This window comes from Hypomesus transpacificus, chromosome 23 (assembly GCF_021917145.1).
Source record: "Hypomesus transpacificus isolate Combined female chromosome 23, fHypTra1, whole genome shotgun sequence".
NCBI lineage: Eukaryota > Metazoa > Chordata > Actinopteri > Osmeriformes > Osmeridae > Hypomesus > Hypomesus transpacificus.
Window position 1 is genome coordinate 13,351,714 of NC_061082.1, and position 288,358 is coordinate 13,640,071.

At 41.1% G+C, this 288,358-nt stretch overlaps 3 protein-coding genes and 2 long non-coding RNA genes across 17 annotated transcripts; 3 read left to right on the forward strand and 2 right to left on the reverse strand.

The window, feature by feature from the left end:
• Positions 1 to 16,141: 16,141 nt before the first annotated feature.
• On the reverse strand, positions 16,142 to 131,095 carry stat4 (signal transducer and activator of transcription 4). 12 transcript variants are annotated; one of them, XM_047046730.1, is made up of 25 exons: positions 130,988 to 131,095; positions 130,618 to 130,749; positions 122,982 to 123,117; positions 121,919 to 122,017; positions 121,365 to 121,472; positions 120,725 to 120,803; positions 79,084 to 79,169; positions 78,371 to 78,522; positions 77,737 to 77,895; positions 77,206 to 77,298; positions 76,794 to 76,853; positions 76,504 to 76,524; positions 75,896 to 75,989; positions 74,679 to 74,723; positions 74,205 to 74,288; positions 48,345 to 48,443; positions 42,261 to 42,396; positions 41,717 to 41,769; positions 41,513 to 41,607; positions 39,788 to 39,924; positions 39,436 to 39,627; positions 39,291 to 39,336; positions 38,911 to 39,022; positions 18,299 to 18,456; positions 16,142 to 16,285 (listed from the first exon to the last, which is right to left on the reverse strand). In XM_047046730.1, exons 2-24 carry the CDS (start codon positions 130,743 to 130,745, stop codon positions 18,304 to 18,306), a joined length of 2,367 nt encoding a protein of 788 aa, XP_046902686.1. In that variant the 5' UTR covers positions 130,746 to 130,749; positions 130,988 to 131,095; the 3' UTR covers positions 16,142 to 16,285; positions 18,299 to 18,303. The 12 variants fall into 12 exon arrangements, with proteins under 12 accessions (XP_046902686.1, XP_046902697.1, XP_046902687.1 ...); XM_047046731.1 differs by lacking the exon at positions 16,142 to 16,285 and having other exon boundaries at positions 17,637 to 18,456; positions 130,618 to 130,746; positions 130,988 to 131,090; XM_047046729.1 differs by lacking the exon at positions 16,142 to 16,285 and having other exon boundaries at positions 17,638 to 18,456.
• fkbp7 (FKBP prolyl isomerase 7) lies at positions 23,617 to 36,682 on the forward strand. The gene is made up of 4 exons (XM_047046742.1): positions 23,617 to 23,877; positions 34,866 to 35,017; positions 35,663 to 35,790; positions 35,891 to 36,682. The coding sequence occupies exons 1-4, from the start codon at positions 23,669 to 23,671 to the stop codon at positions 36,050 to 36,052; spliced, it is 651 nt and encodes a 216-aa protein (XP_046902698.1). The 5' UTR covers positions 23,617 to 23,668; the 3' UTR covers positions 36,053 to 36,682.
• LOC124485260 lies at positions 58,771 to 60,183 on the forward strand. Its single transcript, XR_006958048.1, has 2 exons — positions 58,771 to 59,089; positions 59,815 to 60,183. It is a non-coding gene; the product is annotated as an uncharacterized LOC124485260 (long non-coding RNA).
• Positions 131,096 to 188,643: 57,548 nt separating the features above from the next.
• LOC124485865 lies at positions 188,644 to 195,680 on the forward strand. 2 transcript variants are annotated; one of them, XR_006958099.1, is made up of 5 exons: positions 188,646 to 188,834; positions 193,213 to 193,336; positions 193,421 to 193,586; positions 193,909 to 194,072; positions 194,351 to 195,680. It is a non-coding gene; the product is annotated as an uncharacterized LOC124485865 (long non-coding RNA). The 2 variants fall into 2 exon arrangements; XR_006958098.1 differs by having other exon boundaries at positions 188,644 to 188,834; positions 193,421 to 194,072.
• A 5,943-nt stretch (positions 195,681 to 201,623) lies between these two features.
• LOC124485599 (ribosomal RNA processing protein 1 homolog B-like) lies at positions 201,624 to 211,334 on the reverse strand. The gene is made up of 16 exons (XM_047047300.1): positions 211,155 to 211,334; positions 210,763 to 210,845; positions 207,686 to 207,743; positions 207,456 to 207,541; positions 207,270 to 207,331; positions 206,918 to 207,047; positions 206,765 to 206,829; positions 206,456 to 206,664; positions 206,237 to 206,325; positions 206,040 to 206,137; positions 205,886 to 205,905; positions 205,654 to 205,794; positions 203,880 to 205,144; positions 203,453 to 203,614; positions 202,026 to 202,092; positions 201,624 to 201,860 (listed from the first exon to the last, which is right to left on the reverse strand). The coding sequence occupies exons 1-16, from the start codon at positions 211,282 to 211,284 to the stop codon at positions 201,688 to 201,690; spliced, it is 2,838 nt and encodes a 945-aa protein (XP_046903256.1). The 5' UTR covers positions 211,285 to 211,334; the 3' UTR covers positions 201,624 to 201,687.
• Positions 211,335 to 288,358: the final 77,024 nt, after the last annotated feature.

Genomic DNA, 288,358 nt, shown 5'->3' on the forward strand with positions numbered 1-288,358 from the left:
TCCACCACCAAACGTCTTGATCTATCAGCAGCAGTATGTCCTACTCGGAGGCCACGAGCGTTGTAGGATACAACCCGCATTAATGATCTACCACGGACCCATCAGGGCAGCTGGCCGGTGTGTCTGTCTCCCTGGTCTCTACATATAGGCCTACATTCATCCCAGCATCATGACTGAGCTGAAGCTCGGTACCCTGAGAGCGGGGGGTATTCTCTGGTCGAGCTTTTTTGAAAGTATAGACCAAGGGTAATTGCCAAACCACAACTGTCCCACCATTACCCATATGTGGCGCTACATTCCACGCCCTAAAGCACAAAGGCTTTCTGGAATGGATAGGCTAACCAAGCCCCCTCCCTTCACTCCTTGAGTTGAAATAAAGGCCCTTGTGGATCCTGGTGGTATTATATTTCAGATTTGGTATCCCATTGGTAATTCTGCAGCATAGATTTTTCTATACAGTTCCAATTTGTCAAGAATATACATTTTTCAATGGTTCGCAATGTTTGGAGGAATCCGCCATTACTGCTTGCAGTTATATTTATTATTATTCTTGTTCCATGGAAGTCAATGGCAGCCCCTAGAACCCTTCGACAACTTTTTGTGAAATTTGGCACACTCATTAAGGACAGTTGATTCTATACCTACACCAAGTTTCATGTCTCCCATTAGACCACTCCAGCGCCACCAACGGGTCAAAGTTGGACTTGTGTTTACACACGCAACTTTTGAACCGTATGACCCATTTTCAAAAATGAGGTACCATTGGATTCCCTGGATCAAGCCGAGTTCAACGCACCCCATGGCGTCAATTTCCGGTTATATAGATTTTCCGCTATTTCTGGTTTTATCAAAAACCTTTGAAAGCCTACTCCTCCTACAATTTTTGTCATATCTTCTTCAAAGTTACCAGAGATGATCTTCAGACCAAGCCTCACAAAAGTTATCGAAAATAATTTTGATCCTCGCAACCGTTTGTCCGGTACAGCCAATCAAATTCATCAGAAAAGCCGCCAAACAGGATGTGAAGTCATGTCTCAGCAAATCTTTGAGATATCAACACGAAACTTGGTATATCGATGGAAGACAATACAACATGTTACCGTGTGCAAAGGCAACTTCATATCTCCAAAAATGATTGATATAAAGCAAATTGAACTTATCGCTAACGCTAAAATAATGCTTTACACATCAGCCAGTCAAAAACTGATACTCTGATTCAATCACAAGTTCATATGAAGACTCTTGAGAATGTTTATAACACAAATCTGTGAAAAAGTTGACTGTAAGATCAAAGGTCGATTTTTGGTGAATATTTGAAACATGCTTGCTTGGCTAATTTCCAGCCAAATTTCCAATGAATGTCTCCCCTCCTCCTGCCCGCGCGTGCTCCACATCCTCACACACTCAGCCTTAACTTACACACGCGCGGGCTTGGCAAGACGCACACGCAACATTTCAGGAGAGTGTGGGCTGACCAAGCCCCCACTCATTCCTTGGTTTCTAGCCAAGGCCTTGTGGATCTTGTAATCTTGGATCTCTTAAGAAAAGCTGATCTTTTTAGTATTGCATTTCCGATTTTGTATGCAATGGTAAAAAGTTATACAAATCCTGAAACATTGATATATATATATGTATTTATATATATATAAATCTTTATTTCAGACGCCAAGTTCCACATAAAATAACAGACATAGAGCTATAAAAAAGAGAGTAAAACAAAAACATAAAACATAGATAATACAGTGCATAAAAAGTATGAAGACTTTTGTGCCAATGTAGTCTTAAGTTCCAAGTAATCGATAGCAGCTCTTTAGAGGGTTGACCAGAGCCTCTACTATTCAGTTCTCAGACTTGTCCAGTCGACACATGAAACCATACATCAGTTGTGTCAGGAGTGCCTTACAGGTTGGTACGTGCTTAGACAGAAACAACTGACCAGCACTGTGCCACCTAGGCACATTAAGTAGCAATCTAAAAGCATCATTGAAACCTTACATCAGTTGTCTCAGGATTGCCTTACAGGTTGGTACGTGCTTAGACACAAACAACTGACTAGCACTATGCCACCTTGGCACATTAAGTAGCAATCTAAAAGCATCATTGTAGGCTACTTTCAGTATCTGTATACTCCTTTTCCTGTACATAGACCACAAATGAGCAGTGTACAATGGTGTTATGTAGGTTCTAAACAGGGAACATTTAACTGAATCTGAGCACATAGAAAACGTCCTTAATAACATACTGGCCTGAGAATATATTTTACAGCGCTGTTGATACATATCGTTGTCATCTGTCCAATCATCAGAAATGACATGGCAGATATTTTATTTCCTCACAAACACCAAGGGGACTGCCAGATAAATAAAAGGTAGGGAAGGTTAATTTCCTGTCCTGATTACTTCTGACTATCATTATGTGGCTTTTCTTTGCATTACATTTTATATCATGATCTAAGCCATACTGAGAGCACACCCATAGCATCTGTTGCAACAGGCGGAGTGGAACCAGATCATCTGCGTACATCAGATGATTGACAATAGATTCACCAACAAGACAGCCTGTATTTGTCTTATTCAGCTGGCTTGATAAGTCGTCCATATCCATATTAAACAAAAAGGGAAATCAAATTCCTCCTTGTCGAACTCCGTTACCAACATGGAAAGGAGCTGATACAACATTGTCCCATTTAACATGAAAAGTTTGATTGGCATACCAGAACACCAAAATCCTCACAAGAGGTTTAGGGACACTTCTTGCTATTAGCTTCATAAACAGTTTTTCATGACAAATTCGATCGAAAGCTTTGTAAGCATCAATAAAGCATAAAAATACAGATGAATTAAGACTTGTGTACTTGAGACAATCTCCTTCAGAGCATAGATACAGAGATCAGTACCATGTTTTCTTTTAAAACCAAACTGATTGTCTGCAGTCAGAATATACATTTCCAATTTCAATCAAATAATTCTCTCAAACACTTTAGACAAGATACTGGCCAATGCAATGGGTCGATAGCTGTCTATGCTGTTCAGTTTACCAGCCTTATCTTTAACAACAGGCACTAACAGTACTGACATAATAGAGTTCGGTAGAACACCATGAACCATAATTCCAGTGAGACACATGGCTAGAAATGGACTGAGTCTATAACTGGCATTTTTTAGATGCTCTGCAGAAATGCAATCCATACCACAAGCTTTGTTGTTGTCTATCATGTGGATGGCATCATAAATATCTACTGATCTAACTATCAAGTCTGCAGAGATACCTTTATATTGATTATCAATTCTCACTGTGTTACTTTGAACACAATTAAATAGTTTACTGTAGTGCTCATGCCATAGATCAGCAATCTTCTCTGGACAACTAACCCCTTTGATATCAGAAGGGAGGGGAGTTCTGTTATTATTTATGATCTTGACATCCTTCCAGAAGTCAGTAAGATTGTTATTCTGCATCTTTCTGGCCAGCGAGTCTGCTCTCATTGTGTTTTCATTTCTCTTAATGAAACAAGTGCATATTTAAATCTAGCATTTGTGAGGTTTTTGTTATCAAGCAGCACTCCCTGTCTGGGTCTGCCTGCCTCTGACCAGACTCTAAAGGCTTCTCTAGCAGCAGCATGTTGCTCAGACACAAACTCATTCCAGACAGGCCGTGCGTTAGGGATCTTACTCTTGTGATTAATAAAAGGTTCACTGGAAGCATAAAGACATTTGACAATATCATCATACATGGCACAGAGCTTTTCGGCATGATGTTTATCCTTGCAGTTCATATCTGTGCACTTTAGGGCATCCCTAGAAAATGCAACATCACTATGTAAGCTGTCAGTTAATAGAGAATATCTGTGCATAACCTCTTTGGTCAATTTTGACCAGTCTAGTTTTCTTGGGGGGCCAGCAACAAGGGTACACTCTCAACATTTAGCAGCATAGCAACTGGTATGTGATCAGTGGTGGCCAGCCCATAACACATCTCTATACTTTCCAGTGAGTCATGAGCATCGGCTGTGGTTACAATATGGTCTAGCCAGGAAGTTGTGTGCCACGTTTCACTTATATAGGTAAAACTTGTATCAGGCAATAACGCTTGATATAATTAATTTAGTTTCATTACAGAACTGCTGCAGATGTTGTGCGAATAAACGCTTATCTGACATGTCAGCATTAAAATCACCCATGACATAGACACAACATGAACTATTGTCCTCTATGAAGGACTGAATAAAAGCTAACCTGTTCTGAAATTCATCCTCATGGTCATAGGATTCATATGGTGTGTACACATTTACAATAGTAAATGTATTTTCATTGTGATTAAACTCCAACCCAATAGCCCAGTCAACGTTAAGCCACACCACCTTTACCGTTGGGTCATATTTTATGTTCCACAGTATAGCTACACCACCATCTATCCTCCCACAAACCATTCTCATGCTGAGATCGGTAGTGGACTCTCCAGCACCATGAAAGTTCTTGTGTAGGGAGTTCAATTTGTCCAGATCTTGCTTGGCCATCCAGGTTTCTTGAAGGCAGACAATGTCACTCTCGTCCAGCAATGTGTCCACCACCAAACGTCTTGATCTATCAGCAGCAGTATGTCCTACTCGGAGGCCACGAGCGTTGTAGGATACAACCCGCATTAATGATCTACCACAGACCCATCAGGGCAGCTGGCCGGTGTATCTGTCTCCCTGGTCTCTACATATAGGCCTACATTCATCCCAGCATCATGACTGAGCTGAAGCTCGGTACCCTGAGAGCGGGGGGTATGCTCTGGTCGAGCTTTTTTGAAAGTATAGACCAAGGGTAATTACCACACCACAACTGTCCCACCATTACCCATAGGTGGCGCTACATTCCACGCCCTAAAGCACAAAGGCTTTCTGGAATGGATAGGCTAACCAAGCCCCCTCCCTTCACTCCTTGGGTTGAAATAAAGGCCCTTGTGGATCTTGATGGTATTATATTTCAGATTTGGTATTCCATTGGTAATTCTGCAGCATAGATTTTTCTATACAGTTCCAATTTGTCAAGAATATACATTTTTCAATGGTTCGCAATGTTTGGAGGAATCCGCCATTACTGCTTGCAGTTATATTTATTATTAGGGTTCCTCCGGTAGGAGGGAACCCTATTGTTATTGGTGGTATTATTATTATTATTATGTTTTACCCATGGGAGTCAATGGCAGCCCCTAGAGCACAACCGTAAAAAGTTGTGAAATTTGGCATGTTGAAACTGCAGACCATTAGTAACTACCATACCAAACATGGGCCATGTAATACAATAGGTGGCGCTACAGGCCACGCCCCAATATGTCAATTTTCAAAGCGATGCCATTTGCAGGCCATAAGTCCCAAAACTCTGAAATTCATTACATATGCCTTATTTCTGATGAGGAACAAAAAAGCCTCTAGAACCTATAACGGCCGCCATATTGGATTTTTCTGTACAATAAAGATTAAGGAAACACGTTTTTTCGCTACTCCTCCTACATTTTTGGTCAAATCTTTTTCACAATTGCCAGACAGGATCTCCAGATTGAGCCTCACAAAAGTTATCACTGGAATTTTTATTTTCAAAATCGTTTGTCCGGTACAGCCAATCAAAATCATCAACAAAGGATCAAAACAGGAAGTTGGGTCAAATCTCAAAAAATCTTTGAGATATCAACACCAAACTTGGTATATCGGTGGAAGACACTACAAAATGTTCCCGTGTAAAAAATTGACTTAATATCTTAAAAAATGACTGATATAAAGCAAATCAAAATTATCGCTAACGCTAAAATAATGCTTTACACATCCACTGGTCTAAAGCGGATACTCTGATGCTATCACTAGTTCATATGAAGAATGTTGAGAATGTTTAGTATTCAAATCTGAAAAAAAGTTGAATGTAAAATGAAAAGTCGATTTTTGGTGAATATTTGAAACATGCATGCTTGGCTAATTTCAGAGTTTTTGGGGCTAAATCCTCTCTCCCCTCCTCCTGCCCGCGCGTGCTCCAAATCCTCACACACTCAGCCTTCCCTTGACACACGCGCGGCAAAGACGCACACGCAACATTTCAGGAGAGTGTGGGCTGACCAAGCCCCCACTCATTCCTTGGTCTTTAGCAAAGGCCCATGTGGATGTTGATGGTTTGTAATTTCCGATTTTGTATGCAATGGTAAAAAGGTCTCAAATCCTGAAACATTGATAGTAAAGGCCGAGAAACACTTTAACAAAAGCCCATGTGGATCATGTTGGTATTGCATTTCCGATTTTGTATGCAATGGTAAAAAGGTCTCAAAATCCTGAAACATAGATAGTATAGGCCAAGAAACGCTTTAACAAAAGCCCATGTGGATCTTGTTGGTATTGCATTTCCGATTTTGTATGCAATGGTAAAAAGTTATAAAAATCCTGAAACATTGATAGTAAAGACCAAGAGTAACTACCACACCACAAATGGCCCACCATTACCCATAGGTGGCGCTACAGGTCACGCCCTAAAGCACAAGATACAAGGCTTTCTGGAATGGATAGGCTCACCAAGCCCCTTCACTTCTTGGCTTGAAATAAAGGCCCATGTGGATCTTGATGGTATTGCATTTCCGATTTTGTATGCAATGGTAAAAAGGTCTCAAAATCCTGAAACATAGATAGTATAGGCCAAGAAACACTTTAACAAAAGCCCATGTGGATCTTGTTGGTATTGCATTTCCGATTTTGTATGCAATGGTAAAAAGTTATAAAAATCCTGAAACATTGATAGTATAGACCAAGAGTAACTACCACACCACAAATGGCCCACCATTACCCATAGGTGGCGCTACAGGTTACGCCCTAAAGCACAAGATACAAGGCTTTCTGGAATGGATAGGCTCACCAAGCCCCCTCCCTTCACTTCTTGGCTTGAAATAAAGGCCCATGTGGATCTTGATGGTATTGCATTTCCGATTTTGTATGCAATGGTAAAAAGGTCTCAAAATCCTGAAACATAGATAGTATAGGCCAACAAAAACTTTAACAAAAGCCCATGTGGATCTTGTTCGTATTGCATTTCCGATTTTGTATGCAATGGTAAAAAGTTATAAAAATCCTGAAACATTGATAGTAGAGACCAAGAGTAACTACCACACCACAAATGGCCCACCATTACCCATAGGTGGCGCTACAGGTTACGCCCTAAAGCACAAGATACAAGGCTTTCTGGAATGGATAGGCTGACCATGCCCCCTCCCTTCACTTCTTGGCTTGAAATAAAGGCCCATGTGGATCTTGATGGTATCGCATTTCCGATTTTGTATGCAATGGTAAAAAGGTCTCAAAATCCTGAAACATAGATAGTATAGGCCAAGAAACACTTTAACAAAAGCCCATGTGGATCATGTTGGTATTGCATTTCCGATTTTGTATGCAATGGTAAAAAGTTATAAAAATCCTGAAACATTGATAGTATAGACCAAGAGTAACTACCACACCACAAATGGCCCACCATTACCCATAGGTGGCGCTACAGGTCACGCCCTAAAGCACAGTTACAAGGCTTTCTGGAATGGATAGGCTCACCAAGCCCCCTCCCTTCACTTCTTGGCTTGAAATAAAGGCCCATGTGGATCTTGATGGTATTGCATTTACGATTTTGTATGCAATGGTAAAAAGGTCTCAAAATCCTGAAACATAGATAGTATAGGCCAAGAAACACTTTAACAAAAGCCCATGTGGATCTTGTTGGTATTGCATTTCCGATTTTGTATGCAATGGTAAAAAGTTATAAAAATCCTGAAACATTGATAGTATAGACCAAGAGTAACTACCACACCACAAATGGCCCACCATTACCCATAGGTGGCGCTACAGGTCACGCCCTAAAGCACAAGATACAAGGCTTTCTGGAATGGATAGGCTCACCAAGCCCCCTCCCTTCACTTCTTGGCTTGAAATAAAGGCCCATGTGGATCTTGATGGTATTGCATTTCCGATTTTGTATGCAATGGTAAAAAGGTCTAAAAATCCTGAAACATAGATAGTATAGGCCAAGAAACACTTTAACAAAAGCCCATGTGGATCTTGTTGGTATTGCATTTCCGATTTTGTATGCAATGGTAAAAAGTTATAAAAATCCTGAAACATTGATAGTAGAGACCAAGAGTAACTACCACACCACAAATGGCCCACCATTACCCATAGGTGGCGCTACAGGTTACGCCCTAAAGCACAAGATACAAGGCTTTCTGGAATGGATAGGCTCACCAAGCCCCCTCCCTTCACTTCTTGGCTTGAAATAAAGGCCCATGTGGATCTTGATGGTATTGCATTTCCGATTTTGTATGCAATGGTAAAAAGGTCTCAAAATCCTGAAACATAGATAGTATAGGCCAAGAAACACTTTAACAAAAGCCCATGTGGATCTTGTTGGTATTGCATTTCCGATTTTGTATGCAATGGTAAACAGTTCTCCAAATCCTGAAACATTGATAGTATAGGCCATGAGTAACTACCACACCACAAAAGACCCACCATTATCCATAGGTGGCGCTATGGCCACCCCCCAATTGTCCATTTTCAAAGTGCTGCCATTTGCCTCCCATTTGTCCCAAAATTCTGAAATTCATTACATATGCTTTATTTCTCATGAGGAACAAAAAAGCCTCTAGAACCTATAACGGCACCCACACAAATCTGAAAAATAGTTCAATGTAAGATGAAAATTAGATTCATTGTGAATATTTAAAATATGTATGCTTGGCTAATTTCTAATGTTTTTTCCCCAAATCCTATCTGTAATTTGTTTAAACAAACGTAGCCTTTTAAACCTCTAGGTTTAATTCTCTCTTTTATACATTTAAAGTTGGATTTGACATTTAACAGACATTTAATCATTTATCAAGTTGTTTGACTCAAAAACCATAACAGTACATGGCCCCAACAGTACCAAGCTCCCACCTTCACTCCTTAGTTTAGTAGCCATTTTAGACTAGTAGGCATTGTGTGGTTAGTTTGGCCACAGCTAATTTTACTGTTAAAATAAACAGAAGGTCTTCTTCTTCAGAACTATACAGTTGAATCAACCAAACACAGCTTGGTCATGTTATCACCTTCTTTGGCACATCTAAACTAAGGACTAGACTTTTAAGAAAGCATGACCAAAGCAATTTGGTGAGGGCGGGTTCCTACATAAACAGTTGGTGACAAAGAATTTCAGACAATAACTTAAACATAGTCTTGCATTAAGAGTAGAGTCAACAAATTGAATAACTGTGCTAATGGTTGTTGAAACTCATTGCTCTGAGTTGGTGCATGTCAATTTAGGCAGAAGTCCATGTCTGGTGATATTTGACAACCTCAAACAGCATGAGTCTGCCACTGGGCCTATTGAAAAGGCTCTTGTTTTGATTTGCAATGCAACTATGGGGGGCCAAGCTGGGCCCAGTTGTACTGTTAGAAAGGCCAGTTACATTAAACATTATTGTTGTCATATAGTTTTCTTCCCAGCATTGCAGGCACTAATAAAAGCAGTGGTGTCCAGAAATGTTTCGTAGGAGTGGCGAAAAAGAGAAGCAGAACAGTGGAACACCATCCCACTACCATTATCTCTTATTCACTCTCATCTGTGTTGTATATCTGTAACTGGTATAGTATGGGACTACATGAATGTTTCAAAGTCAAAGTGTAGTAGCGTAGAATAGAGGAACTGGGTGTACAAGATTGTGCTTGCGGAATGAATGCTCCGTGACATGTTTTATAAAACTTGAGAAGGCTCCCTTTATTCGTGGTGTGTGTCCAGTATATAACGTCTCGCCCTGCTTTATCCTACTGCTCTGCTCCCCGGCCCCTTGTAGTAGCCTCATCTCCATGCCCATAACATTACGCCATTAACTAGATCCAGTTACATGACACTGGGAAATGGGTGCTGATGTGGAAAGTCCCCAAAAACAGCAGAAAACAAGGAAAATATTAATCCACCAGTCATTTTTACATTTTAAATATGGAGGCATCTATTGGAACAAGTGGTAACTCCTTTGTTGTACACCCAACAAATATTGGGCTACTTTACAAATAATACATATATAACTATACTCATAGGCCTTAATGTAGTTGTCGTCCTACCATTACATTCATGTCCTTTACTAAAGTGTATCTTCCCTTTCATAAAGTTATTGTTGTAATCAAAGCTTTTAAAGAATGGATCTCTACATGGTGGGCCTAACCAGAGCACGGGTGGCCTGACAGAACACGCTTCAAAGTTGTCACTTTCAAAAGGGTGGCATTTTAACCCTGTTTGTCCAAAATGTCTAAAAGTTGGTACGCATGCCTTATATTGCTCATGGGGGAAAAAAGAGTGTCAAGAACCCATAACGTCGGCAGCATGGATATTTCTCTAGAGTGACAATTTGTGAAGAATATCAGAAAATGACTTAAAATCAGCCATTGATCCAGTTGTCTTGAAATGTTGTGTACATGTATGAAATACATGTCTGTGTCATGTCAATTTGGTAATGGTTTGAAATGTTATGGAGGAACCCGCCATTGCTGCCTGCAGCTATATTCTTATTATTATTATTACACTTCTTCTGTCATTGGAGTCTATGGCAGCCCCTAGAACCGTATGGTAAAAAGTTGTGAAATTTGGCACACTCATTAAGCACAGTCCCTTCTTTATATTCACCAAGTTTCATGTCTCCCATTGGAGCACTCTAGCGCCACCAACTGGTCAAAGTTGGACTTGTGTTTACACACGTAACTTTTGAACCGTACGACTGATTTTCAAAAATGAGGTACAGTTGGATTCCCTGGATCGAGACGAGTTCAACGCACACCATGGCGTCAATTTCCAGTTATATAGATTTTCTGCCATTTTGAATTTTGTGAAAAAACGTTGTTTTGCTTCTCCTCCCTCAATTTTTGTCAAATCTTCCCCAGAATTGGCACACATCATCATCAGACCAACCCTCACAGAAGTTATCAAAGGATATTTGATTTTCAAAACCGTTTGTCCGGTACAGCCAATCAAAATTGGCAACAAAGCAACCAAACAGGAAGTTGGATCATATCTCAGCTAATCTTTAAGAAATCAACCCCAAACCTGGTGTGATGACTCGGAACCCTCTTCTGAGGCTGTCCAATGAATTTGGTGTCATGTCATTACTGGGCGTGGCCGCAGGAAGCAAAAATGTGTTTTGGCCAATAACTGTTGATTTGTTTGCCTTTATTAAGTGATTCCTTTGTTTCATGATATCTTGGGACGTCCCGTGTGTGACCCATCATCATTTGTGATAATAGCCGAATTGATGCGGCCGCCATTTTGAATTCATTGAAAAATGTTTTTTCTCTACTCCTCCTACACATGTTGTCCAATCTTCACCAAATTTCGCAGAGATTATCTTCAGACCAAGCCTCACAAAGGCCATCACATGATTGTTTGATTTTCACAATCGTTTGCCCGGTACAGGCAATCAAAATGTGCAATTAAGCCATCAAACAGGAAGTTGGGTCGTATCTCAGCAAATCTTTGATGGATTCACACCAAACTTGCTGCATGCACTCGGAACCCTGTTCTGAGGATTTCTAAAGTGTTTTATGGGTCATTTGACTGCTTGACCACCACATTGCTGCTTGCAGCTATATTTATTATTATTAGGATTTATTATTAAGATTAGGATTATTAGATTACTTAGGACTGGGTGTCTATGGCAGCCCCCATAAGCGCTTGGTCGAAAGTTGTGAAATTTGGCACACTCATTGGGGACAGTCCCCTGGTCCAATTCACAAAGTTTCATGTCCCATACTTGGGCACTCTAGCGCCATCAACGGGTCAAAGTTGGACTTGTGTTTACACACGCAACTTTTGAACCGTATGACCGATTTTCAAAAATGAGGTACCATTGGATTCCCTGGATCAAGCCGAGTTCAATGCACACCATGGCGTCAATTTCCGGTTATATAGATTTTCTGCTATTTCCGGTTTTATCAAAAACCTCTGAAAGCCTACTCCTCCTACAATTTTTGTCAAATCTTCTTCAAAATTACCAGATATGCTCTTCAGACCAAGCCGCACAAAAGTTATGGTAGAGCATTTTGATCCCCACAACCGTGTGTCCGTGAGAGCCAATCAAAATCAGCAGAATAGACACCAAACAGGAAATGAAGTCTTATCTCAGCAGTTCTTTGAGGCAGTGACACCAAATTTGATATGCCTACTCGGAACCTTATTCTGAGTATGTCCTCCAAAAATGGTGTCATGTGATTAAAATGGGGCGTGGCCGGAAGCATAAACGTGTTTTGGCTAATAACTGTTGAAGTGTTTACCTTAATAAAGTAATTTCTTTGTCGGTTGATGTCTTGTGAGATATCAAACTTGACCATCGATAATATTTCATAACAACCGAATTGACGCGGCCGCCATTTTGGATTTAATGGAAAAGTGTAAAAACCTTTTACACGCCCCAAATTGTGTCCAATGTTTACTAAATTTGGCACAGATGATCTTCAGACCAAGTTTCACAAAGGTGTTGGGATGGATTTTCCATTTTCAAAACCGTTTGTTCGGTAGAGACGATCAAAGGCGGCGGCGAAGCCGCAAAAGACACGTGAGAGCGTAACTCAGCAACCATTTGTGCGATTGTCACCAAACTTGGGTTCCATTGTTCCCACGAGGAGCAGAGGAGGCCTGTGGTGTTATACCAGAAAAAAACACTTTGAACACTCACTACTTTGGAACGCAAACAGATATTTCAACCAAACGTGGTGTGTTGCATGAGTGCAACAGGTTGTTGTGACTTAATTGTTGCGCCAGTGCTATGGAGGCCATGTCCTGCTCTGGACTGCTTGGCCCCTCCATTGCTGCTTGCAGCTATATTTTTTTTTATTCTTGTACCATGGAAGTCAATGGCAGCCCCTAGAACCCTTCGATAACTTTTTGAGAAATTTTGCACACTCATTAAGGACAGTCCCTTGGTCCGACTTACCAAGTTTCATGTCTCCCATTAGACCACTCTAGCGCCACCAATGGGTCAAAGTTGGACTTGTCTTTACAAACGCAACTTTTAAACAGTATGACCGATTATCAAAAATGAGGTACCATTGGATTCCCTGGATCAAGACGAGTTCAACGCACACCATGGCGTCAATTTCCGGTTATATAGATTTTCCGCAATTTCCGGTTTTATGAAAAACCTTTGAAAGCCTACTCCTCCTACAATTTTTGTTAAATCTTCTTCAAAATGACCAGAGATGATCTTCAGAACAAGCCTCACAAAAGTTATTGATTAGAATTTTGATCCTCACAACCGTTTGTCCGTTACAGTCAATCAAATTCAGCAGAAAAGCAGCCAAACAGGAAGTGAAGTCATATCTCAGCAAATCTTTGAGATATCAACACCAAAGTTGGTATGATGACTTGGAACCCTCTTCTGAGAATATCTACAAAATTTGGTGTCATGTGATCACTGGGCGTGGCCGCAGGAAGCAAAAATGTGTTTTGGCCAATAACTATTGATTTGTTTTCCTTTATTGAGTGATTCCTTTGTCTCATGATATCTTGGGACATCCCGTGTGTGACTCATAATTTGTGATAATAGCCGAATTGATGCGGCCGCCATTTTGAATTCATTGAAAAACTTTTTTTCTCTACTCCTCCTACACATGTTGTCCAATCTTTACCAAATTTAGCAGAGATTCTCTTCAGACCAAGCGTCACAAAAGCTAACATGTGGTTTTCTGATTTTCGAAACCGTTTTTCCGGTACAGGCAATCAAAATGTGCCGTTAAGCCAGCAAACAGGAAGTTGGGTTGTATCTCAGCAAATCTTTGATGGATTCACACCAAACTTGCTGGGTGTACTTGTTACCCTCTTCTGAGGATGTCTAAAATGTTTTCTGGTTCATTTGACTGCTTGGCCACCTCATTGCTGCTTGCAGCTATATTTGGAATTGGTCAGATTTGGTATCCCCTTGGTAAGTCTGCAGCATTGATTTTTCTATACAGTTACAATTGGTCAAGAATAAACTTTTTTCAATGGTTCGCAATGTTTGGAGGAATCCGCCATTACTGCTTGCAGTTATATTTATTATTATTCTTTCGCCATGGGTGTCTATGGCAGCCCCCATAAGCACTTTGTCGAAAGTTTTGAAATTTGGCACACTCATTGGGGACAGTCCCCTGGTCCAATTCACAAAGTTTCATGTCCCATACTTTGGCACTCTAGCGCCACCAACGGGTCAAAGTTGGAGTTGTGTTTACACACGCAACTTTTGAACAGTATGACGCATTTTCAAAAATGAGGTACCATTGGATTCCCTGGATCAAGCCGAGTTCAATGCACACCGTGGCATTAAATTCCAAATGTATAAATTTTCCGCTATTTCCGGTTTTATCAAAAACTCACAAAGGCTCACAAAAGTTATTGAAAATAATTTTGATCCTCACAACCGTTTGTCCAGTACAGCCAACCAAATTCATCAGGAAAGTCACCAAACAGGAAATGAAGTAATATCTCTGCAGTTCTTTGAGGCAGTGACACCAAATTTGGTATGCCTACTCAGAACCTTATTTTGAGTATGTTCTCCAAAAATCGTGTCATGTAAGTAAAAGGGGGCGTGGCCGGAAGCATAAACGTGTTTTGGCTAATATTTGTTAAAGTGTTTACCTTAATAAAGTAATTTCTTTGTCTCTTGATGTGATGCGAGATATCAAGCCTGACCATTGAAAACTTTTCATAATAACCGAATTGATGCGGCCGCCATTTTGGATTTCATGGAAAAGGGTAAAAACCTTTTGCAAGCCTCAATTTTTGTCCAAGGTTTACCAAATTTGGAACAGATGATTTTCAGACGATCTTCACACAGATGTTGGATGGATTTTCTATTTTCAAAACAGTTTGTTAATTAAAGGCGGCGGCAAAGCCGCAAAAGATACGTGAGAGCGTAACTCAGCAACCATTTTTGCGATTGTCACCAAACTTGGGTTCCATCGTTCCCACGAGGAGCAGAGGAGGCCTGTGGTGTTATAACAGAAAAAAAAACTTTGAACACTCAGTACTCTTGAACCCAAACAGACATTTCAACCAAACTTGGTGTGTTGCATGAGTGCAACAGGTTGCTGTGACTTAATTGTTGCAAAAGTGCTATGGAGGCCATGTCCTGCTCTGGACTGCTTGGCCCCTCCATTGCTGCTTGCAGCTATATTTATTATTATTATTACATCTTCTTCTGCCATGGGTGTCTATGGCAGCCCCTAGAACCGAATTGTCAGAAGTTGTGAAATTTGGCACACTCTTTGGGACCAGTCCCCTCATCAATTTCACCAAGTTTCATGTTTCCCATTCCAACCATCTAGCGCCACAAATGGGTCAAAGTTGAAGGTGTGTTTAAAAACGTTTCTTTTGAACCATATGCCGCATTTTCCAAAATGAGGTATCGTTGGATTCCCTGGATCAAGACGAGTTCAACGCACTCTATGACGTCATCCAGCCAAAGTCTCAGGCATCTCATCAAATCAAATCAAATTTTTTTGTATAGCCCTTTTTACACGCAAGCATGTCACAGAGGGCTTCAGTATGTCATTATACTGGTTTATCTGTTTAGTGAAGCCAGGTATGCGACAGTAGCTGTCGAGCAGTATAATCATAATGGCCACGATAATGTTTCATTCTCAGGGGATTTATACTCATGAAGAGTCCGATTTATTGTGCTTTGTAGATACAGTGAATCTACATCTAGCCAGTGCATCGGATTTCTTGCATCATAACTTCTGAACAGATTTGTCAAAAATCACAAGATTGGTCTCTTCTGATTCTACGTGGCATACCAAGTCGAAATATATCACATTGTCCCGTGTCCACCATTTTGGGCGTCGGCCATTTGGAAATTTCATAAAAACAGACTTTTCTGAACTCCTGCCACACACTGCCTCTTTAGAGTGAGTCACACATTTTTTAAATTAATTTCAGCTTGCAGGTATTTTCTCATTTCTGTATTTTCAGCCATTAAAAAAAAAAAATCTGATTTCAGCATTCCAACGCATTTTCAGCAGGAAATGCCTTTTCTAGTTGAAGAGAAGAAGCAAAGTTACGAACTGTCTCTGTGTTTCAAGAAATGATTACAAATATAGAGTGATACACTATTGTAACGCATCACAGGAGACAGGAGTAGACCCAAGCGCAGAGCGCAGATTTATTTAGCAAAGGTACAAGAGGGAGTAGGCTAGTCGTATCCAGTATTCAAGCAGGAGGTCAAAATCCAGAAGCAGGTAGAGAAGCGAAGGTACCGACAAGGATCAGGCAGGAGGGAACGAGGTCTGGAACAAACAAGGATTGTCAAAAAGAGGCCAAACGGGTAACAAGATAGACGCTCAGAATGTGACGGTAAACTACACAAGACTTCGCAAGGAACACAAGGGAATCAGGGGTATATATACAGACCAGCTTGATGGGTAACCAGACACAGGTGTGTAGGGATAAGTGGGCAACTCAATCCAAGGAGTGGGCGTGCACAACAAACAGAATGGAACAAACCAACTAGACCACGGTTTCCCAAAGTTAGGGTCGCGACCCAAAATGGGTCGCATACACGATTTTATTGGGTCGCCAAATGGTAAAGAAAAAATGCATAACAATTATATGATATGTGACATAATTTTTCTAATTAAAATAGCAGGTGAGGGTTCTTTTTGCTACAGTCAGCACAGATGCTGCGTGCAAGGCGGTTTACCCTTCCCCCTTTCTGCTCACGATCCTGGTCCCGAGTTTACCTGCTCTTTTGTGGAGTCTTGGCTGAGGTAACATTGACAGTGTCTTCTGTGATTCCCTTGGCATGCAAGATGTCGAAACAAAGTTACAACTAAGGAAGAGTTTATAAACGTTGGCTTCACCAAAGCCATTCGAAATGCAGAGGAGAGGCCTCAGTGTTTTGTGTGTCTGTTAGTTGCAATGCCAATGGTTATTTTGTGACTAAAATGTATGTTGCTAGCTAGCTAGCTAATGTTGCTACTAGCTAACTTAACATGTAGTGGTGACAGCCAATGCCACGCGACATTCCGCCCCTGTTGTGCCTAATGTGAATTAGCCACAAAGTGCATTTATTCAAATTTGTTTTGACAGCGGAAGAGTCATTAACGTGTGTGTTATGTTACAGTAATATAGGTTAAAGGCCGTTTCACACGACTCACGTATGTTCTGCAGATAAAATGCATGGGAATTAATTAAAGAATACAGACCAAACGGCGTCATTGCACTTAGAATTAGAAACCAAGTATTTTCTTGCGTCTAAGCGCGCAAGTCTGCTCAAATGAGCTGATACTACATAACAGAAAATACTCTGTGTGTCCTACGAAGGAAGGACATTGCATGTCGTGCATTTTCTTCAACTTTTTACTTTCGGTTGAAGAAAACCGAACTTAGTTTGTGTGCATACATCAACTATTGCTTAATAATAGTAGCCATTTCAAGTAGATCATAGAGATATGTGTTAATCCGATCAGTACAATAGGCTGTTTTTGAACTGTTGAATTATTAAATTGAAGACAATGTAGTTGATATTACCACTGTTAAAAACTAACTTATCATCAAGTTATATTTGTATTACAAATAGTAGAACACTCACTCACCTATGAAAAATACTTTTCACCACAAATTGCAAAAAGTTCCTATCAAAATATAGATGTTATGGCAATTTATGTAGTATTTTTATGTTTGGGTCCCAGGGAGACACCATATTTTTATTTTGGGTCTCGAGCAAAATAAGTTTGGGAACCCCTGAACTAGACGGTAAACGGGGGGGGATTTGGGGTCCCGATTTGAAGGCCTCAGTATTCAGGGGAAGAGGAGTGTTGGATTGTGACTACTATATACATATTTGCGAGTCGGACCTTGTCTCTATTTTTTATTTTATTTTACGTGTTCGGACTGAATGCAGCAGTCAGAGGAGGCTGAGAAAGATGGCAACAGTAATGAGATACATAGAAAGACACTAGTCGATGAAGTGAGAGAGAATCACTTCGTTTGAGAGAGAATCGCTTTGGTTCAATCAATAAACATCCTCATTTCGGTCGGATGAATGAACGTCTTTCCCCCCTCGTCTCAGTGTGTTCCTTGCGTTGTCTACCTGGTCTGTTGCGTGACTCTCATGCTGTTTCCAACTTGAGACTCACCGATCTTAGTCTATTACACCACTCTCGTGCTGTATCCAAGTTGTTGAGACTCACCGTACCTAGTCTGTTGAGCCACTCTCGTGCCGCTTCGAGCTCGTTGTGACTCACCAATCCTAGTCTATCACGCCACTCTCGTGCGGTATCCAAGTTGCTGAGACTCACCGATCCTAGTCTATCACACCACTCTCGTGAGACTCAAGAGGGAGGAACATTCGCTGGACGTCAGGGGTTATCACTTGATCCAGGTCACAGGGATCCTTCAGGGCCACCCCCAAGTCGCCAGAACCAGTGTAGTTGATGTCATAGTCAAACACAATATGCTGTAGGGAGGGAGAGAGACAGAGGGAGACAGATGAGGCTGAGTGAGATGGCAACAGTCATGAGATACATAAAAAGACACTAGTCGATGAAGTGAGAGAAAATAACTTTGTTTGAGAGAGAATGCCTTAATTTCAGTTAGAGCAATAAACTTCCTCATCTCGGTCGTGTAGTGAGGTCAGCAAGACCACACAGAGCCAACATCTTGCCACACCTTGACAAACCTAATCAGCCCTTGTGACACCCTCAGTATGCTGATTAACCACCAAACGCCGATGCAAAGGAACCATAGAATTGGGGGGGGACCTCCCCATCTCAGCCCTCCTGCTTGCTTGCAAGCTTCAAAGCGCCTGCTTGAGACAACACGTCTCCAGCCACCATTTGCATCCGTTTTGGCGGCAGTTGAACAAAGAACATACCTTAATCAGAACTTTTGAGGAAAGTTCTTCAGACTTCACCTTTACCACGAGAGTATAAGGTGGAGAATTATGAAAGGGATATTTGTGTCATGTTTGTTACTTTGTTTTAATGTTGAGTTCACTGAAATCCTGATTCTAGTAACTACTCCTTCTTCCTGAAAGATAACCATGTCATTCTTGGTATCTACACAAAGCTCTCATAATAAAACAATCATTCACACACTACATTTTGTAACTGTACCAAGATGTCCAGAACACTATTTGAATGATCTTTTGAACCAGCCAGAGACCAGATCACACCTTTGGTAGGTGTGAAGGAAGGAGGGGGGAGTTGACAACCCAGCTTCCCCCAATCAACGTCTGACCCCAGACAGGTCCTCCCTCGAACTCTGAACTGTAATATCTGAGATGACCATCAATCTCTGTCTCCAGCGAAACCAACCATGGCATGAACGCCATCGGGATTGGCGTTCCAAAGGACGTCCCCAAGCTTCTCCTGAGATTCAACTTTATAGTGATCGCGACACTATCTGGACGTTTCAAAAGAACCAAAAACGCAATTATCATTGCGACTTGACTGAGATCCCGCAGACTCAGCCACATGACACGGCAGCGCAGCCGCGCTTTCACTTCCGATTCTTCAAATGGACCTTTGGCGCAAACCGCCCTCAACCTCATTGATCAACCCCTGATCAAACGTAACTATGGCTAACGCTCTTTCCTCCCCGACTTGGCATTGGCGTGAGCTCTGTTTATGATTTGTAAGGATGTAATCATTGACTTACCATTTCTGTCTTTCTTTAAGTTAGTCCATTTCATTCTGTTCATTGAAACCAATAACTCATATCAAACCCATAATCTAACTTGTTCATAAGATCTGTTTACCTTACTTGAATAAATTAATTGTAAAGATATTTTGACGTGCGTGTTCACTGATGTTACGATTGGCTCTACACTTAGAACGAATTCATTCCTAAAGATGAGACTGATTATTACATGTTAAATATAGGATTCCTTAATGTCCTAAACCAATATTAGGGTGGTGCCCCGAACTTTGTGATAAATTAAGTATTTCTATTTTAACACGACGAGACCCCGCTACAGTCGGATGAATGAACGTCTTTTCCCCCCTCGTCTCGGTGTGTTCCTTGCGTTGTCTACCAGGGGTGCGTTTCCCGATAACGATGGATCGTAGCTGTTACGAGGGTTCTCTACGATGAAAATAACGATCCATCGTTATTTCTTACGTGCGTTTCCCGAACATGCTCGTAAGGAGATCCATCGTACGTATCTCTTAAGTTGCACTTAACAAGACGCTGTCCATTGTACTGAAATGTGATTCTTCTGATGCAACTTGAAGACTTTAAAATTAAAACGTTAACCAAAATATTTGACGAATTACGGTACACAAAAAAATCTTTTCTGTAGCTACAGAAAACTTTACATTTATTATAGGCTACTTATTTGAGTACTTTTCAATGTGATGCTACATGAAGGTAAAGACAATAAGGTGAACGTGCAAACTATGCTGCATCTGAGTTTTACACCGGTGTTAGGACCTTGCAATCAGCGACACAGGATGCTAAATACCAATAGGAGGTCTTGGAAATTAAGTGGGCTCGTCTCCAAATTGAGGTGAGGAAGCTTTTGTTTGAAGAGATGAAGTTCACAAGGCCCTCCATTTCTGTGCCTATTCTTCTGCCCAATCAACAAGGTAGTGTCACATTTAGGTTACCTTATAGCCTAAAGCATACAATGTTTATTTAAATTAAGTAAAGGCTGAATTGTGTATTGTGTCATATATTCAGTGTTGCCTGTCCAATCCTTACATAAGAAAAGGGGCTGGGAGGGAGTGAAAACTCGTACAAAAATCATAAAAGCCATTGAAGATAGCCTAAATCCTGCACTGCAGACTTGTCCCCTCTGATATGGGAAATTGGATGTGGTCTGGGATGTGGCAAAGTAATGCAGTTGTGACAGCCTGCACAGATCTTGACACTGAGGCCTTGGCGAGCCCATGTCCATCTCCAATAACCTCCAGAAAACTGCCAATGGCATAGAACCTTAACACTGCCAGTAGTTGGGTTACAGGGGTCAGTGCAAAGGACCTCCTTGTTAGCCTCTGCAGGTCTGCTTCTATGTGGTTCAGGAGCATCATGATGTCATCTGACATATCTTACATTCATAATGAGTATAATTGATCAACCATCAATTAAAGTAGAGTTGATTATTCATGTCAGAAACAATGATTCCATGTTGAAGACATGGGGTATTCATTACTTAAGTGTTTGTCATTTGTCACAATCTCATTTGTGGCCAATATGTGATAATTATGAGATTGCAAACATGGTCTTGGGAAGCTGTTGGCCTATGCAAGATTGTAGATATAGTCAGCACTAGAAAATAAGACAGTAAATATGTTGGATTGAGTTGCTTGTATGCTTGTATTTGTACATTGAATTGTTTAGGATGCTAGCTGGGACATGCCGTGTGTGATACCATTCATATGCATGGTTTTTAACCTTGTAGTTCAATCAAGTAGTAAATATAGGACTCATATATATATGCCTATGGAAAGTGGAGTACCAAGAAGAGTTAAAAACCAAGGCACAAGTAATTTGAGAAATAGTTGTTTTATGGGAGTTTGTTCTCCCTGCTCCTGCTCCTCACATGGATCTATAAGGTAAACATGTAAGGATTGGACAGGCAACACTGAATATATGACACAATACACAATTTAGCCTTTACTTAATTTAAATAAACATTGTATGCTTTAGGCTATAAGGTAACCTAAATGTGACACTACCTTGTTGATTGGGCAGAAGAATAGGCACAGAAATGGAGGGCCTTGTGAACTTCATCTCTTCAAACAAAAGCTTCCTCACCTCAATTTGGAGACGAGCCCACTTAATTTCCAAGACCTCCTATTGGTATTTAGCATCCTGTGTCGCTGATTGCAAGGTCCTCACACCGGTGTAAAACTCAGATGCAGCATAGTTTGCACGTTCACCTTATTGTCTTTACCTTCATGTAGCATCACATTGAAAAGTACTCAAATAAGTAGCCTATAATAAATGTAAAGTTTTTTTGTACATTTTTTTGTGTACCGTAATTTGTCAAATATTTTGGTTAACGTTTTAATTTTAAAGTCTTAAAGTTGCGTCAGAAGAATCACATTTCAGTACAATGGACAGCGTCGTGTTAAGTGCAACTTAAGAGACACGTACGATGGTTCTCCTTACGAGCATGTTCGGGAAACGCACGTAAGAAATAACGATGGATCGTTATTTTCATCGTAGAGAACCCTCGTAACAGCTACGATCCATCGTTATCGGAAAACGCACCCCTGGTCTGTTACGTGACTCTCGTGCTGTTTCCAAGTTGTTGACACTCACCGATCGTTGTCTATTACTACACTCTTGTGCCGGTTCGGGTTTGTTGTGACTCAGCAATCCTAGTCTGTCGCACCACTCTCGTGCTGTTTCCAAGTCATTGTGACCCACCGCAGTGTCACAACGACTTTTCCCAATACAAAAACACATTTTCTTTCATAGCATTACAAAGTTGAGGTTTCAATCTTGTCAGTAAGTGGCTAGGATGAAGTACAATTTATTAGAATCAGTGGGACCTGTTTTAGGCTGAAATCTAAGCACTGTCAGCACTGTGAACTGCTACAATGTATTCGATACTATTGACTAGTATTCCCATGCATCGTTGACCCCGACGACAACACAGGGGTGTAAAGAAGACCACAACTGAGTACATCGGAGCGGCGTTTGCTTTCAAGTCAGACAGTACAAACTGGATTACATGGGCTGCCTATACAGCCGCCAAGGAGAGATGAGGGTTAAACAGCCTTGCATTTACAAAAAAACACGTATGAAATTTTTTTTTCAGAAATGTGTTTATTCTTTTCTTGTGATTTACTTTGACAGCTTGGAAACAAACACATGGGTAAGGTTTAATACTTGAGGTGTATTAAAAGTCATATTTTGACAATTACAATAGTGCAAACTGCAAATCAGTGATCTATACGAACAGAAAATGTATTTTTAAGTAAATGTCAGTGTAATCTATATATTCGTGCATGTACTGACATTAAAGTCCTTTGATCGGAATCCTGTACCCAGCCATTGCTGAAATGTCCGTGGGCTTCAAGGGATTTACAGTTTTTAAATTGTTCACTTGTCTAAGCACTTATACCTTAAACAAAATAGTTTACTATATCCAAGTATGAGGATTGAGGTTTCAATTGGGGTCAGCACTCCAATTAACCAATTAACTGCAGTCAGCTCGTATGGATCTATGTCTTGAATGGATGAAAATTTCTCAAACGGTCCCCAGCATTTTTGGTGAGTTTATCGCAGTACAGCCTTTTCTCAGTTTTCTTGTGCTTGTCCTGACGCTTCTAATGTTTATGCGTGTCCAATCAGAAAAGTGTCCAATCGGCCTTATACTTTTAATGTTTTGTGAAACGTATAAAAAATCCAGAATGTTATCCCAATGCATTTTAAGAACAGTATCACAAAAATGTGACTGTAATTATCCACTTGTCATGCCACTCTAAAAGTTAGTGAATACAGGTCGTGCGCGTTTACGTGTAGGGTAGTAGGCTAGTATACTAGTGGTGACAGGGGGGGTTTTCGGCATAACACCGGCCATAAGAGATTCATTCAATGTACTTTTGGCTCAAGTTGGATTAACTTTTATTTTGAAAATCCAAAAAACATTGCCTCTGGGAGTAAGGACATTTTCCAGACCCTCCTTGAATTGCCACGAACACAGCTATACTAGCATGATGAAGACATCGTTTATTTTTCAACGGTGTTGTCTACAAATGTATGTCCTCGCTCATTTTGTTTTTTCTAATACATCAAACGGTGATGTGAAAATAGAGGTTTTATTCAAACCTGAGATCTGCACAGAGAGAAGCACAAAGGGAAAACTTCTAAACGCACACTATGATGGATACCTTGCAAAAGACGGATCGCAATTCTACTGCAGGTATTTAACACAAGAAAGATTAAATCATTAGTTTTTAAGTAAGGTATCGGTTGTGTATGGGTTCATGTCATGGACATTATCCATGACATGAAATGTCACCACTATCAAATATTACAGACGAAAGTTTCAAATCCTGTAACATTTGTTACTTCCAAGCCCTCACGGTGTTTCATATCGTTCACGGATCGGTAAAATAATGTTGAAAGGATATAGCCACAAGGTTGTCAAGTCTCTCACATTCGCCGTGGGACTCACGCATTTCAACCATTTCTCACGCTCTCACGCAACACCTTGTATTAGAAGGGATAACTTGTCACGCTATGTGGACGAGGCGCAGGCAAACGTACGGTGGCCCTGAAGTGCAAAACACCCCCCCTAATATGAGTACATCCCCCAAATGAAAACACTCCCCCCGCATACGAGTCAACTCCCCCCAAATTGGATGACTTGTTCACCCCCCCCCCCCCCATACTAAAACACGCTCCCCCAAATGGAAAACGACATTAGGCTACTTATGCAAAAGCATAAATTGCGTGTTAAACGTAAACATCAATAGCCAAACAACTAGTCCACGTAACGTCATTATCATGAACTTTATCATTTTGGTTGGAAGGAAAGAGGAAACATTTCTGTTAACAATTCAGAGTCATGACACTACTCGTTATTTTAATCAGGGTCATTCCTATGAAATAATCTTAGATATGCTGTTAACGTTTCACAATATTACAATAAGTTGCCTATGCGCACGCTAAAAACGCAGCTGAAGGAAGCAGGACTTTTCAGAGGAAAATGCTGGCCTTACTTTTTAAGATAAAACCCTTTTTATATTTATATAATTTTTATCTTTCAACAATGAGATCCCTCTGATCCTTTGGAAGCTCTCTGCAGACCATGGTTTTTGCTCTGAGATGCAACTAATGCTGGGTTCACACCACAAGATAATCGGGCAGGTTTTGGTTCGATTTCCCCCTTCTGACAATCCTAGGTAATGTCCCGACAATCCTAGGTTATGTCCCGATTATCTACAGATTATTTTATCAGATTTTCCCTTGGTGTGAGGTGTGTTAAGAGTGACCGAACTTGCTCGGAAGAACGTCCGAGCCGCTCAGATCGCGAAATATTCAACATGGTGAATATTTACGATCAGAAATCCTGATGTGTGGGGGGAACCCCGAGGACAAACACCACACACTATAGGAGCAAAACGGTTAAATCTAGGATTTTTTTGTCCTCATGTTTGTAGTCTCTCACATTTTGAAAATCTTGAAAGATTTTAAAGATCTTTTAGTGTGTACCCAGCCAGGAAAATTCTAGTGGAACAGCTGACCTTTATTTTTGAAATATACCCCAGTGTCAGAGTCAGAGTCACTTGAGTGTTTCCCACACATAGACTAATTTGTGGCGGTGCGCCACAGAATCAACACCGCCCGCCACACATTGCGTTTCGTGAAACATTTTTTTTATCGCTATTTAGGTTAAAACACGCAGCGTATTCGTTCAGCTGCATTTCCTTTCCCCTGCCTCCGTCTCTCTGTCACTCATGCGTCTTTCTCACATATGCACAGTCACAACGTCAGCACACGTTAGCAACAATGCATACATACGCCGTTCTAGTAAGACCGACAGCTATATCAGCGAGCTTTCAGCATTAGTGCCGTAGCTAAAAGTCGAGGAAAGTTGAGGCTACTTTTCGCTAGGTAGCTTACTCGAAGATTCCCCAGTGTTTTATTGGTGAGAAGTCTCAAGAGCTAGCTACTTACCCGGCGTCCTGGAGCCAACCAGTTAAATAGTTGTTTAGCACTAGCGTGGCTACATACATAATGCAGAAATGATATGTTAGTTGTTGTTAATTTTGTGAAGGTGTGAATCATTTAGGATTAATATTTAATGTAACAAATTATTAACAAATTAACTGTGTAACGAATTATTAGCGAAGGAATTATTACGACTCCCCACACAACTCAATTATTACGACTCCCCCCCCCCCCCCCGGTCTGACAACCCCCACCCCCCTCCCCGCCACAACTAGATTTCTAATCTGTGGGAAACACTGCACTTTAAATGATGGCAGGTGTGTAATGACTTCTATTTAAAATGAGTTTGAATGTGATTGGTTGATTCTGAACACAGCCACATCCCCAGTTATAAGAGGGTGGGCACACTTATGCAACCAAGTAATTGTAAGTTTTTTGTTTTTCCCCCTTCGAAGATTTCTGTTTGTTTTTCAATTGAATTGTCACATTATAGGTCACATCAAAAGTGCAAAAAGTTCTGACATGATTTATCTTTGTCTTAGTCTTTTACATTACAAACACCTGGCATTTTAACAGGGGTGTGTAGACTTTTTATATCCACTGTAGGTGAAACCAGCTCGGAAACAGTGTAAATCATTTAGATTTATTTAGATGTAACATGTATTCTTTACAAATAAACATACTGTAAACATTAACATATATTTGTTTAACATGAAGTTCTATCTCAAATGTTAGGAAAGTTGCTAAATGTGAGGAAAGTGAGCTAAATATTCAAAATACCAGGCAGAACATTTTAACAGAATTGTTTTTTTGGCGCCCCATGTGAATGTAAGTTTCAGCTTCCAAAGACAAAGGTAATAGAAATTAATGGAAAATATAGCTCCAAGCAGTGATCACCGGGGCCAAGCACCAAGCGCAATGCAGAGCCTGAAGAACTTGGTGGAGAAATAAAATGTACATGAACAGGGATTTTCCTGGGTCAAAATGGGTCTTTGGTGATCCAAAACCAAATTGTCTGTGTTACCGTGTCGCCTTATTAGCAGACATGTATTTATTTTATTTTTTTACCATTTCATGAAAAATGGAGGCTATGCTTGAGGAAATCATTTTGCTTAAAATCATTACGGTTCAAAGATTATCAAGGTTCACCTCTTTACATATACATGCAAACTACTGAAATGTACATCAATAGAATCTAGAACTAACCAGTGGTCAGGAAATGGGACACACAAATTATGAAATTCAGGTTTATCTATTATTACTATTCATTTTTATTATACAAACTTCAGGGATAGAAATTTCGTTTGTTTCAATTACTGCCAGGCTGAATGTAGGCATTGTTTTAAAAGTTACACTTGCAAAGTAACTTCACCAACACTGCATCTAGGTACACTTTGTATATATTTTATGTATATATGTTTTAGATAAAGAGCAAGTTGAATTGAATAGAAATAACTAACCACACTCAGTTTTCTGTCTCCAAAACGTACCACAATTACCGCCAACTGATGAAGTCAGGATTCCGCAGGGTGCGTGCTTGCTTAGAAGCAAGCTATTGTTTGCGCACATCACAGTTGCGTTTTGATCAGACAAGAAGACACACTCGATCTTTCTATCAATGAGATTACTATTTATCAAGACAGAACGAGGGTTCGGCTGTACTTGAAAACTACTATTAAACATATTCGCGGACATGCACTGTACGAGTGATTAATTGCGATGACGGCTCCAATAGAAGTTATATAACTTTATATATATTTTCTAATCAGTGTATCAATTTCCTTATATTTTCGACATGCCTACACTATATATTATCATTCCAGGTTAAAAATACCAATGGAGGCTGCGTTGGAAATCGTTATTCGTTAACTTTTGTCAGCATTTTGAGTAGAAATGTAATTTCCATTTGTACAGGTGTATTCGTGCATGTCGGGCTGGTCCTCGCAGCGGAACGACAGTTTAGTTGCCGTTCTGTCCATTCGCGCACCTCACAGTTGCGTACTGATCAGACAAGAAGCCACGCTTATCAACTCGATTACTATTGATCAAAACAGAACGAGGGTTCGGCTGTAGCCTACTTGAAACCAGGGCCGGAGTGGGGCCACTTTTTTTGTATACCAAACAGGGCCGGATGCAGCCTTCTTTAACTGGGGCTGCAGTGAACTTTTCTGGGGGATATAATTACATAAAGGGATCGTATAATTTTTTATATTGATACAGTTTTTGAGACTGCTAAAGATCCGAGTGTTAATCAGGCACAGAGCCAGACTTTGTAAACATTCTGGGCTTAGCCCAAATCTAGGACGTATGGGTTTGATATGATGCAAGATAGGGACTTCCACATGTAATGCGAGCGCGCAAAAGTGAAGCGGTCCACCGGGAACTCTCCCAATTCTCCCGATTACCCACCCCGGCCCTAGCCTGACGTTGTCATACTCATAATTCTAGTCAGAATATGAGTCTGAGAACTCTCCGTTGGGCTTTGACTACAGGGCGTGTTTCAAACTGGCCTGGCTGCCAGCCCAACTTCTCCCCGCCCCCCAAAAAATTTGGTCGGGAAGTTGGGTCTGGAGGGTCTCGTATTGGGGACCAACTACAGAAAACCAGAATCTGGGCGAACCAATGAAATTGCCAGGGCGGGCTTTATACGATGATGGACAGATGATCAACAGTAACGTAATTACCCACGACACAAAGGTTAAGTTGAATTCGTTTTGAACAAACATGGCTACCGCTGGAGATCTTTGATGTTATGATTCTGCCATCAAGTCTGTTTTAGAAGACATCGACAGCGCATTAATTTTGAAAGAGGAACAGAGAGACGCAATCAAAGCATTTGTCGATGGAAAATATGTTTTTGCCGTCTTTCCTACGGGATTCGGTAAAAGTTTAATTTATCAGCTGGCCCCGATGGTCGCGAAGAAGATGGGACACTATAAAACCCAGTGGCCATTGTGGTTTCTCCTTTTCTTTTGTGGAGTTGTAATCCTAAACGGAGAACTTGTTTGTGTATGCATTGCCCTTTATTGTTTCGCTCAAAAAGGTTGACCGTGTGAACAAGTACTCCCCCTACCCTTAAATTAATTTTAGAACACCGGCAAAAATCGTTTGTATTCATTCTTCAAGCATACTTCGGGCATACTTCGGGCTGTGACAGGCTAGTTTCAAACGAGCCTGGAAAACAAATGCCTCTTCGCTCAATTGGATAGATCTACAACCAATCAGAGCAACAGAGTATGTGACGTATGTTAAGCACCGCATAGTTGTTGTCAACAGAACTAAACTGCAAGCAGACTTGAAGTATGCTTGAAGAATGAATACAAACGATTTTTGCCGGTGTTGTAAATTTAATTTAAGGGTAGGGAGAGTACTTGTTCACACGGTCAACCTTTTTGAGCGAAACAATAAAGGGCAATGCATATACGAACAAGTTCTCCGTTTAGGATTACAACTCCATCGGGGCCAGCTGATAAATTAAACTTTTACCGAATCCCGTAGGAAGGACGGCAAAACGTTGTCATACTCATAATTCTAGTCAGAATATGAGTCTGAAAACTCTCCGTTTGGCTGTGACTATGGGGCGTGTTTCAACCGAACTCGTAAAACAAATGCCTCTTCGCTCAATTGGATAGACCTACAACCAATCAGAGCAACGTAATATGTTGTTTGTTGGAAATGAATTCAACCCAAGGGCTCTTTCGTGACGTTGTTGATTACCTTACTGTTGATCATCTGTCCATCATCGTATAAAGCCCGCCCTGGCAATTTCATTGGTCCGTCCAGATCCTGGTTTTATGTAATTGTTCCCAATACAAGACCCTCCAGACCCAACTTCCCGACCACATTTTTTTGTGGGCGGGGAGAAGTTGGGCTGGCAGCCAGACTACTCAGCATAAATACCGTAGCTAAAAGTCTAGTCTAGGCTATTTTTCATTAAGTTCCTACGAACATGTCTTAATCTGCCAGACAAGTGGGTTCCCCTTCATTCTTTTGGTGAGCAGTTTCACAAGCCCTTCTTATCAGAATCAGAATCATCTTTATTGGCCAAGTACATTTCCACACACAAGGAATTTTTCCTGGGTTTAATTGCTCTCAATGTACTTAAACTGAAAAATATGCATGCAACAGTTTAGGATAATAAATAAATATAATTTATAATATAATAATAAAATATAATAATCTGTCAACTGTTCACTAGAGTGACGGCAAGGGGGAAAAAACTGTTCCTGTGTCTGGTGTTTTTTGTGTACATAGTTCTGTAGCGCCTGCCAGAGGGGAGGAGCTGGAACAGATTATGTCCAGGGTGTGAGGGGTCTGCAATGATTTTCCCTGCCCGTTTCCTGGCTTTGGATGTGAACAGGTCCTGGATGGTGGGCAGGTCAGCACCAATAATCCTTTCTGCAGACTTGACTGTCCGTTGTAATCTGTTCCTGTCTAGTTTAGTGGCAGAACCAAACCAGACAGTAATGGATGAGCAGAGAACAGACTCAATGACTGCAGTGTAAAACTGGATCAGCAGCTCCTGAGGCAGGTTGTACTTCCTGAGCTGGCGCAGGAAGTACATCCTCTGCTGGGCCTTTTTGAGGACTGTATTGATGTTTGGCTCCCACTTCAGGTTCTGGGAGATTGTGGAACCCAGAAACCTGAAGGATTCCACAGCAGACACAGTGCTGTTCAGTATGGTGAGGGGGGGGGGGCAGTGATGGGGGGCTCCTCCTAAAGTCCACTATCATCTCTACAGTTTTGAGCGAGTTCAACTCCAGGTTGTAGCAACTGCACCACAGGGCCAGATGTTGAACTTCCCTCCTGTATGCAGACTCATCTCCATCTCGGATGAGGCCGATGATTGTTGTGTCGTCTGCAAATTTCAGGAGCTGAACAGACGGGTCTCCTGAGGTGCAGTCATTTGTGTACAGAGAAAAGAGCAGTGGGGAGAGCACACATCCCTGGGGGGCACCAGTGCTGACTGTCCGGGTGCTGGATGTAATTTCACCCAGCCTCACCTGCTGCTTCCTATCTGTCAGGAAGTTCGTAATCCACTGACAGGTGGTGGCGGGCACAGTGAGCTGGGTGAGTTTGGTGAGGAGGACTTCTGGCATGATGGTGTTGAACGCCGAGCTAAAGTCAACTCCACAGCATCCTTGCATACGTCCCTGGGGAGTCGAGATGTTGCAGGATGTAGTGCAGTCCCATGTTTACTGCATCTTCTACTGACCTATTAGCCCGGTAGGCAAACTGCAGAGGGTCCAGCAGGGGGCCAGTGATGACCTTCAGGTGGGACAACACCAGTCTCTCAAAGGACTTCATGACCACAGACGTCAGGGCGACAGGCCTGTAGTCAGTTAGTCCAGTGATGGAGGGTTTCTTGGGAACCGGGATGATGGTGGAGCGCTTGAAGCAGGAGGGGACTTCACACAGATCCAGAGATCTGTTGAAGATCCGTGTGAAGATGGGGGCCAGCTGGTCAGCACAGACTTTCAGACAGGAGGGTGACACACCGTCTGGGCCTGGAGCCTTCCTGATCTTCTGTTTCTGAAAGAGCTGACACACATCTTCTTCACAGACCGTCAGCACCGGGGGGGGAGTTAGGAGGGAGAGGGGAGGTGATAGCAGGGGGTGCAGTTTGTTGGGTGAAGTCTGAGTTGGAGCGGGGTGTAGATGTGGGGTGATCAAACCTGCAGTAAAACTCATTAAGATCGTCTGCTAGTTGAGGGTTCTCTGCAGTGTGGGGGGACAGTTTCCTGTAGTTGGTGATGTCCTGCTGGCCTCTCCACACTGACGCAGGATCATTGGATGAGAACCTGTTTTTAAGCTTTTCAGAGTAGCTCTTAATCTGCTGCCTGAATTTTGGCAGTTCGTTGCTGAGGTTTGCTTTGTTAAAATCCCCAAGTATAATGAGAAGGGCGTCTGGATATTTTCTCTCCATGCTGGTTATCTGATCAGTCAGTTGCAGTAGCGCCTCGCTAACGCAGGCCTGAGGTGGTATGTAGACACCGACCAGAATGAAGGAGGAAAACTCCTGCGGTGAATAAAACGGTCTGCAGTTGATGGAAATAGACTCTAGGTGTGGAGTGCATGTTTTCCTTAATACTGTGACATCTCTGCACCAACCTTCGTTAATGTAGAAGCAGATTCGGCCTCCCCTAATTTTCCCCGTTAACTCCTTTACACGGTCTGCACGTTGAAGTTGGAAGCCCGGCAGGTGTAGAATGCTGTCAGGGGTGGACTCACCAAGCCAGGTTTCAGTAAAACACAGGGCAGCAGATCTTGAAAAATCCTTATTTATCCTGTTTAAGAGCAGCAGTTCATCCATTTTGTTGGGCAGAAAGGCGGACATTCGCCAGATGTAATGATGGAAGCGGTGTTCGGAACCCCCGCTCTCGCAGTTTAACCAGCGCTCCAGCGCGCTTCCCTCGCCTGCGTCTCCTCCAAGCTCCACAGAGAGCTGCTGCCCCTCTGACCAAAACCTCTAAAAAGGATTCTGGGTGTGTAAAGACCGGTGAAAAAGTTTGTGGAGTGGACTGTCGGATATTCAGTAGGTCTTCCCTGCTGAAAGTGATTGGAAAGGGAGTGCTGAAGACCGCATTTGTTGTCATCTCCATGGCTACAACCTGAAATGGGCACCACTGCTGCCACTGACACAGTGCTCCTCCGGCCAAAATATCTTTAAAAAAAAAAGTTTTTAAGTGTGTAAACACCGGAAAAAAATGTTGTATAGTGACTCACAAGCACACAGTAGTTCTTCCCTGGTTAAAGTGGCAGGAAAGGGAGTACTGAAGACCGTACAGAAAAGAAAACCATGGTAAAATCTTATCCGGCGTTATGGAGCCTAGTAGCTACTTATTTAGCAATAGCGTTCCTACTGTATCCCTGCCTGTGTTTGAGCTGATATGCTGTTATACTCAGCAAGTATGTGTTGTGGTGTCGGAGGACTGATCGAAAAGTGCATCATACAGACTATTCATTTAGCTAAGATTTGCATGTACAGTACGTAATGTCACATTAAATAATGTATTTAAACTCAAGCTTATATGGTGCGTTGCTGTATATCAGTTGTAAAAATGACGGTAAGAAAACGGACCCATCTGCAACCGACGCAAGCTCACCCCACAATTTCCCCAGAAATTTGCCTTGCAAAAACGTAAATCCTCTTGCTAATATTAATCCCTAATATCACTGGATAACAATTAATACATTTATGTATTATTATGCAAAATATTGAATGAATTAAAAAACTAAGGATGTCCCTTTCTTCATGAACTACCAGCATAAAATGTTAATAAACAATATATTTAAAAATTTATATTTTTAGGGGTGCTGAGATTAAATTTAGGGGTGCTTGAGCACTCCTAAAAAGGGTCTAAAATTGCCACTGAATTGTACCCTCTCCAGTTACATTAATAAATACATTGCAGGTCAATATAAGGTGTGCCCCTAAATTTTCTGCTTGCGCTCCAAAAAATTTCAGTCAGGGGCTAATGTGCTCCTAGTAAAAAAAGTTAGTCTGGAGCCCTGCCATAGTTGGTCCAGATCAGTGTTGGGGGAAGTTACTCAAAAAAGTTATATATTAGTTATTACTTATTACTGTTCAGTAAAAGTAGTGTGATTAAGTTACATTATTACTTTCTGTACAAAGTTATATTATTACTTATTATATGACTTTTACTCAGTGTGCAAATTACGGGGGGGGGGTTTGACCCCCCTAATTAAGACTTGGACCCCCCCCAAAAGAAGTAAACACAACAGGTCCGGGGGCTTGATATATTTATATATCGTGCTTACCTGTAATCGTTAATATTACTTTACGCCCTGGAGAAGAAGTTGACCCCCCCCGATTGTCATTGGAAACGGGTCGCCATCTCTCTTATGGTTTAAAGTGGATTTTTCGCTAGCTTCCAGCTACACGTTCTGCGACCATGATTGCTGTTGTGTTTGCCTGCATCATGAATCAAAGACAAACTGTCAGGCTACTGAGCCCAGGAAGTGTCGTGTAGGCAACAATCTGTATTTATAAGGTTATTTAAGTCATTTGGTGAATTCATGCAGTAACTTGGACAAGTAACGTAAGTTACTTAAATAAGTAGCTGTAGCAATATTACTCAATGTCAATAAGTAACGCGTTCTATTAATTTCGTTACTCACACAAGTAATAATAGTATGTAACGCGTTATATTACATAACACGTTACCCCCAACACTCAGGGGCGGATTAAGGTGGTCAGGGGCCCCTAGGCTGCTCTTTGTGTGAGGCTATCTTGGTCACGTTGTTCTTTTAACCTTTGTATTTTGCGTTTCTGTGCTCCACTTTAATACTTTCTTTCTGCCATTCTGCCACTATGCCATCTAGCAATAGCAGTGAGGAAGCAGCAGCTGATTGGACAGATGTGACCCAAATCACATCTACCCAATCACTTGCTATTAAAAAAGAAAAAGTTTCTTATGGGCCTATTGGGCCCCAATCCCAATGGGCCTGTGCCAAAAATATAATCCAAAACACACTAAAGATGTCCTTTGAATGTAGATAAAGCTACTTGAAAAACATCCCTTTGAAGGGAACTTGTCTCGAGTTGGTCACAAGTTTGTGGGCACTGGGAGTGTGCAGTTAAGGGCCAGGGAGGGTATTGAGAGAGGAGGTAGCCAGCTGGTTCTGAAATGTGTAAATCTTTATTTGGACAGAGTGGAATATTTGTCTCAAAATTATACAGACAAATATACAAATAATATAATTATATTGTTCTATAAATGTATCTGGCTCCATACACTTAAGGGCCAAAACAAAATATAGAAATACATAACTAATTATATATACACAATTATATAGCTGTTTGGCTGGCAGCCATCTCTTACGGAAAGCCCGGTATTTTAAAGAGAACGTACTTTCAGGGACATGTCACGTGACCATACACAGGGCCGCTGTCTCTTTACCATTGCTTTTTGCCACGGAGCATCGCTTTGATCCATTTTCCACCTCTCAGGCCACTTACTATAGCATGCAATCGCAATTTTTATTACTTAAACCCGTCTTGAATAAGTCTGATTGTGTGAACTTGAATTGAACTTTTTAAACCGATTCTGCTCCAACTGATTTGTTAGGTTAGTAAGGATTTGGACTGCCACTTTTCATAGCATGCTTTCGTAGCGTGCAACAGGTTACTAGTCAGTTGTTCTATGATTCATGCACATGATGAAACCCAATTACATTGTAAGTGATCATACATTTAAATCTGTTTTTCAGTCGCTCAGACAAAGCCGGACATCCTCAGTGGTTTGTGCTGGGTGTTGGACAAGTAATCAAAGGTCTTGATATTGGATTGAATGACATGTGTCCTGGAGAGAAGCGTAAAATTACAGTCCCACCTGCTTTAGCATTTGGAGAAAAAGGCAAAGGTGAGTTGAGCCTACAATTGATCTTTAATGACCTCATGAAGCAGTTCTCAAAAAACGTTATTCCTGTCTACCGTGTTGTGTGGTTTTCTGTTTGTTTCACAGCAAATCTTGAAGATAATCCACCAGTCTATGTACAGTGCACACAAATCAGTCCGCAGCTTCTAGTGTTGTGGCCTGAAATGTGCGAGCATGTATAACAATTTTTCTTGAAAATGCATCCAACCGCTTACTTACATTGTGAGTAAAATGAGCTTATTAACAACTCTAATTTTTTACATTTGTTTGACTTTCACTGTGTCTAAATAAACTACACAAAAAAGCCATGTCTAGAGCTTTAAATTCCATTTACCAAAACTAACCCTAACCCTTAACCACATGGGAGATGCATGTCTACCCTAATCCTTACACTATATATATTTGTAAAATGCAAGCTGTGAGAAAATGGAGATTAAAAGAAACGTTTAAGATATTTCTTGTCCAATGGCTGTAGAAGTAAATTTAATCAATTTCTTAACATATTCCCACATCAGGAATATATCCAGATAGCACATGCTGTAAGATTATTTTGTTTAAGTACTGTGAACTTTAATCATTGTTCCAAAATGGACATACACATTTTAATATTTATGTTTTTTTTATTTATAGATCCAGTCCCACCCAATGCTACTTTGATCTTTGAGGTGGAACTCTACTCAGTGTCCAGAGGACCACGCAGCATGGAATCCTTTAGAGAGATAGACGTTGATAATGACAGAACTCTCACAAAGGCTGAGGTACCATATAACATCTTTAATCATTAACAAGTAGGATTTATGGGAGCTGAAAAATCTTCTCACTTGCCACTTGGACATTGTTTTCTACTTTCTATATCAGGTCAAAGCATACTTGAAGATGGAGTATGAGAAAGGTGATGGTCAACGTGATGAGGTCTTCTATGAGAAGATACTGGCTGACATATTCCAAAAGAGTGACAACAATGGAGATGGATCAATTACAGCCAGGGAGTACAATGTTTATGGACATGATGAACTATAGTACTAACAATGGCTCATTTCTTATACTAGTTTGTTAGAATTTTCGAAGGGGAAAACCAAGACAAGTTCTTATTTTTTCCCTGTCAATTCTCCATTTTGACAAACATGACTTTTTGGTTGTGACAAAAAAACATTTTTTGTCAAAACAATGTTAATTAAGCTTATGCCATAGGAAGTGTATTTTCGAAAGGACAGTAAGTATAGTCTCTGGAAGAGCATGCTTTGACAATCAATTGTACGAAAATGCACATAAAAATTACATAGTTGAAAAGCCAACAAATGTAGTACTTACAAAATAAATGTATATCTATTTGTACATTTGAGCTACACTCAACCAGTTTTGAAAATTGTTTGTAAATTGAACAACTCCGTTTTAGATTACACTTTTACACAAGTGACATGTCATATATTAATAAGTGCTACATAAATAAGAAAAGGAAAATGTTTGGAACACAAAATGGTATTTTGCCCAAAATGTAAGTAAGTGCAAAGAAAATGACAACTGATGTTACACCTTTCAAATGCCTCTAAAATTCTATTGCTAAACCAATACTAGCATTATATGTTTAACCACTACAAAACAGTAGAGCATAGCATCAAGTTAAAATAAAAGAATATATATTTCAACAAATATACCTGTAGTTGTCATGTCTTCATATTTTACACAAAAATACATCCACCTTTTATTGACAAAGCTTGTCTCTTTACTGTTCGAGATTTTGGCCATAACTTGAATACGTTATGAGTCCAATCAATATATGTGATATTTTCATAGATCTAAATATGAAATCTGAATTCACAGGGGATAGAAAAAAACTTAATTTTAACTTGATGTGTTCTATTTTAGAAATAGAAACAACGTTAATTTACTTTTCCTTTTGTCATATGTATACAATAATAATGATCGTAAAATGGACACCTTACTTAATAGTGCCTTTCCAGATGCTTATATAATTTCTGATTTGTCATCATTTCTGATTCACCTTTCTGACACGCCTGACAGGCTTTCAAGATCATATTGGGGCAATATTTTGACATTCAACATAATGGTGTTTCGTTAAATAGTTTGGGAAACTGGGCTCCAGTAAAAAAAAAAAAGAAGCAATGCCCTTACATCTAAAAGAAATCCAATTGTTTTCTGAATCCTTCCCTTAACCATTCCATGTTAAGAAAATCTGATTTTGTTTGTGGGAATTGTGTAATAAACCAGAACATCTCTGAGAGAAGAGAGATGTTTGTATTTCAGTCAATGTGTGTTACTCTGGGTATGGTGAATTCATCTGGAAGAAAAATAGAAGTAGGAGTCAGACAAATTTATGTCCGAGTTGTTAGTGACACGGTCAGGGCCGGACTTACCATGGGCTTGACTTGGCTACAGCCCATGGGCCCCGTCCTGTAGGGGGCCCCGCCCGTTCACGTGCAGCGGAGGACTGAGCTATTAGCCAGAAAGCTAAGATTCATAGACAAGAACATTATGTACGGTTGACAAACAGTAAATATAATTTGACAATATGTTTGACAAGAAGACTACCTAGCTAACAAGCCATGTCATTGTCCCCAAATCAAAATCAAGATTTTCACGAACAAGGTATCGGCCACATACTAGTACGATGGTACAGTACGGCTGCAGCATGTGTAGCGAGTTGAATAGCAAATGGATGTAAGACGATCGCATCAAAGTTGATATATTCTCCAAACAGTAATTATAATTTGACAGTATGTTTAACATCAAGACTAGCCAGCTATCTAGCCATGTCATTGTCCCTCAATAATTTTGAACGGTTAACATTTTGCTGGAACTACTTGGCTGATTGGCTACAGGGGTGTCCACCCCTGCAGCCAATCAGAATCGAGTATTCACCCAGACCATGATATAATTCAGATTAATTAAACATTTTAAATAGACTTCAGCAATTAACATAAATTATGTTATTTCGTTTAGTTGTTTGTTCAGAATCGTGATCTCTATTTTATTCTTAATTTATCCAGAATCGTGCAGCTGTAAATACATATAGCTTGTGTATCATTTTGTTCTATTCAAAGTCATGTAAGCCTATGGTTGGTAGGGCCCGAAAATTGACCCAAGCCCAGGGGCCCCCACCGCCGAAAGTCCAGCCCTGGACACGGTACATCATTCATTAGTCATTCAAATGCGGTCATCGCTAGTTTCGAAGTTATTTTATAAGTTTGAAGATGTATTTACAAATGTGTTCATCTTAAATTTAAATGTTGTTGAGAGGAGTGTAACTGATTTAAAACCTGAATTCTAAATAGTTGAAAGAGACGTGTTTCTTCACAATTTACAAAGAATACCCCATATGAACAGAGAGAAAGATGTATAAACTCAAAGGGGTGTACAATTTGGATCACCAAATTGTATTGGCTTTGGAAGAATATTTATTATCCTAACTTCCTTTTATGTTTTAACTTCATTTTGATCTAGTTTCAGACTACTGTGTGTGTTAAAAGTAACAATTGTTGTGTAACAAGGGAAGTGTTGCATTTTTTGACTAAACCTTACCCTAGCCATAACCAGAGCACAAATTTGCTTAAGATTGGCATTGCCATCACTATTTACAAGTGTGTAGTTAAGAACAGTTTGATTATGAACAAGAAACACCCTTATTAAAGCCTTAGGAAAGACTTCATACATTGGCTAATTGTGCAGTCTTAACCTTTAGAATGTGTTGAAATAAAACCAATGCAGAGGGAGTCCTATCAGGATGTTTCTCTGTTCAAGCTTTTTGAGTTTCCATCTTTCAGTTTTCTTTAGGTGTATTTTTTCCCTTATGTGTTGCATAGGCTTTCTGCAATGACTTATTGGGTATAATGGGGGTGGATAAAGGGTGAAATACTCACAGCAGTCTCAATCTCAAAGGGCCTCAGTTGCTGGTTGAGCATGTCAAACATTCCTGGTGTCATAGGAGGTTCAGGGGATGAGCAGATGGGCAGTGCACTGCTGGGATTAGGGCTAGGACAATTACAATAGAATAAACTGCACCAAACACAACATATTATCTAAGCCTAATAGTTTTTCATAGAGCCAAAGTGACCCAAATGAGAAAAATACACTGTCAACCAAACATTTAACAAGCACTCCGAACTATTATGAATCTTAATACTGGTATACCATTATCATACATTATTATCACCACAAATCACTTCACATTGCATGTCCGTAGCATATAGACAGTAAATCCACAAAAAATGTATAGTTTCAAGATAAATTGTGTACTCACTCCAAAGTGGACATGGGGACCAACATTGATGGTATGTATGGAAAGACTGCAAGAAACCACAATGTGGACTTTTAATAACAAATGTCAACATTTAAAATGCTTACAGAAGCTGTAATTTTAAACTGAGTCACAGACGACATCTTGCCTTTGCTTTGCTGGCTATTATAATGCCGGCCAAATGCCTCGTCTTTGGGGATGTCGGGGTAAAGAAACTTCAATGGGTTCTCAGGCACTACCCCATCAACCATGACCTTGTAGTTGCGGATGATGTCAGCAAACGGCAATGCACTGAGTCGGTTTTTTGTGTATGGCTCAACTGAAATGAACTTGGCCTCCCCTGCAGACACACACAATGAGCATTTAGTTGTCATTTGTACCAACCAAGGTGGTAAAAGTGCCCAAAAGGCACAGTTGCAATAAACTTTGTTGGGTACTTTCAATCTACTTTTTCCTTCTCAATTAATCATCAGGGAATTGACAAGATAGGCAGGCCCTACCATTATCATTGTGCTCCACCCAGGTGAAAGTGATGCCGCCCAAGTGGCTCTCGCTGAAGCGTAGCAGGAAAGTTCCAGGTTCCTTATCCTTTAACAAGGCCCTCTCTGTTTCCTTACTCACAAAACCCATGATGTAACTATAGAGAGCAAAGTCACCCATTATTAATGAATAATCACATATACAATTGTAGGATTTTAGCTAAATCAATGCTTTGACATTTGTTGGAATGTCAAGTCCATTAGGACTAATTTAGGGAAATTACGTTCTTGTAGTTAGGGTTAGTAAGGCTATAACATCTGAAATAATCATAGGAGATGTCAAAAATGTATCCAAAACGTCTGAGGTTTGAACCGCCAGTATAAAATTCCAAGATAATATTGCAAGCTATACTCCCATAATGAACGCAAAACTGTCTTTCTGTCCCAAGGTCCCATGACATGAAATGTTCACTTTAGGAGGTTATTTAACATTAATATGAGTTCCCCTAGCCTTCCTTTGGTCCCCCAGTGGCTACAAATGTTGATAGTTGTAAACCAAGCCCTGAGTATTCTTCTCCGCTTTGGACAAAATGAAAGGAAAAACGCTCATTTTTGAAAATGCTGGTTTTATGACGTCAAATAATCTAAGGTTACCTCCCCTTTCTCTGCTTTGCCCGCACAGAGAATTTGGCCCACCAATGAGAAAATGAGTTTCGGCCGTGCAAGTGCAATATTGGTTTTCCTCGAGACATCATGGCTTGCAAAGGTCCGAAGCATGGAAGTGAGCCCCGCCTCTTTCTTCCTCATTGCATTTAAAGCTACAGACACAGAAACAGCACGTCCTGAGGAAAGCTCATTGTGGAACTGCTTGTAGTGGCTGTAATTCTGCACCAAGGCTGAATTTCAGAAAAGAAACTTCAGGTACAGTATTAGGGTCCACTAAGGCCTATATAAAAGCATCCAAAAACAGCATGTCATGGGATCTTTAATGGGAGAGGGAACATGCAAATAACATGTTACAACATATAATAGACAACAGCATTTTGGCTGAAGAGCTGCTTTACTGTGGTTTTTGAAGGAGGAGCACTCCTCTTCTGTACCACACTAAAGAAGTGGCAGTGTGTCACGATCCAATGCTCCTCTTCCCCTGAGTACTGAGGCCTTCAAATCTGGACCCCTAATTCCCCCCGTTTACTGTCTAGTTGGTTTGTTCCATTCTGTTTCTGCCTATCTGTTGTGCACACCCACTCCTTGGATAGAGTTGCCCACTTATCCCTACACACCTGTATCTGGTTACCCATCAAGCTGGTCTGTATATATACCCCTGAATCCCTTGTGTTCCTTGCAAAGTCTTGTGTAGTTTACCGTTACATTCTGAGCGTTGTTCTGATTTCCTGTTTGGCCTCTTGTTGACAATCCTTGTTTGTTCCAGACCTCGTTCCCTCCTGCCTGATCCTTGTCGGTACATTCGCTTCTCTACCTGCTTCTGGATTTTGACCTCCTGCCTGAATACTGGATACGACTAGCCTACTCCAGCAAATAAATCTGCGCTCTGCGCTTGGGTCTACTCCTGTCTCCTGTGATGCGTTACAGTGAGCTTGTTGTCCAAAGTGCGGCATGGTAAACTACATGGTTTTAGACAGTGCTGTATCCCAACTCAGAGAAAAAGTGATGTTCAGTCCAGAAGCATTTTAGCTAGGCGTAAATAAATACGAGATTTTAAGTTTGGCACACTTGGAGTCTCACTTGTCATTCCAGATCGGAAGAAGATGCTTCTTGATAAGCTCCAGGATAGAATCCAACCACATCCAAAAACTGAATGGTTTACCCAGAATATTCTCCTGTAAAACAGACCAAAAATGTATTATGTGCACTCTTGAATTTTTTTATAACACATTATTAGGTATATCTAGTATTTTACAAAAGAAGGCTGAAACTACAAAAACATACTTTGCAGAACTTGGACCAGGACACCTGACAGTCACTGTGAGAGACTTGCTGACCTAAAGTATGAAATATGAAAAGTAGAAAGATAAATCATCATTGTATTTATTTCTACTATTTTTTACTTCATTGATACAATTATTATTACTCAAAGCAAAGAGTGACAATAGCTTTTAACCTTAATAATAACCCATATCCCATCTGCTGCTGTTGTAATTATATAGCTAAGATCCAGTTTAGTTGACTTAGGGTTGAGAGCAAAGACATTGTGATAGACACACTGAGAATCTCTTTTCAAGGGGTAAAGAAGGCATACAATACACATAGACACAGTCTCAATAGTCAAAGTCTTTATAATTGTAGATTAAAAGTAATCCATTAATACGTTATTAAGCTTTATTACTCTTACAAATAAAAATGTTATTATTGCTGTTACAATCACTGTCAGTAATACTTCCCAATGCTCATACTGTGATAGTAACAACCCAAGACAGTGGTATACACATGTTGCATATGTTGTAGTCTGAATTGTGCAATCAGCTAAGCATACCAAAGAGTTTTTCTCCAAGCATATTTAACTGTTCCTTGTTAAGACCTCGTCCAGTAAAGGTACAGAACTGCCAGCCGAGGGCCTCAGATAGCTGGTTCCAACTAGCACGGGGAGGGCTGCCAAAGAACCCCATATTCTGTTACATCAGAGAAGAAGAGAATATTAAGGATGTTATTATTAATATATATATATTTTTTGTTTTTGTTTATGAAGCCAGCAAGAGTAACTAAATCTCACAGATAAGGATCATTTTACAACTAAACAAATTGTGGACATGTGTATCACATGTACGAAATTAAGTTTCGACATGTAAAGGGATAGATTACAAATGAAGAGAGTTGACTAACACAACCACCAGAAGGCAATTTATGCTAAGATTTTTTTTGCCTAGTTTAAACTGAGCTGATTGAGCACTGACATGGTGTGTTTCATTTGCAGAGGGAACTTTTAAAGATAACTTTTAATAGTGGCCGCGGGTCCTTAAAAAGTCTTAAATCACTTTTCCAAAAAATAAGGCCTTAAAAAGTATTAAATTGTCTTAAATTCAGATTGGATTTTGGACTTGCATTTTTTTGAGTCATGTCACTGTGAAAATGCAGGCAATCTGTTCTGCCAGGTTGAATATTTTTTTTGTAGCCTATATGCATTACGTTATCTATGGTAAGGTCAGAGCGTAGCCTACTGCGCAGATTTTGATCCAACGTCTATAAAGGCGAACAATGTGTTTTGGTGTTTCAAAACCCATTGACACTGTATGACTGTGTTTAGCTTGTGTTCTGCTCCTCTCTCCTACCAACCGTCTCTGGAGGAGGGGATCCCTCTCTGAATTGCTCCTCCCAAGGTTTCTTCCATTTTTTCTCCCATTGGGAGTTTTTCTGGGAGTTTTTCCTTGTCTTCATTGAGGGTTTAGGTTGGTTGAGGGGCAGTTCTATGGGCGTATGTGAAGCCCTCTGTGACATGCTTGCGTGTAAAAAGGGCTATACAAATAAATTTGATTTGATGACGTAAAGCATCGGCAATACAGGTAATACAGCCACTCAACTTAGAAACATGGGAAAATGAAAGTTCAATTACAAATGGCTTGAAAAGAACGCGTATTCTTGGTTACGGTTGGTGCCTGGAAATGCTTAAGAAGCGAACTGCGTGTCGGAAAAATTTCAAACTTGGGAAAATGGGGATCAGGGCTGCGTTTCCCAATAACGATGGATCGTAGCAATTATCGAGCAAAAAACGAAACCATCTATATTTCTTACATGCGTTTCCCAAACATGCTCGTAAGGTGTAGGCTAATCTATGCGCTTTCAAGAGTTCAAGAGTATCAATTTAGTCTTACGATGCATTCGGGAAACGCAGTCCAGAGCGATGGAATCGCAAGTGCAGAGGTACTGACCTTCCGAGCAGTGAACAAGACTGCACCCAACTACATCAAGTCTCTCCTGCAACCTTACACCCCCAACCGTCACCTACGGTCTTCTTCAGACAACCGCCTGGTGGTCCCACAATATAAAAACAACCTAATGTGCTTTTACTCATTTATTGGCATCAGATGCTGTTCAAATCGCATTTAAAAAGGTTTTTGTAGAGTATCCATCCAGCTAGGTAACCTTCACCCCCAGGGTGAGCAACCAAACTACCCAGGCCAACAACACACATATCAAGATAAACACAAGTTCAATATTACAGAATTAGACAATGCTTCCGCAAACGACATGACCACCCCAACATAGTCCATTTTTACCTGCCGCAAAGAAAGCAGAAAAGTACTTTTTTAAGCTTCACTAGCCCTTAGCCATTTTTTCCTCTTGAACCACTCTGGATTGAAGGAGTGTTTTTTTTTGTTCACTCTCCAGACTGAAGGATATAAAAATCCTCTGGCTGGTGTGGTCCCAAATGTTTAATCTAAATGTTTTTGCCTAATAAATTGTCGACTCGATTCATAATTGTAATAGTGGCTGGCCAACATACGGTAACTGTGAATGATCAAGGATGACAGTTATGAATTTGGCAACTAGTTAGGGAGAAAGTACATACCACGTTAACGTCTTGACGTATGTCATTTTATTATGTTTCATTGGCTATGGGGCCATAATGATTGTGCCCCACAGCTCATTATTGAAAGCACGTTGCACCTGCCCACAGTGTTTTTTTGAAATGCTCACTTGGCTAAACCTGCACAGAGAAGTACTATAGGTAGCTAGAACTACAGAGACAATTTTGGAATGTATCGGTATTCATATGTAATCAATGCACAACAATGTTAATTGCAAATACTTACAGATTAAATAAAGAAGAAAAAAAGATACTAAATAACTGCATCACTTGACTCTCTCTGTCCCCTGTCAACCAGGCCTGCACGATCTTCTCCCTCCTGCCCGTGGCTTACGGATGTTATTCGTGAAGAGCGGTCCACCCTTCGAGCAGCGGAGAGGAGATGGCGCAAGTCCAAAGACGGTCTGGACCTTGATAAGTATCACTCCCTCCTTAAATCCTTCTCTTCTCACATAACTGCTGCTAAAACCCTCTACTTTCTTAACAAAATTAACTCTGCTTCAAACCCCCACAAACTTTTCTCTACCTTCTCCACCCTTCTTAACCCACCTCCCCCACCCCCGCCCTCCACCCTGACAGCAGACGACTTCTCCTCCTTCTTTGAGGAAAAAGTCTCTGACATTAGCAGTCGGTTCCCTAAACCCACCTTTCCTACCCCCTCACCTTTCATGACTGACCCAACTAAATGTCTAAACTCTTTCTCTCCCCTGTCCGAGTCAGAGCTCTCTGACCTCATTCTCTCTCATCGCCCCACCTCCTGCCCCCTTGATCCTGTCCCCTCCCCTCTCTTTCAAACCATCTCCCCCTCTATCATAACCTTTCTGCTCCATGTCCTAAACTCCTCTCTTACCTCTGGCACCTTCCCCTCTGCCTTCAAACAGGCCAGAGTTACCCCTCTACTCAAAAAACCCTCCCTTAACCCTGCTGTCCTCCAGAACTACAGACCGGTATCACTGCTACCCTTCTTTTCTAAAACTATTGAACGTGCTGTATCTAACCAACTGTCTAACTTTCTCTCTCAGAACAACCTGCTTGACCCCAACCAATCGGGCTTCAAGACCGGCCACTCCACAGAGACTGCCCTCCTTTCAGTCACCACTGCCCTCCAGTCTGCCAGAGCGGCTTCGAGGTCATCCGTCATCATTCTGCCAGACCTTTCTGCAGCGTTTGACACGATTAACCACCAGATCCTGCTCTACAGACTTTCTGAGATGGGCATCACTGGCACTGCACTCCAGTGGATCTCATCCTACCTCTCGGGAAGATCCTACCAGGTCTCCTGGGAAGGCAAACTGTCAGACCCCCACCAGCTCTCCACCGGTGTCCCACAGGGCTCCGTCCTTGGACCCCTCCTCTTCTCTCTGTACACCACCTCACTTGGACTAATCATCACCTCCCATGGCTTCTCCTACCACTGCTACGCTGACGACACCCAGCTGTACCTGTCGTTCCCCCCCGACCGATCCGGGGATCTCAGCTAGGATTGAGGCCTGCCTCGCAGACATCTCCGCCTGGATGACCGAGCACCACCTCCAGCTGAACCTCGCCAAAACAGAACTTCTCATCATCCCGGCTAAACCCTCCATCTCCCACGATCTGTCAATCACCCTGGGATCTGCGACGGTGACCCCCTCATCCTCTGCCAGGAACCTTGGGGTTACCATGGATGACGAGCTCTCCCTCATGGCCCACATCGCCGCAGTCTCCCGGTCTTGTAGATTCACCCTCTACAACATCCGGAAGATCAGGAGATACCTGTCTGAGCACTCCACCCAGCTGCTAGTCCAAGCACTGGTCCTCTCCAAGTTGGACTACTGCAACTCGATGCTCGCTGGTCTCCCAGCATGTGCAACCCGCCCTCTCCAGAGGATTCAGAACGCAGCGGCCCGCCTGGTCTACAATCTACCCAGACGCTACCATGTTACCCCGCTCCTCATCTCTCTCCACTGGCTACCCATCAACGCCCGTATCAGATTCAAGACCCTGGTACTGACCTTCCGAGCAGTGAACGGGACTGCACCCGTCTACATCAAGTCTCTCCTGCAGCCTTACACCCCCACCCGTCACCTACGGTCTTCTTCAGACAACCGCCTGGTGGTCCCACCGCTCAAGACTGCCCGGTCCCAACACAAGCTCTTCTCCTGCCTGGCCCCCCAATGGTGGAACCAGCTCCCCACCTTCATCAGGGACACTGACTGTCTCCCCACCTTCAAGAAAAGGCTCAAGATGCACTTGTTCCGGGAGTACAACGGCACTTAAGAATGCTTGGCTGGACTTGTTAGTTAGTTTCCTCCAGGATCACAATGACTCTTATTGAGTGACTTGTTGCTCTTTTAGGTTAGATATAACGAAGTTAAGTCTTGTACTCGCTGTGAAATATTTTACTGTGGATTGTTCTTCTACAGGTACAGTCCTGCACTTTTGTGGTTCATGTTGTTTAATTTGTAACTTGTATAACTGCATGCTCTTATGGGTCTTCCCTTTGGCACTTGTTTAGCTTTTCACAATGTATGCTTCATGTTTTGGCTACTTGCAATGTTTGGGACTATCACGTTGTTATGATCAGTGACCTATGCTCTTTTGTAAGCTCTCTCTTGGAAGTCGCTTTGGATAAAAGCGTCTGCTAAATGAATAAATGTAAATGTAAATAAATAATACCATATGTGCACTGCTCCACACTAACATCTGGTGGGGCACCAGGCCCCTAATGTAAAGATGTCCCTGTTCGTTGATTATAAATAAGTAGCTGGCTAGTAATATGTTGTCATTATCTAGCTAGAACTATTAGAACTGCTAATAGTATTACTATATCTAAGTAGCGCTAACATCAACTAGTTGACGTTATGTTAGCTCCATCTAGCCCAACTTTACAGTGGCTAGTTTAGTTTGTTGGTAATATTAACAACTAGCTACTAGCAAGATAATATTAGCAGTAATCATACTAATAAATAGAAACCATCATTTTAAAATTCAGTTTTGCTAATGTTCTATCACATCTAATATACTGTTAGCTCTAGCTACACAACAGATTAACCAACTACTACGGTTGTCAAAATGGCAGAAAAAGTAAATAATAGTAATATTAGAATTATATTTGATTTCCTAAGATATTACTTTATGTTTAAGGGGGGGGGGGGGAGTAGCCTACTGTATTGCCTCCTAAGCCCAAAAGTGAGCACAATTAACAAATCAAGCATAACAATTTTATTTAAATGAAATTACTTTGTCAAAAGTTAATAAAGTTTTAAACTATCGTTCATAAATCAAATATAATTTCCTAAATGTGCACGCAGTTTGGAAATGGAGGTAACAAAAATGCATCAGTAATATGAGAAAAACGCTTCAACAGACAGCGCTATGTGTCATGTTAAGACAAAATGGCAAACTGTCATTCCGAAAATTCATCAACATAATTCTTAAAAATAACGAAAGTATCTTCGGGAGTATTCATGTTTTCAAAATATGAGTTTTTCCGTGTTTTTCACCTCTCCTTCCTGTTTAAAGACAGACAGTCCATCTGTCCAATCAGGAGGGTCCGTCCTCTGCTAGACAGGCCCTACCTTTTCCGGTAGAAGTTAATATTGTTGTGTTTTATGATTTGTTGAAGTGTTTTCATATTTGCTGACATGCTTTCCTATTAACTGTCGTGTTTTCCTATTTGCCATTGTGTTTTATGATTTGTTGAAATCTTTTCCTATTTGCCGTGTTGTTTTATGATTTACTGTTGTGATTTGCACTTCAGGGCCACCGTAGATCACTGCATACACAAGAAACTACGCTCTTCCAGACTTAATTAACAGCGGCATTAAGCCGTTACAATAGTAGGCATTGTTGCTATCGTGTGCCGGATTGTGACATCATATGCTAGCTGTGGCTAGCAAGAAACATACCGTTAGCTGTCCTTTTCGCCACAAAACGTAAACGTTTCCTAAACTGTGCAACAAAATGTTTCAAAAATAAGGGGCATCACAGCAACAAGATACAAATGTTGAAACCATTCATTTCTACCAAATGCAACAACAGGTGACAGCTTACCCTGGGTTCATTGGTCAGTAGGTTGTACCACATGACCGAGGCCCATCCACCTGGCAGCTGGCTCACGTTGGAGATGACCACTAGTGGCAGGGAGCAGGTCTGAAAATATGCAAAAACATCCCACACAATTGATGTCAGTAAAACATTACGGTACCACTTTATGTAAAGTCCAAATGTGTAACGTATTATGTAACATTACTGGAATGTGTCCTCGTAATACCTTACAATTCGGTAATAATGCAGTATATACAGTATATATAGTTATACTTGTAAAGACTCATGAAGACTTGGGATGTATACCAAGACAATAATGCATTATACTTATAATTATAATAATTATAACTACCTATAATGTAACAACAATGTTTGATCGATATTGTGAGTACATGAACCCAAGTCTGCACGCTTGGCCATGACTACAACAATGACCTTAGAGAACTACAACTCTGTAACGCCCCGGAGCGTGGTGTACTGTGGGAAGGCAAGCGGTGCAGAGCGTAAAAAAACGCTGGAGTGGACACGTACCGTTACGGTGCTTGTCCACGGGTGACGCGTCGGCTTCCAATTCATTTTCAACGAAACAATGCCCTACGCGAGCGTCAACGCCCAGTTTCATTGAAAATGAATTGGAAGCCAACGCCAATGCGCCGCCTGCTCCGCTGTAGTGGACACGCACCGTTAGTCTTCAGACAGGGACGTTGTTACTGACAAGTAATGGTCGCTAGATGGCGCTTCTGGCATCGAGCAAAGGCACGGTCGGAAAATGTACGTGCCATCGTCAATCTGTCATTTATTTCTGTGTTGTTATTCAGTGATTATTTCATTAGAGCGTTTGATGTCTATCCCTTGAATCTTTCCGCAAAATGTAATTTATTAGCTAAAGGATGTCAAACACTTTGCAGGTTAGACTGCAGTTGGTCTATATCCCAACATTATCAACATTTTAAAGTCGGCTGACAAGATTGCGTTGTTGTCCTCAATCAAAAGTATAAACACAGGGACATCATAAATCAAACCAAATCAAACTTTATTTATATAGCACATTTCATACCAGAAGGCAACCCAATGCGCTTCACTGAAGGGAGGGGTGGGGGGGTACAAAATGTATGTTTGACACAAATTTTCCAGAGGGAAGCAAAAAAACAGATTGCCCGTTTGGGCCAATATAGTAGAAATGTATTCATTCTTCCGTGACTTCTCTGAAATTAGATGATTGAGCACTCTCCTGGGGATTGTGAAGTGCCAATACATTACAAAGCACACACATAGAGTGAATGAATACAACATCATAAACATTCAATGATCTAATTAGATCTAGTTATACTGGCAAAACATGAAATGTTCTTCATTTATTAAATCCAAGTATGAGAATGAAATGAATAAACAAAATTAAATGAAAAAAAAAATGAGAACCATGTGTAATTAGGGGCCAAGCAGCGAAGCTTGATTCCTTGGATCAAGACGATTTGATTGGACCGCCATTTAGAATAAAAAAAAAACCCTACTTCTTCTAACTCCTCCTAGGCCAGTGGTTGCCAACCCTGGTTCTCGGGACCTCCTGTCCTGCATGTTTTAGATGTTTCCCTGCTCCAACACACCTGATTCAAAATGAATGAATGGGTCGCCCTATCCCCTCCCCTCTCTTTCAAAGCATCTCCCCCTCCATCATAACTTTTCTTCTCCATGTCCTAAACTCCTCTCTTACCTCTGGCACCTTTCCCTCTGCCTTCAAACAGGCCAGAGTTACCCCTCTACTCAAAAAACCCTCCCTTAACCCTGCCATCCTCCAGAACTACAGACCGGTATCACTGCTACCCTTCTTTTCAAAAACAATTGAACGTGCTGTATCTAACCAACTGTCTTATTTTCTCTCTCAGAACAACCTGCTTGACCCCAACCAATCGGGCTTCAAGACTGGCCACTCCACAGAGACTGCCCTTCTTTCAGTCACCACTGCCCTCCAGTCTGCCAGAGCGGCTTCCAGGTCATCCGGCATCATTCTGCTGGACCTTTCTGCGGCGTTTGACACGGTTAACCACCAGATCCTGCTCTCCAGACTTTCTGAGATGGGCATCACTGGCACTGCACTCCATTGGATCTCATCCTACCTGTCGGGAAGATCCTACCAGGTCTCCTGGGGAGACAAACTGTCAGGCCCTCGCCAGTTCTCCACTGGTGTCCCACAGGGCTCCGTCCTTGGACCCCTCCTCTTCTCTCTGTACACCACCTCACTTAGACTGGACCAATCATCACCTCCAATGGCTTCTCTTACCACTGCTACGCTGACGACACGCAGCTGTACCTGTCGTTCCCCCCGACTGATCCAGGGATCTCAGCTAGGATTGAGGCCTGCCTCACAGACATCTCTGCCTGGATGACCGAGCACCACCTCCAGCTGAACCTCGCCAAAACAGAACTTCTCATCATCCCGGCTAAACCCTCCATCTCCCACAATCTGTCAATCACCCTGGGATCTGCGACGGTGACCCCTTCATCCTCTGCCAGGAACCTTGGGGTTACCATGGATGACGAGCTCTCCCTCACGGCCCACATTGCCGCAGTCTCCCGGTCTTGTAGATTCACCCTCTACAACATCCGGAAGATCAGGAGATACCTGTCTGAGCACTCCACCCAGCTGCTAGTCCAAGCACTGGTCCTCTCCAAGTTGGACTACTGCAATTCGTTGCTCTCCCAGCATGTGCAACCCGCCCTCTTCAGAGGATTCAGAACGCAGCGGCCCGCCTGGTCTACAATTTACTCAGACGCTCCCACGCTCCCGCTCCTCATCTCTCTCCACTGGCTACCCATCAACGCCCGTATCAGATTCAAGACCCTGGTACTAACCTTCCGAGCAGTGAATGGGACTGCACCCGACTACATCAAGTCTCTCCTGCAACCTTACACCCCCACCCGTCACCTACGGTCTTCTTCAGACAACCGCCTGGTGGTCCCACCGCTCAAGACTGCCCGGTCCCAACACAAGCTCTTCTCCTGCCTGGCCCCCCAATGGTGGAACCAGCTCCCCACCTCCATCAGGGACACTGACTGTCTCCCCACCTTCAAGAAAAGGCTCAAGACGCACTTGTTCTGGGAGTACAACGGCACTTTGGAATGCTTGGCTGGACCTGATGTTAGTTTCCTCCAGGATCACAATGACTCTTATTGAGTGACTTGTTGCTCTTGTAGGTTAGTTATAACTAAGTTAAGTCTTGTAATCGCTGTGAAATATTTTACTGTGGATTGTTCTTCTACAGGTACAGTCCTGCACTTTTTTGTGGTTCATGCTGTTTTAATTTGTAACTTGTATAACTGCATGCTCTTATGGCTCTTCCCTTTTGGCACTTGTTTAGTTTTTTCACAATGTATGCGTCATGTTTTGGCTGCTTGCAATGTTTGGGACTACCTCGTTGTTATGATCAGTGACCTATGCTCTTTTGTAAAGCTCTCTCTTGGAAGTCGCTTTGGATAAAAGCGTCTGCTAAATGCAGAAATGTAATGTAAATGTAATGTAATGTTGTTATCCAGCTCTGCAGAAACCTGTTAACGACCATCATTTGAATCAGGTGTGTTGGAGCAGGGAAACATCTAAAATATGCAGGACAGGGGGTCCCGAGGACCGGGGTTGGGAACCACTGTCCTAGGCCGTTTCTCAGATTTTCATGAAAATCGAATCAGATCATCTTCAGACCATGCCGACAAAACATTATTAAATTCTAGTTGATTAGTTGAACCGTTCTCGAATAATGTGCAAACAATTTTGACAAAGAGCATGCCAATGTGGAAGTGAGGCTAAACCTCTACAACGCTTTATCGTATTTAGATGAAACTTGGTAAGTGTCATCAGAACCATGACTTGAGGGTCCCTGTGCAGTCTCGGCATAGTGCCACCTACTGGTCAGAAGAAAATAAATAAGTACTTTTTTTGCTTATAACTTCTGAACAGTTTGACACAAAATCACAAGATTAGACACTTCTGATTATATGTGGCATACCAAGACGAGAAAATCATATTTTCCCATCGACAATTTGCAATTTTGTTGTCAAATGATATATTTAATGGACGCATTAGCTTATAATTCCAAAACTCGGCATACGCCTTTGCCACAGTGCCATGAAGGTTATCAAAATGATTTGGAGCAGAAGAAAAAGCAATAAGAAAAAACTAATATCTTTTTATAAGTTTCTCCTTGCTTGTTTACATCATCATTTTGCATTTTGCGTTTGCCCTATTAATTGCTGCTTGCAGCAATATTTCGTTAGCAAATTGTAGGCTATTGGCTTACTTGATGTTAGCCTACATGTTGATGTAGTTGATGCCTAATTTAACAACTTTCAGAAAGACAAGACGGGCAGTGTAGCCTATAACAGGCAGTGGATAATATGTGACATGCTCTGGTGAAAAGGGGCCAATGTCGACCAAGGTCATTTCTCCCTTAATTACAGATTGTAAAAGTAGATTGTAAGCTTTCAAATGATGTGTCATACATTGAAAAATAAAAATAGTTGAAGAAGATACGTGTATCTGAATGTTGGTAAACCTGGAATGCTCCCGAAATCCCCCTTCAAAAATTCTAGACCTTTTCATGCCTTCAGGCAGGGTGTGATTGTTTTTGAGTTAATCATTAGAAGCGCAGAGTGCCGGTCATTTCACCGCAGTGAAGAGAAAAATATATACATTTTGGCACTCAATCAAATTTCAGGATCCTGAGTGTTTCATCATCCAGTATTTATATTTTTTCAAAATCACAGCGGGAAGTTTAAAGCTATTTGTCTTGAGAATTTGGTCATTTCCGTCTTTGAAGGCTTCAATTTGCTTTTCCATCAGCAGATGTCGCAAGGGCTCCTTTGCACAAGTATGTAATTAAAATTTAAATTATGTCAAATTTAATTGAAATCTACGAAGTGCATTTGCTTCACTACATAGCTATTTATGTGTAGACAGGTAAGCGCAACAATAATTGTAATGGTAAAATGAAGTAGCCTATGTTTTGTAAAGCGGATACACAACAAATTCATGCAATTCTGAAATATCAAGAGTTATAAATGAATCAAGTGAGTTACAATAAATTAGTGTTCTACATCTTAGATCTTAGAAAGCTAAAGGAGGCCTATTCTTCAGGTGATGAAAGAGCTGTGTAAGCATTATAAATGCTTGGAATGTTGACGGTAACTTGATTTGAGTCTTTAGCCTACGTTAACACTAGAAACTCCAAGACACATTTCCCTACTTATAGCGCTGTTAGGGATCAAATTGACCATGATACAGACCTGGTATCGCCTTGGAACTTGTAGTACAAGTTAATTCTAAGGGTAACATTGACAAAATGTTATTCACTTAGAAAGAATATGGTAAGAACCTGGTAACACCATGGAAACAAACACGGCTTTCTTTTACAGTCCAGTTTCAGATTACTTACTTAGTACATAGCCATGTTTTACCTAGTATCGCCTTGGAACTTATATTACAAGTTCATACTAAGGGTAACATTGACAAAGTGGTATTCGCTTACAAAGAATACGGTAAGAGCCAGGTAACACCATGGAAACAAACACGGCTTTCTTTTATAGTCCAGTTTCAGATTACTTACTGAGTACATAGCCATGTTTTACCTAATATCGCCTTGGAACTTATATTACAAGTTCATACTAAGGGTAACATTGACAAAGTGGTATTCGCTTACAAAGAATATGGTAAGAGCCAGGTAACACCATGGAAACAAACACGGCTTCCTTTTACAGTCCAGTTTCAGATTACTTACTGAGTACATAGCCATGTTTTACTTGGTATCGCCTTGGAACGTATAGTACAAGTTCATACTAAGGGTAACATTGACAAAGTGGTATTTGCTTACAAAGAATATGGTAAGAACCTTGTAACACCATGGAAACAAACACAGCTTCCTTTTACAGTCCAGTTTCAGATTACTTACTGAGTACATAGCCATGTTTTACCTGGTATCGCCTTGGAACGTATAGTACAAGTTCATACTAAGGGTAACATTGACAAAGTGGTATTTGCTTACAAAGAATATGGTAAGAACCTTGTAACACCATGGAAACAAACACGGCTTCCTTTTACAGTCCAGTTTCAGATTACTTACTGAGTACATAGCCATGTTTTACCAGGTATCGCCTTGGAGCGTATAGTACAAGTTCGTACTAAGGGTAACATTGACAAAGTGGTATTCGCTTACAAAGGATATGGTAAGAACCTGTAACACCATGGAAACAAACACGGCTTCCTTTTACAGTCCAGTTTTAGATTACTTACTGAGTAAATAGTCCAAGAACATACCCAGTATCCAAGAACATTTACCATGATAGTAGAGGAAAACTCTTCCCGCGGAGGTAGGTATACCAGCCAAGTAAATGAGGCCATCATCGATAAATGTATCTGAAAAGGTATTTTATTGGAAAAGTACTATCTTATATTCTCACGTCTCATTAGATGTGGACTGTTACCGACATTAACCTTAGGGTTACAGGGTAATTGTAAAGTATTTTATCGTAAGTCTGCTGGAGCTTGGCCGTCTTTACCTACCTAGTAGCAGTGGTATTTACCCAATAACACATTATAATTTACCATATATATCTCCCATAGTTACAAACTTACTACCAGCGGTATTTAAATAGTAATATTTATAAGTTTCCAGGTAAAGATTTCGTCTACTGTCTTTACCTAATTAGGACCAGAGAAAATTACCCAGTAATAACCAGCATGCTAGTAATTAGTTAATGGGTAATTACTTCGAATTATCTCCGTATTTACCACCTTAGTACCAATTGGTAATACCCAATAAAACAGAAAACATACCCAGTAATGACCAGCACGTTAGTATTTAGTTAATGGGTAAATACTTCGAATTAGCTAGGTATTTACCCCCTTGGTACCAATCCGTAATACCCAATAAAACACAAAACATACCCTTTACTTTCTACGTAAATACCTAGTACTTAATGGACTGTAAAAGGAAGGGTTACCAATTATTGTTGCCACTCTAAAATAATGGAACATCTCTTATACCATTGTCTAAATGTTTGTTAAACAAACTCACTTTGTATAATTAAATTATTGTTATCATTATGCACATAATTATATATATAGGCTATATATATGTATAAACTATACATATTGGGTATATTTATACACTATGTATTAAACCTTGCGACATCTGTTGATAGAAAAGAGAATCGCAGCCTTGGAATGCAGGAAAACAGGTTGAGCAATAGAGCAATAGAGAAGAAAAAACGCATGATGACTACCAAGGAAAACAACCATGCTTTGGTGAGTCCAATGTGTTAATATCTTGCATTGAGGCTCAATTGCTCTACCTATCCTTGGTATCCCGGATGTTGCAATCAGAATTTTTTCGCCCAAAAAAATTTCGGGACAAATTTGATAGGCCAAACATTTTTGGGCTTCAATTTTACCATTCGAAATTTCGATTTCAATTCAATGTATTTGATCAAGAGGGACAGTGTACATTTATGAACATTAAAATGTAAATGCACCCAATTATAGCCAAAAGGGTTTCCGTTGGCAGTCCCCCTGCCAGAGTGAAAAAAGGCTATACAACCCAAAAAAAGGCATTAAGTTAAAATAGATTGTCAAGAATCTTTTGGTATTGAATTTTGGGGATCTAAAATGTACTGTTCGTATGTGAGCAACCTGAATTTCCGAGCCTTGAATTTTTGCATCAGATTTTTTTTTACATTTAAATAAATTCAAATGTGAATTTGGTATTGTTTAAATTTCAATATTAAGTATTCAATGCCTTTTAAAATTCAAAACATTATGTCACTGATTTGCTTCCATATCCGTGTGTTTATACTTTTGACGATGTGATCATTGTTAGCCGACAATAGAATGTTGATTATGTCGGGCTAAGCATTTATAGATCAAATGCAGTCTAACCCTCAACATGTGTGACATTCTTTATGATAAATTACATTTTGCTGAAAGATTGAAGGGCTAGACAACATTCATTCAAATTCCGTAAATATTTACCAATTCACAATCAACACGGAAATAAATGACAGATTGACGAGAAGGCACGATCATTTTCATTGTCACTACTTGTGAAACATCATATTTAAAGGTACTTAAAGTACTACACTGCCGATTCACTACTTGATTAGGAGGGGCGATGGGATCGTACCTTGTACAGACACAGCCTAGATTACAAAATTACAGCTAGTTGCCCCACGCAATTAGAAAACCGGCTGCACCGTGATGCAAATCACATCACGCATGACGCGCCCACAACTAAACTGGAACCTTAGGTAAACAAGAACAAATTGTGAGTACTTAGTGATCCTAAACATGTCATTTATTATATTCAGTGATTTCTTCAACACTTTTGTAAAGCAAAGTCAACATATTATTCCCGATTAACCGAGGGGTTCTATTGCAAAAACAGATTTCTGAGTTTGTATATATCGGAAATAATGTTTTTTGTGCGTGCACTCCAGGCAACTCTTCATATCTATCTTGTAAGAGGTTATATTTCAATTTCTTTTTCGCAATGTTAGCTATCAACTTGAAGGCTTGTCTCGAGTTTCATCCTGCTGCCATTGGAGTCGCAGTTTCCCATTTCTCAAAGTTGTGTGCATACGCATGGGTCACAGTGTGTGTGTAGGACCTCACATTCTCATGTGAAGTTAGTTTTTTATAAATCCTGAAATTTGCACACAAACTGGCGTATGCATTTTTTTTATGCGTACACAACGTTTATAAATTAGGCCCCTGCTGTTCTACTGTAGGTAATTGCGTGTAGGTATGTGATGTTGCGACGTTAGTGATGTTTGTGACTGTAGCTAGCTAGTCAGCTACCGTTATTTTTACGTTTTGCCACAAAATATAATGAAGCCTAAACCGACATTTCTCTAAGTTCTCTAAGTAAGAACAAACACAACACTAAGTTCCTATTTGATACCGTTGCAAAACTCACTAAGAAAAGTACACTCTGTGTTGGTTCAGATCTCTCTCCCAATGATTTCTTGGATTTCTTTGACCAAAAAATCTATGCAATAAGGGACAAACTACAGACTAGTCCTGGAGGAGTGGCCATCAACACTGATTTTTCCTCTATACCTTGCATGCTGCATGTTGAGGCTCTCACTCACTTTAACCCTATTTCTATGGAAGCGTTCATCGAGCTGATAGACTCCTCGAAACCCACTAGCTGCCTTCTCGATCCCCCCCCTGCCAAACTTTGTAGAGAACTTCTCCCTATTATTGGACCACCCATGCTTAGTATTATTAATGAATCTATTGTAACTGGACAAGTCCCTGACGATTTCAAACAAGCTATTATTAAGCCCCTTCTCAAAAAAACAAACCTGGATCAAGGTTGTCTTAACAACTACAGGCCAATTTCAAATTTGCCATTTCTCTCCAAAATTTTTGAAAAAGCTGTGGCACAACAGCACACTGAGCACTCTCCTCAAATCAGCTTTATGAACCTCTCCAGTCTGGATTTCGTCTTCACCACAGCACTGAAACTGCATTAGCTAAGGTAGTCAATGATCTATTATTAGCCTCTGACGCGGGCTCTATCTCTGTCCTGGTTCTTCTTGACCTAAGTGCAGCTTTTGACACTGTGGATCATGAGATTCTCCTGGAACGTATGGAGAACTATGTTGGGATTTCTGGTACTTCACTTCAGTGGTTTAGATCCTATCTATCTGATAGATCACAATATGTCCACTATGATGGCTGCTCATCCAGGAGCTCCACTGTAAAATATGGAGTACCACAAGGTTCAGTCCTAGGCCCTCTGTTATTTTCACTCTATATGTTGCCTTTAGGAAACATAATTAGAAGCTCTGGGGTAAATTTTCACTGTTATGCAGATGATACTCAGCTATACATGTCTTTAAAGCCTGGAGAATTTCCACATGCTATGGAAAAATGTGTTTCCGGGTTGAGAACTTGGATGACAGCAAATTTCCTTCTTCTTAATTCGGATAAAACCGAGGTTCAAATTTTCGGCCCTAAAAAATACAGATATAATTTATCCAATCTGACCTTAGACTTAGACGGCGTCAAAGTATCTCAAAGCCAGCTGATAAAAAATCTAGGAGTCACATTGGACCCAGACCTTTCGTTTGAGTACCATATTAAGCAAATCACCAGAACCGCATTTTTCCATCTACGTAATATTGCCAAAATACGAAAATTCCTCTAAAAGAATGATGCTGAAAAACTAATACATGCTTTTGTTACGTCGCAATTGGACTACTGCAATGTGTTGTTCTCTGGCATCCCAATTACCTACCTAAAATTTTTACAGCGGATGCAAAATGCTGCTGCTAGACTATTGACTAAAACAAGAAAGTTTGATCATATAACATCTACTCTTATGTAACCCACCTGGTTAAAAGGTTCAATTGTATTTTATGTATGTTATATTAACATAATATGTTATATATTGTTTTATTTACGTTTTCTACATTAATGGTTTTATTTTGAAAAACTGAAGTTTATTTTGACGGATAACAGGAAGTAGTATGCAGAGACACAGATAGTTTCACCTTTCTCATTGTCGCATGGAGCACTGCTTCTACTTGCACGTGTTAATTGAAAAAGTTAGAAACAAGTATGAAACCAGAATCTAATGTCTTGAAAATGACAAATGTGTGAGTTGATGATTTTGTATGATATGGCTCCTGTTTAGAGGTGGAAGAACCGTCGATGAAGCACTTTTATTTTTCTTTAATCACTTCTGAGATAATCCTTCTTGGTAAGCTAGCACTCACATGTTCTCATTGACTGTACGTATTGAGATGCCCATGCCGTGGTCACGCTAGCTAATCATTTGGGTATTTTGCACATTTTAAGTTCATTGTGAAAGGATGTATGTTACTGAATTATTTGATATTGAATAGGAAATTAATGGTGATAAGCACAGTCATTAAAATAAGTGCAATATGGATATATTACACTGCTAATTAAAACTAGTCACACTCGCTAAGCGTGATTGGGTTAAGGTAATAAGCAATTGAAGGAAGAATTGTAGTTTTAAGTTATTTAAAATGGGTAAAAACAGCAAAGCTGTGAATTGTTAGTTAAACAATGTATTTCGTTTATTTTATTTGTAATCTAAAATCGTATGTTAAAAAGGGTTACAAAGTGAGACAATGCAGATAAGAAAATATGGGTTATGCATTGTTACTGTACAAGTTAATGTGTTCTTCATAAATACGTGAATGCATTGGTAAATTGTGTTTACATAATTACATTTAATTGAAACCACTATGGGTTAAAATGATATATTTTGGCCAAATTAGACATTTATTTTGGAAGTAACTGTAGTTAATTGTTGTTTAACCTTGTTTAGTTATGTTTCAACTTGAGAAGATACATTTATGTTGTACAACACCTTTATTGAATCTTCAATGATTCTATTGAGCCTAATTGCAATTGCATCTGAGATTCTGTACTATAACACCTGTTTTGCAAATACAGGTCAGGTCTTTTTTTGAGAACTTGGAAAAAACTTGCTTCCAGCCTTGGACAAGCAACAAGGTTGATGCCGAGATGATCCATTGATGGCGAGCCTCCCAGTTGAATCCTGAGCTTTGACCACCCATTCAACGGATCCTGTGGTAGGATTGTGTCAGTCCCATTGACCGACACCAACAAGAGCCTACTGTGGATACATTCACTGACTTTTGACTATTTCCCCCGACTTACTGACTTGAACATTGATCCACGTCGCAAAGGAACATTTTCCGTAAGGAACAAAGGACAGTTTATTTTATTGCTTATTTGGGCCCATAGGTTGTATTGTGCAGTATTGTAATATTGCTCAACTAAAGTTACATTTAATTACAATTGTCGGTGTCCATCTGGTTATTGCTATACTCTCAGCTCCTATGAACCTAGAGGTCCAGACGTGTACATACCTTGAAGTGGGTTACACTTATCTCTTTACACTGGTTCCCTATCCAAGCCAGAGCTGATTGCAAAGTTTATTTCAAACTTACAAATCTCTGCAAGGATTGGCACCACTGTACCTCTCCGGTCTCCTTGCACCCTATTGCCCCACAAGGACTCTAAGATCTCAAGATGCCGGCTATCTGGTAATACCCAAAGTTAAGAAAAAAACAGCTGGAGGTAGGGCGTTCTCATATAGAGCACCTCTTCTCTGAAACAAATTACCTGTCTCAATTAAGGAGGCTGATACTGTTTCGACATTTAAAACTAGATTAAAAACGTTCTTGTTTAGTCAATTCTATGATTGTTAAAGGTAAGTATGTGTGTATTTTCTATGTAAACCTGGGGTGTGCGTTTGCCTATGTGTGTATCACATGTAACTTTTAAATTATAATTATAGCTTATGTTCACATTGCCCATCTAGATGTTACAAATAAAGTAAACCTGTTACTGTATATTGTTACTGTTGTAGTTCCGTTACTGTATATTGTTTTTGTTACTCGTTGGAGACAACGGAGGACTGGTTGTTTTCATCCTTATTCGTATAAGTATAACCTATTTTAGAGTTATTTCCCCTGGAACAAGTTTCATGTTCCAACCGAGGGGGGCTGCCGCTGTCTTGGTGTGTGGGGCTGCATCAAATACCCTTTTAACTCTGTTAAATTGCTGCACTAGTCTACACTTGACCGGTGGGGGTCTCATTCTATTATGACTGTAACTGTTAGCTGCTCCTGGCATTCTCTAATCCCTGCTCTCCTCTCTCTTTCCCCCCCCCACACATTCCCTGTGGTGTGGAGGGTTTGAGCTGTCAGGACCTGCCTGGTCGTCGGTCTACCAACGCTGGACCAGGTCGTCAACCGGAATACAGTCTCCATGACGGCCAACAGCGAGTTTCCCGGTCCCATCCAACGGCTATAAAGCCAAACAATGGATTTTGGTGTTCAAAATCCATTGACACTGTATGACTATGTTTAGCTTGTGTTCTGCTCCTCTCTCCTACCAACCGTCTCTGGAGGAGGGGATCCCTCTCTGAATTGCTCCTCCCAAGGTTTCTTCCATTTTTTCTCCCGTTGGGAGTTTTTCTGGTAGTTTTTCCTTGTCTTCCTTGAGGGTTTAGGTTGGTTGAGGGGCAGTTCTATGGGCGCATGTGAAGCCCTCTGTGACATGCTTGCGTGTAAAAAGGGCTATACAAATAAATTTGATTTGAATGATATCATCTTGTTTACCTAAACAGATTAGAAACATACAAATGATGACAGGACAAAAGATAATGGCTGGATTCCAACCTACTACCTTATACTTTACAGGTCACCATCCATTGAGCTATTCTCAGTGTTGAATAGTGTCATGTTCAGTAACGGTATAAAAAAGTAAGCTGTTTCTCCTGTGGTAAGCGTTGTTAGATTCAGCCAACGTTGAAACTGCTCTAATTCAATTATATTTTGACATACCAAGGTGAAATTGTTTGTGGTACTTCAAAATGATGTCCTCCTGTTGAACTAAACAGATAATCACAATTATGACAGGCCAAAAGACATGGCTGGATTCCAACCTACGGCCTTACACTTAAAAGGTCAACATCCCAGTCCATTGAGCTATTCTCAATGTTGACTATTGTCTTGTTCAGTTACTGTATAAAAAGTAAGCTGTTTCTCCTGTGGTAAGTGTTGTTAGATTCAGCCAAAGTTGAAACTGCTTGTACATTTCCTATGAAAATGGGACAATGGGATGACTGGGTTGCTGCTGTAAGGAATAACTTACTTATAGTTTTTTAAAAGGTTGTTTGGAGTGCCACAACTTGTCATGGAAGGGAATTTCAAATCATGCCTAGCATCAGTGGGGATGTGTCCTGGCTTAGGTTACTGAAATGAATTTGTGCAACAGACAAGGGATCCACCTGAACAATCAATTTACTTCATTAGCGATAACCATTAGCGTTATCTCTACCATGCGTAGACTACAAGTAGCTAGCTACTGTGGTGAACCTGGCTTGTTTTACAGTGGTTTACACAGTCTCGCTTAACAGATGATTGGAGTGTTGTGATGGGCTCAAATAAACACACATTGCTATGTTTTACAACCGGAGGATTTATCGGAAGACAAGAAACCGTTTTGTCAGAATAAAAAGTAAAAAACTATGCCTCTGACTGGTTTTGAACCTACAACCCTTTGTGTACCAGCACAACATCTCAGCCAATTGAACCATTCCCAGGCATGGAATCCACAAAGTTCAATAACTGGTTAATCAAATAAGCTGTTTCTCCAATGGCGAGCATTATCAGATTTGGTCCAAGTTCAAACACCTGTAATTCAGTCATATTTTGACATATCAAGGTAAAACTTTGCATGGTACTTCAGAGGCATGTCATCTTAAAGCCTATTAGGTTTGAACGATACTTAAAAAATACATTTGATTTACTGACACAAACATATTGAGGCAATGTGGACATTTACATAAATACACCCCTTTCAGCCATTTTGTACTTGATTCAATTGCCTTAAGTAACATTTCTAAATACGTCAATGATACATATCTGTACCAAATTTCAAGTCAATTAGACCTTTGGTTCAAGAGAAGAGGAATTTTAAAGGTTTTCCAAAATTATCACTGTACAGGGAAATCCATCACGGCGGACCTTATGGGTCTTTGAGGCTTTTTTGTTCCTCATGAAAAATGAGTCATGCACACCAAGTTTCAGAAGAATTGGAGCAATGGGGTGGAAATGCAATCACTTTGAAAATTGGACTTTTGGGCATGGCCTGTGGCGCCCCCTATGGTCCGATGTGGCCCATATTTGGTGTGGGGGTACCCACTTGGATGTAGTATCAATGTGCCAAATTAGAAAATTTATGACAAGGGACTTTTTGAGATATTGGGGCGCAAGGAGAAGAAAAATAATAATAATAAGAAGAATACCAACAATAACAATAGGTTCCCTCCTACCGGAGAAACCAAATAATAAGAATACCAACAATAACAATAGGTTCCCTCCTACCGGAGGAACCTAATAAGAAGAAGAATACCAATGATATCAATAGGTTCCCTCCTACCGGAGGAACCCTAAATATAGCTGCAAGCAGCAATGTGGTGGCCAAGAAGGTCAGATGACCAAGAAGAAACTTTCGACATCTAGTGACTGCGGTTTACCTGGCTTCTTTTGCAGTGGCTTATAGTCACGCTAAACAGAGAATCAGAGACATGACAAGCTTGTCAGCTTTGGCTGGATTTGAACCTCTGACGTTGACGTTGCAAGGACACCAATTTGTCCTAGTGAGCTATTCTCAGTGCTGGAAATCAGATTTCAGTGACTGCGTAAAAATATAAGGAATTTTTTACTGTGGCAAGCGGTTGTCAGATTTGTCCCAAGTTTAAACAGCTGTAATTCAGTTGTATTTTGATATGTCAATGTGATTGTGGTCTGAAGATAATCTGTGTTAAAGTTGGTGAATATTTGATACATTTTGTAGGAGGAGCAGAACAAAAACGTTTTATTAATTCATTCAAAATGGCATCAATTCGTCTGGTATCACAAGTTAACATGTCACACAGGGAATCGCTCCCCTAGAGGTTAGAGGACACTCTAGAGGACTTTAGAGGACTCTTCTTGAGTATAGATCCCCTGAGATTGAAACATTATCATTACCATTATGATTATACTGTTAGACAGCTACTGTGGCATACCTGTCTTCACTAAACAGATAAACAAGTATCATGACATGCTTGACGACTGTGGCTGGATTCGAATCTATGACCTTGCACTTCAGAGGAACCCATCTTATCCCAGTGAGCTATTCTCAGTGCTAGGAATTACTGTGTTCAGTTACTGTATAAAAAAAGTTAGACGTTTCTCCTGTGGGAAGCGTTGTCAGATTTGACCCAAGTCTAAAAAGCTGTAATTCAGTCATATTTTGACAAATCAAGGTGATTGTGTTCTTAAAATGATTTGATTACATGTCCATGAAAATAGGAGCAACGGCGAACAAGGAGTTCAAAAAAGTATGTTTTTATAAAAATTCCAAATGGCCGACCCCAAAATGGTGGACACGGGAAATGTGATATATTCGACTTGGTATGACACGTAGAATTAGAAGAGACCAATCTTGTGATTTATGACAAATCTGTTTAGAAGTTATGATGCAAGAAATCCGATGCACTGGCTAGATGTAGATTCACTATATCTAAAAAGCACAATACATCGGACTCTTCATGAGTATAAATCCCCTGAGAATGAAACTTTATTGTGGCCATTATGATTATACTGCTCGACAGCTGCTGTCGCATACCTGGCTTCACTAAACAGATAAACCAGTATCATGACATGCTTGAGACTTTGGCTGGATTCAAACCTACGACCTTGCACTTCAAAAGAGCCCGTCTTATCCCAGTGAGCCATTGTCAGCGCTGGGAACTGCTGTGTACAGTTACTGTATACAAAAAGGAAGCCATTTCTCCTGTGGCACGCATGGTCAGATTTGGCCCAAGTTTAAACAGCTGTAATTCACTCCTATTTTTACATGTCAAGGTGATCGTGGTCTGAAGATAATCTGTGTCAAATCTGGTGAATATTGGTTACATTGTGTAGGAGTAAGGACAAAAGTTTTATTCATTCATTCAAAATGGCGGCCTCATTAATTCGTCTGGTATCACGCGTTAACATGCGTCAGACACAGGATCTCCCGAGACATGGGAATGACTTAAATACGCCAAACAAATCAACAGTTATTGGTCAAAACACAATTTTGCCTATTGTAGTGCCCCCTAGAGCTCAAATGACACTACCTTTTTCGGACCTCTTAAACAGGGTCATGAATCCATACACCAAGTTTGGAGTCAATGCATCTAAGATTTGTTAAGATATGACCTCACTTTCCTTTAACCGTATCAGTTGCTGAATTTGATTGGCTGTAACTAACAAACGGTTGCGAAAATCAAAGCTCCAGGGGATAACTTTTGTGAGGCTTGGTCCGAAGATCGTCTGTGGCAATTACGAAGTTTCGAAAAGAATTGTAGGAGGAGTAGCGAAAAAACATTTCTCCTTAATATTCAAAAATGGCGGAGAATCTATATGACTGGGTATGACGTCATAGAGTGCGTTGAACTTGTCATGATCCAGGGAATCCAATGATACCTCATTTTGGAAAATATGGTTTAAAGGTAACGCATGTAAACACAACTTCAACTTTGACCCATTGGTGGCGCTAGATGGTTGGAATGGGAGACATGAAAATTGGTGAAAGTGATGAGGGTACTGGTCCCAAAGAGTGTGCCAAATTTCACAATTTCTGACCATACGGTTCTAGGGGCTGCCATAGACTCCCATGGCAGAAGATGTATAATAACAAATGGTTGCTGAGTTACGCTCTCACGTGTCTTTTGCGGCTTCGCCGCCGACTTTGATCGGCTCTACCGAACAAACGGTTTTGAAAATGGAAAATCCATCCGACACCTTTGTGAAGCTTGGTCTGAAGATCATCCGTGCCAAATTTAGTAAACATTGGACAAAATTTGGGGCGTGCAAAAGGTTTTTACACTTTTCCATTAAATCCAAAATGGCGGCCGCGTCAATTCGGTTGTTATGAAATATTATCGATGGTCAAGCTTGATATCTCACAATACATCAACAGACAAATAAATTACTTTATTAAGGTAAACACTTCAACAGTTATTAACCAAAACACGTTTATGCTTCCGGCCATGCCCCCTTTTACTCACATGACACCATTTTTGGAGGACATCCTTAGAATAAAGTTCCGAGTAGGCGTACCAACTTTGGTGCCACTGCATCAAAGAACTGCTGAGATATGACTTCACTTCCTTTTTGGTGGCTTTCTGAATTTGATGGCTGTCATGGACAAACAGTTGTGAAGATCTACATTTTCTACCATAACCGTTGTGAAGCTTGGTCTGAAGAGCATATCTGGTCATTTTGAAGAGGATTTGACCAAAATGGGTCAATGAGGGCAGATGAGAAGTTTGTTTTGAATAGGACCAAAATCGAAGTAAACAGGCGACATTAAAAGATTACTTCCATTGTGAAAACTGGATGCAGCATTTTTGGTTTGCGTGCTTTCGTTTTTGCAACGCATTTATGTACTGCAGCGTTTTTGGTATGCGTGCTTTCGTTTTTGCAACGCGTATTTGCAGCGTGTTTACCTATTTGGTTGTGTTGTGTGTATTTGCAGCATGTTTGATGAATGCTGCACATGCGTTGTCAAATTTATGAAGATGTTTTCTTAATTTGCTTGTGTTTTGTCTATGCATGTGTTTTCTTAGTTTGCAGCGCGTTTGTACATGTCGGCCACCGGTGCTGTTCGCCCTGTCGGGGCTTATTTTCCCAATAATGACCGGCGTTCTATACATTCTCCCTTACTTATACCATGGTCTGCGTGAATACTCAATTCTGATTGGCTGCAGGGTGTACATTATAGGGGGATAACGGACACCTACAGCGTCATTGCAGAAAAACTGCAAGTCTTTTCACCGTTCTAAATTATTCCGCTGGCTACACAGGAGCCTGTACAAAATATCTTAAATAAGTAACCATAACAACAGTAACATAGTCAAAGCCTTCATTTACAATTGTGAAAGACTTTAACAAGCTAACTTGTATTACAACAATGAGTGACTTCAATATTTATTTTAACCTATTTGAAAAATGTTTCTTTTCTGAATGTAGTGTGTCAGTGTCACGTAACCGCTCATCTCACATCCCATTCGCTATTCACCTCGCTAGTCAATCTACTTCAGACAGGCTGCGGCCAACACGACAGTAGCAGCAACTCTACACATGGCCGGTCATTTTTTTCTTAAAAATCTTGACGTCCCTAGGACGTCCTCAGGACGTTATTAAAGTTCCTAAAAGGTCACAATTTAGACATCTATTTTTTAACTTTCAGGGGACGTTCCAGGAACGTCCCTGGTTGGTTATGATACAACGTTATATTGAAAACATTCGGGGACATTCGGGACGTTCCTGGAACGTCCCAGGAACGTCCCTGGTTGGTTATGATATGACATTATGTTTAAAACTTTCGGGGGGTTCCAGAACGTCATTCGTTGGTCATAACATAACCATCTAAATTCCGAACTGATATTTTTGTTTGTGTGTCATTCGGTGATGTGAAATTGCTCGAGCTATAGCCTACTGTCACTCTGGAAACTGTACAGTATAAAAACAATTGTTTATGTATGGTACCAATAACTTGCATTTGAGCGAAGTAATACATTATAGTCATAAATAATTTGGGGATGTACTGAAACAAAACATCTAAGCTGGATCCAGCCTATCCAAGCACCAGATAGAAATTTTCCTCGCGGACGTCACCGCTCGTGACGTGAACTCTGTTGTTGAGTGAAGAAATCGTTGAGAGACAGCAAAACTTTTTGATCCCGCATCCTTCATTTATAGCTATAATACCGTTTGATAATCAATTCGTGTAGATATCTTAAACTTAAGTTTTAGTGTTGATAGTTTGTTTTTGTGTTTTTAATAGTGTTTTTTGTGTAGTTGGCTAGTTTAGAGTAATTTAGCGCACTCCTGTGAACGTGGGCCACCCGAAGGCCAGAATTTGAGGTAATGTTTTAATACAAACTTTAGCTCTACTATCTATGTATTTGTATGTTTATCCAACGTGAAATAGCCATATCGAAAATGAATGTATATTAATTTCTAGCCAATTTGAGTTGGCACTAGTTTTCTAAGTCGGCTAAATTGAGACGTCGTACAGTATCATCTTAATTTGTACAATAGTTAACAATGTTCTCGATAGCACTAGCTAACTAGCTGCTTTAAATCGGATGCCTACACACTAGTGGTGTCGTCTCTTTAAGGATACAGAAAATACAAAACAGCTGAAGCTGCACAGGTGAAGCCTACAGCTCTAGCTAGTCAAGTAGCGTTAGCTGTACTGTAGAGTAGCAAGCTACTTTTGGAAAGTTAGACTAGAGCTACAATAAACCAAGACGTTTTGCAAGAAAAGTAGCATAATGATATGCTACATTGATGAAAATCATGCATTTTTTCATATTTCAACCACCACATATCAATTGTTATGAGTAGTATTTCATATGGCCAACTTAAGATAAACATTTTCGTAAGATTATAGGTTGTTAGATTCTAAATGCAGTTAGAGCTGTTAGAGCCATATATGGCTTATGGCAGGGGTGTCGAACTCCGGTCCTCGAGGGCCGCTGTCCTGCATGTTTTAGATGTTTCCCTGCTCCAACACACCTGATTCAATTAAAAGGGTTGTTATAACGACCATTCATTTGAATCAGGTGAGCTGGATCAGGGAAACATCTAAAACATGCAGGACAGCGGCCCTCGAGGACCGGAGCTCGACACCCCTGGCTTATGGAGTCCGAAGCAAGTGAGCTGGTAAATTGATGAAAATCCTGCATTTTTTCATATTTCAACCACCACATATCAATTGTTATTAGTAGTATTTCATATAGCCAGCTGTAGAGAAAATGTATTGTAAGATTATGGCTTGTTAGATTATAGCTTGTTAGATTCTAAATGCAGTTTGCAGTAGACTATAGTAGAGCTATGCAACACTTTTACTGTAGCTAGCTAAAGAGCATGTGTATCAACCAGAAGTTCGTTGGTTTATAGTCTGTCAAATTAGTTCTAGTTATTGGTGTTCTTTGGCATACACAGTTTACAGAATCTGCTCTTATTAGCCTATAGTACATCTGATTATAGCTAGCAACAATGAATTGCAGATTAAAGCCTTGGGTCCCCTATCGTCCAGCAACGCTCGGCAGGAATTTCAGGTCCACTCAATAGCTAGCTAGTTAGTTAGCTCAACTAGATGCATCTACTACTGCGGTCTAAGTTTTGTGAAAAGCAGACATTAAGATCACCTGCTCACTACAAACAAAAGGAGTGGAAGAACACTGGACATATTGTACAATAAAATGTTTTATTGAATCTCAGTTGGTTGCCTTGTATATTCTGTTCAATTTTTTTCTATTGAACAGTTGCCGGTGATCATGGTTAGATTCAACTTGCATCAAGTACAAACGTGTTGTTAATGTGGTAAATTGTAAGTGGGCTGATGAAGAAAAAAAAAGTTGAACAAATCCCATTCACTTCAACAGTCGAAGGTTAAACGTTAAGTGGAACAATATAGGCTAGCATAGCCATTTCCAGCTCTGCTTCACAATATTGCGTTATGCATTATAAGTTAATGTTATACATACATGTTAATAAAGTAGCATACATACATGATACAACACACCAGTAACCAATTGATATTGTGTTAATATACCGAAAATATCCGTGAATCGAGATGGTGCTGCTGTCGGTCCCGCCGAAAACCATTCAAACACGTTGACAGCAGTGGGTTTTCATTTAACTACAGCGACCTACCGGAACCACGTGACAAAAAAAGCTCTAGCTTTTTTCCTGCGTTTCACTGGCAGTGAGTGTTCACAATGTTGTAGTTCACTCCATTGTTCACCAAAAACGTCAGCGAGGACTGCCTAATGTAGATAAGAGTCAGCTGAAGATAGCCAGAATATCGGATTTCTTCAACTGAGCCTGTTTCATTCGTAATTTGCCTGAGAAAGCGACTTCTTTGGCCAGCTCCATTGAAAACCATTCAAAAAAGTTGACAGCAGTGGGGCTTTTTGGAACTACAGCGAGCTACATGAACCACGTGATCACGTGTCAGCGAGATCAAAGCGTGTCGCAACTCTCTTTTTCTATGGCTCTGGTTGTATCCATGCGTAGTTGCTAACGTGTTGACGTGGTGACGTGGCTAGCACAGATTACCCTTCGTCGACTAAAAGCACTTTGACGCCACAAAAACGTTGTAACCTCCTAAACTGTGCAACGGAACGTAAATCCAAATACAAACAACTCAATCGCGACCAGGACAAACATTTTGACACAGCCATGTGTATGTAGTCCAAATATTGACACAGTTTTAGGGGGGCAAAAAGAATAATAACTAGAAAAGGCTGTTCTTGCGAAACAGCAATGAGAATGCTCAAAAGCTGAATGGGGATGGCTGCCCATGCCTAAAAAGCTGAACATTTTGTAGAAAGTTATAAGCTGAAGCTCCAAAGCGCTCGAAAGGTATTTTAAATAGGGGCTGGAGCTGGACGAAGGCTTAAAACTACAGAAAAGAGAAGAAAAATGCAAAACAAAAAGTGAAAAAAATCAAAAAGAAGAGGAACAATGCATACAAATTTGAAAATTTAGCAGAAAATTATTTGCTGGAGTTTCAAAAGGCCTGAAATGTATGTTATAAAGGACCTGCAGCAAGATGAAGGCAGAAAAGTACAGACAAGAGAAGAAAAATGCAAAAGTACTGGCAGTTGGAAGGTACTGCTGTGAAAGGACCTGGAGCAAGATCAAGGCAGAAAACAGAAGAAAAGAAGAAGAAAAATGCAAAACAAAAAGGGGAAAATGTCTGAAAGATGAGCTGCAGGAAAATGTGAAAATTGAGTAGAAAACCTGGAGCCGAGTGCACCAGCTGGGCGTAAAAAAGTTGGTCTTAACTCTTACGTCGGTCTTAGCTACATCCGACTTTGTGATTTGAATTTACACCAAGTGCACCAAGCTTGACAGACCAAGTCTGGTCTACGTCTGGTCTTAAGATGCGCGTCCTTGTGAAAATGCGAAAGCGTTGATCTTTGCCAAGCAACACATTTAAGAGCCTATCAGAGCCAGTCCACGGACATTCTCTGAGCCTATCCAAAGCGCACTTTATAGCTAGCCTATCTCCCTTCAAAACAAGCCATGGATAAAGAAAAACAAAAAAAAAGGAAAATACATTTTACTGAAAGAGAAATTAGAAAACATATAGTTTGTATACGGAGAATAGAAGTGTGTTCACGGGGAAATGTATAATAAAATCAACACAAACAAACAGAAACAATCAGCTGGAAATCGATCAACAACAAAATTAACAGTGGATTTCTGCTACCACGGACGACTTTCTCGCCTTAATGCCCTTTCCATGTTGCCTATTAACAAGACGCGCTGCATGTCCGATCAAACTAGTGTTAACCCTAATTAGGCTACCATGGATAGGATATTGGTCCGATTTTCCAACTTACGCCTGCTCCCCACTAGGCGTAAAATGTACACCCAGGTGCAGCACATAAAGGGCTTAAGTCTAAGTGGTGCACTAGTCGTGACTTTAAGTTAGTCGTAACTTTCAATTCTACGTCGGACGTAGCGTACGTCCAGGCGTACGCCCAGCTGGTGCACTCGGCTCCAGTTGCTGAAGTCTGGGTCGAACGAATTTGAAGGTAAAAGGACAACACTGGAATGACCTGAACTTGCTGGAAAAAGGTAGCAACCGTTGGTCATTGGCAACAGACTGGCAACATTTCTAACCTAGAATCTAGGTTTCAGGTTCAAGACGGAGGAGAAACTAATCATGCGTGCCTGCACACCCAGTCCTGTTCAGACACTTTAAGATGACATCAAAATAATAATTCATAGTGCAGGGTTGCCGATGTTGTCGTTGTCCCTGGTGAGTTTTTTATACGTAAATAACAAGATCATGATACATCTAAGCAGCGGATCATTTCTTGCAAGTGTGTCAAAGTGGTATGTATTAACACCGTAGGCTTGAATAATAACCGAAGGCGTGAAGCTAGAGGGGATGCAATGGAAGATTTCCTACATAAGCTAGATGTACAACTTCAAATTGAAAACGGAGGAGATATTTAGAGTAAAGACAAGTTACTTTACATATGTGTTCAATATCATCAAATAACAGTAAAAGTTTTCCAGTTACTTAGCGTTTGTTCGTAGGATTAACGCCAGCAGTGCAGCAAACACTTACCCAAGGCCTGGTTTGGCTGTTCGTGATGGTCAGCTATGACAGTGAGCCTCGATTTTTGCAGATTTCTGTAAAACTTGCTAAAATAAAAACGATCTAGCTAGATTATGTACACTTTAAGCTCAATGTACATATCTTGTTTGGTCGATTGTGGAAAAAAAGTCGAACCGTTTTTAGTTATGGAGAGCCATCGCGCTAGCTCGATTATGAGAAATGTAGCTAGAATCCACACCTCAAACAAGTTAACCCAGACGCAAAACTGTACATCCAATCCCAAAAATAAGGATATTTTCCGAGACCCAAGACTCTGCCGAAACCATTGATATCCTTTATGTGTCTGTGCGGTCAGAAGTACAACTCTTTTGGCAGTTTCCAAAACTTCACCAAATTCTGCTTTCATGGTGCGTGTCTGTTTGGTTGCCACGGTGATGGCGCAGCTGTGATCGCTAACGAGCTGGGCAGAGAGAAAAAACACATTTAGCTGGAATCCACACCTCAAACAAGTTAACCTAGACGCAAAACTATAAGTCCAATCCAAAAAATGAGGATATTTTCGAGACCCAAGACTCTGCCGAAACCAGAGATGTCCTTTATATGTCTGTGCGGTCAGAAATACGACTCTACCGGCAGTTTAAAAACACGTCTACTTTCGAAATTCTCTGACGAATTTTACCCACCTCTCCATTGAAGTTAGTGAGAGAATTTGAAAGGCTGCTCTCGCTTCAAGGCTCAAAACCCAAAATCTATAAATGTGAGCTCTTTAGTAGTTAAATTGGCTGAAATAGGACAAGTTTTCCTACATTTTAAGGTAAAACTTGTTTCTGTAAGTTAAACTATATGAACGTCAGAGGAATTTGTTTGACAATTTAGTTGAATATCAGAAAAACAGCAGCCACTCTGCTGGCTGCTCAATCATAAAAATCAAGAAGGAGCTACATTTTTCATGTATTTCAAACTGTCACAATTCAAAATTGGCTGAATATATTTGAAAGAGCTGAATCATTTGTGAATAGCTGAATGTCTTGTGAACATTTTAAAGGCTGAATGGTGTCTCTAGCTGAAAGTATGCTGAAGTAGTTAAGTTTGAAAGAGGAGGAAGCTTTTTAATGATTTGAAAGGATTTACCATTACTTTCAATGGGAGAATAATTTGCACAAAAACCTTAATTCTTTAAAAAGTATCAAAGTGAGAAATACCAGAAGTCATAGCCATCATCCCCTGAAGGAGCCGAACGTTTTGATACAAAAATTGTATGAATCGGTGAAAGTATGCAGGACTAGTTAAAGGTCAAAAAACGGCGGAAGAACTGAGAAGTTGAAAAGCAATAGTGAGAATGCTTAACAGCATTCTCACTATTATTATTGTTGGTATTCTTATTGTTATTGGGGGCCAAGCCGCGAAGCCACCTTAAGTGTTCCTTAAGTGTTCTCACCGATTATTGTGAGAATGCTAAGCATTCTCACAATATAAATAATAATAAAGAGAAACAGGAAAACAACAGCATTCTCACAATAATATATATGTGAGATAACAATGGTTGTGCTTGCCGAAGGCAAAGCACACCCAATAATACTAACAATAACGATAGGTGCTTCGCAGCTTCGCTGCTTGGCCCCTAAAAAGGTAGAAACACTTAAGGTGGCTTCGCGGCTTGGCCCCCAATAACAATAAGAATACCAACAATAATAATAGGTTCCCTCCTACCGGAGGAACCCTAATAAGAATAGCAACAATAAAAATAGGCTCCCTCCTACCGGAGGAACCCTAATAAGAGAGAGAATAAAGGTTGAGCCTTGCCAAAGGCAAGCACACACAAATATAATACATTATGAGTATTTGTATACAACATAACATGTCTTAATGAGTCTTAACGAGTGTCTACTACTATGCTTATACTCCATTATATCTGTATTGTAATTGATTACAAGTGCATGTATAATGCTGTATAATGCATTACACGTATAGACTTTATATAAAGTGTGAACAAAATTACTTGTGCAATGACTTTTTGAATGTTTGAATTCAGTATTCAGAAGTTGGTAACATTGTTGTGAATGTGTACAGTTTTAATGTGTGTCTGTGTGTGATTAATGTGTGGCATGAAAGTCACTCACTTCCAGGTCGATGCTAATGCCCTGGATGGAAAAATTTGCCTCGAAGCTGAGAGTGTGAAGCTCTTCCGTCACAGAGAGAAGACCCTGGAAATATGTTTACATCACAGCCATGTTCAATTTGACAAACCTGTTCACGTCCCATCTCCTAATCCTTGTCAAACTACTATCCCACAATACAGTAGATGTTATCTCAAGTAGGGATAGGATGTATGGGGGCTAGCAGTAATGAGTGATTGTATCACTGTAATCCTCTAGTAATTTGTCTGTATTAATTCTGGCAAGTGCTACTGGCAAGTTAGCTGTATATCACTTTTTAGTAGTACACGGGCGGCCTTGGACTGCAAGTCTCCACCTGAGCTTCAGGACCAAGGTGCAGAAAGGAGCAGGCACTTGGCATTAAATAAATTTATAGATATTCTAATGCAGAGAAATCTACATATTAATGCAAAGCATGAGAAGCTGCCTCATTCTCACCTCATTCCCCTTGGTTCCATTGATGACCTTCTTCTCTTTGAGCTGCTGTAGAAAGTAAATTTCTTTATATTAATTTCTCCATTCTGAACAGTGAAACAATGAAAATGAGAGCAACCCACAGTGTGTACATATCAATAAACATTTGATCTAAAATTATGATCATTCTTAAGACAACCCACCCATTATGAAACACTTACCGGAAATGCTACGTGCACACACAAAAAAAATGTTTTCTATTGAATTATTATTTCTATTGATTTTTTTCTATTTAGGGAGTCAGGTTGCTGACCGGTTAGAGAATCGGGCTAGTAATCTGAAGGTTGCCAGTTCAATTTCCAGCCAAACGAAGTTGTGTCCTTGGGCAAGGCACTTCATCCTACTTGCCTCGGGGGAATGTCCCTGTACTTACTGTAAGTCGCTCTGGATAAGGGTGTCTGCTAAATGACTAAGTGAAAGGCCGAATCCCAATACTCCCCCTTACCCCTTCCCCTTACCCCTAGCCCTGAGTTTACCCCTAGCCCTTGGCCCTCGAAACTGAGGGGTAAGGGCTACATATCCCTAAGAAATGGGACACCACTTGGTTACAGGTGCGACATCTAGCACGTATTGATATCTCCAAAGCAAGTAGTGTTATGCACTGATATTAAACGAAATTCGCTGCTAATGGAGTTTACTTAAAACTGTAGACATGCTAGTCAAAGAAATGCGGGACTGTTGTGCAATTCAGCACTGTAACAGCGTACCAAACTAGCGATTTTTAGAAATGTTTAAATTAGGAAAATGGTTGCAAATATATGTTCAGGACTGTGTACAACTCAAAACAAGTCATCATTTTTTTTATCGATTAATTAAGTAGAAAATATTAAATTTGTTGGACTCTGGATGATCTGGCTGCCATTGTTGCCGGTCGCGAAGTATTCACATAGCCCTAGGTTTCAAGTAAGCTACCGATCTTACTTGGTTTTAAGGGGTGTATACCCCTTAGTCTTAGCCCTACCCATAGCTAAAAAAAAGTATTGGGACACCACTAGCTCTCATGGGAATGCGCAAAACTAAGGGGAAGGGGGAAGGAGTAAGGGGGAGTATTGGGATTCGGCCTAAATGTAAATTCTGGCATATGCATATCAAAACGGTGGTTTGAGTAGCTTTACTGTATTTTTTATCCAACACTATTCTCTGGTAATGGATCGTAATGCAACAGGAGGGAGAGTTGTTACCAGATGTCTGAAGTCCACAGTGAGGCAACCATTAGAAGATTCTTCAAAATCCATGACTTTCATGTTGTTGGTCAGGATGAAGAATTGCCGATTTCTAAGACAAGGAGTTGTAATGCCATTGCGACTCATTTAATCAAAGTGTGAGAGCTTTGCCTAATACTTGAACACATTTGATCAAGTATGGCATGTAAGACCTTCCTTTCCTACTTCCATCCAGAACACAGGGTTCTATATGTTTATTGAATCAAAATGAGACTGTTGGTTTTCACGTCACTTAATGCTATCTTATACAATTTGATACAATCTGTATGGGTAAAAAAGGCTGTTGGTCTCAGACTCATTGATGTGGCAGCCCAAGAGCCATCAACATTTTTCAACTGGTGATTTATGTGCCAAACTTGACATTGGCTAGCTACTAGTTTAATGCAAATGGAAAAAACAACTTATTTTTCAATATTGTGTACATGTATTTATTTAACTGCAAAGAAACAAAACTTTGAATCAAAGGCAGATGGATACACCACCTGTCATTCTCAATCATCTATAAGCACTAGATGGAGTCCAAGACTACTTTATTTATTTTGAAACTCTGACTTGTTTTTACTCACACTCTGCCTGCAGGTAGGTCCCTGCAAACACAAACAAAGCATATTGGAGAGAGCGAAATTGTCTTGCTGTGTTGTTGTGTAATCAGTTGTAGAAAATATATCAGCCAAATCAACATTGTTACAACATTAAACTTTTACCATGGAACAGTGACCTTTTTATCATTCTGTTAAATTCATTGAATGAAACTACAGAATATAAAAGAAAAACAGTTTGGATTGCTTGTAATATACAAGCTATTTCCATGTAAACGGCTGAGTGAAAATGACCAAAATAAAAAAGGGGCACTTACTTATCGAATGTTGTCTTCATTTTTAGCTGATAATCAACCTCTGGGAGTTTAACAAGCAGTCTGAACACAGAACATTTGGAAAAAAGTAAAAAATGCTGTTGAAAAACACATGGAAATGTCTATATTCTTGGTATTGTTGCAGTTATAAAAACGTTTTATCCACATATAACAAGGGTTGAAGCGTCGCTCGTCAGTTGAGCTTCCTGCCAATGTCTTGCACACCAGGGTTGGAATTCAGGTCCTTTGACTTGCCAACTCAACGACCACCTCTTTAAAAACACAGCTTTAAACAGAGATGGACAGACGACTATCCCAATGCCGGCTCAACATCATGATGTCTGTCAGCCGTCGGTGATGGACTCACTCCTAGTTGCCTACTTTGAAGTTTAGGTAGCAGGATGTTGCTACATACCTGACTTTTGTGGAGAACTGTACACCAGTCTTGATGATAAGGGGTTTCTGAGGGTGAGTGGGCATACAAGGTTGCTTTTCTACCACCAAAGAGCTGTAAAAAAAATATCACTTAATAATACATTAATGGCCGGGTTTTCCAGATTCGTTAAGAAGCTCCTAACGCCAAGAGCTTCTTAGGAGCGTTCTAAGAACGCTGTAGAACGCTCTTAGAACGCTTCTAAGAAGCTCTTGGTGTTAAGAGCTTCTTAACGAATCTGGGAAACCCGGCCAATATTAGTAATCATTATTATTAGTCGCCACGTTTGACAACTACAGTTGATGAAACAGATCCGCAATTGGGGGTAGCCTAAGGCAGTAAGAAACAAAACAATTTTCATAAATAGGCTAGAGATGAATTAGCTGAGGAGTCAGATCCATCCCATTTGCTAAATGGGATCTTACATGTGTAGAAGTTAGTTGCATATAATGTATTTACCACACTCCTTTGTTAAATATTTTAAAAGTGCTGCTGTGTGGCTAGACTGATTACCTTTTAATGAGGTGGTAAATAAGGAATTTGACCTGTTCCTCCATCTGTGGTTTCTGAAGAGGGATGGGGTCACTCTCATAGGTCACTTTCAGGATAAGCTCACCTAGCTTGTCCAGTTGACGCTTGATCTGAAACAGACTCTGGGCCATCAAGGTAAACCTGATAGAGAGACAGAGAAAGAAAGACAGATAAAGATGGAGGGAGACAAAGACACATACACAGTACAGCTGTAGTACTAACATTTAAAAAACACAAGACTACAGATTACCACACACGGCAGATTAACAGGCAACCGACATAGGGCGGTCGACAAAATATGTGACACAGTCCAGCGAAAAGGGGCTGTTGTCGGCATTCCATATTGTCCGCTAGAAGCCAAAAACCTTTTTACAGCTTTCATTTTCTTGCATATTACAAAGTTCAAGTGTTGAAGAAGCCACTCAATATAATAATCAACATGTTAGGATCACTAAATACTTGTTCTTGTTTACCTAAGCTTCCAGTTGAGTTGTGGGCGCGTCATGTGATTTGCATCACGGTGCAGACCTTCCTAGGCTACTTATAGCGCGGTGGTATTAGCTGTAATGTTTCGTAATGTAATGTAATGTAAAGTAATGGATGATGAATATTTTACCAGCTCTGGAGCTGGTCCAGAGAGGTGAGCAGTGGTCCACCAATGCAAGCTATTTGTTGTCTTCGCCTCCAATCCATCAACTCAGGATTGAGTTGAGATCCCATTAGAAGCTCAATCTCTTTAATCATGTCCCTCATTTTAGACAGTATCTCCTGTTGGACAAATACAAATATTGCATATTTCTGCAACTACAGTTGCAGTGCAAGCTAGTTTAATAAAGTTTCTCTTTGAGAAGGCCTGTAATTCATAGCACTTATATGTTGTACTTTTTATATATATTGACTGCTCTTTATTAACTTTTTTAATAACCTGTTTAGCCCTGAGATTGCTTGACAATGAAGACTGTGCTTTAAATACAATTTTGAATTATTAATATATAATGTCAGTCCATCCGAAAGTACCCAATCAAACAGTAAAGGACATGGCTCTGTGTGAATAACTTAGCCTGTTTTATTAATAATTCATGAATATTTAAAAATCATTGATCTTAACCAGAACATCCTGAATAGGCAATGACTACATACAGTATCTTGACATTCGGATGTCCATTGTTTGATACCTCCGATTACGTCAACAATATCGGATTACATTTTGCTATGCTGGAAATTAAGTTTTGAAACTTTTTATGGCATATGTTATCATTTACCTAAAATGGTGAGTGTATAGGAGTGTAATGATGCAAATAATAATTTCTCCCTCTAGATTCAACATACCTTCCTCTTAAAGTCTAACCTGTTGAGCATTTCCTGGAGTTGTATCACTTCCTGTTCCATCACCTTTGTGTTCCTCTCAACAGGATCTAAAATACATAATACCAGGTATGACAGTGAGGAGCATATTAATGCATTTACGGTTCAGGACACACACACACCAATCAAAGGATCTGAGACAGTTTTCAGTAAATGTCCCCAAATAAATTAAGAGTTGTACAATAAGATAATAGGTTATCTAACTTGTTTAGCCATAGTATCCATAAGGACATTTAGGTATGCACCAATATATCTGGTTTAAATTATTTTAGGATATTTTAATTTTGGATTGTTTATCATCTTGGATAATAATAAGTCTGTGACTTATCATCAGTGCATAAGGGTGTTCCACAGGGGTCAGTGTTGGCCCCATCTATTCAGCATTTATATGCTTCCCCTCGGGCAGACTATTAGGAAGTATGGTCGTGGTTATCACTGCTATGCTGACGATCCACAAATCTACATCAGCACTTGCCCTTATATTAGCTGAACATCAGGGCTGGTATCATGATGGTACGCAGGGTGGTCTAGTTTGCAGTAGTTTGCTGCTGTGTGCTGCAGGGTTTTTTTGACAGGTGGATGCAGCATAACCTTCTGAAGCTTAAGTGTTCCAAAACTTCCGAAGAGCTCATGATCATTGGTACACAGCCTGTGTACAAATGATATAGGTACAGACTGGTGTACAGACAGATATGCAGAGGCACCACAGGTAAAAAAGCACTGTTTTGGCCAGGCCGTGTACCTCTCTCTGTAGTGGGGGTAGCCAAAGAGGTACTGAAAAGTGGTGATAAATGCCACAGAGGACATTTATGTAGTGAATCACCTGAACACAGCTCTGATGAGTCGACCTGCCTCAGTTAACCTCAGACTGGTAGCCAGAGTAGATTGCATCGACTTGGACTCTGTAAAACAACAATACCCAAAGCTGTGCGGTGTGCAGGGAAAAGTTCTCTCATAGGTCTGTGGACCAGACGCTAGGCATGCTGTCTGGTGCAAAGATATTCACAAAACTGGATGCCAACATGGGGTTTTGGCAGATCCCATTATCAAAAGACTGTGACCATTACACCACTTTTATCACCCCATGTGTGTGCTACTTCTTGGTGGTGACGGAAGTGACAGAAGTATTAAAAGGAGTCGTCTGCCACATGGACAACGTCCTTATATGGCGTTCCACACAGGTAGAACACGACACACGGGTGCATGCGGTTCTGCAGAGGGCACAGGTGGCTGGCATCACACTGAACACAGCCAAGTGTGAGTTCAGCAAAACCAAGGTGGCATTTCTCGGACACATCATCTCGGCAGAAGGGCTAATCCCAGATCCAGAGAAGACACGTGCTGTGCGTGAGATGGATCCGCCACACAACATCAGTGAGCTCAGGAACTTTCTGGGCATGGTGAATCAACTAGGCAAGTTTGTGCCCAACCTAACTGAAAAAGATAAAACTCTCAGAGACCTGCTGTCAAAAAAGAACATATGGTATTGGGGGCCTGATCAGCAGAGGGCATTCACCAGCCTCAAACAAGAGTTAGCGTCCACTCCGGTCCTGGAGTTATATGACCCAAACAATGAACTTAAATCTCAGCCGATGCCTCGTCGTTTGGGCTGGGCAGTGTACTCCTGCAGAAATGCCAGGGGACCTGGGCGCCGGTGGCATATGCATCCAGAGCGAACACAAGCACGGAGCAGCGCTATGCACAAGTGGAGAAAGAAGCACTGGCCCTGACCTGGGCATGTGAAAGATTTGGTGACCTCAACATCGGTCTCCATTTTGAGCTGGAGACAGCCCACAAACCCCTCGTGAGCCTGCTGGGTGGACAAGCACTGGATTCCCTCCCACCCAGAACACAAAGATTCAGGATGAGACTCATGAGATACTGGTACACAATCGTGCACGTCCCAGGGAAAAGCCCCACTACAGCAGACACACTGTCACGGGCACTGCTGAAGGATGTCGCAATGGCAGACAACAGCAGTGAAACACAAGAGCATGCTGCAGGGGTTGACCGGCAGGATACTTCGAAAGACACTGGTCAGGTGTCTCCGGAGTGGCTTCAGGGCACTCCCCAAAGTGTGAGAAGCAGGTCTGGCAGGTCTATCACAAAGCCAGATTGTCTGGATCTGTGAGTCTGCAAAAGAAAAAAAATATATATACTTAAAGTATTAGATACATACAAATCAGGGTGGTTCATTAATGTTAAGTGTTTTGAGGGTTTAAAGGGAGGTTAAATCCTGTTGTTTGTTAACTGTGTAGACTACTTTGTGTTCATTTGTTTTTTAAGAAGGCCTCAGTGAGTTCATATTCTTTAGTGTAATCCGGTCTCAATGTGAGTTCACAGGATAGAAGAGTGATAAATAGTACAGTAAAGAAATGTGTTATGGTCAGTGTTGGGAAAAACTGTAACTCCACTACTTGGAGGTAGCTAGTAATGTAACTCATTACCTTTTTCAATTAAATAGCGCAGTTACATTACTGAAATTTAAATGGGCTCGTTACTCGTTACTTTTTTCTTGCATGAATTCCCCAATTTCCTGTTTTTAATCGAACTTAAACAAGTTTACAGTGACGCAGTATATGAATGAATCACTCCGCATTTTAGACCAGCCCACACAATGGCCGACAGTTCGGACCGTGCAAGCTTTGTGTCATGGAATTATTATATCTACATTATTTTTCCCTTATATAAATATACTGGTTAGTGTAGTTTGTGTGCAGGTGCGAGAACTTTATCCACTGCGAAGAATAGTCATTTTAATCTTCACAAGCACCTATGTTATAGCCATTTCTGACTTTTTTTTTACAAAAGTTGCACTTGTCTTGTGGCCAAACGTAATACGCAGTTTTTTTCACATTTTCTGCGGTTATTTAGACTGAAAATCTGCCTAAATCTGCGGAATTCCGCTAACCTTCCTGTTCTTATGTCGGAGCGATCGAAGATGTTCCACAACATTTTGACGGCAAATATGGTCGATTGAATGTTGACAGACTTTGCAAAAAAGTATTGATCCAGCCTCATAAAGATCGGCTGAAAACTCCCTGGCCTCTCTCTTGCTGTAATTTGGGTCGATAATTGTTTCCTTTTCAATTCTTAGCATTTTTGGCTAACTTTTTAATAATAGAGACGTAATATGAGTTGAAAAGTGTATTTACATTTTGCCTCAGACCAATGCGAATCTACGGGTTTTCGTCGGAATTCTGCGCCCGCGTATTCCGTTTGGGCCTTGTTATAACATGTTTCTGTGGCTGGTTTATACATGGTAAAGGTGTTTTGTGAAGGTATTTATCCATTAGATTCCGTTTTCGAGACTTTCATGTCTTTTGATTGCTTTGATTTGCTTTTCAGGTCCTGAACAGCGTTTTCAATACATTTCCAATGTTTGCATGTAACTTCTGGCTGCCAATGTGATGTGATTGTTTCTACATTTGCATATTGTTTATATATTTGCATATTATACTATCATTCGATTGAACAAGAGAGTAATTGGTTAATTGGGCATTACGTTGAATGTTATAATGGCGGCACCTGGATGGCCCAGCAGAATGACTTGGTAGCCAAATGTTGGGCCTAGAGAGGTAACAGATACGGTTTTTGACCACCTTTCGGTATTATCTTTTCCTTTTTTAGTTTACTGTCGTTACCTTTGCTTTCTTGTATGAATCTACAACTCGTTTATGTTTACCATTTGGAACCAAATAAATTGATTGAATCAGAGGTGCGTAATCCACTGCCTGCTCTCTAGACCCACGGCCTTGACTGGATTTTGGAGAAACCATAGAAAGGCCCCCACAACCTACTAAAACAACACACTTCTACAAAGCTAATCGTGAAAGAACCCAGTGCTAGCTCCGCTGATCAAGCAGTCGGAGCCACTTCATCAAAACAGCCCGGGCTGGATTTTAAACAGTATTTCCAGTCTCTAAGCCAGGCAGAATTTAACAGACTGATTGCCAGGTATGATGTCAAGACATGCGACCTATGTCAACAGTTAAGTCCGTTGCCTTCAGGCAACTAATAAGCAACATACAATGATATAACATTTGACAGTTGTCGTGTCCCACACTGTGCCACTGCAACACTAAAATAGTAACTATAACTATCTGTGTGCGTTAATTTGATAATAGAAGCAGGGAATTAAAAGTAACGCAAACGTTACTTTCCCTTGAAACTAATTACTTTTCTATAAAGTATCTAGTAAAGTAATGCAGTTACTTCTGAAATAAGTAACTAGTAACTGTAACTAATTACTCATTTTCGGTAACGTTCCCAACACTGGTTATGGTAGACCAAATGTTTAACAGCAAGGCCGTAGCCATGGAGTCAACTTTGGGGGGACGAATTAAATGGTTTTTGATAATTTTGGACAGCGTGTGTGGTTGCCTGTCGTAGCGTAGCACATTTATATTTTTATTTCAATATATTGGGGGGGACATTTTGACTAGATTTAAATATTGGGATGTGTCCCCCCCAATAAATATTATGAATACGGCCTTGTTTAACAGTATATAAATGTGAGATTAAGAGTTTGATGCAACCTGGTGATAAATGATGGAGGTCACAGTCTATTGCTTTTCGGAAAGGGAAATGTGGCGTGATCTATAATAGGTGACACTGTCTGGGCACCAGGGGGCAGTAGCGGGGACTACTTAAGAACCTAACACGACAATATCCATCCCCACATAGCGCGTCTAACGTTAACTAGCTAGCTAGCTACCCACATACTAATGGGTTGTAAGCTAGAGCCAGCTTACTAAGGCTGTGGAAGAAATTGCGATTTCCTGTGTACTTACATTATTCACTAATCAATAGAACTAGTCATTGGATACTAGTTAGTATGTTCTCATGTAAGCTTGCTATTAATAAGAGTAGATTGTGTCTAGATTGTCATGACTTCAAGGAGAGCTCCAACTATGAACTCTCTAGTCTGAGTGGTCATGTGTTGGGAGCTGTGAATCTCTTTCTCTGAGACTGTTGTAACGTCATTACTGCCTGATTGTCACTATCTATGTTTACATTCTTGTGCCCTATAAAAAATGGTCCTCCGGTCTTCAGAGCAGAGAGAGACATGATTGAGACTTAAGCCTGGTGTTGTGTTGTCATTTTATTGTCAGAGGTCTGGTTTTCTCTCCCAATCTGCAGATTGATAAATACTTATTAAAATCCAGAACTCAACTGAACTTAGTCACTCCGTTTATGAAGAGACGGATAAAACACTTTATTCATCAAGGCTAACTGACAAGGTTACATTTGGCAAAGAGTTAGATTCATGGATGTGTTCGCCTTTGACAAGGCTCAACCTATATTCCCTCTCATATTTATTAGGTATTGGTTTTGTTAGTATTATTATTATTAGGATTCCTCTGATTGGAAAGTGACAACTTTGAGACGTGGTCTGTAGGGCAACTTATGGTCTAGTCCAGTGGTTCTCAACCTTTTTTCCACTGTGCTGCATTACGGTCCAAGTGCAAGTCTCACGGGCCACATTTGACGCGTACGAACACACCGGTGTGTTGAGAACTGGCTGGTCCCTGGAGCGTACCAACACACCGGTGTGTTGGAACGCGTCTTTTAAAACGTCAAATTTTGCTTAAAGGGGCGATTGACTGGGTTTTTGGGGTATTTCACATTGTTCCTTAAGGTCTCCGAATAGGGTTTGTTGGGTTGGTTGGGTTGAAAATGGCCCGGATGCTGTTATATGCACCCTGATAAATCCTCTGAAATGTTCCCGGGAAAAAACACTAGCTTTTCTCCTTTTATAGTATGCTCATTAATATTTAGATAAGCTGCGCGCTGATTGGTTGGTTTTCAACGAGTGAAGCTGGGGAGCAAAAATGCAACACGGCCAACAGCAGCACTCACTGAAACACCGAGGTTGGAGACTTGAAATAAAAACGCGCAAATAAATCTATTGTGTCTACACAACACTGTTTTCAACAGATTGACTGCATATCATTTGAAATGATAACATTACTTGTTTCCACTTCTGTTGTTGAAGCAAACTGGATTGACTTAGGTGGGTAGAACGTTAGGCTACAGCTTAGCAACCAAACCATATCGTGATTCAACTCGGCTTCAGTTAGCTAGCTCTAGATATCTTGCTGAAAAATAACCTGACAAAGATCAAACCGGACAAACATGCATTGTGAATTGTAGATTTACATAACACGGGTTATTTATTTGAATGAAACACAGTCAGGAATATGAAACAACGTTAGCCCCATTTCCAATAAACTAGGCTAAATGTTCACACATTCTACCTATGCTCTTGCGTTAACAAGCTTAACTAGTTTAGTCTACATGCCTAAAGTCTAGGTGTTACTAGTAACAGTTACTAGCAATGCTAACGTATCCTGTATCTAGCACCTGCCTTTCTCCAGTTCTTTCAAATAGATTATCTAGACAGGCGTTAGCAATAAGCCAGACTGCTGTTCGATTTCTGGCTATTTTTTCGGAAGCTTCCCTTCTAATGCCAACTACAGCTAGTCTAGCTAGAGTCGTTTAACGTGTGTAGAAACGTATTTAGCATTCTACCTATGCTATATACAGGACACGTTAGCATTTCTAATAACTGTTAGCACAACATCATACTGTCCTTACAGCTTGCGGTTGCAATGAGCATATGGTCAGAACAACACCTCTTTCCAGGTTCAGCTTCCTAGCAAATCCTGCTTGAAATTCACCAAGGTTGTCAAAACTGTCTTAGGTGAAATGTTCAGAGCAAATGAATGATTGAGTGTCAAACTTGACCGGGATCTTCTCATAGACAACAGCAGCCATGCCTGTTGAATGTTTGGCTCCTTGGGAAGACTGTGAGTGTTAGCCTTCCCTGTACAGCCTGGAACACAGCATTTACGACCGTGGTCCATTTTCAATATCCTTGTTATATTTCAAAACGTTCTTCTTTGTAATTCCTTATAAGTAGCCTACACAGAGCAGCGCGCAGATAAACTAGTATCGGAGATAGACGCTACCTCGGGCTGGTCTAGATGTAAATTTTGGGGTGTGACAAAGATACAGACCGGAGCCAAAAAGGGCGGTCCCCCGTCCTACGTCACACCGGTGGCTTTGTTGAAAAGCTAGCGTTTTACAGCAAAATTTTTTCTTTTTTAGATTTGTATAGGAAAGAGGTGTCAATGGACTTTGATTATCACTGTTCATTTTACCCACAGAACTGTTGTTATTCAACTATGACAAGGTAAAATCGGTTTAGCAATCAATCGCCCCTTTAAAAACACAATAGAGAGTTCAACATTAGCTTACATGTATATAATGAACATGTTATTATGAACAATAATGTATATTATGAACACTACCTTACCTTAACATATTAACCTTATCTTTATGAAAACGTTCAGACTATTTGGTTTAGCTAATGTTAGCTAACAGCTAACCAAAAAAAACTCACGCTTTACTTACGTCACCTAGTAAACCATAATATTATCAATTTTTCTTGACATGGCTATCACTTTCAACACACTTTACTAATGTATAACCAACCAGAGATCGAAATAATAGATATACATTTACAAATATGCATCCAAAACATTCGACAAGCGTCTGTCTTTCATCTCGTTTTGAGCTACTAGAGGCCATCTTTGATTTTTGGGGGTTTCCGGCAACAAATATGACCCTTGATGATGTACCATTTGACCCCGTACACTTCAGTATTTTCTCGTGAAAAGAGTAGGTTTTCTCGTTGATCCTTTGACACCCACAATGCATTGCGTACTGACCAAAAAACATGGCAGCCTACATTATCGGTAATAGCCAAGTTAGCTCGTCGACAGCTACACTACGATAATATATAATATCCATTCACTATGGATTCACTTGAGTGAATGTTTGAAAATCGGAACAGTAATGATAGAACTAAGTTATTTGAATACATATTTTAATACGTTAAAAAACCCACACCAACATGTTTCTTAATTTTTACCACAGTATCATTTCACTCATTTCAGGTACATGTCCAGGAAAGGGTACAATCTTGTCATTGTCAATATCATTAGCACACAGCTATAAAAAACATCACACCGAAATCTAAAACCTTGATGCTGTGTAGGGGAAGGCAAGGCTTCTGTCAACATATCAGCAAAAAGGTACAGCATGTTTGAGTTGTGTGATGTACTGGCTATATTTAGGACATGATCCTTTACACAGGATCCACTATGGATATCCAGGATCATGAAGGGCTTGGGATTTCTGGATCTGTTGTCATGACAAGTCAACTGGCATTTTTTTGTCATCATATACTTACAGTACACAATGAAACGTTCTTCCAAGACCTAGACATAACCTACACAACTACAACAACTACAACAGCTGCTCCTGGCATTCTCTAATCCCTGCTCTCCTCTCTGTCCCCCCCCCCACACATTCCCTGTGGTGTGGGGGGTTTGAGCTGTCAGGACCTGCTTGGTCGTCGGTCTGCCAACGCTGAACCAGGTCGTCACCCGGAATCCAGTCTCCATGACGGCCAACAGCGAGTTTCCCGGTCCCATCCAACGTCTATAAAGCCGAACAATGGATTTTGGTGTTTCAAAACCCATTGACACTGTATGACTATGTTTAGCTTGTGTTCTGCTCCTCTCTCTTACCAACCGTCTGTGGAGGAGGGGATCCCTCTCTGAATTGCTCCTCCCAAGGTTTCTTCCATTTTTTCTCCCGGTGGGAGTTTTTCTGGGAGTTTTTCCTTGTCTTCCTTGAGGGTTTAGGTTGGTTGAGGGGCAGTTCTATGGGCGCATGTGAAGCCCTCTGTGACATGCTTGCGTGTAAAAAGGGCTATACAAATAAATTTGATTTTTGATTTGATTTGAACAACTGCGTGGTATTAGGTAAATAAAAGACGAGATGACATTTTTCACAAATGCCTCAAGACACCAAAGTGGGGATATTGTGAATGTAAACAAGTAGGGCTAGTGCAAGGGAAACTGTGAATGTAAACATAACATACTAATACCATAATATGTGGACATCAATTATTGAGGTAGCAGCCATATGCAAAAATATTGAGTGGAGTCTGATGATGTACAGGTGCATGTGGGGTGCATGGGTCTGTCCACAATGCGTGTGGCTTTGCGGAGGCAGCGTAAAGTATAGATGTTTGTGAGGGAGGGAAAAGAGACCCCGACTTTCTTCTTGGCTGTCCTGACTAACCTCTGCTGAGTTGCGGTTCGAAGCGGTGTAGTTCCCAAACCAGGCCGTGATGCACCTCCTCGGGATGCTCTCTATAGTCCCTCTTACAATGTGGTAAAGATGTGGGATGGGAGATGGGCTTTTAGCCACTGCAGGTATACCAAGGAATTAGGTGTTCAACGGTTTAGTTAATGTTCAGCAGGGATGGGTCGCTTTGTGCTGACCTTACTTGCTCTGCACACCTGAGAGATGGCAATGTAGTACTATACATGGACAATTTGTACAGCAGTGCAACCCTCTTTCAACATTTTCTGTCTTTTGGAACGGGGCCTGTGCGGGCCAACGTTCACCTGTAAAATTAGAAAGGAAGATGTTCAATATATAGAAAACGGTCAACAGCAGGCAGTCAAGTGGTATGACAAGAGGTGTGTTCATAACCCTATGAAACATTGCAGTCATACATTGTGTCTTGTCATTTCAATAAGTTGTTAAATAATAGTTGAATAAGCATAAAGTCTGGTTTATTCTATGTCTTCCATCAAGAAGCTCTAGCCTAGATTTTCCAAACGAATTACACTTGCCTCATTTATGCAACACTTGAACTGTGGCCTGACAATAAATGAGGAATAATAAATGTTCCATCAACACGTAAATGAATGGCTGTAGATGGTAGCGAGATCACAAAACATAGCCATCAATTTAGAATGGATGTCAGCATTATTGTGTTTGCTCTAATTAGACTAAACATAGCAAGTTACGAGCTAGCTAGCAAAAACATCAGATCGTGGAAATCAACAACAGGTCATGCTTTCATCTCAATATCATGCCACAGGTATGTGTATAACTTGTATAAATAATCTTACCTCCGGAAAAAGTTTTCCTAGAAAAGTAGAAGCCAACCAAAAAGGTTTGTAAGTATCCAAGCAGCATGAGCTTACTTGATCGCTTTTGGTCGAGGGGTCAGGGAGTCATTTTCCAGTCTCGCCTTTATGGCTCAACTTGGTTGACATTGTTGATAATTTACTAGGTTATGTTACGTTGTGGTCAGATTAAAACGAGTACAAAAATAATGCAGGTGCATCCAGACAGACTAACGTGCTAGGATTGTAATGCATCGTTTTATTTTGTGAACACGGGCTGTGTTGCCAACTCAATAAGTTTACGAAATGGAGGCCAGGTAGAGAAAACAAAACGATGCACAGCAATCAAGTTAGACTGACTGGATGTATCTGAATAATTGTGTATTCGTTATAATCATATATATATATATATGATACATATATAATCACACAAACAACGTAACATACCCAGATAGCAAACTTCATTGAAACTACGTTGAATCAACATTCCGCTGTCAACACTAATTTCATTGAACCAATGTCAGACTCTGATGTTGATTCATCATCATTTTACAGTCTTATTTCATATTGAAACAACGTTGAAATCACAACCCAAAATCAACGCGATATAACAGTATTTCTATGGAGCTAGAAAGCTGACAAAAGTATCTGAATTTGAATGTGGAAGATTATATTTTATTTTAATTGTATTCCACTTAGTATTGCTAGTTTATGTATCCTTAGTATAGTTAGACCACATATTTAAATTTAAGATTCCTATATGTTTACTGTATGCACCTTCCTGCCAAAGCAAATTCCTTGTCTGTGCAAACTTTCATGGCGAATAAATCCCATTCTGACTCTGATCTGAAATATTTGTATGTCGAATTTCATAAAACTGAAATATTTTACTGTTGAATATAGAATATCTGAATTATTTGTAATTTAACAAAACTGAATCATTTTGATCCAGAAAAAAAAAATAGTGAATTCAGATTGCGTGAATTCAGATTCTTGAAATTCAGATTGCTGAAATTCAGATTGCTGGAATTCAGATTGCGGAAATTCTGATTTTGTCTGAACTAGGCCAAAGGTGAAACAGCTTGCATTCATAAGGAAAAGTAGACGATTTCAGAACGACCGAATCTAGATATTCTCTGACCGAATTTTACCTTATAACAAAAGCTAAGAGTTGCTCGTTGGAGGGAGAGTATGGAGCAAGTGCTTATGAAACTTGTCAAAACTTGTCTTCTCCTCTGCCAAAATCGGCAGTTACTGTTACCAAGTGAGCTGAGACAGAGTCGTAGGGCGGCGGAGACCGAAGACACGGAACAACTGGCAAAGCTATAGCCTATATATTTATGTTCCGTTGTTCTCTTTTCTGTGTTGGAGTTCTTTTAAGAGCTTGATGGCATCAACATCCAGCCTGATATAAAGTCATGAACTTCAATTGTGTCTCTTAATTATAATACCCACACAGAAAATCCAGGTTGAATCAAGTCACGCTAGCTAGCTACTGTATTGCTAATAGCCACTTTTGGATGATCAAGCATATTTTTCATTGTTTCCTCCTTATTCCTATCAAAGTCAATGTTCAGCCTATAGGCTATGTTCATTTCCTAAGTGACATTTCAGATCGGTTATGGATAGTGAAATATTTGCTGTCTGAGAGATCGGATAGTATTTAAGAGCTAAGGAGTTATCTATAATTAAGAATAAGGAGTTATCTATAATTAACAGGATATATCTGTAGTGTGGCCGGGTGTGATTTGATTCATCGTCCACACATCGTCTGGAAGTCAGTTTCGATCAAATGCCAACGATTTCCATACTAGATCTTGCCGACGTATCTTCTACACATAGGGACGTATGTGTGCCATCCCAGATACGTATGTGTGATCTGGGTCTTCCTCCAACTAGCAACTCAGTTTGTTCTGAGGTAAAGTTCGGTCGTTCTGAAATCGTCTACTTTTTCCTGTGAAAGCAAGCTGTTTCACCTTTGGCCTACTTCAGACAAAATCTGAATTTCCGCAATCTGAATTTCAAGAATCTGAATTTTAGAAATTTGTATTTTCGGATCAAAATAATTCAGTTTTATTAAATTTGGCACACAAATAATTCTGATATTATATATTCAACAGCAAAATATTTCAGTTTTGTGAAATTCAACACAAATATTTCAGATCTTTCATATTCAAATTCAGATACTTTTGTCAGCTTTATAGCTCCATATATTTCCACCAATATTACTATTGAAACAACGTTGTAATCATAACCTAACCTAACTAAAGATCAACATGACTTCAATGGAATTTCAATCGATATGAAACCACAAAACGTAGCCTATAATAGGTGAAAATGTCCTGCTTACAGCCAGGATGAATGTTATGAAGGCTATCCTACACATTGGGTTTATGTGATATATAAATGAAAAAAGACAATTTTTATTAGTAAAAATATTTATTTGTAATTTATTTTATTTTTTTATCACTCCTGCTCTGTTTGGCGTCCAACCCCACTGTCTGTGGCATAGCAAAGTCATTTTTGTGTGGCCTGGGCAAATGCAAATTCTGAGATTCCCGTCCCCATTTGCTGAGTTAGGGCATCTAAAACAGAAAACATACAAACAAACACAGTTATAACTTTCAGTTGTGAATTTTTATGCAGATGAATTGTTCACTGTGTAATCAAGTCTGCAGTCAAACTTTCCAACGTTACCATTACAGTTACGACCGTTTCTTACATTAATTTGTAAAAGATTTGCCACAGCAACTAAGAAAAGTAGCCTCCTAGATTGATATATCTAAACACCATCTCAAACTAACAACGTGTAACTTATCATCATTGTATTGTGCAGCGTCAAACTTGACATTTCTCTATTGAAAGTGGCTGGGCTGTCGATCACGCCAGTAGACTAGCCTAGTTCTACGTTAGCACAGTCTAGCTCTACCAAATTGAGAAAATGACGATTCTCGACATAACCAGTGGACTTTTAAGCCGGAATGTTTGAGCTTGGCATGTATCTACCTATGAAAGTACAATGTTTTGTCATAACAGGTTTTTTTATATCCACATTTCTGACGAGGGACTAGAAATAGCTCTAGCCATTAGCACTAGCTAGCTACAGTACCAGTACAGAGTTGGTAAATTGGCTATACACATTCAAGAATACAATGTTGATGAAAACTTCACTATGACTGATTGATCTATCACATTAGATCAATATTCTGCTTACCTGATGTGGATCCACAAATGAGAAGAACAAGTTCATCTGACGTTTATTTACCAAACGATGGTTTCCCGGTCAACTATAACTCAATGACTTTTCGATCATATTTCCCGGTCAACTATAACTCAATGACCTTTCGATCATATTTCCTGGTCAACTATAACTCAATGACCTTTCGATCATATTTCCCGGTCAACTATAATTTAATGACTTTTCAATCATTGTTTTTATGCGCGCATTGTTCCCGGTCAACTAGCTCTATAATCATGTTTTCATTTAACAGTCAACTATAATTCAATGACTTTTTAACAATGTTGCTGTTTACCCGGTCAACTACAAATCGATGTTTAATCAATTAATCAGGACAACTATAAATCAATGTTGTTCAAATGTACCCTGTGTTTCATCGATATTGCTATAGTGATTCAACGTTTATTTAGCATTGAGATTTAAATCTCAACCACGATTTAGATAGAATTGATCTTCCATTTAGATGGAAGATCAATATTGTTTCAATGTCGTCTTGCTATCTGGGATGGCCTAGTAAATTAGCATCAGCTAACTGGTTGATTTGACTCTACTACACTACGAGCTAGCTAGTTTGGCAAAAACATCACCTTGTGAAATACAACAGTTCATGCTTTCATACACGTATCGTTCAAAATATATATGGGTGGTATAATTTGAGTTGTACAAATACTTCGGTCACCAGAATCATAGCCAAAATATATACTTTAAAGGTTTCCACCAGTCCCCTGAAGTAGAAGAAATACGTGACGAGAAGGCGGGATAAACAAAACAACCAATGAATGGAGTAGTCGTCACTAATACGGGGTGCAAACTAGGTCAATGGAAAATGCGAACCGAGAAATGCTGAAATTGTATAGCAATTCGATTTTAATGCGTCATAATCAATTTCTGGAACGATGACATTGATCCAAACTCACGCGCATAAAAACTCACTCTGGGGGACCAGTCAAGAAATTTAGAACGTACGTGTGAAAGAGTTCTACATAGAACGCCATCAATGCAAATGTACCACATTTAATATTATGGTTATATTAACTGTGAATACTATGATATCTGTTCACAGACTAGAGTTTGACACTACTCACCATTAATGGGACACCTGATGTTGTCCGGAGCTGCCCAACTTAGTGAAATGTGCATGGAAGCGGGACTTGATGCGCAACACTGCAGAGAATGTGCTTTTCCCAAATATATGTTTAGCCAAATATGGAAAGCACTTTAGCATTTAGTAATCTAAGGATCTGTCCAGGGACAGTTATCCACATTTCCACACCTGATGATGCTTGCTGCACTGTATGGGTGTTTCCTCTTGCCTGAACATCCATCAGTTCATCTTCAAGTGATTGGCGGGGCAAACCGAAAGTTTCAGCCAAGGCCTTGATTTTTTCCACAGGGAAAGTGGATGGCTCTCTGATGAAATGTCCAGCAAATTTTTGTTTCTCAAAATCTGAAAAACTAGACAAATTGTTCTTGCATGTGATTGACTGTTGCAACAAACCTTTCTCTTTGTTGTGGGTCTAACACACCCTCAATTGCATCCTTCCGCAGTGGGAAATTAGTGAAATCCCCATCTTTGAGTTATGCAGTGTACAGTCCTAACTTAGCCCTTTGAACTTCTCAATACAGCACAACAGGTCGCCAACATGTTTTCGAAGTTGCAAGTTCAGCTTGTTTAGGTGAACTGTGATGTCTGCAAGAAAGGCAAGAGTTGTTGTCCACTCTTCTCTCAAGACAATGTCATTAGGAAAGTGAACTATCTCTGGGAGTAAAGCCAGAAAGCGATTTAAGACTTCCCCCCGACTTAACCATCCCACTTCGCTGTGCAGAACAAGGTCTCCGTAGGCCCCATCCAATTCGTCCAAGAATCCAACAAACGGTGGTGCTTGTTGGATTGTTGACCACCTTGACCACAGTCTCCATTACCTTCATGAGGTATCCATCAGCTAACTTGCTGCACAGTGCTTGCTGGTGGACAATACAATGAAATGCCAACAAGTCAATAGAATTTCTACACATTTCAGCAACAAGACCCTTGTGTTTTCCCGTCATGCTGTGACGGGTGCTGTCAGTAGTGACTGAGACAACAGAGGATGCCAATATATATGCTTAAACGCCTCTACTTCCTCATGGACTCAGTCATCCTCATTAACATTTACAGATGCACTATAGAGAGCATTCTAACTGGTTGCATTACAGTGTGGTATGGGAGCTGCACAGACAGGGACCGCAAGGCCCTACGAAGTGTGGTCCGTTCTGCTGAGTTCATCATCAGCAGGAAGCTTCCATCCCTACAGGACACCTACCACACACGTTGCCTCAGGAAAGCCGACAGGATTCTAAGAGACTGTTACCACCCATCCTTCAGTCTCTTTACCCTGTTGCCTTCTGGCAGGCGTTACCACAGCATCCGGTCGCGCACACGCAGACTGGACAACAGTTTCTACCCAAGGGCCATCAGGCTTCTGAATGGACACTGATTCACTGCACACTAGTCACTTAAACACTGTCACTTTCAGCTACTGGTTACTCTTTCAGTAACATTGCACTACTGTGCCTCACTGTACTTCGCCATCAGGCTCCAGTATGGTCATTGACATAGTCACTGATCTGCAATTTTGCACTATTGTACTGTACTCCACCTAGGTTAGAATAGGTTATAGGGTTGTAATAGGTTTTATGTGCATTTAGGGTTAGTATACTGTATTATTTATTGTTATCTGTATATTTAGGAAGTTTTAGTACTAGGGTTAGTATAGTCGATTATTTATTGCTATCTGTATATTTAGGAAGTTTCACTTATTTTAGCTCAGCATAGATGTAAATTATGTTCTGTGTACTTATATGTTATGTTATGCCAGGTGCTTGCGTTGTCTTGTCTTAAGAATATCAGTGCCCAGTCTGACCATGTGTTGTTCTGTGTACCTGACAAATAAAAGACTTGAACCTCTCAAAGAAGTTGGTATGGGGCAATAAAAGGCAGAGGTTCACCAATCAGCGAAAACCTCCATCTACATATTGTGGAACCATTTCAGAATAATGTTCGTCAATGTAAAATTTTGAAGACTTTGAATATCTCATAATCTACAGTACATCATATAATAAAATAATTCAGAGAATCTGGAGAAATCTGTGTAAGGGACAAAGGATAAAATAATCACTGCATGCCTGTGATCTTCAGGCACTGCAAAAACAGGCATGATTCTGTAATGGATATCATTGCATGGGCTTAGAAACACCTCCAGAACTTATTGTCTGTGAACACAGTTTGCCGTGCCATCCACAAATGCAGGTTAAGGGGAGGTACTACAGGTGAATAGGAAGAAAAAAATCCTGTTCTTCTATCAGAATGAAACTTAACCACATGAATATATCCCAAAATATAAGACATATTTGTATTGTGACTTTTAGTTTCCCCCCCAATAAATTATGCAAATGACGTGTTTCCTCATGAAATATACGCTAATTAGATACAATACAATGTAGAACACGGCAACTACTTCATTGATGAAGTCAGAACTTTTTGTTTTGTTTTGATGGGATCAATAACTAATAGTAATTCACAATGTGTGCTTCATGTTTTGGCTACCAGCAATGTTTGGGGCTATCTCGCTGTTAAGATCAGAGACCTATGCACTTTTGTAAAGCTCTGTCTTGGATAAAAGCGTCTGCTAAATGCATTTAAAAAAAAATTGGGGTGGCAGTACTTTTTCTTGGGGTGGCAGCTGCCAATATGATTTAGCTAGCCATATGCTTGAGAGAATAAGCTTTCCAACAATATACAATTAATTCAAGTCATTTCTTAACTTGTTGAGACAAATTTCAATAAAAGATGGTAGAAGACCATGATCAAAGGTTTTGTTTACTCTGCGATTTTTTTTTTTTTTTTACATTTTTGGGCAATATTTGTGGCATGTTATGAAAGTTTAATAGTTATAGAACCAAAATATCCAAAAATATAAAAATTGACAAACTGAACAAAAATCGCGGTTTTAGCGTGTAGTACCTGGCCTTAAAGCTTTATCATGCAAAGAAAAATACATATGTGAACATGATCCAGAAACACTGACATATTATTTGGGCTAAAGCTCATTCAAAATGGACTGAGGTATAGTGGGAAAACTGTTCTTTGTTCAGACTATTTTAAATTGGAAATTATTTTGGAATAATCTGCGTCTTCTGGACTAAAGAAGAGAGGGACCTTCCGGCCATCCGGTTATCAGCGCTCAGTTCAGAAGCCTGCATGTCTGATGGTATGGGGGTGCATTAGTGCCTATAGAATGGGCAGCTTGCACATCTGGAAAGGCACCATCAATGCTTAAAGGTATATACAGGTTTTACAGCAACATTTGCTTGCTTCCAGGCAACATCTTTTTCAGGGAAGGCCTTGCATATTTCAGGAAGACAACGTTAAATCACATCTTGCATATGTTACAACAGCATGGCTTCATACTAGAAGAGTCCGGGTGCTGAACTGGCTTGCCTGCAGTCCAGACCTTTCACCAGTTTAAAACATTTGGTGGATCATGAAACGAAAAATATGACAAAGAAGACCCAGGACCGTTGAGCAGCAAGAATCCTGTATCAGACACGAATGGGACATTCCTCTCCCACAACTGGGGCCTGTACTACGTCAAGATCAACATACTCTTGATTACTTTCAGTTACCCGGCTACACGAAGCCTAACAATCGCAATAACGATAGGTTATCAATGATCATTTATTAATATTGTAGGAGTGAAATGTATTACCGTTCTCGGTAACACTTTAGAATAATGGTCCGTTGTTAACAAGTAGCTATGCAGGAAGTAATAGGTAGTTCTACATTAACACCAAATTTAATACTATTAACTAATATGGAACCAAGATTAACTAAGCAGTACGTAATAGCTAATTGACAACAAAGGTAGTTCCTTGGTAGGTATTTGGTTATTACTAAATAAATGTATCCTCTTGAGAACCAATTGTGAACTATGACCAATTAGGAAAGAAAAAACAATTAATTACTAATCACAAAAGTAACATGTTTAAAAAGGGAACAATTTGGTTGTTTTACTCTTAACATGGTCATAACTTTTCAGAAGCTTGTGCCTCAAATGGGTTCTTTGTGGAAACCAGTTTGTTATATTATATATTATATCCCCCCAAATATGTTAACTACAGGTTGGACGTATGTTTTATGTTTATTTCAAACTTAAACATGGTATAATACAAATCATGATTATTTGTTTAAAACATTTTATAATTAGGAAGTGATACTGACACTCATGATTGGATTAGTTTACTATTATGAGCTCTTGAGTGTCAGTTCAACGTCTCAGACTCCAAAGACCTACCTTTATGTTACAATAGCCGCCTGAGGAGGACTTCTCTTTAGGATATGAACATAAACATTGATGTTCTCTTGTGAAAAACTATTTACATCCTACATTTATGTTGCGATAAGCGCAAAACCACATTTTCCAGATTACAACGTTTGTTAGAATATCACTAGTGCCTCACAGAAATGTATGCCTGTACCGTATGTGTCAAATATAAAATTAGACTTATTATAGGCCTATTACTTGTGAAAACCAGTATAACTGCCCACTAATTACTCAAGCGCTACCTTGTCGTCCTACAGGAACTACTTGTGATGTGGACCATTATTTTAAAGTGACAAACATGTTAACTCCTCACTAATTACTCAAGCCTTACCTTGTCATCCTGCAGGAACTACTTGTGATGTGGACCATTATTTTAAAGTGACAAACACGTTAACACCTCACTAACATGTCACCTCACAAGATCTACAACATAAAACAACAGCAGTGATTGGATAACATTTTTTTAATTATATGTACTGGAAGATTTCCATGAAATCGTAAAAGAAAATCCTACGTAATACAAAAATGCCCATGGGCATGCAAGAAGGAAGCATTTTGTAAAATATGTATATTATTCTAAAGTGTTAAGCTGTTCTCTGCAGTGACAGGAAATACAGTGGTGTTGCTGCCACCACCCACTGTCGTCCCACTGTGCCATACAGAGGTAACATTGAAACTAATAAGTCATACGCCAGTTTGTATGCCATATGTGGTTGCTGAATATTGATCAAATATGCCGTTTACTTGTGGAGGTCCTAAATTATCATGAAACTGTGTCTGCCTGTTCAGAGAATGCTTTGGGGGTACACATTTTAGTTTTTTTACCACTTGCAACACAGATGGTGACAGTGTGTGAACATGTGGCTGTGATTTAAGTGTCTGTAATGACTTGCTAATGGTGGTGGTCCGAACATGAGACACAAGTCCTTAAAGTACTCATTTCAAATATGACTCAATTGATTACATTGCTATGGTGTTAAACTCAGCAGGAAGAGGAACTTCTTCCTCCCCCTGATCCTAGGGCCTCCACTTCAAGGCCAAGACAAAGACACAAGGTATAAGCAATGAACCTTGAAACACAGTAGTCAAATGGACACCTTCAACTTTCTCCAAGTGTGCCTTGCAATGGGACATTGGGCCTCATTCACCAATATCTTCCTGAGTAATTTTTAAAAATGTGTTCTTAAGAAAGTTCCTAAGAAAAATCTACGTGTGATTCATGAAGTGTTCTTAAACAGCAGAATTGTTCGCAGGTGTGTTCTTAGAATGATGAATCCCAATATTTCGTAAGTTGAAAGCTCGTGCCCCGTTGCTCTTATTTGGCATAGGTAAACGCCTAGTTAATTTCCATAAAAGGGCATGATATGGCAGGGCTGTGTGCACACTCAGAGAAATGTCAAAACGACGTGGTAAAGACGGTGGAGGCCTCGACAAAAGACAGTAAAACTTAATAATAATTCTGAAGTGGAGGTACAGCTGCAAGAAGTTAGCGACAAACTACACATCATATTTAATAGCGTCAGCTGTGGATACAAAGCAGTAAATAAAACCGATGCATGGTATGCAATTACTCATGCAGTGAACACTGTATCTGGAGAAGTGCGCAAAACTGATGAAGTGAACAAATAAATGGTTTCACTTTAATCTGTTCTTAAGCAAAAAAATATAAAATCAGTTGACTGTTACAAATATCCATAAGGACTGCTCTTGGTAGCCTAAAGCGTCCCAACTGGTAGCCTACTCGTCACTCTCTGCAAATAAATCGGTATGGTCAAGGAAGATGTGATCCCTCCTCAGGGAACGATCTGCAACATTTTGCAGCAGCAATAAATACGCCATTGTGTGGTGTAGTCCTAGTGTGAGAGCGTATAGCATCCTACTGAAGAGAACTTCGAGAGCGCTGCATTGACTGCGAGTGATCAAAGCTGTAATATAATATTGAGTTTAGCTAAAACGTAGTCTCTTGGGTAGAGCTGAACGGTCAGCAGTTAGATTACCAGTTTAAACTGGTCAAGAAGTAGCTAGCCAGTGAGTCATTTTCGTTAACAGGGTATCTGTGCATTAGCATATTTAAGGCGGCTAGCACTACAGAGGCAGCCTCGTCTGGCAGCCTCGGTGCACGAAGACTCAGTCGAACAAAGACAAGGGAGTCTACCTGTGGGAGTCCACCGAGGAAGGCCGACGGAGCCAGATCACCTCTGATAAGTATCAACCTATTCATATTTAGATTATATTCTACTTAGAACGTATTCATAGCTAGCATGTGTTTCCTTAGCATTTCTGTTCATTACACTACCCGTAGACGTAGATATGTCACAAAGTATATTCGGTCAACTTCTAACCTTCACTACCCATCCAGATCTTCTCCACCTGCCCTCTCTCTTTCTTTAGGGCTCTGGAACTGCCAGTCTGCTGTGAACAAGGCAGACTTCATCCCGGCGTTTGCATCCCATGCTTCTCTTCACGCCCTTGCGCTGACAGAGACGTGGATCCGCCCAGAGAACACTGCAACTCCAGCTGCTCTCTCCGTCAACCACTCCTTCACTCACTCACCCCGCTCAAACGCAAATAATTTTAACACCATTGTGTGATGCTAACTGATCCTATCAAATCATATTTGTGGAGGAGCTGGACATGCTCCTCAGCGTCCTCCCGGATGATGGAACCCCCCTGATAGTCCTTGGGGACTTCAACATCCACCTCCAAGGAACGCAGGCTGTCGACTTCTTGTTTCTCCTGACTTCCTTTGACCTGACGCTGCTGAGCACACCGGCGACCCACAAGGCAGGCAAACAGCTAGACCTCGTCCTGACACGTAACTGTATCACTGACTTAACCTCTGTAACCCCACTGCACATGTCTGATCACTACTTTATCCAATTCTCTGTCTTTCTCCCTCCAACCCCTCCTACATCCCCTCCCCTCGTAACTTTCCGGCGCAACCTCCGCTCCCTATCCCCCCCCCCATTTCTCCTCTATTGTAATATCCTCCCTCCCATTGACGAGTTCTCGTCCCACCCCACTAACACTGCCACCGACATCTTCTTAACCACTTTAACTGCGTCACTTGACTCTCTCTGTCCCCTGTCAACCAGGCCTGCACGATCTTCTCCCTCCTGCCCATGGCTTACGGATGTTATTCGTGAAGAGCGGTCCACCCTTCGAGCAGCGGAGAGGAGATGGCGCAAGTCCAAAGACGGTCTGGACCTTGATAAGTATCACTCCCTCCTTAAATCCTTCTCTTCTCACATAACTGCTGCTAAAACCCTCTACTTTCTTAACAAAATTAACTCTGCTTCAAACCCCCACAAACTTTTCTCTACCTTCTCCACCCTTCTTAACCCACCTCCCCCACCCCCGCCCTCCACCCTGACAGCAGACGACTTCTCCTCCTTCTTTGAGGAAAAAGTCTCTGACATTAGCAGTCGGTTCCCTAAACCCACCTTTCCTACCCCCTCACCTTTCATGACTGACCCAACTAAATGTCTAAACTCTTTCTCTCCCCTGTCCGAGTCAGAGCTCTCTGACCTCATTCTCTCTCATCGCCCCACCTCCTGCCCCCTTGATCCTGTCCCCTCCCCTCTCTTTCAAATCATCTCTCCCTCCATCATAATTTTACTGCTCCATGTCCTTAATACCTCTCTTACTTCCGGCACTTTCCCCTCTGCCTTCAAACAGGCCAGAGTTATCTACATACTCAAAAACCCTCCCTTAACCCAGCTGTCCTCCAGAACTACAGAGCGGTATCACTGTTACCCTTCTTTTCTAAAACAATTGAACGTGCTGTATCTAACCAACTGTCAAACTTTCTCTCTCAGAACAACCTGCTTGACCCCAACCAATCGGGCTTCAAGACTGGCCACTCCACGGGAACTGGCCTCCAGTCTGCCAGAGCGTCTTCGAGGTCACCCATCATTATTCTGCTGGACCTTTCTTCAGCTTTTGATACGGTTAACCATCAAATCCTGCTCGCCAGACTTTCTGAGATGGGCATCACTGGCACTGCACTTCAGTAGATCTCATCCTACCTGTCGGGAAGATCCTACCAGGTCTCCTGGGGAGGACCCCCGCCAGCTCTCCACTGGTGTCCCACAGGGCTCCGTCCTTGGACCCCTCCTCCTCTCCCTGTACACCACCTCGCTTGGACCAATCATAACCTCCCATGGCTTCTCCTACCACTGCTACGCTGAGGACACGCAGCTGTACCTGTCGTTCCCCCCGACTGATCCGGGGATCTCAGCTAGGATCGAGGCCTGCCTCACAGACATCTCCGCCTGGATGACCAAGCACCACCTCCAGCTGTACCTCGCCAAAACAGAACTCCTCATCATCCCGGCCAAACCTTCCATCTCCCACGATCTCTCAATCACCCTGGGATTGGCTACGATGACCCCTTCATCCTCTGCCAGGAACCTCGGAGTAACAAGCTTTCCCTCACTGCCCACATTGCTGCGGTCTCCCGGTCGTGTAGATTCACCCTCTACAAAATCCGGAAGATCAGGAGATACCTGTCTGAAAATTCCACCCAGCTGCTAGTCCAAGTACTTGTCCTCTCAAAGTTGGACTACTGCAACTCGCTGCTCGCCGGTCTCCCAGCATGCGCAAGCCGCCCTCTCCAGAGGATTCAGAACGCGGCGGCCCATCAGGTCTTCAATCTACCCAGACGCTCCCATGTTACCCTGGTCCTCATCTCCATCCACTGGCTTCCCATCACGACCCGTTTCAGATTCAAGACTCTGGTACTGACCTTCCGAGTGGTGAACGGGACTGCACCCGACTACATCAAGTCTCTCCTCCAGCCTTACACCCCCACCCGCCACCTACGGTCTTCTTCTCACAACCGTCTGGTGGTCCCACCGCTCAAGAGCGCCCGGTCCCAACACAAGCTCTTCTCCTGTCTGGCCCCCCAATGGTTGAATCAGCTCCCCACCTCCATCAGGGACACTGACTGTATAAAAAAAAAACTCAAATCAATTTACGCTGCTGAAACAACACCACTCTGCTGGTTTACGCTTAGCTTTTTGCGACATAACTCCTATTTTCAACGATCGCCTGATCTGGGCAGCACAGTCTAAGCTTATTGAGGTCTAGATTGACTTTTAGTGGAACGGAACGTTAGTGGAATGGCTTGAGGCTTATGTCTAAGTTAACGTTTACCCAAGTGAGACTTATTCGTGTTAGCGCGACTTGCGTTAGCGACGTGGATGGAACACCCCCCTGGTCTCCTAAGTTCCCAGACATATACAAACTGTTGTTAGAAGATGAAATGCTACACAGTGGTGAATATGTCTTTTTCCAAACATTTGAGATGTGTTGCTCCCATCAAATTCAAAATTATAGTATTCTTTCCTTAAAATTGTATATTTAATCAGTTTAAACATTTGATATGTCCCAACTTTTTGGGGATTGGGTTGTACATTTCAGCCATTTTATATTATATTCCTTTTGGCTGAATGTATGTATCCTACACATACATACCAAGTTTTAAGTCAATTGGAGTCATGGTTCATAAGAAGATATTTGTAAGTGTTCCCAAATTTTCACCCTACATGGCGTAGACCCCGAGGCCATTTGTTTTGAGAATAATGGCTGGCTGATGAAGTTATTGGCTGGATAGCCAGCTCAGCCAAAACCTAAATGGCTGCTGCAGCCGCCAAAATGTTAATAGCTACAAATGGCTGAAGCTGCGACTTCATGTCTACAGATGTGTATGTTATACTGATTTACTAGATCTCAATATTTCCAAGTTGTAAACAGTGTTTCCTCTAGGATTAGGATTTTTTTTTGCAGTGGGGGCAGGTCTGTCCGACCTATCAACAGACATGCAGTTTACTGTAGCTAGCAAGGGAAGAATAAAAACAACGAAAATCTCCAGCTAACTTAATTTAAATTAACAATAACTATAGACTAATACAATAACAGGCTTAAATGAACTGACAACATTGGTTATACGATTTACACAAGGACGCACACACGCAATCTCAACTGCGATGTCCGTGCTATGTCCGTGTATTCTCCGACATAGACCCCAAAGCCATTTGTTGTCCGCCACGGCAAAATCAACATAGAGGAAACACTGCTAAAAGAGTAGCCTACAAAAATATAAATAAAACACTAGTCTTGTCACAACGACAAACGGCATTGTAGTCCTGACAAAACGTCATTCTTACTTCCAAAAACTGAAGATCTAACAAAAGTCTCCGCCATTTCAGCTCAGCGTGAGAGAAAAATGCATTGCTTCTTTTACTGTCTATGTCTATGATCATCACTATAGGAAAACGCGCAATTTTAATTTGTCATCAATTCACTGAGTCCTGTGTATCATAGCAACGAGCACGAGACTGGCGAATCTGGTGTGCAACATTGATTTAGTTTATCGTGTGTGTATGTCTCTATGTGATACATAGAATTATGGTTTGATGCTAATAATTTCAGCTGGCTCAGCCAAAATAAACAAGCAATATCTGCAATAATTTTCTGAGTTTTCTAATAAGAGACAAACAAATCCTGTGGATTTATTTCCCACTTTTCTGCTCCAAGTGGCACAATTAGAGGGCATTTCTGTCAAAGGCTTAACTAGCTTGAGCAAATCGAAAGGCAATGGTATTTGTTTTTACACAGTGGCTGGTGTGAAGATGTGACAGTGATTCTGAAGCACTGTTCTCCTTACATTTACATTTAGTCATTTAGCAGACGCTCTTATCCAGAGCGACTTACAGTAAGTACAGGGACATTCCCCCCGAGGCAAGTTGGATGAAGTGCCTTGCCCAAGGACACAACGTCATTTGGCACGGCAGGGAATCGATCCAGCAACCTTCTGATTACTAGCCCAACTCCCTCACCGCTCAGCCATCCGACTCCCTCCGATCTCCTGATCTGGAATATTTTTTTATTAACTGCCAACCTTTTTACTCGCCACGCAAGTTCACGTCATTCATCCTGGTCGGCGTCTACATGCCTCTGAGTGCGCAGGCCAGCGTCAAGGAGGCACAACGTGTGCTCGTCGACCAGATACTGAGTGTTGAGTGAACAAATTCGGATTCCTTGATTATTGTACCAGGCGACTTTAACAAAGGCAATCTCACCCATAATCTCCCCAAATACAGACAATTCATTAAATGCCCTACCAGAGAAGGCAACAGTCTGGATCACTGCTACACTACAGTCAGTTGAATCTACCACGCTGTCCCCCGAGCAGCAGTGGGACACTCTGACCACGCCATGGTCCACCTGATTCCTGCATACAGGTTGAAACTAAAGCTCTGTAAACCTGCTGTGAGGACATCAAAACAGTGGACCAGTGAGGCAATGGAGGATCTGTGGGCGTGCTTGGACTGTACTGACTGGGATATGTTCACAACTGCTACCAATAGTCTGGATGATCTCACAGAGGCTGTGAAGTCGTACATCAGCTTCTGTGAGGACTGCTGTATTCCAATATGCACTAGGGTGACGACAAGCCCTGATTCTCAGCAAAGCGCAGAAGGTTGAGGTTGGAGAAGGAGCAAGCTTTTAGGAATGGGGATAGAGACAGATTCAAGGAGTCGAAGAACTCTGCTTCTGTCTGGTGAGGGCTCAGGCAGATTACAAACTACAAGCCCAGAGCCCCCCACACCACTAACGACTCTCGCCTGGCCAACGACCTGAACGAATTATACTGCAGATTCGAAAGACAATTGGACTGTCCTGTTCTATACCTTCTAGGCCTCCCCCCCCCCCCACCACCACAGTGACGACTCTCTCCGTTCAGGAGGGAGAAGTTAATAGACTTTTCAAGACGCAGAATCCCCGCTAAGCAGCTGGGCCGGACTCTGTTTCTCCAGTCACCCTTAAGCACTGCGCTGACCAGCTGTCTCCGGTGTTCACCTACATCTTCAACACCTCCCTGGAGACATGCCATGTGTCAGCCCGTCTCAAGTTCTTCACCATCATCCCTGTGCCCAAAAAGCCAAGGCCAACAGGACATAATGACTACAGACCAGTCGCCCTGACCTCTGTGGTAATTAAGTATTTTGAGTACCTGGTGCTGGCACACCTCAAATACATCACAGACCCTCTCCTGGACCCCCTGGAGTTTGCCAGGATTCTGTCTGTGAATTTCAGCTCTGCCTTCAACACCATCATCCCCGCCCTGCTTCAGGACAAGCTCTCCCAGCTGAACATACCGGACTCCACCTGCAGGTGGATCACAGACTTCCTGTCTGACAGGAAGCAGTGCGTTAAGATAGGAACGCAAGCAGAGCCTGTTTAAGGAGAGCCTGTCCACTCCCTATTAAGCCCCATTGTTCCAAATTTGGTTGCAGTTCCACCAGAGTTCCACTGGGGATGATCGCGAGCGAGTGCATGATGAATGGGAGTCTATGGAGCTAAACTAGTCTCTTTCGCCTGATTGTCGTGGTGAAATCTCAGATTTGATTGAAGTTTTTGCATGTTCAACATGGATTATAGGTCGAAAGTTGAATGAACGAGTACTTATGTCCTTTGGATTTCTTACAGGATGAGTTGGTGTTGCCCATAAAATGCTAGCATTCTGCTAATGAATGCTGATTGGTTAGTGAAGGACTGACTACGACCAAAGATCCCGCTTGATGACACCCGAAGCAGAATCAGAATGTCAAAGCATTCGAAACATTAGCAACAACATTAGCAAGCCAAAACTCTCTCTAGCATGTGAATTGACAAGGAGAACCTGTCAGCTGTGTTGTCTATGCCCCGAGAGAAAAAAGGAAGAGACCAGAGCTTGCCGTAAAGCAGTATCTCTGGTCGTACGATGTGTATGACATCATTGACATTTTAAAGGTTTTTTAAGAACATAAAGGCGACTTTAAAAAAATCTAACACCCAGCAGTGTGTATTTTTTTTGCCTCCCATTTCGAATTCAGAATTCAAATTACTAGACAAAAAATTATATCCTGAGAAAAGTGGATTTTGAGGGGTGTAGCTCCATGGACCTCCATTCATTCTGCACTCGCTCATTAGTGCCCTCATATGCTAGCTACTGAAGCTAGTCCCGCTGCGTTAGCATTTCGTTGGCCTAGCGTTAGCGGTCACACTTACAAGTCTGAAAGCGCTGGTTCGATGACAGTGTAAGTTGTTATTTAGTAGGGAACGCAAGTTCAGTATGATGCATTGGTATTAAACATTTGAGAACTGTTGAATTAAATTACTTTTATAGCATAAACACAGCATTACTAGATGTCCCACTTTACCTGAAAAATGCTGTCCCACATTACCTGACATGATCAGGTAATGTGGGACAGTCACATAAAATGTTTTTTTTCTTCTAACAAAGCATTATTTTACACATTATTGTGTGTGTTTCAATCAGTGGTTAACCCCCTTCAATATGCTGCAAAAGTACTCATTGTAACTTAATTTAAATTCCTTTGCCAGCCTTATCATTGAGAAATATAACGTCATATGCCGCTGAACTTTTGATGCGTTTTTTCTGTATAGACCTCTTGTCAGGCCAGATCACGCCTACTCTGATGATGTCAGACAAAGAAAAAACACTGCATAGTGACTAGAAGTGTTGTATTTACGAGTCAAGATCAGCTCTGGTGATTGGATGTCAGTTTTGCACATATTAAATCATCAAAATGCATAACTGTCCCATTTTACCTGAACTGAACCCTACTGTTTGGAGAAAATGTCAACTTTGATGCGGTCATTTCACATCCATTCACTTCGCTCCACAGGCTGGGGCTATACTGTAGCCTAGTACTACCCAGATAGCACACATACGTTTTGCCGACGTCGGCTTAAGATCGAAACGTCGTGTTCTATTCATAACGTCGTATAAGCATCGGCAAATGATCGGATTTCTTCTCATATTTGTGCTCCATCTCAAACGTCGCAGATTCGTCGGCTCATCACTGACTGTTTCAGGAAGAACAATCATTCTGTGTTGCAAGCATATCTAGAGCAGAGACTCGCGAGTCAGAGGCATTCACTTTTTAAACCGTCATTTATCTTATCTAAGAAGGAGCAGTCGTTGTTAGGTTAGTAAATGAAAGTACAAAAATATCAAAAAGTTTTGCAATAAGTAGTGTTAGTGCCATTTTCCATATTGTAATCCAGATTTAGATATTATACCATCTAAATTCATATTTAGTGATTGTTCATTAAAGTGATTGCATAATTGTATATATAGTTCTCATTTCAGTTGAGAATATGTTTATTGCACATGTATTGCATTGCTTAGAATAATCAGAGTTGAGCTGTGACGTAGTGAGCTCGCGCATTTATGTATCAATGGGCAGATTTGTTTCATGGTTTCAGAATTCAGTAAAAGACGGAGCGAACACACTTTTTTTCTACCGTTGTTGAAACACATTACACGCGTAGACTCGTTCTTTCCGTCCAAGAGTGGTTAATTGAATGAATATGTTGAGAAATAATTACTGACAACAAGAAGGGAATTTAGCCATTACATTGAGTAGAAAAACAGTCGCCGAGGGCAAGAGAACATCATCGGAAGCCGAGGAAAGACGCGTGGCCCTGGACACCAGTTGACGAAGGAAGCTGAAGAATTAGCTAGCGGCGGTTACAATGTTGTGCAGCTTACCATTTTTCCAGACGCTTTCTACGATGATGGATGAGTACACAAAGAAACAAAATTTATTGAACAAATAAGTTATAACTACAGATCTGGCTTGTCAATGCGAAATAAGTATAATTCTGTCATTTGAATCAACGTGGCCAAGTAAAATAAATATTAGAAATTTCAAGATGTGCTACTAGCCATTGGCCACACAGGACATTCGAGAAAGGTGCTATTGGTAGCTAGTCATATAAGCCAAGAAGAAGCTCGAGTTTGATTCTGAAAATATAGACAGCCCTGGAATCTTTTTCTGGAAAGCATTTACATGTTTTGAGGTTAACGGACTATTGATCTGGATTTTGGAAGTTTGCAAGAGCTTGCTATAATAAGAGACTTATCTAACAATAGTAGCCAATTGAAATGTCTGATTTGGATGAAACCAGGATGGAAGGCAATGTCGAGCTTGACATAAAAAGAAAGATCAAGTTGACCACAAAGGCCCTAGAAAACAAACTTGATGAACAAATGAATCTCAGGAAACGTGTATTAGCACGCCTTGTTTCCACAGCAGAGGAAATAGAAAACCTCATGATAAATTATTGAAATGCACTCCTAATTGAAAAGCATCATCTCAGTGATTACTCTAAATTTCTGAATAGGTTTAATGAAGGGAACAATGCAGTTAGTGAATTGTTATCAGATGATGAAAGGATAGCTGACCAGTAGTATTGGAGTGAGCCAAACCTTACAAAGTATGAAAACCTTTTTACCAAATTGGAGCATTGGATAATAGAAGCAAGACGGCACGCCAAGACTGGCACGATGACACAGCAAGGTGAGCCTGCCGCCGAAGATGTGGATCCAGACGACAGTGCATCCGCTGTACTAGAAAATTGTAGTTCAGTCACCGTACGATGTGTAAGCAGTAGACATTCAAAGTCATCCAAAGTGTCATCTAATGCTTCGTCTCTGCATACAAAAGAGGAAGCTAACCGTGCAGCCCTACTCGCATGCACAGCCGCATTTAAGAAGAAAAAGGCACTGCAGTTGGAAGAGGCTCAAATGGAAGTCAAGAAGATTCAGTTGAAAGCTCAAATGGAGGAGCTAGAGGTTGAAACTGCTATCGCAGAGTCCACGGCAAAGCTACAAGTTGTGGAAGACTATGATAACATGGATGACAACGGGATGAATTCCTACCTCGTCATGAACATGCATACAGCAGCAACCATCAAACATCCTGCTCCAGATGTCGACGAAAATCGACCAGCTATCTTCGAGTTAGCCAATACAACAGTGCTTCTCACTTTCAAACTACACACCAGTCTTATGTGCAAGTTAAGGAAGAAAACAACAACACAAGTACAAATTCATATGGAAGGCAGGTTGAACTTGGCAAAGTGATCTTGAAACAGAAGGATATCACAGAGATGTTAGTCACACAACAGAGACTAGCCAACTTACCTCAACGAGAAGTCCCTGTATTCAGTGGCAATCCTTTCGAGTTCCTGCCATTCCTGAAGGCCTTTGAGCACATCATCCACAGTCGTACAGACAACGATGAAGACCGCTTGTACTATCTAGAGCAATTCACCTGCAGTGAACCAAGAGAACTTTGAGAAGTTGCCAACACATGAGCGCACAACAAGGCTACAATGAAGCAAGAAGGCTCTTGACCTATCACTATGGCAATGAGTATAAAATAGCTGCAGCCTATGTTGACAAGGCTCTAAAATGGCCTCAAGTCAAAGCAGAAGATGCCAAGTCACTTCACAGCTTCTCCATCTTTCTCACTGGATGTAACAATGTCATGAAGAACATGGAATACCTCGAGGAGATGAACAGCCCGAGCAACCTTCAGATCGTCCTCTCAAAGTTGCCCTTCAGACTTCGTGAAAGATGGAGAGTCATAGCTTTCGACATACAAGAAAGGGAAGGAAAAAGAGCAAAGTTCTCTGATCTCATGACGTACATCAACAGACAAGCTAGAATATCTTCAGACCCACTGTTTGGTGATGTCAACGAGTACTCTGAAGCAAAAGAAAAAGGCAGGTCAAGCTTTAAATCTGCCCAGGGAGGCAGACCGAAAAGAACCACTGGCTGTGCTACGAGTGTTAAGCCAGATGAAGGGGATGCCTCAGATCCAAGAAAGAACAAGCAGACAAGCAACGCGTTTCAAGAGCCATGCCTGTACTGCAACAACAGACACACCCTGAGCGCATGTTACAAAATAAGAAGTCTGCCAAACAAAGAGAGAATTTAGTTCATTAAATGTAAAGGACTTTGTTTCGGGTGTCTGACCCAAGGGAACGTGGCAAAAGACTGTAGAAAGAGAGCCACTTGTGAAATCTGCATCAAGAAACACCCAAACCTGCTTCACAGCAAAAGGGACAATGACACCGACCAAGAGAACCTCAAACCTGAGAAAGGTCAAAGCTTTACTAGCGGACACTCAGCTCCACAAAAGGATGCGTCAGCCAAGAGTGATGTCACGGCAGTCACCGGGGCCGGAGGCAATAACTGTATCCTGTCTATCGTGCAGTGCGCATCAAATTCAAGAGGAGCAACACGACAATAGAGACGTATGCGTTCATGGACTCAGGAAGTTCCGCTACGTTTTGCTCCGAAAGGTTGATGAGACAGCTTGGCGTCCATGGTAAGAAGACTCAAGTGCTTCTCCGTACTATGGGCCAGGAGAAGCCTGTGTCCTGCTACGTGCTCTCAGATCAGGAAGTGTGCGGTCTGACAGAGAACAAGTACATAAGCCTGCCAGACATCTACACCCACACAGACATACCTGTAACGAAGGACAATGTTCCTGTTGAGAAGGACCTGGAAAGATGGCCGTATCTGCGTAAAGATGTACGGTTACCACAGATCGACGCAGATGTTGAGATACTAATTGGAATGAACGCTCACTCTGCGATGGAGCCGTGGAAGATAATCCACAGCCAAGATGACGGGCCTCACGCAGTAAAGACGACTCTCAGGTGGGTCGTTAATGGCCCTCTCAAGAAACGTGACGATCACCACAAGTCAAGACAATTCAAGTCACTGCAGTCAAAGGGCTTCAGTCAACAGAATCTCAGTCACTGGCGTGGACAGCTTGCTGCTGCAGCAATACAACCATGACTTTCCGGAGCAAGCCTGCGAAGAGAAGTCAGAAATGTCACGAGAAGACATTCAGTTCATGAAGTCTGTGACTGAGACAACCAAGAAAGTCAATGGGCACTACAGCGTTGGGATGCCTCTCAGAAACAAACGTGGTGATGCCAAACAACAAATGTGTTGCCGAGCAACGGGCATCAAAATTGAAAAGGAAACTCGCTAAGAACTCCAGCTTCCATGATGACTACAAGACCTTCTTGTCAGACCTGCTGAACAAAGGCTACGCAGTGGAAATTCCTGAAGACAAGCGCAATTGCAATGATGGCAGAGTATGGTACGTCCCCCATCACGGCGTGACCCATCCACAAAAGGGAAAGCTGCGGGTTGTTTTTGATTGTGCCGCTTCGTTTCAGGGGAAGTCATTGAACGAGGAGCTGTTACAGGGTCCGGACCTCACTAATGGTCTGATTGAAGTCTTGACGAGGTTTCGACACGAACACATCGCACTCATCTCCAACGTTGAAGCGATGTATCATCAAGTAAGAGTTCCCGATGAGGACTCTGATCTTCTACGATTCCTCTGGTGGCCACAGGGGGATCTGAGCCAGCCTCCGCGTGAGTACAAGATGGTGGTCCACTTGTTCGGGGCTAAGTCGAGCCCGAGCTGCGCCAACTATGCTTTAAGACAGACTGCAGAGGGTGGAAAAGACAGGTCATCACCTGAAGCAGTAACTACAGTCCTAGAGCACTTCTACGTCGACGTCCAACAAAAAGAAGGCCATTGCCTTGACCAAGGACCTCATTGCACTGTGAGAGTGGAGGATTCCGCTTGACTAAGTGGTCAAGCAACAGCCGCAAAGTGCTGTCATCACTTCCCGAACAAGAAAGAGCAAAGGTGATCAAGAATCTAGACCTGGACAAGGACGAACTACCCATGGAAATGGCCCTTGGACTGGACTGGTGCATAGAATCAGACTCCTTCAAGTTCCTGATCCATGTGAAGAGCATGCCCATCACCAGACGGGGTATCCTCTCGGTCGTAAGCTCAATGTACGACGCCCTTGGATTCCTGTCGCCGTTCATTCTTCTTGCGAAGAATCGTCCAGAGTCTCTGTCGAATGAAACTTGCCTGGGATGAAGAAATTCCAGAAAACATGGCAACCAGATGGTTCGCCTGGCTGTCTGAACTGAGCCAGTTCGCCAGCTTTTCCGTCAGGAGGTGCATCAAGCCAGAGGGATTTGGTCCAGTGATGTCAGCACAGCTGCACCATTTCTCTGACGCTAGCGAAAAGGGCTACGGTGTAGTCACTTACCTCCGCATCGAGAACAGTCATGGTCGAGTCCACTGCTCATTTCTTCTAGGAAAATCCAGAGTGACGCTGCTTCAACCAGTCACAATCCCACGCCTCAAAAAATGGTATCCCCTTACTGAAGAAAAATATATTGCAGTATATTGGAAAATATAATGTGATATATTAGGCAATATATGTCCATATATGGGATTTAATATTTATATTGTACAATACATTGAAACATATTCAACATTAATATATAATATATGTGTTTATATATCCCAAAATATGTGCAATTTTATATCTATAAATACCACCATAATGTATTCCGATTTATATGGGAAAATGTAATGGTAATATATGTAAAGATATAGTGTTGCATGTATGTTTAATATATGGTAGAGTATATTTTAATTATATGTAAAAAATATATAGTTGCAAGCAGCAATGGCGGATTCCTCTTTCAAAATTGCAAAATATTGTAAAATTGACATGATAGATAGTTACACCGGGATTACCCAGAAAACTATAAACTGTTTTGTCAACAAACAAAAAAATGACTATGTCTGGAGTTGAACCTGGAACCCTTCGTTTACCAGCACAATCTCTCATCCAATTGAGCCATTCCAGGATCTAGACTTTGTAGTGTTCAGTTACTGAATAATAAAATAAGACCTTTTTCCTATGGCAATCATAGTCACATTTGGTCCTAGCTCAAACAGCTCTAATTCATCTTCACATATTAAGGTGAAACTTTGCAGGGTACTTCAGGGGGAAGTCACCTTAAAGCCTATTCCTCACGGGGGAATCATAATTATATGGAAAGATATACATGAAATATATGTACAGATATGTGTTCAATATATTGTGGGATGTATTTTAAATATAGGTAAAATTATATGGAAAAATATTTGAAATACATACTGACAATGATCGCTTCCAGCAAACGTCTATTGAATTTGCCATTTCCCCCTAAATAAATGTCAATCTTACGGTATTTATGTTTTTGGGGCACATTTTCAGTGAGCAGGTGGTACTGTTTGAATTGAGATTCCATTTGAAATACTGCCGTTGACAACCTTATTAGAATACCTTCTAGATGGCTGAGCGGTTAGGGAATCAGGCTAATAATCAGAAAGTTGCCGGTTAGATTCCCGGCAGCGCAAAAAATGAGCAGTGTCCTTGGGCAAGGCAATTCACCCTACTTGCCTCAGGGTATGTCCCTGTACTTACTGTAACTTACTGTAGGTCACTCTGGATAAGATCGTCTGCTAAATGACTAAATGTAAATATCACCATATATGTCTGTACATTGTATGGGCATGTTCTCATATATGTACACATGCATTGTACAATATATCTTTCCATATAATTTTACATATATTTAAAATATATTCTACCATATATGAAGCAGACATGTGACACTATATCTTTACATATATTAGCCATATATTTTCCCATATAAAGCGCCATGCATTATGGTGGTTATTTATGAATACATAATTGCATATATATTGGGATATATAACCACATATATTATATATTCATGTTCCATATATTGCAATATATGGAAAACGGCAATCATTGCTGTATTCTGCAATATATTGCAATATATTACATGAATATATATTATAGTTTATAATATATTAGTAATATATGTATAATCAATATATTATCCCATGTATTTCCATATATAATATAATGGTCAATGTAATGGAAAACAATATATTACAATATATAAAAATGTATTTAAAATCATAAATTGGTAAATATATTTTCTTTCCGTAAGGGTCGGTATCGATAAAAATTAACGATACCCATCCCTAGTTAAAAACCACATGCAGAAATGGAAATCTACCCTGAAAGGGACCCATTTAACTGTCGAGGACCTCAGAAGAGCAAAAACTGTGCCAAAGTCAAACCTTCCAAGAGGAGCTTCGCGCTCTGCAGAAAGGTGAAAAGATCAAGAGAAGCAGTGCTATCATGAAGCTGGATCCCTTCCTTCAAGACGGGATTCTCCGGGTTGGTGGAAGATTGCACCAGGCAGCCTTGCCAGAACATAAAAAGCATCCAACTATCCTTGCCAAGGATCACCACATCACGACCCTGATCATCAGGAACACTCATAAGGAAATCGGACATGGAGGGAGAAACCATACCCTTGCTCGGCTGAGACAAAGGGTCTGGATATGCAGAGGAAATGCAGCGGTGAGAAGTCTGCTTTCAAAGTATGTGAAATGCCAGAAGAGTCAAGCTGCCGTGAGTGAACAGAAGATGGCGAATCTACCACCTGATTGTCTACTGCCTGACCATCCACCGTTCACTAACGTTGGTGTAGACTATTTCGGCTCCTTTGAAGCAAAGCGTGGACGAGCGCAAGTAAAGCGTTATGGAGTCTTGTTTACTTGCCTTACAATCAGAGCAGTCCACATAGAAATCGCACACTCTCTCAACACCGACTCATGTATAAATGCAGTGAGACGTTTCATAGCCAGAAGAGGACAAGTTGAGGTTTTGAGATCCGATAACGGAACGAACCTGGTAGCTACACAACACGAAATCCGCCGGGCAATGAAAGAATGGAACCAGTCCCAGATCTCTGAGGCTCTACTGCAAAGAGGAGTCACTTGGATCTTCAACCCGCCTGCTGGGTCGCATCACGGTGGTGTCTGGGAGCGACAGGTAAGAACAGTCCGGAAGATACTTACCAACCTTCTGAAGCTCCAGTCACTCGACGACAAATGTTTGCAAACTGTGATGTGTGAAGCAGAAGCAGTGATCAACAGCAGACCCCTTCCCAAGTCATCTGATGACGTGGACGACCTTGAGCCACTGTCGCCGAATCATCTTCTCCTTCTGAAGGGAAAACCAGCACTCCCCCAAGGCGTGTTTCAGAAGGAGGATCTATACACCAAACGAAGATGGAGGCAAGTGCAGTATATCTCCGACATCTTCTGGATGCGCTGGTCCAGAGAATACTTGCCCCTCCTACAAGAAAGGCAGAAGTGGCTGGAGAAGAAGAGGAATGTGAAAGAGGGAGACGTCGTACTCATCGTGGATGAGCAACTTATATTTTATTTGATCAAATTCCTTGTCTGTGCAAATTTTCATGGCGAATAAATCCCTTTCTGATACTGATTCTGATAAGAGGGTTACAAGAGGGTCATGGTTAATGGGAAAAGTGGAGAAGACAAACCCCGACGCCAAAGGGTTTGTCCGTCGGGTTAAAACGAAGACCAACACCTTAGAGAGACCCATAAAAAGTTGTGTTTCCTGCTCGAGATGGAAGAATCTCATGGACAAGGACATTATTATTTAGGACTTTATTATTTTCTACAGTTGTCTATCTGGTAGGCCTTATCTAGACTAGTCTAGGTCTAGGATGTTTGTTGGCTTAGGCCTTAGTGAAAGAGTAGAGAAAGGTTTTAGAATGTGGAAATTGATCTTAGTTTTAGTTAGGTAATTGTCATCCCCATGATGAGCAATTAGGGGCCGGAATGTTAGTGCCATTTTCCATATTGTAATCCAGATTGAGATATTATACTATCTAAATTCATATTTAGTGATTGTTCATTAAAGTGATTGCATAATTGTATATATAGTTCTCATTTCAGTTTAGAATATGTTTATTGCACATGTATTGCATTGTTTAGAATAATCAGAGGTGAGCTGTGACGTAGTGAGCTCGCGCATTTATGTATCAATGGGCAGATTTGTTCCATGGTTTCAGAATTCAGTAAAAGACGGAGCGAACACACGGTTTTTCTACCGTTGTTGAAACACATTACACATGTAGACTCGTTCTTTCCGTCCAAGAGTGGGTAATTGAATGAATATGTTGAGAAAGAATTACTGACAACAAGAAGGGAATTTAGCCATTACAAGTAGCCTATGCGTACAACATTGTGCAGTTACTGTAATGAGCTAGGTTTTAGTGAACTTTATGGTAGAGCTAGCGCAAAGGGACCCCAACCAGATACCAGTAGGCTACTAGTAGTTCGACACTGGTCAGACATTTTACAACAATGTAGCTACCAACTAGAGCAAAATAAACATAAACTATAATGTTATGTCAAAGTGTTGTATTTTGTAATAAGTAACCTAGGCCTACATACACATAGGCTAATACATTCTGGTTTAACAGTGATATCCCAGCTAACACAGTTACGTTGCCGCAACGTCAATCGATGACCAAACATACGTTGCCGCAACGTCTTTGGCGACGTGCATCTGTGGGACGCCAGAAGGTAACCGCAACATAATCTTGTGACGTTGCCAGTCCGTAACCACAACCTCCTAGCAACGTAATTTTCTGACGTTGCCAGTCCGTAACCGTGATCTCCTAGCAACGTAATTTTCTGACGTTGCCAGTCCGTAACGGCAACGTTGATTAAGTAACCTATATTTCTCAATTCTACTGCTTATATTTGGGCGGTTCATATGCAGAGATCATTTGCCCCAAATGCTACTTGTTCTTGTATAGCCTAATAGGCTACATATAGCCAACTTCAGGAGGACTATGTTTGTGTGGTGTGTAGTCTAACTCAAACTATTCATAAACAAGGCAACATTTCCATGTAACATTCAGTCATTTTATTTCAAACAAAGTGCCAAAGGCTACAGGTCCTGTCTGTTGGCCCTGACAATGAAACACAACATAAATGAATAATGTCCTATCAACATAATTGCACGTTTGAAAGGGGCAATCCAAGTCATAAAAAAATACCATCTAGAATAATATACATCAAAAAAAGATTATGGGATTATAGTATTTTGTCATATAGCCATGTGCAAGGTTAGATATGGAAGCTGCAATCATGATTCATTCACCTGGCTTGTTTTTAATGGGCTGCCGGGGCGTGTTTGAGTGTCTCCGCTATGAGGAGCTCCACAGCCTTCTCTCCCAGTCTCGTCTTCCACTTCATCACAGCATCTGCAATTAGAAGTCATGAACTTATTGTTAACACCAATTTGAGCGTTGAACGCTGCGTGTAAGCCATAGTTCATGGCATCTCAAAACACCTACCACTCTCTTTCGAAACTCCAGCACCTTAAGGCGCTCCTCAAGGTCTTGGAGTTCAGCCTGTGTTAAGGCCACCTGTAGGTCCATCAGTGGCACCTCTTCAGTGTCTGCCCTGTAGTTGCCTGAATAGGAGAACCTCTCGCTGGTTGTCCTCCAATGTTTACATCTTCCGGAGCATAACCTTTAATGTATCTGTCATTAAAGACAAGTAAAACAAGTTCACAAGAGTTACCATGATTGGCATACACTGTGGTCCGTCTAGATTAGCTGTAACATTGATGTAAATAACAAATGTTACCTTGAATGGTTGTATACAAAGCATTAGTACAGGGGTGTCAAATTCCGGTCCTCGAGGGCCGCTGTACTACATGTTTTAGATGTTTTCCTGCTCCAACACACCTGATGTAATTAAATGGGTTGTTATAACGACCATTCATTACAATCAGGTGAGCTGGATCAGAATGTCTGATTCTGAACATTTCAACCAACTATTTTCTGATGGGCAAAAACTAGATGACAAACGCTACAGTATGGCTTCAAAATGTACAATTAGTAGGCTAACAAGTAACACTAGCAAGTAGTAGCATTGTTAAAAGTATTATGTTAGGTTGCTAGGTAACGGAAGGTAATTAAGCTACATAGCTTCCGTTTTGGAAAAATAACTCACTCTGGTGAAAGCGTCTGAAATATTTAGAACTCACGCATCTTAAGGTTAAAAGGAATAAACCTATCCAAAAGAGACAGATGTCATGGACAAATTACAAAGAATTAGTGACATGATACTTTTACAGACGCCATTGCTGTGCATGCCATGACCGACTGTGAACGTGATCAGCCACGCGCTATCTCCACAGTCTTTGAAAATTCAGGGCTGAATAAACTATTTTGGGACAAGGTTTTCTAACACTTCTGAACGTTTATTTTTATGATTCTTTTGTGGGTGATTTGTGAGACGCTAAACTTTGATAACATGTATGCATTTTCAGTATTTCAACATAACTTTCTGGAGGGTTTAATCTAGCTAGCGAAATCCTAACGTTAACAATGTGAATCTGATAGCACATAAACAGGCTAAATAGCCTCAATTTCAAACCTATATGCCCTATCCAATTTCTGAATATGTTTATATATTTAAAACTATTTCTGTAAAGAAACTCACCTTTGAAGTAACTTATTTCCAGGTAAAATCCAATGGGTGAAAGACGGTGGGACCCCTGCAAAATCTGTTTAGAAACCCCAGTTTCAGCTATGTGTTGAAATGGGCATGCGCAAAGTTGTTGCTTATGGGCAGACTGAGGGGCAGGTTTGCTAAGGAAGAATTGTAATATTCTGTGTTGACTTTTCTTTGGAAATGAAACTCTTAGGAGTTGCTTACCTTTTGGTCACATTTAACAATTCTGTATTACAAAATTATTGGAGCACAAATTTGCATTGTGTGTCATACAGCTTAAGTGTGCTATACAAAGAATGTTTGCTTAATCATGTTACACATCACACATTGATTGCTTTTGTACATGTTTATAGTAAAGAATGAAAGACTAAATTATATTCCAAATTCAGTCTTCTATTTATTAAAGCTATGTTTCTGCATAAGAGAAAATTGATGAGCATTTACATGCTGGGTCTGAGCTGCACATGAATTACATGCATTGTCTACATTTATACGTGCTGGGTGCAACATTTAATATTGTGTGTAATTGAAATTCATGTAGACTATGGCTACATTACAAAAGTGTAGGAACTGAGAGCAGTCCAGTGTGATCTCTCCATCTCTGGATAAACCATATTCCACTCAAGATCTGTTGTCCTGCGACCAAAGAGCGACTTAACGGCAACTTAACCCATGGTACCAAAATTAATGTATCCAGCCGACCAAGGTACAACGTCGCGGCAACGTTGCCCACGGGTCTAATAATAACGTAACCAGCCGACCAAGGTACGACGTTGAGCACTTACTGGCACGTTGCCGCAACATCATGTGTTAGCTGGGATGTCAGTTTTTTTTTCTTCTATTTTTGGCAGTTAGCTACTGTAACCATGGCAGTCAAGACATTCAGACTGGGCGGCGGAGACCAATGGAAGACGCAGAACTGTAGGCAATGCTGTATATTTATGTTTCTCTGTTCCGTTGATCTCTCTTTTCTGTGTTGGAGTTCTTTTAAGAGCTTGATGGCATCAACATCCAGTCTGATAATAAAAGATCATTAACTTGAATTGTGTCTCTTCATTATAATACCCACACACAGAAAATCCAGGTTGAATCAAGTAGCTAACTACCGCTAATAGCCCATTGTATGTTCATTTGCCAAGTGACATTTCAGATAGATAGTGAAATAAGTTAAGAGGAAATATCTGTAGAACGGCCGGTTGGTACAGTTCTGATTCATCGTCAGACATCGTCTGGAGGTTGGTTTTGATCAATTGCCGACGTCTCGGCGTAAGACGTATGTGTGCTCTCTGGGTAGTATATGGCCGATACTTTGTTCGTAAAAATCTTGATATTGATTTTGGGACAGTGACATGGTGGGTTAGGTAGTAAATCTTCTTGTCAAACATACTGTCAAATTATATTTACTGTTTGTCAACCGTACACAATGTTATTGCCTTTGAATCTTGCTAGCATAACGTTAGCTTTTGGGCTAATTGCTCAGCCAAAGGAAAGCCGGTGTTGGTTTTATTAGCTGAGCGGACTAGAAATATCAGTTGGTAACGTTAAACGTTAGATTTCTATTGCAAAACACCTTATGCCCTTCGAGGTGTACAATACCACCTGATAATGGCCAAAGGCCGAAGCGTGAACCGTCCGACGCGCAGCGGAGTCCATTATCAGGTGATATTGTACACCTCGAAGGGCATTATCCCTTATTTATAATGGGATTTCGCTTCCTATATTGTATCATGTGTACATGACAATAATCGAAATACATTCTAAAGCTAGCTAACCAGTGCAATTATGGGTGTGATGTGTGGTATTCTAGGTTTTTGTAAACAAGATAGTGGAATGTTACAGAAATAAAGCCACGGACATACACACACAGCTCACCTCGAGACTGAAGGGTTTTAAAACGGAAATCAAAGTCATCTTGCATGTCCTCCAAATATTTTACAGCTTGGTCCATCATCTGTAGAAATTAAACAATGAGGAAAACCAAAGACTGTTTTACTTTTTGGTCCCCAATCATACCCCCTGGTAACCTTTAAATTAGACCTGCCACCTACACCAAGATTGTGAAAACAGCTGCAAGCAACAGTTGATCAACAGCTGGTCTGTTCCTCACTGCATATGGCATTTTTCTTCGGCATGGATAATGAGGATGCGTTCTCAAGGAAACACTAAACCTTTTGAGGGTGGTGAACTCCATTCTTCTCTTTTACAACTACGGCTTAGAGTTTTAGTGGTCCAATTACCACTTAGAATATACATGAATTACAGTTGTTGTGTTCTACAGTGTTGAATTCTAAGATTTTGAGCATCTTATTTAATCATAAATTCTTATGAAATCTTATGAAAAGTTGCAGGTCCAAAACTGGATGATCTATGTTTATTTGATTACTGATCTATGTTTACTCTTTCTACTGCTAAGCAAGAGCATAGTGTTACTTGTTAGTATTACTGTGTAAGTAGACTGCAGCCTGTCAAATGTCTGAACACTTATAATTAGAACAGCAGAGAACTTGGTTACCTGCACACTACTCCTTATCACAGCAACTCTGTTGTCCATGTTCTTCTGCCTCTCCATGACCTCCGAGTTCTGCATTGACTTTTCTAAAGGACCCTGTGAAAAATTACCCTGTAATAGTTTTTTCCATGTTCTTACGTGTAGTACACGTCTAATCATCGTCTAACATCTAATCAACTCCAAATGATGGCAAAAATGCATGAAAAAAGACAGGTGTATCACATTACTAGAATTCAATTAACAGCTATATCCTTGCATCTAAACATTACTTTTAGAATAGACTATTAAGGCATATGGAGTAAAACGTTTCTTTTTTTCAATGTCCATTTTTATCATGCAAAGAGAATTTTGGGAAAAGAGACTGAATTCTGAATACTTTCTGGCCATGGTACTTTCACCTGTCATTTAACAACTAGTGATGTTAAATAGATTATGTCAACTGAACAGAATAAAGAATTCCCAGCTACTAGTTTAACATCTCATTCTTAAATTATCAGGAATGGAAAATTTAAGGGTGAATAAAGGAATATCTCTGTCTCCATAATAATGTGTCATACCTGCTCCTGCATAGAGGCCGTTGAGATGATACGTCGCTCCTCTCGAAGGCAGGTAGAAATCACTCCCGCCATGAGTTGAGGGTTATCCTTATATTTCCCCTAAGCAGGGAAAAAATTGACCGAATGGACATTAAATTAGTACACGTTCTGTACACAAATAGTAATCATGTTGCTTCACTGACACGTTTGGTGACAGGTTTCCAAGCAACATGCACCTGTGCATTTCACTGTCCATGCCATCCTGTACACAAGCTATTGCCATTGCCATTCATGCCTTCCAGCAAGTGCAAGTAATTTAACAGTAGACTTTATGGAAAAATATGGTAGAAAAGAAATAAGCAAGATTTCTTCACTAACAATTTAAGGATTAAGAAGTATGATGTTTTGTCATGATAAAAATTGTGCCTACAGAAATAATGTTAAATACTGAGGTTGCTTGAGCAAACAATGCTTTCATAGACAAACAATTCTTGTATTCTAAATTTGACAAATTCTCAAAACATTTTAAGTTACTATTACAAACTTTTTTCACATAACATGTTTCTGTTTGTATGTTTAGACAATTGGCAGGTGCCAAAGGGGCACTGAAAACAAAATTGCCCTGTAAACATTCAGAGCTGAAGTTCCTCCACCCTGCACCAAACCTCTAAACCTGCGCTTTCACACTTCCTCTTGAAAAACATCATATTATGTACTCACAAGCACAGGAAATAGCTGTTAAAACCTCAAGGTTCCACTTTGATATGCTAAATGAATTTCTTTCCTGTCAGTTGATGAGAAACTGTTCCAAGAATTAAACCACACACCCTTGAACATGAATAAAAATAATCCAATGTTTATGAAGAGTCTCTTTTTTCTATTCAAATCTCATGAAAACTATGCCATTCAGTTTCAAGTGAAAGTATCATAGTACATTACTGCAATGTCTGAACATTATTACTCTTTACATACTATAATAAAGATGTCATAAAAACATAATAAAGAACTAACATTGAAAATACATTTGTATTCTCGCTATCAGACATTGTAAAATGTATTTTAGGTTTAATTAATAAGTAGGCACCTGTAATTGCTGGTTGATGATTTTCAAATTGTGTCTTTGAAGGAAGTTCAGCTCCTGGGAACAGTGTCTCTCCAGTTGAGATAGGAGATTGCTCAGGAGAACTGTAGCCATGGACTCATAGTTTGCAGCTGTGTCCCTGAGAGCACAGATTTGACAGTGTTCTGTATCACATTCACAAGTTGTGTACATTCTCAGGTTTTATTAAAGGGTATTTTTTATCAATTCTGGTTTCAACATGTAGAAATGACCTTTTACACAGCCCCCCATTTCAGGGCATGATAATGTTTGGGACAAAATGTTAAACAGGTGATTGTGATTACTCATATGTGACAAATTGCTATGTTAAAGCAGGTATAAGAAAGTTGTATTCATTGTAGGATTTTAATAAACTGTGTGAGTGTCTTGCAGCAGATTGTCATTATGAGGACCAGAATTGTACCTATGAAAGTCAAGCAAGCCATTATAAGACTGAGAAATAAGAATGAAACAGTGCGAGACATTGGCCAACTCTAAGGCTTATCTCAATCAACAGTTTTGAAACATAATTAAAAAGAATGAGAGCACTGGTGCCTGGGTTTGAATCCAGCCTTGGCTGTTTGCTGCATGTCTTTCCTTCTCTCTCCCTGCCTACTTGCCTTTCCTGGCACACTTCACTTAAAAACTGTCCAATAAAGCATGAAAAAGGACTTGTGTGAGACCAAAATGAACAGAGTGATGGAAAGAGCAAAGTATGGAGGCAAACAAAACGACCAAATACCACCTTATCTGTGAAATGTGGTGGTATGGTCTGGGCATGTATGAGTAATTGTGTTGTTAAGGACACAAACCCAGGTCCACTGACTCACAAACGTGCCGACTACCTCTGAACACCATGAAAAACAGCGTTGTCACTGAAAAGTTAGCTCTTTCCTGCCGCGGGTGGGTGGTATTTATACTACTGAGGAGTGAGTTTAACCAAATTGATTTGATTACATTCACCTCTCTAAACTCACTCCAACACACCAGTGTTCCAAACCGGTTGAGCTGTGCCTAATTGTGTGTATCCAGGTCATGGCACCTGGTGTAACAGGTGTCATCACTAGGGTTGCCAACTTTGTCACAATGAAATACAGGGCATCCGACACTGGAATACAAACCCATGCCACCAACTCACAAACGCAATGACCACCTCTTAACACTGTGTAAAAACAACTATTCCACAGAAAAGCCTGCTCTTCAATGGTTCAACAATGAACAAGACAATGCCTTCTACGCCAACACAACAAAAATCCTGTAGTTTGTAAGTAGCCTAAACAGAGTTAACTAGGGCCAATACATCAACTGGTCAAAAGACTGTTTCAGTCAGAGTTTTAAAAGCTAGATGACTATAACCAGCGAGCTACTGTACTTGTGACTGGATAACTAGTTACCTAAAATTGTTATCAAAGCTATGGCTAAGATAAAATACAGCCACTAAATGACAACGTTATACTTGATTACAGTGACGGCTGGTGACTCAAAGAATTGGGAAGGACAGGAGGACAAGCACCAGCTATGTAGTGTAACATGTTCAAGTACTTATGTTCAAATGTATCATTAATCCAACTAGCAACCTAATGCAAATGTATATCACATGGGTAAGGCATAAAGTTATTATAACTAGAGACAGCTACTTCTGTCTTCCAAGATGGCGTCCCCATTCATTTCTATGAAAAGTGCTCAGTGGAGCAGTGAGGCAAGCGAGAGCGCTAAATGGACCGCGTCATCTTTCCAGACGACTCGTCCGGTCTTGCGCAGAAGCTTATTCCTAGTTCCGAAACTCGTGCATGCTTGCAACTAGCTGTATACGTCATACTTTGCGACAACCACTCGCGAGCTTGTGAGCTGGAGCTAAGGCATAGCAGAAAACTGTCAGAATGTGGTACAAGCCCGATCAAGAAGCAGATGCATGTAAACGTTACGAAGATCAATACCATTAGTACTGTAGTATTATACGTGCAGGGCCTATACGTTGTTCTTTTTGCTTCGTGTTTATAGTTTGACTGCTGTATTGTGTTGGATAAATAAACTGTAAACTTATATATCTGGCTCTGTCGTTGTTCTAGCTTTGCAAAGCAAGCTAAATTAAGACTGTATAGCCTACCTATGTTACTATTATAATGATGATGAGTGTTGTTTACTATTACTAGCTTATTGTTAATGCCATCGTTGTAGTGTTGACAAAGTTAACAATATAACGACCATATTGTGGCTATCAGACATATTATTCATATTCGTCTTTGCTCCAGAATAACATGTCAACAATCAATAATGACGCCGTAACATGCCACGATATTACAACTAATTATATGATGCTATAATTACGTTTGTCATGCCGTGAGCATAATAATTTGTTCATTACGAAATGGTTAAATCTGCTTTAAAATAACGGACATAAACTCTACAAACAACCGTCATGTATGTGTGCAACCATTTGTAAAACGTGCTACAATAAAGGCAGGCAACTGTAGATTATCAAGCCCTTTCTCCTTGTTCTCATTCAGCTCAGGTAAATCAGCAATTTGCTGATGTTCCCTTTTGTGCGCGTCCCCTGTTCGTATCCGCGAACATGTTTCCAGGCAACTTTTCTTGACTTAGGCAAATAAATGGGTTGCTAGTTTACCCATTTCGGATTGGTTTCAAACTTAAAAGTAAAAATCAGGAAAAATTATTCTATGAAAAAGCTAGTAGTATGAGCCAGGTTCGAGAATCGAACAAAAATTATTGGGGGAGATAGTTTTAGATATGTTGACTGGAGTTAATAGAATAAAAACGACCGGACGAGTCGGGTAGAAAATCGGAAATGCAATACCACCTACATCCACCGGGGCTGTTGCCTCAAGCCGAGAGGCGAGGGGTGGGGGCTTGGGGTAAGGTAATGTAAATAAATTTATCTCGCCCATGCTACTAGCTAGCTACTCAGAACTGCCACTGAAGTTGATAAGTCTATTTTAATAAATTACACTAACTCAAAACCAAGAAATAATATACTTCCTCCGTCTCCTGAAATTTGAAAATACTAATTTAAATTGTATAACATTACAAAAATGCTCAACTAATACTCTTTCAATTGATATCCAACAACAAATGTCAACAAACTTCCCAACACAGAGAGTACACCCCATTGAAGTATTTTCCCACAATAATGCTCTATGGATTCTATTTTATGATTGGATGGATGGATGTCAGTCCATACTTCAAAAGCTTTGGTTGGTGGGAGGATGTCCTTCGGAAGTCATAAATACCATGTTTGTCTATGGAAGGGGGTGAGTCCAACTACTTGACTGACAGATTATTCTTGCTAGTTATAAAATTGAAGAAAAACGTCTATAAGTAAACGTGTATGACATAGAACAGTAGCATTTGCATAGAATGCCAAAAAGGATTTTGGTGCTGATACTCTCTGAGACTATTGATAGTCTCAATACCTTAAAGTGGGGGGAACATGGTGAAAAAGTACCCTAAAAACAGGCACAAATAGGCGTTAGTGAGAAAATTGTTAGAGCAAAGCCATTAGAGGTAACTAAAATCTGATTGTATGGATTTGTTAATGTCACGTAGGTTACATAAATCTTGAAAAGAAAAACTGAGAAAAACTGAAATAACCAGCTTTTGGCCAATCAGTCCACCCTACCAGCTGTGTTTAAGGTGGGGTCATATCGAAAGCAGGTAGCAGGTTTAAACGCATTTTCACTCCACGAACAGTCTGAACAACCTTTAACGGTTGGTAACTCTATAGGCTACTGTAAGCCTATTGTTACTGTCTTAATGCGGTATAAACACCTTGTATTTTTGGGGCAGTTTCAGCTAGCTATGTACGTAGCAAAATGAGTTAGCCTTACCATTAAACAAGAAGCCACAAATGTATGTTGTATACTTTTTAAGCTGTGCAATCTTCAAGAAAAATAAATATACATACTTACTTATTTAAAAGACTAGGTTAGTGCCTGTGCCCGTAATGTAGCCAGTGATTGAGAGATGTCAGATAATTCATTCAATGGTACTGATACACACACTGATTCATGGAAATGTAGTGTATTGATACTGCAGTCCATGTGTCTTTGATGCCTTGCCCGTGATGCAGCTAGTGATTAAAATGTAATTAACAGTTGATTTGGTGTTGCCTTAATTGAAGTTTGTGTGCAGTTGCATGAAGGCAGAGTTTTGCAGTAGATGCATTATTTCACTAACATAACAAAATTCACAGATCTATACTGAAAATAAAGTATCCACTTTATATTGTGTTGATATTATATGCTCGTCAATATTTTATCCATAGCAAAATTATGAAAACCCTTTGAATCAGATTGCATGTTCCACTGTTGTTCTGGCCATATCTGTACTGGAGCAATAGCAATACAGAAATCTAATTTCTTTGTGACAAAATGTCCCAAAAGCATATTTTTCAATTGCCAATTAAAATATTGTCGAGCAATTAGGTGTCCTCATTTTATGATGCCTAGCAAAGCAATGTAAATCAAATCCCTGCAGACAAGCCATCGCAAGGGCTGTGCCAAGTGTGCAACTGTATAGGGCCTCGCACCTGGCCTTTATTTTTCATATATATAATAGTTTATTCATCCAACAGCTTCTAAAATGATATTCCTTGTGCAAAGTGTAGGTTGCAGGAAAAAATATAACAAATTATAATGATTTTCATTCCTTGTGCAGAGTGTAAGTTGCAGGAAAAAATATAACAAATTATTTTTCAATTATTTTTAAATATTGCATCACTCACTGCGAGGAAGTAGAAAAATTTTGACTGCACTATAGTGTGGACAATTTTGCCGGCACAAGTCAAGTGCTTTTCTTTTTTAAGAAGGTAGAATTCACGAAGTCACTCCGTGGATTGCTGGATACATGTGTCAACACTTCTAGAGATGATGTGGCTGAGCAGATGTTCAAAGCAAGTGTTTGTGAACATGCTAATATGGCAAAAATAAAGTGGTTTTAAAGTTAATTTTTATTTGTTGACTATAACAGCAAAACATGGAAGATGGAGAAAAGTCATGCCGTTATGTGCATGTGACCCTAGTTCATCCACATGTATGTCAATGAGCAGGAACTAACACTTCAAGTTCGCACAGGACGATGCACCCTCCATGAAACGAGCCTGCTTACAGATTATAGCCTTGGGCTAAATTGTCCTGAGTTGGTTGTGTAACCTACACAACATTACCTGCAATACTATAGATGCAAGCAGCAATCATCGGGCTAAGCACCAAAGGCGCAGGAAGCGCAATACAGCGCCCAAAGAACATGAAGAGGATAAATAGAATGTACATGAATGAATAAAAGATAGGTTCAGAAGCACAGCTGAGAATTGAGAATTTAGGCACAGGTGCCGTTTTAAAAGTATCTATTTGGCACCGGTATCATTTGTGTTTATGTGTTTTTACATCACACATTTTATATCTCTAGAACACTAGGTGGCGCTGTGTTAAAAGCTCTCACATACTTAGAGGGCATGCCATGAATGACCCCTATCACACATTTTAAAGGATAAAACAATATATGACTAATTTAAATGTGGTGGACTGATGGTTCGTCTTTTGGCATGGATCCTCTGACCATGCTGCGGATGAAGAGTTCCGAGTTTCATTACGATTGATCAAAGTATGGCTGAGATACAGCCTCTGATCCCATGTTGAGTCAACATTCTTAAATTAATTTCCAACATCATAACTTTTGAACAAATATTAATATAAAAATTGTTGTTTAGAGTTTGTCCTTGAGACCCGACCGTTGGTCCAGATACTATTCATGATCATATCTATGAGTGTGCCAAATTGCATCATTTTTCTACTTATGTTCATAGGGCTGCCATAGACTCCCAGTGGGGAAGAAGAAGAAAAAGAAGAAGAACAAAACCAACTATAACAACAGGGAGCTGCAGCCCCTTTGGGGCTTGGCCTGTAATTACAGAATAAGTGTTCCTCTCTTTTGCTATTCTGATTCCGGCGGCAGACTATGGAGTCTGGTGGCCTGCAATACTTTTCACTCGAGGCAGCTGTTGGCAGAGTCCGCTTGTCTTGAAATTCCCATAAGCTGTGCATTATATGTGCCTATTTTCCCCAATGTGAGCTGCTCATCCGAGCAATACACCTATCGCATTTCAACTTCATGTCATGAATGTTTGGATGACCAGTTTGCTTTTGCAAAAAACAACTACAACCGTGTTAATGTTGAGCAGCCTTTTCTATCGGCATTATGAGTTAAAACTAGGATACTGATTGGGTGATCGATGGCAACATCCTGTAGCAACATGGTCACATTCATAAGCATTGTCTTTTTGCAAAAAAAAGCACATGATTTCAAATGACTTCACCTGCCTTCACCGCACATCCTTGGAGACTGTACAGTTCACCAGCGCATTTCAATTGCCTTCAATGCCTGTTTTTTGAGATTCAAAAGACTCATTACCTAGCTAGTCATAACAAAAGTCTTATTTAGGCTTCTGTGCTGAACAAAATTTGAGTTGGCAGTTAAAAAAAAAAAAATCCAGCTAACCAGTTATGTTAACCAGTAAAAACTAAAAACATTTCAGCTTTTTCACGTTTTTGGGCCGAGTCTAATTTACGAATCACTATTCTGCACTTGCATATAAGCAATTCCTTGCCAGTTGCCTCTTTTTGACAAGTGTGGAGACCTCAGCTCCTGTAGCACTTCAAGCACAGTATTCCTTCCAGAGACCACTGCATTTCATATGTTCCTTGCTGGATGCATATCTTGCAAAGCCTTTTGTGCTTCCTGTCACTGATTTCAAGTTAAAGAAGCCGGTTTTTCCAGCATTAGCCTAGACCCAATACTAAACTTCCGACATGGAAGGCAAAAAGGCAGCATCAGCAACTACTGAATATTCCAGCCAGTCCCTACCATTAAACCAGCTTCTGCAAAACAAGCGTTTTGGAGTTTTATTAAACATCCGAGTAGGGTATGCTTGAAGTTATGCTTCACCTGGGCTCTGTTCCAAGATCGACAGAGCAGTTGGAGGAGCTGGGGTGGGCTGTGGGGCCACTTTTCTGACCTTGCCTGCTGCCGGCAAGGTTTTAACATATTTTTATTTTTTACAAAGCCACATCCTGATATCCATCCTTATTTTGTGATGTTGAAAGTTGAACAACCTAGCTGTGTGTTAACAGTATTACTCTTTTCACAGTTTTAACATTTGCCATGAAGTTCAAATCGATTAATAAATCTATTATAAAGGCACAACAAACGTTGATGTCCATGTTGGTCCGATACCGCTTTGTTTCAGATTAATGTTTTTATGCTGTTTGTGCAGTGGGAAAAGAGACTGGATCAGATAACAAGCTTCAAATATTTTATGGGGGAAAATCTCAAAGGTTTTTCATTACTGTTTCTATTAAAGCTAAGAGTGCATAAAATAACTGATGGAGCAAAGTCCCCCCCAGGGTGCAGGGCCTGTAGGAGCCACTGTTCTATGTTCCCCTATGTTTTACTCCAATTCCAGTTATTAAACCATTTCAATCAGCTAATTATTATACTACATTTTGCTAAATCAGGTGTGTTGGATTAGGGTTGGAATGGAAACTACAGGATCATGATAGCTCTGTCTACAGGAACAGGTTTTGAAAGCCCTGTATTATACACTCACCAGTCCTGGCTCTCAATCCAGTTGGCAAGCACCTGCCGAATATCCATAGGGAAGTTGTCATCATACAGATAGTCCACTTGTTCCAGATATTTTATTTCAAGCTGCTGAATCTGTTTCCATTGACTCATGCTGCTGAATAATCAAATAGTGAAAACGAAAAGAGTAAGGGTTGAATCTATCAAAATGTTTTCATCTTTAAGCTACAATGTACTTTATTATGTAATATCCCAAAGGTCAAATGTTGAACGAAACAAAGGACAGACAACTAGAAGAGAAACTATTCTTATACCCGTCAAACCCTAATCATGGTAATCAAGATTCTTGGAGGGGGGGGTATGTTTTTTAGAAAACATAAATTAAACAACCCTACCTGAGTATTTTGGTCTGCAGGTCTCAAAATGTCGATTGAACCTATGGTATTGTCTATGGAAACTAACACAGTATGACCTCCTTTCTATGCTTCCTGTTTCTTTTTTACATAGACACTCCTACCACTAAGTTACATTACTCAATTACATTCACACAATAAATACACTGTATGCCAGAGCCAAATGCATCATATTTTACAATGTCCAGAACTATGCTTCTATTGACTTATATTTTATAAAACAGTTTGTCAAAGTTTGATATGAAACAGGCTACATATTATTGTAAAGATTCATTATTCAGTTTATCAACGATGTCACTAAACTTCCGGTGGCGCTGCTCTGCTGAAGAACTGCACACTTGCCGTGAAACAACTCAAATGTATCAATATCATTGCTTGTTAAACTAAGAAAGTAAACAAAATGTTATATATCCTCCTTGGAACAAAAAAAAATTCCCAGTTCTCTGAATGTTACACATGTCTTGAAAATGTAATAAGCACATTGATGCACACTTTAATATATTTTAAATCATAACGGGAACTCGTTTTCAAAGCGAATGATATTTCGTAGACCTCCGGTGGAAAGTCCTCTCTTAGTACTGTGAAAATTACCACAATATTCCTCATAGTATTACCGGTTTTGCAAATTCGCCTTCAGAATAAGACCAGCTGATGTGACAAAACATGTTAATTTGGTGTAACAAGCATTAGCATTAACAAGTTATGGTGGTTAATATTTCAAGTATGACCAGGTTCAAAAGTGTAATAAATCATGATGGTTAAAATTATAGGCCCTTTTGAAAAAATACAGCTTATCTATAGGCCTACTAGGCAATAAATCATGTCACAAAATGTACATAAGGTTAAGCATAAAGATAAAAAAATGAATTTCAGAAGCATGAAAGCATATTCTCACATTCCCGAATACATTTCACCACCATGTTGAGGGGACTCAAGAGGTAGCCCACAAATGGAATCTTCCTGGACATTCCTGAATCAATTTCATCCTCGTGTTGAGGTGGCACAATAAAAAAAAAATATCATGTAAACTAGTGTTCTTAAACCCTGGTCCTCGTGGACCAATGTCCTTTATATTTTGGACATCCCCAGCTCTGCAGAAGCTTGATAATGACCATTCGTTTGAACCATGTGTTGGAGCAAGGAAACATCTAAAACAGACAGGACTGTGGGTCCTGAAGACCAAGGTTGAAGACCACTGATGGAGACAACCAGCAGCGTCACCAGCCATTTTTACCAAGGTAGCAGCCCCGAAACCTTTAGTGTAGCCCCGAATATAATTTGTATATCTTGACTAAATAAAACAATGTAACCTGTGTCATGTGTGAGTTTTCGTAACATGCTGTAACAATATGTCAAAATAAAGGAAGTATCTCAAGCATGTCAGTGAACATCTCTAGCTCTAGCTAACTATCTGAGGGTGTGTGGGTCTGATGATCCACGCTGAGTGACACTATTCAGTGACAGCAGGAAGAGACTAGAGGAAAAATGGCAGAAAGTAGTAATTAATTTACATTAATTAATTTACATTAATTAGATGTTAAAACCTTTTATTTTAATGTGTATTTATTCAGGGGCTAATCTAGGTTCCCACTTTTGGGGGGGCTAAGCCCCTAGATAAAACCTATTATTTTTCCTGTGACCCAGAAAAACTAGGGGGGTCTGGTTACCCCAGGAGAAATTTTGAAAATATCCTTTTAAATAGTGTCCTCTAGTGGGTTTTAGGAATAGACATGAACACATTTAGATTTATTATATATATATTTCTTTTTATATAAAACATTTGGGGGGGGGCTAATGAAAGTTTTGGGCGGACTCAAGCCCCCCCAAAATAGGGCTAGATACTCCCATGTATTTATTCGACAGTATTTTATGTATTTTCCAACCTTTTTGAAGTTCATTTGGCAATTTAAAAAAGGAGTTTGTCTCAACGTTTATTTTGAAGTAAAACTAAAACAACATGAAACAAACCAGAAGTACATTTCTTTATTGAGGCTGCCTTCACATTGCTCCGCTGGAACAACTAAGCAATAGTTTACACAGACTGTGAAGTCAACACATTATTTGTTGTAGTGTGACCATATTATATATATATGTGTGATCTTATAAAGACGGTGAAAGCTGTCATTCTTGCCGCGGGATATGGAACGAGGTTGCAAAGAGATGTCGAAAACAGCACCAACGAAAGATTTAGCCGACCGGGGCCTGTACTACAAATCAAGATTTGGCGTTAGCGAGGTAACTTCAGGTTCATCCAGGGTTTTCTGTAGTACGACGGTGGATCACTTGTTACCGGGGTAGATTTATTATACTTCGTATAAAAAGTATACTATTATCATGTTACTTAAAGTATACTAGCGGTGTACTTATTTATATACTTTTTTTGTACTAAGTAAACTGAATTGGACCATTTTTTTTTGTACACTTTAAATTACACTTATAGTGTATTTCAAGGTTTACTTTTGAATACTGCAAAGTAGCCTGTGTAGTGCACTTTCAGTTCTTCAAGTATACTTCCTCAAGTACTTCAAAGTATACTTTGGAATACTCTTAAGTAGCCTGTGTAGTGCACTTTCAGTTCATCAAGTATACTTCCTCAAGTACTTCAAAGTATACCTTGGAGTACTTTAAATTAACCTATGTCGTGCACTTTCAGTTCATGAAGTATACTTCCTGAAGAGCCTCAAAGTATACTTTGCAATACTTTCAAGAGCACTTTCATTTAATGCAGGTACTTTAAGAAGTAAACTTCTAAATTTAATTTTACTATTACTTACTAATGTATTAAAATGTTTAGGGGCCCCTCAAACGCCTCAGATCTTAAGTCACTTGACGAGACCGGAGCCCTCACAACATTTCACTGCAGATTCTTAGCTGAAAGAAGCTATTCACTGCGTAAGCGTTAACGTTGAACATCAAATGACACATCCATAAACATAATAAAGAATAGACGCCGCATCGAACGCTACTGCCTACTGGCGCTGACGAGCCGTGGGGCCGCCATCTTGGAAAGGTCACTTGCTCCACTCAGTGTAATCTGTTTGGTTGGGGCAATGAGCTGTCAGCGCATTTAATTAATCATACCGCACTGAATACCGAACTGATTTTCACACTTTTTTTAGGCTGCAAAGGTCATACATGTAGCTATGATACAGGCCACATGTTTCGGCGTATTTTAATATTCATCGTGGGCTTAACAGTAATATAAAATTCTGATATAGGCTATGATATAAAGTGACGTCCGAGGTCAAAACTGGGAACATAATTCCCGAAAGGGGGGGGGGGGGGGGGGGGGGGGGGGGGGTAATGGGGACATTTCCAGTTTGACGATCAATCTGATTGAAAAACATAATATTGTGTCTTCATAAACATAGGGACAGGCAACCAAAAACGGGGACTGTCCCATGAAACTGGGTACGTCTGGTCACCTTACCCTATGATAGGTATTTGCAAATCATACATAATAGAGAAGCAGAAACAGATAGTGGCAGTTAAGTCAGATATTAGTTGAAGAAACAATATATGATTATTATTATAACATTATATTAGAGTCTACTTGAAGCTGATTTGTTTTGGTCTGTCACACACATGTAACAGATGTGTTCAGGGCATGAACAGGCACAACCCAATGGGTTTTGTCATGTATTTCGCTCCTGCAAAAGACAATGGAACAACAAATTTATGGAGAGAGATACAGTGCCCTCCAAAAGTATTGGAACAGTGAGGCCAATTCCTTTATTTTTGCTGTAGACTGAAAACATTTGGGCTTGACATCAAACGATGAATGTGAAACCAGAGATCAACGTTTCAGCTTTTATTTCCAGGTATTTACATCAGGATCTGATGCACAAATTAGAAAATATCACCTTTTTGTTCGAACCCACCCATTTGTCACGTGAGCAAAAGTATTGGAACATATGACTGACAGGTGTGTTTTGTTGCCCAGGTGTGTCCTATTACATACATTATTCAATCAATAAATACCACTGAATGTCTACACTCAGGTTCAGATTGGGTAAGATAGGTTTTGTCTATGCAGACTGTATTCAGAGGTGAAAACAACATGAAAACCGGAGCGCTGTCTTTGGGTGAAAAACAAGCAATTGTGAGTCTTAGAGAAGATGGAAAATCAATCAGAGCCATTGCAGAAACATTGGCCATAGCCAGTACAACCATTTGGAATGTCCTGAAGAAGAAGAAAACTACTGGTGTACTAAGTAACAGACGTCGAACAGGTAGACCAAGGAAAACATCAGCAGTTGATGACAGAAACATTGTGAGAGCTGTAAAGAAAGACCCTAAAACAACTGTTAGTGAGATCAGCAACAACCTCCAGATGGCAGGAGTGAAGGTATCACTATCTACTGTTCGCAGAAGACTTCATGAACAAAAGTACAAGGGCTACACCAGAAGATGCAAACCACTCATTAGCAAGAAGAATAGGAAGGCCAGGCTGGAATTTGCCAAAAAGTACAGAGATGAACCTCAAAAATTCTGGGACAAAGTTTTATGGACTGATGAGACAAAGATTAACTTTTACCAAAGTGATGGAAAGGCTAAAGTTTGGAGAAAGAAAGGAACTGCTCATGATCCCAAACACACAAGCTCATCTGTGAAACACGGTGGAGGTAATGTCATGGCTTGGGCTTGCATGGCTTCTTCTAGGACGGGCTCATTAATCTTCATTGAGGATGTAACACATGATGGCAGCAGCAAAATGAACTCGGAAGTCTACAGAAACATTTTGTCTGCCAATTTAAGGAAAGATGCAACCAAACTGATTGGCAGAGCCTTCATCATGCAGCAAGATAACGACCCAAAACACACTGCCAAAACAACAAAGGAGTTCATCAGGGGCAAGAAATGGAAGGTATTAGACTGGCCAAGTCAATCTCCAGACTTAAACCCTATAGAGCATGCATTTTACCTGCTTAAGAGGAGACTGAAGGGAGGAACCCCACAAAACAAACAACAACTGAAAGAGGCTGCAGTGAAAGCCTGGGAAAGCATCAAAAAGGAAGAATGCAAAAGTTTGGTGACGTCAATGGGTCACAGACTTGCTGCAGTTATTGAAAGCAAAGGATTTGCAACTAAATATTAAGTCTTATTCACTTAAATATGTTTTAAGTATATCTGTTCCAATACTTTTGCTCACATGACAAATGGGTGGATTCAAACAAAATGTGATATTTTCTTAGTTGTGCATCAGATCCTGATGTAAATACCTGGAAATAAAAGCTGAAACGTTGATCTCTGGTCTCACGTTCATTATTTGATGTCAAGCCCAAATGTTTTCAGTCTACAGCAAAAATAAAGGAATTCGCCTCACTGTTCCAATACTTTTGGAGGGCACTGTATGTCTCAAAAGTATTCGTAACTGCAAGTACCATGATCCACAAATGTTTCACGATTTACAAATGTGTTTTGCGATCCACAAAAACAAAATTCTAACTTGTGATTTGTAAGTTGGCATTTACATAAATGTGCTATGATTTGTACACATAGAGTCCATTCGTAAATATACAATTCGCGTGTGAAGTGTTGAATCTGCATTTGTGGATCGCCCAATACACGAGTGCAAATCCTTCTTCCTATGACGTAATTTTGAGACAATCGTTTCGGTCTTTTGCGATCCACACACAAATGACTTTCTTTCTGATTCACAAATGGAAGCCTCCCCCCCCCCCCCCCTTTCGACAGTGCCAACCTCTCCGGTAGGTGGCAGTGTTGTCCTCTGCCTTGATGGTTGTACGCCAGCGCGTTAAAGGATTTTGCCGCCTTTAGGGCGCTATCAGATTCTTAAAGCTATGGCTGGACAAGGATCGACTCCTGATGGTGTGCCTTCGACAGTAAGTAAAGATCGCTTGAAAATTCCTTACTCGCTTAACAGCGAGATAGTAAGCCAGCTAGCTAGCTAATAAAATGTGTAACTTTGCTAAGAGAAGTGATTGTAATTGCTGTATTTTTGATTGTAATTACATTACCTTACTACTTTGGTTCTTGTTAATTAGCTAGCTACTGTTAGCTGTGCCAATCATTAACAATGGAGCTAGCTAACTAACTAGCTTTCGGCAGTGAAATGATAGGCGGCAGAGTTGTTCGATATAAGATTAGGGAGGACAAACCCGTTTGAGCGTTTTTCCTGAAATACGTTGTATTAGTTATTCCTGGGGAAATTATGGAATTAAATGACATTTACGATACTAAAATACGTGTGCACAATAATATCAACAATATTTGCTAAATGTAGACGTTTATAAAGGTTTTGAATTTTACCTCGAAGCTACTTCCGTTAATCAGCAGTTTGTGAAAAAGAGGCTACTTTTAAGAAAGCGATTTTGGATGTAAACTACTTTAACATGTGAGCTGATTAGCCAGTATGAGTAAGATATGTATACAGTTACATTAACAAACCTCTTGCTTGTAAAGTATTTCGTCTTAAATACGATGGGAACACATCACATTAACAATTCTAAAATGCTTGACACGCCAAATGTTGTCTTTTTTTGTCAAGCGTCCCTGAAGCTCAGATTCCGAGTCGAGTTCCATGAAGCTATTTCTTTGCAGTGAATGGGTGCAGGCACTCATCGGACTTAAACTCAAATATCTCAAAAGTCCCAACTGGAAAATGTTAGCGGTTTCACAGTCCTGTAGATGAAATGTTCCTGAACAGATTGACATCAAGTTAAGGTTGTGGCATTAAAGTTCAGGTTAGTAGCCAAGGGTGTAAAGACCACTCGGCTAATTACATACGTCTTAAACTGTTAAAACGCCAGTGCCACATTCTGGACAGTATTCACACAGGCATTTGCTCAATCCTAGTTTTTGGGCCTACTAGCTTGCATGTTTTTAGATGTTTATCTGCTACAAATGAATGAGTTGTCTAAAAATGAGTTGGAACAAAATACCACTATTAAGTGTGCCCTTTGCGCCCCTCCCCCCACCTGTCACAGGGCCAGGCTGCTGTAACTTGCTAGCCAACCTTTACTGAGGGGACTGTTTGAACGCGCTGGAATATATATTTTTTAATCTTTATGTATATTTGAGACCACAGATTAGTAGATGTACGTTTCCACTATATGTTAACCGATTTAAAGGGCGATCCGATTAAATAAGCGAAAACAAGACACATCTGTCCATATTTTGTTAGTGAAGCAGGGGGAGGAATGCTCGTGGAAAGGTAACTAGCTGGGTAGAGCGATGGGGAGTTTGTTAGCACTAAAAATGTGGCTCTAAAACAGGGGCACTCCTAGGACATAAGCTCAATTATAAAAAATCCCCCAGCTGGGAAATGTTTGCGGTTTTCACAGTCCTGTAGAGGAGACCTTCATGAACACATTGACATCAAATTGAGGCTGTGGCATTGAAGTTCAGGTTAGTAGGCAATGGCTCAAAGTACTCTTTTACAGACCTCTCAAAATTGGAAAACCTCTGTGCCACGTACGGGATGGTATTCACCCAGGGATTGGCTCTAATTTGAGTGACAGGTGGATTTACCAATTGAAAAACTAATCTGGGAATTTTGAAGGGGAGTGCCGAGATTTTACTGTCGCTGTTTGGCTTCCAAAACAGCAGTAGAAGTTTTTCTAAACCGTTTCGCGTACAGCATTTCAGTGAGCTACACTGGTTTAAAACTACAGGTATATAAGGACAATTGTACCCATGAATTGTTTACTAGTAATATAATGTCATAATAAATCATAAAAGGTTCATCGATATGTGAGGCATGTTTATTATTTTAACGATTGAAAACGAATGTATCACAGACTGCTATCGTATATGTCGTTCAACAGAGGCTAATTACGCTAACGACTCAGTCATCAAACGAAAATTGACGACTTTTTTCTAAAGTAAATGTACTGATAATATCAGCGTACATCGTATTGTACATTAAATATCACAATTGTGTTTTTTATCACAATGTTAAATGAGCAATAAGTTCAGTTTGGCATTTGTTGACGCTTGGAACTCTCCGTTGGGATTACATTGAGAGCAGAACGTTTGTCCTCCCTAATAAGATAATGATTCCATATCTCTTCGTAACAACATTTTGAATGGGAATTTGTACCATATTTTAAATAACAGAACATGGTGGAGAACATGGCTCAGGCGTTGTTGACTGCTCTGACTTGGGCAGCCAAAACCTCTCATAGCCTTCCTCCAGCTCTACACCCCGGCATCCTTCCCAACTACAACTAACGGTACCTGTCAAACCCCCACCACCCCCACCATGACTTCAAGTGTTAACCAGTATTTAAAGAGGTAAGACTGAAGATGGGAAACTTTAAGAGAATATGGCCATCCAGTGGGAAACAACTACATTTCTGTTATAAATAAAATTAAAAATTTATAATTATAAAAAATTTGAGTTCCATTATTCTTGTAAATCTTGTTTGTCTCCTTTTGTAGGCAGTTTCCAAATATGTTATAATCAAAAACAGACAAAAGAGGGAAAGGACGGTTTTCCAGCTCTCCCCGGTCTGTTCCTGTTAAAAACCTTGACCTCCAAATAAATGCAATGTCAGGACCCACCAATCGGACCCCCACAGGTTCTAAGGAGCTCGAGCTAGCCCAGACAGGGCTAGGAAAACGAATGGTGTCAGTGCCAGACGACAGCAGCCATGAAGAGGTCTTAATTTGATTTTATATGATGCTATGAAATGATAATGACATTTACGTAGGCCTCATTTTATATATTATTGATTTCACTGCCCTTTGTCCATTGCAGAGGATGCCACAACTCAACAGCTTTATTGTGATTTTGATGTCTTTTTAGATAGTGTCACTGATAGAAGAGGAGTTTTTGAAACTCCGCCCCCTTGAAGGAAGGTGGATGTTTTTCAAGGCAACAGGTATTGTTCACAGAAACAAGATCTTTTTTGCACTGATGGTTAGCCCTTATGCTTACTGCTGTTGTGGTTGTTAGAGAGCAGTGTGACATTTTTTTTCCACTATTGTTATCATACTGACATAATTTTATGTTATGATTTAGGAGGCAGTGACCAAAGGAAGCTCTCTATCGTCCCTATGGACACAGAAGGCTACTCTGTCCGGCAGCTTCGCACTGCTTCAAACAATTAGAAAAATTTCCTCTTTTTGGTTCCTCTGCAAGAGGAGTTGGACACAGAGCCACTTCCCTACAATGCAGCAGAATTTGCAAGGATGCCACAGGTGCCTTGCCTGACTTGCAATACAACCATGCCCCTGCAAATGTTGGCACTTCATGCCAAGAATTGCGAACCAACAACAGAGGTGAGTTGTGTGATCTGTGATTGGATGTCATGTTGATCAAATGTTTCAATGTCAATTGCAATCACAATGTCAATTGGGCACAATCCAACAGATCTATACACTGTATTACGTATTATGTGCACTATTTAAACAATTACATTGTGTAACATGGCTCAACAACATTGCTAACCGGACCAGAGTGGTGTGGTGGTCATAGAGGAGGAGAATGATGCCACTGGCACTTCAGAGGAGCAAGGGGTAACTGTTGCCAAATTTGACCTACTTGAAACAAACTATGGAAAATGGCGATTAATGTACTTTGTTATAAATCTTTATCTATTTTTTTATAATTGTTGTCATCAGTGTTTTCTGTTGTAAGTGATGTTGAATATATGGTTTCCTATTTGTCAATATTGTCATCTGTACAGGTGTGCCCGATATGCCAAGAAGTATTTCCTACTTCAGTGCTCCCTCTTCATGTCAATGTTTGTGCAGAAAGGTAAAACAACTTGTTAATTTTAATGCAGTATCACATGTGAAAGCATTTATTTTCCAGCTATGGCATAGGAAGTGTATAAAAAGAAGTGGCACACAAAACAATTGCGCTTGGTGAATAAAATGTGTTTTAAAGGTTTAAGGTTGTGAAAGGATTGTAAGAGTATGGTAAGCAATGTATGGTAACGAAAGACAGTGTTTCCCCTAGGATTCTTTTTAGCAGTGGGGGCAGGTCAGGTCTAACACCCCCCCCCCCCCCCCCGCCCAAAACAAAGTGCTAACCCTATATTTCGGAGCATCTTAATCTAATAGCTAATGTAATATTGCACATATTTTCGTCCTATTTCCGCTAAATAAATAAAATTAGCATACTTAAAGACACCTTACAGTATGTTCTAAATGGCATAAATGCTGCCAATTAATAATTGACGTAACAACTTATTGTAAATGCAGTGGCCTAGCCTACAGATTAAGGTAGGCCACTCGGAAGCATGTACACTGTCTGCTTCATTTGATCTTGATAGGCTAAGCATTCTGTAGCAAATAATAACAATGTACCCACTATTTATTCATTAAAACTAGGCTACTTAAGCATAATAATGCACCTAAAATACAAACGTGAGCAAGGGCAGCAATCACTATCGAATCAACAGACGTGCAATTTCGCTAGCAGGGGAAGAATACAAACAACGAAAATCACCAGTTAACTTAATTTAAATTTGCAAGAACTATAGACTAATACATTAACAGGCTTAAATGAACTGACAACATAAATTATACGACTTTCAGTTCTCAAGGATGCACACGTGCAATCTCAACTGCGCTGTGAAGCGCGTCTGTGCTATTCTCCGACATGCGCTCTAACAATCACGGCTGATAGACGGCCTAAAATTTTGTACAGCTCTAATTCTGATACCGTGGCGGCAGAAATTTAACCGTGGCGGGCCGCCACGGTAAAATCAACGTAGGGGAAACACTGAAAGAGGATCCAAGCTATTCCACTAGGCTAGTGACAATGCCCCCAAAAAATGTTGATACCCCTACCGGAGGTAGAACTAAACCCAACAATGTTTTTCATCATCTCTAAGGTCTCCCATATATGGAATGGATTCTTGGCAACAAAAAAAATTACTGCTAAGACTGTTAAATTAACAGATATTGTTATACACCCCAAAACCAAGAAAGGACTCAAATATAGCCTGTCCGTATGGGAGTTTAGGCATATAAACTAACGCAGATCAATCACACAAGCTCTGAGAACTTTGAAACATGGCATGCTTGAAGTTGCTTTACCTGCTAGAAAAGATATATATATCCCATATACATTGTGTGGTTAAGGGAAATTATATACACTGTATATTACAACAACAATATAGAAGTAGTTACACCATTTCATGAAAAATATTCAAAGTTTGTACAGTCATGGAGATTTGTGAAGATCATGGTTTTGATCCTGAGCGGTCTATCATATTAAGGAATATTAGAAGCTCAGTGACCCTTAAGGAGGTGCGTAAAGCTTTTGCGAAGGAGGACAAAGTGTCTCAAATAGTATGGATTGAAGATGAGTTATGCGGGGGAATGCTATGTGAATTTGAAGAATCTATCACTCCATTTTTGCTAGATGAAGAACACCTTAATGCAGAAGGGAATGGCTATTGAATCCGTGTACCCTTCGTTCTTTCATTTTTCCGTTTCAAAACCAAATCAGAAAAACCGAAAAACAAACTTGTTTTTTGGTTTTTCTATTTTAAAACCAGAACGGAAAAACAGGGAAAAGAACAACAGAAATCACTAGTTCTGTAGCGGTTTTTCTGTTTCAAAACCATAAGGGGAAAGGGAAAATAGAAAATCAAGGCATATAAATTCACTTCAAGTTTGTTTTTTCCCCATAAATGCAATGCGTGGAACTTTTTCCGCCAAAATCACCAAAGTCCTATCCTATTAACGACTACATACTGCTGAAAACGACATGTATCTAAGCAGCCTATAACTTTGGCAAATTGATATTTATTTTTGTTATTTAAAGGGGCAATTGACTGCAAAACCGATTTTACCTTGTCATTGTTGAAAAACGACAGCTCGGAGGGTAAACTGAACATACCGTGAATATCAAAGTGAATTGACACCTCTTTCCTATTCAAATCTCAAAAAGAAAAAAATTGGCTGTAAAACGCTAGCTTTTCAACAAAGCCACCGGTCCTACGTAGGACCGGTGATCGCCCTCTTATTGGCTCTGGTCTGTATCTTTGTCACGCCCCAGAATTTACATCCAGCCCAGCCCGAGGTAGCGTCTATCTCCGATACTAGTTTAGCTGCGCGCTACTCTGTGTAGGCTACTTATAAGGAATTACAAAGAAGAACGTTTTGAATTATAACAAGGATATTGAAAATGGACCACGGTCGTAAATGCTGTGTTCCAGGCTGTACAGGGAAGGCTAACACTCACAATCTTCCCAAGGAGCCAAACATTCAACAGGCATGGCTGCTGTTGTCTATGAGAAGATCCCGGCGAAGTTCGACACTCAATCATTCATTTGCTCTGAACATTTCACCCAAGACAGTTTTGACAACCTCGGACAATTTCAAGCAGGATATGCTAGGAAGCTGAACCTGGAAAGAGGTGCTGTTCCAACCGTATGCTCATTGCAACCGCAAGCTATAAGGACAGTATGATGTTGTGCTAACAGTTATTAGCAATGCTAACGTTTCCTGTATATAGCATACCAGGTAGAATGCTAAATACGTTTCTACACACATCAAATGACTCTAGCTAGACTAGCTGTAGTCGGCATTAGAAGGGAAGCTTCCAAAAAATAGCCAGAAAACGAACTGCAGTCTAACGCCTGTCTAGATAATCTATTTGAAAGAACTGAGAAAGGCAGGTTCTAGATACAGGATACATTAGCATTGCTAGTAACTGTTACTAGTAACACCTAGACTGTAGGCATGTGAACAAGTTTAGCTTGCTAGTTAACGCAAGAGCATAGGTAGAATGTGTGATAATTTAGCCTAGTTTATTGGCAATGGGGCTAACGTTGATTCATGTTCCTGACTGTGTTTCATTCAAATAAATAACCTGTGTAATGGAAATCTACAATTCACGATGCATGTTTGTCCAGATCTTTGTCATGTTATTTTTCAGCAAGATATCTAGAGCTAGCTAACTGAAGCCGAGTAGAATCACGATATGGTTTGGTTGCTAAGCTGTAGCCTAACGTTCTACCCACCTAAGTCAATCCAGTTTGCTTCAACAACAGAAGGGGAAACAAGTAATGTTATCATTTCAAAGGATATATAGTCAATCTGTTGAAAACAGTGTTGTGTAGACACAATAGATTTATTTGCGCGTTTTTATTTCAAGTCTCCAACTTCGGTGTTTCAGCGAGTGCTGCTGTTGGCCGTGTTGCGTTTTTGCTCCCAGCTTCACTCGTTGATAACCAACCAATCAGCGCGCAGCTTATCTAAATATTAATGAGCATACCATAAAAGGATAAAAGCCGGTGTTTTTTCACGGGAACATTTCAGAGGATCTGTCAGAGGGCATAGAACTGCACCTGGGCCATTTTCAACCCAACCAATGTTACATACCCTATTCGGAGACCTTAAGGAACAGTGTGAAATACCCCAAAAAAACAGTATATTGACCCTTTAAACACTATTGACTGATGCTAAAACCGAAGTTCAATCTAAATTAGCCTATTAATATCAGAATCATCTTTATTGGCCAAGTACATTTCCACATACAAGGATTTTTTTCTCATAATGTACCTAAAACTGAAAAATATGCATGCAACAGTTTAGGATAAAATAAATATAATACATAACAAAATATAACTAGAACATGCATTTCCTTCTGAAAATGTGTTGGAATGCTGAAATCTGAAATTATTTTTTAAATGGCTGAAAATATAGAAATGAGAAAATAATCGCAAGCTGAAAGCTGAAATGAATTGAAAAATTGTATGATTCACACAAAAGAGGGAGTGTGGAAGCTGAACTGCATCATCTAACAAGGCTAAGAGTTTAAACAGCCTAGAATGCAGGAGAAACTGAAAGCTGAACTGTTAAACAGAAGAAGAAGAATTAGGCTAGCTAGTCGTAACTATGATATTATAGTTTTAACAGCTGAAATTATAGTTGGGATAGTATATCAGTAGCAGATGTAGCCTATCATTTAGTGCATTTATTCAGCTTTCTTACTTTAGTAAGTAAGTCTTTATTTATATAGCACATTTCATACAGGTATTGTAAGGTGCTTTACATAAAATCAACAAAAACAATAATACAAGTGATAAAATTAATAGATCTAAAACATGTAACAAACCAGACTAGCCGCACTCTATCTGCGGTCTCTCGAATCCGTCTTGGATCCGAGCTGCCTCGTGCAGTTTCCACACTTAAAACAACCCAGACAAGCCGCACTATCTGCGGTCTCTCGAATCCGTCTTGGATCCGAGCTGCCTCGTGCAGTTTCCACACATAAAACAACCCAGACAAGCCGCACTATCTGCGGTCTCTCGAATCCGTCTTGGATCCGAGCTGCCACTTGCAGTTTCCACACACATAACAACCCAGACAAGCCGCACTCTATCTGCGGTCTCTCGAATCCGTCTTAGATCCGAGCTGCCACTTGCAGTTTCTTTAGTAGGATTCAATGTGTTGATTGAATGAAACATACAGCAGTAGGGCCGATACAGGCAAGGTTAGAAGGAGGTCTTTCTTTTTGGCATTGGAAAACTTACGCGAGTGGTAAATTGTGACGGTGGGCAGGAAGGGTCAAAAAGGAGGACAAAAGGGCGAAAAGACGGACATGCAAGAGCGGTCCGGACAAAATGCTGGAAAACCGGACTGTCTGGCCAAAATCTGAACATCTGGTAACCCCCCCCCAACAAACACCTGTCTCCTCAGATTCATCTGTCATCTCTCTCTGACCTCCATAGTCTATTTGTCTACTTGTCTGCCTCTCGTCTTGCCTGTTGTTGTTGCAGAAGGATGATGGTGCAAGTTTCGTCCGTGGAGCATACAACGATTAATAATAAGAATAATGTAGATGTGTTTGAGATTGAGAAATCGCATAACTACACATGTAAATGGGGTAATTGAATTATTGGCATAAACCGACAATTGCTTTTGGGTTTCTCATAGTCAAGTGAACACACTCAGTGGCGTAGTAGAACAAAACAGTACCATTAGCATACACTCTCAGATATTTTTTTATAAAACAGTACCTTTAAGGAACAAAAGCTTCTCACTAGGGTGGTACCCTTAAAAGGTACATTGTTGTACCTTTAGTCAGAGGAACAAACTTGTACCTTACTTGTTTGTACCTAGTGTAGGGACAATATTGTACCTTTGAGGATTAAAAATGTTCCTTAAACAAAGGTACAACAAAGTACCTCTGGAAAAGGTACAATTTTGTCCCATTAAAGTACCGCCCAGTGCCCAGTACCTTTAAGTGGCAAAAAAACAAAAAAATCCAGGAGCAGGTAGAAGCAAAGGTACCCACAAGGATCAGGCAGGAGGGAACACGATCTGGAACAAACAAGAATTATTAACAACAGGCCAAACAGGAAATCAGATGAACTCAGAATGTGACGGTAAACTACACACTAAAGACTTTGCAAGGGACACAAGGGAATCAGGGGTATACCTACAGACCAGCTTGATGGGTAACCAGACACAGGTGTGTAGGGATAAGTGGGCAACTCTATCCAAGGAGTGGGTGTGCACAACAGATAGGCAGAAACAGAATGGAACAAACCAACAGTAAACAGGGGGATCCAGATTTGAAGGCCTCAGTACTCAGAAGAGGAGCGTTGGATCGTGACACCAGCTAACATAAACTGTTTGTTACTATGCGGCATTTATCATCAACACAGTATGTGTCTACAGCAGGGGTGTCGAGCTCCGGTCCTCGAGGGCCGCTGTCCTGCATGTTTTAGATGTTTCCCTGATCCAGCTCACCTGATTCGAATGAATGGTCGTTATAACAATCCTTTTAATTGAATCAGGTGTGTTGGAGCAGGGAAACATCTAAAACATGCAGGACAGCGGCCCTCGAGGACCGGAGTTCGACACCCCTGGTCTACAGCATGAAAATCTATAACCTCGAAAGGGTCAAGGACAGTCCAGTCATTTTCATATTTTACTAAGTAAGAGTAGTAGTGATGATTAAAAGAAAGAAGAATCAACAGTTTTCCACACAACGCCCAATCTGTGTGTATGTTTAGAATGTATTTGACCTGAAAAAACAAAGGTCTTTTTTTCACACTGCATATGACCCACAACAAAGACATCTCCCACACAGTATTTAACACTGTTAATCACAACCTCTGTTCCTCTGTTGAGTGTTATGTCCTGAAAATTGACATGTTTGTACTGCTCACTAACAGTTATGGAATGCTTAAGAGCTCAAGGAAGAGACTGTAAGAGTGTGTTAACACTGCTTCCCATAACCCTCTCATACTCCCCAAACATATTAGTTGAGGAAAATTCCCAACACTGTCTAAATTGATGGCAGCTGCTTAAAATTGATGTAACATTAACAAAGTTTCTTGAGGAACTTGCTACCTATTTGAAATACTGATGTTTCCCTTCAAATCTCATGGACCATAAAGACCGTAAAGGACCGTAGGACAACATTAGACGAGAATAATGGATCAAGTAATGACATTTTGGAGTTATCACATTTCCAAACTCTTTCTCCATACCACACAAAAACTCTGCAACTAATTGGTCAAGAAGAGGAAGAGACTCTTTTTTAACAACCAGTGCCATTACAATGTCGGCAATTTCACGACACAATAAATAGATCCGCCAGTAACAGCAGCCTTCAGGTACCCTGTGTGCCATTAAGAAAGGTAGTAGGCGGAATAAACACCACTTCTGTGAAGCAGATCCAACAATACTGAAGGCATGTAAACGATTTTCTGAGAAAGGCACAGGCTTATTTGTCCTATCATTTTGTCCAATGGACATTTTTCTTAGTTCCTCATTTAGTTCTTGTATGGTTATATGTTTTTCGTGATGAGCTTTACATACAACAAGCCTCAATAGGGGTTATGCGCAACATTCTTCCGGGTTCTACAAAACAGATGTAACTACTTCCGGCCAGCCGCTTTTGAGGTAAACACAGCGTAGTAAAGGCCACCTACTTTAGCCGGTGTTTAAAGGAGCTACCCTTAATTACAATTTCCCATGTACATAGGATTGCCAAACGGACTTCCAGAGCCCCGAGTACCCTGGGGAGTAGCCTTTTTTGTTGTTGCTCGCAGACGATTAAAACAGTCAAACGAAGACTGTAGCCTACTGTAGAAGTCCAAGTGGACTCAGAGAATGCTGTGTTTGGCAATCAACTGCAACAACTACCAGTGTGACAGTATTTATTTCCAGGTCAATTTTGTCGTAGCGTAATCTTATACACCTGCTAACTTTAACGTTTTTTTGGGCCTAGTAGTAGGCTAGTAAACGTAATTCCTTCTAGGAATGATAGGTCCTAGCTATAGAAACCAGAATAAGGATATGGATATGACAATAAATTAAAATGAGCTTCTTAAATTAATTTGCTGAATTCATATATTTCATTGATAACTTAGCACTAGTTGTGTAGCTATGTAGCTTACTGTAACGTTGTAGTTCATGTGTAGAGCTAGTGTTAGTGCTACCTCCTGGGAAACGGTCTAACGTTAGGCTATTATAATGTTATATGAACTCATCACTTTATTCCTGTCACACACACCCCAATGTAGAGAGTAATACAACTTATAAAATCCTTGAACTTCCCTGTCAATATAAGTTATTTGGATCATCTAGCGCTGCAGATGTGTACAGAAGTGATGGAAGCGGAAACGATTACATCTGTTTTCCGGTTCGGCTCCGCATAACCCCTATACTAACGGTGCTACACCCTCCAAGAAATCATGCATGACATTTGGAGGAAGAGATGTTGTGACGTCAATGTAATCTAACTGGTCAAATTCACATACACCACCAACTCCATACATTCCTTTGTTTTCTGGATTTTGTTTTACACATTCTAAATGGTAAATGTGTACATCAACATTTCTTGAAACAAAATCTGATTCACTGAAGTTCTTTTTCATCTCAGAGTGAGTAGCCATGCAGTATCTACAGATTCGACCAGCACCAAAAGACATGGTAAATCCACCTATCATGTGAGATGACAGATTGTCTCCCAATATTGCAACTACAGCTCCAAAAACATGCTTCTTAATACCATTAACAATGATAGTAAGTCCCTCAGATGACAGTTTCTTATGGTCATCCAGTAATGGTTTCAAAATTACATCCAAACCAAACTTTTTGACGTGAACATAACGGACAAGCAAAGCTTGATGGATATGTTTTAGCTGTGAGCAGTACTTTGAACCTATGTTTCCAACAGTGTAGTGAAATGCACAAAGTTTGTGTTTGTTGCGTTTAGAACCCAGCGGATTACACACCTCAAATTCATCCTCATATAGGTGTAACCTTAGAGCAGAGGTCGCCAACCTGTCGATCGCGATCGACGTGTCGATCTCGGAGACTTTCCCTGTCGATCTCCAAAATAATTTCAGAAATACTGATCTCCGACTAATTCATGAACGCGGAGGATTCTTAAACTGAACGCGCGTTCTCTTGTACCTGGATTTGCATATTGGCCTGTGCGTGTTGCAAAGCAATTCACCGACAGAATAAATGGGCGTTTTTTCCCGAAGACGACCTTTGAGAGACCTGCTATCCCAGGATACCTGTGGGCGTGGTTGCCGTTGGTTTGTTTATTTACCCGGCCGTGTTGTCCACATAGTGTTAGCAAGCATGGCAGAGGCACCACGAAAGAGGGCGAAAAACTACAGTTTCCATCATGAATGGGAGGAGGAATTCATCTTTACCTTGGTAAAAGACAAGAGTGTGTGTATGTTGTGCCACCAGCCACAGGCACTGTCTAAGCGAGGGAATTTGGAGCGGCACCACAACACTAACCATCCGAAATTCAAAGACTGCTATCCACCAAAGAGCGCAATCCGCGCCAAAAAAGTTCAGGAGTTGAAGGCTCAACAGTCGCTTTTCTCACAACCTACGTCTCAAAGTAAGGCTGCAACTGAGGCGTCATTTCGTATTAGCCACATTTTGGCTAAACACAAGAGACCTTTTACAGATGGGGATTTGTTTAAGGAACTATTGACCGTCACCTCAGAGACTGTTTGCAGCACCTTCAAAAACAAAGAGGACATAAAAGCTGCATTCCGTGCTGTGCCTCTTGGTCCTACAACAGTGACACGAAGGATCGAGTTACTGTCGGATAACGTTGGTCAACAGGTGTTGGAGGACTTGTCACTCTGTGAATATTTTTCACTGCAGTTTGATGAATCGCTGGATGTAATGGACACGGCTCAGCTTGTTGTATTTGTCAGAATGGCTTTCCAGGACTTTACAACAAAGGAAGACTTCCTCACTCTTCTCCAATTAAAAGAGAGAACGAGAGGTGAGGATATTTACAACGTTTTTAAAAGCTATGTCCGTGAAAAGAACATCCCCATTCAGAAACTGGTGGCAATCACTACCGATGGGGCACCGGCAATGTGCGGTGTGCACGCTGGTTTTATAGCACTGTGCCGTAATGATCCGGATTTCCCCGACTTCATGAAGTATCACTGTGTGATTCATCAGCAAGCCTTGGCTGAGAAAGTTGTGGACTTTTCTCATGTCATGTCACTGGTGGTCAAAGTGGTAAACTCGATTCGAGCAAAAGCGCTTCAGCATCGCTTATTCAAGGCGTTATTGGATGAGCTCGATTCGGCGTATGGAGACCTGCTTCTGCATGCTGATGTCAGGTGGTTGAGTCGCGGAAAAGTGCTGCAGCGATTTGTTGACTTGCTGCCTGAGATTAAGACGTTTCTGTCGAAAAGGAACGAGGAGCACGAGGAACTTTCAACGGATGCGTGGCTACTGGACCTGGGGTTTCTGACGGACCTAACCGGAAAACTGAACTCGCTCAACCACGAACTCCAGGGAAAAGACCGGCACCTCCTCCACATGATCAGCGCAGTGAATGCGTTCAAGGCCAAACTCTGTGTCTGGACCACGAATCTGAGGAAAGGGACGCTGACACACTTTACAAACCTGGAAAAAATGTCACAGTCCATCAAAGACTCTTCTGACTTTCACCCTGAGCAGTACTGTGTGCACCTGGACAAACTGGCAGCGGAGTTCAGTCGACGTTTTGGTGAGTTAGAAATCATGAAGGATATTGCTGCATTTCTTTCAAACCCATTCCTGCCTATTAATACAGAGGAGGTTGCAGACCAATTCGAGAAAGCATTTGCTTTGCCAAGTGGAGTGGACATGGAGATGCTTGATTTGCAAAATGACATTGAGCTGAAAGCCAGGTCAAGGGACAGTGACTTTTGGGGACTTGTCAGCCGAGAGAAGTTTCCTCTCCTCAGTGCATGTGCACTAAAAGTGAGTGCCTACTTTGGATCGACCTACCTCTGTGAAATGGCATTTTCACAGATGAAAATCACCAAATCCAAGTACAGGAGCCGGCTTACTGACAGACACCTCACAGACTGCCTCAGACTGGCTGTCTCTGCTTATGAGCCAAACTACAAGGCACTCACAGACAGTGTTCAGTCACAGCCATCACACTGACTTGTCACATGAGAAATTTGTCAGTGTTGTGTTGTAACTTCAGTTTATAAATAAAACCGTTCATATCCAGCCTGCTCATTGCAAAAGTGTTTTTTCTTGTTCATATTGTTCACAAAGTGTTTGATTTCATTCAATTACAATAAGGCCAAATATAAAGTTAAGTTGTAAGTTCAGTCTGGAGTCTGTTCTGTCTCTCAACGCCTCAATAGGTAGATCTTCGGGTCACCAAGGCAAAGGTCGGTGATCTTTGGCCTAAAAAGGTTGGTGACCACTGCCTTAGAGCATCTGGATTATCTGCAAAGAACTTGTGGTTCCGGAAATAAAATCCATCTCTATAATCAGTTAGAACATGTACATCTCTTTCACAGTTTTGCTCTCTCTGCATAGAATCCCAAACATCTTCACAAGTGCAGTATTTCTGAAGTACATAGTTTTAAACATATACGGAGACTTAACAAGTTTTGATGCCTCTGAAAAAAAGTCGGGGCACTGCAGGACTTGATAAAGTTCAGGACAAGATTCCACATTGAAGCCATTTTTTTCAAGATGATATTTTAGAAATGCATCATAGTTTGCTTTAAATAAGTCGAACAAAAAATGTACGTCATCCAGTATTTCTTGTTGAACAGTCTGAGGAAGGTGGTCTTTTTCCCTTGATTTCAGAGTAAAGCCAAAAAGATTCTCTCTAAACTGCACTAACAGTTCATTCATATCAGGAGGTTCAGGAGGATTGACAGCATCACTGGGCCCCTGCTCATCCTCCCCCACTACTGTTTCCTGGATATCCTGCGCAGTGGCTCGTCTGACTATAATGTCTTTATGCTTCCTGTAAATATGTCGCCGGAAGGACTCATATTTGGAAAATTTCGATTGACAGTTGTTAAGGCCACACGTTATGGCAAAATGTGGCTCATGTGCGTGGACAAGTCCAATGTGCTGGATTAACTTCACCAGTGTGAAGGCTCTTCGAGAGCATTTAGGACAGCTGAATGGTGTAAGCATTGCTGTTGCTGATTAAGCTAAAAGGTTGATTACCCTTGTCACACTAACAGGTAGAGGCTTGTCACCAACCTCAGACATTTTTAGAACATATCGCTGAATGAAAATCAGGCTGTTCTTCAGGCGAGATGGATATACCACGTTGTAGACGAAGTAAGCACAAAACGCAGCAATAACACCTTCATCCACACCAAGCACCCTGCAGACTGGCTGTCCATCCAGTTTGACCACTACAGGGACCCTTCGGGTGAGCACAGTCCCCCAGTCAGTGACATTGTGGAGTTATACAGTAGGATATGGCGAAGGTGGCTGATCCAGCAAGAGATATCAGAAATCTAATTGCACCACGTTGCACCATGGTAGTGTACCACAAACATTCATAAAAAACTACTGTTCAAAAATATGTGTTGTTGAATATAATTCTCCACATGAAGAAATGTAAACAAATAATAAGTATACGCAAATTACACACCTCCCCAAGTATGACGAGAATGTCAATTTTATCTCTGAACAGGATCGGCAACAGCAGGATTGCAGCTCTGAAATCAATCCCTGAAAAATAAGTTTCAAAAATTTAAGTATTATGTGAATGTACAGTGTATTTGGGTTGGTTAGGCCATATCTTGTCTGAAGACAAATATAAAATAAATTAAGCTTTAATGGCTCCACAACACTAGAGGTGACCATGGCTGATCAGTAAGTCACTTACCCGGGACATTTTCAGTGAGGGCAGCCTCTCTTTCCTCCAAAGCCAGATCTGCAAGGGGAGATTTCCTTTGTGTCAATTTAAGCACTGTGGGTACTAGGATTTTAAAGCCATCTTCAAATCTTCGGCAGATATTCATTTTATCATGAAGCCGGCCTATGTCCTGAAATAGCTGCAACACAGCACAAACAACAAACAGGAAACATGTCACAACATTATCATAGTATCATCATTAAAATTGTAATTTCAAAGAAAGCTATTAGTAATTTAATAAAAACTCCAACACAAATGTAGGGAAGTAAAAGATGTAGACAAACCCCGCATGGACTCTTGGAATGGATATTTGTTAATGGCTTCTTCGACAGTCATCCCATTGGCAATCTCTTGCCTTCTCCAAGCGAATGTCCTCTTCATCCGTTCCTCCACCATGTGAGGATCTGGCTGTGTCTTCCGGTACTGGTCCTGCAGGACTTTCACATGGCTCGCTATTGAGGTATCATCCTCCCCAATAATATCCACCTCCTACGACACAGAGGGATGACAAACCTTTGCTCATTGGACAGTTGTTTTCCCCCTTTTTGATGTTTATGATAAATGAGCCCTTAATAATAATAATGTATTTCATTTTATATAGTGCTTTATCACAGCTACTTAAAGCACTTTACAGCGGGGACTATTCTCTACCATGCTGGGTTAACCATTGGGCCACCGTGCTATGAGTAAATATATAGCTATGCACACAGATATATAGCGAACCAAAAAAGAGGCTTCTGACCTTTGATGTCTTGACTCGTTTGCTTGTGTTTTCTTCCTGTTGCAAAGGCTTTTTGTGATGACCAAATTTCAGTTTCAGTCTTCTCACCTCTTCATCATTTACCAGTGGTACCCGCTCATATTTGAACTTCCGTTTGAGAGACATGTGCCAGGTATGCTATTTAAAAGAATGTCAAATAGAATAATTAAATAGGCACACAAACCACTTACAGAGGACTGAAGCACAAGCATGAAAATACACAGTGGGAAAACAATGTGTGCATCAAAATGCAGAAAAACAGTTCATATCTTGACTGGGTTAGGTATAACAAATAAAGGTTGGCAATTAATAATCTGTCAACTCACATAGCCATTGCCTTCTTTGTCCTTTAAGAAAGGGTACTTCAAAATCAGGGCCTTACACACTTTTACATAGTCATCATTGGTCGGAAACCTGTAACAGTGATGCAAAAGAAGGTGAGGAATGTAACATCAGACATAGTATTAATAACTCAAATGCCGTGATCCAGTTGGGTTGCCATACTAACATTTTGATCAGGGCCATGGTTTCATACAATGTTCTTATGATTTTGTCGTGATCGGATCTCTCAATTTTGCATGCCGGTTTTTGGTCCAACTTTGTTTGAACATCTCTGGGAAATTTAGGAATGCTAAAAACTGCTGGGAAGGCTGATGATGGGATGTCATGACTAGTGAAATAAAACAATAGTTTTAAAATGTATGTCAAGTCATGTGGCTATATTCATGTCACCTTAAAGCTAGATTATATGTCTATGATATGATAGTTTTTTTTCCATGGTTCTGCATCCCAGCTAACAAGGGACGTCCGGGGGACGTTCGGTGACGTTCCTATTTGGTCCCCTATAGGTCATACCGTGACGTTATCCTTAGGACGTCCCTAGGACGTTATTAAAGTTCCTAAAAGATCACAATTTAGACATTTATTTTTTAACTTTCAGGGGACGTTCCAAGAACGTCCCTGGTTGGTTATGATACAACGTTATGTTAAACAAATTCGGGGACATTCGGGACGTTCCAGGAACGTCCCAGCAACGTCCCTGGTTGGTTATGATACGACGTTATGTAAAAAAAAATCGGGGACATTCGGGACGTTCCAGGAACGTCCTAGGAACGTCCCTGGTTGGTTATGATATGACATTGTGTAAAAAAAATTGGGGGGACATTTGGGACGTTCCAGGAACGTGGCCTGGTTGGTTATGATACGACATTATGATAAAACATTTTGGGGACATTCGGGACGTTCCAGGAACGTCCCTGGTTGGTTATGATATGACATTATGTTTAAAACTTTTGGGGGGTTCCAGAACGTCATTCGTCATAAAGTAACAATCTAAATTCCAAACTGATATTTTCGTTTGTGTGTCATTCTGTGATGTGAAATTGCTCAAGCTATAGCCTACTGTCACTCTGGAAACTGTACAGTATTAAATCAATTGTTTATGTATGGTACCAACTATCCAAGCACCAGCTGTGTCTCTAGAAATGTTCCTTGAGGACGCCACCGCTCATGATGTGAACCCTGTTGTTGAGTGAAGTCGAAGTCGTTGAGAGACAGCAAAACTTTTTGATCCCGCATCCTTCATTTATAGCTATAATACCGTTTGATAATCAATTCGTGTAGATATATCTTCAACTTAAGTTTTAGTGTTGATAGTTTAGTTCTTTGTTTTTGTGTTTATAATAGTGTTTTTTGTGTAGTTGGCTAGTTTACAGTAATTTAGCGCACTCCTCTGAACGTGGGCCACCCGAAGGAAAGAATTTGAGGTAAATATCTTTTAATACAAACTTTAGCTCTACTATCTATGTATTTGTATGTTTATCCAACGTGAAATAGCCATATCAAAAATTAATGTGTATTAATTTCCAGCCAATTTAAGTTGGCACTAGCTTAGTTTTCTAACTTAGAATCTAAGTCGGCTAAATTGAGACGTCGTACCATCTTAATTTGTACAGTTGCTAGTTAACAATGTTCTCGATAGCACTAACTAGCTAGCTTTAAATCGAATGCCTACACACTAGTTGTCACGGCCACAGCCGTGCCCCCCTATTGTTTTTGGTTTTGCCCTGCCCTAGTGTTTCCCTGTCATTGTCGTCACCTGTCTCGTTCAGTTGTCGTTAGTTTCATTGTGTTCACCTGTGTCTTGTTTGTTTCTGTGTATTTAGGTTCCTGCTTTGTGTCCAGTCCTTGTCTTAGCATTACCCTTTGTCCCTGCGTGTACCCTGTCTGTTTCCCGTTTTGAGCATTAAACCCTTTTGTTTTTGGACCATGCCTGCTGACTCTCCTGCGTTTGGGTACTACCCCTCCACACGTCGTGACAGAATGCTAAGACCACATAAGGACCCAGCGGAGAGTCACCCAAACCCTTTCCTTGGGACCAGGCTTGCCTTGGGTGGTCCACGAAGCCTACAGCGGAGGGCCCACCCTAGGCCCTGGTTCCTGCCTTGGCTCCAGCCCCGGCCCGAACCCTGACCCCAGCCTCGTTCCTGCCCGGTGCCCCAGCCTCGTTCCTGCCCGGTGCCCCAGCCTCGTTCCTGCCCTGTACCCCTGCCTTGTTCCTGCCCTGTGCCCCAGCCTCGTTCCTGTCCTGTAGCCCAGCCTCGTTCCTGCCCTGTACCCCAGCCTCGTTCCTGCCCAGTGCCCCAGCCTCGTTCCTGCCCGGTGCCCCAGCCTCGTTCCTGCCCGGTGCCCCAGCCTCGTTCCTGCCCTGTGCCCCAGCCTCGTTCCTGCCCTGAGCCCCTGCCTCGCCCCGAGGTTGTGCCGCCCAGTGCCAGGCCATCCGAGGACTCCTGGCCGCCTCCTCCTCCTCCCGAGCACTCCTGGCCGCCTCCTCCTCCGCCCGAGGACTCCTGGTCGCCGCCTCCTCCGCCCGAGGACTTCTGGCCTCCTCCTCCGCCCGAGGACTTCTGGCTGCTGCCTACCGCGGTGCCCGTGCTCCCATGCGCCCCGGTGCCCGCGCTCCCATGCGCCCCGGTGCCCGCGCTCCCAGGCGCCTCCTCGTCCGCGCTCCCAGGCGCCTCCTCGTCCGCGCCTCCTCGTCCGCGCTCCCAGGTGCCCCCGTGCCCGTGCTCCGGCGTCTGGGCCGGCCCCCGGACCTGCCACGACCCTCTACCCTGCCTCCGGGCCGCCCCCCGGACCTGCCCCGACCCTCTGCCCTGCCTCCGGGCCGCCCCCCGGACCTGCCCCGACCCTCTGCCCTGCCTCCGGGTCGTCCCCCGGACCTGCCCCGACCCCCTGCCCTGCCTTGTGGGTCGTCGGGTGACGTCCCTTGAGAGGGGGGTACTGTCACGGCCACAGCCGTGCCCCCCTATTGTTTTTGGTTTTGCCCTGCCCTAGTGTTTCCCTGTCATTGTCGTCACCTGTCTCGTTCAGTTGTCGTTAGTTTCATTGTGTTCACCTGTGTCTTGTTTTTTTCTGTGTATTTAGGTTCCTGCTTTGTGTCCAGTCCTTGTCTTAGCATTACCCTTTGTCCCTGCGTGTACCCTGTCTGTTTCCCGTTTTGAGCATTAAACCCTTTTGTTTTTGGACCATGCCTGCTGACTCTCCTGCGTTTGGGTACTACCCCTCCACACGTCGTGACACTAGTGGTGTCGTCTCTTTAAGGATACAGAAAATACAAAACAGCTGAAGCTACTTTTGGACAGGTGAAGGCTACAGCTCTAGCTAGTCAAGCAGCGTTAGCTCTACTGTACTATAGAGTAGCAAGCAACTTTTGGACAGTTAGACTAGAGCTACAATAAACCAAGACGTTTTGCAATAAAAGTAGCATAATGATATGCTACGTCGGACAAATGTTCACGATGAGTAGATGAAGGAAAGTTGATTAGCAATAGCTAGATGGTTGTAAATATCTGGATACTGAAGGTCAGGGAAGCTTTCCGTTTCACTTGTTACGGTCCTAAAAATAACAGAGCATATGGATAAAATACACTTCCACTTAATGTTCTTTGCATTTGATCTGCTGTCTAACTGTAGCTAATTCATGTTGCAGGTGTTGATTCCGGACGAACTGGAGGAGGACGATTAGGAGGAGTAGGGAGGGAATAAGGAGGGGTTGACACGATTAAAATATAAGAAAATTAATTCAGGCTTTTAAAATGTATTTGAATAGAGTGTTAGTTTGTACTATAAATCGTGTTTTTTCTTCTACAAGCATACACATAATAAGTTACAATACACAATACTTAGCAGCAGCCTGTTATACTTAAAGTTTATTTAAAAAAATAAAGATGTAAAATTACCTTGTTGAGTGTAAGTGAACACATTCAGTTTAGTTTTGCACTATAGGCTAATATGCATTTTATACTTTGTATACAATAAATATCCATAAAATGCATAAATGTGACTATAAATTAAGGTTGAGAAATTGATTCTACATTTGGTATGCGAAAGTTATCAGGACGTCGCAAGGGAACGTCCCCATGACGTCGCAGACAAACGTCCCCAAAATGTTATGAGGACATTACATGGACGTCCCGGGGACGTTTGTCTGCAACGTCCCCGGGACTTTCAGGGGAACCTACAAAAAAACGTCCTGGGGGCGTTCCCTTGCGACCTCCTGATAACATTAGGGGACGTCCTGGGGACGTCATTTTGTTAGCTGGGATGCTGGGTAGCCTACACGCCACAAGCAGTGGCGGATTTAGTGATTTGGAAGCCCCAGGTGAAGACAGGCATTGGGCCCCCTTAACTCCTATTCTTACTCTTTTCAATCAATATAATAAATATATTAACATATATATAATATTGATAAGCTATAGCAGCCTCAGTTGAAAAGTTGGATCAAATGAAGATATTGGGAAATCCGGTGAAAACGGTCCAAACCTCTATGACTTTGTCACCTTTTTCCCTTCTAGTGATATTTTCAAGCATTTAGCCAACTCATTGCATTAATTCATTAAGAACCCCCTTTGTAACAAGCTATTGTAACAACATTGTCACCGGATTTCAGATGGAATTGCAATTCAAACAGTACAGTACCATCTGGTAACTGAAAACATGCCCCCAAAAACATAAATAAGCTTGACAATTATTTAGGGGGAAATGGCTCATTCAAAAAAAGTTTGCTGGAGGCGATCATTGTCAGCAACAATGCCAAATTTGGTCTCAGTCTAGTGCCCTGTGTGGAGAAGCTGACCCTGGTAAATTGTGCTACGAGCAAGCTAGCCTAGCTGCTGTTACTAGCCAAACTTCACTGGGCAGCATCATTGGATACCAGTGGAGAAAAATTACGTTTCCTTCTGTAGTTTCAGTTTGGCAACTACTTGTTTACTCTCCGCCCCTGACTACAAGATAATCGGGCTGATTTTGAGCCGATTTCCCCCTTCCGACAATCCTAGGTAATGTCCCGACAATCCTAGGTTATGTCCTGATTATCTACAGATTATTTTATCAAGTTTTTCCCTTGATGTGAGGTGTGTTAGGTGACCAAACTTGCTCGGACGTCGGAGCCGCTCAGAAATCATGATGTGTGGAGGGAACCCCGAGGACAAACGCCACCCACTATAGGATCAAAAAGGTTAAATCTAGGATTGTTTTGTCCTCATGTTTGTGGTCTCTCACATTTAAAAAATATTTGTATGTGTACCCACCATAACACAGGTCTATATCCTCTATAGACCTGTCCTGCATGTTTGGGATGTTCCCTGCTCCAACACACTTGATTCGTTATCCAGCTCTGAAGAAGCCTGCTTATAACCATTTATTTGAATCAGGTGTGTTGGAGCAGGGAAACATCTCAAACATGCAGGACAGGGGTGCCCTGAGGACCAGGGTTGGGAACCACTACCATTAGCCTACTGATAGGTTCCCATCCCTATCCAGGGGGAAAAACCAGACCCTGTGCATTTTCATTTACTCACAATTACATTAAAAGTATTTTGTACTGTGTTGGATATCACTTGTATATTGCCATGGGTATTACGTGTCTTATTTCTTGAATAAGGCTACTCGGTAGGGTGACCAGACGTCCGGATTTCGGCCGGACAGTCCGGTTTTCCAGCCTTTTGTCCGGACGGCTGTTGCATGTCCGTCTTTTCGCCCTTTTGTCCTCCTTTTTGACCCTTCCTGCCCACCGTCGCAATTTACCACTTGCGTAAGTTTTCCGATGCCAAAAAGAAAGACCTCCTTCTAACCTACGTGGAGTTCAGAACTCCACTTTGCCATGAGCGCAGCAAAGATGCCCGGTGGCGCGAAGGATGGCGGCAGCAACAGTCGGGAATTTGCGTTGCTACACTTAAAAATGTTTTTCTCACCTTAAAAGCGGAATTTACTTTAAGCAAAAAGTTTGTGACTTTCACTGACCCTTTCTGACCGTCTACATTTGCTGCAAAACCAATTATGACAAACTGTATATAGTTTGCTCCGACAACTGACAACGAAGGCGAACAAGCTAACAGGAGTCGCGCTAGCTAACTCGGTCAACTGGCAACAGCGAAGACGAACAAGCTAACGAGAGTCTAGCTAGTTAACTCAGAAAAAAATACCTAAACGATGGCGGATAATAGAACAAGAGACCAACGTAAAAAAAATCAACAAGTTGTTCTCATTCTCCTCAAACAAAAACTTGACAGAAGACATCATGGAAGTAGTGAAAGCGGGAGATATGCACTCGTATACAAACGCTGACTCAGAAGTAACTCCGCTCCCAGACTCAAGCGCATAGTAGCCTACACCTGCTACAAAAAAAGGGAAAAAAGTGCCCACACTCTGAGCTGCAAGATAATACTGTAGGGCTTGTGGCCCAACAAATTAAAGAAAATGCAAACTGCCTTGCAATACTGATAAAGAAGAATACTGATAGAATTGAGGATCTGAAGAAAACATCAGTTTCTTTTCAAAGAAATACGTGACACTAAAGAAGAGATTACAACGGTCAAAGAAGTCAGTGATGGCCATCAAAAGAGAATATCAGTAATGGAAGATAAGATGAACGAAATAGATCGTTACCACCGCAGATCTGCGGCTATACGGCCTACCAGAGCAAGAGGAGGATGTAAAGCAGCATGTCGTGGACATCTGCAGGGCAATCATACCAAACGCCGGAGAAGATCTAGAGAGAGAGCGTAAAATCTAGGCCAGTGATAACAAGATTTACATCCTGATCAACGAAAGAAATGCTGTGGAAATGTGCAAAGGAGTCTGAGTTCCTCAAGGTAAAGAAAATGAAATTTGGAGAAGATTTGACCACAAAAGACAAGGAAGCGCGCAACAAACTTTGGCCACGGATTGAAGAGGCACGCAAGCAAGGAAAAAAAGCCTTCTTTGTTGAAGCCAGAGCCTTCGTTGATGGTAAAGAAATAAGAGTCTAATAGTTGATGGAAAATAAACTCCTCACAACTGGGGTGGAAACAAATATGAAAAGTTACTTTTATCCTTTGTTGAAAGCATAGTTCTAAAGCAGATCTAATCTAAAATAAAACAAAAGGAAATGGTGTTCTGAAGTAATTGAAATGTAGAGATTCCACTTTTTATGGTTCTTTTATGCCAAAAATATTTTCTCAATGTTAGGAAAACACGGTTTCAGGGGTCAGAGGTATATAAATGGATGCCTGTTTATTGCAATATATTAATATTCAAAAGCTGAAGCAAATCATTTTGCACAAAGTTTTTCTAGATATGAGTGACTTTGTGGGCGGTACTCCGGCGCTGTTGCTATTATACCGGCGGGATAAATGACTCTGCGCCTGGCGCAAATCTGAAATGGGTTGGTCTGAAGTAGCTACATTACTCATAGGTGTGGTTTGGGCGTAACGTGCAATAAACCAGCAACATCTCACATTTCCTTTAAGAGCAGGCGCGCTTGTTATCTTTCGGATTGCTATTATAATGGAATTTGCCACAATTGTTAAAAATCAAGTACACATACAGAGACTCATGAAACTCTTTTCAATCATTGACATGGAAGAAATGTAACATAGCTTGCAGGAAAAGGAGCTTGGCCTCGCCAGTAGTGCGCACGGGCCAAGCATGCACCCTTAAAATAGCATCTGAATAACGCACCATTGACTTTAGACTAACTTTTTCCTGGTCTGTGCGGAATTGTTTTTGCAAACTGCTAAATAACACCAAGGAACGTTTGCGCCGGAACACGCCCCCTCTTTTCGCTGAACTGCCCTGGGAGCGCAAGTTCCTTCCCTAATTTACCGACGTGTGTCTGTGAAGGGAAAAGTCTGCTTTCCATTGAGTGCAAAATAGGAATGATACTTGCGTCAGTGTACAAAGTCAATTGCGCTGGGTACAAGACTCCTTATCTTTTTTTAGATGGAGCTGTTGTCAAATTACTATTATAAAAGTTCAGAATGGTCACCAATCATCTTTAGCTGTGAATACTCTCACACAGTATTACAAATGATTTTGAGTAATGAACATACAAAAAGTATTTTTTAAAATATTTTTCTTTTTTGGGAAACCAGCATTTCGGATATGACGTTTGAACATCATGGATGTGACGCGTCTGGACCAGTCTTCCACAAATTACATTACAAACAACATTAAACTATTAATTAAGCACTGAAATTAAAAACATTGAGTTACAAATAAACTGTGTGAAATACCCCCAAAACACAGTCAATGACCCCTTTAAGACATCTTTGATCGAAGCTGTCAACTCTACCTCAGCTTGATCCGACAGGTAGCGCGAGCAAATTACAGAGCGCCGCCTTAAATGCCTAAACCAATCAAGTCCCTCGAGCACTTTCGCGTTGCCTCTCTAGTAGGAAGTCAATATTACAAACATGGAGCGGGGATCAAGGTTATGGCAAAGACAGTTACGGCAAGACAATTAGGCTACTCGAAATTTCAGTATCACTGGAGAAGATGTCGATCGTTGAAGATGTTTAGGCTATATCATGTTAGCCATGATTCCGACTATAATCATGACTGGAATGTCTGTTTCACTGAAACACGTCGGTGAAAGGGGTTATAACAGCCGAAAACACGATTGTTAGCTTTGCCGTTTCATTTGAGAACATTTCCATTTTGTTGTGAACAGTGTATTGTGAAGATTTACATTGTAGCGTCCGTAACGTCACGTCCATAACACACCATTAAAGTTTTTAAAAGTAACAAAGGGGCAAGATTTTTTTATTAAACTAACCATTGGTATAAATAAGCTTTGCACAGAAACTTTGGATGTTGTAGCATAGGCACTGTTTGATAGGCATAAACTTATTCTACGAAACGTTACGGACGTGACTTGGCCATGGAACTCACTGACTCATAAACAAGAGGCTTTATGCATTTAAGGAGTTCTGCTTTTAACTCAAGCTGACCATACACAATGCTCTATCATTCCCTTGTCAATCAGGAAAATGCTAAAGGGTAACATTTTATTGAAAACTGGAGTCAATTTACCCCGTTCTTGAAATGGTACAAAACGGCCATTTGACAAATGTTTTTTTGCATGAGTGTGTAACGGGGGCAAATGTCCACCGTGAAAATGTGTTTGGCGGTGGGGCAGTCTGTCTGTTTGTGCGTATTGTGTGTTTGTGACATCCCTCTACAGGTGTCCCTAATTGCTGGCTAATTGGGAACCCACGGGATTGGTCGTGCAGTGCATAACAACCACTGTGTCCCCCCAACGGCAGTGCCTTTCGAGAGCCGCTTCGGACGCCGAAAAGATTCCGGGGCCCGCGCCGGACGACGAAAAATTAGTCATCTACGACGAACGACGAGTGAATCCCTGGTTGGTGGCAGGCGCCCGTGAAGGACTTTACTACGAACCTCCACGGAGTGGGACAACAGCAACAGGGGTGTGTTCAGGGAGTGGCCTAGGGTGGCACGGGCCACCCCTGAAATCTGATTGGCCACCCCAATATATGATTGGCTATATGCTCAGTCAGAGGCGGGCCACCCCTGGTGCCACCCCTATCAAAAATGTCTGGACACGCCCCTGAACAGCAACCGTTGCGATCGAGCAGAAGGACAAATACACCGCACTCAACGAAACAACGTCAAGGAAACACTAGAGGACACTGTTCTGTGGGAAGCGTACACACCGCTGTGAAAGGACAGTTTTGGTGGAACAGCCAGATGACGCCCGGAGTCATCATCTGGGTCGTGAGTGGTGTATGGACTGGTGGCATAGCCCATAAGGGTTCTACTTTTAAGTGGCAAATTCTTATTTATATTAATCTGTACCTTATGCTATTTCCAATGGAACGCCGAGTTAGTCAAAATTAAATAAATAAATAAATAGGTAAATGAATAGATAAATACATACATAAATAAATATGGCTATGAAATAAAAAAAGATGGTAATAAATATATAAATATAACATTATATAATTATATAGCTGAATCCATTTACCGACATCAATAAATAAATAGGCCTACATTTATTTATTTCAAAATGACGTTTTTGTAAAGACAACATTTATTTAATTAATGGGACTTTTATTTCCTAATGCTACATTTATTTATTTTTTGAGACTTTTACGCACCACATTTATTTCCACATGTATTTCCACACCACATTTATTTCCACACCACATTTATTTCAGTGCTGTATTTATTTCACATCTCACATGCAAACGAGAGGGGCGTGGTTATCGTCAGACCAAGGCAGCTGCACAAGATCATCACTGATTAATAGAGTAGGGAGTAGGGGGTACCTGCAGAACTATTGGAGTAATAGACTGAATGTTCCACAGGGGGCGTAACACCGGAAAGTGACAGTATAATGCGAGGGAACTTAACACTGCATTCCATACTGGTGCGTCCAAGGAGCAATGTCGGGAGGGAAGGGAATCTCAGACCTATTGAGAGAGGCTGCAAACCGCCTTGACGGGGTGGCGACACAGCAGCTACACCATACAGCTGCCGAAGTGAGCACCCAATGCCCAGGAACCCCTGTTCAAGGTAAATTATGTTAGCTAGGTGCCGATAATCAAAAGTCTGTGTTCTGCAGGTAAATGTAGCTAGCTCCTGCAGTGTAGCTAGCTGCTAGTGTCGGGGGATTTCTGGTGATAAGGTGACCTCAAGAAAGGAGTCAACTAGTACAGGGGTTAGATGAGGAGAGGAAATAGCCCACGTAGGGAACTAGGCCAGGAAAGAAGACTTGTTTATCCCCATGTAAGGAATTAGGTGAGAGAGGAGGCTGTTTGGGTCCCATGCTCGATAATGAGGAGAAGAGTGAGCTGGGAGAGTCACTCTCCCCCTCCCGTTAGAATGTTCTTTCCAGAGAGGAAGTCAGGTCAGGATGACCTGATAGGGAAATGTTGCTCGAGTGGGACCACGGGTTGTGCAAGAGGGACCACGGGTTGTGTAAGGACAGCCAATTGAGGGAGGACATCTGTTTATCTTGAACAAACTGTGTGATTGTCTGATAGTTGCCAAACATATTTGTGTGACGTAGAAAGACTGTATAAAAGTTCTTGTCTATTGAATGCATGTCGGACCTCCCTGGCTGGGGAGGCTCGGCGTATGAGAGACTTCTCCGGCGAGAGAAGCTCTGCGCGTGATTTCCAAACGGCCTGGAATAAAGAGAAGCCTTTGCAATCAATCTCCTGACTCCAAGCCTGTTAATTCTTGCTTCACTAAGAACCACTTTCGAGACCCCAACACTACTTTTAATCCTATTGGTTTAACGTTTGTGATTATTCATCAAGGGCGTAACCATGGTTTAGACATTGGGGGGGTCCAAATGAATATCCTTCCCCATATTTTTTCAGGGGTGCAAACTCATCAGGGATGAAAAAGGTGACAAGGATCCAAACCCCCTCGGGGGTCCGGGGCATGCTCCTCGGGGAATATATATATATTTTTTAAAACATTGACATTTATGCATTTAGCAGACGTTTTTATCCAAAGCGACTTCCAAGAGAGAGCTTTACAAAAGAGCATAGGTCACTGATCATAACAACGAGGTAGTCCCAAACATTGCAAGCAGCCAAAACATGAAGCATACATTGTGGAAAACTAAACAAGTGCCAAAAGGGAAGAGCCATAAGAGCATGCAGTTATACAAGTTTACAAATTAAAACAACATGAACCACAAAAAGTGGAAATTAAAACAACATGAACCACAAAAAGTGCAGGACTGTACCTGTGGAAGAACAATCAATAGTAAAATATTTCACAGCGAGTACAAGACTTAACTTCGTTATAACTAACCTACAAGAGCAACAAGTCACTCAATAAGAGTCATTGTGATCCTGGAGGAAACTAGCAACAGGTCTAGCCAAGCATTCCTAAGTGCCGTTGTACTCCCGGAACAAGTGTGTCTTGAGCCTTTTCTTGAAGGTGGGGAGACAGTCGGTGTCCCTGATGGAGGTGGGGAGCTGGTTCCACCATTGGGGGGCCAGGCAGGAGAAGAGCTTGTGTTGGGACCTGGCAGTCTTGAGCGGTGGGACCACCAGGCGGTTGTCTGAGGAAGACCGTAGGTGACGGGTAGGGGTTGTAAGGCTGGGTGTCAAACCTGCCCCCACCTCTCATATGCTAATGTCTGGAGTTTCTGGACGGTCTCAACTTGATGGCTCTCACACCCCATTCAAGATGTGGTCTGATTGGTTGTTCTTGTGTGTAAAGGGAATTGTAATGCATTGTTCTTTGGATTCTACATCTCCTGAGACCTTCTCCTCAGTTCTCCCTTGTCCTACTGTCCTACTCCTTGCTCACCTCTTGCTTTCTCTCTGATTTACAATGATCATGGTAGAGTGGGTAAGATTTAAAGCCTTCATTTTGTAACATGTTTGCCTTGTAATTGATTTCATTCATTTGCAATGTTATTAAATGCGTATTTCATTAAACGTACTTTGACCATTCTTGCTCTGCTTTAACCCATATTGTCAAATACCTGGAATTCTATTGGTTTTGGCATTATTGGTTCATGCTAATACACTGTTCAGTTTCCCATCTTCCTTTAAACCATAGGGGAATTTGTTTTGGTTGCTTGGCCAATATTTAACCCCCTACAGTTTTGGTGACCCCGACTACGTGATATGTTTCGAGCAATTCAGTTACAATTTGGTATACCGTTGCGTTTCAAACCATGGTGCGGTGAGTAAGCATTTACAAATGTACATTAATTGTGTTCCGCCTGGTTCTGTTGGTAAAAGCCTATAACTAGTTTCTGATATTAGCTTCTGCATAGAAATGAACAAAAAATGGAATGGGAAACTGAAATTAACAAATTACTTAACCTATGGGAAGAAATTAGCGTTAACCGAACGTTATCTGAATTGAGCAAGAAAGACAAGAACGGTCTTAAAACTGATTTTACGCTAGCTGAAATAATTGAACATTGGCGAACTGTAGGAGTCCATAAAAAGAAAGCAGAAAAGAAACTAATATTGAAGATTACTGTACATCTAATCGGCAAATGTCTTCTCAACTCTGTTCTCAAAGCAGCGACCCCTTTTTGTGCCACAAGGCAACACACCGCTAAGAAAAGCAGTGAAGAAACTAGCCATGCTGGCTCACATTCTACTGATGAGTGTTCAGACACAGACAGTGGAATTGGTGCGCAAATTCCCAAACCGTGTTCTACAAAGAACCGTCGTGCTCCTGATCCGCCATGCGTTGCTGCCATAAAAATGGCGACAGAGGTCAAACCCAAGCCCCAGCAGCCCCCTCATATACAGTGTAACTTCTGTAAAAGACAAGGACACACTGAAATGCGATGTTGGGATCTTGGCAGAAATATGCCTATTCCACCCACACGCTGTTTTATGCTAACAACAAAGTTAGATTTTGTCGTGCTTGTCTAAGAAGTGGCCACACTGAGTCCAAATGTTGGGATCTGGGAAAGGGTAGGCCTCCTCTATTTTACATGCAGCAAACGCTGGGGATACATCGGGCAAAAATACCTTTGACTTAAGACGTGCAATTCTATCTCTTACATTTACTTAATTCAGGTCCAAATTGTGATATTGCTACATTCCTACTGCATTACCTGTGTTTAGTCTTTGTTGTAGTTCAAAGATTTGTTGTGGACAGTTTGTTGCTGCTCCAGTTACTGTAGCATATGCATAGTGCATATGGTTTGTCCATCCATGAGTTCCTATGTTGGTTTGTGTGGATGAGTATTGGGTATTGTGGATCAGTATGTACCTTTGTGTGTTTTAGAGTTGGTGGTAAATGTTCTGGGCTTTAGCTAAACTCACAATGGTTCCTGACCTGTAAAGGTAGATTTTTAGAACTTGTATTTTATTTGATTTATTGCTGTTTAATTTATGTTTTGTTTATTTTGGACCCCCCAAAAAAACAGTTTTGCTTTGTTTGCCATTTTCATCTATGCTAGATGATATGTTTGTGTACCTCTCATCTATCAAAAGGGAGGACTGTTGTTCACCTATTTTTTCCATTTGAGTTTTAGGACACTGTCTCACTAATTTCCATTTGTATCCAATCCGACTCACTCAGACCCCAGACCACGCCACAATTTTTCATTGTTAACAAAGTGCTGTGCTCCAATTGTGTTCTGCTGTAACAGGACAAGAACTTAAGTAGCAGGAAAATACTAACCAAGGGCACATCTGCATGCCAATACAAAGGTTCTTCCAAGTGATCCTCTGAGCAATAGCCATGATCCAAAATTGGTCCTCTGAGCACTAGCCATGATCCAAAAGTGATCCTCTGAGCAATCGCCATGACCATTAGAATCTCAATGCTGACCTGTCTGCAATCAAGTTCCTTTTCCTATGGGTGCAGGTTATCACACGATGAACACTGCAGCTTTTGCTGTGCTTTTGTGTCCAAGAGGGAGGATTGTAAGGCTGGGTGTCAAACCTGCCCCCACCTCTCATATGCTAACGTCTGGAGTTTCTGGACGGTCTCAACTTGATGGCTCTCACACCCCATTCAAGATGTGGTCTGATTGGTTGTTCTTGTGTATAAAGGGAATTGTAATGCATTGTTATTTGGATTCTACATCTCCTGAGACCTTCTCCTCAGTTCTCCCTTGTCCTACTGTCCTACTCCTTGCTCACCTCTTGCTTTCTCTCTGATTTACAATGACCATAGTAGAGTGGGTAAGATTTAGGCCGAATCCCAATACTCCCCCTTACCCCTTCCCCTTAGTTTTGCGCGTTCCCGTGAGAGCTAGTGGTGTCCCAATACTCTTTTGGAGCTAGGGGAAGGGCTAAGACTAAGGGGTATACACCCCTTAAAACCAAGTAAGATCGGGAGCTTACTTGAAACCTAGGGCTATGTGAAAACTGCGCGACCGGCAACAATGGCGACCAAATCATCCAGAGAGTCCGATAAATGTTATATTATCGGCTTAATTAATTGATAAAAAAATTATGACAGTCTTGTTTTGTGTTATATACAGTCATGAACATATATATTTGCAACCATTTTCCTAATTGAAACGTTTCTAAAAATCGCTAGTTTGGTACGTTAATGTTACAGTTCTGAATTGCACAACAGTCCCGCATTTCTTTGACTAGCATGTCTACAGTTCTAAGTAAACTCCGTTAGCAGCGAATTTCGTTTAATATCAGTGCATAACGCTACTTGCTTTGGAGATATCGGTACGTGCTAGATGACGTACCTGTAACCAAGTGGTGTCCCATTTCCTAGGGCTATGTAGCCCTTACTCCTTACTTTCGAGGGCCAAGGGGAAGGGGTAAATTAGGGGGAAGGAGTAAGGGGGAGTATTGGGATTGGGATTAAAGCCTTCATTTTGTAACATGTTTGCCTTGTAATTGATTTCATTCATTTGCAATGTTATTAAATGCATGTTTCATTTAACCGTACTTTGACCATTCTTGCTCTGCTTTAACCCATATTGTCAAATACCTGGAATTCTATTGGTATTGGTATTATTGGTTCATGCTAATACACTGTTCAGTTTCCCATCTTCCTTTAAACCATAGGGGAATTCGTTTTGGTTGCTTGGCCAATATTTAACCTTTTCTGGGAGACTGTTAATGTGCCTAAAAACGCCTAAACAGCATACCCAAAGTAAATTGACTGCTGTTCTTGAACCATTTGGAGTACATGCATGTAAATGGACTCTTTTGAAAGCTGACACTCTGAAGTTATGTTCCTTGTTGTCAGGATCCCTGTCAGTCCTACTGGTGTTGAGTAATAGAAGCTTGAACACAAGGAAAGTGAAAGTTTCTATTTCCACCTAGATTTTGTTTTGAAAACAGAGGCCTGAAGAGGCCTAGAGGTGGTAGGTATTAGCTGGAAGACAGAATTGGACCACAGGTTGAAGCCTTACCCAATTCAGATCAAAGGTCAAACATAATACCACAATATATTCATATTTGACACATGTTTTTATAAGAGTACATCCAGGCGTTTTCTAAAAGGGCCTTTTGGAGACTCCAGAATGACCCTTCTAACCAAGGTCAAATTCTTAGGATAAAAAGGTATAATTGTTATCTTTAATGAAAGGTGGTACTTAGAACTATCATATATAACAGCTAAATCCCTCATTAGTATTAATGAAACACAAAAACTGAAGCATGAACACATTGGAGTGATTTATCTGATTCCCAGGATTGGCACACAAAGAACACTGACATATTGCGCAATCGACTTTTATTTTGAAGGCTCCACAAAACCTGGCATATGGGGTATCGCCATTTACAGCTAGCGCTAAGCTACAAGGATAACTAGCTCTTTTCTTTGCAGATGAGGTTTTGATGAGTTGTGTGCATACCTGGACATTCCTAAGTAATCGAAGGTAAGTACAACTTTTTTCTCTGGCATTGTTGAATGAACGGTCACCGGACAAAGACGTTGACGGTACTTTCTGTTGCAAGTTGAGCTTGAATTGGTTTATTTCAATGGAAGCACAAGAATCGTAGCTTTCCAACGATGTATAACATGTGTACTAGTCGAAAAAAATTATTTATGATTTTTAATGCGTAATAACTGGGGGAGGAGGGGCCCGCACGGAAAACAGGTTAACCCCCTACAGGGTGCAATCGCCCATGTCACGACCGACCCACCGAAGATAAAACTAAAAGGAATTAATGTTACTTCATACCCAAATGCAAGCAAATAAAAAGTAGACAGATGTCTTTGCTTACAAGGTGAAGTCAGTCAGCGGCGGTGGAAGTACTCAGATCCTTTGCCTAAGTAAAAGGACTAACTTGCTGCTGTTGCCCAGACAATCTCTAATCCTATGCTTTATTTTCACATTTTAAAGCTGAAGTGGCAAGACTATTTGCCCCTTACAGAGGTAGGCTGGCAAGACCTCCACCAAGACCACATTCCCGGGTACCTCCAGCAAAACTAAAGTGTCGCCCCATTTTCACCCACAATTTCTTTTGCATGAGCGACCACAGTTCAGAAACAGTTCCAGCAAAGAAGGAAAAAATTGATTTAACAGCTGCTGGACTAGGAGAGAAAAGGATCTTATTTCAAGGTAATACTGTGCTCGATGTGAACATTGTGTATAATTGTAAACCCACCTTGAATTTAAATACTAAGATATTGTGTGTCTGCAGGGGTTTAGAATAATGGTGTTTTCTCTTCACTTCCTCCTGTTTCTCTTCTGTGTGTGGTATGTAGTAGAAGATGATGAGCCCATAAACTTCAGGGCCAAACTTGTGGACACCTTTCCCCAGTTAAAAGACACTGGGGGGTTTGAGTTACTTAGGATTTCAGGAACACGCAGCCGACAATTAAGCTTAATCCCAAATCCAGATGAAGGCTACACGGTGCGGTATTTGTCCAACCCTGGGACTGGCATTGGACAAGCCATGATTTACATCCGGCCATTGCAGAGGAGTATTGTTTTGGAATGTGTATGTCATTAGATTCACATTTCACTGAAAATTGTGTGAGCTATTTTATACTTGCAGTATAAGTATGTAATTTAATACTTAAAGCTTTGATATAATTATTTTTATTATGCAGATCCCAACAACCCTGCAACACCAAGGACCACTAACAAAATGCTTGACTTGCAACAAGGATTTCCCCTTAAACCAGATGAGAAGTCACATGTACAAGTGCCCAAGGTATGTTTGGCTATGGATATTAATCACTGTGAAATCTGTTAACATGGTAAGTTGGTTCGAGTGTGTACGTCTGTCTGATTAAGACATAAATAAGCACTCACACTTATCTGTAGCTCAAAAACGTATATGTGAGACTACTTACGTGTGTACAGGGAAATGTGTCATTGATAAGGGGACAGTTCGTTCTCTAGAAAAAATGCATTTCAGAATTTCTGTTTAAAGGGAACTTGGGTGCGTGTTTGCAATGGGCCTTAATGTCCAAGGAAAGTAGAAGATGGGGAGTTGTGTGCATGGAGTCAAAGGGTTGAGGAGAAGCCAGGAGAGTTCAGAAGGAAACATATCTTGATTTTTGCTGTTTCATCCCAAACCCACTCCAGGGATCCAAAAGTGCCTTTTGTTCAGGAAAGTTCAGTACATACAGCCGGTTCTTGGAACAACACCCATTCTTTCTAGGGTCTTAAATTGATGCTTATGCCAAATTCAGTCAAATGTAGTAATGAACATCTGTGATGTTTTAAAATAATGTGTCAACCTTTTTTAGCTTGCCCAGTGTTGCTGCAGCTTCTGTTGACACTCGGGGTATGCAGTCACAAAGCACCTTGAGCAGGACAGAGGAGCCATCCTGTAGCTTCAGAGACGACAGGACAGAGGAGCCATTCTGTAGCTTCAGAGAGGACAGGACAGAGGAGCCATCCTGTAGCTTCAGTGAGGACAGGACAGAGGAGCCATCCTGTAGCTTCAGTGAGGACAGGACAGAGGAGCCATCCTGTAGCTTCAGTGAGGACAGGACAGAGGAGCGATCATGTAGCTTCAGCAATGACAGGACAGGTGAGCCGTTCTGTACAGTGAGAGAAGAGGCACCCATTTTCTTTCTTGTGGAGGACATTACTGCTTGGAAAAAACAACAATATACACAACCAAAGTCGTGAACTTCTCTTCTCCCCTTAGAATGTTAATCCAATTTGTCTTATAGTGCAACTTTTTATATTGCCTCTAGATTGGAGGTCTGAACCAGACCTGAAAAAAGCGGCACAGATTTTCAAGTCCAAAATACTGTCCGAAAATAAAAAGGCACTCATGCTTAGAATGGACTTGGGCGATTCACCAGAAGACCAGGAAAGATCCCTCATTTCCTTTTACAAGGCGCCAAAAACAGAGTGGCCTAACCCCCTAACATGTAGACTGGAAGATATTGCTGGTGTGCCTGCAGGGGCGCAACTACCCATTGTAGGAGGGGTATGCAGCAACAATTTTGGCGCCCCCAACCCCCCCCAAATAAATAAATAAGTGTGCCGGACATCATCATGTATGGGCTTTAAATAATAAAGGTTTATTTTTAAGTGTATCAGCCACTGTAGGCCTACCATAATGATACATAATGATATGGTATTATTAACAATGTTAACAAATAAACAGTTGCAAATTGACAAACATTATCATTATAGCCTATATAACATATAACCAATGCAACATAATGCCTTAAAATGCAAAAGTAAGCCTACAAACAAAGATCCTTTAGAACCCTCCTATAATGTAGCTTATGTAACAGTGTTGCTACCAAAGATTGTAGAGCGCTCTTTAGTTCCTACTAAATTGTAACATGGCGTGCCTTTGCACTTGCCTATTTATCTAGTATTGCATCAAAGGAAATACTTTGTGCCACACTGTTTTCTATTGAAATTACTGCTAATTGGGTTAAGCGATCATTACTCATGTTGGAACGAAGGTATGTCTTTATCAGCTTTAGCTTGCTGAATGATCTCTCCGCAGAGGCAACTGTCATAGGCATTGTCAGGAAAACTCTCAGGGCTACTGTTAGATTTGGAAAAACCAAATCAAGGTTCTCCTGTAGGAGGACATTTAATTTATCCAGAGCCTTTTCATGACCCCTAAGTAGACGGCTCGCTGGGTAAATTTCCTGAATGATATTCCTTGAAACATCATTGGTAGGCAGGGCATATCTTGTCACTGATTCCTCCTACTCAGCTTTTGTCATGTGTTCCATTTTAAAGATGAACTTGAACTTTTCGGACATTAGCTGAAGATTGCTAAATCTGTCAGACAACTCCTGAATTACTTTGTCAACAATTACATTGAAAACCATGCACCTAAAATGGGTCTCGGGTTCCTGCTCATAATGGCCAGTGCTGGAATCATCACCATGAAATCTCTTTTGCTTTCTAAAATGTCTCTCTCTAAACTCAGGGGAAGCATCCATCTCAATGGCTATTTGGCGTGCAATGTCAAGGGATTTTTGAAAGCCCTCCACTCTATACTTAAGCAGGAATTCTTTAAGACAATCTATCATACTAATGGCAGTGTCCATTGAGATGTTCACTGCTTGCATTGCCTTGCTGACATAGGTGATCTCTGACAATAGATCATACAAAACCAAGAGGCACATGAGAAACTCCATGCTGACAATCTCGCCAGACAGTGATTTGGCTTCTGAGACAGTTTTGCCATCTTTTTCCACTTCCTCAAGCTTTTCCAAAGCATCAAGAATCCCCCCTAACTGGAAACGTACAGCTTTGACAGAGTCTAGTTTTGCCTCCCACCTGGTATCACTCAGAGGCTTCAGTGTAATATCCACAAATTATTTTAAAATATCCCACCTCTTTACTGAAGCCGAAAACATGGTGTACAGTCTTTGAAGAGTGCCAAAAAAGGTTAGACACACTCTGTTTGATGACGCAGCATCGCATAACAGGAGGTTCAGACTGTGGCTACAGCAAGGGATGAATAGTGCCTCTGGACACTTCTGCTGCACCAATGCTTGCACACCCTTGTGTATACCCCTCATATTTGAGCCATTGTCATAGCTCTGCCCCCTACAGTTAGCAAACTCCAAACACAGGTTATCCAGCACCCCAGTCAGTGTTTCTGTGAGGCCTTTACCAGTTGTGTCCTTCACGACTGTGAAGCCAACAAAAGACTCATTGATGGTGGCATTCTTGTTGTCGTCTGTATGAACATACCGTATTATTACTGAGGCCTGCTCCTGCTTTGAAATATCAGGTGTTCAATCCAACTCCACTGCAAAGTACTTAGAGGCTTTGACCTGGGCACAAATTTTAACAAGTACACACGCTGAAATTGAATCTAAAAATTCATTTTGAGTGCACCAGGAAAGATATCCTGAAGTTTTTTAGAGACTAACTTTCTGAGATGCTCTGCTAGTGTGACATCATATCGTGCTATGAGCTCAAGGACACCCAGGAAATTTCCATTTTTAGGATCTCCTAACTTAGCATTCTTCCCCCTCAGTGGCAAGTTCCTTTCTGCAAGGAAGAGTATGCAGTCGATCACTCTCATTAACACACTTCTCCAGTGTGCCTTTTCAGCATCTATGGCTCTTTGCAATGTTCTGTCAATGGTTTTACCAAGGCGTAAGCGGGATGCTAATTCGTTTCACAACAGATAAGCATTTATGTGATTACCACTGGTTTCATGGTGCTGCAGCGTTTTTGAAAGACACTGCCAGTTATTGTACCCCACCACAAAGCGTGTGTCAACAGCTCTAGCTCCACCAAAAAGCTTACATACAAAACAATAAACTTTATTCGTACTTTTTGAGTACAGTAACCAATCCCGCTGCACTTTTTCTCCATTGGACATTGAACGAAAACAGTCTGCTTTGGAAAAACACCTTCTACTCTTGTCTGATCTTGGACACGGCCCATCAGGACATTTCTGTGGGCCATTCTCAACCATACACTGCCTAAACGAGTCCTCAATCTGGTGTGGTGGTGGCCAGTCAGATGGGTCTTCTGACAAAGGCCTTGTCTCAGCCCTCTCCTCTTCACCTATCTGTTCCACATTCTCTTCCACCTCATCTTCACCTATCTGTTCCACATTCTCTTCCACCTCATCTTCACCTATCTGTTCCACATTCTCTTCCACCTCATCTTCACCTCTCTTTTCCACATTCTCTTCCACCTCATCTTCACCTATCTGTTCCACATTCTCCCCCAATTCCTCATCAGTGGTGAGTGGCTTTCCATCTCTGTCTGCACTATTTCACCCCCAAAAAGGACACAGTGAATAGGTTGGTCAACAGAACCTCAAACCATACTGGACATTTAGTTTTGTGTGGTCTAACTAACAGAACTCCTACCTGATGTCATCACTGGCCTCATCTCTACTTGCCATCGCCGACATCATGTCTGTCTCATTCACTTGCCTGTGTTCTTCTCCACTAACACATATTGTCAAAAAAACATGTAATAGATTTTCCAGATGAGTTTTTCCATATTAATAATATTAAGAAATGAATCTGTTGGTATCAAGTGGCTCCCCCTACACTTCCACCTAATGTTAGACCTACCTGTTGCCCTCCCCTGTCTTTCTTGATCCACCATCCTCACACCTGAATGAAATGAATTCACTGTTAAATGTAGCAGCCTACATTAATTTCTTAAATCAGCCTAGTGATAGCATCAGATAAGACAACTATTATGCAGTAAGGTTGTGCTGCTGTTTTAAAAAGTACAAATATGGAGAGCCACTTAGCATAGACAGAAAGACAGATATGTGACCCTGTAATTACAGCTTCCATGTCACCCAACAGATGTATCTATAGCCTGTATGTCTGACAGCACAGCTAATATGAACAGCTAATGGTAAAACTGAATATATTACAAGTTATGTTTTCCAGTTTCTTGTCATTTATTGTGTAGGCTACCTTATATTTACCAGTTATTTTATCTTAATAAAATTGAGATATGTCATGCATGGGATTGGTACCATAGGGTTTAACCAAAATCTAAATCTTGCGATCGTAAACATTGGTTTGCATTAAGACCATGAGCAGTAAACCCCACCTACTTAGAAAACACTAGCGTTAGCTAATCTAAGAACGGTCTGTTAACATGAATATTTGCAAGCCTCCAAGTTTGGTATCTAGCTTGATGCATGATGGTAAACCAGAGTTATAGCATTAGTTATGTTTTCCAGATTCTTGTCATTTATTGTACGTGATGTTACTTTTTATTTTCCAGTTTTCAGCTCAGCAATCTCGTTTTTGCATATTCTAAACTAGCCTTAAACCCCAATTTGGCTGCTACATTCCCAGTGTTAACAAATGCTAGCTGTTAACATTAATATTTGCAAGCCTTCAAGCACAGACGTGACACTTAAAATCCTACCTTTTGGCTTTCACCATCCACGTATTCAATTGCTGTTGCATCTCTCGACATGTCATCTCCCTTTCCCTCTTTCTTTTTCTATTTTTCGCCCCCCACAGTTTTTTTTGCTTTATCCATCTTCGCTCAGCGCTCACGGCGCCCCCTCTCCCTCTTCTATTTCAAAATTCTATGACGTAACTAAGTTAAGTCTTATGAGATAGGGCGCCTACTCTAGCCTGTAAGTCCTCTAAAATGTTATATAACATTGAGCAAATGCAGAAACGCACAACAGAAGCTAAATATTGAAAATACTGCTAAATATTGAAAATACTGCCAAACATTTTTTTTATGTGTTTACATTTATTATTTTTCACCATCGCTTTGGCGCCCCCATGGAGCTGCGCCCCTATGCGCCGCATATAGCGCATACCCACTTTTTGCGCCCCTGTGTGCCTGTGTGGAAAAATATTAAAATAGTTTTCATCTAAAATTTAGTTATACCGTATACCTTCTTTCCATAGGGTTTGCTGCTGTCGGAGAAGGGGTGAAAAGGTTCTTCCATTCTAAAGCAATGAGCCTTCTCCAGTTTGGATGTCACATACATTTTGATATGTTGCAACTTAACATGTATTTGGTTTTTGTTAAGCCTGTTTGAAAGAGGTTGCAATCCACTCGTTTTTAAATTTGAAACCCATTCTGTACAGTGAACACCAACATAACACGAGTGTTTGAGGGCGAGCCAGATCATCTAACTCCCTCAACTGCTCAATTCCTTCTTGAGAGTGACATGTTCCTAGTGGCAGGTAGGAGGGGTGCTGTTTTAAGGGCCTGTGTCTCTACCAAGCACATTTTAACAGACCGAAACGTGCCTTAATGATGTGCCTTTGCAACGGAAGGAACAAATGCACACTGTTTTGTAGGGACCTTAACGAGTGACGGACCAATCTGTGACACACAGTCACACTGATACTAAATTAAAGGCTTAATGCGGCCAGGATGTTAAATAAAAACAAAACAACTTACATTTAATCTCATTTCCAACTGAAGAGTTGCAGACCTTAATAACTTAAACACAATGCATTAAAGGTCCCATGACATGAAAACTTCAGGTTATTTAACATTAGTATGAGTTCCCCTAGTCTTCCTTTGGTCCCCCAGTGGCTAGAAATGTTGATGGGTATAAACCTAGCCCTGGGTATTGTTCTCCGTCTTTGAGAAAATAAAAGCTCAAATAATCGGTTTTGAAAAATCCTCTCCTTGTGACGTCACAAGGAGGAAAGTTACCTCCACTTTCTCTGCTTTGCCCGCACAGAGAATTTGGCCCACCAAAATAAAAAATAAAAAAGCATCCAAAAACAGCATATCATGTGACCTTTAAACAACAAGCGTGTCCCAACAAGTCCGTCATTCTTTAAGGTCCCTGGAAACATCTCTGTTGTCGTGTTGTGGTGATTTAGGAAGGATCATGGGACATTCATTTCTGCACAACGGGCCATGTTTAACTGGCTTAAGTCCTGTCATTATCCATGTCCTGTTTGGGGGTTCGCCAGACACCACCACAATCCAAATTGAGGATTGCCCGGACATTGACATCCGAAACACTATTCAGTTGGTAAGAATTTATTTGGCCGCGCCATATGACGTTGTGTCATTGGCAAAGGCAGTTCACCCTACTTGCCTCAGGGGAATGTCCCTGTACTTACTGTAAGTCGCTCTGGATAAGAGCGTCTGCTAAATGACTAAAGGTAAACATAAAGAAAACATTTTGTTCATTGAAATGTCAGACTAGTATATATTTTTTTTTTCTATGGTAAGGGTGACCTTTGCATGGAATTGCCCTATGGTAAACACTGGGAATATACAAAATTTCTGATTCGGAATATGCCAGTTAAAAGTGGTAAAGAATTAGCAAAAGAGAAAAGGTTTGAACAAGATAGAATACTTAAGAATATAATTTATATTTACGAAAAAGACAGTATGTCTCAAACAGATGTCAATAAATTAACCGAATTACAATCTGAGTTGGAAAATGTATATCAATATTTAGTACGAGGTGTTTTTATCAGGTCTAGACGGAGATGGATGGAACATGGTGAAAGGAACACTAAATATTTTCATAGTTTAGAAAAAACAAATGCCAGACTTAATAATATACATACATTTAAGATTAAAGAGCAGATATCTGAACATCCCCCCCGAAATCTCAAATTTTGTGGAAGAATTTTATAAAAAATTATATTCAGAGCAAAAGGACAGTCTTAACACATCTGATTTTTTCATCTCTATAACAAATGAGGCACGAGGTATTGAACAAACTCAAAAAAAGAAAACTGACATCTGTGATCAAGCGCTTTCACTCTATGAATTAAAAAAGATTATTAGTAAACTGAAAGATAATAAAGCCCCAGGTAATGATGGCCTCACTGGTGAATTTTACAAGGTATTTCAAGATCACATTTCAGAATTTTTACTATGCGTCTTCAGAGAGGCAATAGACGTTGGCAAACTTCCACCTACTATGCGTCAGGGTGTAATTACCTTGATCCCTAAACCTAATAAAGACAAACTTGTGCTTGACAACTGGAGACCTATAACCCTAACTAATAATGATACAAAATTATTCTCTCACATCTTTACACAAAGACTCAAGGCATGTCTAGACACAATTATAGATGACTGCCAGTCTGGATTTATGCAAGGAAGGCACATAAGTAACAATATTCGCTTGATTTTAGATTTAATTGACTATAAGGATTACATAACAGACAACAGCTACATTTTATTTATAGACATATATAAAGCCTTTGATACTGTAAAGCATAGTTTTTTAATTGATATGTTAGATTTTTTGGGGCTTTGGTCAATACTTCAAAAGAGCAATACAAACTTTGTATAGTGACTGCAATAGTTCAGTTAAACTTCCGTAGGGAACAACTCATCGATTTAACATATCTCGTGGTATAAAACAAGGAGATCCTGCAGCCCCGTTCTTGTTTCTCTTACTAATGCAAGTAATAGCACTACATTTGTATAATGAGAACTTTCAAGGCATTAATGATGTAGGGAAAGAAATACAATGTTGCCAGCTAGCTGATGACACAGCCATTTTCTTAAAAGATGAATTTCAGTTTTAAAAAGTTATTGATTGTCTTAATGTATTCTCTAAATTTTCAGGATTAGCACTACATAAAAAAAGTACCCTTTTTCCAGTTAAAGAAAGTAATATACATTCAACAGAATTTGAGGGTATCCCTGTTAAAGAGGAAGTAACATACATAAGTCAGTAACGTAAAAGTCAGACAAAAAGGATGAAATCCAATTTTCAACCTCTCATAGCAAAAATTAAAAATAAATGTGATAGATGGCTCATGAGAGATCTAACACTCAAAGGTCGAGTACTTTTGTCAAAAACTGAAGGATTATCCAGAGTAATTTATCCGGCCAAAGTATTAGATGTTTCAAAACCTTTTATTAAGAAAATAGATTCTACAATATTCAATTTCTTATGGAAAAATAAGCCTCACTATTTAAACAAAAATACTTTATGTAGGCTAATCCATACAATCAAGGAGGTCTGAATGTTCTTGATTTCCATACATCTCATATAATTTCCAAGGTGAACTGGATTAAACATTATATAAAAAATACAGATAAAATGTGGTATTTCATTAAAACATTTATTTTTCAAAACGGGGGTATTGAAGTCTTACTAAAATGCAATTTTGGTATTAATAAAATCCCTCTTCAGCTATCTAACTTTCATAGACAGGCTCTTTTATGTTGGCTTCTTATGTTTAAACACAATTTTTCAACCCACAAACATTTGATATGGAATAATAAAGACAAAGTATAAAAACAAGTAAATATTCTATCCCAAATGGGTCCAAAACAATATTTTATTGATCTCCCAGTTGATTAATGACAACGGTCAGTTACTTGAATATTCAGAATTTTTAAGGAAGTTTAATATTCCAATAATTGCAGGAGATTATAGCATAGTATTTGATGCTATACCCACGGGTTACATAAGAGTGCTGCAGGGTAGTAATGTATGTAATGACCAGTCAACATTTAGAACAGATGTTTTATGGCATTGACATAAAGGATAAAAAGTGCAATAATAGATATTTTAGACATTTGATATATTGCCCCACAGCTGCTCGGTGCAAACATTATTGGAAAACCCACTTTGGGAATATAAATTGGAATTTGGACCTATTATAATAAATATATTGTTAATAATAAAGTAAATGAAGTATATTTAAAAATTGTCCATTGCATCTACCCAACAAATCAAATTTTAAAGAAATATAAATCTGATCTTTCTGAATCCTGCATATTTTGTGGTGTCTTCACAGAGACGATAGCACATTTGCTTTGTGAATGTCTTTATGTCAGATTGTTCTGGATTGAGGTGGAGGATGTATTTCATGTGTTGTGTGGCTCTAGTGTAGTGGAAAAAACATCACACTGCTGTAATTATGAAGATGGAGAAATGATTATATGATTGAAAATGAACCTCTTAATCACCTTTATTACTTTTATATGCTATATTACTGAAAACCAGATGCAAAGCTGTTGACTGATTAGTATTACCACTAAAACGTAGAAGATATAAAGGCCAAAATGTGGAAGTCCAGATAGATAGAGTTTGAGTGCAAGAGAGAGAAGTATGTGTGTAGGTCTCTTCCCGGAAGGACTACAAGACCCAGATAGGGAACTACAAGGCCCAGACATCAGGGGACAGATTTATGTCCTTAAACTCAGCATAACCTGTGCAACTGGGCCGCAAGGCCTCACGTGGGCACTGGATGGGAGAAAGTTAGGGAAAGTCCAGGCTATTTAAATTCTGTGACAATAGACCAACCAAGTGTAAAATGCATACATGAGTCTGTGACCACATATAATGTACCAATGATAAAATATCATAAAATAATGGAGAACAAATATATAAGCAAATGTCCGGAGAACAATTTCAGTAAGACTCCGGGGTCTACTCATGTTTGTTGGAATCAATCCTTTGTGTTAGATTCAAATAAACACTTTGCATCATACTTTGCTGCCGTTTCCGTGCTGTTTTACATTTTGATATTGGTTAAAAACCTAAGACTATAATTTTGACGACACTAGGATAAAATTACAAAATAGAGATATAATTTTTTACTATGAAGATAATGATTTGGTTAAATGCCATGTTTTCATTTTGAATCTTTTAATTTAATTTGGAAAATTTCATATCCATAAATGTAAATGGTCTGAAAGAAAACCGAATATTCACCAATTTAAAAGTGACCTGAAATTATATTTTGAAACTTTAAAAGGACTGACAAATAAGAAAGTCGTCCGGACTCTGAACATTTACAATGCCTTACAACCTCTTTAATGTAAATCTCATGCGCCCCTTTTTCCATGTATGTATGTATGGGTTCATTTAATGTTCAGTGTATTTTTGTATTTGTACTTGAATAATAAAGTATAAAAAAAATTAATAAAAAAAAGAGCTGCAAAGATCAATATCATATCTTCTGTACATTCTGTCGCATTGACATTGACGTGAGTAGTTGGGGGAAAGGGGCTTTAAGCATGCCTGCGATACGCTAGCCTGGCTGCCAGCCCAACTTCTCCCCGCCCCCAAAAAAATTTGGTCGGGAAGTTGGGTCTGGAGGGTCTCGTATTGGGGACCAACTACAGAAAACCAGAATCTGGGCGAACCAATTAAATTGCCAGGGCGGGCTTTATACGATGATGGACAGATGATCAACAGTAACGTAATCACCCACGTCACAAAAGAGCGCTTAAGTTGAATTTGTTTTGAACAAACATGGCTACCGCTGGAGATCTGGGATGTTATGATTCTGCCATCGAGTCTGTTTTAGAAGACATCGACAGCGCATTAATTTTGAAAGAGGAACAGAGAGACGCAATCAAGGCGTTTGTCGATGGAAAATATGTTTTTGCCGTCCTTCCTACGGAATTCGGTAAAGTTTAATTTATCAGCTGGCCCCGATGGAGTTGTAATCCTAAATGGAGAACTTGTTCGTATATGCATTGCCCTTTATTGTTTCGCTCAAAAAGGTTGACCGTGTGAACAAGTACTCTCCCTACCCTTAAATTAATTTTACAACACAGGCAAAAATCGTTTGTATTCATTCTTCAAGCATATTTCAAGTCTGCTTGTAGTTTAGTTCTGTTGACAACAACTATGCGGTGCTTAACATACGTCACATACTCTGTTGCTCTGATTGGTTGTAAATCTATCCAATTGAGCGAAGAGGCATTTGTTTTCCAGGCTCGTTTGAAACACGCCCTGTAGTCAAAGCCCAACGGAGAGTTATCAGACTCAGATTCTGACTAGAATTATGAGTATGACAACGTCAGGCTAGCGATACGCAACTGCACAAGGATAATGCTAGGTATATGGACATGGCCGTATACTTAAAGTGTACTAAGTATACTTGAAGTTGTTCCACTTTAGCATGTAAAGGTGTACTTAATATACTTAAAATTGTGCTTTAGTACAATTTATTTACACCTTAAATATATTAAGTACAAAATAAGTTGTTACAAAACAGCACACTTCAAATTAACTAATCATTCAATTACTTGAAGTATACTGATGATGAATCACTCCAAGTATACTCAAGTATGCTAAGATTTAGTATACTTAGCATATTTCTTTTCTACCTGGGAATAGCCTACAGTTGTTGATTATGGCACTGCCAATTTATATTAGCCTATTCCTTAACCTTAATTCAATCAAGATTGGTTGAGTGTGGACAGGTTTTCTCTCTCGCAATGATCGTTATCTGGTTCCCTTCAGAAACAAATGAAGAGGTAGCACCCAATTTTAAACGTGTACAGACGTTAAAAACGTCCGTGTGCAGACGTTAAAAACGTCTGTGTGTATGGAAGGCCTAGTGGGCAAGTATTAAGATGCCCCGTGTGTTAGCAAGCGTTATTAACGCCGACTTAGCATGCTAAGTCGGCGTTTTTTGCGCCTTGTTTGACACGGCCCCGTCTCAACCACGCGTAAAAAACGCCGACTTCCATACAAAGTCGGCGTCTTTTTCGCCTCGAATTGAAGCGTATCACGTGACACGTTGCATTTACACACGTAAATTACGTCTCAAATTTTAAGACGTGTCTAGCAAACCACACGAAATTAACGCCTGGTTTGGCACAATCAGCATCTTGTTTTCCAAAATTAAAGTCTGCTTGCTAACTTGGCTATCTTATACGCAAGCCAAGTAGGTCAAAGGATGCTCATGCAAGCTACTAACAAATGCAATGTTGGTTAGCTAGTTAGCTATTAGTATGAAGTTGGTGGTCATAATTGCAATCCTAAAAAGGGGTGCAGACTAGAGACAAATAAATGCAGTAATATCAGACTGGCTGGTTGTCTGGCTTAAAGCTTTGTGAACTTTCCTTGCACTGCGATTGCGTTGCCTCAGTATTCTGCGCGATTTGGTTTCACTGCCAACATTCCTTAATGTAAGAGGCAATGTGCAAACTCAGTTGGTGGCAAAATACAACTGTTGTTACTATTCATGTCAAGTGTATTTTATTGTCATTTTCAATTATATATGGTAGTACAAATGTAACAGAGTTTCCCCAGGACCATGATGCCATATTAAAAAACATGACAGTAAGGTGCCAGGGTCAGCGTATATGTAGCCTACAGTGACAGGACAGTATGTACAGTGACAGGACAGTATGTTCAGTGACAGGACAGTATGTACATTGACATGACAGTATGTACAGTGACAGGACAGTATGTACAGTGACAAGATAGTATATACAGTGACAGGACAGTATGTTCAGTGACAGGACAGTATGTATAGTGACAGGACAGTATGTACATTGACATGACAGTATGTACAGTGACAGGACAGTATGTACAGTGACAAGACAGTATATACAGTGACAGGACAGTATGTTCAGTGACAGGACAGCATGTATAGTGACAGGACAGTATGTACATTGACATGACAGTATGTACAGTGACAGGACAGTATGTACAGTGACGGGGCAGTATGTACAGTGACAGGACAGTATGTACAGTGACAGGACAGTATGTACAGTGATTGGAGGTAGCAGTTATGAAGTGACAGGTTCTCGTGCCAATATATTGTGATGCCAATTTGTTGAGCGGTCATCTTCCTTGTATAGACCTACAAAAGTGAAATACACAGCCAATAAATAAAGGTTCATCGGCTGTCCTCACATTCACACACTGTTGTCCATACTTAACAGGTCGTCTATGATGTCCTAAAGGCCCAACTCCTTCTCAGGTCACCTTCTGGCAGCAACCTTGCAGGTGGGTTTCACTGTGCAACTAGGCCTACCCAAGCTGCTGCTGGGCCAAGGGCTGATTGGAATGGCACACTGGGACTTGCATATGACGTGAAATACATTTTTATTTCTGCTGTGTAAGATGTAGGCCTACTGCTTTTAATTTGAGTTGAACGCTGTTAAACACTGCCATGGCTCTACTTCAGAAAGGATACTGTTCACAGCTGTATGAATCAATAGGACATTACCTGAATGACTTGTAGTGGTCAGGAGGTAATGCCTGTTCTGATGTAGGAAATAAACCATGTTAGATTGTTGGCTCTGTGTATTGTTTGGGTCACCTCTCCCTGTTTTCTGTTTCTGTGTCTTTGGTTCTGTTGCAGGATGGCAGGCAGGTAGAGGAGCTGTGATTGCTGCAGGGGCACACCTGTGACCTGTGCCTTGTTCCTTAATAAGCTGTGCCCTAACAAGCTGGGTCTCTCCATTACTAGCAGGAACATCATCACTGTTTGCTTTTTAGTTTGTTATGATTCTCTACACTTGCACTGATCCCACATCCACTCCCTACACTACTAATTTACATGACCGTCACATACAACCGTTTTTTTGTAAGCACTTTCTATTGAAGAAATACACTGTTATCCATATTCATGTGGCTTTCCACTTCCTTCATTTACTTCCGGAGCAATAAAGTATCAATCTAATCTTCCTATGAACCCGGTTAACACAAAATATCGTACACTGCTAATCGTCAGCTAACTAAATGGTAGGCGAATAGACAATCAAGCTTGATATGGTATAGTCATGAACTAGCACTGTTCAAAGATGTCCAACCCAAGTTCTCAATGTCTGCAGAAAAACACAAAAGAGAAGAAACCTGCTCTCGCAATGCAGTGTTAGGCTACTAATAAAATAATTGTGATAACTTTAATTTATCTTCACAGTGCCCGCTCACTAGGGATAATTTTCCATAACAAATAACGCAATGCGTCCTCTACTTTTATGAGGTGACCTGACGCTCAGGTCATTGACCCTTTAGTGACACCATCTATATGGGTAACACCATTTTCATTATCTGGGAAATCATACCCTAACCTTTTGTTACATTTCCTTCTCATGTAATACACTTTCCCCTACATTCAGCCTTATAACATACTCCAAACTAACACAATGTACCATCATTAGGCTACAGTGTCTTGGTAAAGGGGTGAAAAATACTAGATTTTAACTAAACTTCCATTCAGGATTACGACTGCAGATGCATTGATTAAAGAGAAGTTTAAAGAATTATAAGACATTTTTGTAAGTCCAACGGTAATATCTGTAGGTTGCCACCTACACTCAGAAGCCAATGCTACTAAGAAACCCTTTTAAAATCAAACACTCTAAAAGTAAGGTTATACAATTTAATTTAATGTCTTTAATTAATTCAATTATGCCTTATGTGTCACAGTGTGTGGTGGGGTAGGACCCAAACGCAGGAGAGTAGCCAGACATTGCCTCAAATGAAGTGTTTATTCTTTTAAACGGGAAACAGCCAGGGTCAGTAGCGGTCCTAGCACATTTGGCGCCCTAGACTGATTTTTCACTAGCACCCACTCTTATGCTGCCCTAGGAGGCTGCCTATGTCGCCTATAGGAAAGACCGGCACTGGACAGGGTATTACGTTAACAAGGGTAAGGACAAGACAAAGACTGGACACAAAACAGGAACCTAAAATACACAGAACCAAACAAGACACAGGTGGAAATAATACAAACCAGAACTGAAACCACTCAACGAGACGCAGGTAAAGACAATGGCAGACACAAGGACGCGGTAGGGCAGGGCAAAACCAAAAACGGGGGCACGGCTGTGGCCGTGACATTATGCCTGCCCAAAGGTGGGTGACTGTATTATCCCAGACTTCATGTACTGTTTGAACTGGGTTGTGTGTATGGGCAGTCTCAGGGTTATGTCACAGGTGTTGGCCTCTGGGAACACCCTTGGTGCTGGGGGAGGACCAGGGGACAGAAAGATAGTCAAAATATAGTATTTTCCTCAGAGTAGAGGTGCTAGACATGTCGTAAAATGGATACAGGTCACTATACAAACGTTGAATGTATTCATTCACACAAGGTAGTAGCCTACACTAAACCTTTCAAAGAACCAATACACACATCTGTATAAGCCCGGCATGAGTTGTGTAGCCAACCAGTGCTTGTTTAATGCCATCATAACTGGATTCATAAGAAGATTAGATAAGAAGCATGTTTTTTAATATGGCATCATGGTCCTGGGAAAACTCTGTTTCGTTTGTACTACCATATGTAATTGAAAATGACAATAAAATACACTTGACATGAATAGTAACAACAGTTGTATTTTGACACCAACTGAGTTTGCGCATTGCCTCTTACATTAAGGAATGTTGGCAGTGAAACCAAATCGCGCACGCAATCGCAGTGCAAGGAAAGTTCACAAAGCTTCAAGCCAGACAACCAGCCAGCCTGATATTGCTGCATTTATTTGTCTCTGCCCCCATTTTTAGTATTGCAATTGTGAACACCAATTTCATACTAATGGATAACTAGCTAATCAACAGTATTTGATAGTAGCTCGCACGAGCATCCTTTGACCTACTTTACTTACGTACTAGTTGTTACAATTGTTGTCATAATTTCCCATCGGAGATTCAAGCAAGCAGACTTTAATTTTGGAAAACCAGACGCTAATTGAGCCAAACCAGGCGTTAATTTCGTGTGGTTTGCTAGACACGTCTCAAAATTTGAGACGAAATTTACGCGTGTAAATGTCAACGTGTCACGTGACACGGATCAATTCGAGGCGAAAAAGACGTCGACTTTGTATGGAAGTAGGCGTTTTTTACGTGTGGTTGAGACGGGGCCGTGTCAAACAAGGCGCAAAAAACGCCGACTTGGAATGCAGGGAAGTTAATTACGCGTGGTTAACACACGGGGGCGTCTTAATACTTGCCCACTAGGCCTTCCATACGTGTGCAGACGTTAAAAACGCCCGTGTGCAGACGTTAAAAACTATCGAACGCCAACTGTGCCAAAACGTCTGAAATCACGTTCGTGTACACACGTCAATTTTTGACGTGTACAGACGTCAAAAATTGACGTCTGTACACGTCCGTTTTTTACGTCTGTACACTTTTGACGTCTGTACACGTCCGTTTTTGACGTCTGTACACGTTTGGACCATCTATGCTTCCATGCTATTGGTTGGCTTCAACATAGCCACCCCCCTTTTTACGTAGTGTCAGCGCGAGGCTGTACGTAGTCCTACTGTGACCATGTGGGCTCTTACGTAGCTATCATTTAGTATTTGGGACAGTCTATTTGTGTGGGGGAGAGCCACTTTTGCGGTTTATCCGGTATCATACTCCCGTCCAGTAGGTGGCGATGATATACCTATACATTGTTTGCTAACCACCATTCAAAGAACCAAAGAAGAAGACGAACACTTTGTGTGTGATTTCGAATTCTGGTGGAAGCAAATCTCAGAAAATTACGACCACAAACTTTCTCAACCATTGTGCCCAGACTTTTTCAGATTGTACTCGACTTTTATCTTCAGATGACCAGGATTCCATACAGACTGTTCTAACCAGGTAAGCTATCAATTAGCAACGTTAAGCCAAGTTACTTGTTTTGTATAGCTGTTGGCTAGTCCTGTCCTCCTGGGCTCCTGACTTTTCGTCAACACATTTGTAGTGCTAACTCTTGAGCAAGATCAAATTAACGCCGCTAAACTAGACCATAAGGCTTTGAATATTGTGTTACTGAATGTGATTATTATGTTACTGAAGCCAGCAATCTCAAAGAGTTGTTTAAGAAGCTTTGTTGTAGTTAGCTTACCACTTGTCAACACACTTGTAGTGCTAACTCTTTAATAATGAGCAAGCTCAAATTAACGCCGCTAAACTAGACCATCCCAGCTAACAAAATGACGTCCCCAAGACGTCCCTTGAACGTCCCCGAATGTTATCAGGACGTCGCAAGGGAACGTCCCCAGGACGTCTATTTTGTAGGGTCCCCTGAAAGTCCCGGGGACGTCGCAGACAAACGTCCCCGGGACGTCCATGTAACGTCCTCACAACATTTAGGGGACGTTCAGGGGACGTTTGTCTGCGACGTCATGGGGACGTTCCCTTGCGACGTCCTGATAACTTTCGCATACCAAATGTAGAATCAATTTCTCAACCTTAATTTATAGTCACATTTATGCATTTAATGGATATTTGTTGTATACAAAGTATAAAATGCATATTAGCCTATAGTGCAAAACTAAACTGAATGTGTTCACTTAAACTCAATAAGGTAATTTGACATCTTTATTTTAAAAATCAACTTCAAGTATAACAGGCTGCTGCTAAGTATTGTAACTTATTATGTGTATGCTTGTAGAAGAAAAAACACCATTTACAGTATAAACAAACACTTTATTTAAATACATTTTAAAAGCCTGAATTAATTTTCTTATATTTTAATTGTGTCAAGCCCTCCTCATTCCCTCCCTACTCCTCCTCCTCGTCCTCCACCAGTTCGTCCTTAATCAACACCTGCAATATGAATTAGCTACAGTTAGACAGCAGATCAAATGCAAAGAACATTAAGTGGAAGTGTATTTTATCCATATGCTCCTGGAGTTCAAATCAAATTTATTTGTATAGCCCTTTTTACACGCAAGCATGTCACAGAGGGATTCACATACGCCCATAGAACTGCCCCTCAACCAACCTAAACCCTCAAGGAGTTATTTTTAGGACCGTTACAAGTGAAACGGAAAGCTTCCCTGACCTTCAGTATCCAGATATTTACAACCATCTAGCTAGTGCTAATCAACTTTCCTTCATCTACTCATCGTGAACATTTGTCCGACGTAGCATATCATTATGCTACTTTTCTTGCAGAACGTCTTGGTTTATTGTAGCTCTAGTCTAACTGTCCAAAAGTAGCTTGTTACTCTACTGTAGAGCTAACGCTACTTGACTAGCTAGAACTGTAGCCTTCACCTGTGTAGCTTCAGCTGTTTTGTATTTTCTGTATCCTTAAAGAGACGACACCACAAGTGTGTAGGCATCCGATTTAAAGCAGCTAGTTAGCTAGTGCTATCGAGAACATTGTTAACTATTGTACAAATTAAGATGATACTGTACGACGTCTCGATTTAGCCGACTTAGAAAACTAGTGCCAACTCAAATTGGCTAGAAATTAATAAACGTTCATTTTCGATATGGCTATTTCACGTTGGATAAACATACAAATACATAGATAGTAGAGCTAAAGTTTGTATTAAAACATTACCTCAAATTCTGGCCTTCGGGTGGCCCACGTTCACAGGAGTGCGCTAAATTACTCTAAGCTAGCCAACTACACAAAAAACACTATTAAAAACACAAAAACAAAGAACTAAACTATCAACACTAAAACTTAAGTTTAAGATATATCTACACAAATTGATTATCAAACGGTTTTATAGCTATAAATGAAGGATGCAGGATCAAAAAGTTTTGCTGTCTCTCACAAGCTCCCACCCCTCGCCCCTCGGCTTGAAGCAACGGCCCCGGTGGATGTAGGTGGTATTGCATGTACGGTTAGGTTTCCGACTCTTCCGGTCGTTTTTATTCTATTAACTCCATTCAACATTTACAAAACTATCTCCCCCAATAATTTTTGTTTGATTCTCGAACCTGGCTCATACTACTAGCTTTTTCATAGAATAATTTTTCCAGATTTTTGCTAAGTTTGAAACCAATCCGAAATGGGTAAACTAGCAACCCATTTTTTTGCTTAGTCAATGAAAGTTGCCTGCAAATGTGCTGGCGGATACTAACAGAGCACGAGCACAAAAGTTCACATTGGCCGATAAGCCGATTTACATGAGCACTCGGAGCTAGGGAAAAAAAGAGCCACTGTTTAAAGTTAGACAGGAAGACACGGAAGTGGAAAGATGGCCGCGTCCAGTCTCGCGATCTCGCTTGCCTCACTGCGCCACTGAGCACTTTTCATAGAAATGAATGGGGACGCCATCTTGGAAGACAAAAGTAGCTTACTCTAGTTATATTAACTCTATGGTCTATCAACGACTTCTACACTCAACAACAGGGTTCACGTCACGAGCGGTGACCTCCGCGAGGAACATTTCTAGCTGGTTGGATAGGCTGGATCCAGCTTAGATGTTTTGTTTCAGTACATCCCTAAATTATTTATGACTATAATGTATTACTTCGCTCAAATGCAAGTTATTGGTACCATACATAAACAATTGATTTAATACTGTACAGTTTGCAGAGTGACAGTAGGCTATAGCTCGAGCAATTTCACATCACCGAATGACACACAAACAAAAATACCAGTTCGGAATTTAGATGGTTACGTTATGACCAACGAATGACGTTCTGGAACCCCCAGAAAGTTTTAAACATAATGTCATATCATAACCAACCAGGGACGTTCCTGGAACGTCCAGAATGTCCCCCAAAATGTTTTACATAATGTCGTATCATAACCAACCAGGGACGTTCCTGGAACGTCCCGAATGTCCCAGAATTTCTTTTATATAACGTCGTATCATAACCAACCAGGGACGTTCCTGGAACGTCCCCTGAAAGTTAAAAAATAAATGTCTAAATTGTGACCTTTTAGGAACTTTAATAATGTCCTAGGACGTCCTAGGGACGTCCTAAGGATAATGTCACGGTATGACCTATAGACCAATTATTTGTTTGTAAACAATCGGGATGCGCGCGCACTGTGGCTGCAGAAAACTGGGAAAGGATAGCATTTTAAATGGCAAAAGGACCACACGGATAATACAAATAGTTAGATTTAAAAATACCAAAAGCGTCAAGGAGGACATGCCTATAGGAGAGAAAGCGATTACCCAATGATCTGTCTCATCGGAATTTTGATTTGGGTCACGAAAGTCTTGAAATTTGAGTGAGAATGTCGCCCAGTACAGACCGCATTGTCGAGCGGCAACCATGTCTTCACGTTATGTCACAAAGACATAATTTTACACTTTTACAGTAAATTCTACATTTAAAAAGTCGAGCAGGGCAGCTTTCAAGAGATATGGGAATTCTGCTTTTAGTCAGCTGGTCCGATTATTTTTCTGATTTGTTTAAACTGGCAATCTGAGTGAGACTACATTCCAGTTACACTGTTTTGATGTTAGCCTCAGTCAGACTCGCTCACTGGCAGTGGGCACAATGTTGTATTTCACTCCATTCTACACCAGAAACGTCAGGGAGGACTGCCTAATGTAGATACGAGTCTGGTGAAGATAGCCAGAATCTCGGATTTCTTTAACCTGTCTGTTTCCTTCGTCATTTGCCTGAGAAAGCGACCTCCGTTAGCCAGGCTAGTTTTGCCCGATCACTTGGATAGGCTATTTATTTAAGGGTATCGGGGTCAAGTGACTTTTGTGCATAGACAAGTGAACGTAAATGTATTTGTCCAAAGGCCAAGAGCCTCAAAAAGTTAATATCAAGCCCTGCAATCCAGTGGCCAGAGATATATGATGACCTGAACGACACTCCAAGAGTAATAGAACGGGGAGAAGTTCGTCTTTTGCAACCCACATGCGCAGTTGAGCCTGCTTGACAGTTGTGTGACGTAGGGTGATAATTGGTCTATAGGGGACCAAATAGGAACGTCGCCGAACGTCCCCAGGACGTCCCTTGTTAGCTGGGATAAGGCTTTGAATATTGCGTTACTGAATGCGGTTATGTTACTGAAGCCAGCAATCTCAAAGAGTTGTTTAACAAGCTTTGTTTTATTTAGCATACCACTCGTCAACACACTTGTAGTGCTAACTCTTTAATAATGAGCAAGCTCAAATTAACGCCGCTAAACTAGACCTTATAAGGCTTTGAATATTGCATTACTGAATGTGGTTATGTTACTGAAGCCAGGAACCTCAGAGTTGTTAAACAAGCTTTGTTGTAGTTAGCCTACCACTAATATATTTTGTCATGCTAACAGGTTAGAGATAATGGCGACGAGCGTTCGCTGGAGCAGAGGGCAACTGCATCAATCTGGAGTGGTGGATGAGATGCTTTTGCTCGATAGCGAGTTAGTTCGGGAAGCCAACATCAACAACAACCTGGTAATGTACTTGTCAGATTAAACATAATCTGAAGAAGCGAGATTCAAAACACGATGCCTCAACCATTTTTCTCTTTAACTGCAGTTGCTTCTGCTTTCACCGTACCTCGAATGGGAGGACAGACTGGAGGAAGGCCGGTTTACCAAATCGCCCAAGAGCAGTTGCAGATGTTGTTGTCCTTTAACTTCTCTGCTAAACAGATTACGGAGATCTTGGGTGTCTCAAGAAGAACAGTGAACCGACGGTTAAGGTATGTGTCAATTGAAGGACTAGTTCAGGAGAGATCTGAATAATGTGACCCCTTTCTCACTGAGCCCTACACAATTCTTTTGTTAATTTACAAAGCACACGAAACACTGCAGAATTACGCTTTCTATACATTTCATGAAGAAATTGATATACTTTGATGGAACTCTTTCATATCCCATATCTTTGGAGAGAAAACTGTCATGTGCTTGTACCAAATGGCTATCTTGTCACTGTTCCTTAAACACATTGTTTTATTTAGAGTTACTAGGGATTAATGTAAAAAATGTATCTAAGTCCTAATATGTATACATTGTCTTCCATAGACAGCACAATTTCATCTTTTAGAGGTCGCTACACAGACCAGATGATGCACTTGATCTGAAGGTGCTTCTATTCGGAGTATGTCCCACAGGCTTCGGAGGAGAACACATCGAGTGGCAGGGTCAAATTCGCTGTGGCATCTTGATCGCAACCACAAGCTCTTAAAGTGGCTTGTTTTACTGTGATTCGTTAATTTGCCCTAACTGTGTCCCTAGCCAATGACAAGCTGATTATTTTATTAGTTTTGAATTTAAAATAAGATTTTCAGCTTCACATGAATGGAATAGAGGTTGGACTTTTCTTTCTATTAAACGCCCAACATGTTGCACAGAAATGTATACAAATCATTTTAGCTGCATTCAAGCCATTCATATATTTTTTTTATTTTTTATAAAATAAGATGTGCAATTGAAATCTTTTGTTTTCCCTTCCATCCTCTCTTAGGCGGAGGATTGTAATCCATGGAGGAATCGATGGGCTCAGCCGACTGGTGGTTTTCCTGAAGGTTTCTAACAACAACAGAAGTGACATTGTAATGGACCTGTTTTCGGAAGCAGTCGCCCAGTTTGGTGTCCCATCCAGAGTCAGATCTGACTATGGAGGGGAAAACAACGCCTTTTGTCTCCTCATGGATGTCTTCCGAGGATCAACCCGAGGTAGCACTCATAATCAACACATTAAAAGACTGTGGGGCGATGTCTGGAGAGGCGTGACCAAAAAAACGCAAAGTGCTACGTAGTGTGGTCTATCTAGTGTGAGTTTATCATCGACAGGAAGCTCCCAGCCCTACAGAACACCTACCATACACGATGCCTCCGGAAAGCTGGCAAGATTCTAAAAGACTGCTACCACCCATCTTTCAGTCTCTACCCCGCTGCCTTCTGGACAACAGTTTCTATCCAAGGGCCAGCAGGCTTCTGAATGACCATTTACATGGACAGTTCTCACTAGCCACTTTACATTGATGCATTTCTCACTAGTCACTTTACACACTGTCACTTTCAGCTACTGGTTGCACTATCAGCAATATTGCACTAACTGTACCCCACTTGTCTTAGGTTAGTATAGGTCATTATCAGTATTAGAGGTCTAATATATTGTAGACTATTGTATATTTAGGAGGTTTATAATTTATCATATTTTTTTAGCTTATCATAAATGTAATCTAAGTACTTATTATGTTATGCCAGGTTGCTTTGCATTGTCTTGTCCCAAAAATGTCAGTGCCCAGTCTGACTTTGTGGTGTTCTGTGTACCTGATAATAAGACTTGAAACGGATGTCTACCACTCCTTGTTTACATATCTATATAGAAAATGAAGGAATCATTATTGCCAACAACGAGAGGCATCTGTGGGCTTTTCACTTTGTTTACCTGCCTTGTATAAAACGTGACCTGAGGACTGCCAGATACATGTCACCATATCAAATTGTTGTTTTGAGTTGCAACATCACACTGGTATCCAAGGTATATTTGGAGCAGCCAGTTCCAGGGGGTGGCTGACCAAGGGGCGGCTGCACTTGCCTTTGACTGGCTACAAAGAGTTGTGGTTCCCCTAAACCAATTTCAACCAAGTGACGAACAGTTGGAACACCTCAGGCAACACACAAATCGTTTGGGTGGAGATAGAGACAGTTTGGGAACTGATCAGGTCCTCAATGTCCTGTCTTAAATACAGTTCACACACACATAATTTAACTGTTGTAATCACATTGTCAATAGGCCTTGGAATGAGTTAGCAGTCTCAATCACGTCAATGTAATAAAGATGAGCAGACCATATACAATTTTGTGTGTGTTTAATGTTATTGCATTATGTAACTGAAAATAAGATACATGTAGGACAAACAATATTCAGCCCTCCCAACGGATCAGGAGATCACATACATAACATTCGAAGATGAGTATCACGCCTTTGAAATCCATACATTTAAACAGAACAAAACACATGTGTTCATGTAAAATAAAATTAATTTACGACCACATTTAGTCCTCCCCAAACTGATCTGCAGAACCTATTCTAACCTATTCCAAGCTACACCTTTTAAAGGTGTCATAAGTCTCACCCACAGGTAAGTATAGCACCAGCGCGCACGTGTTTGCATTTGGGAACCTGGCCAGTCCGTCTTCTGGGTAGAGAAAGGCGAGCTCTAGCTGTACCGGAAATATGTAATATATACATGTTATAATAATAATAATTAAGCCTCTATAGTGCGTAGGCTGATTCATTCCTAGTCAAGTCAATAGCCTATATTTTGCTGTAGCCTTGTTTTGTGGTGTGTTCGGCCTCCGACAGTAAAAAAAAAAAAGCAGAGAACTGATGTTTAAATATACAGTGCATTATGTACACTGCATAATAGGCTATACTAACCCCCTTGGGTTAGAATATTAAGGTAGGCCTACATAATCTAAATTGGCCAACTTTAGACATTTCATAAACAATATGTTCGACTTTATGCATAAATATGCGGCTCTGAAGCCTACACATGTTAATTGAATAATTGACAACTGATTGAGCTCCCAATTAATGCAGATGCAACACATAAGCCTACAATTTGTTTTTGTAGTCAACAAAACAAGCATTTCATGGCAAACTATTCAGTGTCATTCATTTTACAAAAATGATGCACCTCGATTTGGGAACAAGGATGAATGCAACCATAGCCTATAATGACTCAAGCGCAGAGCATGCAAAGAGATTGTAAATAATTGATAAAAGGTCATATACACATTTATTAAAAAGATTAGTTTTGGCATGAAAAAGTATTATGCTGAAATTTTACAACCACCAAAGTATGAGTGAAAAAAGAAATGCGTGCGCTATGCCCCATGTATGGTCGGGGGGATTCAATAGCCTACAAAATAGGCAAAGCAATGCACCAGATTTCTGGCCAAAGGTGCTGCTCAGGCAATGCAACATAGCAGCATGGTGATTACATCTGATCACATTATCTGGGCCATTAATAATGTGCACTCCTTGCTCAGGTTTAATTAATGGCACTCTGTTCCTTGCTCCACTAATTTACAACTCCGTTCAAACATGCTCTGACTAATGCTGGGTATACACCACAAGATCATTGGGCTGATTTTGGTCCGATTTCCCCCTTCCGACAATCCTAGGTAATGTCCCGACAATCCTAGATTATGTCCCGATTATCTACAGATTATTTTATCAGATTTTCCCTTGATGTGAGGTGTGTTAAGAGTGGCCGAACTTGCTCGGAAGAACGTCGGAGCCGCTCCGAAATCATGATGTGTGAGGGGAACCCCAAAGACAAACACCACACACTATAGGATCAAAAAGGTTACATTTAGGATTTTCTTGTCCTCATGTTTGTGGTCTCACATTTTAAAAATCTTAAAAGATTTAACAAATATTGTGTGTACCCAGCATAACACAAGTCTCTATCCTCTATAGACCTGTCCTGCATGTTTAAGATGTTTCCATGCTCCAACACACCTGATTCAAATGAATGGGTCGTTATCCAGCTCTGCAGAAGCCTGCTTATAACCATTCATTTGAATCAGGTGTGTTGGAGCAGGGAAACATCTCAAACATGCAGGACAGGGTGCCCTGAGGACCAGGGTTGGGAACCACTACTACTGATAAGTTTCCATCCCTATCCTGGGGGAAAAAAACAGACCCTGTTCATTTTCATTTACTCTCAATTACATTAAAAGTATATTTTACATTCCCTGTGTTGGATATTACTTGTATATTGCCATGGGTATTACGTGTTTTATTTCTTGAATAAGGCTTCTCTGTGGACTGTCCAGCTGTCTTCAACCCTGTGTATTCCTAACCTGTTTTATTGTAATATTATTTTGCTTGCTGTTGCGCCACAATTTATCCTTGGGTATACCCATCACATTGACCAGAGGCTCTGCCCTTACTATTTTTGCACTCACACTGTCATCTAGTGGGAATTTTAACAAACTTAAATGTATACCTTTTTCGAAATGTGAATATGATATAGTATACAAACGTAATAATTTTTTCAGTAACTTACAAAACAGCCTACAGTTGTTGATAATGTCACTGCCAATTTATATTAGCCTATTTCTTAACCTATTCAATCAAGATTGGTTGAGTGTGGACAGGTTTTCTCTCTTGCAATAATCGTTATTTGGTTTCCCCTTAGAAAAAAATGAAGTGGTAGCACCCAATTTCAAACGTGTACAGACGTCAAAAACGGCCGTGTACAGACGTCAAAAACGGACGTGTACAGACGAGAGTTCAGACGTTTTGGCACAATCGGCCTTCGATAAAAAACGTCCGTGTGCAGATGTTAAAAACGGCCGTGTACAGACGTTAAAAACGGCCGTGTACAGAAATCAAAAATGTTCGTGCAATGCACGTCAGCAACGTTATTTTCTCAGAGCGATTTTGCGGCATATATTTTTTCGGACCCAGTTCGATTTTCAAACACCCCCGGTATAAATAGAGGGTCGGGTAGCGTGTAAAAGAATGACATTAGATCACACACCTCAAGATGGCTTCTGTCTGCATTACTATGCATAGTTTTGCCTTTGAGTATTTTTATATTTTATTTGGACAAAGCTAAGAAGCTTATAAAGTTAATGAACATTGCAACTACAGGAGTAACTCCCACACTACAAAGGGCCCACGTTCGCCCGTAGGTCGCGCTACAGGTCACAATGCCATTATATACATTTTGTATATAATGGCATTTCCACTCCATTTGTGAAAATATTCTGAAACTTTGTGGCATTGTCCATATCAATTGTTCCACTGTTCACAATGTTCCAGACGAACACGCATCGCTGGTTGGAGCTATAGGCCTACATTCTTTTTTATTAGTATATGATTAACATCTAGACAGGACTGAACTGTTGATCAAAATAATTAACATTAGTTGCATGTTATTGTGTTGTCATTGTATTACATTGTTCAAACTTAAATGGATAGTGCCTGACTGAAGAAAACATTTTTAAATGAATAGGTCTTATGTTTTTGCCAATTTACGTTGTGTCCTTTGGCAAGACACTTCACCCTACTTGCCTGGGTAAGAGCGTCTGCTAATTTTTTTTTAATTACATTTGATTATAGGCTAGGTTTTAGATGAAATTGTAAACATCTTTAAATGTACATCACTATACAGACCCTCCAGGAATTCGCGATGTTGCGAATTCAGCCCAACATTGCAATTTTAACCAATCACCGCAATTTTCCCGCAACTTTGACCAATCATTGTCGTCTCCCACAACTCTCTCCGGTAGGGGTTAAATCCAGTGTTTTGTGCCTGAACTTGTTCATAATTTTGGTGAACGTGAACTGAAAGTACTGTAATCCTACCTGATGAACGATGCTGTGAACGCGTTCATTCTGGTGTCTGTGAACACTTTCACTCTTTAATTTCGTTCAATAAGGTGCCAGATTTCAAGAGACTTCCAGGCGAAAAAAACACCGTTAACAGTCCTGTGTCCAGTCAAACGCTGCGTGTGCTTTCTCCTACTATCTATCACCCTCTCAATCACCCTGGGATCTGCGACGGTGACCCCCTCATCCTCTGCCAGGAACCTTGGGGTTACCATGGATGACGAGCTCTCCCTCACAGCCCACATTGCTGAGGTCTCCCGGTCGTGTAGATTCACCCTCCACAACATCCGGAAGATCAGGAGATACCTGTCTGAGCACTCCACCCAGCTGCTTTTCCAAGCACTTGACCTCTCCAAGTTGGACTACTGCAACTCGCTGCTCGCCGGTCTCCCAGCATGCGCAACCCGCCCTCTTCAGAGGATTCAGAACGCAGCGGCCCGCCTGGTCTACAATCTACCCAGACGCTCCCACGTTACCCCACTCCTCATCTCCCTCCACTGGCTACCCATCAACGCCCGTATCAGATTCAAGACCCTGGTACTGACCTTCCGAGCAGTGAACGGGACTGCGCCCGACTACATCAAGTCTCTCCTGCAGCCTTACACCCCCACCCGCCACCTACGGTCTTCTTCAGACAACCGCCTGGTGGTCCCACCGCTCAAGACCGCCCGGTCCCAACACAAGCTCTTCTCCTGCCTGGCCCCCCAATGGTGGAATCAACTCCCCACCTCCATCAGAGACACAGACTGTCTCTCCACCTTCAAGAGAAGGCTCAAGACGCACTTGTTCCGGGAGTACATCGGTACTTAGAAATGGTTTCCTGAACCCAATGCTAGTTTCCTCAAGGATCACAATGACTCTTGCTTAGACTGTTGCTCTTGTTGGTTAGTGGTAGCTGATTTAAACTCTTGTATTCTATTTTAGTTAATCCTATTTTTATTGCTTTCCTACAGGTACACTTGCACTTAGAGATTCATGTTGTGTAATTGTAACTTGCTTAACTACATGCTCTTTAGTTTCTTCCATTTAGCACTTATTTTTTGGTTGTTCACAATGTGTACTTCTTGTTTTTGGCTACCCGCAATGCTTTGGGGCTATCTTGTTGTTATTATCAGTGACCTATGCACTTTGTAAAGCTCTCTCTTGGAAGTCACTTTGGATAAAAGCATCTGCTAAATGAATAAATGTAAATCTATGCCTAGCAAGCGTGACAGCGCTCAATCTTTTTTGTAAATATATGGATATGAAAATTGTCATGTTGTTAAGGTTATTTAGGGGACCATTTCTCAATGGTTTAGTCTTAAATAAGTAATTAACAAACATTAATTATTCAACCAATAACTCAATTAAAATTACAAAGAGGGAAATTCACAACTTTTTATCGCAACTTTCATTTGGTCCCGCAATTTCATCGCAACAAACACCTAAAAAAACCGCAAACTTTTGGAAAAGTTAGAAACTAAGTGTTTCTTGTTTACTAAAAGGTTTTGTATTCACTGCAAATAAGCCTGTTTTTAATCTAATAATGTCCCACATAACCCCCTCTCTTACTCAGGAAGCATGTTCAGGTTATCTATGAAGATCAGTGGCTTCCGAAATATAGTTTCTTCCCATTTAAGTCCAACCAGGGGCTTCGCTAAGCCCTTTTTACTGGGTCACGTGCCCCTGTATATTTCTGCTGGCCCCAGTAAAATCTCATGTTTGAACAATTTACTTTATAAGTCAGTGAATTCATTTAGATTTATAAGCCCAGTATCCCAATCAACACTTGTAAAATCAACAGTCTAACTAAAAACACAAACTGATTCGTGCCCACAGAATTCCACGTCTACACACTCTTTAATAGCCACTGCAGTGGCACACAGAATGGAGGTAGGCAAAAAAAACATGAAACTAAAAGGCCTACCGATCACCTTATTTTGACTTGAACATGAGTCTTCCATATTTCATGAAGCTCAAAAACAGTGTTTGCGCTCAAACTATTCAAAAAATAAATAATTGGCTGGCACGCTCGCATTAACTATTGATGTCACTGACAAAGCTAATATCAAACTTAAGCCCCTGAACTGTAAGTATACTGGGTTAAGCAAAGTAAGTTTGTATACTGCATTGTGTTGTACACTTCTTGCACACAGCAAGCACAAAAATAGAAGTGATATGAGTAATGAAGGGCCTGTGCCCCAGTAAAGCTTTGTAGAACCTATGCCTACATGTACCACTTTGTAAAAGTACTGTCCAACCCTTTCTAATGAGTCTGGTTTTATCAATGTTGGAGTTTTAATCAAATGTTTGCTCATTTAAAACAGCCAAAAAACATTTATACAGAAACCCTACAAAAATCTGTTTGTCAAACTTCACCAACAGAGGATGAAAGACGTGGTTGTAAAACATTTTATTTTCACAGGGATTTTAATCCATGGTCAGTCATGCCCACCCAAGGGTTAGAAAAAGTCAGCAGCAGTGGGACGTCCATTAGAGGTGTTCTTGGTGCTGCCGGTAAAAGATAACGCAGGGGACTTTAAGACTCCAAACAGGGGCTTCTGTTGAGGGTCAAAGGGCACTCGAGACGGCCCTTCTGGACTCAATAGCAGGCTGCGATCATTTTTCCTGAACTCTGTATGGCACGTTTGTGAAGAAATCAGTTAAATGTCAAAGGTAAAGATAATCAAAAACTCAAGACTATGGAAAACTCAGTCATGGAAAACAATTATATTGGACAGATAGACCTGTCCTATTGGACATAATGTGAAAATAAAACTGCTTGTAAATGGTGTCCTACCTGCTGTTTTGTTGTTTTTCAGGCCAAATGTTACCTTCTTGGATTCAGATTTTGGCATCTGACACTTCTGTAAGACATGTATGCAAGCCCCTGAAGTTTGCTTTTAATGGCTTTTTTAAACCATTAGCAGCAATTGAGATATTTATTTGAATAAGACTGGCATAGAATAATACGTGGTGGGCCGAAGCCCCGAATCTGTTCAACTTTGTAATTTAAAATGGGACAAGGTGGATTTTTCAAGTTGAGGTAATTATGTGATTTCTAACGATAAACCAGTTGTTGCCAGCGAAATTAACAGCAGTCAAAACCATAGTATAAAAGTTTACACAATGTTATACTGTCGTAAGAACATTTATCAGATGCAGCCACTGACACCCATTTCATCCATTACTCAGCTGTTGTTAATATTGACATATTTCACTGCTGCCGCGGCAGCTCCAACCCATTGAAACGGAGACGTGTTGTAAGTAATAATTTGATCAGTATAAGGCCGTTTAGAAACATGTTTTTTTAAACCGTCCTTTTCATACGCGAGTGATGGTGTAAATACTTTTTGTTCGCAAACGAGCAGTAGTTTGTACCATCTAGGCTCGCCTACTGTTAGCTATGTTATTGGTTAATCCCTCATGTCTGTCAAGTTTAATCAATATTATTCACCTTGTATGGAGTTGATGGTAGACTCATAAACCACGCAACAAAAAATGTTATTGTCTAAGAAATATTTAATCATCAAGGGGGAAAAGGAAAGGAGAAGGGAAAATGTGGATAGGGATATATCTCCTGAGCACTTGGACCAGAGCCACAAGGTAAAGGTCTGTTAGTACACAACTAATAAATTAGTCCTTTTCTATGGTCCCATTGTCAGTTTGTGCACTTGCAAAGGTTTGTACATGGCAGCTCATACACTTGGCATGTACATTTTCCCCGGACACAATTCGTTTTCTTGCAGGAGCAGTGAACAAGCTCAAGGATTGCCTCTGGAGCTGGCGGAAGTGACATCCAGTCCACCTCAGAGCTCCCCAGCCATGGTTTATTGGAGGAGAAATGTCTGTGTAACACTTCAGGCTACTTCCACCATGGCTGGAAGATTGCTGGGGAGCTCTCTGAGGTGGACTGGATGTCACTTCCACCAGCTGACAAAATGTGCCACTAATTTCGCTGGCAACAACTGGTTTATTGTTACAAAATAACAATTACCTTAACTTGCAAAATCCACCTCGTCCCATTTTAAATTACAAAGTTGAACAATTACGGGGCTTCGGCCCACCACCTATAAGACTCATAGCCAAGAACATTACATAATTTTTCCAAAATGATTTTCTGGTGATCACATCCATAAGACTTTTGAAGGGTTCTCTTAATTTTATATACCAATGTCCTAATTATTAGGCAGATGAACCCCAACATACTAGCCATGAGTCATTTACCTTCTTACTGGCTGAATCTGTGCTGGAGCCTCCACTGGCAGTCTTATAAAAGAGAGGTGTTGGGATGGTGGCGTTATTCTGGAAGATAATGAAGTCAGCTTTGTCCTTTAAAGTCTTCTGCAGCTTCTTGGTGTTTATTGTGGTGGTCGGCTCTTGTCCGTCCTGAAAGTTAAAATAAATGGACTGGATTTAGGGAGTCGGGCTGTTAATCAGAAGGTTGTTGGTTTGATTCCCAGCCGTTCCAAATGACAGAAAGGCACTTCACCCTACTTGCCTCGGGGAGAATGTCCCTGTACTTATTGTAATTCGCTCTGGATAAGAACGTCTGCTAAATGACAATGTATATTAGCTGCAATCGATTTATCACTTAGAATACAAGTGTAAAATAGAGGACAGGTTTACTACAGCAAACACTTAATATGCTTACATTGTTCAATTTGGGCTTTTTGTCTCCTGGCTCCACCTCAGTGCTCAGGTGAGCAGCCTCCTCCCCCACTGCCTCCAGTTCTTTGGCCACCATCATCACAGATGTTTTTCTCTTTTTGACCTTCTTCAGAGTCTCATTCTCTGCTGGTACCTCACCATCACCAACACAGCCCTTGTCAACATCTGGCTGATCCTGATCTTTGGTCTCTCGTTCCTGGATGATGGACTGGTGTTTCTGTGTGTTTTTAACGGTTGTCGTCGCTGTGACCCAACCCCTTGGGCAGGTGGTTTCTGATTCTGGCGGTGTTTCACCATCCTGATCAGCCTGGTAGTTGGCCTTTGACAACCGTTTCCTCTTTTTCAAATGAACAGCATTAACAGTTGTCTCAGTATGTGTCCTGTCTAAGTCCCCTGATGTTTCAGCAGGTGTTATATTTGTTTCTGAACTCTCCTCTTGTGTCACTACGTTCTGTTTTCTAGCTCTCTTTCTGGTTTTCAGTGGAGCTGCTTCTGTTTGGGGTTCCTCAGTGTTAGTTGGAGTAGATTGGAGTTCCGGTTTTAGACTCTCTTCTCTCCCTGCCGTTGTCTCCTCAGACTCCTGCTGTTTGTTACTCTTCCTTCTGCACTTCTTGCCTCCAGGGATGTTGGCTATAGGAGTCAAAGTAACAGTTTGTGGCTCTGCTGCACACGTGATGGACTCCTCCTGGGTACCAGACTGGCCTTCCGCTGCCTTGGCAACCTCTACATTAGGTTCTTCCACCTTTGGGTCAGAGGCTTTCTTCCTTCTACTCTTTGTGTTTGTGGCCACTGCTTCTTCAGTCTCGAACTTGTTCAGTGGCTCTTCTATTATAGCCTTAATTTCTGAATGGTCATTCTGATTGCCCTCAGCTACCTCAGTGAATGTCACACAAAATCTGCTCCCCACGACTATTGTGGTGGCCAGTGGTGTTTCTGATTGGTTATCCAAGGTAGTATCAGTCTCCCTGGCTTCTGATAAGGCAGTGGTTTCAGTCTTTTCTTCAGTAGAGCTCAGTAAGGGCACTACTTTCTTTACATCTTTATCACTCGTTCTTTGTGAACCTGATGAAGCGGGCAGGACTGAGTCTTCAGATGCTTTAACCTCTGACTCTTCTACCTCTTCAGTATGCTGTTTAGCATGTTGGCCCTTTTCTTTCTCCTTTTTCTTTTTCTTCATTCTGGTGGCGTCACTCTTGGCATCTATTGGTTTGCCTTTATCAGAATGTTCTGACTTGTTCTTAGTTTTACCTAAGAAAGTGCATAAAAGACAATTATAAGCATAAATACATTATTTTAGCACTGTTAGAGCTCCTTTTCACTCCATGGTACCTTTTCATTTTGACTGGGCATGTTCATTTTCGATTGACAACTGATAGATTAACGCTTCATTGCTAGGCACTTGAGGCTAACACTAGCACCCAAGCAAGGCTTTAATTGACAGACCGAAAGAATCTTAAACCGTATCTTGTCACCTACAGCATTTACAGGCTGGGAATCGAACCGGCAACCTTCTGATTAATAGCCCGATTCCCTAACCGCTCAGCCATCTGACTCCCATAGAGTGTAGACAGTAATCTTGCAGATCATGCTGGGTGTGAAAATTAACAAATGCATTTATTCGTCACATTGATGACACCGGATTGTTCGCTAGTGGTCGATGAATCGATTACAGATTGGATAGTTATACCCCTAAAAATAATCTATAACCAAAACTAAATTGCTTCAAATGCTCCAACAGGCCACTATATTTGAGTTACCTTTTAGTTTCTTCACAGCATTCTCTTCCTCCTTCTCCCCTAGGCCTTTCTCCCTCTTCATCCTCTTTCTGCTGCCAAACATCTCTTCGTCATCCTCGTCCGTTGATACCTCCTCTGGGTATTCATCTTGTGGAAAGGCTCCTAAAAAAGAGGGGGAGATGGAGGATGAGAGCAAACTCAGATGCCATGGTCATTGATCATTAGGAATATCGATAAATTAATGGAAAACTACCTTCGCTGAGATCCCGCAGCCTAATGGAGAAAAGCGCATAAATCCTCAGTCAGAATACATCACAATCCAAAAGATGGCTCATGTGCGTGTGTAGCATTGTAACAGAGTATAAATATATTACTCATAATATGAAGGATCAGGAGGTGATACTGACATTTTGATAACTTTGTAGAGTTTCTGGCGGTTAAAGCTAGGAGTGTTGTTACGACTGGCGAGCTGAAACAGCTCATCTGCCAAGGCACCATAATCAAACTGAAATAAAAAACAGCTGTCAGAACAATGCAACTTGAATTCTGTAGTTGCAATTATTTGTTTGCAATAAAACCATGCCAGTGCCAGTGTGTTAATCACCTGGAGAACCGGTCCAATTCCCTCGTCGTCTGGTAACTCAATATCCAAGCCATTCTCCAGGTTGAACAATTTGTCTTCCTCTTCGTCATCTTCATATTCAGTTGATGAGGTGCGTAAGTGCAAGGACAGAACAGAAGGAAAAAATGCTTGCAGTTCTGAGAGACATGGGTGCAGGCCTCAAGTCTTTCATAAATTGTTTTATAGTTGTGCAAAGCCTACCATTCGTTGACTTTCCTGATGATTTCTTGCTGTATTTGACAGTGCGTTTGGTTTTCACATTCTCGTCCTCTTCCTCGGATGCCTGGCCTGAATCTGAATCTTCTGTTTGTGCATTCTTCATTTCTTTCATTAAATCCTCAATAGCAAATGGAGCCTGATCTACAATGACACTGAATATGCTGTTGCAGATGGCTCTAAGCAGGATGCGACTGGAAGGAAGGAAAGAGGGGTGAATAAAAGGAGCGCGAGTTTGTTAAAGCATTTGGGGGGGGGGGGCAGAGAGGGTTGCAGACTTGTCAAGCTACCTACTCCTTTGTTTTGGCTGCTGACTTGCAGAATGGTTTGATGAAGGTCAAATTTTGTTCTGCAGTGAGCTGTGAGGACAACAGAAAAAGGTTAAAAACACTCAAAAACAGAAACCCAAGTAAGCAGTTACAGGGTTGAAATAGCCACAACTTGTACCTCAGCTGACCCCACGCCAGCCAGCTCTGTCATGTAGAGGTCCATAATGTGAAACAGAAGTCCACAAGGTGCTCCACTGGTGCTCTGGAGGACCTGTGCTGTGAGAAGTTCCAAAAACCTGGCAAGTATGCTGTGGAAGAACAAAATGTATTCAATCACAAAGGTTTGTAGTGACATTGTTAAGTACAGTAAGGCAGTTCTATCCAGATATTTTTATTTACAGGATTTACATGAGAAAGAACCAAAAAAGGACCATATATAGTACAAGCTACTAGTCTGAACAATCAAATTCAATGAAGGAACTACCTTTAACTAAAAAGGTGTGAGGTAAAATGGTTGATTCAGCCATTACCTTGTCTCCCATCCTTTCTTCTTTAGCATCTCAAAAGTCTGCCTGAACACCAAGCGAACCAGCTGACAGATGAATGGGACTCATAAGGATTTGTAATACACCCAAAAATACAGAACTATTGTCAAGCGTGCCATTCATATTTTTTATCCAGATTAAATTCTCTTACCATATTCCACAGACACTGACCTGGTAAAACTTGTCCATACGCAGTCTGTCAATGCCAGTCCACTCCCTCTTGATGGTCTGCAAGAAGGTCTCCAGATACTGAAACTCTATAGAAACAAAACAATGACCATAGTGTGTGGCCAATAATATTCGGTCAGGGCTGTGCAAATAAAATGTAAATTATGTTAAGGTGTACGATGTTAGTATGGCCAACATGACTGCTTATGAAATCTGACAGATGGCGGACTTACGGCTGTCAACACTTTGAAAGTTGTGCAGAAATCCAGCAATTTGATTTGACAGCTCCTCCTGGGACACAAACATTTGCCATTAAGAATTCAATAGTTAATATTTGAAAATGTAAATGCAGTCACTCGCCCATGTGGAGCCCAGGGTTTTTCCTACATAAAGAATAATTTGGCGCATTCCAAAGCCCTTTTCCCAAGCGCCTATGACAAATCCTGAGCGCTTAAGGCAAAAAAAAAGTCTGCGATGAAGAAAAGAAAAACGCGTGCAATGCATGTCAGCAAACATGTTCTCAATAGTATGTTTCAAGTAGGCTACAGCCGAACCCTCGTTCTGTTTTGATCAATAGTAATTGAGTTGATAGGCGTGTCTTCTTGTCTTATCAATACGCAACTGTGAGGTGCGAATGGAAAGAACGGCCACTAAACTGTCGTTCCGCTGCGAGGGCCAGCCCGACGTGCACGAATACACCTGTACAAATGCAAATGACATTTCTACTCAAAATGCTGTCAAGAGTTTGATTAACGATTTCCAACACAGCCTCCATTGGTATTCTTAACCTGGAATGATAATATATAGTGTTGGCACGAAGAAAATATAAGGAAACTGCAAAACACCTGGGAATAAATACACTGATTAGAAAAGATATATAAAGTTCTATAACTTCTATTGGAGCCGTCATCGCAGTAAATCACTCGTGCAGTGCATGTCCACGAATATGTTTAATAGTATGTTTCAAGTACAGCCGAACCCTCGTTCTGTTTTGATCAATAGTAATCGCGTTGATGGAAAGATTGAGTGTGTCTTCTTGTCTGATCAAGACGCAACTGATGTGCGCGAACAATAGCTTGCTTCTAAGCAAGCATGCACCCAATTATCAACCAGCGGAATCCTGACTTCATCAGTTGGCGGTAATTGTGGTACTTTTTGGAGACAGAAAACTGAGTGTAGTGAGTTATTTCTATTAAATTCAACTTGCTCTATCAAAGACATATATACATAAAATATATACAAAGTGTACCTAGATGCAGTGTTGGAAGTTACTTTGCAAGTGTAACTTTTAAAAACGACGCCTACATTCAGCCTGGCAGTAATTTGAACAAGCCACATTTCTATCCCTGAAGTTTGTATAATAAAAATGAATAGTAATAATAGATCAACTTGAATTTCATAATTTGTGTGTCCCATTTCTGACCACTGGTTAGTTCTAGATTCTATTGATATACATTTCAGTAGTTTGCATATATATTAGGGCTGCAACAACGAATCGATTAAAATCGATTATTAAAAGCGTTGGCAACCAATTTCATTATTGATTCGTTGTGTCGCGCGATTATTACACCACTCAATAAGTCGCGGAGATGTTTGAGTATTAAAAAAAAAAAGTTTAGTTGAGCGCGGAGCAAAGCGGAGGTAGAGGAAAGACTATCGGAGAGACGTTGTTGAGTAACGTTGTTCTGAAACACATGGCGGCGAAATCAGTACGACCCAAGTCATCCAAGGTGTGGGAGCATTTCACACTAAATACGTCGAAAAGGTGTGTTAATTGACCAGGGTGAAGTTAGTTTCATATTCGACATTCGGAAGACGTTACTTTGCAGCGTCGCGCTATGCAAAACTCAAAGTTTTGCATGTCTGTGCCAAACATTTCAGCCACCACTGTTTCTTTAACTTGAGCCAATACAAAGTTGGCCTTGCTGACCGTCTGAAATTAAATTCTGGATCAGTAGCCTACTCCTTGGTCCAGCTACAAACCTCGGACAAGTAAGTCAACTAACGCTATATCATTTTGTTGCTTGCGATATGGTTACCTAGCTTGCTACCCTTAGAATCTGGCAGTAACATTAGCTCTGCAGCCATCAGCTGAGGTACTGTCGCTAATGTAAATGTAGATAGCATCAAGTATGTGTGTGAATACACATTCTGTAACGCAGTGTTGTACGCTTCGTTGTTATGTGGATAACGTTCTGCTGTTGGTGTTATGGCGTGCGCGATATCCGCCTTTCCCCACATTGAAATGACAGTGTGCAGCTCTGCAAACCAGGGTTATCAGATGAGAATGGGCAAATCCGAGGCATCTTACAGCAACGGGTCTACGAGCCATTGCGATACATCCACTGTAAACATTAGCGCATGGTGCCGCCCCTCTCCTCCTCATTTAGCATTTAAAGCTACAGACAACAGAGCGTTCTGAGGAAAGCTCATTGTGGGACTACTCGTGGTGGCTATAATTCTGCACCAAGGCTGAATTTCGGGAAAGAGACTTCAGATACAGTATTAGGGGACAACTAATTCCTATATAAAAGCATCCAAAAACAGCATGTCATGTGACCTTTAACTTTTTTCAAAATTGTGTCAAAAAATCATACATATACACCAGATTATTCTAATAAAGTCTGGCCTACTTCCACAACCTTTCAATTTTCAAAAATGTTTTAAACAAAACACAATTAAATTTCTCACCTCTGAAAATAGCATTAAATCCACACTAATATTAATAACTTTCAAAAGTGTGCCAGTTTGTGCACATTCTGAAGATGTTTTGCACTGTGAATGTGCACTGTCAGTTCTGTTTTTGAATAAAGGGTTGGAAATTAATGCTTTTTTTGTTTTTTTATCCGATTCATCGATTAATCGATAAAAGAATCGACAGATTAATCGATTTCTAAAATAATCATTAGTTGCAGCCCTAATATTTATGTAAAGAGGCAAACCTTGATAGTCTTTGAACCATACATGATAGCACCATGGGGCTTGGACTATTGTCAATATATTAGCTTCTCTATTCTTATCTAAGGTGTAAGCAAAATGATTCTCAAGCATCGCTTCCATTATTTATGAAATGGTTAAAAGATATGTATGATATGTATGTATGTATGTATGTATGTATGTATGTATGTATGTATGTATGTATGTATGTATGTATGTATGTATGTATGTATGTATGCACATACACATACATATATATACACATATCTGCTAATAAGGCGACACGGTAACAGTTTTTTTTGGAGCACCGAAGACCCATTTTAACTCAGGAAAAACCCTAGAGCCATATAAAAGATAACATAGAAACACTCACCTGAAGAAGTGGTTTGTCCTGCATCCACAGACAGTAAAAAAGGCCCTTCCATAGTTTAAGCAACTCATCCCCGGTGAAACCACCTACATTCAAAAAGGTGGGAAAGTAATACATTGATGCCAAAGCATCGTGTCTGCGCGAGCGACTGTTTATCAACCAGTCATACAAGTATAAAGTCAACTTGGTGAATCAGATACAATGCGTGCAGCATTTCGTTAAACCACATTTACAAACATTCGTTGTGCATGTTCTAAACTAAGCAAAGTAAATTAGCTTAGGAAGCAGCATGGCAAAAGGAAAGCTAGGTCATCACTAAAGCTAGAGCATGATGGTGAAGGTTAGGATTTGCCATTAACCAGCTAACGACGATAACGAGTTGACCTTCATCTTACCTTTGATTCTCTGGGACCTTACACTTATATATTTTCTGAGCTTCTTTATTGCTTTTTTTCTGATATGTTTCTCGTTAGATGCTAATCTTTGAGCAAACTGGATCTCGGGTCCTTGTTGTATCGGCGCCATGTTCCCAACATACACGTGGAACGCTTAACACTGACGTCATTTTTGTTAACGAGCGTTACTTTGAGCGGCGCAAACAGATGACGATTACCTTTCTTCTTCCTTTGTGAATTTTTACGGAAGTTGGCATCCACTACGTTGCATTACTGCCACCTAGTGATGGAAATTTAAGAACATTTTGTTGACTAGCTTCAGAGAATGTCCGATAAGAACTGCTTGACGGCAAGCTCTGAGAAGGGTGAACCAGTATGGAGGATTATAGGGGCCAAAACTAAATAAATAAATACTTAGATAAATAAATAATTATATAACACAAAGCTTAAATAAATTACACAAAATATATAAATGTTACATGTATTTGTGTGTATATATATATGTTTACGTTTTCATGTGTTTACATTTATTCATTTATACTTACATTTATGTATTTATACTTACATTTATTTTTTTATACTTACATTTATTTATTTATACTTACATTTATGTATTTATACTTACATTTATCCACGGTGAAACTTCCTGCAGCAAAATAAATCTGTCGTCCCCCCGTCACCAAGTCAGGGGGCGGGTCAAAGCCTCTGATTGGTGAATGAACAGTATTACACACCAGGCAGGCTCAACCAGTCGATCAAGCTCTCTTCAAGCTAGAGGGATCCTCTATCGCCTCACTCTACAGCTGCTAGGGGTGTGCGACACTGCACGATGTGGTATAGATCCGATACCAAGGAGTAAATACAGGGCCAGTATTGCCAATACCGATACTTTGGGCTTAGAAAAGCAGTGGAGGGGCAAAGTGAGTTTGAGCGAAGTTAGACGGTGTTTGCACAACCACTATGATGTAAAGGGAGTTGTGTACTCAGTGTGGAATGAAACTTAAGTATCGATCTTATCATGCTATCAATCAGGCTATTGATACCAACGTTGGTATCGATAGTTGCCGGGTTTCCCAACCCGGCCACTGTCGGTCTTAAAATCGATATGCCCACCCCTATGCTGTATCATCTCGCTGAGGATCGTGAACACATTTTCATTGATGTCTGTGTCAGTTAGGGCCAATATCATTCCTATAATTTCAGCGAAGCTCTCAATATAATGTAAAAAAAAAGTGAACTGGCAGGTGCCTCCATCTCTTCAGCTTCCGCCAACATTTCGACCACTGTAGCATTCAATATTTCATTCATTGAATCCGCACAAGGTGCTGCCACCTTGGAATAGTCAAAAGCAGTCGATTCAAGTTGAACCACCAATCAGAGGCTTTGACCCGCCCCCTGACTTTGTGACGGGGGGACGACAGATTTATTTTGCTGCAGGAAGTTTCACCGTGGATAAATATAAGTATAAATAAATAAATGTAAGTATAAATGAATAAATGTAAAGACATGAAAACGTAAACATATATATATATACACACAAATACATGTAACATTTATATATTTTGTGTCATTTATTTAAGCTTTGTGTTACATAATTATTTATTTATCCAAGTATTTATTTATTTAGTTTTGGCCCCTATAATCCTCCATAAACCAGAGCCAGAGAATGGCTGTTTATCAATCCACGTTTTTTCCGTTCTTGTGTTCTTGCGAACTCGTTTGACGTCATCTTTTATTGCCCAAGTATGGTTCCAATCCAAAGAACACAAGTCACCAAGAACGCCAAAAATACCCGGAAATGTTCCTGATCCGCCCCTTTTATCGAGGATGCATCGGATGGTGACTTGACCACAAGCCCCCACCCCTCGCCCCTCGGCTTGAAGCAACGGCCCCGGTGGATGTAGGTGGTATTGCATGCACGGTTAGGTTTCCGACTCTTCCGGTCGTTTTTATTCTATTAACTCCATTCAACATTTACAAAACTATTTCCCCCAATAATTTTTGTTTGATTCTCGAACCTGGCTCATACTACTAGCTTTTTCATAGAATAATTGTTCCCGATTTTTGCTAAGTTTGAAACCAATCCAAAATGGGTAAACTAGCAACCCATTTATTTGTTTAGTCAACGAAAGTTGCCTGCAAATGTGCTCGCGGATACTAAGAGGGCACGAGCACAAAAGTTCACATTGGCCGATAGCCAATTTACATGAGCTCTCGGAGCTAGGGAAAAAAAGAGCCACTGTTTAAAGCTAGACAGGAAGACACGGAAGTGGAAAGATGGCCGCGTCTGTTCTCGCGCTCTCGCTTGCCTTACTGCGCCACTGAGTACTTTTCATAGAAATGAATGGGGACGCCATCTTGGAAGACAAAAGTAGCTTACTCTAGTTATATTAACTCTATGCTTCTACTTCCGGGTTCTGAACTGGTTGCAGTTCCACTCAAGTTCCATATGACATTTACATTTACATTTAGTCATTTAGCAGACGCTCTTATCCAGAGCGACTTACAGTAAGTACAGGGACATTCCCCCCCCGAGGCAAGTAGGTTGAAATGCCTTGCCCAAGGACACAACATAATTTGGCATGGCCGGAAATCGAACTGGCAACCCTCAGATTACTAGTGCGATTCCCTAACCGCTCAGCCACCTGACTCCCCATGATATGAAGGCGCTAACGGTCGAGTGCAGAATGAATGGAGGTTTATGGAGCTATACCCCTCAAAATCCACTTTTCTCAGGATATAATTTTTTGTCCAGTATTTTGAATTCCGAATTCGAAAGGAGAGGCAAAAAAAATACACACCGCTGGGTGTTAGATAAGAAGTCGCCTTTCCGTTCTAAAAAGCCTCAAAATGTCATTGACGTCATACACATCGTACGACCAGAGCTACTGCTTGACGGCAAGCTCTGGTTACTTCCACTTTTCTTTCGAGGCATCAACAACACAGCTGACAGGTTAGGCTCTCCCTGTCAATACACATGCTAGAAAGAGTTTTGGCTTGCTAATGTTGTTGCTAATGTTGCTAATGCTCCGACATTCTGGTTCTGTTTCGGATCCCATCAAGCGGGATCTCTGGTCGTAGTCAGTCCTTCACTAACCAATCACCATTCGTTAGCAGAATGCTAGCGTGTTATGGGCAACAACGACTTACCCTGTAAGAAATCGAAAGGACATAAGTACTCGCGCCATCAACTTTTGACCTGTAATCCATGTTGAACATGCAAAAACTACCATCAAATCTGAGATTTATCAACGACAATCAGGTGAAAGAGACCAGCCGTTTAGCTCCATAGACTCCCATTCATTTTTTACTTAACCAAGATCACTCCCAGTGGAACTCTGGTGGAACTGCAACAAAATTCGGTACAATGGGACTTAATAGGGAGTGGGCAGGCTCTCCAGGCTCTGGTGCTGCTGTCTGTCCCGCCGAAAACCATTCAAACAGCGTGAGACACGCTTTACTTCCGCATTCCTCGATATCAATGGGTATGGAAGGCCATTTGAACATTTATTTCTATAAACGTACTAATCACTATTTTAAAGTTACTAGTACTTATTCTTTAGTTACTAGTAGCTAATCCAATAGTTACTAGTATCTATTCCCGTTTTACTTAGCCTGACGTTGTCATACTCATAATTCTAGTCAGAATATGAGTCTGAAAACTCTCCGTTGGGCAGTGACTACGGGGCGTGTTTCAACCGAACAAATGCCTCTTCGCTCAATTGGATAGACCTAACCAATCAGAGCAACGTAATATGTTGTTTGTTGAAAACAAATTCAATCCAAGCGCTTTTTCGTGACCTTGTTGATTACGTTACTGTTGATCATCTGTCCATCATCGTATAAAGCCCGCCCTGGCAATTTCATTGGTCCGTCCCAATTCTGGTTTTCTGTAGTTGTCCCCAATACGAGACCCTCCAGACCCAACTTCCCGACCAAATTTCTTTGTGGGCGGGGAGAAGTTGGGCTGGCAGCCAGACTACGTTTTACTAGTAACTTTCATTAAATACTAGTAAATATTCTTTAGTTACTAGTCACTAATCCAATAGTTACTAGTATCTATTCCCGTTTTACTAGTAACATTTTAAATTTTACTATCAAGTAGTCATTTTTACTCGTCATAAGCTATCTAATGAAAGTTACTAGTAAAACGGGAATAGGTACTAGTAACTATTGGATTAGTTACTAGTAACTAAAGAATAGTTACTAGTATCTAATAAAAGTTACTGGTAAAACGGGAATAGATACTAGTAACTATTGGATTAGTTACTAGGAACTAAAGAATAAGTACTAGTAACTTTAAAATAGTGACTAGTACGTTTATAGAAACAAATGTTAAAACGGCCTGCCATAAATGGGAGTCTATGGAAGTGTCGCAACTCTCTTTTTCTATGGCTCTGGGGTAGAGCCGGAGACCCCGGAGGGCCGGAGAGCTGCAGTTTCAGGACCGCAGTTTCAGGACCGCAGTTCTAGGACCCTCGTTTTATCTGACAGCGCCCCGTAGCGAATGAAATAACCATGGACCGGAACCAGATATTTTCCTGCAGTAGTGAATATTGTAGGATTATGGCTCAAAACAAGATGGACTAGAATCTTAGTGTAAGTAGCTAATGTGAATTGCGTATATAATACAATTCTGGTGTCTTGAATTGGACAATAAAGTTAACGTTAGGGATGGGCAAACCGAGGCTTTCCGAAACCAACCTGACCTCACAGTCTATTCGTAACATAGTGTACGTCTTTCTGTGTCCCTCGATTACGTATACTATGTTACGAAAAACCGAACCACAAGGTGGCGCTTCACCCAAATGTCACCTAAAATGTGTGTAGCTTATCGTAAATTAATATTCAAATACTGCATTCATATCCACAATAACAATTATACAAATATAAAATATATATTACTGTGGAATATTTACATATTGCTCATTGCTTTAAAGCTCAATTCTGAGGTGCTTTGCGAGCACCCGTTTGTGGCATTTTAAAGGGACGGATCTTCAGTATTTTCAGAATGGAATTACGCCCTGACCTTCATCAATCGCCTGTCGATCAAATTATTATCATTTATTTATTTTTTTACATTGTTTGCAAATACAGTAATACAGTGTTCAACAATTACATGTTCACTTATGTAACAAAGGTATTTGTGTCAGATTGAACAAAACAAATCTGCAGACACTACAAACATTTCAATGAATTAGTAATGTATGCAAGGGGATATACAACACAATGTAAAAAATAACCAAAATAAAATAGAAATCCAACATCATTATCGGAAAGCATATCGACACAATTTCTCTAATTAGTCTGTGTTACCACAGATTTTATCTAAAATTGTAGAAGTTTTAATAGCTTTTTTATTGTATAATTTAGAAATAGATTCAAATACTTTTTTAAGTTCAAGGAGGAACAAGTTAAAATTGGGCTTGGAATGGAGTACTCTTGATTTATGAATATGAAATTTACCAAGTAGACATAATAATTTAATTGTGATGTCTATAAAGATACAACCAGTTTTGGAGTTCAGAAACAAAACAATTTCTTCAGAGATATGTACCAATTTGTTGTGGCACGTAAATATTTGCGTCGAAGCATCAGTCCAGAACTTCCGTGAAAATCATCTCATCTTGACCAAAGCAAAAACAGCATAGCTGTGAAATTTCTGGTTTAAATTTATTTAAGAAGGTGTTGCAAGGGTAATATTTATGGAAGATCTTCATATGAACTTCTTTAGTTTTATTTGAAATAAACAATCTATGCGGATCAGACCATACTCATGCTATCATAATTTCAGGGAAATTAGATTTCAAAAGTGAAGTGCTCTGGGAGAGTCACTGTGAATCATCGATATTGATTGCCTGATGTGAAGATTATTACATTTCCTGTCAGTAAGGTCTAACCCATTAATTGACAATCGAGGCATTTCACCCGTGAAAGACCCATATGATGTCTGGGTCTTTACAAGAAATAGCAATTTCTTTGAGATACTTTTAACAACCTTTTCATATTCTTTACGTGACAGGTGTGCACCAGTCTTTTGCGTAAGTTCCTCAAGTGTATATAGATCACCACTGTCATTTAACAGATCTAAAATGAAAATGATATTATCCTTAAACCAATTGGAGAAGAAAATTGACTTATTCCTATACAACACAAACTGATTGTTCCGTATAATACATTTGTGGGGAGAGAAATTGTGATTAAAAGCTCATTTCCAGGCGTCAAGAGCTTGTTTGTGAAAGTTGGCCAATTTTACGGGTAGTTTACTACATTTGAAATTACAAGATAGTAAGAATAGCAAATTTGGGATATAAAACCAAGGATCATTGTTCTGATGTACGCAGTGCTTAAGCCAATTGATTTTAAATGTGTTGTTCACACTAATAAAATCTAAAGCGTTATAGCCTCCTTTTGAGTAAGCTTGGGTGATTGTTTTGTGACGTACATATTCTGTTTTTCCAAATGAACTTGAATAGGAGTGAACTAGAGAGGGTACAATTTCTGGGGAAATTGTGAGGGTGTGCTTGCGGATGCCCCAGCTACCCATAGTCTCCTGGTGTTTACATATTTAAGCATTTAAGTGTATGACTGCAGTTCTGACCATTGTGTTCCCTTGATATTAATTTTGTAAATATTACATGTATCACTCAGATGGTATCGCTCAGTAGGTAACTTAGGAAATTGTATTCAGATATAAACAACCTATTGGTTGTCCAACAAGAGGAAGACACAGCATCTGCTTCTTCAACTCCTTAATCCTCTTGAGACACCTGTTGCACCTGGTTATGAGGTTGTAGGCTATGGGACGTCTAATATTGCATTTGTCTAATTATGTGTAGGACAGTGTTTCTCAAGTGGTAGGACATATTGATTCATAAAAGCATCTTAATGTATCAACGTAAATATAATAATGTTATTTTAAAGCAAGCAATGACATGGCTAATTCAAAAGCAGTTTGCTAGAGGCAAGCTAGCAGCCGTTGCTATCCACACTCCACGATTGTTTGAAAGCGCAGGATATTAGAACGTTTCTTTTGTAGGGGATAACATTTACATGTACATGTATTTATTTAGCAGATGCTTTTATCCAAAGCGACTTCCAAGAGAGAGCTTTACAAAGTGCATAGGTCACTGATAATAACAACAAGATAGCCCCAAAGCATTGCGGGTAGCAAAAAACAAGAAGTACACATTGTGAACAACCAAAAAATAAGTGCTAAAGGGAAGAAACCATAAGAGCATGTAGTTAAGCAAGTTACAATTACACAACATGAATCTCTAAGTGCAAGTGTACCTGTAGGAAAGAAATAAAAATTGGATTAACTAAAATAGAATTCAACAGTTTAAATCAGCTACCACTAACCAACAAGAGCAACAGTCTAGGATAATTAAGCAATAAGCCCCAAGAGGCCGTGGTTTGCGCTGATTTTAGAACAGGTAAGGGGTGTTAGGCACGACGCGAAGCGGAGTTTTCGCCAGTTGTTTCGCCATGAAGGGGCTTAGTTCCCCCATAATGACCGGCGTTCTATACATTATCCCGCTTATTACACGGCTACTTGCCAACAAAAATAACTTAACACAGTGTGTCTTTTGACAATGTATTTGTTACCATTCGTATTGTTGATCAGCAGAGAATTAGTTTGCCAAAGACGTTGAACTTCATAGACTGAACATTATTTAGGCTTCAAATCATCTGACGTCTCTAAGCAACAGAGTACGCCGGGGTTGAAAAGTTAGCGGACTACTTGCGGAGTGCTACGAAAGACGTGAATCCGAGGCAAAAAGGCCACTTCCCTTGACAGCGGTCAAATATGCATAGCAATGGTCAAATATGAGAAAGTTGTTCACCGCAGAATGTTGGGAAGCCCCATTCAAGTGAATGGAGCATTCTACAGTATTAAGAACAGCCGTATAATAAGACATAATAAAGTTTAACCATAGCTGTGGCATTGAAGACAGTACTGTAGCCTACTACACTGCCAGTGGGCGAGCCGAGTCTGTGACTCTGTGGCTAACGTCAAAACAAGACGCAGTCTCACTCAAATTCCAAGTTTTACACAAATAACAAATTATGCTGACCCGCTGGTTGTCTTCGCAATTGCCATATCTTTAAAACACTGCTGTCCATTTAGACGTAGAATTGACCCTGGTACGAAATTAGGAAAGTACTCACCAGACGCAGATCGACAGTTGGCGTCAACACTGTTGACAACATTGCTTCCACAATCGTAAATGGAGGCTCACAGGCTCTCACGTAGCAAACAAATCAACGTTTTTACAGCAACCTATATTAAAATCTCAACACCTGGCTGTTTTCACAATAGTCATATCGTCATAAAATTTCCCTCTTATTGTTTTTTCGTGTAAAATTGAACGATAACATTTGCTACAAAAAATACTACAATGACGCTTTCTAGCATGGCTGCTGCCTAAAAGACGAGGCGGTCTCACGGGCGACCTGCACTCGCTCAAATTTGAAAGACTGTCACGACCTAAATCAAAAATGCGAGATTGCAGTTCCACTCGAAATCGCTTTCTCTACAAAGCCAAATGGTTGTGATTTTTTGGGGGTGGTATTTTTCACTCGTAATCCAAGCTCCAATTTGCGAGCTAGAAAGTCTATCACGTTGTATCCATGCGTCGTTGCTAGAGGCGGTCTCACGGGCGACCTGCACTCGCTCAAATTTGAAAGACTGTCACAACCTAAATAAAAAATGCGAGATTGCAGTTCCACTCGAAATCGCTTTCTCTACGAAGCCAAATGGTTGTGATTTTTTGGGGGTGGTATTTTTCACTCGTAATCCAAGCTCCAATTTGCGAGCTAGAATGTCTATCACGTTGTATTAATGCGTCGTTGCTAACGTGTGTTGACGTGGTGACGTAGCTAGCACAGATTACCCTTTGTTGACAAAAGGCACTTTGTCCCCACAAAAACGTTGTAACCTCCTAAACTGTGCAACGGAACGTAAATCCCAATACAAGCAACGCAATCGAGACCAAGATGAACATTTTGACACAGCCGTTGTCAGTGTAGTCCAAATATTGACTGAGCCTTAGGGGGGCGAAAAGAAACAATAAATAATAAGAATATATATGTGAGATAACAATGGTTTGTGCTCGCCGAAGGCAAGCACACCCCAACTACACCAGCCCTGGTTTGGCTGTTCGTGACGGTCAACTTAGACCGCTTTTGGCAGATTTCTCTAAAACTTGCTAAAATAAAAACGATCTAGCTAGATGATTTACACTTTAAGCTCAATGTACATACCTTGTTTGGCCAATTTGGTCGATACTGTAGTGGAAGAAAAAGTCAAACCGTTTTATAGAGAGCCATATCGCGCTAGCTCGATTATAAGAGACATTTACCTAGCATCCACACCTCAAACAAGTTAACCTAGACGCAAAGCTGTACGTCCAATCCAAAAAATAAGGATATTTTCCTAGACCCAAGACTCTGCCGAAACCATTGATATCCTTTAGGTGTCTGTGCGGTCAGAAATACAACTCTTTTGGCAGTTTCCAAAACGTCACCCAATTCTGCTTTGATGGTGCGTGTCTGTTTGGTTGCCACGGTGATGGCGCAGCTGTGATCGCTAACGAGCTGGGCAGAGAGAAAAAACTAATTTAGCTGGAATCCACACCTCAAACAAGTTAACCTAGACCCAAAACTATACGTCCAATCCAGAAAATGAGGATATTTTTCGAGACCCAAGACTCTCCCGAAACCAGACATGTCCTTTATATGTATGTGCGGCAGAAATACGACTCTACCGGCAGTTTAAAAACACGTCTACTTTCGAAATTCTCTGACGAATTTTACCCTCCTCTCCATTGAAGTTGGTGAGAGAATTTGAAAGGCTGCACTCGCTTCAAGGCTCAAAGCTGAAAATCTGTAAATGTGAGCTCTTTAGTAGTTAAATTGGCTGAAAGAGGACAAGTTTTCCTACATTTTAAGGTAAAACTTGTTTCTGTAAGTTAAACTATATGAACGTCAGAGGAATTTGTTTGTCAATTTAGTTGAATATCAGAAAAAGAGCAGCCAGCAGAGTGGCACACTGCCACTGCTTAACCATAAAAATCAAGGAGCAAAATGTTTCATGTATTTCAAACTGTCACAATTCAAAATTGGCTGAATATATTTGAAAAGGCTGAATCATTTGAGAATAGCTGAATGTCTTGTGGACATTGTAAAGGTTAAATGGTGTCTCTAGCTAAAAGTATGCTGAAGTAGTTAAGTTTGAAAGAGGAGGAAGCTTTTTAATGATTTGAAAGGATTTACCATTACTGTTAATGGGACAATAATTTGCACAAAACCTTAATTCTTTAAAAAGTATAAAAGTGAGAAATACCACAAGTCATAGCCATCATCTTCTGAAGGAGCTGAACATTTTGATACCAAAATTGTAGGAATCGGTTAAAGTATGCAGAACTAGTTAAAGGCCAAAAAACGGCGAAAGAACTGAGAGGTTGAAAAGCAATAGTGAGAATGCTTAACAGCATTCTCACAATAATATATACAGTGCCTGAAAAAAAAAAAAAAGCTGAACATTTTGTAGAAAGTTATAAGCTGAAGCTTCAAAGCGCCCGAAAGGTATTTTAAATAGGGGCTGGAGCTGGACGAAGCTTAAAACTACAGAAAAGAGAAGAAAAATGCAAAACAAAAAGTAAAAAAAATCAGAAAGAAGAGGAACAATGCATACACATTTGAAAATTTAGCAGAAGATTATTTGCTGGAGTTTCAAAAGGCCTGGAGTGGGTTGCACCAACTAGTCTTTGCTAAGACTGTCCTAAGTCCTAAGTCAGTCTTTGTTAAGAACGGTCTTAGGCCCATATCTAACGCCTGTTGCACCAACAGAATTTACGACCAGTCTTAACTAAGACTGGTCGTAAAATGCGCGTTCATGAAAGTGCCCGTGGAATTCGAGAATGGAACGTGCGTTGCCATGAAACCAATTAATAACCGTTTATTTATTCAGTTCACAACTTTTCCGTGTAATTAGCTATGGAGGATCGTAAAAAAAGAAAGTGTAATTTCTCTGATTCGGAAATAAGAACATTGATTGAGAAGTATGACCAACATAAATATATTTTAACCTCGAAACAAAGCAACACAATAACCAACAAACGAAAAAAGGAGACTTGGAAAAGCATAACAGCAAGTATAAACGAACTCCAAAATTCTGTGGACTTCCGTACTGTTGAAGAAGTAAAAAAAAAAGGGCAAGAATTGCTATCAAAAGCCAAAAAGGATGCAAGTAGTATGAAACGAGTGCCGACTGGTGGGGGACCACTGCCCAAAGCTTCAATATATAGTGAGACCGTAATCCAGGTTGTAGGCGAGAATTCCCCAGCATTTATTGGGTTGGAGGGAGTGGATAGTGCTGCTCAAAGTCTCCTAAATGCTAGTGATTCTAGTGCTAGCGTTGAGACGGACACTTCCTACCAAGAAGAGGAAAACCCAACTGCAGTGCTCAACGTCAGTGTTACAAGTGATGGGCCTATGCAAGAAAGCCAACCCGTGATCATCAGTGCGGGCCCTGGAGGTAGGCCTAGATCAGAATAGGCATACAGTCAATGATTTAATAAGAGAGAAATGTAATCATGCCTATTTGATAGCTAAACTAAATCTAAGATCACCCATATTTTACCTATAGACTTGATGGAAGACGCGATTGCAGCTGGAAATAGCAATCCGCCGAAACGGAGGAGACAGGAGGACACGGCCAGTCTACAAACCATATTGCTCCAAAAGGAGATCGTTCGAGTGGAGGCTGAGACTGTTAAACTCATTACTGAACAGCAAAAACTTCAATTGGAAAAAGAAAAAATTAAATTGGAAATAGAATTACTGAAACAAAAGTTAAATCATTCCACTGAAACTTTTGAGGAGACGTCCTTCTTCGTTTTGTAGACCTAGCTAGGCTATAGGCCAAGTGGTCGAAATAATAGGCTATGTTCTATGTTTTCCAGCCATAATGGCTTTATCAATTGCCTATAATAAAAGAGGCATACACGTTTATTGTGTCTAGGCCTAGCCTGTTTATTATTTAATCCCACAAACACACACACACACACACATTCACACTTAGGCCCGCAGCAAGTTCACAACTTGAGCGCGAACAAGTCGTCCGGCAACATCTTCTTGTGCTGCAGGGATAGCAGGGGCTTCTTCATCTTGGCAAAGCAAAGGGTCATGCCTTGGTAGAGGTATTCTCTTTTTCATTGCGATATTGTGCAACACCGTGCAAGCTGCTATCACTGTGCAGGCTCTCTCTGGGTGCATCCTTGTCTCTCCGTGAAGACAGTGGAACCTAAATCGCATTTAGGGGGGTTGTTGGTTAGGTTGTGTAAGTAGCTATTCCATTGTCAAAAGGTTCTGTCCATGTTGCTGATTATGTGCTTACCTGCGCTTGAGCACTCCAATACATCGCTCTACGATCGAGCGGGTAGTGGTATGGGCGGCATTGTAGCGTTGTTCCTGCTGTGTCCGTGGGTTCAATAATGGTGTGAGTAGCCAGCGTTTTAGTGGGTAGCCATTATCACCAAGTAAGATCCCGTTGACCCCTCCGGCTTCGAACTGATTGAATAACTCACTTTCCCGGAGAATCCTCGAGTCATGAGTTGAGCCAGGCCATCGCGCTACCACATTGATTATCTTGTAGTTTGCATCGCAAACGAGCTGTACATTGATTGAATGATAGCCCTTTCGGTTGACGTATAGATGTTTGTATTCTGATGGTGCTTGAATCCGAATATGGGTACCATCAATGCAGCCGATGATACCAGGGATGCCAGACGCCTGGCGGAAACGCTGCTTGACAGCGATTGCCTCGGCCTCGTTAGGCAAGTTGACATATTGCGGTAGGCGGCGACTCAGTGCTAGCGAGACCCTACGAATAACTGTACAAGCTGTAGATTTATGCACGCCGATCATGTCCCCCACGGTGTTTTGAAATGCACCGTTTGCATAAAACCTCAGTGCGATTAAAAGCTGTAACGTTGGCGTCAGGGCAGCATTTCGGTCTGACTGAAAGCGCAAATCGTCAAACAGTTCGTCGACTAGAGAAAAAATCTCAACCCTACTGAAACAAAACCTCTGGATTAACTCCTCATCATTGTACATATCCAGCGGGTTAGTTCTGTCCCGCACTACTCTCTCACGTCTTAAAGCACGTTCATTATACAATCTATAAATTAGACACGCCATCGTTATAGCTTGTTGTTTTAGCTGCACTCAACGGTTTTTGTGAAAATTACTATAGAAACCAACACAGTAACGTTCTATGTTTTAACATAAGTCTCCTGTCCACAGGGCGTAACATTTAGGACTAGACTTAGAGAGAGAGCAGCTTAAGTCAGCGTAGTGCAACAGGCGTAACATCATTTTAGACATAGAACGTTGAGTTACGCCAGTCTTAGCTTAAGACTGGTCCTAAATCCTGTTGGTGCAACCCGCTCCTGAAATGTATGTTATAAAGGACCTGCAGCAAGATGAAGGCAGAAAAGTACAGAAAAGAGAAGGAAAATGCAAAAGTACTGGCAGTTGGAAGGTACTGCTGTGAAAGGTATTTTTGAAAGGACCTGGAGCAAGATGAAGGCAGAAAACAGAAGAAAAGAAGAACAATGCAAAACAAAAAGGGGAACATTTCTGAAAGATGAGCTGCAGGAAAATGTGAAAATTGAGCAGAAAACCAGTTGCTGAAGTCTGGGTTGAACGAATTTTAAGGTAAAAGGACAACACTGGAATGACTTGAACTTGCTGGAAAAAGGTAGCAACCGTTGGTCATTGGCAACAGACTGGCAACATTTCTAACCTAGAATCTAGGTTTCAGGTTCAAGACGGAGGAGAAACTAATCATGCGTAACTGCACACCCAGTCCTGTGCAGACACTTTAAGATGACATCAAAATAATAATTCATAGTGCAGGGTTGCCGATGTTGTCATTGTCCCTGGTGAGTTTTTTAAACGTAAATAACAAGATCATGAAACATCTAACCAGCGGATCATTTCTTGCAAGTGTGTCAAAGTGGTATGTAGGGGTGGGCGATATGGCCAAAATCTCCTATCACGGTATGAGTAATGTTATATCATGGTTACGGTATATATCACGGTATAGCAATTGATATAGTAAATATAGTCAATTTAATTAAGAAATGGTATTATATAACCATACCGTACTTCATCATCACACTTGATTATTTATTACAAACAAAAACAACTGCCTCACATGAGACAACACGAGTTAAAAACAAGACTCAAAGTTACTAGTACGAGCGTTCCGATTGGCTGATGCGCAGTCATGCCATCCGTGTGGTGACCTAGTACTCACAGCGCAATACGGATCCGTAATGCCCTCAGACAAATGGGGGGGAGGGTTAAAAATAATTCCTTTGTTAATAATGTGTTACACAGAACTTCATTATATTAAATATTCATCCAAAATTATTCACACCTTCACAAAATCAACCACAAACAAATTATTTCTGCATATGCAAGTAGCAACGCTAGTGCTAAATAACAATTTAACTGGTCGGCTCCATGACGCCGGGTCAGTAGCTAGCTCCTGAGACTTCTCACCAAAAGAACGAAGGGGAACCTTCGATTAAGACATGTTCGTAGGTACCTAGCAAAAAGTAGCCTGAACTTTCCTAGATCTTAAGCTAATGCTGAATGCTCGCTGATATAGCTGTCTGTCTTACTAGAACGGCGAATGTATGCATCGTTGCTAATGTGTGCTGAAGTTGTGACTATGTATGTGAGAAAGACGCGCAAGTGACAGAGAGACGGAGGGAGAGCAGGGAAAGGAAATGCAGCAGAAAGAATTCGCTGCATGTTTAACCTAAATAGTGTTAAAAAAATTTTTTTACGAAACGCAATATGTGGCGGCCGGTGTTGATTCTGTGGCGCATCGCCACAAATTAGTCTGTGTGGGAAATAGGGATGTCACGAGAACCGATACTTACGATACCTTTCGATGCTAAAATAACAAAACACCGACGATGCCCATTTTTTGAAGCACCGTGAGCGCCGATGCCAGATGTTAGCATCGGTGCAGCGCCTCTTCTGGAACTGATGGGGGCAGTATTCAAGAGTGTTCCAGTCGACGTTTACATTCAGAAAACCAAGATGGCAACTGCAGCCGCAGCAATCGCCCCACCTCGACTTGTTTACAACAAAGGCACAAAAAGTCGTGTTTGGAAATAGCCTACTTTGCTTTTGAGGCAGATGACCGTGGCGTTACAATTAATCCGCAGAAGCCACTATGCAGAAGATGCTACCTTGTTCTTCAGATCAAGGGAGGTAATACTTCCAATTTAGCTAAGCAACTGAAAGGTCGTCTTCCGGATTTGTTTAAAGAATTCAAGGTGAGCCGTTCCAGAAGAGCAGCACCGATGCTAACATCTGGCATCATACAAAATAAATCAATGTTCGTTGTGGTCGCGGCTAAGTTCTGAATACATCCAAAGAATGCACTTTTTCTGTTTTTTAATCTGTCATACACGTTACTGTACAGGATTATTGAGATGGTGGGCACTAGTGGCTTACAATGGCTTATGTTATGTACTTAGTTTAGGTTAGCTATGCTGTAGTTTTAACGTAAGCCTATAGCCTACCTTGGTTAGAAGGTAAATCATGTTCATCAGTCATGTTCATCTTGTTAGCTGAATGGCTTAATTGCACTGTATTAGGTTGTGCTATGCTCTGTTGCACATGTTTTGTATGTCTTATGACATTTTGCTGTTTTTCCAAATATTTTTTATTAATAAGTAACTGTTTCAAGGTCAAGTACATGGAATCTTAGAAAATCCTTTTTTTTTACCATGGTATTGAAATTGGCATCGAGAATCGTGTTATTTTACTGGTATCGGCACCGACTACTGAATTTTTGGTATCGTGACACCCCTAGTGGGAAACACTGAAAAGTGTACCGCGGTTGAAACAGTATAGCCAAATCTCTCCCGGTAGACACATTTCTACCGTTGCACGGTATATACCGTCATACCGCCCAGCCCTAGTGGTATGTATTAACACCGTAGGCTTGAATAATAACCGAAGGCGTGAAGCTAGAGAGGATGCACTGGAAGATTTCCTACATAAGCTAGATGTACAACTTCAAATTGAAAACGGAGAAGATGTTTAGAGTAAAGACAAGTTACTTTACATATGTGTTCAATATCGTCAATTAAAAGTAAAAGCTTTCCAGTTACGAAGCGTTTGTTCGTAGGATTAACGCCAGCTGCAGCAAACACTTAGCGTTACGTCCCCAGCCATGGTTTGGCTGTTCGTGACGGTCAGCTATGACAGTCGCATCTCGATTTTTGCAGATTTCTCTAAAGCTTGCAAAAAAAAACTATCTAGCTAGATTATGTAGCTACACTTTAAGCTCAATGTACATACCTTGTTTGGCCAATTTGGTCGATTGTGGAAAAAAAGTTGAACCGTTATTAGTTATGGAGAGCCATCACGCTAGCTCGATTATGAGAAATGTAGCTAGAATCCACACCTCAAACAAGTTAACCTAGACGCAAAACTGTACGTCCAATCCAAAAAATAAGGATATTTTCCGAGACCCAAGACTCTGCCGAACCCATTGATATCCTTTATGTGCGGTCAGAAATAAAACTCTTTTGGCAGTTTCCAAAACGTCACCCAATTCTGCATTTCATGCGTGTCTGTTTGGTTGCCACGGTGATGGCGCAGCTGTGATTGCTAACGATAGGGAGGACAGACCAAAAATTTCCTATCAGTTTTGCTCCGTTTTTCTTTCAATTCCGTATGTAAGCTAACGTAACTTAAACTTATCCGAAGTCAGATTTCAGTTACCTCTATTAGTTTTCTCACAAATCCAGTTTTTAGTCGTGATTTTAGTTAATTTTTTGAAACGTTCCACCGCTTTAAGCCTTGAGTTTTGTGGCACCGAGAAGCTGTAAGCTTCCCTATAAGAACGCCATTGTTCTACGTCACAGAGCTCTGCTTCTAGCCAGCGCGGGAAATATGACTTGCATTTGTCATTTAGCAGATGCTATTATCAGATTCTCTGCTCTTATCCAGACTTACCTTCTTTGTACATTGCGAGCTAATGGGGTGTCCAGTACTTCGCTATAAATAATTATGTTAAATCGAGACCACGAATATGCAAATGTTTGTCACGTTGAGCATTACTGCTGTAATGTAAATTGGGCCACTTGGGGGTGTATTTAACATTGAACAGGGTTTTTGTGTGTGCTTGTTGTGACATTGCCCATTATTTTCAAATACCTTGATTTGAACACGTCTGTTTGTTTATGATGGAAAAAAGTATACACTAATTGTATTATAAATAATATACTTTATTTATAGGGATATGAAACTTATGGTCCAAAATGTAGTCATTGCCTGTGAAAAAAACCTACAGGTTGATAGCTCTCAGAGGACAATTGGGCACCTCTGCATCCATGGTGAAGGTTCAGGGGAGCAACTTGTATCTATTACTTCTATACTAGCTAGACAGTTTGGCTTAAAAGGGAGTCACCCCATTACAGGGCCCCCTGTCTCATATCACCAAACTGTTTTACTTTTAATCCTACCTGTATCTACTTTTATAGACATACTCCGTTTTAATATTGCAAAGCTAAGTCTGTCCGTGCCGCACAGGCCCACTTGATCAGACAACCAAATGCTAAAACCAAACAAATACTACTAGTACTTACCCAATGCAGCTATCAGATATTATGGCAGACCATTTGGCTTAACAGGGAGTCACCCCCTACTGGGGCCCCCTGTCTCATATCACAAAATGGTCCATCATGAATATCCTCAAGCTACCACAAAGCCTGAATATTACATACCAATAGCTAAATGACACACTGCAAAGCTAAGTCTGTCAGTGCCGCACAGGCCCACTTGATCAGACAACACAATGCTAAAACCAAACAAATGACTACTTACCCAATACAGTCTGAATATTACATACCCATTGCAAGACTACAAACCTATTTATAAATCCTTTCACAGATGTCCGAGCTGAGGCGAGAACTTCAGCTCTTCTATCTGGATCTAACCCTGACAACCATTCCCAGGACCTATTCTTCTTAAACATGACCATACCCTCTAATGCTATTTTACTTGCCCTGAACTTTGATCTAATCAAATAATCAAATATCACAAAATTCCTCTCGCATGAAACATTTGTTTTGGGCACTGATCTGAGGACATGATACTGATCTTCAGACACATCATCATACCGTCCTTGTTCCAAGTGGTCCGCTACCAACCTACAGCAAACTTTCACTAAACTAGCAAATACAAGTTCTAGAACTTGTTGAGTCATAGCATCAAACTCTTCTGACGTTGACTCCAACAACTTATCTAAGATGGGTCCTCTGTGGATGTCTACATCCTCAAACAGAGTGACCCTTCATAAACTGCCTGCTGTCTGCCTGCCACTCGCTAAGCTTATAACAAGCGTTCTACACCTATCATTCATTGATGCCCATATATGGGAAAACTTTCTGGGGCCCTGCCGTGGTGGGGCCCAGCCGCGATGCCAGCAATAATCATGTTCGTCCCTAAATATTTTAAGAAATTATAACCAATTTTATTTTGAACTGAAATACTCACGATTAGGGCCTACTTAAAAAAAGCAAACATAAACATTGTATTGTTGACTTAACCGGTGAAGACCTCACCCTTTGTAACGAGTGGTGCGAACGCAGGGTTGGACCAAGTGTTGATTATTAAACAGAGTCAGGGTACAGGACAGACTACACAACATAACGCTAGACCAAGTTAGCCGCTAGATAATGGTTGTTGTTGCTTGCTCTCCAGTCAACTTCGAAAGATGCTCCCAGCCAGGCTGCAGAGACCATCGATATATCTATGGCAGAGACGAGCAGCAGTAGCCACGATGCTAGCCAAGAGGAAGCTAGTTTGAGCAAAGCTGACACTGAGAAAGCGCATGTTCTGCATTGCTCATTGCTCTGAGGATATTCTGCACTTTACCTTAACCAATTAACTGTGGCAGGAGGAGAAAGGTCCTTAAGTAAACTCAAAGTCTTGCGCTCCACAATGAGCCAGGAGAGGCTCAATCACAATACTTGCCATTGAGTGTGAAATGGCTAAACAAATTGACTTTAAAAACATTATAAAAGACTTTGCATCCAGAAAGAAAAGGAAGATAGCTGTATAATAGGCAAAGATGAAGGCAGGTAAATTGCATTTTATACTAGAAAATGTGGTGTGAGTGTAGCAGATCTCAGTATGTCAAATTCTTATTTTTATGTGTGTGTGTCTGGCCCGGCACCACACAAGTTGTTAAGGCCTCTCAGTTATATTTATTAAACTTTATGTTTAAGTTTTATGTATAAAGATGTATTTGTTTTTCTATAATGTAGCACCCATCGCTGAGTAAGTATCTCTCTGTTTACATATGTTTAATGTAGAGAGAGAGAGAGCACACACGTACATGCGTTAATATAAGTAGCCTAAAGACCTATTAGGGGGGGCTCATTCACTGGACCTTTTCAGGGGTCCAGCCATTTCTATGGGCGGCCCTGCCAGTAGGCCTACAGTATTTGGTCATTTAAATTGGTCATTTTGTCCGGTAAAGTTACATCTTTTCAATGCTTGTGGAGTTTAAAGTCATTTTGAATTATATTAAACGTTACAAGGTGCGCTGGCATTTGAAATACTAATGTGTGACAAAGCGTGATAATGTCGATCATGATCCCATTTGTTAATGTTTCTAATGGTAATTTACCACAAACCCTAAGACTATTTGGATCTAAAATGATACCTAAACTTTTGCAAGTGGCCATGTGTTGCTCCCCCTCACCTGTGAATGCAATTTCAGTAGTTCTTGTCTTTTTATCTGCCATAGAATTTCCTGTCTTACAAAATTGATTGCTGGAAAAAAAGAATATTCACGCTTTTTTTTTAAATAGATTTGCATTTCCTGACAGACAAAAAGGTAATGATTGGTTCCGATTGGTGCTACGTGACAACAACATTTGCATATCACGACCATGAATCATTTCGATAGAAACGTCTTTTTTTTTAAGTCACCAAGAGAGTGGTTTTTATATCATCAATGTTTGTTTTTTGTTCTGCACACTGAAAAGATGCATGTAAAGTGTCAAAAATATTTATCTTTCAAACCAGTAACCATGACCGATACTTGCATCCACATACGGGTATATATAATAAGGCTAGTAGCACAAAAACGATGTCAATCAATTGATGTGAGCATTGGAAGCAGCCTAGCATGAGTCAAGCGCGGGAGTTACAGAGGCTCAAAACGTCTGACGTCACAGGTTTCTGAAAGACTCATTCAGGGAGCCAAAACACAAAATGTTTGCCTTTCGATTTTCTTTAAAATTTGACTGATGACGTCTTTCTACGTAACCTTGCTTTCCAGGAAGTATCAGGGTGGTGCCGACATGTGGGAAAAAGTTACAAGGGAAAAACTAACCTTTTTCTCAATAGAACGTTCAGATTTCAATGCATTCCTATGAGATTTTCAGCAACATGTCTTCAACTTGATTTTTCTCAAAATGTATATGTTTTAAAATTGACTAAATATACCTTATTTTGAAGAAAACAACCTACTCTTTCATTTAAGATATGTCTCCCGGTGGTGCCGACCTTCTATGAAAGGTAGCCAAAGCAGCAAAACTATAAACATTATTTTCACACACTTCCTCAATATGTATTGCAACCAACATTTGATAGCATTAAGGGGTAAGTGTCTACATGTTAACTGGCATGTTTGTTTTTAATATCTCGATAGTAGTCGCTAGTTATAGAGCTAAGAAAAGGACGTGGACCTTAAAATTCCGGTGCCAGATTTCTCACTGGCGTTCTTAGCTACATTCAGGCTAACTTAGCATTCGATTTAATGCGTTTGCTACCGGCGTTCCACAGTATTTGACAGTTGGTTAGCCTAGGCCAAAAATGACGCGTTCTATTGTCCTCCCTACTAACGAGCTGGGCAGAGAATGACACATTTAGCTGGAATCCACACCTCAAACAAGTTAATCTAGACGAAAAACGATACGTCCAATCCAACAAATAAGGATATTTTCCGAAACCCAAGACTCTGCCGAAACTAGACATGTCCTTTATATGTCTGTGCGGTCAGAAATACGACTCTACCGGCAGTTTAAAAACACGTCTACTTTCGAAATTCTCTGACGAATTTTACCCACCTCTCCATTGAAGTTAGTGAGAGAATTTGAAAGGCTGCTCTCGCTTCAAGGCTCAAAGCTGAACATCTGTAAATGTGAGCTCTTTAATAGTTAAATTGGCTGAAAGAAGACAAGTTTTCCTACATTTTAAGGTAAAACCTGTTTCTGTAAGTTAAACTATATAAACGCCAGAGGAATTTGTTTGACAATTTAGTTGAATATCAGAAAAAGAGCAGCCACTCTGCTGGCTGCTCAATCATAAAAATCAAGAAGGAGCTAAATGTTTCATGTATTTCAAACTGTCACGATTCAAAATTGGCTGAATATTTGAAAAAGCTGAATCATTTGGGAATAGCTGAATGTCTTGTGAACATTTTAAAGATTGAATGGTGTCTCTATCTGAAAGTATGCTGAAGCAGATAAGTTTGAAAGAGGAGGAATCTTTTTAATGATTTGAAAGGATTTACCATTTCTTTTAATGGGAGAATAATTTGCACAAAAACCTTAATTTTTTTTAGTATAAAAGTATAAAAGTGAGAAATACCAGAAGTCATAGCCATCATCTCCTGAAGGAGCTGAACGTTTTGATACCAAAATTGTAGGAATCGGTGAAAGTGTGCAGGACTAGTTAAAGGCCAAAAGAACGGCGGAAGAACTAAGAAGTTGGAACTAGAAAAGGCTGTTCTTGCGAAACAGCAGTGAGAATGCTGAAACCTGAATGGGGATAGCTGACCATGCTAAAAAAGCTGAACATTTTGTAGAAAGTTATAAGCTGAAGCTTCAAAGCTCCCAAAAGGTATTTTAAATAGGGGATGGAGCTGGACGAAGGCTTAAAACTACAGAAAAGATAAGAAAATGCAAAACAAAGAGTGAAAAAAATCAGAAAGAAGAGGAACAATGCATACAAATTTGAAAATGTAACAGAAGATTATTTGCTGGAGTTTCAAAAGGCCTGAAATGTATGTTATAAAGGACCTGCAGCAAGATGAAGGCAGAAAAAAGAAAAATACAGAAAGGTAAGAAAAATGCAAAAGTACTGGCAGTTGGAAGGTACTGTCATGCCCTCTGCCCCCTAGTGGCGGGTCGTTTGTGTTCCCCGGTTGTGGGTGTGGCCATGGTCTCCGGTCCCAATTACCCACTCACTCTGCCTCAGTCTTCACACCTGTCTCCCATCAACTCATCAGCCCTGCAGTTTATCAACCCTGGTTTTCACATCATTCATCGCCGGATAATAGTTTCGTCTACCCTCGGTAGTATGCTCCCGGTTCCTGTTGAGACTATTTTTTGTGTTATTCCTGAACTAACTTTTTGCCTGTACCTCCAGGATCACCAACCTTGCCTCCCAGCCAGACCCCGTACAGCCTACCCTGCCGTCCTGTCTGTTTTTGTCATCACCATCAGTCCCCTCTGCACTTACCCCAACATTAAACCCCTCTGGACCATCCCTCTGTTTTTTGCGTGTCTGTGTTGTGCACTTGGGTCCACCACCACCACCACCCCGTAACAGGTACTGCTGTGAAAGGTATTTTTGAAAGGACCTGGGGCAAGATGAAGGCAGAAAACAGAAGAAAATAAGAAAAATGCAAAACAAAAAGGGGAAAATTTCAGAAAGATGAGCTGCAGGAAAATGTGAAAATTGAGCAGAAAACCTGGAGCCGAGTGCACCAGCTGGGCGTCAAAAAGTTGGTCTTAACTCTTTTGTCGGTCTTAGCTACGTACGACTTTGTGATTTGAATTTACACCAAGTGCACCAAGCTTGACAGACCAAGGTCGTAGCTACGTCTGGTCTTAAGATGCGCGTCCTTGTGAAAATGCGAAAGCGTCGATCGTTGCCAAGCAACACATTTAAGAGCCTATCAGAGCCAGTCCAGGGGCTTATTAGACATTCTCTGAGCCTATCCGAAGCGCACTTTATAGCTAGCCTATCTCCCTTCAAAACAAGCCATGGATAAAGAAAAAGAAAAGGAAAATACATTTTACTGATAGAGAAATTAGAAAACATATAGTTTGTATACTGAGAATAGAAGCGTGTTCACAGGGAAATGTATAATAATATCAACACAAACAATCAGCTGGAAATCGATCAACAACAAAATTAACAGTGGATTTCTGCTACCACGGACGACTTTCTCGCCTTAATTCCCTTTCCATGTTGCCTATTAACAAGACGCCCTGCATGTGCGATCAAACTAGTGCCCAGATAGCACACATACGTCGGGCCGACGTCGGGCTGACGTATACAATAATCGTCGGCCCAACGTCGTATGGACATCGTTTGCACATTGGCAAGACGTCGCCGAGACGTCGGCAATTGATCGAAACCGACCTCCAGACGATGAATCAAAACTGTACCAACCGGCCGTTCTACAGATATTTCCTCTTAACTATACATTTATTTATTTAGTTTGGATCTCTCAGACAGCAAATATTTCACCATCTATCTGAAATGTCACTTAGCAAATGAACATACAATGGGCTATTAGAAGTAGCTAGCTACTTGATTCAACCTGGATTTTCTGTGTGTGGGTAATGAAGAGACACAATTCAAGTTAACAATCTTTTATTATCAGACTGGATGTTGATGTCATCAAGCTCTTAAAAGAACTCCAACACATAAAAGAGAGATCAACGGAACAGAGAAACATAAATATAGCTACAGCTTTGCCTACAGTTCTGCGTCTTCCATTGGTCTGCGCCGCCCTCTGACTGTCTTGACTGCCATGGTAGCTAACTGCCGAAATTAGAAGAAAAAAAATCTGACATATCACTGTTAAACCAGAATGTATTAGCATGTGTATGTATGCCTAGGTTACTTATTACAATACAACACTTTGACATAACATGTATAGTGTATGTTTATTTTGCTCTAGTTAGTGGGTACATTTTTGTAAAATGTCTGACCAGTGTCGAACTAGCCTAGCCGGTTGGGGTCCCTTTGCGCCAGCTCTGTAGCATAACGTTCACTCAAACCTAGCTCATTACAATAACTTTACACATTGTTGTAGGCATAGGCTACTTATCACAAAACGTTTTGATATTTTTCTACTTTCATTTACTTACCTAACGACGACTGCTCCTTCTTTGAGAAGATAAATGACGGTTTAAAAAGTGAACGCCTCTGGCTCGCGAGTCTCTGGTTCTAGATATGTTTGCAATAGGCCTACAACACGGAATGAGATTAATGGAACGTTCTTCCTGAAACAGTCAGTGATGAGCCGACGATGAGCCGACATATCTGCGACGTTTGAAATAGAGCACAGAGATGAGAAGAAATCCGACCATTTGCCGATGCTTATCCGACGTTATGAATAGAACACGGCGTTTTGATCTTAAGCCGACGTCGGCCCGACGTATGTGTGCTATCTGGGTGTTAGCCCTAATTAGGCTACCATGGATAGGATATTGGTCTGATTTTCCAACTTACGCCTGCTCCCCACTAGGCGTAAAATGTACACCCAGGTGCAGCACATAAAGGGCTTAAGTCTAACTGGTGCACTAGTCTAACTTTAAGTTAGTCGTAACTTTCAATTCTACGTCGGACATAGCATACGTCCAGGCGTACGCCCAGCCGGTGCCTTACTCTAAAGAGGCAGTGTGGTAGCTAAACTGCATCATCTCACAAAGCCAAGTGCTTAAATACAATGCGGGAGAATAAGTTTGAACGTTGTAAAGCAATCGAAGAAAAAGTTGAATTTCAAGAGGCAGCCCAGGTAAAAAAAAAAATATGCTAAGTATACTAAATCTTAGCATACTTGAGTATACTTGAAGAGTGATTAATCACCAGTATACTTCAAGTTATTGAATGATTAGTTAATTTGAAGTGTGCTATTTTGGAACAACTTATTTTGTACTTAATATATTTAAGTTGTAATTAAATTGTACTAAAGCACAATTTAAAGTATATTAAGTGCACTTTTGCGTGCTAAAGTGGAACAACTTCAAGTATACTTAGTACACTTTAAGTATACGGCTATGTCCATTAGGGATGGGCATTCGACTAAATTGTCTTAATCGATCGTCGGGAGAATTAACGATCGATTTTCGATTAATCATTAACATTTTTATATTAAAATTCACAATTTATAGGCTATATTAAAATGCAGTGAAAATAGAAAAAACAGCGTGTTTCCGCATTGAGATCTGTAGTGTAAAGGGCCCTATTATCGTCCAATCTAAATCTCCAACGTTCGGGGCCCCATTATCGTACACAACCGTTTCTTCCGTTAATTTCTTAAAGAAGATATGCAGCAGCAACGAAAGAAAGTAACTCATCGATATGTACGCATCTTATATTGCTGCACACCAAATTACAGCTTCTTACTTCGAGATTTGAGTATGTAAATACGCTCTCAAACCGTATGTGTAGCATCTGCGTTCCGCAGCGTCAAACTGACAATTCTCCATTGAAAGTGGTTGGGTGGACGATAATGGGACCCCCTGGCTAACTGCTAAAATCAGGAAAGTAACATTTCTAGGCATATCCGGATTGGATTATAATACCGGAATGTTATAATATAGGTGTGTATCTATATATTAAAGTATAATGCTGGATAGGCCTAACGTTTTTAATTTGTATTATAACGACATTTTGGTAACATTGCTAACGAGCGTCGAGAACTAGCTAGGTGGACGATAATGGGACCCCTAGGTATTACAACAAAAACAACTATTTCTGTAACTCCTAGAAGCGGAGCCGACAGCTAGAAGCTGTGTTCAAACTCAACTGACCCTCGTTTTTTTCCGGCTAATTAACAAAGCTTCATAAAAACCTTCGCCCTCAACAATACTTAAGGGTAGCATATCCATCTCGATGGACTTACAGATCCGTTGGGTAATTTTCTCTGCTCGTTGTGCATCGCAGCTCCTCCATGCTGTCACCAAGAGCAGGATGCACCGCCACTAACCAGGGTCGGATGTACGTTCTTCAAGTGGTACATCATTTGAGTCGTGGAGGAGTTGTATTTATACTCAGCTTTGCAGTGTTGGCAGTGAACAAAGTAATTTTTTAGTCAATATGGTCTCACGCTACACTTCGCCGTGACCTTTTCATATTTACTTTTGAAATAGCTACATGGAAACTCGCCGGTAATTAAGTAGGCCTGTGGCGTTTTTTTCCAAACATTGGCTTCATTTGGTAAAATGTTTAATTGCTGCCACATAGCGAAATCCATTGCAATCCTTCAAGACTCACACTACGCAACAGAACACGCATTAGTTTTATCGATGAACAAATAATGTTATCGACTAAATTCTTAACGATCGATAATCGATCGTCGATTAATTATGCCCATCCCTAATGTCCATATACTTAAAGTGTACTAAGTATACTTGAAGTTGTAATTAAATTGTACTAAAGCACAATTTTAAGTATATTAAGTGCACTATTATGTGCTAAAGTGGAACAACTTCAAGTATACTTAGTACACTTTAAGTATATGCACATAGCCATATAGGCCTACTTTAAGTGTATTAAGTATACTTGAAGTCGTAATTAAATTGTACTTAGGCACAATTTAGAGTGTATTAAGTGTACTTTTATATACTAAAGTGGAACAACTTCTAGTATACTTTAAGTATAGTTCAAGTCTTTTTTTTAGTTCAAGTCTTTTATTTGTCAGGTGCACAGAGCAACACAAGGTTAGACTGGGCACTGAAATTCTTAAGACAAGACAACGCAAGCACCTGGCATAACATATAAGTACACAGAACAAATTTACATCTATGCTGAGCTTAGATAAGTGAACTTCCTAAATATACAGATAGCAATAAATAAACGACTATACTAACCCTAACACTAAAACTTCCTAAATTACAGATAACAATAAATAGTACGCTATACTAACCCTAATACACACACACACACAAAAAAATAACTGTTACAACCCTATAACCTAATCTAACCTAAATGGAGTACAGTGCAGTAGTGCAAATTTGCAGATCAGTGACTATGTCAATGACCAAACAGGAGCCTGGTGGCGAGGTACAGTAGTGCAATGTTACTGAAAGAAAAACCAGTAGCTGAAAGTGACAGTGTATAAGTGACTAGTGTGAGGGAATGATAGCATTATACTGCTGATCAATGCTGCTATACCAATCAATATCTAATATGAATATGTAAACACACATGTTTTGTAATGCTAATAACTAAGATACAAATATTGAATGTGATCAATTGATTTAATAAAGTAACAGATAAGAAACATTGAAATGTAACTTTGGTGTGTGGACAAGAATGCAGATGTCAGGCAAACTGACTTGGGAGGCGAGTTCGTGACGCTCAGGGACTGGTGTGAGCACAATGAGCTAGTCAGCTCATGGGAGTAAAAGTGTCAACTTGGGAGATAAGGTGATGCTGGGAACATAACTCTTCTCTGCTTCAGGACGAGTCAGACCGGACAGTTCTTACTATGGATAATATGCCCCCTTCCCCTGGAGACCCTGCCCCCCCCCTTCTCACTGGATGCCCCCCTTCTCCTTGGAGCCCATCTGCCCCTTTACATCATCTGACCTAGGAGTGGTCTTACCCTCTCCCCTTCCCCTTGAAGACCCCACCCCGTATATCATCAGGACCTCGAGATGACCTGCTCTCAACTCTGGAGAACTCAAACCCCCCCCCCCCCCCCCCCCTTGGATTGCATCAGACCTGTGGGTCTTGTCCACCCCCCTCCCTGAACAACACCAGACCTGTGGGTCTTCTCTGCCCCCTCCCTCTCCTAACATCACCAGGTCCGTGGACTGCCCACCTTGCGCCAGCATGAACGCCCTGGACATTTAATTGGTTAACAATAGCCACCCCAAGGTCTCCTGACCAATGGCCACTCACCAGACCTCCCTCTCTGGGGAGTACAAGATCTGTCTCCCAAGGGCGGGGAGACAGAACTTGGGAGGGGCAGAACTTTCTCTGATATTCTGTCACGACCACTTTCTCAACGAAGGCCTTCGTTCGTTCTAATCTTATACTCTGTTTTGGTGGGACGACTGCTGTTGCATCATCGACTGATTCATTGTACTAGACTACGGACATCTTGGTGTGTTGTTTTCATTGTGTATCTTGTGATTGCATCATTACTAATTAAACTACAAATAACTTGGTCCGATGCTTAACCGTGTATCATTCTTCCTCTCAACACCCAGTTTACACTATCCGTAACAATTGGTGACCTTCCGACGTGCCTGGGTGAGAGATCTGGACGAGAGGTCCCTGAGAAGGGGACCCCAGCCGGCAGGAGCGGGACAGCTGTGGTTCACTGACACTCACTTGGATATCCACAAAAATAAGGTCAGCAGAGCCTGTTTAAACGAAATCTGCATAGCTTAGGACTTTAGCTTTTAGGAGTGAGTGTCTTTAAACTGCACTGTACTGTGACTCTGGGCTGCACACTTTGAATCAAATTGTCCATAGAGAGATTAACGTTGATGCAAACTCAATGATACATTTGTAATTGTGAAACAAGGTGGGGTCTGGCAGATGTGGCACTGTGACGGGAGCGCCTGGCAGTTTCTGCGTGAAACGAGGCGGGGTCTGGCAGTAGTCACACTGTGACGGGAGCACCTGGCAGTTTCTGATTGTGTCTATTGTGAAACGAGGTGGGGTCTGGCAGATGTGGCACTGTGACGGGAGCGCCTGGCAGTTTCTGCGTGAAACGAGGCGGGGTCTGGCAGTAGTCACACTGTGACGGGAGCACCTGGCAGTTTCTGATTGTGTCTATTGTGAAACGAGGTGGGGTCTGGCAGATGTGGCACTGTGACGGGAGCGCCTGGCAGTTTCTGCGTGAAACGAGGCGGGGTCTGGCAGTAGTCACACTGTGACGGGAGCACCTGGCAGTTTCTGATAGTCATAAATAATAAAGTAAATAATATGTTTGTGGAGATTTAAGGAGTAGCAAACCTCTTTTTCTTGCTTTCTCTCTCTTTCTCCCTATCTACTGCATTGCTGGAATGGGCTATGCCGAGGTTCGAGCAGGGCACATTTCACAAGCAGACTCTCTCTCTTTCTTGCTTTCTCTCCCTTTCTCTCTATTGCATTGTCGGGATGGGGCCATGCCGAGGTTCGAGCATGGCGCATTTTAGACAAAGCTCTCCCTTTCTCTCGCTCTCTCTCTCTCTCTCTCTCTCTCTCTCTCTCTCTCTCTCGCTATCTCTCTCGCTATCTCTTAGCATTGTTGGGTTAATAATGTGTATCTCTCCCCTCGCACCTCTCCCCTCCCCTCTCCTCTCCTCTCACCCCTCCCCTCTCACACACTCTCCCTTCACACACCTCCCCTCCCTTCCCCTCTCCTCCCCTCTCCTCTCCTCCCCTCTCCACTCCTCTCCTTTCTCCTCTCCCTTCACACACCTCCCCTCAACTCCCTACCCCTCCAACCCCTACCCTCTCACACACTCTCTCACTCTCGCCCTCTCTCTCTCTCTCGCTCTCCCCACCTCCCCTCTCCTCTCCTCCCCCCTCCTCTCCTCTCTCCCCTCCCCTCCCCCCCTCACACACTCTCTCCCTTCACACACCTCCCCTCAACTCCCAACCCCTCCAACCCCTCCCCTCTCACACACCCTCTCATCTCTCCCTTCACACACCTCACCTCCCCACCACTCCCCTCTCACACACTCTCTCCCTTCACACACCTCCCCACCCCTCCCCTCCCCTCTCTTGCACTACACACACTCTCTCTCTCTCTCTCTCTCTCTCTCTCTCTCTCTCTCTATGTCTCTCTCTCTCTTTACCTCTTCTCTGGTCAAGGAGCTGAGACCTACCGGTGCCAACTAAACTCCTTGTCTCTCTCTCTCTCTCTAATACTGATGTGTATGTATGGATCTTTGAGACTCTACCCACAGCTACGACCAGCAACAGGTAAGCGCTAATACAATTATTTTGGTGGTTGGCATTGACTGGTGACAGTGGGTTGCAGCTGTTACTAGCCTGGATCCGGCTGGTGGCAGTTGGGTGGTTGGTGAGCTCAGACTGGTGGTGGATTATATTATTGCAGTTGTGTTTTGTCTGTGGCTCCGACTGGTGGTGGATGGCATTATTGCAGTTCTATTTTGTCTGGCTCCGACTAGTGGTACATGGCATTACTACAGCTGTTATTGTTTGATTCCAACCAGTGGTGGAACAACAAGTATTTATGGTCAGACGTGACCTTGCTATCTGTGTGTGTCTGTTATGTTTGCCTTATGTTGCCTATATGTATCTGTCATGTTTGTTTTATGTCTGTTTCAAACAAGAGAAAATTATGTTTATGTGTCTTTAAGGAGAGGACAAATGGAGTGGCGTCCATCGCACGTTGAATTAAGGCCAGGTTATAAAATATTAGACTGGTGGCAGACCAAATACACAGTCAACCCGGATACTGGGTTTAAAGAAGGCAGCGATAAAAAAGACAAGTGGTGGGGGCAGTGACAGCGGTTTTCCCCTATAACATCATTAGGGTTTTCCCACTGTGTCCAGTGTGTCCACACCACTTGGCCATAACGCTGCATAGTCTCATTATTATCGTTCTAAGCATTGTGTTCCTTAACGGGATATTTTAAATGTTGTGTTAGTTGTCACACCCTTTAAAGGGTGTGAAAGGAGGGATTCCAAGAAAACTTTAAAATATCCTGTCCGAATTAACAGTTTCTTTCTACATGTATTGACTCTTTTAATGTTCTGTTTAACAGATTGACTGATCGTAAGATATGGTCGTCACACCCTTTAGAGGGTGTGAAAGGAGGGTGAGTCCTAGTGAAAAAAAAAAAAAAAGTTATATATATCTTCCTGTAATCTGACTGACTGTTTCTTATTGCTCATCTGAACTAACCTCCATTGTTTGCTCACACAGGTTCATAATATTTTAAATTTGTGTAGTCACACCCTTTAAAGGGTGTGAAAGGAGGGATCCATGAAAACTTTAAAATATTAAATTTTGATTGTTTTGATGACCATATGCGCATGTTTAACCTAGTTATCGACTGATTTTGCATTTTAACATCTAGTTTGACTGTATTTTGGTTCATTGCTTAAGTGTTTTACGCATGTTTAACCTAGTTAACAACTGATTTGCCTTTACTGCCAGACTGGGATATTTTAAATTTGTGTTGTCACACCCTTTAGAGGGTGTGAAAGGAGGGATCCATGAAACTTTAAAATATCCAGTTTTAATGTTGACACCACATAGTGGTGTCAAAGGAGGGATTGTGAGGGAATGATAGCATTATACTGCTGATCAATGCTGCTATACCAATCAATATCTAATATGAATTTGTAAACACACATGTTTTGTAATGCTAATAACTAAGATACAAATATTGAATGTGATCAATTGATTTAATAAAGTAACAGATAAGAAACATTGAAATGTAACTTTGGTGTGTGGACAAGAATGCAGATGTCAGGCAAACTGACTTGGGAGGCGAGTTTGTGACGCTCAGGGACTGGTGTGAGCACAATGAGCTAGTCAGCTCATGGGAGTAAAAGTGTCAACTTGGGAGATAAGGTGATGCTGGGAACATAACTCTTCTCTGCTTCAGGACGAGTCAGACCGGACAGTTCTTACTATGGATAATATGCCCCCTTCCCCTGGAGACCCTGCCCCCCCCCTTCTCACTGGATGCCCCCCTTCTCCTTGGAGCCCATCTGCCCCTTTACATCATCTGACCTAGGAGTGGTCTTACCCTCTCCCCTTCCCTTTGAAGACCCCACCCGGTATATCATCAGGACCTCGAGATGACCTGCTCTCAACTCTGGAGAACTCAAACCCCCCCCCCCCCCCCCCCCCTTGGATTGCATCAGACCTGTGGGTCTTGTCCACCCCCCTCCCTGAACAACACCAGACCTGTGGGTCTTCTCTGCCCCCTCCCTCTCCTAACATCACCAGGTCCGTGGACTGCCCACCTTGCGCCAGCATGAACGCCCTGGACATTTAATTGGTTAACAATAGCCACCCCAAGGTCTCCTGACCAATGGCCACTCACCAGACCTCCCTCTCTGGGGAGTACAAGATCTGTCTCCCAAGGGCGGGGAGACAGAACTTGGGAGGGGCAGAACTTTCTCTGATATTCTGTCACGACCACTTTCTCAACGAAGGCCTTCGTTCGTTCTAATCTTATACTCTGTTTTGGTGGGACGACTGCTGTTGCATCATCGACTGATTCATTGTACTAGACTACGGACATCTTGGTGTGTTGTTTTCATTGTGTATCTTGTGATTGCATCATTACTAATTAAACTACAAATAACTTGGTCCGATGCTTAACCGTGTATCATTCTTCCTCTCAACACCCAGTTTACACTATCCTTAACACTAGTGTGCAGTAAAAATTTCCATATCAGTGTCCAATAAGAAGCCTAATGACCCTTGGGTAGAAACTGTTGTCCAGTCTGCGTGTGCGCGACCGGATGCTGCGGTAACGCCTGCCAGAAGGCAAGGGGGTAAAGAGACTGAAGGATGGGTGGGAACAGTCTCTTAGAATCCTGCTGGCTTTCCTTAGGCAACGTGTGTGGTAGGTGTCCTGTAGGGCTGGGAGCTTCCTGCCGATGATGAACTCAGCAGAACGGACCACACTTCGTAGGGCCTTGCGGTCCCGGTCTGTGCAGCTCCCATACCACACTGTGATACAACCAGTCAGAATGCTTTCTATAGTGCATCTGTAAAAGTTAGTAAGGATGTCTGAGTCCATACCAAACTTCTTCAGTCTCCTCAGGAAGAAGAGGCGCTTACGGGCCGCTTTGACCACCTTGTCCGTGTGAACAGACCAGGTGAGGTCATTGCTGATGTTCACCCCGAGGAACTTGAAGCAGCTGACCTTCTCCACTTCCGATCCATTGATGAATAGGGGTGCATAATCCTCCTCCTGCCGCCTCCTAAAGTCCACAATCATCTCCTTGGTCTTGCTGATGTTAAGAGAGAGGTTGTTGTCCTGACACCATGATGTCAGGGTGTCAACCTCCTCTCTGTAGGCTGACTCGTCACTTTCAGAGATGAGGCCCACGATGGTTGTATCGTCAGCAAACTTAACGAGGAGGTTGGAGCTGTGCGTAGCCGCACAGTCGTGGGTGAACAAGGAGAACAGGAGAGGGCTGAGCACACAGCCTTGGGGGGTGCCTGTGTTGGTGATCAGTACAGATGAGGTGCGGTCACCGATTCTCACCACCTGTGGCCTCCCCGTCAGGAAGTGGAAGATCCACTTGCAGAAAGAGGTGCTTAGTCCCAGGTCCACAAGCTTGGAGACCAGTCTGGAGGGGATGATGGTGTTGAATGCAGAGCTGTAGTCAATGAACAGCATCCTCACATATGTATTCCCCTTGTCCAGGTGGGAGAGAGTGGTGTGCATGGTCAGAGCGATGGCATCGTCTGTAGACCTATTGGACCAGTATGCAAACTGCATAGGGTCCAGTGTGGGGGGCAGCGAGGAGCAGATGAATGATTTGACTAGCCGCTCGAAGCACTTCATGATGATAGAGGTCAGTGCTATTGGGCGATAGTCGTTCAGACATGTGACCTTGGTGTTCTTGGGCACAGGGATGATGGTGGTCCTCTTGAAGCAGGTGGGGAGTACAGACAGGTTGAGGGAGAGGTTGAAGATGTCACTGAAGACCCCTGCCAGCTGGTCAGCGCAGCCCCCAAGGGCCCTACCTGATATGCCGTCTGGGCCAGGTGCCTTGCGAGGGTTGATCTTCTTAAAGCATAGCCTCACCTCGGCTACAGTTAGTGTAGGCACACCACTGGCTTGGCCTTCAGGTAGCTCCACTGCAGGGGGGTCACTGTCCCTCTCAAAGCGAGCGTAGAAGGAGTTCAGCTCGTCTGGCAGTAGGACAGAGGACTGGGTCTCATTGTAGCCTCTCCCTTTGTAGTCTGTAATGGCTTTAAGTCCACTCCACATGCGCCTGGGGTCAGAGCCATGGTAGCTGGGCTCCACCTTGGTCCTGTAGGCCCTTTTCGCTGCTTTGATGGCCTTCAGAAGGTCGTATCTGGCCTTCCTGTACTCATCAGGGTCCCCAGAATTAAAGGCGACAGTACGGGCTCTCAGCTTGGCCCGGACCGCGGCATCAACCCAGGGCTTCTGATTTGGGAAAGACCGGACAACCTTCTTGGGGACAACATCGTCAATGCAGTGCTGGATGTAGCTGGAAACAGTGTCTGATTATTCATTAATGTCCCCATTTGCTGCCTCCTTGAACATCAGCCAGTCAGTGGTGTCAAAGCAGTCCTGGAGGGTCGCCACACACTCGTCACTCCATAGGTGAACTGACCTCTCAACCGGCCTGACCTGTTTGAGCTTTTGTTTGAGCTTTTGTTAGTGAGTTTGTGAGTTAGTGAGTTTGGATGCAGAAAAGGCATTTGATTGTGTGGGATGGATCTACTTGTATTAGGAAAGTCTTAGGAAAATTTGGCTTTAATGGGGATTCTATCAAATGCCACTGTATGATGAGCCAACAGCAAGAGTGAAAGTGAATGGTACTCTGACGGATCGGATTAAACTAGAGAGGTCGACTAGACAAGGGTGTTGCCTATCTCCAACACTTTTTGATATCTTCATCGAACCACTAGCTCAAGCAATTAGACAGCAGCATAATATCAAAGGGGTGGAAATTAGAGGATCAGAACACAAATTGGGCCTATTCGCGGACGATGTGATTGCATACATAGGACAACCAGACGTGAGCTTTCCAATACTTATGGATCTACTGGAGGAATACGGGCACTACTCAGGGTATAGACTTAATGTGGCAAAGACACAGATTCTGGCTCTAAATTACACGCCAACAATAGGGATCAAAGAGAAATACTAATTGAGATGGGACTGTGAGAAGATTAAATACTTAGGAGTGAATATTACAAAAGGAGTAGACAAATTATATGACCCAAACTACACACAGCTCAATCAGAGCATTAAGGGGGATTTAGCAAGGTGGTCAGGACTGGTCTTGGACCTCAGCTCAAGGATCGAAATTGTAAAGATGAACATATTGCCAAGGTTATTGTATCTGTACCAATCTTTACCCATACCTATACCACAAAGTCAATTTATGGAGTGGGACAAGTGGATCTCAAGGTTCATCTGGGTGGGCAAGAGACCCAGGATTTGGCTTGCAACACTACAATTACCTAAGGAGAGAGGAGGAATGGCGGTGCCCAGTTTCAAGGATTATTACTATGCAGCACAGATCAGAGCCGTTGCATGTTGGTGTACCAGTAACTACGTAGCCAAATGGAAAGATATTGAAGTGAGGGGGGAGGGATATCAAATTCAAGCGCTAGTGGGAGATAATGAACTATTTAAGAAACGGGAAGCCTTGCTAGACCCAATATTTAAGTTTACTTTAAACATTTGGAACACAGTAGTAAGGAGGTACAAATTAGGAAAAGAGACAAAGATTTTGAGATGGCTAACACACGACAATACATTTCAACCCGGAAAAGATCAAGGTTACAGGAGATGGGAAAGAGGAGACATCACCGCAATATGCACAATGGTAAAAAAGGGGGAAATGCTAAGTTTTCAAAATCTAAAAGAGAGGTTTGATTTGGAGAGAGGTGACCACTTTAGATATCTACAAGTAAGGGATTATTATATAAGGGAAATAAAAATGGATAAGGCCACCGAACAAAATGGAGTAATTAAGGTGCTGACTGATGCGTATGCAGAGGGGAAAAGCAGGGTGATCTCAGCCCTATACCAAGGTCTGCTGAAGAGTAGGGGGAACTCTACTATGTATGTAAAGGAAAAGTGGGGAAGAGAGCTTGGGATCGAGATAACTGAGGAAGAATGGTATAATGTGTGCAGGATACAGCACTCGACAACTGCTTCCAGGTCATGGAGGGAGTTCGGGTGGAAGAACATCATAAGATATTTCATAACTCCAAATATGAAAGGGAAGAACGCATGTTGGAGGTTGTGTGGGCAGGAGGGGGCAAACCACACACATATATTTTGGAAGTGCCAAAAGTTAGAGCAATATTGGGAAGATGTTTTGAAATAATTAAAGGAGATAATTGGTTATGAAATGCCTAACACCGGCTTGGTGCTGTATCTGGGGAATCTGGTTCAGGAAAACGTTGAGGGTGGGGACCACCTACAAAGAAGCAATGGCTTGGTGTGGTTGAAGAAATATACGACATGGAAAGATTCACGTACATATTGAGGGTCCAGGAGGGGAAGTTTGATACAAGATGGGAAAAATGGGTAGAATATAAAAGAAAAATGAATGACACCACAGATTAGGAAGCTCGAAATCAGATCTTGACAATGCATTTCAAGTAAGGAAGAACGCTTGCATGTCACTGTTATTTCTATTTATTATTTTTATTGCCTTCTACTTTCCTGTTTTTGCTTTTGTTGTGGCTTTTGATTTGTCTTTTGTTTCCTTTCAATGTCTTTTTGACCTAAACATATGGGTATGTATGTATAAGAATTGTTAATCCAAGCACATGCTGCTCTATTTGAGACTATTCTTTATTCTGGATGTATTTTTGCATATATGTGGTTTGATATTGGTGAAATGTGCAAAAAAAGCAAAAAAAAATTAAGTATAAAAAATAAGAAAAGTTGGATCAAACGAAGATATTAGCAATCCGGTGTAAAACGGTCCTAACCTCTATGACTATGTCACTTCAAGTTTTTCCCATTTAGTAATATTTTCAAGCATTTAGCCTACTCATATTGAATTACTGTAAGAACCCCCTTTGAAACAAGCTATTGTAACATTGATCACCTGCAGTATTTCAGATGGAATCGCAATTCAAACAGTACCATCTGCTAACTGAAAATATGCCCGCAAAAACGTAGATAAGTTTGACATTTATTTAGGGGGAAATTCAAAAAAAGTTTGCTGGAAGTGATCATTAACTTTGCTAAATTTGGTCTCAGTCTAGAGCCCTGCTTGGAGAAGCTGACCCTGGAAAATTGTGCTACGAGCAAGCTAGCCTAGCTACTGTTGCTTGCCAAACTTTCCACTTTTTACTGTTAGTTTTAGGATAGTTAGACCACATATTTAAATTTAAGATTCCTATATGTTTATTGTATGTACCTTCCTGCCAAAGCAAATTCCTTGTCAGTGCAAACTTTCATGGCGAATAAATCCCATTCTGATTCTGATTCTGAACTTCACTGAGCAGCACTTGTGCTAGCTGCCGCATCATACCAGTGGAGAGAAAATGACGTTTCCTTCTGTAGTTTCAGCTTGGCAACTACTTGTTTACTCTCCTCTTTTGTCTTCATCTTTTGTTCTCCGTTTGGGGAGTTGCGTTTCATTTAGCAAATTGTTTTTTGATTCACTTCACTCTTCTACTGTCTCATATTAAACCAACTGATATGACGTGCTTTCCTGCGCAGTAGCTGCAATCAATGGAATAGTCCACTGTAGTATCGGATGGGAGGGGAAGCCTGCATTGACACAAATAGAATAAACGCTCTGTTGGTATCTTTGTTGATTCTTTTGGGGAAAGTTATGACTTTTAATCGATGTGTATTATTATTATAGTTATTATTGATCATATAGTATTTTTATGGAGTCTTTCAAGGGGCCCCTTGTTAGCTGGGGGCTCCCTGGCACCTGGGGGCCCCAGGCGGTTGCCTACTGTGCCTAATGGGTAAGTCCGCCCCTGCCAACACAGGCACCCCCCAGGGCTGTGTGCTCAGCCCTCTCCTGTTCTCCTTGTTCACTCACAACTGTGCGGCAACGCACAGCTCCAACCTCCTTGTTAAGTTTGCTGACGACACAACTATCGTGGGCCTCATCTCTGACAGTGACGAGTCAGCCCACAGAGAGGAGGTTGACACCCTGACATCATGGTGTCAGGACAATAACCTATCTCTTAACATCAGCAAGACCAAGGAGATGATTATGGACTATAGGAGGCGGCAGGAGGAGGAGCATGCACCCCTACTCATCAATGGATCTGAAGTGGAGAAGGTCAGCTGCTTCAAGTTCCTCGGAGTGAACATCAGCAACGACCTCACCTGGTCTGTTCACACGGACAAGGTGGTCAAAGCGGCCCGTAAGCGCCTCTTCTTCCTGAGGAGACTGAAGAACTCAGTCATCCTCACTAACTTTTACAGATGCACTATAGAGAGCATTCTGACTGGTTGCATTACAGTGTGGTATGGGAGCTGCACAGACAGCGACCGCAAGGCCCTACGAAGTGTGGTCCGTTCTGCTGAGTTCATCATCGGCAGGAAGCTCCCAGCCCTACAGGACACCTACCACACACGTTGCCTAAGGAAAGCCAGCAGGATTCTAAGAGACTGTTCCCACCCATCCTTCAGTCTCTTTAGGATGGCAGTCTCTCTTCTGGCAGGCGTTACCGCAGCATCCGGTCGCGCACACTCAGACTGGACAACAGTTTCTACCCAAGGGCCATCAGGCTTCTGAATGGACACTGATATGGACATTGATTTACTGCACACTAGTCACTTACACACTGTCACTTTCAGCTACCAGTCACATTGCACTACTGTACCCAGGGCCGGATTAAGACAATGGGCTTTAGTGGCTGCAGCCCCGGGCCTCGCCACCAGGGGGGCCTCAGGTTGACCGATGTCGAGTGAGTCAACGGCACCACGCATAACATTAGAAAAATTCAGAGTGAAAACAAAAATAATGTGCGAAAATGTCCGGTCAAGGAAAGCAGAGAGTGTGGCCAAAATCCGCGATGGGACTAAACTCGAATAGCTTCTGCAACTTTTTATAGTACAAATTCGTTGTCAATCAAAAGGAGATGGAGTCTTTCGACACACCCTCCAATCATCAAGCAGAAGCCCAGCGTCCAGGCCAGCCCACTCCTCCATTCACTCCCAGAGACGCTGAGCGTCCAGAGAAGAATAAAATGGTAGGGAAAAAGATGCCAGGAGGAACTGAAAAAGCCAGGTAAAAAAAGAAAGATCTGTCACTTCATAAATCTAGGTTCCTGCAAGGGTGGGAACAATATGTTTTCTCAAAAGCCCTGAATCTTTCAGGTAAACATTTGGGTTGTAATTTCCGGAAAATATAGCTAAGAATATGACTCTATGAATATATATAATATGAATAGATATATATATATAATAATAATATAATAATAATATAATATGAATAGAGTTTTGGGATGATAGTGCCAACTTTGCCAAAGAAAAGCTTAGGAGTTTGGGTCAAAGTTCGAGGAATATCGTTTCTGATAACAATTTGAGACATGAGTAGAGACAATTTTTTCATCTGAAGTACACTTATTATCTATATGGAGAGTACAAAGATTTTTTGCCTCACTGCGTTTTTTTCCACACTAAAAAAGTATGCAGAGCTCTTTCCCCCAAATGTTAACCATTTAGCTCTAGATCTGACAAAGGCGCCTTTTGTCTTTTTCAAATATAAGACGTAAAATTTTTCCTGTAAGGAATATAACTTTTGTTTATCCTCATCACTAGGAGATGGATTATCTAACAAGGTATGTAGAACACTTATAATTTCCTCAATTCCTTTTGCCCTGTTATTTGCATATTGTTTGCCAAAACTAATTGAGAATTTTCTACATTCAAATTTAAACATTTCCCACCTAGAGATTGAAGACAAGTTAGGTTAGAAATAAATTCACCTAAAAGTGCTTTAATTCTAAGACAATAGGAGGGGAGTTGCAGAAATGAGCAATTGAGCTTCCAGTAACTAGGTATCCTGCACTGATTTAAGTTATTGTCACACAATGTGAGATTAATGGAAGATTGATCAGTTTAAGGAGCAGAGAAGAGCGTTTAACAAGTTGTCAGAAATAAGCCAGAGATCAATAGGTGACTTTTGTGACATATCTGCTTTGAACCAGGTGAAAGTGAGGGAGCTTGGGTTTAAATGCCTATAAGCATCCAATAACGACAGATTTTTACAAAAATACCCCAGTACTGGATTTGACATGTTCCCAGTGCCTCTAGAAGGATATCTGTCTGAAATAGGGTTAGGGACTTCATTAAAATCTCCAACAATAACAAATGCTGATATATATTGCCTTTTGAGGAGTGAGATCCTATTGTTTAGATCTTGCAAAATAATTTTGTTCTGAGAAGATCGATTTGAACCATAGACATTAGCCAAAATGAAAAAAGATCCCTTATGTTGTACCAAAACAATAATCCATCTGCCCTCTGAGGAAAATTGCGAAGCAAGGAACAGATCCATTAAAGTTAAAAGTAAACATAATTGAAACTCCACAAGAGTGAGTAGTGCCATGAGAAAATAAAGCTTTCCCTCCCCATTGGCTACGCCAGAGTTTCCTCTTCTTAAGATTAATGTGTTTCTTATAAAAAGTAGACATCCTTTTTTTACTCTTTACAGAAAAGAAATAAAGCTTTCCTTTTAGTGCCTTCACGAATCCCCTTAGATTTAAAGAAAAACAAGAAATTTGAAGCTGTGACATTGAACTGGAAAAGTTGCAACAGCAACTAAACTCTAAAGTTAAAGGAAGTCTGAGTAACTACCCTAGTGGTAGTGTTTGAAAGGTGTGCTGAAAGTAGTAGTATTTGGAGTGCAAAACTTGGACACATTTTGTACCCATCGTACATTTCTGAAATGAGAAATTGTGCATCGAGTAATAATCGGTCTTTGTCAGACACATGGGTTTGTTGTGTGTGACGTCACCGCGCCGCCATTTTCCAGGTACAGCTAACCTGCAGTTGATGAGAAAATGTCGACCGCAGACATACATAGAACGCGATATGTTGGCAAAGGTGATGTTTTTGCGCCGGACCGCTGCAACCCAGGCGATCCGACACCTCTTTGTTATGTCCTCTACATGCTGTCCCTGTACTTTCTTCGATGTGGGAAAGGAAAAAAAACTATCCCAGATGTTAAGTATGTGACCTTTGCTGTCATGAGATCTTCTACTGCAGCCGATCACGCAACAAGAACGTCCCATTTTATTCCAAATTAAATGAATCTCACTGCAAACTTACTGAACACCACTACACGCGTACCTGGAAAATGGTGGATACTCCCATAATGCCCTTCGGTTTTCGCAACTGTGACGTCAGCTGACAAAGACCGCTAGACCAATCGTATTTAAACTTAAAAGCAAACAGCAACATCAACGGCATTTAGAATATGGGTATTAATACTTACATATCAATATAGATGCAAATAGCCTAGCGTCATAACCATTCATACTTTTAGTAACAAAACTTATCATATCAGGAAAATGGTACAAAATAAAGTAACAGACTGATCCTTATAAGGATATTATAACGTAACAGGTAGGTTACTAATCTTGATCACGTATCACCAGCAGAGAATTTTTTCCATCAATGAAGGCAAAAGGCCCACTGTAGCCAGCCTGTTTTCCCTCCTTCCTTGCTTGTTCCACGAGGGGCCATAGTTTGCTTCTTGCCTCCTTAACTCGGTCTGTCAAATCTTCGAGAATCTTGATCTTCTTTAGCCTTAAAACTTCAGTGTTTAGCATCAGACCATATCCTGTCTCTGTGTGTGCGGGAGGTGAATTGTACAATGATGCGACGTGAGCCTACATTCGTGTTTTTCTGGCCAAGTCTTTGTGCAACATCGACCGTACTTTGAAGCGAATCCCCAATTCCAGGTGACACTTTAGCAAACAAGTCTATCGCAGTCATTTTCACATTTCCCCCCCCGTTCAGGAACACCAGAGATCTTGAGATTCCATCTCCTTTTGTATGCATCCAACTCGTCTACCTTGTCACGTTTGTGCTTGTTTTTTTAGATCCTGCGTCTTTCACTTCTTGCTCCAAGCCTCTTACCTTCCCCTTCATGTCCTCCACCTCCTGACCAGTAAACTCCAGGGAAGATGTAAGCTCACGAATTGAGGTTGTGTTATCTTTGACGCAACATTCAACAGCTTGTAGCTTTACCAGGAACTCATCTTGCCTTTTACCAACCTTTTCAATTGCTGCGAGGGTATCAGCATTAGACACGTTAGTGCTATCTGAGTCGCGCCGGCGAGAGTGAGACATCTTTTTAGGTAAAGGGCTGTAAGAGGGGGACTCGAGGTGTCAAATTTGACGAGCAATAGTCATGTTCCTTTGAGTGTTTGAGATAGTCGTGATCTCTTTTCAGGCTGTCGGGAGTAAAAGATGAATCCATATCTTCTGTCTCCGTAGGGAGTTGAGAAACATTCGTTGACAACGACATTTCAGACATTAGTTAGTAGCTAGCTAAAAAAGTAGTTAGTTGCCTGGTGCCTCAGTTGAACGGTGCAAACTCAGATTTTTTTTTTTTGGGGGCCTTCCTGGTTCAAAAATCACATTTAGTTAAACAACTTGATCATTAGTAATGCATTAGCACAATGTATGTGTTAAATGGGTAAATACGACTAAGTTCTGCACAGAAGTTTCCCTCAGCGTTAAAAAGGCACGTTACATCGGCGCCATCTTGGCCCGACCCCCGCCTGTCAATCAAAATGTGACATCCTTGGTTACAGCGCTGACAAGTGACGTCCATTGTTTTAGAAGTTGGCGGTAAGTAACTCCCTAAAGATATTCAGATTTTTTTATTTTATTGTAAATGCAGCCTTTCAGGCCGAAAATGTGTAATAAGTATGTAATAGTTAAGTCAGTAAACTCAAGGTAACCCCATGGGGATGCTCCAAAGTGGAGTTCTAGCTTAATTTTGTGAAAGTGCATGGTAATGAATGCATGTTAGCCATGCAACGTTAGTAAAATACTAATAATATCTATTTATGTCTCCCCTGTCCTTCCCCTGTGTGTGTGCACCTTCCCCTTCTTCAATTGTACGTTTTGCTCCTTCCCAATATCCCCCCTGTCTTTGCCCCCGCCCCAACACACACATGTCTCCTCAGATTCCTCTGTCATCTCTCCCTGACCTCGCCTTGTCTGCCTCTCGCCTCATTGCCTGTTGTCCATCTGTCTGTCTTCCTGTACTGTATATTTATTTTCTGTCTGCCTTGTCCTTTTGTCCTTCTCTGTGCCCGCCATTTCTGGCCCGCCCCAACGGTTCTTTTAAGAACCAAAGTTCTGCTGTCAAGTAAGTTTAACATTGAAACAATAGTAGGTACCATAATATGACTGTCCTTTATGCCACCAATATGTAATACAAATACAATAGAAGTCCCCTGATATGTGAAGTGACCTACAATTTTGTAAATTCATTTTTGACACAAATATTACAACTATCTAAGATATCAGTTAAGATTGTAATATGTTGGCCTGTTATTTACTTTTCCATAGTATGGCTTCAAAGGAAGATGCTGAGGATGGTAATCTTAGGGAGCTTCTGAAACAAGGTCAAGCTTATGCCAAGGACCTTAATCCTGAACCGGTAATAATGATGATGAAACAAAAACTGTGTGAACAATACACTAGTACCTTAACTTGGTCATTATTCCAGTTAATTACATATATTTTTTTGTAGGCTAAGAACAAAAAGAGGAACCCAAAAAACAGGTTCAGGATTAGTTGGAGAAAGAGAGATGTGCGGGGAGCATTAATCCCACAAACTATCAAATGTCGATCTTCAACTGGTAAGTTGAATATTTAAAGGTTCTGGAGGAATGCAGCTTTATAGGATGCATTTCTTCTGAATAATTGTTCTCTCAGCACTCAGGGCTGGAACGAAGAAAAGCAAGGACAGTGTCAGTGACACACAGGACCTTTTGAGGACAGGGATTATCAAGAATCAGTTCTTTGTGAGTAACAAATGTTTTTATTTTAGTTTGAACAGGTAATGCCAAACTCAAAAATACCTCCCCAGTTAATGTTCTGTACTACCAATTTATTTCATCTACAGATTCCCTTCTTCAAGCGGTCAAAGAAATGTTCTGTTCTGCAGAGAGGTGGAAAGTCTCCCGCCCGCATCTCATCAACAGCATCCTGTCAGATGAGGCAGTATTGTCCAACACCTGCCAGTGGTGTAGGCAAGGAGTGGCTGTGATGAGGTGTAGTGAGTGCTTACCTCACCAGTATCTGTGCATGGCCTGTGACAAAGAGCAACACACCAGACATGTTCTGAACAACCAGAGATCCCTGATCTCAGGCTACCTCCACCCTGTGCCTCCCACCTCATTTGTCAGCCAGGATGCTGATGGGCAATATTCCCTTACCCACCAAGGTAAGGTGTTCGGTCATGAAACCTCCTGTAAATGTCTATTAATGTAATCTAACATCAATACTGTAAAATGTTGGATATGGCTTGAGCAGGCACGGATTAATGCACAGGCTTGCCTAGGCTGCAGCCTAGGGGCCCCAAGTGTGCAAGGGGCCCCGGATTGGCCGGATTGTTTTTTGATATTTTAAATGTACTTCAGCGGGAACAAAATAAAGACCCTAACTGGCCCATAAGAAACTTTTTCTTTTTTAATAAGCAAGTGATTGGGCAGATGTGATTTGGGTCACATCTGTCCAATCAGCTGCTTCTTACTCACTGCTATTGCTAGATGGCATAGTGGCAGAATGACTGAAAAAAAGCATTAAAGTGGAGCGCAAAAATGCAAAATACAAAGGTTAAAAGAATAACGTGACCAAGATGTCCTGAAACAAATCCCGAAATTGAATGAATACATCAAGGCTGCTGAATCTTCATCCAGTCGAAGACAAGATCCACAGCAGGAGGACTGCAAGCTAGCATCGGCCATCGGTAATTTTTCAGCAAATTTGGGAGTTGTATTAGTACTTTTAATGATCTGAATACTTCTTCCACCACTGATGTTGTGATTTTGCCTCAGTAAAACATGGTGTTCTGCACTGATGCAGATGCTGTAGCCTACCTTTTGGTTAATAAAGCTAAAAGCGATTACCAGCTTGCAGTTGAACTGTGAATGCAGAGTATTCTGTTGCTTTGCTGTTCATAGTTACATTCCGTTCATAGTCATTGTTTTGAGGCTGTGGAGGCAAAGGGTTACTGTATATCTGGTATTATTTCCACTTACGTATATTGAATATATACGTTATTTTGGGTGAATAATGTACATTTTGGTCATGATTATAGAGTAACGTGTCTTTAATTACCCCCTTCCCTAAATATGCCCTCTTGTCTAACACTAACTCTGAAATCTAAACAATGTCAGTCTGTCCACTGTGGGAGGTGATGTCTTATTAGGTTCCAATAAGAGTACAAATCTACTTCAAATAATGCCTTCTGGTATCTCTGGGAGACAGACATCAGTATAACCAAGAACATGTCTGCTTATTGAAAAGCATGGTCAACCTTTCTTTTTAGGGGGGGATGGTTGAACCACTTTTTATAGGCCGACTTCTCTTCCTTCCCTGGATTGCATCTTTAGAATGAGCCGGAACAGTGGGCCCCTAAAGAGGAAGTATAAAGCCAAATGCATCCATTACAACAACAGTACTTCCTGTATTACAATGGTGTGTCTAGTGGAATTAGTCCACCTAATCAGCAGCAAGCTTTGCAATCAGCTGTTAGACATAAATATACAAATAGACAGATTTGACAAATCTTAAACAACTCAACTATGCAGTGACTAGCATTTATACATGTCTCATGCAATGAACGTGGTCACTGTACAAACTGTAGATATTATATTATACTGAAGTGAGTGAGACCAATATATTTGAAATATGTCTGCTATGGGTAAATTCCTTGCCTGCCAAAGTAAATTCCTTGTCTGTGCAAAATTTCATGGCGATTAAAACCCCTTCTGATTCTGATTCTATCTTTTACAGTTTCATATATCTTTTTCTGTATTTCTCTGGAGAGCAGCATCTCTTACACATACAGGAGTGGGGGAGCAGATGTCCCCAGCTTCTGCAGGAGGGCGGGGGCAGATGTCCTCAGCTTCTGCAGAGTGGGGGTGCAGATGTCCCCAGCTTCTGCAGGAGTGGGTGGGCAGATGTCCCCAGCTTCTGCAGGAGGGCGGGGGCAGATGTCCTCAGCTTCTGCAGAGTGGGGGTGCAGATGTCCCCAGCTTCTGCAGGAGTGGGGGGGCAGATGTCCCCAGCTTCTGCAGGAGTGGGGGGGCAGATGTCCCCAGTTTCTGCAGGAGGGTGGGGGCAGATGTCTTCAGCTTCTGCAGGAGTGGGGGGGCAGATGTCCCCAGCTTCTGCAGGAGGGCGGGGGCAGATGTCATCAGCTTCTGCAGGAGGGCAAGGGCAGATGTCCCCAGCTTCTGCAGGAGTGGGGGGGGCAGATGTCCTCAGCTTCTGCAGGAGGGCGGGGGCTGATATCCTCAGTTTCTGCAGAAGTGGGGGGGGGCAGATGTCCCCAACTTCTGCAATATCATTGTTTCTGTTGAAAACTGAAGAAATATACATATAAATGCAAATGAGTATATGATAATTATGAGTTATGTACATTGTTGTTTTAAGTGTCCACTTCCTAAGAACAGAATCCTAGTACGCGTACACTGATCTGCCATAACATTATGACCACTGACAGGTGAAGTGAAAAACACAGATTATCTCATTATCATGACTGTCAATGGGTGGGATATAGCCTATTAGGCATGAAAGTGAACGATTTTGTTGCCAAAAAGTTTTATGTCTTCAAATTCCACAGACCGCAATACAATCGAGCATCTGTGGGATGTGCTGGACAAACAAGTCTGATCCATTGAGGCCCCACCTCACAACTTACAGAACTTATAGGATCTGTTGCTAATGTCTTGGTGCCAGATACCACAGCACACCTTCAGAGGTCTATTCGAGTCAAAGGGTCAGGGCTGTTCTGACAAGGAGGAGAAAAAGGGGGTCCTACACAATATTAGACAGGTGGTCATAATGTTATGGCTGATTGGTGTATGTAACATGGCAATAACAGTTAGTTTGAACACCTGGGGGACAAGGAAAAAGGCTTCAAAGTTTTATGAACATTAATATAAAAGTATGTTTCCCTGGTTTGATCCACTTGCATTGCAATCAAGCAAGGCACTTCAACCTACTTGCCTCGGGGGGAATGTCCCTGTACTTACTGTAAGTTGCTCTGGATAAGAGCGTCTGCTAAATGACTAAATGTAAATGTATGAGGGGAAATTACAATTATTACATTGCCAACCCGAAGTATGCCGAACACATTTGTGTACATGTCGACATGTTTACATGACCATGCTCAACACATCTGTCTACAATATGTCTACACACATATATCAACACTGGGTCTGTCATCTACTTGTCAAAGCACTGTCAAAAATGTCCTTTATGGTTTTGATGGCTGTCCCATTCACATCCATAAATTCTTGAGGACACACCACCTCAGACCTGCCACAGGACATTTTGGACTTGCGTCCGAGGAAAAGCAAGGGGACGAACCCAAGCTTATCTAATTTGTGTACCTGAAACAATGAAAGGACAAAATGTATAAGTCACTCACTTAGTTCTTGGTGAGACAGGGACCGAAGATTTCTGTTATCCTACCATTAAATTGGCAGAGTTAAGGACTTTGGGGATGTGATTTCCCTTAAGAGTCGTTGCTGCCCACTGGGTGTCATAGCGTTTCTTCTGTGACTCCAATTTACTTTTCATGGGCTGGACTGCTCCACACAAGGGACACTTTTTACAAGCCACCCTGATGTGGCCTTTGCAGGAGGTGCAGCTCTTTTTGGTAGAACCTGCCATCTGGAAAGTAAGTAAAACACGCAGCTGTACCTGTCGTTCCCCCCGACTGATCCGGGGATCTCAGCTAGGATTGAGGCCTGCCTCACAGACATCTCCGCCTGGATGACCGAGCACCACCTCCAGCTGAACCTCGCCTAAACAGAACTTCTCATCATCCCGGCCAAACCCTCCATTTCCCACGATCTGTCAATCACCCTGGGATCTGCGACGGTGACCCCCTCATCCTCTGCCAGGAACCTTGGGGTTACCATGGATGACGAGCTCTCCCTCACGGCCCACATTGCTGCGGTCTCCCGGTCGTGTAGATTCACCCTCTACAACATCCGGAAGATCAGGAGATACCTGTCTGAGCACTCCACCCAGCTGCTAGTCCAAGCACTGGTCCTCTCCAAGTTGGACTACTGCAACTCGCTGCTCGCTGGTCTCCCAGCATGTGCAACCCGCCCTCTTTAGAGGATTCAGAACGCAGCGGCCCGCCTGGTCTACAATCTACCCAGACGCTCCCATGTTACCCCGATCGTCATCTCTCTCCACTGGCTACCCATCAACGCCCGTATCAGATTCAAGACCATGGTACTGACCTTCCGAGCAGTGAACGGGACTGCACCCGACTACATCAAGTCTCTCCTGCAGCCCTACACCCCCACCTACGGTCTTCTTCAGACAACCACCTGGTGGTCCCACCGCTCAAGACCGCCCGGTCCCAACACAAGCTCTTCTCCTGCCTGGCCCCTCTATGGTGGAACCAGCTCCCCACCTCCATCAGGGACACTGACTGTCTCCCCACCTTCAAGAAAAGGCTCAAGACGCACTTGTTCCGGGAGTACAACGGCACTTAGGAATGCTTTATTGGACCTGATGTTAGTTTCCTCCAGGATCACAATGACTCTTATTGAGAGACTTGTTGCTCTTGTAGGTTAGTTATAACAAAGTTAACTCTTGAACTCTTGTACTCGCTGTGAAATATTTTACTGTTGATTGTTCTTCTATAGGTACAGTCTTGCACTGTTTGGGGTTCATGTTGTTTTAATTTGTAACTCGCATAACTGCATGCTCTTATGGGTCTTCCCTTTGGTACTTGTTTGGTTTTTCACAATGTATGCTTCATGTTTTGGCTGCTTGCAATGTTTGGGACTACCTCGTTGTTATGATCAGTTACCTATGCTCTTTTGTAAAGCTCTCTCTTGGAAGTCGCTTTGGATAAAAGCGTCTGCGAAATGCATAAATGTAAGTTCATTTTACTTTTGTTGTGCAGATGTGGTTTTGATTTTCATTTCCATCAGTTTATCTTTCTGGCAACCATACTATGTTAAATGTATTTTTACAAGGCGGACATGGCCTTTAGATTTGATTATCATTGGATTATGACAATACTTAATTAAACATGACTATTGTTTCAATGTTAAACTTACTTAACAGCAGAACTTTGGTTCTTAAAAGAACCGTTGGGGCGGGCCAGAAATGGCGGGCACAGAGAAAGACAAAAGGACAAGGCAGACAGACAATAAATATACAGTACAGGAAGACAGACAGACAGACAGATGGACAACAGGCAATGAGACAAGAGGCAGACAAGTAGACAATGGAAGTCAGAGAGAGATGACAGATGAATCTGAGGAGACATGTGTGTGTTCTGGTATTCCTATCTTTGTGGGGACATTGTGTAAACAGACCAGTCACTTCAAGGGGACCTCTAACCTTTTGGGGACCAAAAAGCAGGTCCCCATAAGGATTTTATTTTAAATGATTACAGGAGTGATTCTGAAGGTGAATATGTGATTTTTAGCTTTGGCTCAAAAATCATGTAAACCAGTGGGTGTGTGTTGGGTGACGTGTGTCGCCCCCCTGTAGTTCACTGCTGGTAATGCACCCAACGTTCCACACACAGATATGCAAATTATAAATTAGCCACGCCCACTTTCGGGTCCCCATAAGGCTGTAAAAATAATGTGTGATCCACGTGTATTTTGTAATGAGAGAAATTATGACATCAACTCACCGAATTATTAATATTTTATTTTGATTGAAACATGTTTTAATAAAGATTAGCCAGAGTCAAACTGAATTATTTGGTTAAAAAACGTAACATTTTAGGAGTTACTTAAAATAGATATTTTTGTCTTTGTTTTCCATTTCCTGTATGTACCATGTGCTAGGGCCAGCTTGCATTAACATCTGAACAGCATGCAGTACAATTGTCATGCTGCCTTCAACAACAACTTCCAAGAGTAAGATTTTAAAAACATAGAATTACAATAATTCTAATATCTGCGCACTATTCATTCAGATTTAGTACTCGTGAATTGTCAAACTATCCAGCTAACATTGTGACACACTCGTTAGCGATGCGGCTAATAACGTTAGCCAGCTAGCGAGATCTTGCTAATAAATTAGTTGTCTCTAGTTAGTAGAAGTGACCAAAAACGTTATCTTCTTTGGGAACTTATCTGGAGATCCCACATTGTTGACATTGTTAAAGGTTAGCCGGATGACAAACTTTCTGACTACACAATTTTGTACACAGAACATCCTACACTTCTTGCACACTCGCAGCCAGTAATGATAGATTACACTGTAAATACCAGAACAGAAAAGCATGGTGTAATGTTAATTGATTACCATATATTATTTATATGAACATTTAGTAGCCACAACAAGAATTTGTGTTTGACTTTGCATACGACTAAGCCAAGCTGTTTGTGTTTGCACATCTTGAGTAAAACAGACTTCGTGGGGACATCTCAAACACAATAGTATAGTACAATAGTTCCTTGTGGGGATCAGTTGTCTGTGTGTCGCCCAAAGTCAAACACTGACTAAAAGTGAGCTGTGGGGAATCGTGAATGTCCAGAATAGAGTGATATTTGATCTTGGCAGGGTTGAGAAACTGCATAGATAGAACTTTCTTCTTTGGCTCTCGACGAAGGCGGTCGCATTTTTCTCTCCTCCCTTCCCTGACCTTCCCTGCTTGGCTCTGTCTTGTCTTGTCTGTCTCAAGATACTCTCTCACCATCACTCTCCAAAACTAGAAGCATGGGATTAATTAGCTGGTCTCTCATGCAATTGACACCATCTTCTCAAAGAGAAGCTCGGGTTCGGGGGAACCCAACTGTCCTGACGGGACGTTCGCAGCTGGCTACACGATGGATACACTAGTTCTTTGACAGCATAACATCAATTTTACTGTATTATTTAATCAAGGTCTTTAAAACGCATTTTATGTTAATATCAATGTCTGTTTCCTGCTTTCAGGAATGTCGCTTTGTAGGGACATCTCAAACACAATGTTGTAGTTCCTTGTGGGAACCAGTTGTCTCTGTGTTGCCCAAAGTCAAACACTGACTAAAGGTGTGCTGTGCACACATCTTGGGTAAAACAGGCTTTGTGGGGACATCTCAAACACAATGTTATAGTTCCTTGTGGGGACCAGTTGTCTGTGTGTTGCCCAAAGTCAAACACTGACTAAAGGTGTGCTCTGAGGACGTTGTGAATGTCCAGAATAGAGTGATATTTGACAGTCTTGGCAGGGTTGAGGAACTGTATAGATAAAACTTTATACATTACATAGACTGTATAACATCAGTTTACTGTATTATTTCATCCAGGTCATTTAATATGCAAGTAACATGAATACCAATGTCTGTTGTCCTGTTTTCAGCTCATCAACTTTGCTTAGACTTAGAACCTCTGCAGACACACAACAAAACCAGCATTGGCTCAGAGTTTGGCAGTTTTTGTTTACATTCAGCAAAAGGTCTATTGAACATGTTACATTTATGTACAATCTTTTAAAAAAGCAGTTGAAAGTTTTGCATGTTATTGTTTTGTTCTGGAGGTCCCATAATGGCGGACTGATGTATTATTATTTTCCATATATATTCTGTATATATATGTGGTCTGCTATTTTAAAACTAAAGCAACAAGAGTTTGATTGTTTTCAGGTTAATTCGACTGATCCAGTGGCTCAATTACTGTGACTGGCAGAACTTTATAACTGCATTTTGGCCTACAAAAACAAATGGCAATTAAATATTGTATTGCTATTGGAAGTCTCATGTCTTGGTGTTCAATTAGTAGTTAATTGTACTTTTATTATGATGGTACTAGTGTCAGGGGATTTACATCTTTAAGATTATTAACAGTTTTTGACTAATAATAATGGATGACAAAATGGATAATAGCGTAAAGTAGAAGGATTTAAAGGTTTGACTTGTGTGGCAAATATGGGTTGGGTTAGTATACAATAACTAACTTATCTTTCGATCGTCGTACTTAGGGATAGCCGTTCAGTACTTATTCAAACCAATATTTCTTTCAAACCAAAGAATATCAGTAGATCAGAAAATCGTCTTTTTGTGAAGATAACTATATGCACAGTGCTTAGCATCTGTGTGGTGCTTTGTCACATATTACATCTACACACATGAACAACTAAGTTGTTTCAATATCTACATTTTCATTGATATATGTTGCGCTCTTCCCTCCATGGTGTTAGGGATAGGCTGGGGTGTGGAGGGGAGTACAATGGGGCTGGGTTATTCAGTAAGTGATTTGCTCAAAACAGGTTGTAGAGTGACTTACCATTTGATATAATATAATAAAGCATAAAGTTTGTAGCCACAATAATAAAGTAATCCCAGGAATACCCCAGACACAGCCTGACCAAAGTACTGGAGGGGTGGAGACAAACAACACAAGGCATTCTGTCAAATCAAAGAATAAAAATGACTCCCCATAAAGCATGGTCAGGACAGACATTGTCACCTACTTGAGAAATTCAGAGATTTTAATGTGTGTATAAGCTTACAAGGCTGTGGTTAGATTTTCTCATACCTCTAGTACCTTTAGAAAGGGTAGTCCCCACAAGCTATGTTTAAAAAAGTGGTCCCCGTCAGACACAAAAAACGGTATGTGTGTGTGTGTGTTGGGGGGGGGGGGGGGGGCAAAGACAGGGGAGGATATTGGGAAGGAGCAAAACGTACAATTATAGAAGGGGAAGGTGCACACAGGAGAAGGAAAGGGGAGACATAAATAGATATTATTTGTATTTTCATTTAATTAAATAACTTAATGCCTTCATGAATGCTCTGACCACGCTAGCGTACCGTTAATTAATTAATTTATTTCCATGCACTTTCACAAAATTAAGCTAGAACTCCACTTTGGAGCATCCCCATGGTTACCTTGAGTTTACTTGTGTAGGGGGTTAAATATTGCAAATATAACAACCAAAGCGAATTCCCCTATGGTTTAAAGGAAGATGGGAAACTGAACAGTGTATTGGCATGAACCAAATAATGCCAATACCAATACAATTCCATTTATTATTTGACTTATACTTCCATTTATTTGGTATTTGACTCTATGGGTTAAATCAGAGCAAGAATGGTCAAAGTACAGTTAAATGAAATACGCATTTAATAACTTTGCAAATGAATGAAATCAATTACAAGGCAAACATGTTACAATATGATAGCTTTAAATCTTACCTACTCTACCATGATCATTGTAAATCAGAGACAAAGCAAGAGGTGAGCAAGGAATAGGACAGTAGGACAAGGGAGAACTGAGGAGAAGGTCTCAGAAGATGAAGAATCCAAAGAACAATGCATTACAATTCCCTTTACACACAAGAACAACCAATCAGACCACATCTTGAATGGGGTGTGAGAGCCATCAAGTTGAGACCATCCAGAAACTCCAGACTTTAGCATATGAGAGGTGGGGGCAGGTTTGACACCCAGCTTTACACTTGCTTAACTACTACATAATTATTACACATTTTCAGTCTGAAAGGCTGTGTTTACAAAGAAAAACTTCTAAAACAATGGACGTCACTTGTCAGCGCCGTAACAAAGTGTACCCCGGGTGGTAAACATACAGGGTTCTGTTTAAACAATCATAAAATATAAGTTAATAAATATAAAAGTTTGAATAAATAATACTTAAGTTCATAGTTTAGTAAATACACTGAGGGTTAAAAGTTTAATAAATAGACTTTAAGGTTTAAGAGTTATGATTTGAGAAATGCATATTGTTCATGTTTTACTGAATGCAGCATTTGGAAATTTATATCGGTTGTTTAAAAACACATGTTAAAATGTACCGGTTACAAATATGAAGAGGGTAAAATGAATGTTTTGTGAATTGATGTTGTTGCTTTACGTTTGATTATGATGATGAGCCAATCTGGTTTGAGGTGAAAGGACAGGGTAACGCGGGAAGTAAAAAGGCAGAGCGAGCGGAGGAGTTGGAGGGAGAAGAGAATTGTAGCGTACGGTAAAATACCAAGAGTGAAGATTTTATATTATCGTTAGTGGTGTTATGTTTATATGGTTGGGTGAATATCTCAACCAACAACAATAACCAAGAAAGAGGAGTTTGGCTGTTGGCGGTTTTGGATTAAGCACGGGCTTTGCCGCCAGGCTAGCGACAGCGAGTGCCAGGTTGGAGCCGGTGGAGGTCGGGATTGTCGTCGTCCTCGAAGTCTTCTTCCTGAGTTGGTTCGTCTCGTAAATCCACGAGAGTATTTGGTCGGTCTCTCCTTCACCTGCACCTCCTTTTCTGCCGCAGTGCGTGTGGCTACCGCACTGCTGGCCCGAGGTACCAGCTCACTTTTATTTTGTGCCATCGTGGCGAAACAGCCAGTTTGTTTACGGCTACGACGCACACAAGCTACACTCAGGCCTGCACCGTAGAACTGTACTGAACGAAGGTATTAGTGTAGTTAGCATTGCCGGCTAGTTTTGTATTGTGTTTCAATGTGCATACGATGTCATGTTGATGTGAAACAACAATTGTAGAACTGATCTTTTGTCTAAAGTAAATCTTTCCTACTTTTATGTTTAACAGTTGGGTGTATTGTTTTTTTCATATGGTAAATGAGTTTAGATAAGTAACAACTAGTAAAGAATTCAGGTTAGCCACCTCTCATGACAACTAACTAAATCAAACCAGAGAGGCGCTACAAAAGGATGTCACATTTTGATTGACAGGCGATTGATGAAGGTCAGCGCGTTCCATACTGAAAATACTGGAGCCGAGTGCACCAGTTGGGCGTAAAAAAAAGGAAAATACATTTTACTGATAGTGAAATTAGAAAACTTCTAGAGTTGTTTACTCAGAATAGAAGCATGCTCACGGGGAAATGAAGGCCTATTAATATCAAAACAAACAAACAGGAACAATCAGCTTGGAAATCGATCACCAATAAAATTAACAGTGGATTTGTGCGATAACGGACGACTTTTTCTCGCCTTATGCCCTTTCCCTATGTTGCCTATAAACAAGACGCGCTGCATGTGCGATCAAACTGTTGTACGTTATAATTACCATGGATATTAGTCCGATTTTCTAACTTACGCCTGCTCCCCACTAGGCGTAAAATGTACACCCAGGGGCAGCACATGCAGGGCTTAAGTCTAACTGGTGCACTAGTCGTAACTTTGAGTTAGTCGTAACTTTCAGATCTACGTCGGACGTAGCTGGTGCACTCGGCTCCAGAAGATCAGTCCCGTTAAATTGCCACAAACGGATGCTAGCAAAGCACCTCGGAATTTAGCTTTAAAGCAATGAGCAATATGTAAATATTCCACAGTAATATATATTTTATATTTGTATAATTTTTATTGTGAATAAGAATGCAGTATTTGAATATTAATTTACGATTAGCTATACACATTTTAGGTGACATTTTGGGTGAAGCGCCACCTTGTAGTTCGGTTTTTCGTAACATAGTATACGAAATAGAAGGACACAGAAAGACGCACACATGTTACGAATAGACTGTGAGGTTGCCGAAACACAAAGACAATTGAAACATTTGAGTCGGGGCCTTTGAAATGCTCGAAACTTTTACTTGACAGTGACATCTGCTGGGAGCTATGACTATGGCATACACAACAGTCTTATAGTTAATTCTATTACGTTAATGCAATGGTCCTTGTGGTTAAAAGGAATTATTGCCGTCCTGCAAAGCAGATGGCATGGTATTGAATACAGGAGCGGGTCAAATCATAATTTTCGAACTGTTTGAGAAGATAAACTCAGTGTTAAGTTGTTACATATTCATATATATATTTATTAGTGGTGGGCCGTTTTCGGCGTTAACGTGCCGCGTTAACGTGAGACTCTTATCGGGCGATAAAAAAAATATTGCCGTTAATCTATTCTCAAAGTTGGGTTAGGAGCTGGGTTAATACCAGCTGGATCTTCCACTTCCTGACGGGGAGGCCACAGGTGGTGAGAATCGGTGACCGCACCTCATCCGTACTGATCACCAACACAGGCACCCCCCAGGGCTGTGTGCTCAGCCCTCTCCTGTTCTCCTTGTTCACTCACGACTGTGCGGCAACGCACAGCTCCAACCTCCTTGTTAAGTTTGCTGATGACACAACCATCGTGGGCCTCATCTCTGACAGTGATGAGTCAGCCTACAGAGAGGAGGTTGACACCCTGACATCATTTACATTTAGTCATTTAGCAGACGCTCTTATCTAGAGCGACTTACAGTAAATACAGGGACATTCCCCCCGAGGCAAGTAGGGTGAAGTGCCTTGCCCAAGTACACAACGTCATTTTGCACAGCGGGGAACCGATCCGGCAACCTTCGGACAACTAGTCCGACTCCCTCACCGCTCAGCCATCTGACTTCCTCATCATCATCATGGTGTCAGGACAATAACCTATCTCTTAACATCAGCAAGACCAAGGAGATGATTGTGGACTATAGGAGGCGGCAGGAGGAGGAGCATGCACCCCTACTCATCAATGGATCTGAAGTGGAGAAGGACAGCTGTTTCAAGTTCCTCGGGGTGAACATCAGCAACGACCAACGACCTCAACGACCTGGTTTTTAACGTCAGACAAACTACTTGATTAGCTAACATTCAGTAGTTATAGCACTAGCTAGCTCTACACACATAACTTGCTTAAAAACGAACTGTAAATTGTTACTCTTTGTTTATTTGTTTAATGAAACAGTAGCGCAACGTAGCTTATGTAAATCAAGTATTGTTCAACATATTTAAGTTAGCTAAACGTTTAAAACAATTCTGGTACTATAGTATTATCTAGTATTATTATCTGTTCACTTATGATAATTTTATGAAATTCAAACTTTGAGACTATTTGTTTTGAAACCATTGTGCGATTTTGGCAAGCCCAACTACTGTAGGTTTCTTATATGATAAAGCCAGTACATTAATAAAACTTCCAAAATGATAGGCTAAAAGCAAGTGAATTTGATCTGTCAGCTAAATTAAATCTGCAGCCTACTGTCTTAAAAATTAACCATATAATTTTTGTAGGCCATCATATCAATAGTATGAACCTGCAATAGTATGAACCTGCAGAGCCGGAGACCCCGGAGAGCCAGAGAGCTGCAGTTATAGGACCGTAATTTCAGGACCGCAGTTCTAGGACCCTGACAGTGCCACCTAGCGAATTGAAAGGCAGTGTCACAAGATCGAAACAATTTATTTGAATGGTTTGCGAGGCAAGAAACAAGGAAAACCCTGGCATATGTGATGATGTTTGATGAGACAATTATATAGAAAGGTATAATATTTGAAAATATGTTCAAATAATAAATATTGTCACATAAAATTAGAAACAAATTTACATATTTCATAGATGTCAAGATCCAGTGTAATTTGATAAAATCGTCTAAAGAAAAGGTGGAAAATATATCAATGTGATAAAATGAAGTTAGCAAATTAAGGAAGATCAAATAGCCTGAGTGACTTTAAAACGTTTTCTGGTACTATTCTATGCTCTATTATGCCTAAATATCAAAGTTATCTGAGGAAATATAAGTTCAACTCTAATCAGTTATACTTTATTTCATGTCATCATCACAAAAAAATTTTTTGTGTGATGTGGGATGGATGGGGCTGCGGAGGATCCACTACTCCCTTCTCTTCTGCTGCTCGTGGTGAAACTCCATGGTGGATGAATGGGCTGCATGAGGATGCATCCTTTGGTGTGGATGGGCATGCTAGGATTAATTATTTTGTATTGGACATGACTCAACACTGACCACATGTCGGATCAGATCATCTTTTATATACCTGTAAATTCTGCACATGCCTGTGTGCTACTACATTTTGTATGTGTAAGTTCTGGAAAAGTGAAGTTATATTGTATTTTATTTGCTATGGTTTTTGCAGTCAATCAATCTCAACCACAAATGTGTAATGTTAGAGAGGCAAGACACAAGGTTGACTCTCAGGGCAGATTCAAGATATACATTGTTTATTTTGAATAATTGTCAAACAATGACAATCACCACTCCATATCACTCCACCTAGACCTCCATATCGACCTCCATACAACTTCATCCTTCAATGAGAGATAGAAGCAAGAAAAACAAATATAAAAAAACATGATGTATATTTGACTTTTCCTGACCTTTCAATATTCAAACCCCAGATTGACAGAACCCTATGTGTGTGTGGAATTTAATCATCTGCAGTGTTGTGATCCCATCTGCCCGGGGAGTGACAGGTGAACCCAAATGCACCACTCAGATGCTGATGGGGATATGAACCAGGTGTATCGTAGCCAAAAAGAGGGAAATGATGGTAGGTCCGTAGATTACAGACAGGAGGAAGCGGGGTTGGAGCCAAAGGTGGTGGTGTCTGTAGCACACAGGGACAGAGACAGGTTAGTATCTTCAAGGCAGGCAAGGCAAGGCAACGACCAACTACCGTTAAAGTAGCAACGTTGAACTGGCAATGAGTCTGTGGGAAGCCAGGGTAGATGAACTGTGCAAGTAACGATAGATGGGTAACAGGTGCGTCTGGTTGTGAGGTGAACTGGAAGATGTGAACCGGAGTATTGGGGTATGTGACCTGGAACATAGACTGGACAGACACACAAAACCAGGACTTGACAAGACAGAATATAACATTAGGGTGACCAGATTTGAGTTTGTGAAAAAGAGGACGTCGCGTCGGGGGGGCGGGGGGGGGGGGGGTTTGCTGGTGCTGTTTGTGTAGGCCGCACTATCTGATCAAAATTCTCGCTACAGTCAGAGTTTGGCAAGAAGGTGGAACGTAAGGGCGTAATTGTTGGTGAAAGACCAGGAGAAACTCGAACTGTTTTTGAATCCCTGCCAGACGCGTTTTTTAGGTCTCGAAAAGAGGACATGTACGGGTAAAAGAGGACGTCTGGTCACCCTAATAACATGCAGTATGAATCAAGGAATTACTCATGTTTAGTAGTTGTATTCCCAACAGATGTGGTTACATTCTGTTGAAGGCACTAGAGATATTCCACAAACACGAGCCTAGCATGTGCTTTTAGTTTTTCCAGATGGGAGTGCATGATGCAGGAAAGTAAGGGCAGCATCATCGAGACTTCTACACTTCATGTAGGCAAACTGGAGTTGATCTGCCAGGTTCTGGATTATTCTCCCATAGGGTTGCATGTGACTTATTTTTTCTGGGAGAATATGGGAGAAGCATATTGCGGCCTTAAGTTGGAGATCAGAGATCAATAATATATTGATAGTATAAAAACTCATTCTTGAGGATAATGCTGTCACCGTTCATAGAAGATCCTGTGGAGCTTGGTGCGCAGATAGTGAGAGGTGCGCTCAGAAGAGCCAGAACATGTAGAGACCGACAAATCCCTTTCGCATTCCCTCATGAGTATCTTTATGAAAGATATAGATTCTCAGTAGAGGGAATTACGTATCTTTGCCAGCTTCTTGAGCCGTATGTTGCCAATGCGACACATCGAAGCCGTGTGCTCAAAGTCCCACAGACTATATGCATAGCGTTTCGTTATTTCGTTACGGGTACTTTTATAATGTGGGTGAGGCGAACAACCTGAGCAAGAACACGGTTTGCCGCGCAATTTGCTAAGGATTTTCCAGTAGCGGTTAGAACCAGGGGCGGTTCTACACAGGGGCCTACAGGGGCCAGTGCCCCTGTAAAAATGTCCCTGCCCCCCCCCTGTGGCCCCTCTGAGCTGACAGAATATTTTTGTACATTTTTTTTTCTTCTAGTTGTCATCATTAATTAACCCTGTAAGACCCCTTGTTGTAAAATTACAACAACACCTTTAGCTCTTTAATCTTTTTTTTTTCTTTTAAAAGACCAAATGTATCCACTAGCAATGCAAGACAATAGGACACATTGGTTATGTAAAAAAAATATAAAACGTATTGACTTAGTAAAAACTTATTTTACTCAGAGTAACTGAATTTAAGCATATATTAATAGTATATTAAACATCACAAATAATTTAACATAGAAAAGTAGTATACATTTATGTAAATATAAAAAAGTAGGCTACAATTGTTTCAGTATCCACTTATCAAAACACACAGGACTCAGAAAGATCCGTCTTATATCTTAAGAACTTTTTTGTTGAAAAGATTATAGCCTAGGGCTATAATGTTAAAGAAGGCTATTTTAACTGTCTCACAACACTCACATAGCGTATCCTGTTGTCTTGTGACTGTGTCTCTTAGTTAATTGGTTTTGACCAGAGCTGGTTTAAACCAGAGTTGGCCCTTACAGTTCTACAACATTTTATTTTAGTGTTGGTGCAATCAATGGCGGGAAAGGTGACATTTTCAGATTCTGATTTTTGATTCTAACAATTAATTTGGTTTTGAAATAAGGGCAAAAGATAGGCAAATTAGATAGGCTATTTGACTGTATGACATTGTTTTACCACAAATGGTATATTTGTCGATAGAAAGTGTAGGCTATTTGTAAGAGCACAAATCCCCGCTGTCCTGTTATCTTTGTCTCTGCAGACTGCCAGTCACCGTGGTTACATGGATTCAAATCACCGGCTTATTTGGACTGAAATCAAATGATCCCTTTCTTGTAAACACCTTTGTTCGAATAATTGCGGTCCGACTACGATCCGATCAACACCCCGAGATAACTCGATCCGAGTTGGTTGATAATTCGGACATCGCATGCCTGTAAACGGTGAATTGGACTATGAACTGGACTCTGCGTCTTTGCGCATGCTTGAGATCCCGCTGCCCTCCCTCCCAGGTCTTGACCTGGAAGTCGAAAAAGACGACAATTTGTTGCTGCCAGGAGCCGGCCTGGCAGAAACAAACAAACAAACAACACGAGCCAATAGCGCCGTTTGCATTCGCAGTACTCCTATTGTCATCATGCAGGAAATGTAGAGGGACGTAGCTTCACCTTGCTCTCCGTTCGCCGTCTTTCTCGAAATGTTGATGTTGTTGGTAGTGGTGAAAAGGTCAAGCTGAAAAGACTGTTTCACCAGTAGTTGTAATGAAAACAGCGCCACGTATCATACTGGGATATGACATGCTTTCCGCCAATGATTCGGTTTATTCACTGCCATATATATTAGGATAATAGCAGTTGCCCCAAAAATTAGCGTTAGCTGCGTAACACTCAAATAATGTCTGCTGTTAGGCCTATCGCATAACATATATTAATCTATTGTTTAGGCCTATGTATTTGGGTTAAGATTAGAAGAGTTGATTACCGGTCATATGTTTACAATGAAGAGTGAAAAAAATATTTTTGAACTCAACAAAATTTCAGGAGCCTGCAACACTTGAAACACATACCGGCCCACCACCCGGTATTATTATTATAGGGCCTATATATATATCTATTTTGCATTATTCCGCGGCCGTTTGACTGGGCCGTTTGGGAAATCTCCCGACGGCCTGTCCGACCCTGCTCCCAAGTCTCTCATGCAGACAAAGGTTATAGCCTAAATAACACTGTATGTGAGCAAATATGTGCAGTTTAAATATAGCATATAACTATGTGAAAATGTTTTTTGTATTCTATAAAGTGAATTTGCTTCACTACATGGGCATTTGTGTGGGTCCCTGTCCGTGACTCTACGAGGCGGCTTCACTTTAGGTGTGTTCGACATCAGTTGCGGCTGCATGAAAACGACTGGCGAAAGTTGCACCTTGCAGTCGGGGAGGAGTTAAAAACGGCTCAGTTTTTTTTATTATTGTTGAAAGATCTATGACCATTACATATCTTTCAACAAAAATATATACTGCATGCGTTTGCCAAAGTATCCTATGTTGTCAAATAATGTACATATGTCAAGAAGACATTTAATGATCCGGATATTACATTATTTAATCTTCACAGATATCAAAACTCATTGTGTGCTTTATCAAGAAACATACATTTTTATAAAAGACTATTTTTCTCTTTTCTTAACATTTTGTGTCCATCCCCAAAGTATCAAACTACTTGACAAAACAAAGGCTACTTTGGAGTTAGATGGTGACCTTGACAGACTGGATTTTCTGTTTGACTTCATGATAACTGAAGTATGGAAATATCAAATATATTTTTTTTACACCTTTTATGTAATATATATGGCTAAATTGGCCCTGGTCAAAATAATTTTAATAATATATTCTGTTCCTGTTGTTTTTGATGAGCATTTCAATTGTTGATGTCTTTGTTAAGGTCATCATCCACATCGTCAGGAAGAATGACAGCATTTGCCGGTACATGGCTGAGATGTGTCTTGCCTCAGGATCTGTATTTGAGTGAATATATAGAAGTTCTACAGTGTTTTGTACATGTAAAAAGAGTATTTTGAATTGTATTATTTCTGTTTTCAAATACATTTATTTTATTGAAAATATTACTGGTATGCGTTGATTCTTATTTAATTGAGAGAAATGCTTGTAAACAAAGAAAACGAATGTAACCTGGCTGTGCTGACTGAGAGGGAACTGCAATTTAACAGTGTCTGTGTCAGAGTGAAAATACTCAAACCCTTTGTTAACCACATCCATATTTCATTTTTTCTTTAAAACAAAGAAATAACATAAATATAGCTGATGCGGTTTCCTCCGCAAAATGGCAAAATATTAAAAAAATGTACATTGTAGAAGGTCAAGAGTTGGACAACAAGAGAGCAAAACTAATTAATGTTGGGCCAACTACAATAGGCTGAATGGGGATTTGAACTCATAAGCATAAGGTTACAAGTTAGCCTCTCTATCCTCTCTGCTACACACCAACTGTTGAAAATGTAAGAGTAGAAAGGGCAAAGTATTAGCTTTGGTCAGCTTTGGGACAAAGGTTAAGAAGCGGTTGACATTTCAAAGTGGAATTGCATGAAATTGAGCATGGTATTTCATAATGATATCATCCTGTTTAACTAAACAGATATTCAAATTTAAGTCACTCTTATTGAGTGACTTGTTGCTATTGTAGGTTAGTTATAACGAAGTTAAGTCTTGTACTCGCTGTGAAATATTTTACTATTGATTGTTCTTCTACAGGTACAGTCCTGCACTTTTTTGTGGTTCATGTTGTTTTAATTTGTAACTTGTATAACTGCATGCTCTTATGGGTCTTCCCTTTTGGCACTTGTTTAGTTTTTTCACAACGTATGCTTCATGTTTTGGCTGCTTGCAATGTTTGGGGCTACCTCGTTGTTATGATCAGTGACCTATGCTCTTTTGTAAAGCTCTCTCTTGGAAGTCGCTTTGCTAAATGCATAAATGTAAATGTAAGACTGCGGCTGGATTCAAACCTACAACCTTTTAATTTGCAGGTCACTGTCCCTGTCAAATGAGTTATTCTCAGTGTTGAATATTGTCATGTTCAGCTACTGTATAAAAAAGTAAGCTGTTTCTTCTGTGGTAAGAGTTGTTAGATTCAGCCAAAGTTTAAACTACTCAAATTCAATCATATTTTGACATACCAAGGTGAAATTGTTGATGGTACTTCAGAGTGATGTCATCTTGAACCCAATAAGGTTTGAAAACCATCAGTCAAAATTATATTTGATTTATTGACACAAATATATTGAGGCAATGTGGACATTTACATAAATACACACATTTCAGACATTTTGTATTACATTTCTCATTCCATTTCACCCCATATAAAAATAAATCTGCCCGCACACTATCCGAATCCATGTCGTTTACCTCCCTCCCAGCGCAAGTCACGCCAAAGCATGATTGCTGTAGCGGACTCATGGAGTTTAGACGTCGACCAAAAATTGCCTCCCACAATCAAAACACATTGCTCGCAACACTGTTTCCAGAATTTCTCAAAGATTGCTTAAACCACTTTCCAGAACCACAGCAAGCCCTCGCCCCTCGGCTTGAAGCAACGGCCCCGGTGGATGTAGGGGGTATTCCATTACGGTTAGGTTTCCGACTCTTCCGGTCGTTTTTATTCTATCAACTCCAGTCAACATTTACAAAACTATCACCCCTAATAATTTTTGTTCGATTCTTGAACCTGGCTGATACTACTAGCTTTTTTATAGAATAATTTATGCCAATTTTTGCTAAGTTTGAGACCAATCCGAAATGGGTAAACTAGCACACCATTTATTTGCTTACGTCAATAAAAGTTGCCTGCAAATGTGCTCACGGATACTAACAGGGCACGAGCACAAAAGTTCACTTTGGCCGATAGCCGATTGACATGGAGCTGAATGAGCCATAGACTTATATTGAATGAGCACAGGGAGAAATGGCTTGAGTTGCCTGCCTTGTTGTAGCAAGTTAAGCAAATGGTTGTCACACCTACATGAAATGTTGTTAATATAGTTTATTCCCGTTATTTTAAAACAGATTGGATTTTTTGTAAAAACATTCATGACATGATGGCAAATATAATATGTTAAGCGCGAGCATAGATTGTTGATGTCTATCTGGAGCAAAGACGAAGATTTATACTTTAACCGGTAACCACAATAGGACATTTTATAGGCCTATATTTAAATAATATTAGTCTTGCCTTCAGAAGCTTTTGTTAAACACACCCATTACTCTTTTTTTGATTGTGTCATCAAGCCAGACTGCTTTTGTGGGACAATGAAGGTCCTCAGGGACTCCCACTTACATCTGATGGAAACGTCTTGTAGCCTATATGGTTTGCGAATATTCCCCTTTCAAAGGCAAATGTCCAATAAAGTATATTTTAGACACAGTTCTCAAGCTTTTATTTATTACATTATTACCAAGTCTTGTTGGATCACGTTATATCCATTAATAGGCGTTTGGTTTTGTAGGATGAACATAAAAAACACAGGCCATATTTCTACACTGATGTTAAATTGAAGGCAGTGTGAATTTCGTGGCATTTCGTTTGAATATAAAGATGAAAGTAAGCTATGGTAAGTCTGCATTATGGAAGATTTCCGTTATCAAAATAACTAAGCTTTCTTTGCCTGGCGAGAACAAAGACGGAGATGTTCATGTTAACAGTTTATTTCATCTGATACAATGCGTTGGAAATCATACTCATATTACGAAGATAAAAAGCAACCTATGTGATGATTTCCATCTAGCATTGCCCTATATTTAGCCCTATAGCCTATTTCTAAAAAACAAGTGAAAGGAATACTATACAGTAACAGAATACATTTCCGTTAAGTTGGCATCATGTGTCTGATTCTTATCGGACTTGTACCCCATCCTGCCACTGCAATGCCTTAGCTCACACGCTCGTAACATAGGCTCGTAACCATATCAATCTATGCTCTCGACTGGTTGTCGCAAAGTATGATGTGTACAGCTAGTTGCAAGCGTGCACGAGGTCTCGGAGCTAGGGAAAAAAAGAGCCACTGTTTAAAGCTAGACCGGAAGACACGGAAGTGGAAATCTTCCAAAACACTGATGTCTGTTCAATATGAACAGTATGGTAAAATGACAACAATCGGTTGAGTTTAAGTACATTGACTAAATGTGTGTAATGCGAAAGGATAACACAAAAATGGAATTGCTGTCCTAAATTATATTTTTTATTACACAATGGTGGAGCAGAAACTAGCAATTCCATGAATCCCATGGAAACAAAGGCAAATGTGTGAGATGTACTGATGTGGAGCACAAATCATCCAAGAAGCAGTACTTCTCTTGAGTGGTTTTTATTCAGATGACTAATCATTGGATTCAGGTCAAAAGTCTATAACTTGAACTGGTTTCATTACTTAAGACACTAAAGGTCAGCAGCCTGGCATGCTGGGACATGGAAAGGATAACAAATTTAGACTTTCATCAAAGTAAAAATTGCTGGTTTGTCCTTTTTCAATATCCTCAAAAAAGCAGCCTGCAGAGCTACTGTGTCTGTGGGGTGACTGTCTGTCTCTGCAGGGGCAAGCAGGGCCTGCAGACAGGCAGTCAGGGCAGGCCAGCTGGATGAAGCTGTCCTGGGGTCAGGGCTGAAGAGAAGCTGTCCTGATTCTGATTCTGTCCAGCTGGAGGGGGGGTAGTCCAGCAAGGGATCAGTTTTTCTCTCAGCATCCTCTGTTGAACTCTGTTGAGCAGGCCTCTGCATGACCCTCCAGACCTGTAAAAGTGAAGAAAGGATCCATGTCAGTTGTGAAAAATGAAGCTTTTTACATCTACACTTGACATAAACCCCAGTTTTGACAGTGAAATTCAGTGGCATTACTTGAACCTGAATCCAAATGTGTTGACCTGATGGAGATCCGGCCATGCAAAGTCACTCAAAACATTTGGCTCGATTCCAGGCTCTGGCAAGAGTAGTTAGCTCTAAACTGGTCAATATTCACATCTGACCAAAGACCAGCTCGACCTTTGCTTGTAAACAGTGATTCTAACTGTCAGAGACCTTTAAATAGGCTGACCGAGTGAAACTAGCCTGGCTAACGTGGTCGCTTTCTCAGGAAAATGACAAATGAAATAGGCTTGTTTTGAAAGATTCTATATACTGGCTATCTTCAGCAGACTCTTGTCTACAAAAAGCAGCTCCCGCTGACGTTTTAGGACTAGAATTTCGTGAATTACGATATTGTTTACACACTGCCAGTGAGTGAGCGAGCTGAGTCTGTCACTGAGGCTAAGTCAAAACAATGTACCCTACCCCCGGGACGCAGTCTCACTCCACTTGCAAGTTTTCCACAAATCACAAAAATAATCGGAGCATCTGGCTAATAGCACCAGTCCCACATCTCCTGAAGGCTTCCCTCCTCGACATTTTTGGTGTCGACCGAACTGTGAAATGGTGAACATGACGCGACCAAAACATGGCTGCCGCCTAAGCCTATGCGGTCTCCCTGGCGCATAGACTTATTACAAAGACTTTCACGACCCAAATCTAAATTCTGAGCCGACAGGTCTGTGGGGAATTGCCTGTTCTCCTAACAGCTGTCCTCCTCTACTTTTTGATGAATTCACCGAGATGCTACATGATTCAGTAATTACACAGAGGGGAAAAAGCTAGCTACTTTTCGAGTTCGGTTTTCCGTCATTTCAAACTCACGGTATAAATGATTCAAAGAGCTCAAACCTTCACCATAATTCAAGATTAGTGTACTTTCACGAACCCAATCATTGATTCTAGCTTAAAATGTGTAAAAATAGTACTTACCGAATGTGGCTGCCTCCCACACGGCTATCAGGCGATTCCAGTTGAAAACAACAATGGCTGCGGAAAAAGAATTTATATTCGTAACGGCGAGCTGCGATTGGAAGCAAAATGAAACAGGAGCTAATGACCAAGGGTGGGGGCTTGGTCAGCACACCATTTCCAGAAAGAATGTGTGTGCGACTCGCCAAGCTGGTGTGGAAGGCTTCTGAAGTGGTTCTTATCGATCAAGAATAATAGGCCTTGAGTCAAGGAGTTCGGATTACAAAGGTCTGCTTTTATTACAAGGTTCTCTGGGATTCACATTCGCTTAGAGCTTCTCAGCCTGAGAAGTTCTAACCTCCTTCATTTCCTCCAGTCATTTATACAGTTCATACACGTCACACAAATAACTCTTGGCATCATCTCATCAATACGTGTTGGTCAATCTTAAACAGACCTTTGTCTGTTTGTTTACCGGTTGTCATGAGTCCATGGTCATCTCTATCTAGGGGAACAAACTCCATGTCACCCCGACCTTGCTTATCTGCGTGAAGCATACAGCTCCCTAACTGCCCTATTGGCAACACTCCACATTCTTGACACAGGAAGTTTGAGCTGGAACAGCCAAGTGCCTGTTCTCTAACTGACTACGGGGCCTGAGCACAACAACATCGTGACTCATCTATATTATCTTGCGCACAGCGTAGTGCTTCCTACCCTGCTCTATGCCCTACTCTGGGCCTTGCCCTGATGTGACCCCAATATCCATATATCTCACTATAGGATGATTTCTGGCCTACGACAGATTCCCCCCTTATAAGGGCGACAAAGCCCTTATACTACGTCAGAAATCTATCATCGGAGAACCTTAAAACATTTAAACATTGAAAAAAAAAACCTTACAGAAGAAAAAAATAATTTAAAAAATGTATTGAGTTATTCATGAATATATGTTTTTTTAAGAAATATGCTAGTGTTTGTCTGCAGTGGAACTGTCCAAATTCATGTTGTGCAACAAGGTTTCCATTTTTAAGGTTGCCTCGGTTCAGTCTACTCATATGGTTGTAAGCTTGCAATATGTGTGAGTATATAGATCCCCTCCTTTCCATGGCTTGACAAAATACCCCAGATTTTCAAACACAGTTTCTCAAAAACACGTTGGTATACGATCAAACATCAAGTCCACATACAACAGTTTGAACATATGCAGTGCCTAGATATTCGTTCAGAATTGCCTTTGTTCCGCTGTGGCTCAAAAATCCTGGAGTAAAACTCCCACTGGCGTGTCTTAGGCCATGTTTGTTTGGGGGGAAACCATGGATGGCCATCATTTCAACCTAACTGGGCTTGGGAGGGCAGTCCTCCACAACCCTTCAACAATTATACATAAGATTAATGAATCACATAGACATCACTCAATTATACTTTCAAAAAAAAAAAATCTGACTAAAAAAATAAACAAATTATGTGCTTAGTATACTCAATGAGTGATGTTCCACGACCTTGGCTCGATTGATTTGTCGACGCCTGGCGTGGTTTGGTGTGGTCTGGTCTGGACATCATTCAGCCACTGTGACCCTCCCCTCCCTGACCCCCCTGGACCTGTTGGAGATGGAAGCCTGTTTTTGAGCAGAAAAAGAGGTTGTGAGTCATCCAACTCCCCCTTCTCTGCTACCATTGGGAAGGCATAGTGGGTTTTGACACGAGACCGGAAAATGGGTATGCAACAGCAGAGGATCAATACTATGGCCAATAAGGTTAGTAGCACAGCTATCCCTATTCTCACACAGCTAAATCCCCAATCCCCCAAGCTTTGTCTCATGAATCCAAACCATTCAGTTTCGTGTCCTGCATTAGCCTTCATCTCCTCTCTCAGTGCGTTTAAGTCAGACATGGCTTGAGTGAATCGTCCTGTAGGGGCAGTGTTATTCGGTATAAATGTGCAACATACCTGTCCAATCAGAGTGCAAACCCCCCCACGCTCGGCCAGCAGCCAGTCCAATACCTGACGATTCTGCCAGGTCATTGCTGATGTTGCTGACAGCTGCTGTCCCGGGGCGGTGAGAGCCTCGTCAGTATAGTTAATGAAACGCTGCTGATTATAATACAGGTAATTGATCCATTCAGTGTTCTTATTTACCGTTATCCAGGGTAAGATGGATTCAAACCCTGAAGCCACCTCATTTCTAGCTTTAAAGTCATTGGGCACCCCCCTTGGCTGACCTATGGCATCAATTGTTACGTCAGATGTGAAAGCCCGCCTCTTGCGAGGAGGCTTCTCCAGTTTCTACTGCCTGGTTTAGCTTGAAGTGGATCACATGGGTGACTGCATGTACTCTGGCACATCTCCCTGTCCATCCTACTGGTAGAGTTGATCTTAAACCTTTAGCATAATCACACAGCCAGAACACATCAGCAACTACTTGGTTTTGGAAATGGTAGGGACACGCCGGTGGAACAGGACACCTTTCTTTCACTCCCTTGATCTGTCTGGCCTTTCCATCTATCAGTTATGTACAGACTCCACCTACGTCCCAAATATAGCTGCAGTCCTCCTCAGGCACCAAGCCTACGTTTACGCTGCCCTGTTTCTCATAGCACTCAAACGACTTCCCTAGCACCAGAGACACTCCAGTTGGAATTGCTATCTCTTCTTTCAGCAAGGGCAACATTCCGTCTAGGTATTTACAATTAACTCGGATGTCCTCTCTAGCTCCCTCTCCCAGCTCTCCTTCCCTCCCACGTGTATACTCACGAGACCCCAAGTAGGCAAGGCATGCGGCTTCACAGGCAGGGATGTTATCCCCCACCATGTTCTTAGGTACGCTCAGCCATCTGTTGGTTTTCTCCTCGCATTCCTCCCAGCCTAAATGAGTGGACGTAACATACAGCTCCTCGGGTCTAGGCTTGGAGCACACATAACAATCGGTTAAACCATTTGCTTGCGCGGTGAATTCTGACCATAGATACCAGTGGTTGTGCAGCGCCTCCTTTAGTAACCCTCTGATGTGCGTACGCGTCCCTGGTCCTGCTCCCGTTTCCCAGTCTAGGGGACCTAGCGCCGGCACCAGGGCGCCCCGTCTGATCTGCTGTGGGGCCTGCACCTGTACCTTTCTGCCATGTTGATCCTGCCGCTGAATATGCACCGTCTAGACAGTTGACCATGGCCAGCCTTCGAGTTCCTACATGTTCCAAACCACATCTCTTCTCGGTAATGACCATCCAGACATTCCTTATCCCTATGTACAGATGGTCTGGTGCAACCTTTATTTCAGCCTCGAAATTCTCTAATGTGTTAGTTGATGGCATTGCATGGGCAATTACTTAGGCTATACATATTGTGTCAAGATTAATGCTGCTCATCCCTTTTCCTAAAACATCCCGTGTCATCCCACTTAACTCTCCCTCACCAAGCAGCTTGCTCGGGAAGGGGATTCTGCGGTGTGGGTGTGGGGTCTGGGCATCGTCCCCTGCTCGCTCAGCTGCACGTCTTTGAGCTGCTGCTTGAGTAGTGGCGCCATTGGGTTCACTGGCGGGGCCGTTGGAGGTCTGGCAGCGTCCCCCCTAGGAGAACCTTCACTGGCTCGACCCCTGGATCTGGATCTGGTTTGACTTTCTCCTGGAATTAGATACAGTCCAGGAACAGGATACTCCTGTGGCCAGGGGAGAGTCTTAATCTGTTAGATGATCTTGCTGCATTAGTTGGCACTCTGTCATCATAGTGGAGGTGAGTTTTATAGAAACCGGGACAGAGAGATGGGTATACAGTCATAACAGCTTCAAGCTTAGGATGTTTAGTTTAGTCATAGCTTTTGTGAAACTTCATCAGGAACAATGTGGGTGTAGTATATACATCACCAATCCCCACATCCCTCTCACTCGCCAGTTGTTCTCCATGCAATGGCAGTGGACTCTGGGAAGTGTTAACTCAGAGCCAACAAACATTGTTAATGTCATCAATAAACCCTGGTTCTATCAACCTAAACCACCTAGGCATTTGTTAACAATTACTTTAGTTTCACATTTCAAATGACAATATTGCTGTTGCATCCTCCTCATGTGTCCCCGTTTCACTCACCCCCCTTCTTTTCCAGTTGGAACGCAACCAAGAAGGGATTGTTGTTATTTGGCGGTTGAGTTTCATTTTCTGATCCCTCAATAGGGAGCAGGTTTGAGTGACTGTTCGCCGTTGACCAGGGTGGCTTGGTAACTTCTGGCCCTGGATTTGGTCCTTGGTCTTAAGCACAACCTTGACTTCTGAGGCACGAGCGGGAAGCTCTCAACCTCAGTCTCAGGCCCAGTTCGAGGGCTGAGAGTTGACCAACGTCATTTGTGCGCTTTGCCTTTAGGACAGCACTGTCCTGTACTGTATCAGGGAAATCAGAGTCAATAGATGTTATAGGTGTGACCAAGTCTGATGTGGGATTTATAACGGTGATTCCAGATGGACCACATGGTTAACCCATCAAACTGTGTTGTGGTCATCGTTGCTCGTGACCCTGTGTTCAGGCAGTGTTTCTACAAGGGGGTGTTGACCCTCCCCCCGGTCGGCTTTAATGGAGACTCGGCCACCAGGCTGGATACTGATTGATTTCTCCGAGGCTCGTTCTCTCCTCCTTCTCCTTACTCGTATTCCTACAAAACATCTTCAACAAAAAACTAAACCATAGTCTAAGGGTTAGACTATCAAAATTATAGATGTTACTTAGGGTGTGCTTTGCTTATCTATCAAATAATTATCAATTTAAAATTGCCTCTGTACTCTTTGAGACCATAGTCAAAATTTTCTATCATTAACTCCCCCCTTCGCATAGTTTAACTATGCGATTCCTAAGGGACAGAAAAAATATGTAAGTTAGTGACAACCTAAATTCTTCATATTCCGTCACATATTATATAATATTTTTACCTCTTCTTATTATCTCCTGCTTCTAAGCAGAGTTTGTGGATATTTAATCAAACTTTAATAACTGTACCTGTTTTAGTCCTGTCCACCACAGCAAATCACTCAAACCACTGGGTTCCTGAAACAAGATCCGCCTACTGACAGAGTTAGTTCAGTCCCTTCAATGGCAAAGTTTCAAATTGGTACATATTTCACAATCATGGGTTAGGCCCATGCAGCAGGAAAAATAGTGCTTAGCTGATTTCACAGTGGTGGATGCAGGCATTTCACTTATTTAGAGCATAACCAATCAAAGATGTTTTTTATTGTTTATGCAATAATTTCCCATCATTCAACAAAACCTTCTTGTGTTGTGTGTGTCTCTATCTGGTGTTACATAATCATGTATGGTGTGCCGTCTCAAATGTGTTAGAGCCCTTTGGCAGTATGGCGGCGGCATTGACTCAGCTAGTGGCTGTGCCCACACGTAACTTGCTCTAGGTGGCTGCCCACAGCCCTCTGTCACTGGAACTTTAACTGGGGTGTCATTCTGTCTTCGGCCGGGGCAGGACAGCTTAAAATGTCCTTTTCCTCCACATCCCCAGCAAAGCCGTTCTTTTTTACCTTGTTGCAGGGTGGGGTTTCCTCGGGACAGCACGGCCTCTGTCATTGCCCTTTGACCTCCATTCCCCCATTCGTAAGGGGGCGGACGATCTGCCTGGCCAGTTGTTGGATCGCATGAGGCAGTAGGCAGAGGGATGGTCGAGGATGTTTTTTCTTTCTCCCATTTTTTGCGAGCTCCTTTTTCAACGTCTCTCACAAGGTCCTTCAGTCCCTTTTCAGTCAGTAGATACACCTTTGCATCGACACACCCATCTGGGAGCTTGTTGGGCTGCTCATGGAGGGTCTTTCCAGTGGACATAGGACGCCTGCCAAAAGAGTCAATTGATGTACTTCCCACTCCCTGTACCTGAAGGCTCACTGCTGCAGACTGGAACTCAGCTTGGACATCAGTGACATCATCATGTGGTTTTGGGATCCTGCCAGCCTTGGCATGCTGCTTGGCTTCTCCCAGCAGACATCTTACGTAGAAATATGTTTCTAAAAGTTGTTCGTGGGTCAAAACAGTTTCCAGCATTTCATTACCTGCCCCTGTTGGATTTGGCATTGCCTCTGCCCCCCTCTCAACCAAAGTCCTTCTAGGTGGGGCAGGGCTAGTACTCATCTGGAAAACGTGGGTTGCTGCAGAGCGAGTCTGGTCAGGGGTTGCTCCTCCCTCCTGCTTCATTGCTCTCTCTGCCATGAGTGGTAGTTTTTAGGCACAACAGCTCGGTGATCTAAGCTCAAATACAGATATATCATTTAACAAGTCTAAACAACCCTTGTCCTCTCTTTTTACCAACTATAATGAGATATGAGTCAGTTTGGAGAAACTCTCAAAACTATACCCCTGTATAATATTTATGTGTTTGTGCATAACATTTACGTGGCAGTGGTCTTGTTGAACGGGAAAACTCTCTGCACATGCAACAAAAACACAGTTCTATTTTGATACTCCTAGATAAACACTTTGAGATAGGGCTTGTGTAAACCGTTTCGTTGTACTCGTGCCAGATTTTCGCCTCTCCGTCTGTAATTTTCAGAGAGCAGAATGTAAGACATTTATATAGCATTCTCTCAAATTCACTTTCAGATTTTATCTTTACAGTTACTTTCTAACCTTAGACTGAGAATTTAAATGCATTCTAGCCTCCTTCCTGCTATCCTGTTGATTTGGGTAAAAACTCTTACTGTGTTAACATCAATGTTAACCCTTTCCATATTTCTCAACTCTATCTAATCATACTCGTCCTTTACTATTTTCCGTGTGTGATCAGCCATGTTGTTAGTTTAGGCTTGTCTGTTAATAATTATACGGGTACTTAGGGCGTTTTCTCTTAACTAGACTGAGAATCAGTGTGCCCACATTTTCTCAGCCACACACACATTCATGGTCCATCAATTTACCATGTCCAACATTCATAACGTCATTCATTACGTCATGTTCCAAGTCAAGTCTGGTTGAGGCTTTCCCTCTATTCTCAAACAGCCAGACCCAAGACAGACCTGATATAGAGGAATACATCGAACTCTAAAAGTCAGTTCTCCTCCCCCTGGAATATCAACTTTCTCTTTTTTATCCGCTCCATACTCGTTACATAGTTTTACCCATCTTTCATTGATCCTTTAAATATCAATTATTCGATCTGTCTCCATTCCTTCTCCTTTATATGATATTCACACATTGGTTTGGGCGGCGCCCTTTGACCCTGCTCAGCCCCGCCTGTACAAGTCACTCTTTCTCCCAGCTGTGAGTATGCGAATGATTGCGCAATAGACGCAGCTCTCTTGCCACAGGCTCCTTTTATCAGTTTTCAAGCAACAGGGGTCCAAATGCCCGGATCAGCGTCTGTAATGTTCAGAGAACAGTGTGTAAGATACTTTTTATACTTTTTACGATTTATACTTCTCCGACTCCGTTACGGACAAACGCACGCCAGGAGTCGGATTGGTTGAATTTATACAACTCCAACGGCCCTGCGTGCTGAAAGCAATTCACCGCCAGAACAGTACGTAGCGCTGCACTGCGATGCTTGATAGGTTACATTTTACATTTAGTCATTTAGCAGACGCTCTTATCCAGAGCGACTTACAGTAAGTACAGGGACATTACCCCCGAAGCAAGTAGGGTGAAGTGCCTTGCCCAAGGACACAACGTCATTTGGCACGGCGGGGAATCGATCCGGCAACCTTCTGATTAATAGCCCGACTCCCTCACCGCTCAGCCATCTGACACCCTAGGTTATCGAAAAGTCGGGCAAATGAGCCGTTTCATCAATAAAATAAGCACATTTTCAGCAACTACACTGCCAATTTATCGTCATATTGTAATTCAGATGCTGATTTACAGGTACTGTTTAGCTGAAATATGAATTGTAAAAACTTGCAACAATTGACATGTTGATGTTCCACTCCATGAGTTGGATATGTCAATAATACAATCACACAAATACTACCATTGTCCATCTTACTGGATGTTTATCTTCCATTCAAGCATTCAACAGTACAGTACTGCAATTGCCTGATGAACTCATGTTGTCACTGTAGTGATCTAGATTCATTACTAGACTCAAGTCGGTTTTCTTGACCCAATCCTATTAGCCTATCTGTTACAGGTGGTGTAACAGATGGTGGTGGTGTAACATTCCAACAGCTTGGTGGACCCAAGCGCACAACACAGACTAACAAAAACTATGAGGTATGGCCCTGAAAGGTTCTTCTGCCTGGGTTATTGCAGAGTGGAATGGCAGTGACAAAAAGAGAGGGGACAGGCAGTGTAGGCTGTGAAGGTGTTAGGCAGGGTGGCAGAGTTGGCGATCCTGAAGACACAGGAAAAAACACAGTTAGCAAAACTAATGACACAAGTACAAAATACTAGTGATGTTACGCTCGATACCGTGCTCACGAAGCGGTATCGACCTTTCGAAACAATTGTTACCGATACAAACGTGTCGAGCTGACTTCAAATGGGCAAAAACCACGTGATCAGAGTCGAAGTGTCGAAGTGACGTCCGAAGCAGCTAAGACAAAAGGCGTTTTATTCAAACGCTTAAAAGACATCAGAAATCACTAATATTCGTAAGTTATAGAGAGGAGACATAGGCCTATTACAGACGCTATAGAATACTGTGATGAAATGATGTTGTGTGGGCAATACTGTGACATGACCCTTGTAGGGGGGGAGGGATCTAAGGGAAGAGGGGGTGATAATTCATAAGCTACACCTGGTATGGGATAATGAGCGCGTGATAGGGATAAAAGGGCGATGACAGCGACAGGTGAGCGTTCTGGGAAGCGGCGTTAGATGGCTCACGTCGAGCTGCACTCTGGGAGACAGGGTGGGTGCCATTCGCACGCTGTTTAGAGCTGCCGGCGGTGAAGATAGACTAGTGGGGTGACTGATAGTTAAGGCGGGGAAATAGAAGTGCATCGGCTGCTTCAGTGCTTCTCAGCAAGTGGTTTCCCGCTGACGTCATCCGCGGGGACCTACGAGCGCTGGATCGGTGGCTGTCTCTCCCCTTACCGACCAGTGCCCAAGCTCAGACCCCGGGGGAGGGTCTTGTCATTCGGGCGAGTTAAGTTTTTAAACCTTTACCTCGGTGTGTGTGTGTGTGCATGTGTGTTTTTAACCGAACGGCAGTACCAGTTCATGATCCGGGGTGGGAGGGTGAACGAGGGACGGTGGCTTCGGGTATAGTCTGGTGTGCCTATGCAGTGCAGTGCCGTGAGTGTGTGCAGTGCAGTGCCGTGAGTGTGTGCGGTGCCCTACAGGGGTGGTTGTGTGGAGCCTTATTTGTTGCGGTGGTTTGCAGTGTCGTGTGACTTGCCCGAGTTCAACGGGGCCTTAGGGGTAGTCGCGTCGTTGGGTGGCATATCGAAGCTTACTGGGGCCTTTAGTAGTCTCACCTTATCCGGCATGACTGGTAGTAGCCGCATGAATTTAACTATGTGTAAATACATAATAAAGATTGAACCTTTTCTAAAGTCTGTGGTGCAGCTTCGTTTTGTGGGCATTCTCCTTCCTAAAATAATCTGGCTACATTCTAGGTTTATTACAATACATTCATTGGCAGAGCCATAGATAGATTGCCAGAGCTAGATAGACAGAGATGGATACAGATATGAGATCGTACACAAGCACATAGTTTAGATATTTCTCTAGTTTTACCAGCCTTCAAATGTGGTCATCCCTTTCCCGGTTCCAAAAGCAAGTTCCAAAACCTTACCGCTAGCCTACATTATCATATAATAATGTATTCATTTAGCATATACTTCCACTAAAACGGGATGAGCGGATGCAATCTCACTTTGTCTGAGTGAAAGGCTGCGCTCTTACCACGAACCAATACTCAGTTGAGCACTCCGTGTAAATAATGTTAGAAGAACCTAAAAATAAATGTTATAAACGTCAAGTAGCAAAGACGTTACGTTGTTTATAATACAACAAGATACATGATAACATATTTTTGACACTTGCAAATCGAAAAATTTGTCACATAACCTTTAATTATCAAGTTGCCAATGACGATTGTGAGACTGACGTCTCGAGGACTTGACGTCACTTGATTCCTTCCTTCGTCGATACAGTCGCCATACCATAAACTGACCAGCAGATATCCCTATGGAGAAGATGTATCGGACGCTTCGAAAAAGCGATACTTTTTCGAGACAATTGTGTCAAATAGCTTGTTGCTTCGGAAAGCTTCGTTTCCCCCATCACTACAAAATACATCTAACTGA

Excerpts from the sequence above, each read along its gene's own strand:
- fkbp7 (XM_047046742.1), top strand. The coding sequence starts at position 23,669 with ATGATGAAGACATCGTTTATTTTTCAACGGTGTTGTCTACAAATGTAT. Across the intron at positions 23,878-34,865 it reads GGATCGCAATTCTACTGCAG|TCGCTCAGACAAAGCCGGAC; the intron begins GTATTTAACACA and ends TCTGTTTTTCAG. Across the intron at positions 35,791-35,890 it reads GAACTCTCACAAAGGCTGAG|GTCAAAGCATACTTGAAGAT; the intron begins GTACCATATAAC and ends TTTCTATATCAG.
- stat4 (XM_047046730.1), bottom strand. The coding sequence starts at position 130,745 with ATGAGTCAATGGAAACAGATTCAGCAGCTTGAAATAAAATATCTGGAA. Across the intron at positions 75,990-76,503 it reads GACCTACCTGCAGGCAGAGT|AAATCGGCAATTCTTCATCC; the intron begins GTGAGTAAAAAC and ends TCCTTGTCTTAG. Across the intron at positions 74,289-74,678 it reads ATGGAACCAAGGGGAATGAG|GGTCTTCTCTCTGTGACGGA; the intron begins GTGAGAATGAGG and ends ACATATTTCCAG.
- LOC124485599 (XM_047047300.1), bottom strand. The coding sequence starts at position 211,284 with ATGGCGCCGATACAACAAGGACCCGAGATCCAGTTTGCTCAAAGATTA. Across the intron at positions 206,665-206,764 it reads TCAGCAGCCAAAACAAAGGA|TCGCATCCTGCTTAGAGCCA; the intron begins GTAGGTAGCTTG and ends CCTTCCTTCCAG. Across the intron at positions 201,861-202,025 it reads GAAAAACAACAAAACAGCAG|AGTTCAGGAAAAATGATCGC; the intron begins GTAGGACACCAT and ends CGTGCCATACAG.